Below are 207,490 nucleotides of genomic sequence, written 5' to 3'. Positions count from 1 at the left end.
ACAAGGAAGGGCAAGGTAATAAATGTCCAAAATTCATGGTAACAGACTGGGAGTTAAGTTTAGCCTGCATGAGCTGGCAACTACCGGGAAGAATATGAGACCCCGGCACAAACACAGAGCGACGGGGTGGTGGTGGTGGGTGGGGAGCTGGTGGTGGCGGTGGCGGTGGCGGTGGCGGTGGTGGGGCCAGAGAATGTCCCTGTCTGGGAAACAGACACATAGCTTTGCCATACAATCCGTCACCAACAGCACAACAGTCCAGCATCATGCTATCATGTCTCTCTGTTTCTCTTTACCGTCTATAAATGGTACACCGCACATGTGACTAATATCCACCAACGATCAGGTGTCTAGACACATTGGGGTTGAATGGTCTGTGTCCTCGATTGGAAAGTGATGCTGCGTCCAAATTATGCTATGTGCATACATGATCTGAACAGTATTCATCATGTGCATACAGGTTTAAACCTACTGCATTCAAACAGTACTGAACATTTAAGAGCCTACAAATGTTTATATAGTGAAAATAGTTCACTCTGAAATGGGAGTGCAGATAAGTCTTTGGAGGAGGACCATCTTATCTAGTCTCCTTTCTGTCAACTAATCCACTCCCTTTAAATAGCTATAGAGCATGTATGAATAGCTCACTCCTATCCTGCCTGGCTGCTAGGTTCGAATAAACCTCAAAACTTCACTTAACCCTCCAGGATTAAAACTTTGTTTTTCTTTTATAACTACACAGAATATTTGATTCAAAGCAAATCTCACAATCTCTCCGCTTGGCGCGCACACATGATAGCAACAGATATGTTATTACAGTATTGTAGAACTAATTCAAACTAGCATGAATCAAGAGTGTTATAAAAATTACGGGTGTCCGGGTAGCATAGTGGTCTATTCCGTTGCCTACCAACACGGGGATCGCCGGTTCAAATCTCAGTGTTACCTCCGGCTTGGTTGGGCATCCCTACAGACACAATATGCCGTGTCTGCGGGTGAGAAGCCGGATGTGGGTACGTGTCCTGGTTGGTCGGTCGGTCGGTCGGTCGGTCGGGGCGCCTGTTTGGGGGGGACTGGGGGCAATAGTGTGAGCCTCCCACGCGCTACGTTCCCCTGGCGAAACTTCTCACTGTCAGGTGAAGAGAAACGACTGGCAACTCCACATGCATCGGTATGCATGTGGTGATCTGCAGCCCTCCCTGGGTTGTCAGAGGGGGTGGAGCAGCAAGTGGGACGGCTTGGAAGAGTGGGGTAGATGGTCGGATACAATTGACAAGAAGGGGGGGGTTTCCAAAAAAAACTAAAGTGATAAACCCTGATTACTTACTCTTTAGTGCAGAATGTAGTTCTCTTTGATAACGGGGCAAGTTTTCCAACAGGTGCAGCTCATTAAGGCCTTAATCCAACTCATGTGTGATAAAAACATTCACTGGGAGGCAATGTTTGATGGGAAGTTATGTGCTGAGCTGAAATAAATAAAATCTTAAGATTTACTGCTATAAGTCATAATGGTTTCAAAACTGTAGACCCCCCCCCCCATAGTGTTTGGGTTTGTGGGTTTTCAGAAGTGGAAAGGCTCCAGGCTCACATCCCGCGACACAAAACCAGCCTTGCAGTGAAGTGTTGATTTTGTGTCAGTCTGTCTGTCTGTCTCTCTCTCTCTCTCTCTCTCTCTCTCACTCTGCATGGACTGACAGCAGCATGGCCTCTGTTTCTCACTTTGTAGGGGTTTGAAATACAACACTGGCACCAGGAGTCACCTTCCAAGCATGGTGCATACCCCCACCACCTTCCTTGTACCCTGTGGTCACAAGACTGAGGTGGGACAGGAGGTCAAGATAGGAGGCGGAGCTGTTCAACGACCATTGGACTTCAGCTGCCCCCCCCCCCTCCTTGTAGCTTACATAACCTCAAAAACTGGTTGAGGGGCACCATATGGGGCATTGCAGCAGGGCACCATCTCAGGGCACATGATCAAAGCTCACCTCCATCTGTTTGATGAGTGTTGGGTCAGATTATTAGTTCAGCACCTCCACGACCTTCCCTAAAACTTGAGCAACACTCTCCCTGATTCTTGGCATTGCCCCCCGCAGCCCCACTCTAAGGATTTGGTTTCAGGGGAGCAATGCCGTGGATTCTCTTTATACACACCAAGGAAAATTAGTGGGGGGGAGTGAGTGAGAGAAAAGGAATGGCTGAAGGGAAGGGATGAGTGAGATAGGAATGGTGAAAAGTTGAAAATAGAGGGATGATGTGGCACTGAGAGAGCTCACAGGCAGGTTGGCAGGTCACATTTTTCCCCAGTGGTAAATTGCCTTCGAAGGGATGGGCTGGGCTGATCGATGGCAGGGGAGTGTGTTATAATGTGGCATACGTGTGTGTGTGTGTGTGTGTGTGTGTGTGTGTGTGAAGGCAGAGTACAGAATAGGATGGGGTAGATGCAGGCTGCTTGCTGACAGTGCAGGCGGACATTAGAGGTACAGAACCTGAGCCCAGGTCAGACCACCCAAGGCATCTTCCACCCTCCCACCAGCGTCAGAATGGTCCCCATCTACGAAGACAAACTGCCACAGTGTGACAAGTTGTAACGTGCCCTCTTGTCCATACGAAAATCTACAGGCACATGTGCCCTTTATTGACAGTTTATATTTGCAATTTTTATCAATTTACGTTGTGTCCACGCTAACGCAAATAAATTTTGAAAATGCAACATCTTTTTCCCTCAACATTGGTTTTCCATCCACACTCAGCCGGCATTTTCAACCACAGAAAACACACCTTTTCAAAAACGCTCTCCAAAGTGGATAAACTTGAAAACTCCATTCTCGTGTTATAGTGTGGGCAGCTAAAACAGTTTTTTCAACATAAAGCTGCTGTCTCAAGTGGCCTGTGCATGCCCAACTGAAGAGACTTAAGTGTTTTTCTGTTGTTTTGGCATTTCAATGCAGACGGCAAATTTTTCAAGAATGATCCAAAAACACTAGTGTGGAAGGAAAACTTGAAAACGGCATTTTTCCAATTCACCGGATTAGTGTGAACAAGGCTTTAAACTCTATAACACTGAGGGCTGCTCAAGTTGTTGACATGCAGGCCCTTAACTTAATCCAGCCCCTCGTCGTAGACCATACACTGAGAAACATGTGCACCTTCTAAACAGGGAACAACGACAGGCCAATAACTTCTAATCAAGCAAGAATATATCCAATGAAAAAAGAAATTATATAGCAGTTTGATCCACATTTTAGTTGTCAAAATGTCTGATTGTACACATGTCACAAAAATCTGTCCCTGTCCCCTCTGTGACCCTGCTGCAGGTAAAAATGACTCACGCTGTCACACTGTCTGAGTGTAATTAGGCATATGTTCACAGCCAGCAGCCCCCGATGTAAGATTGCACACATTAAATCCTTTGCCGTAACCAAACGCCTTGGTAAGCCATACAGGAGCCGGCTACAGCGAACCCTTAAAGCGTTATAAAAAGAAGGGAGAGAAACAGCACTCCACTCAATTTCTCTGTCCCCGTCTCTCCTAGTCTGCCTAAAACTTCATCACTATCTGCCTTTTCCACACCACACCTGGGTCAGATAGGCATTTACAATCATTCTTAACATTACTTTTAACTTAAACTGGATTGTTTAAAGTGGCAGTAGACAATTTTTTTTTGCTTGCTTGCTTTAATTTCTCATTATAGAGCCCTTATCGCGTGACATAAAAGCCGTGTTGTAAACAAAATGCGCGCGCAGAACGTGTGGCAAAACATGGCCGAGAAATAACGTGCGTACCTATGAAACTCACAGATGAAAGCGTATATAAAACTTAACATTAAACGGAGAAACGTTAGAAATTTGAGAAAATGGAAATCTCAGAATATGTTGAAGGTCTAAGCAAGGAAGACAGAAAGCATTACGAGTCGAAACTTACGCTAAGCACTGGAGAAAAACTTCCCGACCCGTTGATGCTTGCTGAAGCTCGGTGGACAAGCGATATCACGAAGTTGCCAAACATCGGCTGGAGGGATGTGACTTAATACTCGCCCATGGTGCAGGAGATCCGGGTTCGTGTCCCGGCTGCGGCGGTTCCTGGCTGCCCCCCCCCCCCCCTGAATTCGCTACATGGGTGTCAGAAGTGAGATGGTGGGTCCGTGAGGCCATCGGAAGCACGTGCGCCCAGAGGCGTGAGGGATCTAGTATACTGAAGTGCGGGGACGCACTTCCCGAATGAGGGGGGTAGAGTAACGATAACGAATGGCTAGACTCGCTAGCCCGTTGGCTAACAGGTCGGACCCCTTAGTCGACTGGTTAGCGCACCCGGGTTCGCTTCCCAGCTGCTCCCTGAATTCGCTACAGTATTGTTCAGTCACAATACTTATCTGTGTAAGAAACGGATACATAGATATGAAATGTTCTCCGCAAATCTTCACGTTGATATTTGCTCTTCTGACCACGTCTTCCAGTCCTCCCGACGGATAATCTACGCACGTATTCTTCGTTTTCGACTGAAGTTTTCTCTTTTGGCATGCGATAAAAATGTATATGCTTGTTTTTACCATCCTTACGATTTGTTCAACCGACAGCACAACAACTGTGAGGCATTTCGTTTCGTTTTAAATCAATTTCTCCGTGATGATCTCTTCGAAAACACAAGACTTATGGCCCCTTTTTGCCTCACAGTCTGCACGCACACATTTGGCACATGTAAATAAGAGAACACGTCTATGAAGTAAATGTTGAATGCACAGTGTAATGGCCATAGAATAATGACACTGTGGAGGATGAAGAAAGGAGACGAGACCACACAGCTAAGGTGTCGTTTATTTCCTCCAACAAACTCTAAGTCAACAGTTCATTATGCTACAAACCTCAGCCTCCTGTCTACCCACAATAGCCCTTGCTAACCCCCGCCCACTGTCTTAAAGGGACCGTCTCTGGCCCGCATGGTGAATATCTAACCCGCAAGTAGGTCACTACAACACCATCGGAGGGGGAGAAGCCTCTGATGGAGTAAGCCAAGGTTTAGGAAAGCTCTGACTTGCGAACCCGGATCTCTCGCACCACGGGCGACAATGTTAACCATTCGACTAAAGGGTCCGACCCGTTAGCCAAAGGCTAGCGAGTCTAGTTATCCGTGCACGTTACAATATTGTAGCGAATTCAGGGGGGCAGTCGGGAAGCGAACCCGGGGCGACTGTGCTAACCTGTCAATTAAAGGGTCTGACCCTTTAGCCAATGGCCAGTGAGTCCAGTCATCGTTACACTACCCCCCTCTTTCGGGAAGTGCGGCCCCGCGCTTCAGCATGTCAGCTCCCTCACGCCTCTGGGCGCACACGCCTATAACTATTTAAAGGGAGTGATGGCCTCACGGCCTCACCATCCCCCTTCTGACACCAATAGAGCGAATTCTGGGGGCAGCCGGGAACCGCCACAACCGGGACGCGAACCCAGATCTCTCGCACCACGGGCGACAATGTTACCATTCGACTAAAGGGTCCGACCCGTTAACCAAGGGCTAGCGAGTCTAGTTATCCGTGCACATTACAATATTGTAGCGAATTCAGGGGGGCAGCCGAGAAGTGAACCCGGGGCGACTGTGCTAACCAGTCAACTAAAGGGTCTGACCCTTTAGCCAATGGCCAGTGAGTCCAGTCATCAGTGGTCGTTACACTACCCCCCTCTTTCGGGAAGTGCGGCCCTGCGCTTCAGCATATCAGCTCCCTCATGCCTCTGGGCGCACACGCCTATAGCTATTTAAAGGGAGTGATGGCCTCACGGTCCCCCTTCTGACACCAATAGAGCGAATTCGGGGAACAGCCTGGAACCAACGCAGCCGGGGCACGAATCCGGGTTGGACTCTTTAGTTGACTGGTTAACGAAGTCGCCCGTGGTGCGGGAGACCCGGATTCTTATGGTTGTTTCTTGTTTGGAGAGTGGCCGGGCTGCTAATAAATGGAAAGCGATCTGGTTGTCTTTGCAACAGCAGCGCAAACAATGGAAACGCTAAGGGGCGAAGTTGAAAAGTTGTTTACAGCCGCTTTAAATAGCTAGTGTCTAATCCATCAGGAGCATTTCGTTTTAAGTAATTTGTCAGTGACAGACAATTGAAAACAGTTTAAAATGCTTTTGTGGGATTGTCTAAACTGTGGCATGAATGTGGCCAACTGCACCCGTGTGGCATGTAAAATAATGTAAATTATTATACAGTATTTTTCAGCATCATCTGAAACAGGTCCGTTCTTCACTCCAAGTCTTCTAGTAATTTTTTGAACATGGTGCTTATGTAAGCTTTGCCCTGTGATCACTTAAATTTACATCTGGTTGAGTGGGCTCTCCTTTGTTATGCACAAAACAAAACACCAATACTATTTGAATATCAGCATTTGAAACATTTGACTAGATAGTGGATTTAGCTAAATAGACTTGCCAACTTGCTTTGCTTTTGTCAAGCCAAAAAAAGTTTCTCACTAGGGGAACAAGGGCCAAAAAGAACACAACTACTTCAAAAAAAATAAAAGAATGTGTCGATAAGAAAGAAAAAAAACACACTGGCCTGTCTAGTCACAGAGAGGTGGGGGGGGGGGGAGAGAGAGAGAGAGAGAGAGAGAGAGAGAGAGAGAGAGAGAGAGAGAGAGAGAGAGAGCTCTACAGCTCTGTCTGCAGCCCCATGTGGATAGAGTGTCGAGGTGTTGAAATGGCCCATTGAGCCAGAATGTCAGCTATACAGAGTAGATAGGAGGGAGTAGCAATCTGTCCACAGCTTTCTGCAGCAGAAATGCGCTGCACCACCTCCCACCTCTACCACCAACACAGGGATTTCAAGGCCTGTGGAAACCTTCATGGTCTCACTGCACACGCACAATGCTCACACAATGCGGTGGCGCTTTTAGAGCAGGGAAGAAAAAGGAGCAGCCTTGTTATCATAGTGTTTAGTTTAAAGCAATGTGAATATAGTTTGTCTGAAAATTATCTTTAAAGCAAATACAATCCACCATTTGAAAAGGAACCCAAATGTCTTTTGAACAACCACACATACTTATAGCCATTGTGAAACAGCAAAAAGGAATCTGCTCCTCTGAAATGTCATGTTCCAAACTGAAAAAGCATGGAAAAGCACCACAAAGCCAATATTGTTCGTCAGTCCCTCTTAAATGTGCATAGAGATGTTATTCAAGGACCCCACCCCACCCCACCCGAGGAGTGTAGGAGAGCATTCAGAGCACTGACATATAAGGATCCTTAGTAGTGGGTGAGCACTGAGCACATTTTCTTCTTACAAATTCATTTGAGAGTGAAAGTACAGCATGAAAGACAACAATTGCAGTATACTACGGTGGCAATATTAGGGAAGAATTTGTAGTGAAATGTTGAAATTATATTGGAAAAATGCTGGGTTTTTTAACAAAATCGTAGCAGGTAGTTTACAACCCAAATGCCAAGTTTTGAGGCGGAAGTATAGTAAGCGATAAAAACCTAAAGCAGCACAAGGCAATTTACAGTATAATCTAAAGGCCTTTTGTCACAGCATAAGGTGAACAATTGCCATGTCACTTAACTTATCACACAGCAACACAGCATTGTGCAAGAAGCAAAACGACCCAGAGGACAGAATATGAAGCCAAACCACCAGATGTCAGTGGTCTGTTTGTCATTAACTCCTCATGAATTGGTTACATAGTTTGTGGGAACAGAGATGACTGGCTTGTCCCATTCTACGCCAGTTATCAATCCAATCTGGTGCATGGCACTCTATACAGAAAGTGAGTGATAAAGATCTCATTTGGTCGACCAGCTTTGGCACACAGGGCCATCCAGCCTGCATAGCAGAAAGCTGCACTGCAGGTCTAATGAGGGAAGAAATAGTGATATATATATAACACGCTCTGTTAATGATTGAGTTCCCACTTTACCCCAGCCAGTTAAAAGCCAGCATAGTGTTGCGGTGTGGAGCCAACATTGCCTCCAGCCCCCAACCCCCTGTTAGAATCAAATATGGCTTCCTTCTGGAATCACTAATTAGTTGAACCTTCCAGTCAAATTTGAAGACCAAATGTTTGCTAAGCAAGAAGAATTTCCCCCCATTCTTGGCTGGAGGTGAAAGCCACGTGAAACTAATGATTGAAAGCAATAGAGAGAGCTGCACAAACGATTTATTTCAGCCATTCCCACACACAGAGGCAAATACTGAGCAACCCCTCATTTGTTTTAGATCGACACTGACCATCTTCTTGACCTGTATGAAGGTACAATGAGTCTGGACAGAACCTGTGTGCCCTGCTGTAGCCCCGGACATGTCAGCAGAGTCCACTTTCTATCCAATATGAGGCAGAGCAAACACAGAGACCACATCAAAGCAGTTCAGCTGGACCACAGTGCCCCTGTGTACTGGTTTGTTATTCTCCTCCAAAGGTTAATTACAGTGGGGCTTCAAAGAGCCTGCTGGCCATCTGCAAGGAATTTGAAAGTTGAAGTCTGAAATTTCTGTCAAGCCAAATGAAAAATAAATACACCAATCAATCAGTGCAAGGCCAAATTACCCGCCATTCCATTGTAGTTGGTGGGGGGCAATGGCAAGTTAATGTCTTACTTAAAAAAGAGCTTTTGGTCATGAGGGAGAGACCCAACGCTTCCACAATCCAATCAGGAGCAGGGTTTATGTGCAAGGTTATGTGAGAGCATGCAAACAAGGACAAATAGGAGGACCATGACATGGTGCATGCATGGATTGAATAACAAAATCAGCACATCCATAAAATCCTTCTTGTATTTTCAGGATCATTTTGCTCTTTTGGAGTGAATTTACATGCTGAGCTTGTAGCACAGACGCAGGGAATAATGTTTTGTTTTGTTTTGGGGTTTTTTTTTAAAGATGCAGAGATTACAGGAAAGACTCAGCACAGAAGCAAAGAGGAGAGCAGTAATCCATATAATAAAGGCACCAGATAAAGTGGGGGGGAATAGAAGACGAATACAAAGGAAAGGGTAATTTGTACAGGTTTGCCTTGGCACCTCAACCCCCTCAACACCACCCCTCACCCAACATCCACCCAACCATGGTTTATATGCCATGCCTTGCCATAACTCTGTGAGTGGCGACAGTGTATTTCAAGGCCTGCTGGTGTCCCTGTGCTCCCTGGCGTCTCTCATTAGTGCTATGAATAGTCAGCTATTTGTGTTTGTGCAACAGAATCCTTGACTTTTTATGACTGTTTACCATGGAGGGAGTCACACTAAGGACCTCCACGTTCTTGGGTGTCACAAGTAAAGGCTATTAACTGCCAGACCTGGGTCAGAAACTAATAGATATTAGTTACTTACTTATAACAGACTAGTTGCATTGTTTTTAGAAAACCCAAATCATGGGATTTATCTCATTCAGACAATTCAAACATTGTCTATCACAAGACAATCAGAGAAAAGTACACTACACTGACTTTCACAGGCTATTTCAACTAATCATCTAAACTTTCTGGTTCTCATGTACTATGTAAGGTGCCACCTCTCATTAAACCGGCACTAAAGAAGACTAAAATGCTCCGGGGAAATACTAAATACCAAATTCCATGTATGCTCACTGCTCAACAGATTGACCACACTTATACACCACTTCTGTTTATTCTAATAAGGTACAGAAGGCTGAAAGAGAAGCACTATTTGTGTCAGTATTTATTATTCCATATGGAGAACTGGTGTGTTTAATTGCTTGTACAGGTATGTGCATGTCTGTGTGTGTGTGTGTGCGTGTGTGTGTGTGATGGTGTGTTCAGGATAGGGCTGTGAGCACACTGGCTGGATTGAGAAGCTGGTCCCTTGCAGAGCAGCAAAGCCAACCACTCAAGGTTTTAATGCTTCCTGCTTGTTGTTTTATGTGTCTACATTAAATGGAGCCACATGCTATCAATGAACGTCCACACATGTGGAGGAAACGTTGGGCCTTGAGAGTAATCACGCCAAACATGACTGGGCAAAATGATAAATGTATCAATCGAAATCTATGCATCTCAGTCTTTGCCATAAAATGGTTCTGTTAAAACATAGCCAAAGAGCTGTACGCTTCTGCCCCTTGGGGTTGTCAGGCAAGATTAATTTGCTGTATTTGCGTCAGAACCAGAGTTTTTGCGCAAGTAGGGTGGGGTTCAACGGCAAGTGACAGCCTGGATGGTGCAGGTGTCACATTCATTCTGTGAGTCATCGTCTGCATCCTATCTACACAGCCACACTACAGCTTAAGGGTGTGTGTCTGGTACTTGGCAAACACATTACTGTGACCAGCCCTGTCAACACACCCCTCTGTGCTTGTGCCAGCATGTTTATGTGCATCATGTACACCCACTCTCACACAATCACACACACACACACACACACACACACACACACACACACACACACACACACACACACACACACATACTCAGTGTGTGCTTGGCAGGTACAAACAGCACAGCTCTGTGAATGTGACTTGGCCAGGCTTACATAAATGTTTCTGTCACCCCCATCAGTGTACAAACTCCATTACATTCAAATCAGCTGGAAGAATGGCAGGTGGAAGACAACACACACACACACACACACACACACACACACACACACACACACACGCACGCACGCACGCACGCACACACACACACACACACACACACACACACACACACATCTTACAGGGGTGTTGCTGACATGTGGGCATGTCATGTTTTTTATTTAACTTTTAACTCTCTACACCTGTTGCACAGAAAACCATTGGCACAGTTTGCACAAAAGCTAATCCAGTTAGTTACTCCTTTTACCCGAAATTAACTTCCCATTGAGTACTGTTAATGCATGTTGTAGTACTGGGGGTAACTGTCAGTAACAAGACCAGGTTTTACCTAGAGACAGCTAGACCGAAGTGAGTGCAATATGTTTGTGTGGCCATGTTGATGGTGTGTATGGCAGGCTAGCTTCCTTGATGGGACTGCTGACAAATAATTGGTTTATCAAGTAAACCAATATTCTAGTTAAAAAGTTGAATAAGCTAAAAAGACAAGTGAAGCTATTTTGTTAAATTTTGGCAGCAGAAGGATTTTTATGCTGCGTCACCACCCCTAAATTTCATAAACTACATTGCCAAACATGGATTACCTTAGATATCGCTATAAATGCAAGTTTCCATTCTACATAAATCATCACCCTTTGTGCCTGTATAAGGCAGGGCGGTGTTTCCTTTATCCCAATTTCTTCCAAGACACACGAGAAACATAAGCAACAAGCCAAGAAATGTTTGGTAACACTTTCTATGAAGCTTGCATCTATAACGCCCTATAAGCACATATAACACCCTATAAGCATCTATAATGCCCTATACGCATCAATTGCATCTATAACGCCCATACTTTCCTATAATATGTATTACAATGACTAATGGCTATGGCTGAAGACTGAAATAGCACTGAAGTCTCACTATGCATCTCTACAAACCTTCAGCAAAACAAGTTGGCTATGACGCATTATGACATTTAACAGATAAACAGGCTAATGATGACATATTTTTAATGCATAAATCCGTTTTACATTGACATAATGTATCATAAAGGTGGTTATGAGGTGTTGTGAGGGCGTATACAGGGTTATAATGAATCTTACAATGACTTATAGCTACACTTACAGGGCGTTATAGCTGTTTATAGGGTATTATAGATGCAAGCTTCATAGAAAGTGTTACCAAATGTGTATCTATGGTGGGTTTACTGCAGATAAATGTATCACAAATATTTGGCAACTTGCCCTGTATAAGTGTTGAAATGTGTTGTGATGGCATGGTCCATGCAGTATGGAGATAGTTGTTGGTTCAGCAGGAGTCGCTGTCCTGAGAAATATTACAGGAACATGTGAGAAGTCAATAAAATAACAAAGTAACTAACAGATGTACACATTCAGGAGGGGTACCTACACGCATGTGCTATGTATACAGTAGTGGTGTTGAAGTCCTAAGACAGGAGTGTAGCATGGGAAAAATAGCGACTAGAGAAGAAGTACCTGTGCTATTGTATGGAAGTATTGGAAGGACATGTTTGGTTTGTGTGTATTGTTGGGAGTGAATAATTGTGGTGCGACTGTAGAAGTGTGCAATGTCACATTGTTTTTTTTACAATGCACAAATATGTAATCAAATGCAGAAATAATATGCACGATAGTTTCATGTACAGAAACAGACATGAAATTTAGAGCAATATAGTAAAAGTAAAGCGATGAAAGCAATATTAGCAGAATAGCATATAGTATTTGCTGGAACAGTAGGGAAGGAAAAAACCCTGAATTTGTGGGGGAAAATGTTTTGTTGAGGTCAGATTTGGACAATTAAAGGTAATATTTGGGCATCCAGGTAGCGTAGTGGTCTATTCCATTGCCTACCAACACAGGGATCGCTGGTTCGAATCCCCCTGTTACCTCAGGCTTGGTTGGGCGTCCCTACAGACACAATTGGCCATGTCTACGGGTGGGAAGCCGGATGTGGGTATGTGTCCTGGTCGCTGCACTTGCGCCTCCCCTGATCGGTCGGGGCGCCTGTTTGGGGGGGGGCTGAGGGGAATAGCGTGATCCTCTCATGTGCTACGTCCCCCTGGCAAAACTCCTCACTGTCAGGGGAAAAGAAGCGGCTGGCGACTCCACATGTATCGGAGGAGGCATGTGGTAGTCTGCAGCCCTCCCCGTGGAGCAGCATAACTGGAACGGCTCAGAAGAGTGGGGCAATTGGCCGAGTACGATTAGGGAGAAAAGGGGGGGTCAAAAAAAAGTTAATATTTACTTCTGATGTATACAGCATTAGGCGGTTTGTTTTTGCCATCTAATGTGCTATTTGCCGTTAATATCGCTTAATGAGGGACATGTGAAACAAGAGGAATTTTGGCAACTGAGATGATATGGTCATTCAGATTGTGTGAGTACCCACCTAGGTATACTGCAATATAATGTGTCTTTTGCTAAAAGTATCCTCAATTACCACTTGAGTATGTAGGATGGAGAAAGAATCCAGGGCCAAAGAATCTTCCTGGTTCATTACTTTTCGGTTATCACATTGTCAGCTTGGCTCAGATAAATCCCAACGTGCAGCTCAAAGCCAACAATTCAACCGACTAGCAGGAGATTTCAATGACTTGCGCTGGAATAATGATATTTTTCAACACATCCATCAGCAGCATCAGTAGTACATCTTCATTATGTTGATGGCCTCTGAGTGTTGAGGGATTGGAGGAGCAGGAATGTCTCCCTCATAAGTCAGTTGACTCACCAGTTCTCAGCTGTTCCTCTTTTAGTGTGGAAATGCCATGTCAAAAGCTAGCCCCTCCTCCCATCGATCCTGTAAATGCAAATACAGACAAATTTATATGAAAACACCTTGTGGAGTACGTTTGAATAGTTAATTGTAAAGAAAGCATAGTTGGTAGATCAATGGCCAGAAAACATTTACTTGCATTTTCATTACCTACCACTTTCCAGCATTGACTGATTAAACTTGACATGTTCTCCATTTAAATGTAATCCGGACATGATTCATTCTCCCAGCATCTACAACATTCTCAGTGACATGCTTTTTGTGCATGGACTGCATTTAACACAAGATCCATCGCTTCTGCGATGAATTAAAATACTTACAAATGAATTTCAAATCATAGCAGTTCAGATAATTAAATATTTGTGTACCATTTGGGCATTTTGGTTAGTGCATCTGTGGTTAGACATCTGTGGTTCCTCAAATGCTAACAAGGTTTGTCTGTGAGCTTGAAGTGAGACCACCGTTGAAGTGACGTATCTCCGCTTCCCTTACCACCATCCACAAAAATGTTCATAAGAACTACAGAGGAACAAGGCAGTGGTACGTGCAGCACCCCTGAGGAACCGGCTGGCAGCACATCTGTCATTGGGAAAATTCAGAACAGTATGCTTCTTATTTATGGAGCTTTTCAAGTACACTACACAGTAAAAATATAATAACACACAAGAGATGGGCTGACAGTTTCCAGTGAAGGGTAAATTCAAAGGGGGTAAGAAGTGGTCAGGTTAAGCCGAATCCTTAACAGGTCATTAAAAGTGAGGTGCAACCAGAATGTCCAGATGGCCCCGCATGTTAATGGTCCATACTGTAAAGCTGCTATGCAATGGATTTGGATTAGGGCTGGGAATTGGCAGCTACCAACTGATTTGATGTACAATATTTCCATACTAATTTGATATAAATCGCAATTTTTCAAATTTTCCCAACTTTATAAATGTTGAGATTCAAATTTACTTTTTTAAACATTTTAAGGCTCCATCCCCACTTATCTACAGTAAAATGGGAAAACTGCAATAATTGACAAAGAGAATGTACAACAAAACGCATTTATTTTGTTATACAAAAGCTTAAAACATAGGGATGCACCCACCAATATCACCGTTTCTCTGCTACCACTGAGTCCAAGTACCAATCGGTACTTCAGTACTCAGATCAGGACTCCTGAGTATGGACCCATTGCTTTTGCTGAGCTGTGCAGATGTACGCCATTAGTTTGGGATCGATGGGCAAACTAGCTGAGATAGAATCAGGCTTCTTTTTTTTTTTAACCATGAAAGAAATACTGGCTTCCATGTGCCAAAGATGCAGTAAATCAAGTCATTTTAGGTTTATTTTTGACATGTTACTGAGGGCCTTTCCTATCAGATTTTAGTCTTGGGTAAAACCTCAGATACCAAAATTCAATTTTAGCCTGATATCTGCCTGATAGCCAACACCAGTATCGGTACATCTCTTGCTTCAACATTGCAATTTAGCGGCGTCCGGGTGGCGTGGCGGTCTATTCCATTGCCTACCAATACAGGGATCGTCGGTTCGGATCCCCGTGTTACCTCCGGTTTGGTCGGGCGTCCCTACAGACACAATTGACCATGTATGCGGGTGGGAAGCCGGATGTGGGTATGTGTCCTGGTCACTGCACTAGCGCCTCCTCTGGTTGGTCGGGGCGCCTGTTCGGGGGGGAGGGGGAACTGGGGGGAATAGTGTGATCCTCCCATGCACACGCTATGTCCCCCTGGTGAAATTCCTCACTGTCAGGTGAAAAGAAGCGGCTGGCGACTCCACATGTATCAGAGGAGGCATGTGGTAGTCTGCAGCCCTCCCCGGATCAGTAGAGGGGGTGGAACAGCGACCGGGACGGCTCGGAAGAGTGGGGTAATTGGCGGGATGCAATTGGGGAGAAAAAGGGGGGAAGATCCAAGAGAGAAAAAAAAACCTTGCAATTTAGAGGAAACACTGCAATGTAAAAATCTTCATGTCTTAGTATTGGAACTTTGGAGCGAATCGATGTCCCCCTGCACCCTCAATTTGGATATCTCGCCCATGTCCAACGTCTTCCACTCTCCTCCATGTTTTCTGTCGCTCTCCGCTGTTTACCATCTGATACAGCAGAAATGCCTGAAGATGATCTTTACTGAACAGAAAGCTGACTTGCCAGATAAAAAGGGATACAGGAGGGAATGTGCCGACTGTGTAAACCTCTCGTCTCTCCTCAGATGTCATGAGAGCTCCTATCTTTCAACCAACCGCCTGGAGCAGTTGCTGGTGCATGGGTGCCTTCAAGTTCAAACAGAAATGCAATAATTTACAAGTAGAACAATGAATGCGAGTCAACAAGGTAGTAAAAAATAGTTTGACTCAGAAATGACAGATCAGAACAGAAAACTAAAGTTCTTCCCAAGACGCCCACTGACAACACAACACTGACTCCCACTGCAGCTATAAAACCTTTACTTTTTAATCATTCAAAAAAAATCTACATCCCATGCCAAAACCTTCATATTAAATTCATTAACCAAGGGCTTACAGTAGGGGAGCACCCAGAGAGAGCCATTTAAAAAGTCATTTCTAATTCTGTTGAACATAAAATTTGAGCTGTTGTTCGAACTCCGCCCCGTCCTATTTTCTTTGCGGTATTTTGGCTTTGCGAGGGATAATAGAGGCCTATGAAAATGGATCATGGAAATGGACTGGCTGGCACACAGCGCAAAGCAGTGAATGCACAGACGCAGACACACACAGACACAGATACACCCACACACAGACACAGATACACCCACACACCCACACACACACACACCCACACACACACACACACACACACACACACGCACACATTCCAAATCCTTTCTTCTCTCCAAATCAAACACGGCCTGGGTTTCAAAGGCAGAACTGCACTTGCCACAATATGCTGGGCTCCTTATAGCTTACATATGCACAAATCTTATTATGATTTTCCTCTGTGGCTGCCTCAGGGCTAATGGATACAGTGGTGTGAAAATATTACCACAGTAGACGGAAATGACCCGTGAAGGTACGACTCGGAAAGAACTCTCCCTCTGCTGATTTCTGACCTCCTGTATGGGCCTGCCTTTCTTCCTGTCTCCCCTGGCGTTTCACGGACACAGTCCGGGAAGGCCCGCAGAGAGCAGCTGCGAGCTCTGCTGCTGTTGGCTGCCTGTTAGAGGAGCCGAAAGGTCGGCCGGGGTCAACGTGGACATGAAGCAGTGGGACGACGGTGAAAACCTGACCTCGATCCGGCCCCACACAGCTGAACACTCTCATTGCCAAAACTAGGCTGCAAGCTGAAGCTCGAGTTTGAATCCTCATAACCCGAGTAAAGGCAAGTTGCAGTAGCATTGCTCAACTCCTTTAATCACTGTGGGATGAACTGTAATGAGCTAGTGTGCAGTGGTTTATCTAGACTGGACACCACACTGCTGACCTCACTCATACAGTATCTGCCCAAAATTCCTTGTCCCGTGATATGAGAAAGGTATTCTCGTTCTTGTTGCTGCCGTTATCTGCACTTCATTTACATCTATTTAACACCATGTTCTAGAAAGTCACAGAAATGCATTTTGTTATATTTTTGTGTTCGGTGCTATAGATGCCGTTTCATGGGACCTTTAAGCACATGGATAGGTGGTGTTTGCCATGTGGGTGAAAGTAATGACTGGCAGAAGGTTTAGACGGATCACGGTAAAGCATCTGAAAGTCAACCCAGGATTCTCCCTGTAGCCGGTAACTTAATATGCCACTATCTGAATTTTTATCGCATGGCAAATCCCACCCATCTGGCGCTCCAGTTTAAATCAAACTGACCCAGATCAAATAGGCTTCACGGGTCCGTGCTTTGCCCAAATCCCGAGTCGTGACCATCCATACAGGCTGACCTTCTTTAAGGAAATACCATCCTGGTATGTAGCAGTCACGCTGACAAACTGCTGTATACATTTCACCAGATCACAGCCCTCAGCCCAAATCACTTCAGCCCCATCTGACCACCAGGATATACCTTACACACAGTAGCCAAGCCTCCGAGTGGAGAAGACATTTAAACACAACTGGTTATTCGATATGAAGTTAAAGTCAAGCAGTCAAGAATATTTAAGAGGAAATTACTAGAAATTGACAACGATTTGGAGAAGTTGATTGTTGCAGGCCAATAACTTTGTCCCCTTCTTTCTCTCTCTCTCTGTCTGTCTCTCTCTCTCTCTCTCTGTCTGTCTGTCTGTCTGTCTGTCTGTCCTTGTCTCTCTCTCGCTCACTCTCTCTGTCTCTGTCTGTCTGTCTGTCTGTCTGTCCCTGTCTCTCTCTCCCACTCTCTCTGTCTGTATGTCTGTCTGTCTGTCTGTCTCTCTCTCGTTCCCTTACTTCTTTCTTGCCCTGCATTTTTAGATGATCTGTTTCTTACTAAAACTACTTTTATCGTTTTTCCATCTATTTTATTGCTATTGTGGTTTCACCCAAATCCTCCTTTTAAATGAGATCCTTGGTTTCAATAAGACTAGCCTGGACAAATAAAGGTTATATTAAATGAAAATATGTAAGCGAATACTAATTTGACTTGTTTAAGTTCCTTACTCAGACGGGCACATTCGATTATTGGTAATTCTCTCTAAAAACCCTCTCTCTTCCAAACAGACTTTTGAATAATGAGATGTTGGTAGGGATGTGGAGTTTTGGCTGCAAGTCGGACAGTTCTATTAAAACACTGTGAGGTCTCTCCCCACTCAAAAACTAAAATCAATCAGGGAATCGTTAAACAAAAGATGAATGTTTCCTGAAATTTTGCAAACCTTTTTTTCGTCTCTCTCTTTTTTTTGGGGGGGAATTTTCCCCCTTTCCGACCAATTACCCCACTCTTCAGAGCCATCCCGGTCGCTGCTCCACCCCCGGGGGAGGCCTGCAGACTACCACATGCCTCCTCCGATACATGTGGAGTTGCCAGCCGCTTCTTTTCACCTGACAGTGAGGAATTTCACCAGTGGGACGTAGCGCATGGGAGGATCACGCTATTCCCCCCTTCCCCCCCCCCGAACAGGTGCCCCGACCGACCAGAGAGGGCGCTAGTGCAGTGATCAGGACACATACCCACATCTGGTTCCCACCCGCAAACATGGGCATTTGTGTCTGTAGGGACGCCGACCAAGTCGGAGGTAACACGGGGATTCGAACTGACGATCCCTGTGTTGGTATGCAATGGCCTACCAACACAGGGACCGCTATGCTAAGAGGAAGTAAAAGCTTGTTGAACAGCTTATTTGAATAAACACAAGTGGCCTTGTTCTCTCTCTCTCTCTCTCTCTCTCTCTCTCTCTCTCTCTCTCTCTCTCTCTCTCTCTCTCTCTCTCTCTCTCTCTCTCTCTCTCTCTCTCTCTCTCTCTCTCTCTCTCTCTCTCTCTCTCTCTCAATTCAATTCAATTCAATATGTGCTTTATTGGCATGACATACATTTGTGTACATATTGCCAAAGCATGTAAAACAACAACACAATACAACAATGATTATAATAATAACAAAAACAACAATGATTATAATAATAACAGCAACAACAACAATGATTATGATATTAAATAACAATAGTAGCAATAGGTGCCGTCATCCACTATCTCTCAGGTTGTGGCAAGATAATATAAATCTTGCTGCAATGTTCGCCGCTGGCCCCCCTCCCAGGACCACCCGCAGCTTACCTGCGTCGTCCATTTCCTGGTACTCTGGAATCACATGTTCCAGTTCCTTGACAAAAGCCCGGCGCTGTTTTTCAAATCTGTCACATTTAAGGAGGAAGTGCACCTCTGTCTCCACCTCATCTGTCATGCACTGACCACATGATCGTTGCTCTTTTGGCAACCACGTCTTTTTGTGTCTCCCCTTTTCAATGGCGAGACTGTGGTCACTGAGCCTGTATTTGGTGAGGATCTGTCGCTGCTTCCTGTCTCTGACGTTTAAGAGGTATTCTTCCAAATCATAGTTTGTTTTTAGGGCCCGATAGACTTCTAGTTTGTTTTGAGTTTTGATTTCAGCGTTCCAATGTTTCAGATAATTGTTCTTGCTTTGTTTTATAGCCTGATTTATCGTAAACTTTGTTTGGGATGCAGTGCTGGCCTGAGGTTGGTTGGTCTTAGTATTTGTTACAGGGTTAATGAGTCTCAGAGCCAGCTGCTTCAGGGGACTCTTTTCGGGGTTCAGTTCTTGGGTTTTCAGAGCTTTAAAGTGCAATGTATTTGTTGGGCTTGTGTTTAAGTGCATCCAGAAATTTAGAGATCTTTTTTGTACATTTATTAATAATGGAAACCGGCCTAATTCTGCCCTACATGCGTTGTTTGGTGTTTTCCTTTGTATTTTCAGAATCATTCTACAGAATTCAGCATGTAGGGTTTCTGCTGGATGCTTGTCCCATCTAGTGTAGCTGGAAAGACTGAGTGGACCCCATACCTCACTTCCATATAGTGCAATGGGCAGAATTACACTATCAAACAGTTTGCACCAGATGGAGATTGGTATATCAATGTTAAAGAATTTATTTTTAATTGCATATAGAGCTCTGCGAGCTTTTTGTTTTAGGTTATTCACTGCCCTACTGAAACTCCCTGATGCTGTAATAATTAGACCCAGGTAAGTATACTGCATCGTATGTTCTAAGGTGATGCTACCTAGAGTCAACTGGTATCTATTTTCCTGACATCTGGGCTTCTTCTGGAAGATCATTACTTTTGTCTTTTTTGGATTTATTGCCAGGGCCCAGTGCTGGCAATAGTCCTCAAGCAGGTCTAGTAGTTGTTGCAGCCCATCTGCGGTTGGTGACAACAAAACTAGATCATCTGCATAAAGCAAAAATTTCACTTCCATGTCATACAGGGGGAGACCTGGGGCTGCAGACTGTTCCAGCTGCACCGCCAGTTCATTAATATATATATTAAAACAGTGTCGGGCTAAGTCCACAGCCCTGTCTCACCCCTCTATTCTGAGTGAAGAACTCAGTGTGTTTGTCTCCAATCTTAACTGCACATTTGTTGTCCAAATACATTGACTTTATTATGTCATACACTTTACCCCCTACACCACTTTGTAAAAGTTTATAGTATAGTCCTTCATGCCAAATAGAGTCGAAAGCTTTTTTGAAGTCAATAAAACAAGCAAATATTTTTCCATTTTTGGTTTGATTCACATTTTCATTTATGAGGGTGTGTAGGGTGTAAATATGGTCCGTAGTCCGGTGATTTGGAAGCCAATTTGACCTTTGCTCAGGACATTGTGTTCGTTAAGGAGGGTTAGAATTCGATTGTTCAAAATGCTATTAAACACCTTCCCCAGACTACTGCTCACACAAATGCCTCTGAAATTATTAGGATCCAATTTGTCTCCATTTTTATGAATAGGAGTTATAAGCCCTTTGCTCCAGATGTCAGGAAAAAATCCCGAATTTAGAACAATGTTGAACAATTTGAGTACTGCCCTTTGCAGCTCAGGTGTGCTGTTTTTAAGCATCTCGCTTCTGATGCTGCCAAGGCCACAAGCTTTATTGGGTTTTAAGGATTTGAGCTTCTGTGCTAATTCTTCTTGTGTTATTGGAAAATCCAGTGGGTTTTGGTTGTCTTTTATAGTGCATTCGAGCAACCGTAATTTTTGTTTGATCAGATTGTAATTGGAATTTGAGTGTTCTTGTTGGATTTCCGAATAGATATGTTCAAAATGACTTTTCCAAATTTCTCCATTTTGGATAGGCAGGTCTTGTGGTTTTGTAGCGCTCAAATTATTCCACATTTCCCAGAATTGGTTTTGATTCAGGGAATGTTCTATTTCCTGTAGGGTTCTATCTACATGGCTTTGTTTTTTCATTCTTAATGTGTGTTTATATAGTTTTAATGTTTCGCTATATTTCTTTCTTATATCCATATCTTGAGGTTGGTAGTGTTTCAGGTTTGACAATTTACGCAGTTCTTTTCTTATATTTTTACAATCGTTGTCAAACCATTTTTCATTTTTCAGATTGTTTCTTTTTTCTGTTGTGGGTCCTTGGTAGGACCATGTTTGCTGCCATCTGAAAGATACAATTGATTTCATTGACAGCTTGGTTGGTATTGTCCTTATTAGTTTCAAACGGTTTGTTAATGAAGTTAGTAATCATATTAAGTAATCTCTCTCTCTCTCTCTCTCTCTCTCTCTCTCTCTCTCTCTCTCTCTCTCTCTCTCTCTCTCTCTCTCTCTCTCTCTCTCTCTCTCTTTCTCACTTGCCATAGAGGTGCATCCATGTTATCGTGTTGTGCATGTGTGAGAGTGCAATTTCATTCAGTCTAGCAAGTTGTGACAAGAGTGGCACTGCGGGTACGCCCACTCCATGTACTGATTTTCTGTCTCTATGTCTGAGAGGTGTGTGCACGTGTGTATCCATGAGGTTGTTGTATGTTTGCATATACTACATGTGTACAGGTTGGGACAGCGGCATCCAAACACAGCTTGTTTACCCACAGCATGGTTGAGTAACAGCTCAGAGATATGTGTGTGTGTGTGTGTGTGTGTGTGTGTGTGTGTGTGTGTGTGTGTGTGTGTGTGTGTGTGTGTGTGTGTGTGTGTGTGTGTGTGTGTGTGTGTGTGTGTACTTGTGTTCCACTCTGAGGCCCCAGGCCAGAGAATGGCTGGGGAAAACAACAGCCCCTGTCAAAATGTGTCACTGGTCTGATCCACGTCCGCTATCAAAGGAAGCCTCGGGGGGGGGGGGCAAGTCAGCATGAAGTTCCTACCTTTGCTGATCAGTTTACTCATCATTTCCATAATAACTTTATTCTTTTTATTTTCTCCTGGGTTAGCCAAGTGTTTTTTGTTTTGTTTTTTTCATGAAAGACATTCAGTTTGGATGCGGTCCTTGGCTGGCAAGTTCTGAGCTGGGCAAGTTTCTCTGAAGGGCACCGGTGGACTCACGCTTCACCTTTTGTGAGTCTTGGGCTATCGATTGGCTCCCTTCGCTGCAAATGCGATGGGACAAACTTGAGGAACTTGCTGTCTCCTCTTGTTGTTACGTGACGGGGCATTTTGAGACCACTGCAGCACTGTGAAGCAGGGTTTAAAAAAAAACAACCCGTCTTTCGTTTCCGTGGCTCTGCAGTTTTCCACCGGCAGCCAGCAAACACATAGGCGAGAGGTTTGACATATGCTGGAAACAACAGAGGGACACGGAGACAAAGCGGGAGCGCAACACACACAAGCCTTTGCCCAAATATGGCCGCCCACTTCACAGGCCGTGACTGGGAGCGGAAAGAAGGAAGGAAGGAAATGGAAAGATGCCCATCTCCGAGAGTTCAAAGGTCAGCACTTCAGTGAAGAGGTAATCCAGCAGTGAAGAGAGGGAAACTAGACAGCGTGGGTGTGGAGACAGAGAAGGAAAGTGAGGGGGTGAATTAGACAGTGAGTGACTACCCAAATGACTTTCCTAAATGACTGATTCATTCAGTGTCTGTGAGCGGCTGTGTGACTGTTTGGATGACAGAGAGAGAAAGCATGTGAGATGAAGGACAGAGAAAGAAGAGAGAGGCAGTGGGGTGTCATTGATTTTGTACTAAGTCAGTCTATTTAATGAAAGCATCACTGAGAGATTCACATACACACGAGAAATCCAATTATTAAGAGTTATCAGTTCATGCCAATATATCAATTACACACATTGATTACACATGGATAATGGGAAGGCGATTACAGCCACATCTATGTGATTCTTTGCATAACTGCTGTAAGGTCCACAGAAACATATTGATAGATAGATAGATAGATAGATAGATAGATAGATAGATAGATAGATAGATAGATAGATAGATAGATAGATAGATAGATAGATAGATAGATAGATAGATAGATAGATAGATAGATAGATAGATAGATAGATAGATAGATAGATAGATAGATAGATCGATAGATGGACAGACCCAGTATCTGATACAGGAGTCCTTATGAGTGACCAAATTATCCTATGGTAGTTATAGCACTTCAAATCACCAGCAGCTTTGTAAAAAAAAAAAACTTTAAAAAAAAACAGACTCACCACTAGTTACCACACACAGGCTTCAGCGCCACAAAAAAGTGTTCGCTGTAACTCCTTGTGGTGCTCTCCAGCTCTTGCCCTCACCAATATGTGAATAAAGCCTTTATTTATGTAATTCCCTCGTTCTACCTTCAAACCCCCTCTCCATCTTAATCCCTCCATCTGCCCTCAGCCTGCCTCTCAATAGAGCGTAATTGCAGGGCCACCCACTTCTACTGGTGTACAGAGAGATCAGAGGAGAATAACCAGACCCTGCCCGCATCTTTCCCTGTTTCATTTTTTTTTAATGATGGCTTGCATCAGTGAGATAGTAATTTACATCCCTAATAATCAGGTAAGGTCCTTCCTAAGCAAGTGGGAGATGACCATACATACATGTTGTGTCCCTGACATCCGTTACACGTCCGTCCTGTTACATCTACCAAGTCAAATTATTATCCTCCATAACAACTGTGCTCAGGGGAGTACAACTGACTAATTGATGTCACCAGCACCATTACATAATTAGAATCTGAACCAGAGTCTGTTTCTCCACATGCATGGAATTTGACACGTATGACATAATACAACATGCATTTGCTTTTATGAACTTTAATGCAGGTTTTAACTTATAGCGCTTTGAGATTTGTTAATGAAAAGTGTCTTATGAATAAAATCTATTATCGTTATCACTATTATATGATAAGCATTATTTCTGTTTGCAGGGAAAATAACACATATGGAGTGATGCTTCTTCTTACAAAGAGTGTGCAAATCGTAGATTAGAAGCCTGTGTAAATACATACCTTTGTGACTCTGTGGCAGCATACAACAAATTTAGTGAAAATAATTTAGTGAAAAATGTAATGTGTTTCTGATTCCTGATTCTCACTTCTGCCTGAAAGGTCATGGGCATCCAATACACTAGCTAGAACAAGTTGAAGGCCTTTTTCTTTTTCTTTAATTTACTCTTTGTATGTCTTGTTTGTTGCAATTACACAGAAAATTAAAAGGGAATTTGATTTATGATAGGTCATTACTTGACAGTCTTAAGGTCTTAACCTCAATGTCAGCCTTTCAAGATGGATGTGTATAACCTAGGTTTAACCTTGAACATACAAAGTCAAACTTGCACTTATGGTTTCACACACACACACACACACACACACACACACACACACACACACACACACACACACACACACACACACACACACACACTTGCACACGTGCACATGCTAGGGGAATTCCTCCAATAACATCTAGACCAAAGCAGACATGGGTGGTCCACTCTTGTCATTATACCCCTGCAGGCAAGAAGGCAAACACAAAGCACCCTGGGAAACACAACCTTCCCTAATGCCAGAGTACGAGAAGCTGCTGTCAATCTGACTAGAAACAACTCATCAACTCTCAGCAGAGCACAGATCAGCCAGAGATGGGACCTCAGTGTATTAACCAGCCAGAGATAAAACCATCCCCAAGGAGGCATTAACTTAGAGACCGAGTCTGGCTTCATGTTGAAAACATGTGGTGTAAATGACAGTGTAGCGGAGGAGGAAGCCACAGTGTTTGCAGTGTTTGTTCTCTGCACGGCGTGAAGTGTGACTCTAATTGCAGATTGGTAAATATTATCATACAGCTGTGAACTTGTGACACGCGGATAGTGGTCTAATATCGTTGAAGTTTTCCATTTATTTTTCTTTGTCAAAACGTGATTTCCCATGTCAAGCTACCTTTGTGTCGCTAACGCGTGCAAACCGCAGGCCTGTGCAAACACACACCGAGCAAACAGGCTGCGCCATTGTCGGGCAGAAGAGCGGGGCTTGTTTATGCTTCAGAAGCACCGAGAGCAAGGCAAAGGGCAGCAACGCCTTCTCGCTGTACTATGTGTAGAGATGAAAACAAGCCAATGGAGATGAATAGGCCCAGAAATGTAAACAGCTCTTATCTCTCTGTCCTTTGCCCCCCGAGTGACCCCCCCTTGTCTTTACCTCCCTCCTCTCACTCACAGTGTTTACTCTCCTGTCGAGCCCTGCACTCCCTGTGACCAGTGTATTACACCTAGCTCAGTCAATGGATAACACAGCCCATTGATATACTGACACAATGCACAGAGTCGATCCCTGTTCCTGCGTCATTCTGTCTCAGCAAACTGACTACTGACACTCCCATTCCACAGCCTTTGTCCGACAGATCACTGACGTATGCGTGCTCACAGTGTCGACACCAGGGCCCGAGCGACCACTGATGGTCTGCGAACACGGGGCTCATTCGAAAACTGTTGCTACGTTTCTACCTGAGCCGTTTATAGATCCTTAGTTACCCAACGCTACATCTAAACCCCTGAAGTCGTCGATAATACAGATAGCGGACTGTTTCACATTAAACACGGCCCATTCGCGTGTTTACCTATTGACTGTTCAAATAGAGCTGCGAGGAAGTGAAACCGTCAGAGGAAGCGGTGGGCAGGTGAATCACTGGTTACAGCTGGGGTCTATGAGCTGCTAGCATGCAAGGCTAACAGCTGTGAGGCCTCAGGGCAGCGCACAGCGTAGGAGGTCATAGACGGCGGAGCGCAAATCACTAATTGATCGTTTTCTGAAGGCGACACCGGTTTAAGAAGATTTAAAATAAATGGAAACATCTGCACTTAAAAAGGTTTTCTTTTTTTGCTTCTTAAAGATGCTCGTGCTCATAAATGCTAATGATGCTGCATCTTGAACACTGAGTAGAATTGCTTTTCAGGGTGAACTTACAGTCAAAACGCAAAAACTAAAACAGCGAGATCGTCTTGTGGTCTGGGGTGGGGTTTGACCATCCAGCTCTGGGGAAAAACACGTTGGATAGAGAAGGAGGAGAGGAGAGGTGAGTTGGTGATAGGCAGGGAGCAGAAATTTGAAGACTATCCCGTTCCCCTGACCAGCTCTCCTGAGGTGGGGTCTCCCAGCATTAAAACCAGATGCAGTCAGGCTCCAGTGAAGTGAGGTGCGTTGTGGACTGAACCTCATGGTCTGGATGGCATATTTAGAGTCTGCCAGGGTCATCCATCATCAAGTCGAAGGTATGCTCAAAACTCCATTTCAAACCGTACATATGGGCCGAGGGGAACGGAGCCGAGGCCGGCGGTCACGTGAGTACGCTGAAGTTGGCAGTGAACAAGTGGCTAGTGTTTACGAGTACATTGTGCGAAAAGCAAACTGGAGAATGTTCACCTATCTGCTAGGAGGAGAGGACTCATGGCTGATGAGTCTGAAGAGCGGTGCTGTGTGTGGAAACCACAGTGACGTCGCCTCTGGCTGAAAACAACCTCCCCTGCCAGGACCGGCCTCTCTGTGGTTTGTTTACATTGAGAGCTATTCCAGACAGCACACACAGAGACCAGCGCGCACACTCCTCTCTCTGTCTCTCCCTCTCTCCCTCTCTCTCTCTTACACACACACACACACACTCTCTCTCTTTCTCTCGCTCTCTCTGTCTCTCGCTCTCTCTGTCTCTCGCTCTGTACCTCCCTCTCTCACACACACACACACTCTCTCTTTCTCTCTCTATTTCTCCCTCTCTCACACACACACACACACACTCTTTCTCTCTCTTGCTCTCTCTCTCTCTCTCTCTCTCACACAGACACACACACACACTCTCTCTCTTTCTCTCTCACTCTCTCTGTCTCTCACTCTCTCCCTCCCTCTCTCTCACACACACATACACTCTCTCTCCCTCCCTCTCTCTCTCTCACACACACACACACACACTCTCTCTCTCTCTCTCTCTCTCTCTCTCTCTCTCTCTCTCTCTCTCTCTCTCTCTCTCTCTCTCTGTCTCTCGCTCTCTCCCTCCCTCTCACACACACACACACACACACACACACACACTCTCTCTTTCTCTCTCTCTCTCTCTCTGTCTCTCTGTCTCTCTCTCTCACACACACATACACACACACGCACGCACGCACACCTGTGTTGGGCCCCCATCCCTCCGTACAGCTGGCTTGGCAAGTAGTTGTGAGTGCTGTGAGACTGGGCCAGCTTAATGAGAGCTCTGCAGAACTGGAATGCACGTTTATGTGTGCATGTTTGCGTGAGCCGGTGTGCATCTGTATATGTCTTATTTATGTGTGAGCAAGTGTAAATCCCTTTGCACATGCTTGCATGCTAGTGGGTATGTTTGCGCTTCCTGTGTACATTTCTGTGTGTCTACTGCATTCGTGCTCACTTGTGTTCAAGCATTTGTCTCTTTCTTTGTGTGTGTGTGTGTGCGTGTATGTGTGTCTTAGGGAGTACATAGGATGAGAGTGATTATCCTGTCAACACAGAAGGCACGGTTGATCAGTGGTGAGCAATAAAAACACACCCATACACACACGCGCACACACACGTATGCACACACACCCCATTGTTGTTTTATAGCCCCATAGGATCCTAAAGATCTCATGCAGCAATATTATCCAAAAGTCTATTGGGCATCAGTGTTAAAACTGACGGTAGGCGATGTCTCAAATTGACAGTCATGTGACAGGAAGATCACATATTTGATCTCTACAGCGGTGGGAATTATACTATCAAATTGTTTGCACGACACCGAGTCTTCATATGCCGGCTTAGGTCTCGGTTAATTGAAAGCCCAAAATATGAGTGTAACTGTCCTCCATAACGGCACTTCCCACCCCCAGGTTCATCAGCAGACACATGACGTTTCATCAGGAGTAAACGTGAAGCAGTAAACAGCAACAGAGCAGCTTGGTGAGTAGGTCCACCATCCACCAGGCCGCACGCCTAACGCCCTCGTCCTCATCACTCCCCCGCCTGCTCTTGAGCAAGACCCTGGACCTCCCCGCGCTGACATCTGTGTGTGTCTCAGAGGAAACTGTGGACAACTAAACCCTTAATTACAGTCTCATATGGCAACTGAAGAGCTCTGGGGAAAAAAATCCTACACACACACACGCACACACAACACAATATGAAATATTTGTCAGGGTCGTCTCCCAGTGAGGTTACCTTTGAGCAAGTCTAACATCGGCGGGCTCACAGACATGCCTACACTCACAAACATTCCCAACATCTGTGTCCTGCTGTTTTATGGCTAATCTACACCAGATCCACACGGTAATCTCTTAAATGCCAGGGGATCAACTTGATGGGCTCTTTAAGATGGACACGATGACATGAAAACACACCTGACATGGGGGAAGGCCAGTAAACTCCCAGCACTGACCTGCGGCTCCCAAACAATAACACCGAGGAGGTAAAACAGTTTTTTAGCAAACCAGATTACAGCTGCATAAATTTAGCAGGCATGCTATTAAGTCTATCTTCCAGACAACAAAGGCAAACAGCGAGTTATCTGACTTTTTAAGAGAAAAGATTTAAAAAAAAACACAAAAAAACCCCACATCATGCACAATTTCCTGGCAATCTGTGGTAATGGCCATGGAGAGCTGGTGGACCATCAAAGGTACAATCAACAACGCAAAACACACACTGGCCTGTGTTGTCTCTTTTTTCTTTTTTTTTTATTCTCTGATTTCTTTTTTGGCAGCGCTGCTGTCGGTAATAGCGACTGTATGCCAGTGGGAATGCAGACGTTGTGTGGCGGGAACCCTCAGCACGCTCCAATTCATCTTCTTTCACTGCTGCGATGACTTTGCTGCTAGTAAAGTTGCACACTTAGTTCTGCTGTGTGCTCCACATACACTCGTGTACAGTGTTCCCACCCACCTCCGCACAGTCTTGAAATTCACTGGGCAAGATGGATATGCGCATGTGTGTGTGCGCGCACGCGCACACACACACACACACACACACACACACACACACACACACACACACACACACATTGGTTTTTCCATGCATATGAGGACCCTACACTCGTTCCCTAGCCCCTAACCCTAGCCTTGATCTTAAGCACCACATGCATAGCCTTAACACTTGTTTTAACTTTAATCCAACCCTCCTTCTCCATTTAAACCTAAATCCAAGTCCCAACCCTGATATAGCCACGTGAAGAAGTGAGGACCAGGCAAAATGCCCATATTTTACAAAATGTCCTCACTCCTATAATTAAAAACTCAAACCGGCCCTAACAAATATAGTCGAACAGAGCGAGCACACGCACACGCACGCATGCACAGATGAACAGACGTGCGTGCGACTTCACCGGGCGAAAATGGTTTCATGCACACATCCAGTAAGCACACCAGCACCGCTGACACGGCTCAATGGGCTCCGCAGAGCTCGACAGGGAGACAACTCGTGATACGGTTCGTCCCGGCGTTCACGAGCGGTCGAAACACACGAGCGCCGAGGCACGAAGTGACGACGTTACTCGCCCTGTCGGTTGTACATGGAAGTAATCCAGATCACAGGGGGCTGGATTGGCTCCAGGTACAAAAAAACTGGCAGGCTCATTTAAGAAGGACCTCTCTGGGATCACTTCAGCTCAGACACACTCGGAGTAAAGCCCATAAGACAGACGCGCTGCTTCTGCGACGAGTGTTGGTCTAACTGGAATTCTTTCTTTTCTTTTCTTTTTTTAGAGAGAGAGAAGGAACACACATTCAATCATCGTAAGTAGTTTCAGAGATTTCCAAAGTCTTTTTTGTGTGTGTGTGGGGGGGGGGGGGACTTCTCCCTGATCGAGATAATTTTGAGTGAAGCTCAACACTACAAGCAGGTAGGCTACAGTATTAGTCTCGAGAAACGCGGATCAAACTGACGTGATTGTGTGCGTATCAATATTACTTTGCTGAAGTTTCTTCTCTGTACTTTGGCTTCCCGCAGCGGGTCGCCAGGCAGGGGAGCTTCTCTGAGGATTGGTGTTTTCCACGGATCTGCGCTCATTGGCTTGAGGCGCAACAAGGAAACTGTCACTGCGGCTTCGTCTGGGCTTTTTCTTTTTTTTTTTTTTTTTTTTTGTATTTTTAAGCTTGTCCCAGAAATGGTGGGGCACCTTCATTTACAAGCTATGGATGATAGTCTGAAAGGAAAGAATCGGGAAGGACTGCTCGACAGTCCGGACTCGGGGTTACCTCCCAGTCCCAGTCCGCCCTTCTGCTCCCTGTCCCCGGGTCTGCTCGAAACGCGCTCCGGGAGCTGCACGACGCCCGTCGAAAGCCACCACGGATATTATAGGAAGGAGAGCAAAGAGGGCAAATTGGTAAGCTTCGTGTCAACATCACCGTTACACATTCAACAAAACAAAAAAACATACACAGCAATGTTTGTCTATGTGTGAATGATCCTCTGCGCGTGTGCGCGCGTGTATTCGCGCGCGTGTGTACGTGTGCGTGTCTCGCGTCCAAGGTAATTGTGCACAAATGAAGCGAAGGCTTCATTTGACGTTTTGAATAAAGCAGAAAAGACATAATAGCCAAATGATGTTCGTGTTGGAGTGGAAATCTGAAAACATTTTAGTCTTGGCCAGAAACACACTTGAATTTCAGCCGCTCACAAACATCTGGAAGCCCTCTGATGGAGCTCAGAGGTCTGACTGTGTGGGTCTTGCGCTGCAGATACCATGAGATTTCTTAACTCCAGGAGGTTCCCCCTGACTCGCATGGCCCAATTAGGGAGAATGATCTCAGTGGTGTTTTCATGGTCTTTGAGCTGTTAATGCTACTTCTTTTGAGGCCTCAATGTATTTGCTTTTGCATGTTCTTATTAATGGAAAACTAATGTTCATATAATGCCAATTTTATGGTAGAAGAGGCCTAGATAATTCTAATTAAGGACGGTAATTGATGAATCTGGTATCAGCTGTCTTGCTAAAAGTAATTGGATGCAATTGTTGGACTGTAGCCCAAATAAAACTGAGATCAGCTGTGACTGTAGCTGTGAAAACCATTGTCCACGTTGCTCAGTAGAAATTTCCTTGGATGTCATAATTTACAGGGCTTTCTGGTCATTCTGTCATCTGTACTTGCTTCAACGCTTACAAGTCATGTGATGAATGGCCTAACAACCCAAAGAGTCCTGCTCCTTTTGCCAACATTAGCAGGCTCACACTGCTCCAATTGATCAGTCGATACAGGATAAAGAGAAGTTGAAGAGTAATGTGGTCGTGGTAGAGTTTACTAAACTTGTGTCTTGGCTGCTTGGAGCTGAAATACTTCATTGGCTCAGTGGGAGCCAAACTTATGTCAGATTTATTCCATCCACACAAGTGACTCTGGTAGCAACAGGAACCGTGGACTACTAGCCCGATTCCATTTGTGTAGTCTGGGTAATTATGATCAGAAGCGTCTCTCATATATCCTGACTGTTATCAACACCTAACTTAGCTAGTACCTGCCACAACCTAATGTCCTTTCAAATTCCACCTCAGACATCAACATGTTCATATGTGATTTAAAATATTTCTGCAAATAAAGGGTTGTCCTCTGTGTCAGCTAGTTCAGTTGTTCAGCGTTCTGGTCAACAAGACTTTTTGTGTTCATTAGCCAGATGGAGGAAACAATCGTACATCTTCATCAGTGACAGAAAGTTCACATATGTGCATTGTCTTTTGGAAAACATCAACTGTAAATGGTCGTTTTCCCTACGATAGATGGTGGGATCTGCTGAGTCGAGGACAACCCTACAAAAAAAATAATGTTCAGCTTCTTGCATAATACAGTACAGTGTGTACAATGGGTGTAAAGACAAATATGGCATAAATGAACATGCATGCATCATTGTGTTGTAGCATGACATCTCCCGTAGTGATTTATGTCACACATGACCGCCATTGCAATCGGAGTGGAAAAGGTTTCTTCAGTAAAACAATAATAATTTCCAGGTTGTTCAAAGTTTCAGAGGTTTTAAAAAGCATGTTGGTGCAGGTTGGGGTGGCTTTGTAGAAGTCTAGCTCTGCATCCTGGTACAGTTGCATGACATTATCTTGCTTTGGATAGTGAGGGAGAGAGGGAGTTGTCCCTAATCCCCTGGAGGTTGAGATTAGTAGTACTCTTCTTCTTTGTGGTTTCCCTTCTTAAGATCAGCTTTGATATGGGTACTTTCTTCTTGTGTTGCTGATACCTTTCTTGAGGCTGTGTATGGAAAGAATCTGCACCCTCCATCAGGAAAAAACACACAAGACTTTCTGGGGTTGGTTGTCTGGCTACATATTTGCAGCAGGAGAAGGGGAGGCATACAGTTGCTCCTGCAAACACTTTCTTCCTTTCCACATCTATTTTGGTGTTGTTTTTGTATGGCACGAAAGAACAATCCTCAAGTTCTATTTTGAGGTGCAGGGGCTTGTCAGAGCCATTGCAGGCCATTGCATTAGAGCCTCTAATTTAAACATGGATGAACACATGACTACAGCCCCTCTGTTTGAAAACAGGGTGAATTTTACTGATGTATATAGTGGATTATAGTTGTTGGGTTTGTTTACCAGTTCCAAATGTAGTAGTCATTCCACCTCATAGATATGTAGTTTCTGTTTCTAAATACAGCATGTCTCATTTCACTTTAATGCCACCTGACAACAATAGTGATAAGTATGTGTAGAATAGGTGAATTTGCAAGAGAGACTGGTGCACTGATCTATATGAGGAGCAATGATACAAATTAATATGTGCTACATAACATACATATGGACCCATACATGACTCTAGTGATGAGAGTTGGTGGGCAGGAGCACTTCTGCACAGGTAGGCTGTCCCACACGGCTGTCCCTTACTCGTACCATGATCCAGTCAAGGTGATCACTTTGGGCTGTAACTAACAGTGGATTAACAAGGACAGGCAGGAAGCTTGTTTCTAATCCAGCTTCACTGTTAATATTGATTTCCTGATATCACATCAATGCCCTTGCATACTGAGTATACAAGGTCAGAGGCTTTATCACTTCCCCCAAACAGCCAGCGGAGTGAAACCTTGTTTAGTTCTGAGTGTTTGGCTTGGCTAAGTCTCAGTGGATCTTTATTGTGCATTGTACATTGTGTGGCTACTGCTCAGCTGCAATTTATTTTTCCAAAATGGAATTGTGCTTCCGGGGAGTTCCGTAATGTGGGAATAATGGGGGGGGGGTATTTTGCCCAGAGGTGACCTTCCCACCACTCACAAGTGTTTACATTTTCAGACATTGCCAGTACACACACCATGGATGCTGTCCTATTTTTGCAGAGGAACCAGTAGCACACTTTGGAAAAGGAATCGCTTGCAGATTAACTCCATTCACAGGGATTAAGAGCACAGAGACCTGCGTGACAAAACTAGGTGGCGTGTTAGTGTGCAGGTTGCGTTTCACACATCCGTACCGCGTGGTGTTGATTGTGATCTGAGGGTAAGAAGAGATTTACACGACGCTTGGTGATCTGCTGTGCCCTTGGCCTGTTCTGGCCTGTCCCTTGAGCTGGGAGAGTTTAGTGGCATGTGTGCAGTCACTGCAGGCAAACCACACAGCATGTGACAGCTTCACTCTTTCTACCTCTTTGTAACGTGAGAGCTGCTGTGATTTGGTTTGGGCTGCCATTTCATTCAGACTGTTCACTGTTTTCAGAGGCACATGCAAAAAAAAAAAGTATCTCACAGTATTATGGCAGCTTCTGAGCGGAGAGCAAACAATAAATCCAGTCATGAGAGCAAGAGCCAGAGCGCTGAGGAATTTGAAGTGCGACTTTAAGCCTTCTTTTTTTTTAAAACGCACTTGTTATAGGAGTGATATATGTTCTTTCTAAACATGAGCATACATTATGTAGGTCACGTTTCTCTTATGTGCTCCGTTAGGCTCTCTTTGGCTCCATGTGGTCCAGAGTGCAGAGGTCAGTGTATACTATGTTCCCAAGGTGGCAAGGCAAACAGGCATATTGGTAACTGCAGATAATTCTTAGTGTTTGTTTAGATTTGACTGTACTACCCTTTGGGTAAGATATACAAATACGTACAAGGACTGCCAGACAGTTTAGGCAAAGTAAGAAGAAAGAATTGGAAACTCAGTTTGGTACTGGATGTTTCTGTCACTGATAGCTTGGCTGACATAATGTGAATTGGCCTTATGTGGTGGCTTGTACATCTCTCACCAATCACAAACCCTTAGCTTTACTATCGGCACACATTGTTTGGCCCCGGCTCTGCAGCCAGCTCTCGTGTAGTTATAGTTTGCAACAGTTATCCTGGTTGATAAATGTGCTCTGGTTCACAAAGAACTAATTCCCATCAGTGCCTCTGCAGGGCTGCTGCTCGCCTCTGTCTGAGTCTTTGTGGGTGATTCAGTATGTGGAGCAGACAGACAGCTCTGATGGCTTCAACAGGTATACAGCAGATGACAGTGGCCAGGTTTACGAGACACTAAGACAGAAGAATGCTCAGCCTTCAACAATAACACAACACAGACTTAAAGGCTTTTCTTTGAATCCATTAAAGCTGTAATTTTAGGAAGCTTCAACTGTAACAGAGGTCAAATGTTTAGGTATGCAAAAAGCATTGTCTCCATCACACTACCTTTGACTAAAGGGAGTAAACTGATTTTTGCTAGTTGGCACCCTCTTTAGCCTAGTATTTTGCCAATACACACACACACACACACAGACACACACACACACACACACACACACACACACACACACACACACACACACACACACACACACACACACACACAGTGAAGACCCTCACTAAGTTCACCACCAGCCCAAATCCTCATCGGAATACCAGAATACTTTATTCATCCCCGAGGGGGAAATTGGGTAACCTTAACCATAAGAACTAAATACCTAACCTTAACCCTAACCTGAAGTCCTAACCCTCATAGATCCTTGAAGAAATAACATGAGGACCTCTTCAGGTTCTTACTTTGCAAAAAAAAATGTCCTCGCTCTTCTAATTAAAAACTCAATTTGGCCCTCACACATATCTCTGAAGAAGAAAACAGACACAAACACATATTCTCTCAGGCTCTTGGGCCGACTGAGGGGCTTTGAGGGCTTTCGAAAATAGATTTACCTCTAAGTATTCATTCGACCCACACCATATAATTATCTGAATTAAAGTGGAGGTGTTGCACTGAGTGCTGTTTCTTGTGTAGTTGTTGTATGATATACAGATCGCGATTGCCCGTCAAGTTATTTATGTGAGAGGATCTAGCAGCATCTCTTCCTGCTGCAGGGTTTGGGCTGTGGTGGGTTTTCATTTCTTTGGATGGTGTCATCTGGAATCCTGAAGCACAGTATAACTCCTTTAGAAATTGTTGAATATAAACATGTTGGTAGAGTGGCAGATGGACTAGCTATGACACTTCATGATGCTTCATTTCATGTCCTCCTTTCCATAGCTTCCCTACCTGCTGTTAAATGCCACAGGCTCTGACCCCAGGACTCGTATGTACCCCGTGTTCTTCGGGGAAAGCATTGAGGTCAACCCTAAACCTGAACAAGAAATCAAGTAAGTTGAAAAAAAAACATTAAAAATAAAGAACATTTAAAAACAAGCAATGTTTATTGAAGGCGATTGGGTCTGGCCTAATGGAAGCTTATAAGCTCTGACTACGCATATATTAACATTAGCAGATGCCTTAGAAATACCATTTTATGATTTTAAATAATTTCTGATAGCATAACAAGAACAACCACTGCTCTGTGATGGTCTGGCGGCCTGTCTAGGGTGTCTCCCCGCCTGCCACCCAATGACTGCTGGGATAGGCTCGAGCATCCCCGCGACCCTGACAGCAGGATAAGCGGTTTGGATAATGGATGGACGGATGGACTGCTGAAGCTGAGGGTTAAGTTTAGGCACTGAAGTCCTAAACGGTTAAGAGAAGGGCAAAGCTAAATTTAAAGCTAGATTTAAAGTGTAGACAGGCTAGTCTGGTATCAGTAGCATTAGTTAAAGGTTTAGTTAAGTTTAGACAAAAAAAAGAGGGTAAAAACATTCAATACAAAATTCTGAGCCATCTTAATGAGTCTATTATTAATACTTTTTCTTTTTTATTTTCCGCCAATGTTAAGTGTGTTGTAAGAGCTCATAAGTGACCTGTTACTCATTTATTAATCACTATTTACAGTTATAAAGTGTTATCGGCGCTTATTTGAATGGAGAACGTGGTTTTTTTAGCATCCCTGTCATTTCCCACCTCATTATTATTCTGTGAACACTGCCACCTAGTGATCGGTTTCTGATAGAGCACACTGCCTATTAAAGCTCGATTGAGTAAGACAGGTCTTATTATTGAATATTAATGTTGGGTGTGTCATTTTTTTAGTTTCAAAAGTATCTTTTGATTTGTTATAACAGCTTCAGTGCCCCATCTCATAGCACAGCCAATTTTCAGGAGGTTAAAGGGCATGGCCCGGATTTCAAGACCCTTTATTGACAGCTAGCTAGCACGCTAACTTTCATGATGTTGCTAAGCAACTATTTAGAAACAGACCATCTGACAGATTGACTGATGGTAACAACTGATCGTCCAAACAAATCAGGATATTATATGATGTAATTTATTACCAAAAGCAGATTGGTTTCCGTGTTGTGACGACCAGAAGGATAGATTTTCATGGAGGTTTGGTTGCATTTTCACAACAGCAAGCAACATTTTGAATATATTGGTTAACTTTGGATTAAGAAGCCCCTTGTTAAAAGATACAATTGACTGGAGAGCATAGTTTTCATTAGACTGAATCTTTCAACCCCTCTACCCACCCACATAAAATAATCTTTTGTCCTCCCTCCACAGATGCAACTCTGAGGTCAAATACGACTCGGACAAGCACTACCAGGACCAGGTATACTGCGCGCCCGTTCCCACGGCAACCTCCTACAGCGAGACAGTTGTGGTGGTACGGAACTGCACCTGGCGGAGCTACAAATCCCAAGTCTACCTGGAGCCGCGCCAGAGGCCCCTACACTACCGGAGCACCACCATCATCTACCCCAAACATGCCAAAAACACTTACCGCACCACACTCACCTACAATGCCACGGGCTGCCGCCGCTGGTTTGTCTCCACAGTCCAGCTGGAGTCCAGTGAAGACACCAGCCCTTGCATTATCTACACGGAGGACCTGTAAGGGAAGGGGACACATCGTGTTGGAAGAGGGTTAACTTGACTGGGTGGGTGGTGGGCATGTCAGTCATCAATGATGATGCGAACTGGAATGGCCATTGTCTGGAAGTCCTGCACGTAATGACTGGAGTCTCTGAACGCTCATCTGTCCATCTCTGTGCGCCATGTAGGGAAACCCAAGGAATCTTGATATGCATGGCGATTTACCCAAATGTAAATAGACTTTCTACTGATGCAGTCTTTAAAAAAAATAGACTTGCTCCTTGGCAGTTAAAAGCTACGCTTTATGGTTGTCTTATTTAATTTAAAAGGCTGACAAATTGGTGGCCATCACTCTCCCGTAAACCAAGTGCACCGCTGGGGGTTACTTCCACGGAGCCCTGTTTCCGTGACGTAGAAAACTGTGCAGGTTAAAAGAAACTGAACAGTCGAGATGAGACTGATTTCACACACAACCCCATTTGCACCAATGCAACGTTTGCCAGTGGTTTCATTGCACTTGTTTTCTACGTGTCACAAAGGGAGCAAGTCCTCTTCAGTGGACTAGAGTTACATTTTAGAAGCCAAATTGCAGGATTGCGTTTGAGAAATTGGACCAAATATAGTTTTGGTGGATGTTTATATCCCTGTCACGACTCCTAGCTGAGATAAAGGACTTGCTTTCATTTCGTTTTTTTCCCCAGCCGCACATAATCATGGATTAGCTTGTGTAGCTTGATGGGATATTTGATACAAACAAGCTGTTCTGTGAAATACAAGACTGGAGTCGACTACGACGTGCCACAATCTTCACCTCATGACAACGCAGTCTCGCACCTTTCGAGGAGAAAGGTGTTCGAAGATGGTGCCAAATCTCGACGTTGCTTGCCATTTATTTCTACCGTCTATTTTTAGATGTTCTTGTAGGGACTGGATTTGTGGGCAGGTGGTTATGGTTTGCCACACAAGTAGATACAACAGGTGATTAAAGTCAGTGACAGGAAGAGGTATAAACGCGGGTTAAGTAAAGCCCTTTTTGCCAGTATTGTACAAGTTATCCTCCCGTCTGGTAGTCTATGAATTTGATCAAATACACTAGGGGATATTTTCTCTCGACGTTACCGAGGTCGGGTTTGTTTGCAGTTTTCTTGTGTGTCTCTTTAGCGCTGTTGGGCACCGTTTAAAGTGCCTGATTTTCTCGGATAAAGCGAAGAAATACTTGTTAGTAACAATGAGGAACTCAACCCCTGTGGTAGATTTGTCCCTTTTTTCTTTTTTTTTTTTTTTTGCATTTTTAGATATCAATTAACCACAGTTTCTAACTTCAGCAGTTTAACGTCGAAGACAACCCAAAAGCTCAACAGGTTTATTTTATCAGATTTGTATGATATATATTGGGCAGTGAAATAGGTGGCTGGCATTGTTTTTCAGCAACTGCATCAGATTTCCTTGTTGAAAATGTAAAATAGCTTTTTTATGTTGAGATCCTCGCGACTTCACTCACCACACGTCAGTCTCTCTGGTAGGCGGAGCTCTCCGGTGGTCTGGTATCGCGAGACTATCATGTGTGTCTGGTATTTAGTTTAATTGAACTTGGCAAATATTTGAATTTGTTTTAAGAAATTGAAATCTTACCTCATTTTTTATTATATTAAGGTATCAACTTTATTTCATTGCAAACGTGTATTCCCTTTTTGAGATCTTGTTATTATCGCTTGAAATAGTCAACAAAAAAGGTATTTCCTCCTAACATGTGGACAATGGAAAGTACGTGGAAGGGATGCGGCTTCGACGGAGTGTCGATACCTTCGAAAGAGGACGAGTATTTGAGGGAACAGAGAAGCTGCGAGGATTATGTGGCAACCTCCAGGGGAAAATTTGGATTCCGATTATTTTAAACCTGCAGTGCGGAAGTTTTGTTTCCCCCTTCTGGCCGTAAGAGTAATTACATCTCTTCTTTTAGCGCTCTCCAACGAGAAAAAGCTTCCCTAGTGGTCCGTGTTTGTCCTCGCCGTCGATCGCTTCCTTTTTTGAATTTAATCCTTCCTCTGAACGCCGAGATACTTTTTTTCTCTGGCGCATTAAAACCTTCTCTTAGACACTTCTTAGGTTTTTCCACCATAGATTCCAAGCCCGGAAGTTTCTGCCAGAAACCCGGAAGGCAAGCCAATCAGAGGCATGCGAACGCTTTCGTCACACGGAAGTTCAGCTCTGGCAAAGCAGCATTTTGACGTAAAACGCATTACTATGCATCACTTCCGGTGCGCCAGTGCGGGAATGTCGCCCCAGACACCCGATTTAAAACTGCGGTATACTGCAGAGATTTATCCGGCGGTGATGGGCTTAATCATCATTGTATGAACTCGTTTGGCAAGTGCTTGAATGTTATGGACATTCATTTATATGTAAAAGTCCTACATTCTAGCTTTAAAAAGGGGGAACCATGCCCAAAAGACGAAATAAGTAAACTGGTTTTGGGAGTTGGAGTCTATGGTGTTAGTGATTTGCACATTAGGACAGTTACTGGCACGATGTTTGAGGGATTCGTTATGTGTAGGTTGGTTTGCGAGAGACGTCCAGACAAAGGAGGCGTGAAAATGACAGGTAACGGTTTGGGGAATGTCAAGTCGAATCTATTGGTGGTTTTATGAGACATAAGTTTGTGTTTCCTAACACTTGATCTTTGTTATTGTAAAATATTTTCCTGTTGTATATGTGGCATTGAGGCACTTCATAATTCTCTTTATATTTTTGTACATCTCGCGTCAGTCATCGTTCTTGTTCTGATCAGCAGAAAATAATTTAAAAAGATGGCATATCCTAACTGAATAAAAATAATTCCCAACCCCAAAGTTTGCTTGCTTTCCCCCCCCCCCCCCTCTCTGCAATTCGGAGCTATTCTGGCAAAGTTGAACCATCGGCTGTTACATTTTACAGGTGTACACAGGCTCACGTCACAACTCCATCTAAGTCAACCCATTAGCTCTGTTCGATGGCCAACACAAAGGGAAAACTTATATATTTCTCCTGCACAGGAAAAGGAAGTTCTCCAGAGAGTCTTTCTCTCTCTCTCTCTCTCTCTCTCTCTCTCTCTCTCACTCACTCACTCACTCACACACACACACACACTCCCACACAGTGGGAGAGACTTGTGCATTTAACACAGCAGTTGAGGCACTGCCCTTTCATTCAAAATCTGAAAATGGGAAAAGGCTTTTTACCAAGCCACTCTCAAAGCAATTCTCTGTATGAGAAATTCATAGATGCTTTTATTATGGTCAAGGGCAGTTCAATCAGCAGCCGTCGATATACACAGAGAGAAAAAAAATTATATTTAATTTTCAGTTGTGAAATATGTAGTCACTCCACAGAGACTAAGGCAGTGAAAGGGAATGTGACAATATGCACAAGTATTTCCTGAGGTAAACAGCAGATAGCAGTGAAGAAGAGGGCAACACAGACACAGCATAGATTGTGTTGCAGAGCAGGTTTATGTCTTCACCATCTGTTTTCCAGCTTCAGGACAGAGCTGCACATGCTAATACTGATTTGTGTTGTTGTTATACAAGACCATGGGAATGAGAAATTGGTAATTTCAGTCAGTTTTTATATCCACAATATCATTTGGTGGCTTTAAAGGTGAGGTCAGTCATATCAAAGCAACATCGGCTCAGTCAGTGGTGAGGGAGGCCGGTGTGTAAAAAGGTTTTGTGTTGTTGTGTTGGGGTTTTCCTCGATAATGCAAAATATCCTTCAGCACCTCCTCCTTCGCTTCCATGATAACACACTGGATGGGGTTAAGATTTCTGCCAGTGGCTGAAATTGATCTTAACCACACTTTGACAGTTACCAAGGCCTCATCTATCAAAGGCAGATTTGTTTGCTTGACTACATCCAAGCCAAAACTATGAAAAAAATGAATATTTGAGGGGGAAAAAATCATTTAATAGCAGTCTTTTTTTTCCCTTTCTTGTGTTTCGGTATCAGAATTTAATCATAAAAAGCCTAAATCCCAAGCAAGGCACCAATGTTATAGATGTAATCCTTTAGAAAATTAAGGGGCCTGGTGTTAATTTTAGGAACATTCTAATGAATGAGATTCCTGGACCAACAGGTCACATCATGTCTGAGCTCTTGGCTGCCGGTGTTACACCAAAATCTGTGACCCGTCAGATTATGTGACCTATCAGCCAGGAAAAGGCAGTTTAGATAAGGTTAAGTTTAGGCATAAAGTTCAAGATAGTCAAGTTTAGGTATCAGGATGGAGACAGTTGATATTAGATGTGGGCTTGGTGTGGTTAAAGTTAGGATTAGTATCTGGTGGGGTGGCTGAAATTGAGCGTTTTGAGGGCAGGGTCACCTATTCTTTCTTCTTCTTTTTTTTAACTGTGTTCTATAAGGTGTCCTTGAGTGGTCTGAAAGGTGCCCACAAATAAAATGTATTATTATTACTCTGATAGGTCACAGATTTTGGTGTAACACCGGTTGTAAATCGAGGCTCAATGAAGGTCACCATAAGGATGAATGGTGCTTTTCCTTTGTTGAGATCAGCGCAGATTAAGTATCCCTAACATCAATAATATGTCTTCATCCAATATGCACAGAACTTTCTGGCGCTCTTTGGCAACATTTAGCCATATAGGCTAATCTTGCCTGTGTGGTCCATGTATTCCTGACTAACTGCTGCCAGTTCAAGTGAATGATCAAGAGCATCATCTAGGTGAGGGGCGTCTGGGTGAGAGTGGGGTAATTGGCCAGATACAATTGGGGAGGGGGGGGGTGCGGAGGGGAGCAAAGAAAAAAAATGAAATTACTGTAAGGCTTTTAGGTTGCTATTCACCTTCATTATGCCATTTCCAAAGACTGCAAAAAAACACAAGTGAGACTTTCTGGCCAATTCATTGAAAGGCTCTTTGCTGTCTTTGGAAATGACAGACTAATAGTGACTACTGCTGAGATGAACAGCAACCTTAAAGCCTTACTGACCGCTTATTGACAATGCCACAGAGGAAGAGAGGATAACTGAAGGAATTCATTCTCAAGGGCCTACTTACCACATGTGCTGAAATGCTCCACTGGTGAGGTCGAACTGCTACGTTTGCCCCTAGCATTTTGTCGTGTGGCCAAAAAGGGCACAACAGACGAGCAGAGACCTCCATAATATGTCAGACGGTAGCCTCGATCAGGCCACAGTATCCAGGTCAGTGTGCAATAACATTAGTTCTGTATGGTTGTTTAAGGAGCAACTAACATTCAAAAACATTTATAACCAAACTGTCATTTCTGCTGTAGTTCTCCAACTTTCCCACAAAAATTCAGCATGGGCACAGCATTCAAATGTACTGGTGGGGAAAAAATGTGATCCATTTTGTCCCCAAATACTTAACATTGAGCGATATAACCATTTATACATATATGTGCCTACATATCTACGATGTGCACTACCTATTTAAACCAGCTGTACAACAAATGTACAATTATAAATACAAACCCCAATTCCAATGAAGTTGGGACGTTGTGTAAAACGTCAATAAAAACAGAATACAATAATTAGCAAATCCTTTTCGACCTATATTCAACGGAATACACTACAAAGACAAGATATTTAATGTTCAAACTGGTAAACTTAATTTTTTTTTTGTGCAAATATTCACTCATTTTGAATTTGATGCCTGCAACACGTTCCAAAGAAGCTGGGACAGGGGCATGTTCACCACTGTGTTACATCACCTTTCCTTTTAACAACACTCAATAAGTGTTTGGGAACTGAGGACACTAATTGTTGAAGCTTTGCAGGTGGAATTCTTCCCATTCTTGCTTGATGTACGACTTCAGTTGCTCAACAGTTCGGGGTCTTCATTGTCGTATTTTGTGCTTCATAATGCGCCACACATTTTCAATGGGAGACAGGTCTGGACTGCAGGCAGGCCAGTCTAGTACCTGCACTCTTTTACTACGAAGCCACGCTGTTGCAACACGTGCAGAATGTGGCTTGGCATTGTCTTGCTGAAATAAGCAGGGACGTCCCTGAAAAAGGCGTCGCTTGGATGGCAGCATATGTTGCTCCAAAACCTGTACGTACCTTTCAGCATTAATGGTGCCTTCACAGATCTGCAAGTTACCCATGCCATGGGCACTAACACACCCCCATACCATCACAGACGCTGGCTTTTGGACTTTGCGCTGATAACAATCTGGATGGTCCTTTTCCTCTTTAGCCCGGAGGACATGACGTCCATGATTTGCAAAAACAGTTTGAAATGTGGACTCATCAGACCACAGCACACTTTTCCACTTTGCGTCAGTCCATCTCAGATGAGCTCGAGCCCAGAGAAGCCGGCAGCGTTCTGGATGTTGTTGATATATGGCTGTTGCTTTGCATGGTAGAGTTATAACTTGCACTTGTAGATGTAGCGATGAACTGTGTTAACTGACAATGGTTTTCCCCAAGTGTTCCTGAGCCCACATGGTAATATCTTTTACAGAATGATGTCGGTTTTTAATGCAGCACCGCCTTAGGGGTCGAAGGTCACGAGCATTCAATGTTGGTTTTCGGCCTTGCCGCTTACGTGCAGAGATTTCTCCAGATTCTCTGAATCTTTTGATGATATTATGGACTGTAGATGATGAAATCCCTAAATTCCTTGCAATTGTACGTTGACAAAACATTGTTCTTAAACTGTTGGACTATTTGCTCATGCAGTTGTTCACAAAGTGGTGAACCTCGCCCCATCCTTGCTTGTGAACGACTGAGCCTTTCGGGGGTGCTCCTTTTATACCCAATCATGACACTCACCTGTTTCCAATTAACCTGTTCACCTGTGGAATGTTCCAAACGGGTGTTTTTTGAGCATTCCTCAACTTTCCCAGTCTTTTGTTGCCCCTGTCCCAGCTTCTTTGGAACGTGTTGCAGGCATCAAATTCAAAATGAGTAAATATTTGCAAAAACAATAAAGTTTATCAGTTTGAACATTAAATATCTTGTCTTTGTAGTGTATTCAATTGAATATAGGTCGAAAAGGATTTGCAAATCATTGTATTCTGTTTTTATTCACGTTTTACACAGTGTCCCAACTTCATTGGAATTTGTACACATACAACTGCTGTATACTGGTTAAAACTTATTGCTGTTATTGTTGTGGTTGTAACATAGGTATATAATATAGTATGCAGTTGTGAGGTGGATGGTAGGTGAATATATAGTGTATACTTATGGTACACAAGATAATATAGTGGGAGTATATAGCATTTTATATGGGCATGATGGGTTGTTGAGTTGTGGTATGGAAGTGTATGGGCAATAGAGTATGTAAGCAATATGGTATAATTTATGGGCATAGGTTGTTGATTACTCAACTATAGCAAAACTGTGTATAATAGTGACATACGTGTTGTGCATACACACTTACCTCAGTGTCCTGTTCTTCTGTTTACTTCTTCGTTTTTTTTTCTTTTTGTGTGTGAGTGACGTCTGCAAGTGCTAGAAGCTGCTGTGTACCGCAGTCAAATTCCTCGTGTGCATAGGCACACTTGGCCAACGAAGTGGATTCTGATTTACATACAGTAGGAACTTGCCATTCCCGCAGCCTCGTTATAAATTCTTCGATCCACTGCCCCCTTGTGGTAACGGACTTCAATTACTTGGTGCTTACCAGACATCCCATAGGTAAAAAATAAATAAATACAATTCAAACATCATTTAAGGGGGGGAAAACATTCAATGAACAGATTCTAAGAATAAAACACACTGACACCATTTTCAATGGCAATAAGCTTTTTATTTAAACATTAAGGCAGTGTCTTTTTTTGCTTTTAATTTTTACACTGCTATCCACAAAGCTTGCTGGTGGGCATGTAGAATTTAACAGTGATTTTTTTTTCTGTAAATACCAACCTTGAAGCAAGCCACATAAATATTTACATCTCTTCAGTTCTATATACAATCCTTGCTATTATACAGTGGGTTATAATAGAAAAAAAATCATTATGCACAATATGGTTGAACATTTACTGTTTATGTCATTTATCCCGCCCATCCCACCCACCCTCACCCTTGGACAGTCCAGGGAACATAACAGCAATTAAAATGGTTTCTATTCTTGTTTTGAATCAATTCTTTTCGATTACAAATGAAACGTTTACAACGTGTGATGGAGAAAGGACGTGACTGGAAATCAGCAGTGTGAGAACTCGGCAATTAGGAAAAGTAATGGTTAAAAACAAATCTCAGTATACTTGAAAACAACTAATTTGTCTGTAATCTGTCATTTAGGGAACACCTGAATATGGCTTACTCTCATTCTTCCAGATCACATTCTTGCTTTGTAATTTCCATTAAAAGCTCAGTGATGTACGAGGGAGATATTGACAAAAAAAAAGGTGGCAAGACATATTTTTGCCTCGCCGGGTGCAGTGAGAGACTCTCCATCAGCCTTCACTTTGACAGATAACATCTTTAACATGGCTGGGGGGAAACAATCTGCCACCCTGATGTGGTGGGCTGTAGCCCCAACTACAGGTACAATGAAGGGGGGAGAGGAGGTAGTTTTTAGCGGTCATATTTCTTTATGACCAATTAGTCTTCACTGTGACATGGGGAACTGGCGCTAGAAAAAAGGGATCTCTCTCTCTAACCCACTAAATGGGACAGTTTACTGTAGTGCACCCCTCAATGTACAGCCTCAGACAGCAGACTGTCAAGGGCCATAAACATTCTAATTCACTCACTCACTCATTCACTCAAACACCACCTCAACTGCAGGAAGGTGGCCTTTAAAACACGGGTAAAAACCGAAGTGCATGTCAATACAGTATATGAATTACCAGATTGCTCTATAAAAATAGAAGTGTGTAATGACAGCAACACACGTCATAGTGGAGAAGATATTTTAGACCGATACCGATTTTTGTATATTGATTAAGCAAAGCCATGTACCCCATCCTGTGATACAACAATGTCTTGTTCAGCAGTGATAAAATATGTGGAACCATTAAGAGCTAAGGCTGTAAGAGATTTGGAATAAGAAAACAAATAAAAAAGTTTTAAAAAAAATACACACGAGAAGAAAAAAAAAGAAAAAAAGGAGGACGTTTCATTTGCTCTTTGCTTTCAAATTTCCCTGTATGGACATGTAGAAACCCTGGCGAGGGAAAAGTAAAATTGTGCGTCACTTGGTAACTTCAGTACTGAATATGTAAAATAAATGGCACTTAACACTAGAAATATTTCATAACTGTACAAAACCTGCCTAGGTCAGAGAAGCTGAGTTTAAACCCAACTCCTTTCTAGACATTAAAAAGGTCAGACTGTCACAACAGCTCCTAGACAAGATTGTAGCAGGTTAGCTAAAGCTGACTCTGCCATGGACCAAGGGTCATAGAAAGATGGCTTATTTGTCACCTCTTTATGCAAGAAAACTCCAACATTGATGTTGGGGATTTTGCCATTAAGCAGCTTTAGGGTTGGTCTCCACCTGCTCAAAGCGGCCTTGTCATCTTTCACTAAAAGTGATTGTCGCTTATGTGTACGAGCACTAAGGAATATAGGTGGCCAGACCAAAATAATCGACAGGTGTTAAAAGAGGATGCCTCCACAGTAGGATTTCTATGGTTCTTCTTGAGTCCATTTTCACCTGTCCCGAAACACAGATTGATAAAAATGCCATTGTGAACAGATTAACAACTAAGTGCTTAACATCCAAAAACAGTTTCAACAAACACAGACATGGTTAATATAAAACAGTGAGAAAGTGTCACCTGTCTCTGTACCATCCATTTCCCAAAACATCTTTTGCCCCATGGATGTCTGGAGACAACATGCCTTTGCCAGTCTTCAAAATCCTACCTAATACAAGATGGCATCAGCAATGAACAGCATGTATACCCTGTAAACCAATGACAAGACCCTCCCCACATAAGACCCCTCCCCCCTGCCAGAAAAAAAAAGGTCATTGCAGATAAGGGACGACAACTGACACCATCAAAAATTCACCATCAAAAATGTACTATAGATCTCGGCTCACTTTTAGACACAGAACTGGGCTGCTGGATTTAAATGAAAATAAGAATAAAAAAAAAGAAAACAAGATGTCTCTCTTCCCGTCCATATATTCTTGTAGTGGCAGAAGTGCACAGGCCGCCTGCACCTGGAGTCCACTGTACAGTGTGGTAGAAGCTCCAACCCCCTGGTGACCAACTGGATATGATAGGCATGCTTGGAGGTCCTCTGTTTGGCCCAGAGGGAAGTGAGCTGCTTCGGGGTACAGCTCTAGGGTCAGGTCCTATCCGCTGAGCCTGGGAACAGCTAGAGCTAGACAACCCATCGGTCCGACGACTGACAAAAACTCCTGACCAGACCCACCGACACAAACCTCAGCATCAGCACAAAGACCCTCCTACAGACTGTGGAGCACTAGTGCAGTACTAGAGCAAAACCACTTGAATGGTAATGGTCAATGTGTCCATATCAATAAGGCCAGTGAGAGGAAGAGAAAAAAAAAAACAAAAGGAAAAGAGAAAAAAAGAAGAAAAATGTCAATTTGAAAAAAAAAAGTGATTTGTCCTTTAGAGTAGTCCTTGGAGTGTCTACACAGAGGCAAGCGTGCGCACGCAAGCGCACACACACACAAGCTCACTCACTCACTCACTCACTCACTCACTCACACACACACACACACACACACACACACACACACACACACACACACACACACACACACACACACACACACACACACACACACACACACACACACACACACACACACACTGAGCAGCAGTGTTCCAGCACAACTCAGTCATGTGGGAGAGGGAGGCCCAGATGTCGATCCTCGGTTGACGATAAGAGAAACGTAGAGTGGAATGATGTGGGTAGGTGGACATATGGACTGTATGCGTATTCTTGAATAAGAGTTTGTGTGTTTGTGTGTGTGTGTGTATATACATACAGTGCCTTGCACAATTATTCACCCCTTTGACAGTCATCACTAACTTCTGGATTATGAAAGATACTCACACATCTGCTCCTGAACAATATTATTTTTGTGAACCCATAAGCTCTAACAGCATGTTCCCAAAGCCAAAATAAGTTATGTTTCACTGACTTTTTAAAAAAAATAATTAAAAACTAAACTATAGTGCTTGCATAAGTATTCAACTCCTTGTGCTCTGAAAGCTCCAAGTTTACACAAATAACAAATTATCCCTAAAACAAACTCAGGTAAACAAAATTGGATATAAATAGCGTGCACCTGTAAGATATTAAAGTAATGGTCTCATTTATGGGTATAAAAAGCACTCTGTGTAAAGTTCATTAGCCGGGCATGAACTCCATCAGAAAATGAAGACAAAGCAGCATAATACTGAAGTAAGAGACGATGTGATTAAAATGCAGAAGGCGGAAAAGGGACACAAAACAATATCCAAGTGTTTGGATGTCCCACGGAACACAGTTGGATCCATTTTCAGAAAGTGAAAGCTGTATCACACCACCCAGACACTTTGTAGGACAGGCCATTCCTCAAACCTAAGTGTCCAAGCAAGACGTGGGCTGGTGAGGAAAGCCACAGATGATCCTGCAATCACTTTGAAGGAGCTCCAGAGATCAGTGGCTGAAACTGGAGTAAATGTGCATAAGTCAGCCATATCGCGGGCTCTCCATAAATCTGGTCTGTATGGGAGGGTGGCAAGAAAGAAGCCGTTGCTCAAAACTATGCATATAAAAGCACACTTGGGAGTCTACTACCAAGCATGAGAGAGACAGTTAGGATGTGGGTAAAGGTTTTGTGGTCAGATGAGATGAAAGTTGAGCTTTCGGGCCAAAACTCAAAGCGTTATGTGCGGTACAAATCTAAGATTGCTCATGCCCTAAAAAACACCCTCTCTACAGTGAAGCATGGTGGCGGCAGCATAATGCTATGGGGTTGCTTTTCATCTGCAGGCACTGGGAACCTTGTTCAAATTGAGGGAAGAATGGATGGAGCTAAATACAGGGAAATATTGGAAGAAAACCTATTGCAGTTTGTCATAAAACTGAAGCTTGGGAGAAGATCCACCATCCAGCAGGACACTGATCCTAAGCACAAGGCTAAAGCAACAAAGGCATGGTTCAGCAACAAAAAGGTGAACATTTTGGAGTGGCCAAGTCAAAGTCCGGACCTAGACCCCGTTGAAAATCTGTGGCACAGACTGAAAATCGCAGTCCAAAGGTGCCATCCCACCAACCTGCAAGACCTGTACAAATTCTGCCAAGAAGAATGGGCAAAAATTACTCCAGAATAATGTGCAAAGCTTGTACATACTTACCCCAAGAGAATCATGGCTGTTATTGCAGCAAAAGGGTACTCTACAAAGTATTGATATGTGGGGGTTGAATACTTATGCAAGCACTGTATTTTAGTTTTTAATTTATTCAACACTAGAACAACCGGGATTTCACTCCTACCTAAAACGACCATGGGCAGTCAAAATGACCACCAGTTTTCAGGCTATATTCTGCCAAGATAAATACCCAATTGAGATATTAATGCATTGTATATGTTAATATGTCTGTTAGGAAACGGCTGACACCAAAATTAACATTTTAACAACTATAATACCATTTTTAAACAATTTAAACTTCAGAGAAACATGGTCAAACCTGAATAGCAAAATTAAAAAAGTGAAAATATTACCTGAAAAACAAAATGGAAAACACATACTGCTAATCTAACAAACGTAACAAGGCCTATAAAATGTGAAATGTAAAAAAAGAACTGAAAATAAACAGTCCAAAACAACAACCGGAACTTAAAAACTACTAGAACGACCATGGGCAGTCAAAATGACCGCCCACGGTTTTTAAACTCTATATTCTGTCAAGATAAATACCCAGTTGAGATATTAATGCATTACATATATTAGTGTGTTTGTTAAGAAATGACTGACACCAAAATTAACATTTTAACAACTTCATTTATTTATTTATTTTGGATTTTTCTCCCAGATTGTACTTGGCCAATTGCCCTACTCTTCCGAGCCGTCCCGGTTACTGCTCCAGCCCCTCTGCCGATCCGGGGAGGGCTGCAGACTACCATATGCCTCCTCCGATACATGTGGAGTCGCCAGCTGCTTCTTTTCACCTGACAGTGAGGAGTTTCACCAGGGGGATGTAGCGCGTGGGAGGATCACGCTATTCTTCCCAGTTCCCCCTCTCCCCCAAACAGGTACCTCATCCAACCAGAGGACACGCTAATGCAGCAACCAGGACACATACCCACATCCGGCTTCCCACCCGCAGACACAGCCAATTGTGTCTGTAGGGATGCCCGTCCAAGCCAGAGGTAACAAGGGGATTCAAATCAGTGATCCCCGTGTTGGTAGGCAATGGAATAAACTGCCACGCCACCCGGACGCCCTACATTTTAACAACTTTAACACTATTTTTCAAACAATTCAAAATCCCCACTGTCCAATGCCTGTAAATACTGCAACGCCTCGGTGGTAGTCAAGGTGTGTCTGAAACGGTGTCTGTACCCAGACATGTTGGAAATAATCAAAAATCAAGTTTAGATTATTACTCTACACTGGAGAACACTAGTTTGCTTCTAGGACAGAGCAATTAACTTCGCGAAGGAAATGATGCGACCAACACATGTCTTAAATAGTGACATGACGCGCACAATCACGCTCAAATTACGTGCGGTCATTTTGACCAGTCATGGTCGTTTTAGGTAGAGCTTATCAACTTTTTTTTTGTGTGTGTGTGCAATTGATCTAAAACTAATTTTAATGCAAATATATGCAACTTTATGACCATTCAGTGAGCGGCAGGTCTGTATCTCCCCCCCACCCCCCCACACAAACGAATAAACTTTGAAAATCCAAAATGGCTTGGTTGTTCAAGTGTTAAAAAAAAGTCAACAAAACCTAACTTATTTTGGCTTTGGGAACATACTGATCGGATCACAAAAATAATACTGTTCAGGAACAAGTGTGTGAGTATCTTTTATAATCCAGAAATTAGTGATGACTGTCAAGGGGGTTGAATACTTTTGCAAAGCACTGTATGTGTGTATGTTTATCTGAAGCAGCACAGAGGTGGTCAACAGTTGGCGGGTGCTGTTCTATGGTAGCATTTCTGTCACTCACTGTCAGACAGGGTTTCATACTGAGAGCAGAGCAGAGGCTTGGGCTCCTCTTCCCAGGACCGGCCCTGGCCTGGTCCCGAACCTTGGCTCTGGCCCTGGACTGGCCCCTGAGCCCCTGGCTGCCCGGAGGAAGGGGATGAGGCAGACACCATGCCACTCGGGAAACGCATTGTCAATGGGTTACATGGGAAAGGGGTGGGACCTGCAAAAAAGCACGAGTAACCAGAGTTGGTCACGTGATAAACTGGATGTTAACCCCATCCTCCTGCAACTAGTCTTCCTTAGGATGTTTCTGTACATGAAATAGTGTTTATAGTCAACCTGCCAGGTTAAGCTGCAGTGTTCTACCTGTGGAAGAGGGTCTGTCCTCCCATACACGGTTGGTGAGGGGGGTTCGTCTGTTGCAGTCGCCCTCTGAGTGGACCGAAGACACAGAGGAGGGTCTCTCCCCCACTGAGTGGCCTGGACCTGGGGACTTGGCCTTCCGTCCATTAGAGCGACCATTGCCTTTTAAGGACTTGCCACCACCTGCAAACAGAAAGAAAAGAGTTGTGATTGAGACACACAGTAGGACAAGGCAAGACATGAAGCTCTATTCAAATTTCAAGAACTGTCATCCCTCCTGTCCCCAGGACCCATTAATTTAGAACTAAAAATTCAATTGTATTTGACAGTCTGCTGTCACTCCACAGTAAAAAGTTAGTTACAAAGCAACAAAGGGAGAAAAGAGTCTTGTGGGCTGCCAAACCTTGTTGTGAGTAAGAGTCCTCAGTCCGTCCATCACCTACAGGCATAGCAGCGGGCAAACTGGCAGCCATGGTGTTAATAGCATTGGTGGGTGACCGCTCCTCAGCTTGGTCATCATATTTACCCATCAGAGCCTTTCTTATGATGGCTTCCAAGCCTATTGAATTACCAGAGGCCTCTGGAGCTGGGTGGCTGCGGATGCTCACAGGTCCTAGGGAAGAGGAGAGGAGGGCATGAAGGAAAGTTAGAAGTAGTCACATGGAAAGAAACCTTTTGAATCAGAACGGAGTAAGAAAGCAAACAAGAGTGAGAACTGAAAGAGGTAAGAGACAGGACAGGGTTGCCGAGAAGAGTGGGTCCCCAGCATATGAGAAAATCAGAGGATATACCGACAGTCAACAGAACGACAAAAAAGACAGAGAAAATAGTGGAAAAAGAGACCAGAAAGGATGGAGTGAAGAAAGCAAAAACAGAAGACATGACATTGATAGAGAATCCTATCAGAGCTGGGAGAGGATAAAAGATGAATAAAACCATCAGCACATCTTCAGTGAGGGAGGGGTCAGTGGGTTTGTGCTGACACAGCGCTCAGTCTATCAATAGACATGTAGGTTAGGAGTCTCCAGAGGCTAGTAGAGGGAAGGGGGGAGGTGAGGATGAACTCTCTTGAAATAACAACCAGGAAGTGGAGCTCCCTCCTTTGTTCAGCTTACGCATGTGCTGTGTACAGTAGCCCAAAGCCTAGTTCGTTCTATTGGACGCTCGTAACTTTCTGTACAAAGAGGCTGCCATACTGGTGTCCAAACACCAGGTGGAGTATGGCTAAGTTGAATCAACTTCATACATATTCACTACAATATTTACCAGAATTTGTATTTTAAACAAATGAACCAGGGGGAAAAAAGCCCAAAAAGTGTGTCATAAAAGGCAATCCCCTCATTTGTGTTGGCAATTGCTAATTTAAAGGGTAACTCCATCTTACCTGCAGTGGTAGATGCTGGCATATTGAAGATCTCTGTTCCTGGCTGACCGGCATCTGAAAGTGTGAACAAGAGTTCTTCTTAAGAGCCCATTTTCTTTTCCAAATCACACAAGATATTTTATAAGAGGTGGCATCATGGCAGTACTGAGATCAGACTTACTGAAGTCTCCCTCACTGCCTACTACAGTCATCTTCTTGATGATCTCCTGTTTCTTTGACTTGACAATGGCTGAAGTGCTCTCAGTCAGCTTGCTGAAGAAGGCTGGTGGCTGGGAGGCATTTGGAGGGGAGCGGGAGCCCATGCTGTAGATAAGGAGAGGGGCAAGGGTCAGGTCAGGATGTGAACAAAAAAAAACTACTAATCTATCTCCTACGTACAAGATACTAATCATTTATGCATCAATTACTGAGAAACGTTCAATGATATGAACCAGGAAAAAGAACACTGCTAGTGCCCTGTGATGGCCTGGCGGCTTGTCCAGGATGTCTCCCCGCCTGCCGCCCAATGACTGCTGGGATAGGCTCTGGCATCCCCGCAACTCCGATTGGGATAAGCGGCTTGGATAATGGATGGTACCTGATAAGTGTTCTAATCTAACTTGAATATCAGTGAAGTGGCGTTTACTATCTCGGGACTATTCAGACAGTGTCGGATAGTTGGCTGATCACATAACAGTACTGCAAATTAAAAATGCTTCACATTGACTGCCCAAAAAAATTCTTGCACTCATGTACCAGCTGGGGAAGGTTCCAAAAGTAAAATGGGTCAATAAGTGGTATAAAACAAACCATAAAGAATACTTGCCAATACTATTCATGAATATAGCTCTTTGGACACTTTGAGTTCTTACCCTTGCTCTCCCTGCTCGTTGGGATAGGAGGCCGCTCCTTGGGCCTCTGGCTCAGACATGGCTCCAGCAGGAGACACTGGTTCAATACCATCATTTGACATGCTGATGGGCGATGCTTTGGGCTGAGGAGGAGACCTGACGGGAATGCACAAAAACGCACATAAAGGCCTTTGCTATTAAAGCTGTGGATCTGATTCAGTCATGCTCTCCCAGGTCTGGTAACATTTACAATATTGGGCAGAGTTGATACAATTCTCTGGACTTATAAAGATGACACAAAACAAAGCAACCTTTAATTCCTTGATTTCCAAAATTACATCAACGTCATGAATAGAAAGGGCAAGGGTCAACGCCACAGCACCCAAACAACAAATTTAGCAATTATTCCTGTTCCTTCATTGATATAATTTGACAAGAGGAGGACTAGGTTCTTACCTGTCTCTGTTGCGTTCCCCTCCGGGGCCATCTGGAGTGTAGCGGGACCCTTGGGCAGGATCCTGGGAGTTGGGTGGGGGCTGGGGGGCGCTTGGTGGCTGAGTGAGGTCCAGGACAGGGGAGCTGTGGTAGTTTTGCTGCTGCTGCTGCTGGCTTTGTCTGGTGTAGTCCTTGGTAATCACCTCCTATTACCCATAAAGATATACTCACCTAAAGCAACCTGACAGCCTTCATCTAATTCATGGCAGAGAGAGCCAGAGCACAAGAATTTCATTGTATTCTACACATGACAATAAAGTTGAACTTAATTCTCGACTGCATATTCAGATCAAAGATGCTTTAATTGCCAAGTAGAATAAATATATTGGGAACTGAAACTGGTGCAAAAACAGGTTGACAGCATACAAAGTTTTACCATATACTGACACTCATGGTGGGGCCACAGTGTCAAGAGCAAGGGCAAGTGTAAGACTTATCTTGTAAATCTATACAGTTTTGATACATTTTCCCTGATGCTGCTCTAAGTACAACAACTTTTAAGAACAACTTTTAAGTAAATACTTACACTGATGTGCTGGGCCAGGGTGACCACCCTCTGGCTGCCTTTAAGGCAGGGGGATGGGGGCTGCTGGCCAGGGGACAGCCTCTCTTCAGACGGAGGTCGGTACAGACCATGCTGCTCCATGGGAACCATCTTCTGTTGAGCTGTGAGTTCAAGACACACCCAGAGTGCACACATGCACACACAGTCACAGACACAACAGACACGCCCAATCAAACCCAAAATCAGGCACACACAAAGGGCAAGACAAAAGGAAGCAAGTTTTAGATCTAAGAGATGGCACAAGTCAAGAAATTCTACATTGTACTGATGATAAGCAGTAAAATTTAATTTCATACCAATGAGAATTCATAGTATGTGTTGAATTTTCAACATTGTGTTTACAACATAACTTTTATGTGGCATCTGCACATAAAAGCTTAAATGGTAAGTTTTCATCCAAAAGAATGCAACTTAAGACAGTGTTGGGTTTGACAAGCTACTTCAGATCTGTAGTGACTTATTTAGTGTGTGCTCTGCTCTTTGGATAAGCTGCAATACCAAAACTAGCAAACTGAAAAACAAGCCTCGCTTTTACCACAAATGGATAGAGCATTGACTACTTTTGCATCAACGGCCCAAAATGAGAGAAACTGACAGGCACCCAAAGCTACTTTCTGACTGATGTATTAAAAGCAGTCTTTGCATATTGAAGAGCTTGAGCAACAATTCACAAAAGCAACGTTTCAGAGACTAGTTAGTTGTCTGTGCAAGAAAAAAGACTGAATGAATGCTTCATTAAAAAAGTACTCAAAATGGACCCAGTCAACCTCAGCTATATGCTAAGATTGTTGGACCTTTATCTGAGGGTATTCCACCAGCACAATCTGGGGTACTCCCTGAGAACCAATTTCACTATTCTCTCTTCACATGCATGATGTGTATAAGCAATTTCTTCCACACACACACACACCTCAGATGAATATTGTAGTACAAGAGCATTTAACTTCAATGCTGGTAGGCACCATTTATAAACCTTAAGACTCCTGAGAAGGAGTTCTGTGGAGGAGGAATGTCTTTGCGCTTTCGGGTTTGAGCTACTAACTTTGGTAAAGAATAGACTGGGTCCATTTCAATCGCAGTTTTCAAAGCATCTCTCTCCGACTACTGCTGTAGGATTACATGCCAATCGCAGGGCGATGTGGTTTTTATCAAGTATATCTAGCAGCCTTTTGTCGGCTCCAACAAGCTGCATGGCTCTTGTCAGCTTTAAGAAGCATGCAACATGTAGGCATAAAGGTAGGCAGCTATATGAACAGCGTGTCATCCCGCAGCGCTTGTTTCAGCTCGGCATGCAGTAACTTGCCTTACAGGCATGTAATAAATACAGATGTGGCACACTGCTTTACAAGCAAAACAACAAAACAAGATCACATTCCTAACGACGGGAAAACTCTCTTTTTGATTGAGAGAAATGTGTTGGGCATGTTGGAGTGTGGAAAGACAATCAGCATAAATTACAGTGAGGCAAAATAGGGACATGCAGAGATTCGGGGACCAGAAGCTGCAGCACCCCCCTCCCCCTGGATGGCTGAGAGTCCCTTCCTCCCCCCCGCCCCCCCAACCCTCATCCGGTGGGTCACCGGCACTGTCTGGTGGTGGTGAGGCTTTCGTCAAATGTTGCATTCTTGTGACTGACAATGATGTCTACTGAGGGGGAATCTCACATTGGTTCTCTAAAGCAATATTACTAGTCATCTGGGTTACATATGGTGTTTATCCAATAAAATGCACTAGAAACATTCCCAAATAGGTTCATTAGATGGCAGGGGTTGCCTGTGAATAACCACGCAACAGCTGAGTAAAGCTAATGCATGTGAAGATTAACAATACTGGCAGATGCAAGTCCAGAGTGAAGACTTCTATTACTAGTTTCACTGACATAGGACATAAAATTCTCTCATTACGGCTCATAGATTTGCATAAGTCTATGGCAATACACAGTACCTTTTTAAGTGTCCTGTTTAATCTCTTACAAGCAAACAGCCCAGACTGAGAGAGGGGGAGGGGTGCCACATGTTAAGTTCATGTAACATCTTTAATGACAAAAAAAGTAAAAATAAGCAGCAAATGAGGTTCTGCCTAAATGTCCCACCAACATAAGAATGACTCCTTAAAGGGCACCTAGGATTTTTCTCTTTATTATTAAAAAGAAAATGAGAATGTGCCGAGTTATTTGCCATTGTAATGTTAGATCTATGGTTTCAACAATCTAGGTAGGCAGGATAAATTGTATTTTGTTGAGGGCACCCTTGGTGGACTTTAAGTCTTTCAAGAAAAAAAGCTTGCTTCATAAAAAAAGAAAATAAGCAAAATAGTATAGCACTGAAAAATAAAAAAAATGTAAATGAATTGGACTGATTTGGTAATGCCAACCACCACAGCGTGCAATAGGCCACAGACGGACGAGGGAGGGTCTGGGTGATGAGGGGACCCTGGGTTCCAGAGCATCTTACCATCAGTGACGCCGCTGGCAACAAGTGAGCCCGTCTCCTGCAGCCCCGTTTCACAAGAAATTTGACGCATGATAATCGCGTTTATGAAGTTGGCCGCAGTCATGGTGGTCTTACCGAGTGCTCGGAGCTCTTGTTCCTGAACGGACATCGGTTTGTTTTGAGTCTTTTCCCTACTAGGTGTACCACCTTCTCCACGGCCAGGAGGGTTATCCAGCTGGGGGGGCAGCAGGTGTGGGGGTCGGCCTGAGGCCGGGGAATAGGAGCCGGGGTATAATCCCCCTTGGCTTGGGCTTGGCAGCTTGTGGTCAGATTTACTGGAGGAACCATGCTGGTCCTGAAGATGCTTGGGTAGACTCCCCCTGCTTTTGCCTCCATCTCTCTCTTTGGCTCCAACAGAATCCATGCCTGGTGGGTAGCCCTCAGAAGGCACACCAGACCTCTGGAGGTGGCTTGGGTATCCTGGGTAGCGGGTTGAGCTTGAGGGTATGGACCTTGTAGGTCAAACATAAGACAAACAATGAAAATGACATTCAAGTTCAATTCAGCTGTATTGTCATCCCATCCATATACAAGTATACAGTGGCATGAAACTGCATTTCTCCTGGGTCTGATCCTACAGTGCCATATAAGACAATACACAAATACAAGATACAATAATAACATAATAAAATACAACAACAAAAAATATGCCTAAAAGTGCAATAAATAATTGACTATGCTGATTACATGGGAGGGGGTTTTGGTTGTGGCACCACCAGTTATCTAATGAAGTAATATACAGTACGGCTGTCACTTTAAGAAAAAAACATATTCGATATTCGTGGCAGAATTGTACCCATATTCGAATTTGGATTCGAATTTCCACGTAAAAAATGGTCTTTAAAATGGCAAGACTAAAAATAACCCGTAATTTATTGACCAGTAATTATTTTGATCATGCGTTTTACCATTTGTATCCACAAGAGGGGACAAGCAGACAGACAACATATTTCGGTCGAAATAATTAGTGAAGTTTAATGCAAATTATGAAGTCAAATGTTGCCATATTTTCAAAAACAATTATCACAGAGTATGCTTCTCAAAAAAGTAATAATAATGTCAATAATCCTCACGGCAATTGGGCTGCATTCAGCGCTGCCATGGCAATGTAACGTAGGCTACTAACAGAACGTGGCCTATAAGTAGCCTAGGCAAGCCCACCAAACTAAATAACTAAAATAAATAATAATAGTAATAATAAAATAAAAAATAGTGGGTTATGTGGCCTTTGTAAATACGATTATACATAGCCTACACATAGGCCTAACTGGACTGGGAGGCTACAAATTATTCGCCAGGAATATCAACTGGTTAACGTGTTCAGTGTCAAGAGCGGAGCGCTTTTTGTTAACAATATTCCCAGCTGTGGAAAAGACTCGCTCAGAACGCACTGATGTCCTGGGAACACTCAGCTACTTTCTTGCAAGCTGCGCCAGGTGGGGATATTTTGCGCTACCCAGCGTCTTCCACCATAGAAGAGGATTGCAGTCTGCTGGCATCGTTGTCTCTCTTCGGTAGGACCACATCTCTTGGCGCAGTACATTTTCTTGGTCGTCTCTCGTCTCGCCCCTTCCCTTGTATGTTTCTCCAAACAGATCGCCCATTGCTGTCAGGGCCGTTTTTCGTGCGTGAGTGTCTGAGCTTAACGAATGCTCATCTGTCCCACTTTCAAATCTCACGGCCATTTCTTCTTTAATGTTTGCATGCACTTGGTCCTTCTGTTCCTCTGATAAATGCATTAAACTATGAAAGCGGGGATCCAGGTATGCTGCTTTATTCAATAACATGAATGTTGCTTCGTTATTTTTGTCATAACGCTTCCTCAAATCTGTGTCGATCTTTGCGGTCATTTCCCTCAAGCTGGGCATTGCATTAGGAATGGGTGAGCCAATTTGACACAGTAGTACATGCTGTAAAGGCAATACAGCAGAAGCTGTGGGATATTTGTTAGTTGACAAAGCCTCAGTCGCAATCTTGAACGGTCTAAGTATTTCACGCATCTGTTCGACCATGGACCATTCAGTTGTGGTTAGTTCGAGATTTGACCATTTTTTCTCAAATATTACAGCTGCAACAGCTGCCTGTTGTTCCGATGCCCTGCAGATCATTTCATATGTACTATTCCATCGCGTGATGCAATCGTTAATTAATTTATCAGTTTTCAAGCCCAGCAAACGCTGTTTATCCTCCAATAGGTAGCTGTCGGTAGGTGACCTGCCGAAATGTGCGGCTGCTTTCTTTAGCCTGCTAAGTGTCGTGTCTATGGCTCTGACGTCTAGCCCTTTACGTACAGCTAGATTGATTGTATGTGCCATGCAAGGTATGTTAACGGTATCAAGGTACCTCTCCACAGCATTTACATAGTTATGTGCATTGTCTGTTGTGAGAGCGATCACCGATTCACAGGGAATGTGAAAATCCCTCAGTGTGCCAGAAATGCACTCCGCGACATTTTCTGCAGTGTGGCTACTTCTCAAGTCTTTCGTTTGTAGGACAAAATCGTTCAGTTCCCATGCCTCCGACATTATGTGTGCTGTAACTGTAACATAAGAGTCTGTGGCTATAGACGTCCACCCATCTGTAGTGAGTGCAATTTCCTTATCGCTTAGTATCTGGCGTACATTTTCACGAGTAGTATCGTAGAGTTTCACAATGTTTTTAGTTATTGTGGTTCTGCTCGGGATAGTGTAACGTGGCTCAATGTCACGGAGAAAATCTTTAAAGCCTCCACCTTCCACGATGCTTATTGGCCGCATGTCTTTACATATGAATTTGGTGAGTTGTGAAGTGATCGCCTCTTTTCGTGTAGAGGACAGAGCAGCCGAAGGTGAGAAAAACGTTGTCAGCCTCGATTGTTTAGCAGTTCTTTGTATTCGGCCGGATGATGGAACTGCATGTAGGTTGGTCGTGGAACTATGGTATGCTAGTTCACGCTCACATAGTTTGCATATTACCTTGTCCTTGTTTTCAGTCTTTCCATTTACAGTCCAAAAACCAAAATGTTTCCAAATCGCACTCCTAAGATACTCTGGAGTGACGATCTTTCTGGTATGCTGATCATCGGGCTCGTTGTCGGCAGCACCAAATTCCTCCATTTTCTCGTTTCTGGCTGCAGCCTAGGCCTACGTTTCCGCTCCATGGACTTATGGGTAATGGACTTATGGGTAATTAGAACTGGAATTCTTGCCGTAGCCTACTTTCGGCATTTTTGACATTGATTAATTAATAATTTTAAAGTACAATCAATGTATTTATTTATTTATTTAATTCGAATTTCCCCATTTACGTTCGAATCTCGTGTTTTTATGCAAATTCGAAATTAAATTCGATATTCGAATATAATGTGACAGCAGTAATATACAGCAGTGATATATGTATAGTGTCATAAATACAGTCCAAGGAATAATCTGTGGTGCAGGTGTGCCAAAAAAAAAAGAAAAGCGTCTGGTGCAAATGGTTGACACTCAGTTTCTACTTAGGTTCAGTCACTTAGGTATTCAATTCATCCTCTCCACCGTATGCTTTTGATAAAAGGCATACCAAAATGTTGTCTTTTGTTAACCTTCAGCTTACCTTAGCACAGAAGAGCTGGAGTGTTCACTGATGGAAAGACTCTTGCCCCCTGTGTTGTGCAGGACACTTGGCCTCTGCTGCACATTGTCCTGGGTGCGGGGAGACACTGGGGAGTGCTGGTGGCTGTATGAGTGGGAGGAAGGCCTCACACTGCTGCTGCTGCTGCCCCCAGAGCTATGTTCTGTACCTGAAGCAGCGATGCATCAAAACACTTATTTTCAAAATAAATAACACATTACATCTTTCCTCCACACATAGCCATTTTTTTCCTCTGTATTTGAATGTTTTAGACTAGACGTAAAAGAATATTTGTGCTGCACCTGGTCTCCAGATGGGGGCATGCTCCACATTTCCGTGTGAACTGCCCTTCTCTCTGTCCCGGTCTCTGTCCCGATCTCTCTCCCTTTCACGGTCTCTCTCCCGATCTCTTTCCCTCTCTCTCTCTCTGTCTCTCTCCCGATCTCTTTCCCTCTCTCGATCTCGTTCTCTTTCCCGCTCTGCAGATGATGGTGTGCCTTGCATCTTGTTTATGTGGGAGGACCCGACTGAGGAAAAACACCAAATAAGAAACAACCCAAAGCACAAAGTTGTGTCTCAGTGGTGAATTAACTGGTATGGGCTGCATCTTACCAGGTGAGATGGGGGAGGTGGTATAAGGCCGGCCAGGGAAGGCGGTGGTGCCCCCAGGGATGTAGGTGATGCGGTCCATTGGGGAGCTAGCTGCCCCTGCAGAGGAAGGGACCAGGACAGGTAAGTGTGGCACCTGAGACAGATCGATGATCCCTGGAGAGGAGAGTGAAAAGGAAGGTAAGGACCAGAGACCTAATCGCTGGTCCACACAGGACAGCCAACATGAAGGATATGCTTCATAATGTCGTTGAAAATGTGCATGTGGTGAATGTTGTGGCTGGCATGAGCCTCACCGCGTGGGGGTGCAGAGTAGGGTAGAGGGAGGGGCTGGTCTCGAGGAGACAGGCCCCTGAGGAGGTCTGAACGCTGGGCAGCCATGGCAGCAGCTGCAGGCCATTGGTGCATTTGCTGGGAGGTGATGTAGTCATTAAGCAGTGTCTGGCGGTTTTCCAGGGCTGCTGTGTCGGGAAAGCCCCGGATCAGGTAAGGGTAAGGGTGAGGATAGGCCGGGTTAGGGGCAAGGTGGCGAGGCAAGTAGTAGGCCGCTGTGTATGAAAAGTAGGAATTATTTGTCATACATATAGAGCCAACATGATTACAGGCACACATTTAAGACTAAAGAAAAACAGTAATTTTGTCAAAGACTGTGGTTGTACCTGGGTCAATAGGGATGCCACGGGGTAAGGCTGCAGGATCGAAGGCTAGAGGGATCTGTCCACGATACACATCTGCAGCCCCAAGACCCTGCAAAAGCCGCTCATAAGATGCTAGAGAGGCCTGCTGCTCTGCCACACCTGGGAGGGGTGACTTGGTGGCACTCATTTCCCTGGGGGTAGGTGTGGCTTTACGCTCCTGAGAGGGATTCTTACTAGAACCTGGGATAAAGACAGTGGAAACTGAGGAAATAAGGATACAAAGTGCAGTTTGAAACACTGGACAATGTAATGAGGAACACAGCATAAGCAGGGAAACATAACCTCCCATTAAGAATGAATAAGAACTGGTCATCTCAGAAAAACATTACATCCCTGCCTGTTTAAGATATACCTACCCTCATGCTGGCGTTGGCTTGCCTCCCTGGAGAGAGGTGACCCCCGATGAGAGGGCCCAGGGTATGGGGCCCTAAGGGAGCCCTTGTCCTCATAGCCTACAGGACTATGGTGGGACTTACTTCCCTGCTCTGGCCCCAGTGTGAGGGGAGAGGAGCGGGCCATAGAGCTGGCCGTACTAACCACAGCACTGGGTCGGCCTTTGGGAGCCTCCTCATAGCGGCCCCTTTCAGGCCGCATCTCCAGGTGAGAGGCCATGCTGTGATAGGAACGTGGTGAGCTAGCTATGATGGAACGGACATCATGGCGTTTCCCTGAACCAGATGACTCCTGCTTCATTGGAGTACCCTGAAAAAAATCACAGTAATTACGACTCCGTATTGATGAGTGTTCAAAATGCTTAGTTTAAGCAGGCATTAATCCACTGAAATGTAGAAACAGGGCAAAACAGGCAAAAGTCAACAGGAAAAAAATGTGGGCTACTGAGTTTCACATTTAAAAAAAAACAACAACAATTTGCAGTGTTGGTGAAATGTAAATTTCTAGTTTCTTTTCACTATGTAGACTTGTATGTTTCAACTGCCCCTTTTGTGAAAGAACAGTTGGTGGGTGTACGTGTGTTGTGATGGTAACCTGTGCTATGATGCCCTCCTTGGCAGGCTGTCTGAGCTCCTCCCTGGGAATGAGGTGGATGGATCGCCCGGCTTCCTTCACAGTGGGAACTATGGCCTCACGGCCCTTAATAGGGTCTACCAGCGAGCCAGGTCCACGGGGTGGCGAGCCCTCTCTTTTCATCTGTTTAGCCTCTCTCCTCATGTAGCCGTCCTGTGGGTCAAGGTGGCGAGGGATACCTTTATGGGAAAAAAAAAAATCCAAACTTCCATGACTTAAAAGCAGAGTCAGTGATGTAACATGCTTTACTTCAATTATCTTTACAATGAGAAAGCAGGGCAGCTGAGACACGGACCATGCAAGAGAAAATTCTGATGGGATTCAATCTTAGATGGCTTTGAATATTTTGGCCATGTGACTTAACTGCCGTCAGCTTTAGACCAACAAAGATGTAAATATGAGGGCAAGCAAAGTTCTTGGTACTCTAGGAATATGTCTAAAACCTTTTTTCCTTTTCCACTGTAGCTCCTATAAATAAAACCAGAGAATATAAATAGGGGTGATGGAAGACAAATGATAGCATCATTATTTATATATATATATATATATATATATATATATATATATATATATATATATAAATTTATTTCTGATTTTCCCCTTTTTCTCCCAATGTAGTGGCCAATCGATCCCTATTTTAGTTCAAACACCCACCCTCGTACTGCATGCGTTCGCCAACTGCATCTCTCTGGTCGGCGGTCTCGAAGGAGACGCCTCCCCACTTTCGTGACAAGGCGAATCCAGGCCGAACCACTGCTTTTTCCGACACACAGAGACGCATTCATGTGACGAACACAAGCCGACTCCGCCCCCCTCCCGAAGACAGCGTCGCCAATTATTGCTGCTTCATCGAGTCTGGCCATAGTCGGATCTGACGAGACCGGGGCGCGAACCTCGGTCCCCAGTGGGCAACTGCATCGACACAAAGCCGATGCTTAGACCACTACACCACCGCGGACAAATGATAGTATCATTTTACAAAGTTTACATTCAATTCAAAAGGTTAAAGTTGCTGGAACATGTCTAAAATCACAGATTATTTCGATTACCAAGAATATGAAGTCCTAATGTGGCGTTTTTGTTGTCAGCTTATTTACACACACACACACACACACACACACACAAAAATGTGTGATTACATAAAAGAAATTAATAAGCATCTTTGTGGGGTTACGCTAGGCTGCCAACAGCTGTGGGATATGGAACACAACAAAGATGGCAAAAAATTCAGGGACAATATGTATATAACCTCACCAGAAATTTTTGACAGTTTTGAATTGTAAAAGAAAAAAAAACTGGAAAAACAGAGGCAAATCTCATCTCAGTGTTTCTAGTGAGGACTAAAGGATTAGTTCTACCTTGTGAGATGGAACCGCGGATATGGTGAGCATCCTTGAAGGATGTGTGGTGTGGGCTGTCCCTCTCATGAGGCATGGCTCGGCCGATCAGACCTGGTGTGGAGGTTGGAGCCGGAGAATTTAGGATGTTACAAAAAAAAAAAAAAACCAAGAATTCAAAAAAATGCTTTCATTAATTCTGAGTGGAATGTGATTAAACCAGAGTGGAAGAAGATTAAATACACCGGCTGACCGAGTGAATGAAAAGAGGTTAACCAAGGGTTGTCTCTTACCCTCACAATTGGCTGCAGAAAGGGAGTCCCTCATTGGGAGCCCTCTGGAGATGCCTCCCTCCATAACATCATAGTGACGCTTCAGGCCTAGGATCTCCCCGGGCTGCCCGGGGCCGCGGCCATCGTCTTTAGGGTTCTGAGAAGCTGAGCCTGATAGTTAGAAATGATCAGGGCAGATTGGGGTCAAAGGTAATGGGGAAGAGGGGTACTCCGAATTAGTAGATAATGTTTTAGTAAAGGACAATTACCCACTGAGAGGCACATTCAGGCAGTCTGCATGTACTCTTACCTTAAATTGAATACTTTTTAAGACCTTTTTCCATGCCATTTCAAAAAAAAAATTAAAGCCAAATTTGCAGCAAAAATCAAAATAAATCCACCCTTTCCCCCAAGGGTTTCCCAAACTGTCAGTAATTCAGTTGCATCCAAATTCAAAATTTTTAACCTATATCACGTGGTTTAACTATTTAAGACTTCGCAAAATCGTATTTAAGCCATTTTAATACTTGTTGAGTTCTTTTATTTGTATAATTGAATTTAATACAAATTAAGACTTTTTAAGAACATGTGGACACCCTGACATTAAACACTTTAGGGAGTGTGAAGGCAAAGAAACCAGAGTGCTGGATGATGTACCCACAGACAAAATTTCATGTATCTAACATTTAAACAACTGCTACATAGCAGGGGGAAACAAAATTTGGTAATCTACAAAGTCATGGCATAGATTATGTTGTAGTCTTCCTTTATTTAGTACTTACTATATGTAAGGATGTGTCCGCTGATGCCTTCATAGACAACATGTCCCTTTGACAGGGCTTCATCTCGCTCCCTCTCGGTACGGCTGGGACTGTCCTCTGTGATAAGACGTGTTATAGTTCCCTTGTAAAGCACATCTGCTGGTGTGCCCTGTGGTGAAGAGAGCAGAAATGAGGACATGCAGGCTCCTATTATAAATGAAAGCAGGCAGTGATTTATGGACAATAACATTAATACCTATCCACTAAACCAACGCCTTCCTAATGCTGGTTATAGGATCTCATAAGCCTCCCCCATATAAAAATTAAATTCCCTGAAAAAGGTCAAATATCTGATCATGACATCAACATGAAAAATAAGTTACTTGTGGTTTCTCAACTATACAGTTACCATTGACCAGCCTCAATTCTGTCACCCTGAGTAAAGTATTATTTTACACTGACACTGTAACATTTATATTCAGGTCATGCGAAATTATTTTACTTGGGTATAGGGTCACAAATACCCCCCCTCCCAAAAAAAAAAACAAAACAAAACAAAACCACAGTATAAGCAGTGCAGTAACATAAAATATCAGTCATTTGTCATGTATTTTGTTACGGTCCCCGCTGTGCACCCTACCTTCACGGTGCAGCCTACTTGTATGCATGACTGTTGTTTATTCGTGATTGTAATTTCGTGTGTGTAGGTCCGCTGAGATGATTGGTGCGGCCTCAGCGGAACGGACATAACTTAACAATAGATGCTCATACAATTACAATGCATCGGGAAAGTAGGGTGTGCAGCGAACACTGTAACATTTATATTCAGGTCATGTAAAATTATTTTACCTCAGTATAGGGTCACAAATACCCCCCTCCCAAAAAAAAACGAAGCAAAACCACAGTATAGAGTCTTGGGTGAAAAGCAACAACACCAGCGCTGCTGCATTTTATACCTACAGAAAAATGAATCCAGGAAAAGAGAGCAATGCTCAGGGAATTGTAAACACCAAACCACTCGCTACAACAACCTGCTGACAGTGGGTGTCACTGGGCAGCAGGTTTTGTCTGGACTCTTGAGTCACATCAGTTGTATTCTTAGTATGAGTCATATTTCTGGCCCGGTTGGCAAGGGTTTATGTAAGTCGACTGAGTGGATGGTGTCTCAGTGCAGAGTGCAGGTTGGCCACATCCCTGGTGGTTTATGACACAGAGGAGGGGGAGTGATGGGTGAGGGGCATGTAGTGCCCAAGATCACATTTCCTGTCTGTTGATGACAGCTCTTTCAAGAGATAGTGGATCCACTGTTGAAGGTCAGGGGCCAGCCTACTAGCGGCTGTGAAAGGTGGGGGTGTGGGGTAGCGTCTGTTTACACCATCAAATGGCCCTGACCAAGACAGCCTGCATTTACCCTCCAGGAAATGCAGGACTGTGTGTGTTCATCTGCAGGTGCACACATGCATACACATACACACACACACACATCGATTCACATAAAAGCCAGCTAGGTAAATAAATGAGCTGTGCAAACGCTGCCAGAGTACTGATAAATATGTGGTCTCTCTTACCTTTTCCTTACCTGAGTAGACAATTCTCTCTCTCTCACTCTCTTTCTCACACACACACACACACACACACACATGCACAAACTCTCCCACCCCTCCTCGTGGGCCAGTTGGCTGTGGTATTACAGAAGACATATCGCTGACTGAGCTTAGCCGGTATCCAGAGAAAACGGATAAATAAAGGAAGGAACAGATGTGGTACAGTGTGTACTTGCTGCTAGGGTAACTGGGGCTTGTCAGAGCACTGGTTATATCACACCAGCAGAGAGATCCTGCGACCAAAGCCTACCTAACTGGCTTTGTACACTGCCTATTGAGAGTTACAAATAAATGGCCCAGTCAGACTTTCAGTCAAAGCTGAACTGAGACTTTGGCCAGGAACACATAAAATCAGCACAAATAGCAAGAGAACTGTGGTCTCCCATTGGAAAAACAGAGGGTATGTATCCCATTGATGGTCTAAGCTTACCTGAGTGATGGAGCCCCCACGGTAGGAGATTGGAGAGTCCTGGTGCACTCTGGTCCCTGGGATGCCCTTAGTAATACTACCCCCTTGGACAGCTGGTATGGACCCTGAAGATACAATAGCAGAATAAGAAAGGCACATATGCCGCTATGTGCTAGTACCTTTTAAGGTGCGTGGCTGGTGATCTAGTGCCAATCAAATCCCTAACCTTTGCAATGCTAGTGGCACCCTGTACCCTGAACTACTCAGAACCAGGACCATAGCAGAAACACAGCACCAAAGCTCATTCATAAGTGACACAAATAAAAGAGTATGAGTCACAGAATGGTGTGTTAGTGTGACTGACCACGTCCAGTGCTGTCATGAGGTGTCCCCTGTGTGGACAGGTTCTCGGCCTGGGAGGATGAGCAGCGTGGAGACAGCTGCTCCTGCTTTACCACTGGGAAAGAACCTGCTATGGAGTGGGCATCAATAAGGGAAGGCAAGGGAAGAACAGAGAGAGAGAGAGAGAGAGAGAGGGAGAGAGAGGAGGGAGGGAGGGAGAAACAGAGAGAGAGAGAGAGAGAGAGAGAGAGAGAGAGAGAGAGAGAGAGAGAGAGAGAGAGAGAGAGAGAGAAAATTTGAATTTTTTTGAATTTTAAAACAAGTCTTTAACAGAAAAAATAATCAAAAAACAGACTTGAAATCTTTCTAAACATATAAACAATATTTGTCAAATTACAAACACTCAACATGCATCTTTTAACAATCCCAGAGAGAGAGAGAGAGAGAGAGAGAGAGAGAGAGAGAGAGAGAGAGAGAGAGAGAGAGAGAGAGAGAGAGAGAGAGAGAGATAAGAGGGCACATGTCCATGCTGGTGTCAGGGACCACAAGACTCGTTATAAAGATGATAAACTACATATCTAATTCACACTTGAGGCATTTAGCTTCCTCCCTTATCTATAGCTGGTAAAAAAAAAATTGTGCAATGAGAAATATTTCCTGTGATATTGTTTTTATCAGGTTCATACAGCACAGAATGCAAAGGACCCAGACAAAGGATGCAACATACACTTGTGTCTCCACAATGATCATATTTGACAAAGAGGTGTGATGTAGGGTGAATAGGAGATGGGATACGGAGTGGGAGTGCTTCAGCCACCCCAGACACTGGGACTTACCAACTTTCCTCTGATCCATCCAAGACAAACCCATTGCTGAAGGTGGGATCTTGCTATGGTCCAGCCCGTGAGCCGGGCTATGCAACTGTACTGGGGTTCCCTGGGGGGAAAAAATGTATTTGGTTTTATTCACAAGTGAATAACAATGACAACATTGCCAAAGATTGGGAATCTGTTTGATACAATTTCTTCTGAATAAATTTGATTAATACAACATAACATTTCTGTGACACCTGTTAAGACTTTTTTCTTGCCATGTGACATTTTCTTTTCCAGGGCCTTGAAAATACACCTTTCAAATTCCATCACTTATTATTCCTGCCAGGTGGGTAAGCCTGGGAGGATTATGCGTTTGGTCGCGCGTGTGTGATTTGTCCACGGCTAATCTCATATACTGCTGGACCTATCAGCCTAAAGATTTTTTTTTTTGCAGTTATGGCTGCATGATCAAGAGCCTGTTGTGGTTACAGTGATTAAAAACCTTTGAAAAATTATTGTTCTTGCTACCGCCGTTCCCTCTTTTCATTCACTCTCTAGCTCGCTCGACCAATGCTGCTCTCTGTTGCTGCCCAATTTAAGTCAACCATGCGCATTCGTGACTCACAGTATACTCACATCGGGCAGCAACACAATCAAAAGTTATTAAAAGAATTTTGATAATCAAAAAAAATGCAAAAGTTATAAAGGAACAACTTGCTCTAGGTTGCAGTCAAAACAGGAAGTGTTGCATATTCTTGTCGCTGTCTGATCTGAGTCTACCGTTGATGTGAGTCACGAATGCACATGGTTGACTTAAATTGCACTGTGAAAGAGAGCAGCACTGGTCGAGCGAGCTGGAGAGTGAATGAAGATGGAGCGGTGGTAGTGAAAACAAACGTTTTTCAAAAGTTTTTAATCACTGAAACCATGAGAGGTTCTTGATCATACAGTCATAACTGCAAAAAAACCTTTAGGCTGATAGGTCCAGTAGTATGTGAGATTAGCCACGGACAAATCACACAAACCCAGCTTTAATATATTATGAAAATAAAGACAGGGTTAGACCCAAATGGTCGCATAGCCAACCTTTTCTTTTTGTAAAGTGCAAATTCATATTAGACTTGTTCGCGTTCATGCAAGGGTCCACCTAGGAGACTGTGCATCTACAGACTGACAGGCAAAACATTTTCAGGAGGTAGATTTTTTTAGCTTGAGCACTGCATGTTAACTGTTTTTTTTTTCCTTCCGTATTTCACTTCAATCGACTTGGGTGCTGCCCAAAAATCTTATAATGGCAGAAAAATACTGATTTTTCTGTCCGTGTGTGCATGTATCTGTCTACTGCTCATCTTACACACTACTGGGCCTGTCAGCCTGATAATGTTTGCGCAGTTATGACTGTATGATCAAGGACCTCTTCTGGTTGCGGTGATTCATTACCTTTTGAAAAAACTGTTTATACCGCAATTGAGTGCTAACCCCTCAGCTGGTTTTTTGCCTCAGTCCGAGCAGCAGAGAAGGGGAGATACACAGGCAGTGCCTCTGTATTTTCCCTTCTCCCGGTAGGCGAAAAAGGGGTGATTTGTCGCCAAGTCTGAACACTGGAAAAGGGGAGATATGCCTGGCGGGGATCTGCACTCTACTGAGTGTACTTCTAGTCTAGATTTGCATTTGTGACATTATGCTGCTATACCTGGGTGATTGATCCCCCTGGCTTGGTGGAGGAGATAAGAGGAGGTGGCTCAGGCATGTGGAGAGGTCTCACTGCTGCAAGCCTGGTACCATCCTGCTGCAGACCAGGGGGTGCAGAATGGCCCACTTGCTGGAACGCTGTAGGAAACAAACAGGTGAGAAATTAGATTATAGGCCTAAAATGTCAGTTTGCTTTCAGTTCAGACAACTTTCAGCTCTCCCAAATTCAGACAAATGGGTGATCTTCGTGAAGGGACTTTCTATATGGCCTATCAGGAGCTTAAGGTAGCGATGCACCAATCCTTTTTTTTTCCCCCCAGTTCCGATCTGATTCAGAAACTTGAATTTGGATATCTGCTGATACCAAAGCTAATTTTTTCTTAAATATTATCGTTGTTGTTGTTGGTATTATGTGTAAGGTACATGAGGCTGTAGTAAACCATATAGAAGTTATTAAAAGAGCAGAAAATACACAAACGGCCATTAAATTTAAAAAATTTCAAAGCAATTATTTGAACTACAGTTTAAGTAGGCTTCACATACCAACAGGTATAGGAGTGTAACTTGTTATGGCAACTCCTTTAATGTGTGTTGGCTGACTTAAAGAGTCAAACTGTGCTTTTTCCCCCCTCTCCAAATTATCCAAATTAATTTAATCTTTTTTTTTTTTTTTTTTTTTTTTTTACAAAAAGGTCTATCCTGTAGTCATTTCATTTTAAAATGCCAGAAAGAATTATATTTTTTAGCTGGTGGAAGACAAAACAACACTGACTAAGTGGTGATCTGTAAAACCAACTGGAAATATGTTGCTCCTGACTAACCGGGTGTTAAGGTGTCTGGTGATATATACACCCAGTCTAGACTGACAGCACTGACCCTGTTCCCTGAAATACAAACACACACACACACACACACACACACACACACACACACACACACACACACACACACACACACACACACACACAGTCTAGACTGAAAGCACTGACCCTGTTCCCTGAAACCTTTACCTTTGTGTATTGTCTGATGCTTGAATATTCTCCAAGCATCAATTAAATCAAAATTGTGACAACAACCTGGATAAAGTGATAGAAGATTGTAAATGTAGTTCTTCACTTGCCCGGTCACTTGCTGTCACCAAGAGCCAGAAGAAAGAGGATGATAACATCTCCATCCTCCTTCTCCTGGCTCTCGGTGATAGGCTGGTCTGCCGCCGCTTCCCCACTGTCACTCTGTGCCTCCTGCCTGGGCTCAGCTGCAGCAGCTGCCAGGGAGGTTATGCACGCAGCAGCGCCACTAACTCAATGCACACTGGGTCCCTCTGATACAATTACTACACAGCTACAGCCATTTTATCTTTCTCTGAATTACTATAGAGTTTAGGAGACTCCAGGTTTACATTTTGTGGGGTTTCATGTGGTCAGCAGCTTCCACATCCCCCACTTCCCGCTCTCTATGCGGGCAAGCAAACTGCTTGTGTCCCATGTCCCCGCAATCAAAACACTTCATACTACCTAAACTTACATATAACATGTTGGCTATGGGCTTAAAATTGCATTGTTACATATTTATAATTCATAAACCTCAGACTATGGAATCTGGATCAGTATGTCGTGGATCGGTAATATCGCTCTGACATCCGATAGGTGAATTACGTCAGTATCGGCACCCGATAACAATATTGGATCGGACCAAACTCTTAACTTAAATAGAAAGTTGTGATTTCAGTTTATACTGAGTGAAAGTGAACTGACCTAAGTCCCATGACATAAAGATATTTATAATTCACATGAAGATGTAGAGCAGTAAGGGACTCACAGTTATAGTGCAGCAGATGCTGGTCATGACTGATCTTAGCCATGTCTCGTGGGGACATGGGGTAGGGGGATAGTACTGGTCGAGCCAAGTTAGAGGTCCTGGGGTCATCTGAGCCAAGTGCCTGCTTCTTGGCATCCCCGTGAGGAGAGAAAGCCCGAGCCTTGTCTGGAACAGTGAAGAGAAAACACGCATGCATGCACACGCACGCACACGCACGCACACACACACACACACACACACACACAGTCAGGACACACAAACAAACAAACAAACAAACAAAAAATCTAACTAGAATCCACCAAACAGAAAGCAGTCCCTTGGCCACTGCTAGCTCTTCACTGTCAAACATGACCATCATCATCATTATTATCAATTAGCAGAGAATGCAGCCAGGCAACACCTGCTTAATCAGCCACCCCATTCTACAGCCAGGGAGTACCTTTGCCGTTGAAAAGTCTACATCAATTCATTGCCAATATTTAGTGTACAGTACATACAGGTAAAACCCAGAGGAGGAGCTGATTAGTAAGTGAGGATTGGAGGAGGGAGGTGTGAAGGGAAGGGGGTTGAACCTTCGCAAATTATGAACTAGAGTCACCTTTTGTTGCTTCCCGGCTTTGAAGGAACACAGACATACCACAACTCATCACAGCAACACAGAATGTCCTTTGGGCATATTACATGAAAGCGACCAGCCAAATGCCAGTAAATGTTGACTATGGCTAGCAGGTTTGTCCATAGTCACATCAACAAACAACTTTTGAAAGGCGCTTTTCCATCTAAAATTCTAAGTTGCTGGCAAAAAGTGACTGAGGAACAGTTACCTTCACCAGTCATAAAAGTTTGTATCCTTCCCTAGACTATCACAACTAATCCTATGATGTGCTTTCTAGTTTTTCACAATCCTCAAGTTTACTGTAGATGCTCTGCACTACACTATACTCCCTTCTGGGTCAACAACAATACCAGATCATTAATCAGTTCCCTCTCCGATTGTGTCCCAGAAACACTCCAACCCCCTCAACACAAGAGAACACTGGCTCAAGGTTAGAGCACATGGCAAGGACCAACTGAGTAAAACTGGATCAGACTACTACAAATGCATCAAATGGGGCACTTTCATTGACACTTATGACTTGGTTTTTTTATTCTAAGGCCCTGTTTAGACCTGGTATTAACATGCATCGTGGGTGATCCAATCACAAGTGGACAACAAATATGTCAGTTCACACCTGGCATTAGAATGCGTCTCCACAGGCATCTCAAGTGGCCACTTATGATCTGATCTCACTTCCCCACTTTATATGCAAATAAACATGTCCAACACAGTGGTAGGGGGTGTGGTTTAGCCTGGGCTGGAAGCAGAGAGAGGGAGTGTGGCTCGCGGGACAGCAGATGCATTAGGGAGGCCTGTTAGTGATCAGCCTCAGGTGTGTCAAACTAACAACCTGTCCCTTAAATACCGCAGTGAAGCTGAGTCCCGGGCTGACTGACTGACACATGGCAGACACATGCAGAATCAGGGCTGAAGGGAGAAAGAGAAAAGGGGAGCCACACGCTCTCAAAGGAGAGAGCGAGGAAACGACTTCAGCACCAGAGTGCACCCGCTCATGCGAGTGAACGAATGAAAGACATTATTAAATAAAGCCTCTGTTAATCGCCTAAAACCGTGTCCACCTTCATTTCGAACCCTCCACCCCATGGCATAGATATGTCACAACCATGTAAATAAACAAGTAAATAAACACGTAATGCACTGAAACACGAGGAGAGAGGAGTCGAAGCAACAGGCATTTAATAAAATGAGACATCCTTGCTCACTTGAGCCTCATTTTAATGCGCTGTCAATTAGTATGACGTATTTCACGTCAGTTTTATTACTGTCAATTATTCTACCAAATTATGTTGTCTTACAAAATTTGAAATGCTCTTACAAAATTACAATAAATCATCCCATAAATGCACTTATTTTCATTTATTTCCATTCCACTTTGTTGTGAAGCACAACACAATTTTAAAAAGTGCTGTGTAAATAAACATTGTTCTGATGAGGATGTAGATCTGTCTGAAAGCCTTCAGACCCCTGACCTGATATATTAATTTAAGAAATAAGCTATTGTGGGTAGTTTCACATGCCATTCACATGGCATGGCAATTAACTGCGTGAATCAGGAGCGTCAGGCTCCAATTATTGTCTTCTTTCATTTTGTGCTCAAAATACAGAGCAAAAGTTGAAACTCATTCTTAAAGTCCAGCTGAAACGGCATTTCAAGGGAGTCTGATTTCCGTATCGTGACGTATTTCCGAGTGAAACAGGATAAACCGGCGGTATATAACACTGGGAGGAATTTGATTTGAATGTGGAAAAGTGAGGGTGTTGCTAGCTTGCTAACTAAATGAATCTTAGCTCTGTGCCACGAAAAGTTGAAGATTGATGGATGGGTGGATGTCATGGTATTACTGTTTGAAATTGGTTGGTTCAAGCCTACATAAGCACGCGTCATTTTGTTTTACAGGAAAAAAACATGATTGTATTTTGATATAAAAATACAAAGAAATTGATTTTTTAATTTTTTTAATTTTTTTGGCATATATTGTTAAATAAGTACAAAATATGACTTGGGATGTGATATAAAAGAGTTAAAAAGGCACCTTTCATTTCATCTCAACTTTAAAACTTGGTACATGGGAAAATGTATATGCCTGGGTTTGTAATTCTTAACCCAAACTCTGTCAGGCTTGACCCAATCACGTCTGTTCAGGTTCAGATTATTTAACTATTCCAGCAGATTATAGAGGGTCGGGCTTTGCACTGCGGTGGATAAATGAACTTAAACCTGAAGTTGAACTTGAATGTGCAAGCAGGTGGGGGCTCTTCCACAGTTGTGGGTCTGATGTGTGTCAGAAATCACAGATGAGTTAGAAAAAAGAAAAACGAAACCCAGAGGAGGCTTTGGTGAAACAAGCATCAGGTAGACAGCCTATGTTTTATGTTCACTAAACAGCTGTTTTATGGCCTACCTGCAGTTCAGTTTGCATTTCGTCCATCACCTCTGACAGTTCAGCTGTGCTAAGCAGGATCATGCAAGATATTTTTTCTATTACATATTATTTATATTGCTTACGCAGAGGATGTCAGTTTACTAGGTGGTCTTTCAAAGCGGCTTGGGACAGGTGTGTGTTTACACTTCAAATGCGATGTGGACAAATGTGTCCTAGGCCACCTCCGAATGTGGCCTGAGCAATCGGCTCTCAAGACGCATTGAGAACGCATTGAGTGCATTCACACCTATACTTAGACTGTCCACTTGTGATCAGATCACCTAAGACACATGTTAATACCAGGTCTAAACAGGGCGTAAGATCTATTTGGTGCCAACCTAATGTACTGGTATTATAAGCCAGAGTATCCTTTGATGGTATAAGCATCTCTCAAAGGTTCATATAATCAGTCAAGTGTAGCATGATATTGTCTGATACAACCTACAAATATGCAGTGAGAGTGCGCATCCTGTGAAAAAAAAGGAATGATGGCAGGGGAAAAGAAAGTAATGGAGTGCCTGAGGAGGGAAGAAGAGGGATGCAATCAGAAAGAAATAACCGGGCGTGTCCAGGTGGCGTAGTGATCTATTCCATTGCCTACCAACACAGGGATTGCCAGTTCGAATCCCTGTGTTACCTTCGGCTTGGTCGGGTGTCTCTACAGGCACAATTGGCCGTGTCTGCGGTTGGCAAGCCAGATGTGAGTATGTGTCCTGGTCGCTGCACTAGCGCCTCCTCTGGTTGGTCAGGGTGCCTGTTCAGGGGGGAGGGGGAACTGGGGCGTGACCCTCCCATGTGCTAAGTTCCCCCTGGCGAAATGCTTCACGGTCAGGTGAAAAGAAGCGGCTAGTGACTCTACATGTATTGGAGGAGGCATGTGGTAGAATGCAGCCCTCCCCAGATCGGCAGAGGGGGTGGAGCAGCAACCGGAACAGCTCGGAAGAGTGGGGTAATTGGCCGGATACAATTGGGGAGAAAAAGATGGGAAATCCGGGGGAAAAAGAAAGAAAGAAATAACCACCAGCCAAAATTGCTGCTGTGGTACCATGTTTACATCAGCAAACACTTAAGCAAGAAACCTACTATCCTTTGGAGGTCCAATACATTCTTATGGCTCGATGGATGGTGAAACATTAGTGGTGTTGGTTTATTTTGGCTATTCACCAACTATCAAGTGCATTAGTCATGTCACATTTCACATGTCAGTGAAAATAAAAAGAGCTCCTACCCTGACAGGGCAGAGCTTACCATCCTTGTCGTTGGTGGAGGGGCTGCGTGGCCGGACACGGGGGCTGCTGCTACAGAGGCTCTCTCTATCCGGCTGCACTGGATAAGGCTGCTGTTTGCCTGGTTGGCCCTGGAGTTGCTGTTGCTGCTGTTTGGACTCCTGGGAGGACTCTCCGTGAGCCATGGTGATCTGCTGCTGGTACAGTGCAAGGGCATGAGGGGGCAGCACGGTCTTACCACATCCACCCCGCTGGCCAGCTTGCACAGACACCTCTGGCATCTACGGGGACAGAGAGTGGGAAGGAGAGACGGATGGAGGAAGAACTAATTATACATACACAACACACAAGCAAATGCTTACTTGGCAAATACATGGGCAATGCGCAGTTCTCTCTAATGTCTGGCATCGTTTTTCTTCCCCATCAGTCAACCTTTCTACTGCTTCTCCATCTGCCTTGCTTATCTCATGTAAATATGACTTCATTTCAGCTGTCACATTGAAATCTCTGTAAGCTGATAAGACAGGGGGCTTACCTTGATACCACTGTGTGTGTGTGTGTGTGTGTGTGTGTGTGTGTGTGTGTGTGTGCGTGCGCGCATGTGTGCACGTACATGCACCCTTACTGAGTCTGCCTGGGTCAAATATTCTTTCTTCAAAGAGGTGAATTGAGATGCTCCCAAACTCACTGCTGCATGTATGAAGTGTGAAAAGGAAATATATATGGTACACAAAAAAAATCAGTTTAAGTCGTGACTCACAATAGGTGGGATAGCAGCAGCCCTCTGTTTGAGCTGCTTCAGGTCCATGGGCTTCTGCAAGGGGGATGAGATGACTCCATCATGACTGTAGTTTAGCAGGCTGGGCCTTGGAGAAGTCATTCTGAACATACAAAGAAAATGGAAGGAATGAGAAGAGCACTGGAAGCAGAGCACTGAATTTCCCTTTCACCGTTGCTGCCAATGGACACAGCACATTCCTTAATATGGCCACAGAGAGCTTTCTCCTGTTTACTTTTGTCATAAACAGAGACTGACCCTGACTAGAATATCACGTTAGAAAAAAAACACAGACCAGTGGTTCTGATTGTGTTTCTATTCTACATGCTGAGCCCCCCCCCCCATCAGCAGATACAGAAACATACACTCATTTATATTCCCACTTACTGATACTGTACTCAGGGATGTGTACAGGACAAGACAAAAGCACAAAAATGGGGTAAACAGGAATGCTCATTAAAAATGAATCGGTCATGTGTCCACAAATCCTGAACCTTTCGGGGGGGGGGGGGTCAACAAAGGGAAAAATCCTATCCTTGTAGAACACACATTGTAACAGGGACAAGGCATAAAATGAAGAAAGGAAATACACTTAAATTTGAGCACACCAACACAGGCTTGCAGTCACACTCACACAATGTTTGCTTTGGCACAGACAGAAACGTTTCTCTTCAGCCCTGCCAGTACATGTAGTCTGCTGTCATGGAAAAAAATGAACAAACACCACACAAACACAACACTAATCACACCACACTCAATCACTCACCCACACACATACACTTCTTGTGCTACATTCAGACATGCATATCGACATTTCACATTAGTAGGAACACAGAATACGAACAGAATCTCAGGCTGATAAGGAGAAAGAAAGCAATTCGCTGTGTACACACATGTACAAGGCTTGCCAAATATGGCTTCACTGCTGCTGACTGTAGCTAGGCAACCAATAACACTTGAAAACCGTCTCTGCTCTACTGACTGATTTATGCTGTGGTAGTCCACAGATTTAGGATATCTAGGGGAACAGTTGCCCAGGGTCCAACTCTGACCCTTACTTCCAGAGTCTCATTCAGGACCAGGGATGTGACCAGAAACTGAATAAGAATCGGACATTGTCATGTGCATCTTAAAAACCTAGGGAAAAAAGAAACTATTTCTCTACAATCTCTGAGGTCCTACCTGCTCTTGTCTGTGTTGTCCGTTTCTTCCACCTCATCCGCGCTGCAGGTAGCGCTAGAATCGCTGTCCCCATGGGAGCCTATCTTGGCCCCATGGTCCCTCTTGGAGGATTTAGTGGAGCTCTTGACTTCCTCTGTCTCTATGGGGGGAGGTTTCTTGTCTGTGGAGTCACTAGGTGGCAGTGGAAGCTGGTGCTGCTCCTTGCTAGACTCGCCTTCCTCAGTCTTCAGTTCCTGCTTGATAACCCTTTCCCCATCTCCATGGCTCAGGGGCTTCTCATCCCCTGCCTGGCCTGCGTCTGAGCAGGCCACCTCTTTTTCCGCGCTGTTGGAGCTGGACTTAGCCCTACCGGAAGCCTCCTCTTTAGTCTTGCTGTCCTCTGAGGAGCGCGGCGAGGGTAGACTCTCTGTGTCCGAACTGTTGTTGGCTCCACCTGGCAAGGGCAGGGGACAAAGGGAAGATGGCAGCAACAAATAAGAGAAGATTGTGCTCGTACTGTAAATCAAGTTACATCCCTTCAATTCTTCTCTCCCTTCCATCTCCTTCCTGTCTCTTTGTGCTGATCCAGATTCTTCAAAGTGCCACTTTCCACCTAATCAGGTTTCACTGCACAATGAAGATAATACAATACCAATTTGGATGATGGACAAAATCCCCTGGGGCTTCAGCGCTGTATTGTGGAATAGAGACCATATATGAATATAAACAAACTACACCAAGATTCTCAGGGTTCTATTATATTTGCCGGTGGGGAATATGATTCTTTGAGGCAACAGTGAGCACCTTCATTCTAAAGTCCCAAGCAGCGCAATACTTTTCACATCATGTAGTTGGATAATAAACAACCATGGTTTTATTTACCAAATATGAAATCAATGCTGACTCAGGCAACTTTGTTTATGTTTCTTTCTTACTTCAAAATTACGCCAGGTCATGAAAAACAAACATATCCATACTTACGTACATCCATTATACTTGTCCAGCTCAGGGTATAAAGCAATGTGCTCCAAAACATAATGTGTGTTAACCGAAACTGTTAAATTAATAATTATTGTAGTTAAACTAAACCTCACCTTACTTTGAGAGAGACTACAAGTTTCGGTTTTTACAGTGTTTTGCTTTTGGTCGGTGACTTATTGAGTTGGTATCCACCTACCTTCTCCATCCTCGGGGGCCTCTTCTTCATTGCCGCTGGCCCCGGAGCCCTCCATCTCCTCCTCCTCCGCTGCAGACGGGGCACTGGCCTCCTCACTCTGCGGTGCTTTGCCCTTACGCCGAGCTTTACGCTCTTTCTCCTGGATCAAAACAAACACTAACTCAAAAACGAGGAATTGGGGGCCAACTCTCCAGCAGAAAGCTACGATCACAAGTCTACATTTTACAAACACAACAGGATTCTCTTTGCCTACAGTATCTTGCAGTGACCACCAGCTTCAGGTGATCGCTGCTCTTTAAAAACAAAAAAACAAAAACAAAAGTGTTTGGTCTGTAACTCTTACAGAGTCTTACCGATTTTATTTTATGCTGCTGCAGAATCTCATCCAATTTCTGCCTCTTCTTATAGTTGAAATAGAAGTTCTTGCACTGGGACACGGTTTTGGAGCCCACCATTTTAGCAATGGCAGACCAGTTCCTACCATACTGGAGAAGGCCTGGAATAAAAAGACAGCATGATCCGGACATGGGACCATCGGACGGCAGCACGAACATACAGACACAAACATCACATAAAAGATCACACAATTTTTGAATGCATGTGCAAAAAATTAAATAATCTGATGATGGCTGAGCATAGGTAGCATTTTGGTTTATTGATAGTAACAATCTAAAGTCACCCTTTGTTGGGAGTGCAGCACACTGGAGTCTCCTTCCTACGTTACCACATCTCTCAATACCATCATCAAAACAGCTGTTGTAGAACTGTAGTCCAGCCGAAAGCCCAACAAAGACAACACATCTCTCAGTAGCAGTATGGCTTGCTGCCATGTGCTTCGTAAGCTTTTTTTTGGGGGGGGGGGAGAGAGGGGGAGAGAGAGAGAGAGAGAGAGAGAGAGAGAGAGAGAGAGAGAGAGAGAGAGAGAGAGAGAGAGAGAGAGAGAGAGAGAGAGAGAGAGAGAGAGAGAGAGGAGAGAGAGAGAGAGAGAGAGAGGAGAGAGAGAAAGAGAGAGAGAGAGAGAGATGGGGGGGAAAGCCAAGGACTGTCAGTCCGACTAATGACATCACCAACTCTCCCCACTGGGGTCACTGTGTGTCACATTCTGTCCGACTTTGATGTGACCCAATTCCAAGAAGCCCTAGTCCTTTACCCAGTCAACCACATGATTGCACCTTACAAAGAGTCCAGAGGCACCCACTGGGCTTGAGCTGTGATAGATCAACCTGTCATGGGATGCACATACACTACTTCTCTGTCTGTGTGCGTGCATGTGTGTGTTGAACAGGAGGAAAGAAAGAGTAGTCTGAGTGAAAGTGAGTGAGTTAGAAAGACAGTGTACAATGTGCTCCAGTTTTTCCCCCAAAGGTCTGCAGTCAGCTAAGGGCAGCTCATTAACAGTGTGTGCTGCAAGGCTCTTAGCTTACGCCACCCACTCATTTCTTGTGCCAGCCTGACAGCTCCTAGGACAAGCTCTCAAAGGGGGAGTGCCGTTATCAGTGGGCAGTGAGCAAACACCTCCTGGGACAACCTTGGACATGGGTTCAGAGATCTCTGCATCTATAGCTTAATGGAGGTGGTAGGAAAACACGCCCACCTCTGCTCCACAGGCGAGCAGTATGCAACCCTATCATTCATGTTCCCCTCTTATTCACAGCAAAGACAATTTTTTTTAAGAGTTAGCAAAAGAAAGTGCAATAAAGCTACAATCAGCAATCCACATTTTTCACAAGCCCTGATATGGCAATAGGGTTAAGCAGAAAATAAGTTGGAATACTAGGCAGCTAAATGCCTCATTCTGTTTTTTCATTATTTCTTGATTTTAGCTGTCTGTAAGTTCTGGTTCCATGACAATACCCAAAAAGTTCTGTTTAACATGTGTGGGGATAGTCAATATCAAGATGCATATAAATCATGTTATCCCAAATAAGACTGCAACCAGTACAAGGTAGTATTGAGAAAACTGTATGCAAACTGGTTTTCATCGCAACCCATCCTCTGCAATGTATTTATCTCTGTATCTAACATAAGTCTACAGAACCTCTGTTACACACCTACTGATAAAAAGAAAATTTCTGCCAAAAAAGGCAAGAAACCACACTTCAACTAGCAAATGTGGGGAGAAGTGGGAGCACTCACTGCCGTGCCAAAAAGATATCAATGCCAGTATAAAAAGGATCTACCGTTACATGCAAAGGTAATCTTCAAGTCTGAGCAGTTGCTGTGTAACAGCCGCTACGCACCTACAACTTGTCAAGTGTTGAAGTGAAGTGAGTATTTTGGCTGAAATATTCATTAATGCCATGGAAAGTGAGGCCAGGCAGGCCTCTCCATGCAAGAGAAAAAGAAAGGAGCACTGGTCGTCCTGACTCATTCTAAGAGGAGTGGGACATGTGATCAACACCTATTAACTTTTTACAGCCTACCACCAATGAGGTGGGAGGGACAACTTAACGGCAAACAAGACAGTCAGAAACCCTATACTATGTCATAACACATGCGCGTGCGCACACGCACAACCACCCCAGTTATGGACCTGAAGCAATGTCACTGCAGTTTGGTTCACTGAGAGTCAAGGGTCAGTTGGCTATGACCACTAGTCCTATCCAGTCCATTCCATTCACTTTTATGTAAACACAAGAACAACAATCCCAAGCAACTCCAGTTCCAATGGCCTCAGGGCCCAGTCACTAACAACATTGCATGGAGCCATCAGCCAATCAGCTGCAGCAATACTGAAGCAGGTGGTATCACATCAACATCCAATCAAGAGTATGCATTTCCATTAGCCCCTCCCAGTGATAGTGATGATCCAATCCACACCTGGAATGTCAGGAGAGCGGCTGCCCGCGGCTGCCCCTGTCTTTCACGTGCCTGTCACTTTGCGTGCCCCCTGGTGCCCCTGCTCTGGATCGTGCTATCAGGCTGTCTGATCTCCAGAGACGCGGCAGGAAAGCACTTCAGGCTGGGCGTTCCCGATCCAGTACAGAGGGAAAGAAAACAGGGCAGCCTCGGCACTCCTCCTTCCTGCAGGCTTTGATACTTGAGCTGGTGTCAGGTTGACATGCTCCAAACAGCACATGCTCCTGGCCTCTCCCCTCCTTTTTGGCCCCTCACTTCTTTTTCCTCTCTCTCTTCCACTCACCCTCCGTCTCCCTGTGTTTCTATTAGGGCTAGTCCGTTCCTCTCAGCCGTGTCTCTCCCCAATGGCGGTTGTCTGGGAAGACTTCCACAGGAAAGTGGGACTGTGGGGCGGTGCTACATGCTCAGCCTCTCTCTCCCCTCATCTGATCTCTCCTCTATCTCTCGCTCGCCCCCCCCCCCATCTGTCCCTCCCCCTGCCTCACTCTGCCAGCAGGCAGAGCTGCGCGCACACACACACACACACACACACACACACGTACCTCACACAAATGCATGAGTGAGTGAACACTGACTCAACCTCTTTCTCTCTGTCTCACTTGTTAATACTCTAGCAAACACACACATACACACACATACACACACACTCAGCCAGTCTGAGGGTAAACAGAGAAGAGAGGAGGCAAGAGGAGAGTGAAAGAGAGCAAGAGAAGGACAGAGGGCACACGCAAGAGACAGAGAGAGAGAGAGAGAGAGAGAGAGAGAGAGAGAGAGAGAGAGATAGAGAGAGAGAGAGAGAGAGAGAGAGAGAGAGAGAGAGAGAGATGATGTTGATACCATGAGAAAGCATAATAGGCTTTCACATTTTTTCCTGACTGACCTGCTTTTCATCTTGAATGTGACCTCCCTCCAGTCTACAACAACACAGTGTGAGGGAGAGAGAACGCGACTGGGGAAAGGAGATGCTTGCCAAATCTTCCACAGTTCCTGCCAATATGGGCCTATGCCATATCCCATTCCAGAGAGAGAGACAGATACAGAGACAGACAGAGAGAGAGAGAACCCTCTGCACTGATGTAGTCCTCTACCAACCTGCTGGTCCTATAAATGGGCTCAAAGAGAGCAGGCAGAGGGGGGCCATTATCCAGCTGTCTGCCTGCACCCAAGCAAAGCCTGCCAGATTAATGCACTTACATAAACGCTAGCCAAGGAGTGCAGACACACACACACACACACACAAAACACAAAGACACATGCTCAACACAGACACACTGCTCTGACTGGTAATTAAGCCTGCACACAGGGTCTACCTTTAACAAAACATATTACATACGCTAGGAAAGCTGCAGGACGTAGGAAAGAGGCTTTAAAAAGCCTGGCCATCCCTCGTTTAAGAAGTCTGTTTTTATCAGTAGTGAAGACAAGAGCAACCCATCACTGGGTTTGGTCAAGCCAGCATCGAAGGGAAGCCCTGGCCCCAACATGCTGAAATGCCGATGTCCTGCCAGTTACAGTAAATGCCATTATCAAGATCTGTTTTGCACAAAGGGCTAACAGATAAGCATCAGGACACATAAGCCTCATTAAACATATGCTGGAAAAGTGCCAGATGGGCATGCACCTTGCCTGGCATATCAAAGACATGCATGTTAAGGTTAATGCTCCTGTCAGTGCCCCTGACCGAGGCATGGCAAGAAGCGCTGGGAGTTGGTCCCTAGGGCGCCGCACGGTGGCTGCCCATTGCTCCTAGCTACACAGCTGCCCACTGCTTCCAGCAAGTGTTGGGATGGGTTAAAATGCAGAAAAAGAATTTCCCCCACGGGGATTAACAAAAAGTACACCTTATCTTTATATCTCAGGTTAAGTGAAATACAGTGTGTGATCAAGATACACCCACCTAAAGTCTCACTGAAAAAGAGCCCTTGGAAGGGGAATCCCTTCCGGCAGGTGTTGGGTTCAGTGTAGTTACAGACTGATGAAAAATGGCAGAACCCACTCCTCCTCCTCAGCCCCAACCCATACCCTTACCCCCTTGGCTCTGTGGCTGGGGCCCTGCTGTTATGGTTCATAAGCCCTTCACAGAAGCCCCACTCCCACCGAGCTGCCAGGCAAATCCCCTGGGATGGAGCGCCCCACTAATCCCACTGCAGGAGAATGGAATTGAAGACATTAACAAGGATTACTACACAGGGCCCATGTTCAAACTGGGCCAGCACCAGTCATCACAAATCACCCATTCGACTACAGGAGAAAACACACACACTTGCACACACAAGCATGCCGAGAGATGGACATAACACAACACCCCTTAAACTCCTCAGGTTTCGATATCAGATTCATGCTGATAGGAACTTGTAATAGGCACATCTGCGAGACGGGTGGCATGGGCCCAGGTTAGATAAATCAGCAGTACAACTGACAGCCACATAGGGCACAGTGACACGTCATCTAGAAGAGGCCATAAAGCCACACAGCTCACACTGAAATCGTGTTTAGTCATTTGCAAAGAGGAGCATTAGATATTATCCATTCCGTATTTCATGAAGAAAGAAACAACACAGAAAATGGCAAGAGGGCAAAATGCATTTGGATAGCCAAGTTCTATCAAAATGTGTACACTGCTCAGGCTAACATTTTCTGACCTTAATGACAATGTTCTTTTTTCATTATTAGAGTTATGGTAGAGTAATGCGTTTATATATCTTACCCCTACACCTGGCAGTTCCAGACCCCTTTAACCTTGTATATTTAAATATGTCTTTTAAAACTATAACACAAATGTGAACCACATCTGATCACCCACCAATGTACCAGATCAGTAGGAAATCTTTGTCCAAGGGGCAGTAAGCCTGGGAAACCCCTTACGGTGAAGAGCTGGACTGAGCTGGGGACTGAGATGTGTACACTGCACGTAATGCCAAACACAGCGCCAGTGCAGGAGCAGAATACGGGGCTCCTCTGTGCATCAGCCACAGGCTCTGCTGCCAAGTAGTCTTCAGTCAGAGACAATAAACAGACCAAGTTAATGACTCCTTTGGTTCGAGGGGTTGGCTGATAAGGGACACACTTCCTTGATAAAAGGATCCTGGGGTTGGAGTCTGCAGGCCAACTTGACCCAGAGAGATGAGGTAGAGTTCCAGAGAGCAATGGCCCCAGCTCAGGCAGACAGACAGACAGATAGGCTTTTCAGCACGTGGTGGCCGCCTGCCTTATGAACAGGAAGTCACAGCCACATCACTGCTTTTGAACAAACACCGCTGCAGTTCTTTCCTTTGTCAAATCTTATTTTAAATGATAAAAGCAATGAAATTACACTTCACACATAGAGGAAAGTTGCATTTGTATTACCTTTTTTGGCAGTTTCCATCTCTTCCTCAGTCCATCGAGAGCTCTCGTTCATCTCCAGATTGGCTGAAAGGCAAAAAAAAAAAAAAAAAAAAGAACCACTAAGTTACAGGGGGAAGGAGGGGGGACTGCAGGGAAGCATAATTGTCAGTCAGTTAGGGAGTGACTGAGAAGAGGAAGGGAGAAAGAGAGAAAGAATAAAAATAAGAAAGGCCGTTGGGGGCAGGGGAACCTTTGGTGCTCGCTACTGAGGTGCTGCAGCGTGGGTTGTTAGGGACTGTTTGTTTTACGTGGAGGAAGCAGGAAACCCAGGAGAAATGTCAGTTAATGATTATAGACATAACAATTGGCTTCTCTAGCTGTGTGCACCACAAGCCAGGCTGACCCTGGCCTGTTTGGCAGACAGCAGAGCAGGCGCTTTTGCTGGCATGTCCTCTATATTGTCCTGTGAAGGGCACACTGGGCTGGCTAGCACTACCGGCAGTGGAGAATAAACAGTGGCTGTGGAGAGTTGCTGATGAGAGCCCCTCCGGCGCAAGCCACCTGGGGAATCCCAGTGACTAACCCTGCACAGCAGGAGCAACCGCAATGTGCACACACACAAGTGCTGAAACATGAAAAATCTCTAATAGCCTGAAGCAAGAATGTTATCGTGTGCATGGCTGACTTGTCATCTGCAAGAAAACAAAGAGTTGAGGTTGGGGGGCTATTGCTATCACAGTTTATATGTTTGTCTTCAATAATACTCTAGGTTTTTGTTAAGAGCCTGAAATTAAATGATTGCGCTTACACAGACACTACATAGCTCTTGATAATTCTCATCAGACAACAAGGCATTCATTAGAGAAAGATAGTGGAGTGCTATAGTAACTCACATTTGTGATACTGAGGCATTTATCAGTGTCACTTAAGCAAACAGTTCGAGTTTAAATTTGAAAGACTGACCCAAATAAAGACCTAAGGAACGACAGTGCACTCTTGTGGTGTGGGACAGGAGTCAACAAATGGAGCACAATAGTGATGGGGCAACGAGAGAGGACTTTCCTCACTGTTCTTAGGATTGTTTGTAGCCTGTACATTACAGTGCTAATTTTAATGCAGAAAAAAATTATGTACTGCTTAAGATGAAAAAAAAAGAAAAGAAAAAGTGTCCACACCAATGTTTTTAGGTTTGCAGTAGTCTCACCTGATGGACACTTTATACAATACCTCATTGGCTTTTTTTTTTTTTTTTTACTTAGTTATGATGGACATTTATTTATATAAAATTTGATTCATTCTTACTGCACATTTTCCAGCTGCCTATTACAATAAATGTAAAGCGCCTTGCAGAAGTATTCAACCCCTTGGACAGTCATCACTAATTTCTGGATTATAAAAGATACTCACACATCTGCTCCTGAACAATATTATTTTTGTGAACCCATAAGCTTTAAAAGCATGTTCCCAAAGCCAAAATAAGTTGTTTTGCTGACTTTTTATTAATAAAATTAAAAACTATAGTGCTTGCATAAGTATTCAACCCCTTCTGAAAGCTCCAAGTTTACACAAATGACAAATTATTCCTAAAACAAACTCAGCAAAACACAATTGGACATAATTGGTGTGCACCTGTAAGATATTAAAGTAAGGGTCTCATTTACGGGTACAAAAAAAAAACACTCTGTGTGAAGTTCATTAGCCGGGCATGAACTCCATCAAAAAATGAAGACAAAGCAGCATAATACTGAAGTAAGAGACGAAGTGATTAAAATGCAGAAGGCGGGAAAGGGACACAAAACAATATCAAAGTGTTTGGATGTCCCACGGAACACAGTTGGATCCACTGTCAGAAAGTGGAAGCTGTATCACACCAACCAGACACTTTGTAGGACAGGCCATCCCTCAAAGCTAAGTGTCCGAGTAAGACGTGGGGCTGGTGAGAAAAGCCACAGATGATCCTGCAATCACTTTGAAGGAGCTCCAGAGGTCAGTGGCTGAAACTGGAGTAAATGTGCATGAGTCAGCCATATCACGGGCTCTCCATAAATCTGGTCTGTATGGGAGGGTGGCAAGAAAGAAGCTGTTGCTCAAAACTATGCACAATCAAAGGACATTTGGAGTTGCTACCAAGCACGAGAGAACCCAGTTGGGATGTGGGTAAAAGTTTTGTGGTCAGATGCGACGAAAATTGAGCTTTTTGGCCAAAACTCACAAGTGTTATGTGTGGCGCAAACCTAACACTGCGCACACCCTAAAAAACACCCTCCCTACAGTGAAGCATGGTGGCGGCAGCATAATGCTATGGGGTTGCTTTTCATCTGCAGGCACTGGGAACCTATTCAAATTGAGGGAAGAATAGATGGAGCTAAATACAGGGAAATAATGGAAGAAAACCTGTTGCAGTTTGTCATAAAACTGAAGCTTGGGAGAAGATTCACCTTCCAGCAGGACAATGATCCTAAGCACAAGGCTAAAGCACCAATGGCATAGCTTAGCAACAAAAAGGTGAACGTTTTGGAGTGGCCAAGTCAAAGTCCAGACCTCAACCCCATTGAAAATCTGTGGCACAGACTGGAAATTGCCATCCTACGAAACCTGCAAGACCTGTACAAATTCTGCCAAGAAGAATGGGCAAAAATTACTCCAGAAGAATGTGCAAAGCTTACACATATTTACCCACTAGAGAATCATGGCTGTTATTGCGGCAAAAAGGTACTCTACAAAATATTGATATGTGGGTGCTGAATACTTATGCAAGCACTGTATTTTAGTTTTTAATTTATTTACAAAAAGTCAGCGAAAGATAAATTATTTTGGCTTTGGGAACATGCTGTTAGAGCTTATGGGTTCACAAAAATAATATTTCAGGAACAGATGTGTGAGTATCTTTCATAATCCAGAAATTAGTGATGACTGTCAAGGAGGCTGAATACTTTTGCAAGGCACTGTATGTGGTGTGCTTTTAACAGCTAGCCATTAGTGTCTACATTTTGAAAACATGCCAAACATGCACCAGTGCGCTGGCGGAAGAGTAGTGCGGTATGTAGCTGGATTGACCTAGCTCACTGCTGAGGGGTGGTGTGGTAGTCTCCTCCACCTCGCTGGTCATGGAGCGGGTGATGCGGCCCTTGCGGCGGCCCTGGCTGTTGGCCGTGCGTCGACCCTTGACAGTTACCGTGGGCTCTTTGTCCTCTCCATCCTCTCCAGAGGTGTCATCCCTTTGGGGAAATATACAACATAGTCTGTCACTGCCTTTCACTCTCCATCACACACACCGAAACGGAGGTCTGACTAACACAAGGTTTTTTGGTTTGATGTAGATAACTGGGTAATTTTGGCATTTGGTATCTAAACAATTATTTTCATTCTTTGGTCAAAGCTGTTATAGAATGCAAAACGTACTAAACCCCCCCCCCATAACAATTTATCACCACCAATTGTTACCGATCGATAATAATGGTGCATTTGGTAAAGTAATTACCATGGGTCTTTTTAAACATAATTATGTATCCCCATTTGTGATATGACCCTATCTAGACTTTAGTGTTCACTGGGATTTTAAACTGATTGTTTAGAACTGTTTTACCCAAAAATGTAGTGTACAGCAAATGTCAAAATGACAAAAATTCTAAATGATAACCGCAGGTTACCATGCCAAGATCTTATCAATGGAAACACGGCACCAACATTGAGATCCACCGATCCCTAATGAATCTTTGAAAGGGCAATATTGGCTACACTGTTTGGCAACCATTTATATCAGACCCAAGAACAAACCAACTTTATCATTCTGATCTTAATTTGAGCATCATTCTCACAAGTTTCCTAACACTCACCTAAGTGCACACACACATTTGTAGATGAAGAGGGACTAGAAAATGCTGCAAACTCACACAAGATATGCTGTGTGTGCGCACACAGATACACACACAAGGAAATGACAGTTCCTGGGTACAAGAGCTTTTTTTTGCAGTATATTAACATCAGCACTATGGCATGTCATGAGGCAGGCAGTGAAGCAGAACCCTCTGCTCCTCCATTCATCTTCACCCTACTTCATTAATCTTGCTGAGGGGAGCTGCTGGCACCCTAAATATAGTAGAGCCAGCTGTGCCAGAGGTGACAGGAAAGTGGAAAGGAACACATGGAGTCCCTTGGCCATGCCTCATAGCAAGGAGACACCAGATTTCTTTCATCAACATCTCCTAGTCTGCAATACAACAGTCCTGCCACCAATTAAGTAAAGTACCATAGTCTACAGCCTTAGCTAACAGAGTGCAAATGATGAATGTTGTGTGTTATTGTTTAGGAACAATAAACACCATCTGTATTAAATTTGTCATTTGTTAGACAGGTTTTATGCCTGAGGACATTGCTTTAAACCTCTCTTGACTGCTATGCTAATCATATATTTCATCCACTACAAAAAAATTAAAAGTGGTCCATGAATTCAAAAATGAGACTTGGTAGCAGGTTGGAAGGGGAGACTTAAAAAACAGGAAAACAGCTGTTTTACTGGGGAGAAGGACTAGACGCCTGACTGCAGTAGATGGAAAGTCTGGCCGAAGGTGAGGGAGTAACTGCTTGGGAGCTGAAAAAGATGAGAATGATTAGCTTTCCAGATCAGCTGCACCAAGCCAAATCTAACTTGCTTAATTTGCTGTGGCCTGACCTGGAACAATCCTGAAACTGTGTGTTAGAAAAACAAGGAAAGAAAATTCTGTCCTTGGGGATCATTCAGTAGTGGTGCATACAGTGTACTAGACCCTTTTTTACAGTGTAATCATGTGATCTGAATCCAGGTAAATTGTCTGAATAGGGAAAAGCACATACTAATGTAAGGTATAAAATGCAGGTAGCACACAAAGACCATATCTTCCAGACCACCTCTGGAGGTAGTCTGGCTCGCATTATGATCAGATCTCCGCCATACAGAAGCATTGTCCCCACAGACCGCGGTTAAACATATTGAGGATTATTCTGAAGGTTGCCATTCACTCGACTCACCAAACTCTGGCATTCAGATAACTTCAGAGCAGTTACAGATATGACTGCGGCAAAACATCTTGTACTTTCTGAACATCAGTGAGGTTAAAATGACAAAATTCGTGACATCCCTTTGTTTGGAAAATATTTGATAACAGAAAATCTTCCTACCCACTCATTCTCTTTGTACAGCATGCTCGAAAAATCATATCTGATCAAAATGCCAACACAGTACACACAATGAGAACACACATTAAATGGAAGGTATAAAAGAAAGGGCATGAAAGGGTCATTCATTATCCAGACAACATAATAATAAAAATTTACACCTATTATTATCATGCAGATCACATGATAATAACAGGTGTAAATTGGGTCCTTGTGATTTCCAATCTGGTTCAAATCAGGCATTATGTCATCAACCCCCATCTTTTCTCACTCTCCACAGTTCAAAATTTCCTCCACAAGCTTGATACAAGGTACAGAATGATGATTGTTTATCATACAGAATGCTCGATAAAGAACATTGGGTTAATACTCATTTGTTTATTCAAAAACATCCATCCATCGATTATCCAAGCCGCTTATCCAAATTCGGGTCATGGGATGCTGGAGCCTATCCCAGCAGTCACTGGGCGGCAGGCAGGGGGACACCCTGGAAAGGCCGTCAGGCCATCACAGGGCCGACACATTCACAGCTAGGGACAATTTAGTATGGCCGATTCACCTGTCCTACATGTCTTTGGACTGTGGGAAGAAACCGGAGCACCCGGACGAAACTCACACAGACACGGGGAGAACATGCAAAGCCCACACAGAGGACGACCTGGGATGAGCCCCAAGGTTGGACAACCCTGGGGTTCGAACCCAGGACCTTCTTGTTGTGAGGCGACCGCGCTAACCACTGTGCCGCCATGCTGCCCACACAAAAACATAAAGCCTAAAATTTGTTAACATAAGTTTGTACTGATGTGGTGTGTAGGTATCTCTCTTTAAAGGTTTCATTTAAAATAAAATTACAAAAAAAAAAAAGTGATGGAATGAGACTCACTTCATTCCATCTTCTTTGTCTTCGGCTTCAGTCTTCTCCTCCTCCCTCTCTCCCTCCTTCTCCTTCTCTTCCTTTTCCTCCTGGCTGCTGCGATTCACCTGTTGCTGCTGTTGCTGTTGTTGTTGTTGTTGTTGCTGCTGCTGCTGCTGCTGCTGCTGCTGCTGCTGCTGCTGCCCATGCTGAGAGAAGCAATGACAACAACCCACTCCATTACAAGGGTAATCCCCGGTAACTAGATATACTGTGTAGACACATGCACAGACTCATCTACACACACTTGTAAACACACATGCCTTGGTGCAAAAAACAGAAAAGCAAACAGGTGTGCATTTATATAGTCACTTTGCCTGACATCAAATTTAGCACACCATATGGACAGCCTATACCCTCTCAAGGTTTGTTTCACACCCATGATCACTTCCTCATCCATTTCCTGGCTGTCTGGGCTTTGAGGGTTAGGGTTCAGATTAGTGCAAACATGCAGTCTAACCAAAAACTTTCTTCAACATTTCAACGCACAAACAGGAAAAAGCCTTACTTCATATTTAAAATGATTAGAGTTGTTCCTTTTTTTGGTACAAGACATAACCTTCCTGCCATTAATGCCTTTGGTTTAAGGCGTGTGTCTTGCTGAAGGTAACCCCCACTCTGTTACTCTATTGACATACCCACCTGAACAAATGACTTGGTACATATAACTCCTAGCAAGGAAATGTAAAAGGACAACAAAATTGATGGAAACCAAGAGATGAGAGAGAAAAATTGCTTGGAGAAGGAATGCATGATCAAAATAGACTTCTCACTCATCAAGGCACCTTTTTCCATTTGCAATGGCTCAACAATGCCCCTACCCCCAGAAAACAAAACAGAGAAGAAATCAAAGCCATAACTCAATAAGATTAAATGATCCTCCAGCTCCAGCAGAACAACCTGCTACTTACAGGCCCTTTTCTTCCCCTGAGCACATCAGCCTAACGATCTTCATCTTCCCAAATTACAGGCATTTATTAGCACTCGGCCTTCAAGTGCCCAAACCAATCAAATAGCACCCATACATACGCTCTTGTTAAAATAGAAATGGAGAAGCCCTTGTTGGCTCAACTGACACAAGAGAAAAAAGGCAGACTCAATAAGGCTGGGCAAACATTATCTTTTGTGCTAAGCTATTACTCATATCACTCACCATCTCTCTTTTCCTGTCATTAATGCTAGCTGTTGTAGTCATGGTGAGATTTGGGACTGCACTCTCTCCTCTCCTGTACAGCTAGCCACTGCTCACACCGGGCTCAGTAACCTAGCACTGAGTAAATTCACGTGGAAACCAATAACCCCATTACTTCAAGTAATCAGCTAATAGCAATACTTCGCCTGCTCTCTATTCTGGGTGTACACTGATTCTTTGAATAATCAGTCTTGGTAAGTCTGTTCTTTCAACACGTGCTGTTGTCACTACCTGATCGTGGAAGTGACAGTCCTCAAACAAGCCTTTCCAACCTTGTTCTCTGCTGGTTTGTGTTTATTTGTCCTTATTTCCATGTTATTGCAGAAAACTGTAAACCAATGCAAACTGAGCATTGACAGTGTAATCAATCTGTGTTCACCATACGCAATGTCAGCGTCCATGATTCTAACAGTAAACAAGTGAACCACTTGACACTAGAACAAACAAGGCCATCAATTTGGCGGTTTTGGATTTTCAAAGTTTAATAACTTTCTGGGGGAAAAAGATACAGATCTGCCACTCCCGGAATGCTCCTAAAATTGCATATACTATTTGCATTAAAATGAGTTTTAGATCAATTGCACAAAAAAAGTTATAAGAGTTACCTAAAACAACCATGAGCGGTCAAAATGGCCGCACGTAATCTGCGCATCGTGCACGTCACTATTTATGACATGTGTTGGTCCCGTCATTTCCTCTGTGAAGTTCATTGCTCTGTCCTAGAAACACATTAGTGTTCTCCAGTGCAGAGTAATAGTAACTTGATCCCCCCCCACCACTTTTTGTCCCACTTGTACTTGGCCAATTACCCCAGTCTTCTGTGCCGTGCCGGTTGCTGCTCCACCCCCTCTGCTGATCCAGGGAGGGCTGCAGACTACCACATGCCTCCTCCGATACATGAGGAGTCGCCAGCTGCTTCTTTTCACCTGACAGTGAGGAGTTTCACCAGGGGAAGATGGCGTGGGAGGATCATGCTATTCCGCCCAGTTCCCCCTCCCCCCCGAACAGGCGCCCCGACCGACCAGATGAGGTACTAGTGCAGCAACCCGGACACATACCCATATCCAGCTTCCCACCCGCAGACTCGGCCAATTGTGTCTGTAGGGACGCCTGACCAAGCCAGAGGTAACACGGGGATTCGCACCGGTGATCCCTGTGGTGGTAGGCAACGGAATAGACCACCACACCACCCCTAAACTTATTGCCAACATGTCTGGGTACAGCCGCCATTTCAGACGCACCATGATGACCACCGAGGTGTTGCAGTATTTACAGGCGTTGGACAGCGGCGATTTTGAATAGTTTGAAAAATAGTATTAAAGATGTTAAAATGTTAATTTTGGTGTCAGTCGTTTCTAAACCAGGGTTCCTGCAGGTTTCAACAGGTTAAAGTCAAGACTTTTTAAGACCACTTACAATAAAATTTAAGACCTATTTAATGGCAAAAAAAGAATGAAGGAAAATTACTATGAAAGAACACAAAAAGTCCTAGAATTACTTACAAAGTAAATGTATTAATGTTCACCAAGAACAACTTCACGTTCCATCAGAACAATTCTTCCAATGGACATGCAGTAAAAAAACAACTACAGTACAGGCACCTCCTACAGATCACAAATTATGTGTGGGGGGTATGAATGGAGTTTGGGGAAAGTTTGTGTGTGTGTGTGTGTGTGTGTGTGTGTGTGTGTGTGTGTGTGTGTGTGTAGGTGTGTGTGTGTGTGTGTGTGTGTGTGTGTGTGTGTGTGTGTGTTATTCATAGTATTGCTGAAATCGAATGTATGTCTAAATACCAATAACTAAATATGTTAAATACATATAAAAATGTAATGGTCAATAATTGATTACTTACTCTGACATGTTCCAGCAAATCCTGTGCTTTTTGCATGTCCCATAAACTATGACCCCAGGTACCTCAACTGAACTTGCCCCTCCTCCCAGAAACATACATGTAGATCCAGCTGCTTGGTTTTGGTTGTCTGGTTCAAATTTTCATCAAACATGATAACGAACGGTTTACTTTAGAGACTAGGTCTCTCTTGATGTATTCCGCTAAACCAAATTTCGTGATGTAGGCAGTTTTGTCACCACCGTACGCAAATGTTTTTGCTACTTCTGAATCTGGGAACATGCTTCTAAAATGCTCACCTATGCCCTCGTTGGTGCTGTAGGAATGGTGTTTAGCTACAGTATTTAGTGTCCAAAGCACCTCCACTTTTGGGGTTGGTGTAGACCCAAACGTCGTCCGGAGGTCGATTATCCCTGATGTTGTTACAGGAGCTGCTGCACTTGACACTCCCGCAGCAGTGGCGAACACCGAACAGATGGCAGGCATTTGTTGTTAGCTTTTCAGTTGGATCTTGTGTTTCTCTGACTTACCATGCGATTCTAAAGCCTTTACAGCCCCCCCCCCCCCGTGTCCCGAGTTTAATAGTTTTCTTGCGTAAAATGCAGCAGGCTTCAAAAACATTCCCCTCCACCAGTTTCAACCAAGCACTAAAGGTGCTTTTCTCCAGCCACTGGTAGTTGACTTTGCACTTCCCCATGAAGTTAGAAAAGTAACAGACAGAAGTTAAAGACTTCAGCATTCATTTATCTCTTGGCTCGGACTGACAGCATGACACACGCTACAGGATACAAACATTAAACACTAGTTCAGTGTTCTCCGATAAATTGACTGGGGAGCTGCAAAGTAATGACTATGGGTTCCATGTTGTTTTCTTCCAATACGGATTATTGGAGCAGAACTATTACTGTAGTGCTTACGTTGCAGCCCGGACAGTTCCCTCAAACACATTTAACCTGATACAGAGAAGTTATATTTTTAAGGCTTATCAAAATCATATTTAAGACCAAAAGACACATTTTAGATCAAATTTAAGACTTTTTAAGGCCCAATTCTGATTATCACATTTAAGACTTTTTAAGGCCCAATTCTGATTATCACATTTAAGACTTTTTAAGATCCCACAGCAACCCTGTTAACAGACATACTAATACTAACATATGCAATGCATTAATATCTCAATTGGGTATCTGTCTTGACAGAATATAGAGTTTTAAAACTGTGGTCGTTCTAGTAGTTTTTAAGTTTCGGTCATTGTTTGGGACTGTTTCAATGGTTATTTTCAGTTCTTTTTTTACATTTCATGTTTTATAGGCCTTGTTACGTTTGTCAGATTAGCAGTATGTGTTTTCCGTTTTGTTTTTCAGGTAATATTTTCACTTTTTCAATTTTGCTATTCACGTTCGACCATGTCTCTCTTAAGTTTAAATTGTTTTAAAAATAGTATTATAGCTGTTAAAATTCTAATTTTGGTGTCAGTCATTTCCTAACAGACATATTAACATATGCAATACATTAATAACTCAATTGATTATTTATCTTGACAGAATATAGAGCTTAAAAACTGGCGGTCATTTTGACCGCCCATTGTCGTTTTAGATAGGGGTGAAATCCCGGTCGTTCTAGTGTTAAACGTTATAGTTTAAGTGGTTCGCTTGTGGTTAAAGTATAGAAAAGTTGAAATGAAGAGGGTATAACTTTCATAAGCTTTCAAGCTTATGACATTATGAAAACTATCATAGGAAAACCCTGCCTCTATCCACTCATGTCTTCTTTTGTGATAAAAAAAATGCAAATGAGGTCATTCACTTGTTTAGTATTCAAATGACATTAAACAAGTGTCATGGCTGTCAGTGACATTGCCTTGTGAACATATCTGATTACTAGGGATGCAAAACCGAACCGTAAAAAACCGAATCGTTCGCTACACAAACCACCTCCCGGTTTGCACATGTGAGCCGCAGTTTTTATGTTCCACGAGGAAACAGAAGTTGTTAAGCTGTGTGCATGCAGGACTCTCCCTTCCCTCCCCCTATCCCCGGAGAGTGGCTGTCCAATGAACTGTCAGTATACCAATGACGAGTCATGTAGGTTGAACTGGAAAGAGGGAAACGAAATGAAAGCTAAGAGACAAGAATACAGTGTGTAGACGGAGGAGAAAATATAAAGTTTGAGGATGCACAATCATCTTTTAAGTCAGCTGTGTGGAAGCATTTTAGATTGAGCGTTGACTTCAATAGCAAGGGAGTGATTGTCGTCAACAACAAAAAAATACCCGTCTGTAAGCATTGCTTGACATGTCAGGTATGCTAACTGTAATACATCTAAAATGATAGGGCATCTACGCCGGCATCACCCAAACATCCCTGGCTGGAACGAGGAAAGAGTCAGACTCAATAGGGAAGAAGCAACAAATTCTCCTTCCCGCTGCCTTTCAGAAGACCTTTCAGACAAATAAAGATGAATACAAAGAAATAACCAAAGCTGTTTGGGTGTTCATAGCTAAGGATTTACAGACATTTTCAGTTGTTAGTGGTGGAGATTTCACCATTTGGTGAAAAAGCTTGAGCCACGTTATATTCTGCCCTCCCACATGCACTTTACTAACAAAGTAATCTCTGAGCTCTATGAACAGACATACGAGGGAATTGAGAACCACCCAGCCAAACATCCTACACAGCTCTCACCAGTGATGACTGGACCTACAGGGCGACAGAGTTACCTGACCGTGAGTTTTCAGTATATTCTGAACTGGGAGATGAAAAATGCAGTATTACAAACACGTCCCCTGTATGAGAGCCATACAAGCACATACTTAGCTGATGACGAATGCAGGCTGAATTTATGTTTCACAAAATGTAGCTATACTTAAGTATTTTGTTTGTTTTAAATAGTAGGCAAAGTGGCACTTTTACTTTAGAAAAAGTATACCTAATTATTTTATAATTGATGTTTGTTTTAAATAGGCTAAGTAACACTTTTGCGTTTGAAAGAATATTGATTTCATATATCAAATCTCTGAATGGAAGAAAGTATTATGTTTGCAAATAAGAGAAAATACAGAGAATATTGGAAATGGTAACGTTTTTCTTCTCCCTAATGTGCAAAACAAACCACACTGAAACTATGACCCAGAAACCGAACCACTAACCGAACCGTCGGCTTGTTGAACCATTGCATCCCTATTGATTACAAGGCTGTATGTTCAGTTTGTGAGGGTAAACAGACCCAACTTATAAATAGCCATTGTTTCAAGTCTCCCAAACATAAACCATTTCACTATCTTTATTGTTAAATAATATCCATTTCACTGTGTCCAATATCCTTTCGCATGCACAGTTTAAAAAATTCAGGTAAGCCAACTACATTGTGGTCTTACATTAATAATAAATTGAAAGACCGAATAACAATCTCTACCGTAATCAGGTTATGCTTACACCAAAAACAAAAACATTACTCCGACTGTCTCTAAAGTCAGAGTAAAACCTTAATTGGTTAACGATTGAGTTACTCGTTCACATGTAAACAAGCTCACTCAAGGACCACTGCCAGGTAATGAGTAGAGATGTCATCTACAGAGATGAGACACCACGTCTGCACCCACAGGAAAAGGTTTCCCGTTAATTAATGCGGCATTTCATTAGCAGCCGCTGCCAAAGAGTTAAACACCCGATCTGAGACTATGTAATAACTACTTCATTAGCAATGGAAATGACAAATTTTAAACACACACACACACACACACACACACACACACACAAACACACACACACAGAAAAACCACAGACAGTGTCTTCATGCATGCTAAATAATCCAAGTAAGGAAATCACAGAAAGTTCAATCAGTGCATTTGGACAAAGCGTTTGAGAGAGACGTTTCATAATTCATTTAAATGACCTCTTCAGTCTCATCTGACTGCAGGTATCCCCACCCTTATAAACAATACAGTGGCATAACAAATGAAAACAACGATCGGTGTCATATGCAAATTGCTGTGACCATTAACTAGAGTTACAATGGCAACGTGTTCTATCCACATAGGACTGCACAACAAAGAAGAGCTAACCCATCAGGCCAGGACTCTGCCATCTACACCCATCTACAGGCCAGTGGTCACCCCCCCCCCCCAATTATACGTGGTCAATTACACCGCTCTTCGAGCCATCCCGGTTGCTGCTCCACCCCCCTCTGCCGATGCGGGGAGGGCTGCAGACTACCGCATGCTTCCTCTGACACATGTGGAGTCGCCAGCTGCTTCTTTTCAGCCGACAGTGATGAGTTTCGCCAGGGAGACGTAGCGCGTGGGAGGATCACGCTATTCCCCCCCAGTTCCCCACCCCCAAACTTGCGCTCCAACTGACCAGAGGAGGCGCTAGTGTAGCGACCAGGACAAATACCCACATCTGGCTTCCCACCTGCAGACACAGCCAATTGTGTATGTAGGGATGCCCGACTGAGCCAGAGGTAAGACAGGGATTCAAACCTGCGATCCCTGTGTTGGTAGGCAATGGAATAGACCACTACACTACCCGGACACCTGTGGCCACTCTTTCAAGGATGAGGATGTGAACGTCCTTGATAGAGAAGAACGGTTTGAACGGCGAGTCAAAGAAAGAGGCCATCTATGTGAAGAGGGAATGACCATCCCTGAACTGGGGGAGGTAAGAGTACATATAATAATAATTATAATAATAATAATAATAATAAAAAACACAGGAGAAATGGACGATGTTTACATGTCAACGACTAGATAAGTGAATGGTGCGCTGACTATGTCACAGATATGTGTGGACTTCGGGGAGACGGTGCAATCCAGACCTTTTTATGTTTTTGTTTTCTTAGGTGTGTTTGTATAATGGAAAAACAATAAAAAATAAAGTATGGAGAAAAAAAACCATTTTATTTAAAGGCGCCTTTCATGATACTCAAGGTCACCTCACATCAAACCACAACACAAAGTAGTAAAAACATTAGTGCAATCAACAATAAAACACACACTACGCAGTAGAGCATACATCAGTAGGAGTTAAAAAAAAGGATCAATTTGATGCTGTTAAAGTGAGTATGCTAGTTTAAAAGGGTGCGTTTTAAGAGCAGTTTTGAATTCTGTAATGGAGTCCAGTAAGCGCATGTGATGGGGAATCGAGTTCCAGAGTTTGGGTGCAGCACAGGAAAAAGCCCTGGCAGCCATTGTGCGGAGGTTGATGGCTGGTAGTGCCAATAGACCTGCGGATGAAGACTGCAAGAGAGCAAGATGGGGTGTAAGTCTGAAGGAGGTCTGTGAGATAAGCAGGGGATAGATTATTAAGAGCTTTGAATGTTAATAATACAAACCCCAATTCCAATGAAGTTGGGACGTTGTGTAAAACATAAATAAAAATAGAATACAATGATTTGCAAATCCTTTTTGACCTATATTCAATTGAATACACTACAAAGACAAGATATCTAATGTTCAAACTGATAAACTTCATTGTTTTCTTGCAAATATTCACTCATTTTGAATTTGATGCCTGCAACACATTCCAAAAAAGCTGGGACAGGGGCATGTTTACCACTGTGTTACATCACCTTTCCTTTTAACAACACTCATTAAGTGTTTGGGAACTGAAGACACTACTTGTTGAAGCTTTGTAGGTGGAATTCTTTCCCATTCTTGCTTGATGTACGACTTCAGTTGCTCAACAGTTCGGGGTCTTCATTGTCGTATTTTGCCCTTAATAATGCACCACACATTTTCAATGGAAGACAGGTCTGGACTGCAGGCAGGCCAGTCTACTACCCGCACTCTTTTACTACGAAGCCACGCTGTTGTAACACATGCAGAATGTGGCTTGCATTGTCTTGCTAAAATAAGCAGGGACGTCCCTGAAAAAGACGTCGCTTGGATGGCAGCATATGTTGCTCCAAAACCTGTATGTACCTTTCAGCATTAATGGTGCCTCCACAGATGTGCAAGTTACCCATGCCATGGGCATTAACACACCCCCATACCATCACAGACGCTGGCTTTTCGACTTTGCGCTGATAACAATCTGGATGGTCCTTTTCCTCTTTAGCCCGGAGGACACGACTTCAAGGATTTCCAAAAACAATTTGAAATGTGGACTCGTCAGATCACAGCACACTTTTCCACTTTGCGTCAGTCCATCTCAGATGAACTCGGGCCCAGAGAAGCCAGCGGCGTTTCTGGGTGTTGTTGATATATGGCTTTCACTTTGCATGGTAGAGTTTTAACTTGCACTTGTCGATGTAGCGACGAACTGTGTTAACTGACAATGGTTTCCCGAAGTGATCCTGAGCCCACGTGGTAATATCCTTTATAGAATGATGTCGGTTTTTAATGCAGTGCCGCCTGAGGGATCGAAGGTCACAGGCATTCAATGTTGGTTTTCGGCCTTGCCACTTACGTGCAGAGATTTCTCCAGATTCTCTGAATCTTTTGATGATATTATGGACTGTAGATGATGAAATCCCTAAATTCCTTGCAATTGTACATTGAGAAACGTTGTTCTTAAACTTTTGGACTATTTGCTCACGCAGTTGTTCACAAAGTGGTGAACCTCGCCCCATCCTTGCTTGTGAACGACTGAGCCTTTCGAGGGTGCTCCTTTTATACCCAATCATGACACTCACCTGTTTCCAATTAACCTGTTCACCTGTGGAATGTTCCAAACAGGTGTTTTTTGAGCATTCCTCAACTTTCCCAGTCTTTTGTTGCCCCTGTCCCAGCTTCTTTGGAACGTGTTGCAGGCATCAAACTCAAAATGAGTGAATATTTGCAAAAAACAATAAAGTTTATCAGTTTGAACATTGAATATCTTGTCTTTGTAGTGTATTCAATTGAATTTAGGTCGAAAAGGATTTGCAAATCATTGTATTCTGTTTTTATTCACGTTTTACACAACGTCCCAACTTCATTGGAATTGGGATTTGTAAAATTTTAAAATTAGTTTGCTGTGACACAGGAAGCCAGTGTAATTGAATCAGTAGGGGAGAGACATGGTCAGTGGACTTTGAACGTGTAATAATCCATGCTGCAAAATTCTGGATAATTTGAAGCCGTTGAATAAGTTTGTTGGGGATGCCTGCCAAGATTTCATTGCAGTTGTCAAAGTGTGATGTGACCAAAGCATTGACTAAGACTTCTGTGGAGAGTTATGTTAAAACAGTGCAGAGTCTTGAGATGTTTCACAGACAGAAAAGGCAATCCAGGAGACACTGTTTATATGACTGGAAAAGAAAAGGGTACAATCTAGGATAACACCAAGGCTCTTAGCCTGAGCGGAGACGGGTATGGTGGGGCTCCAGCAATGAGCAAATATTGATTTTTGAGAGTGTTGATTTAGTGCCAATGAGGAGTAGTTCAGTTTTACAACTCCTGAATTTCAGTCATCCATATCTGCATATCATGGCGACAAGCAGTGAGGGTAGTAGAGGGGAGAGTTAAGTGGGCTTAATGGACACACAAAGCTGTGTATCATCAGCATAGCAGTGGAAATGGATACCATAGTGCCAGGAGATGTTGCTAAGAGGGAGGAGGTAAATAATAAACAAGAGTGGCCCCAACACTGAACCATGTGGAACTCTATCAGGAACTATGAAACTTTCTGACAGGTAATTCTGAATTTGTACAAAACGTGTCCTGTCTGTAAGGTAGGAAACAAACCACTGATATGCAGTGCCCCCAACTTCAATCCTAGCTTCTCAAAGTGCCGACCTATAGCCTTGAGCTGGCGTAATTCAGGTGTGTACCAGGGAGCAGTATGGGCAAACAAGACAACCCGTGTTTTCATGGGGGCGAAAGTATCAAGTACAGAAGATAAAATATTATTGTAGTAGTCCATAAGATCAGAGTGAGGAGGTGGGAGCAGGAATGGGGTTCGAGGTAAACAAACTGCTGAGATCACCTGGATTAACATATCTAATGTTGTGGTACGATACACCCTTGATTTACTGAGCAGTAGGTTGGTGTTGAATAACACAGCTTTATGGTCAGAGATGGGTAGTTCAGCTGAAGTGATGTTATATGGTGCGATGCCGGAACAGCACACAAGTCAAAGATATGACCCTTGGTGTGGGTTGTAAAGTTGACATTTTGCATCGGATCAAAGCAATATAACATTCCTTTAAAATCTTTGGTGAACATATTGTCAGTGTTATCAAATGAACATTTAAATCCCCTACTAGGATTACATTCGGAGACATTGCACTAAGGGTGGTTAAAACTGCTGAGAGTTCAGTGATAAAAATATCTGTAATTTGTCAGGTGTCCCTACAGACAATTGGCTGTGTCTGGGGGGGGCTGGATGTGGGTATGTGTCTTGGTCGCTGCATTAGCGCCTCCTCTGGTCGGTCGGGGCACCTGTTCAGGGGGAGGGGGAATGGGGGGAATAGCCTGATCCTCCCATGCACTACGTCCTCATGAAACTCATGGTCAGGTGGAAAGAAGCGGCTGGCGACTCCACATAGTATATCAGAGGACACGAGGTAGTCTGCAGCCCTCTCTGGATCGGCAAAGGGGGTGGAGCAGCAACCAGGGCAGCTTGGAAGAGTGGGGTAATTGGCCAAATACAATTGAGGAGGGAAAGGGGGGGAGGGGAATTAATATACACACACACACACACACACACACACACATATATATGTATAGATATCTGTCATCTGTTGCCATTTTACAATGCTTTGATTGCAACTATTCTCTAATCCTCTGTCAATAGTACACATTGCCATTGTAACTCTAGTTAATGGTCACAGCAATTTGCGTATGAAACCGACTGTTGTTTTTGGTCGTTATGCCACTGTATTGTTTATAAGGGTGGAGATACCTGCAGTCAGTGAGACTGAAGAGGTCACTTAGATGAGTGATGAAACGTTTCTCTCAATAAACGTTGTGACCTGATGAACTGATTCAACTTTCTGTGATCACAGACATTAGTGGTCACATGGTGTGGGGGGGTAGGGGAGTGTTTCACACAGCATGCTTGTATGACTTTTGGCGATTCCTCGGCTCATGGCCTCATGGGAGTTTTATGGCTTAGGCTACCTCAGTTTTCTGCTGAGACAACTCTACTAGCAACAGCTCTGACCTTGATGGCAGACTAGCGGGTGTTCTTCAAATTAAGTTCAGTATCATTCTGAAGGGCAAGCAGAGAAACTTAAAATGTACCTGGCTCCTGCCACGGCGCCGGTAGTTTCTGCGTACTATGTTCTTGTAGTTTTCATTCTTTTTGGTCAGGTAATAGAAGAGTACACACTCAGCCACTGTCTGGAGAAACAAAGGAACATAAAACCTCACTGACACTCATTTGCAGATGAGAATGGGTGTATTAACTTTAAAACTGCAGTTATATCAAAGACGTCATTTGAATGTACCTTTCTCTCCAGGAAAGAAGCAATCAGTCCAAAGTTCTTTGGGTGTTGGATAAACCTTAAGAGAGCAGAACAAAGACATGCTGCTCATGTGATGATTTCAAATCGTTTCTATTTGCTAATATACACATGAAGTAGATCGCAAATAAATAAAAGAAAATGAGTAAGGAGTTGAAGTCAGCACTGATGCAAACCAGTGTCAGATTACATTAATCAGAGATCTGAAGTTCACTCAAGGTACGTATAAAGGAGTACAAGATAAATACACTGAGCCTTCATTAGCATATCATGTGTCATCTGTTCTTTCATATTTCAGACAGCTTTAAACAGTAAAATATGACAAACCCAAATATGTTTTGTATTCATCAACACAGGATGAGAAGATTCTGAATATTTCAGTTTTTGCAAGATGGTGAAATCACCAATCACCAATTCAGCTGCTGTTGTTTGGACTAAGTTTGGCTGGTTTATGTGCATAACCTCATTTCTCACGAAAAGGGAAGATTCACTTCCTCACCACCAACTTGCTGACCTCTGTAGATAGTTAGCAGGAATTTTCAGAGTGAGTAAACCTATACTACTTCTAAATGGCACCTCTTTTACCCAACCAGAACAAGGAGATGAGAGCTAATCAGGAATTTGATTAGGAGAACATATAAATAGAAAAACAATGTTCTCCCATCAGAAATCCACAGGATCTGTTCCACAGAAACCCTGAAAAAAAAAAAAGGTAAAAAAAATTCATGACCATTTAACACTGTGTACAGGTTTTGAAATCTACAAATGAAAATTTGGCTGATGATTAAGGAATGTGTCAATTCCATGCAGCGGTTTGCACGCATTGTCAGGCTTGTTAAAAGTTTAGATTTACTCATTGACTGAAGATGATTTTGGTTTCCTGTTACTGTGAACGGTAGAGCAAACGATTACTTTCCCCACTCAAAACTGTTTCAGGCCAGTTCGCCTTACTTCTCTCTGAAGGTGTCCTTCTCTTGCTCACTCCACATGTTCATGACCTGCCGGTCCTTGTACACCTTCATGGGGTCATCCATCAGACCGTTCATGTTGATGAACTTGATGCGCTGTTGTTCGGCATCAAACAGCATGGGAGGGATAACCGCTAGCTGACGCATTTGCTTCTCCGTGTTCTGATAAAGACGGCGACACACACAAAAGACATGACAGAGAAATGCATAGAAACAGAGGTGTGCGACTGTGTTGGTTGGACTTGAGAGAGAAGCTTGTTTACAGTGTAGTGTTTAATTGCTATGCAAAACAAAATGTGGTAATCCCGTTTCTGTGAAGAGTATCTCGGGGGATCCTGGTGGTTCAGCTTGCATGTACTTGGCAATTTCATTGGTTTAATTCCACCTCACAAGTTGTTTTTTTTTTTTTGTCAACTTTCTGACCACTCATCTATACAGACACTCTAATTTACAATCAAAAGAGCAAAATATCTTCAGAAAAATCTCAAATTGGGATAAGATAAAAGGATCCAATTGACGGCTCACTGAGGTCAGGGAAAGAAAGACAGATGCTGAGCTGCTTGCTCAAGGGGAGTGTTAATACAGACAGTGCTCTGTGAGATGAGACAAAAAAATAAACGGATATGCCAGTCAGCTGTGCTACAATATAGCTCTGTATGTGTCGACTGGGTCCTATCTTCAGCACAGGACTACATCATCTGTCCTTGACATAGAGAGCTGAGAATTTATGGCTGGGGGAAGGGAACTCTTGAGACCTCAGGGAGGGAGCAAAGCCACTGAATTACACACGCAAGCGACATCGCCAAGTCACTACTGACTTTTAACCTTCATGTTAAGCAAGAGTCGTGCAAGCAAGTGTGTGCAAGCACGCTCCGAAAAGCTCCAAAAGAATAATTTATTTTTCACACAAACACACGCTTGCTAGGATGTAGAAGCACAACCATGCTTTGACAGGTAAGTTGCTGCCGTTTGGCTGGTTAAAGCACAAGTGATACCACATCAATGGTGCGTAGGGACAGTGATACACAAGTGGCTGAAAATGAAGTAGGAGGCTATAATAAAAACAAATAAATCTAAATGTCCAGGAGAAGGGAGATACAAGCAGAAAATAAGAGCTCACCTCTTGCTCTGATATGCCATCAATGATCTCGGAGACCTCGTGTTCACTGCGAGCTGCGGACGAGGTCAGCCCACTGCCACGCTGCCCCACACGACTGTAAAGGGTAAACACAGGCCACAGGCAACATCACTGTGGCTGAACCACTTGCACAGCAAAAACACACAGGCATGAAAACACTATGAAAGCTCCTTGAAGTTACAAAGTCAGGTACATTTGACCAGTAACCAGACAACAAATTAATGAAATAAAGCTGGCTCCAAAACAACGCTGGTGTGTATTTTACTCCATTTAACATTCATGGCGTTCTCTGTTGAGAGGACAGAACGGAAGAGGTTGAAGATCATCATGTCATCTCACCCCTGCATGCGCTCTTGCAGCTCTCTTTGTTTGCGGATCTCAGGGAACTGTTTCTCGTAGTACTCGCGCACCTTGCTCTCTTTGGCTCGCCGCCGTGGGTTGTTTTCGATGCGCTCCACCTTCTTTTCCCAAGCCTCCATCAGCTGGTCATAGCGCTGGCAGAATTTCTGCTCCTAAAGAGGCCACAGGCACCGGGAAGCAATTCAAACACACTGTGGAAACGCACTCAAATATCTACACTTTGTGTACATCTTCCTCATTACTTTCATCTAAGGAGTCATGAAGCCCATACTATTACAAACCACATCCCTTTTCAAACACACATATTTCATACTGCCCCAACACTGACCTGAAGGAAAGACTGAATGGAGATATTTATATTAAAAAAAAAAAACAGCGATTACATTTTGTCCCACAAGAATGTCCATCAATGTTCTGCACACTCTGCTATCCTGACCTGCTTCTTCTCATGTTCAGAGAATGCTGTGTGCTTTCTTGGTGTTCTAGGAGTCTGGCCTTAAGCCACGACTCTGGCAAAGGACAGCCCAGTGTTTTCACAGCTCCTCCACAGACAGGCTGTTAAGCAGACCATTAACCCTGGAGGAGACAAAACCCTCTGAGGTCTCTTAAACCATCGTGTCTACATCTCCGCTCACTCTGCCCACCAGGCACTACCACCCCCACTTAAGACATAACAAGAAAGAAGTCTGGACACTGACGTATCGTTCATATACACTGCATTCAAGTGGGATACTTAAATCAATTTACAGATGGGAGATGGTTGTGACGGTAATCATTGTCTTAAAACAACAAATTCCTCTGATGTCAGACAGACTTAACTTGAGTAATATTTTTTCTGTCGGGGCAGTTGATTTTGAGGGTGTCCACCTGACTCTGGCAACCTTGCACCCTCCCAATCGATCCCTGTCTTATTTATAGCCTTGCTCTTTATGAGTTTGCACTGCTCAATCGCTGGCAGAAAAGAGTGCACACACACCCTATGCAAGGCTCATTATAGTGCTTGGCTGACAGTGGATTCCATGTGGTTGGACAAAAGAAAAAAATTTCCTTGGACTATCTTTGCAGTGAAAGTATGACAAATCTTTTCTTAGCCTTTTCATTTCTCTAAACCAATACCCGTTCTGACAACAGCTCATTCCTACACTATTCAGCAGAGCTCTCTTCCTCTTTGGTTTGCTTGAAATGGCCACTTACTTCAGATGCTCCTGTCCAGTTTTGCACCAGCCATTAGTGACAGGCAAGACTGCAGCAGAAAGTCAAGAGTGTTGATTTCTCTACTCACCCACTGCTTCCTCGCATGATTTCTCCTCTTGAAGTATAGGATGAGCTTCTTCCTCATTGCCTGGTTTCTGGGAAGGATGAAGGTGAGGGGAGGGGGAGGTGTGGGGGGGGGGAGAGAGAGAGAGAGAGAGAGAGAGAGAGAGAGAGAGAGAGAGAGAGAGAGAGAGAGCGAGAGAGAGAGAATCTGATTCAGGAGTTCCATTAAATTCATAAAGTAAATTTCAGTATTGGAAATTTTAAAAAGGAACCGTTTTTCTCTAACCTTACCGCATCTACTTGTCTGCATTCCCCTATAAACAAACCCAGCCTCTACTCATCTCTCTCTTACGCGTGCACACACACACACACACACACACACACACACACACACACGCACGCACGCACGCACGCACGCACGCACGCGCACACACTTTCTTTCATTCTGCCTCATGCTCACGTGCACAAATAGAGCCAATGCCTGACCTTGTATGCCACCACTAAGTCGATAAAGGCAAAATCGCTTCGGGGGTAGCCAAACTTGTAAAGCTTGTCTGGGGCGGGAACAGCCAGCCACAGTGCTTCAAATAAAGGTCAGGGCCAGTAATCTGCTTAGGCAGTCACTCCGTTTGTCTGTCTCTTTGCTGCAAGACTGAGTTTTATTCCTGACACTTAATCTGTCAGTTGTAAGGTCACGTTCTCTACTGATTAATGTAATCTTGTTCTACATTAGTCACTTCAGCTGGGCTCCAGGGTCCCCCAGGTCACAGGCAAGGACGGAAATGGAGGAAGAGAGGTACCAGTTGGGTGTAATGCAGAGGACATCAGATAGTGTTTAACAGCCAGTGATAAAGCATACCGGATGGCCTACTCTTGATTCCATGAGTATGCTATCCGCAATAACAAACCAATGCCAAATCTAAACACACCTTAGCCCCCACATAAACACTAAAAAACACTCCCACACACCCACCCAAACAAAAACACAGGCACAGACTGAGCCAAGTCACAGCAACAGAAAGAAACACAGTTGAATCTAGCTAAAGGCTGTGAGTGAAAAAGTGGGTGAGGAGGAGTAACGTGGCAGCACAGAGGCTGGCCTGACACATTAAGCCTTTTAAGGACAGAGATGGCATTGTCCTCTGGCCACCAGATGGTGAAGGGAAAGATTAGGTGCCCTAGACCCCATGCGAAAGGTTCCCTTTGTCCTATACTAAGCCTCTGCCATTTCTGAGAAACTAGAGAACTCTGTAATTTAGTGTAAATACCTTCAAAACATCATGGCATCAAGTTCCATTACACGCAAAATACTTATATAGAAATGTTTCTCAATGAAACAATCTCAGAGTAAAAACTGTCCCTTTAATGCCTAAAACAAACAATGGAAAAAAAAGCGACAAAGGTTGAATTTGGAGGATTTTAGCAATCTTAAGAATAATTGAGTTTTCAGAAAAGGTGTGTGAAGGGGAGATAAAGGAAAGGTATTGACTATAGCTGACAAACTGGGCAAGGGAAAGGGGTGAGATTGGGAGGGTGAGGGCTTCACAGGGCTAGATTACTTATCTATCTCAATGGGAGAGAATGTCATGGTTATCAAATCAGTTAGCCAAACAAAGGAGTCAACTGTTCTGCTTCAAAGTTAGACAGTGGGGTTTAATAGCACACACACACACACACACACACACACACACACACACACACACACACACACACACACACACACACACACACACACACACACACACACACACACACACGCACACACGGACACACTTTTTGGCTAATTGCTTTGAAGCATTAATACAGATCAAACAGTGCAGGGATCAAAAAGAGTGAGGACATAGTGCTGGCGATCGGAAGGTCTTGTGGTATGCCACCGTAGCCTAATTCAACAGAGGTCACAACCTTCCATTAACCCTACCATAAGGGTTAAGACTGTCTCACAGTCCATTAAAAGACTTCAGGTACAAATACTATGTTTATATATAAACATTGTCGGGGGGAGGGCAAGAGAGAAAATCAGCAGTATTTCCACATGTCAGATGAAACAATACCAATTTTACATGTTTTATTCATCATGCCACCAAAATGAACCCCTGTTGGCTTGTCAGGCATGTTGGTGTGTCAATTCAGACTCATCTGCCTGTCACAGCCGAGTACCAACTTCAGAACTTGAAAAATGGGTATTTTGAGACAGTGACAGGGTTTATGATGTTTGCAGTCATTCTTGAATGATGTAAGTAATCCAAAACAGTTACTGACTATATTTAGCATTCAGTATTTAGTGTTGACAATGAAACTGGCTTGGGTTAAGACAATGTAAGGCTACTGAAATGGATGTTTAGCCTAATTGTACGGATATACAAAAAAAGAAAATGCACCATTTTGCTGTGCGCCTAAGAATGAGGTCCAGTGCTCCTTTCTATTGCTTTCACCCAACTTAATTTCCTACTTAGTGCATCCAGAAAAGAATGTCAAGACGCCTTTTGAACTGTAGAATATTAAGGACCAAAGTCAACACACAATCCTCTATTCCTAAATACAGCTACATAGCATAAACAACACTGTGTGTCGAATCAGAAAGGGCCACTGTGTGTGTCAGCACATGTATGTGTGTACGTGTATGTGCATTTAACTTATAATATTCACATTTTTGGGGGGAAAAAATTTGGGCATTTTTTAACTTTATTAGATAGCGACAGGGACAAGAGACAGAAAATGGAAGGGGGGGGTATGACATGCAACAAAGGTTGCCCGCTGAAATCAAACCGGTGATGGTTGCGACCATGTGGTATAAGCTTTAACCATTGGGCTACGGAGGTGCCCCCAGAAGTTAACATTTAATTAACTAAAATTAAGCATCTGAAGGTGTGTGAGTGCGTGTGCATGCATGCATAATGAAACTCACATTTTGATGTTCTCATGGTACTGCTTGGTGTCTGAGGGCTGGTTGTACAGAGGCTGGAAGAGCAGAGGAGACAGTCAGCAGTGCTGTCTGGGGAGACACTTCTGTCTCACAGCCAGAAAATAAAGAACTGATAAGGGGTCTTAACCCACACTTTCATTATCTGAACTTGTCTTGCCCAGCCACAAAAATTCCTCTCTTGGTGAAAAATGTTAATCCAGTTGATATAAGTGGGAAGCTCCAACTGAAGCAGTCCTAATAAGCAAGTCTAATCCAGTACTTAGACATCACTGGAAATGAATGTCTTCAGAGAGGAGCGCCTGTCTTAAATTATCCTGATACTCCCGGTGAGTCAATTCATTTGACAATACCATATGATTCAATTCACCATGAAATAGGGCTGAACATCATTTATGCCAAACTCTAAACTGAGCAGTTATTCAAATGGCCAGCATGAATGAGAAACTTACACAACACATTTTTTTTGTATTTGTACACACAGGTCATACTTTATTCCCCTTTTTAAACATTTTATCTATTCCCAGTGTCTTTATTCTTGAGAGTTTCAAGTGGCAAAGGTTGCGGTAGTGTCAGATGTAACCATTAGGTAACAGGGCATACTTGAGAGTCAGGGCCTTTGCACACAAACTCCGAATTTTTTGCACGTGTTTTTTAAATCCACCATCATGGTCCAACAGCTTTAAAAAAAAATCTGAGAGCTTAATGATGCATACAAAAAAAACAAAACAAACAAACAAAACTAGAAGGGTGCACTCAGACTGCTGATCCCTGCCAGGCGCAACTCCCCTTTTCCGGTGCTCGGACTTGCTTACTGGGAGATGGGAAAATATGGAGGCACTGCCTGCATATCTCCCCCTTCTCCAGTAGTCAGACTTGGGCAAAAAAACAGCTGAGCAGTTAGCACTCAATTGCAATATGAAACAGGTTTTTCAAAGGTTTTGAATCACTGCAACCACGAGAGGTCCTGGATCATACAGTCATAACCGCACAAAAATTATTAGGCCCAGTAATATGCGAGATTAGCAGTGGACAGATAAACACACACGCAGGCAGAAAAAACAGTGTTTTCCTGCCATTGTAAGACTTTTGGGCAGCACCCAAGTCAATTGAATGGGAAATATAGAAAAAGAAAGTTTTTAATATGCAGCGCTCAAGCTAAATAGATCTACCCAATAAAACCTTTGCCCTTTCAGTCTGTGGATCTGCAGCTTCCTAGACAGACCCTTGCACAAATGCGACCAAATCTAATACGAACTTGCACTTTCCAAAAGAAAAGGTTTTCTATGCGACCATTTTTGTCTAACCCTGTCTTTATTTTCATAATAAAGCTGGGTAAACTGTTTACACTCACGCATGCACGACTCACATCTATGGTCAACTCAGCTCCGACAGCGACAAGAATATGCAACACTTCCTGTTTTGACTGCAACCTAGAGGAAGTTGTTCCTTTATAACTTATGCATTTTTGGGATTATCAAAATTCTTTTACCAACTTTTGATTGTGTTGTTGCCCAATCTGAGTCAACTGTAGATGTAAGTCATGTATGTGCACGGTTGACTTAGATCGGGCAGCGACAGAGAGCAGTGTTGGTTGAGCAAGTTAGAGAGTGAATCAAGAGAGGGAGCAGGGGTAGCGAGAACAAACGTTTTTCAAAGATTTTTCATCACCGCAGCCACGGGAGGGTCTTAATCATTGTCATAACTGTGAAAAAAAAAATTTTTTTTAGGCTGATAGGTCCAGTAGTATGCGAGATTAGCCGTGGACACACGCACACGCGCGCACGCACACACACACACACACGGACGCATGACCAAACACAATATCAGGGATGAAAAAACAAAGCAGAAAATCAAGACCGTTTCAAAAACATTTATGGCAAACAACAGTTTCAGAGCTGCCGTACAGGATTTATTTTTTAATGCACAAAATTTTTGGATGAAAATTCAGACTTGGTGTGCAAAGCCCTTTACTCTGGAAAAAATAAGAGGTGCTCAATAATCATGAAGCGGAGATTGAGTTGAATTATGAGGTCTGAGTTCTAAAATCACTGTCAAGCATGATGTTAAATGGCTTATTGCCTTACTCAAATATCATCAATACTTCATTGTACAAAAATCAATACCAAGTAGTATTCTTTCACAAAGCAATGCAGTTCTTTAATAGGAATTTGAAAGTGGCAGCACTTTAATATTAATATTTGATATTAAAATGAACTGATCTGAGAAAAAGTGGTCCATTTATCAGGTTCACCAAATCTTCAAACATGTCTTGGTCAATTACAACTGAGGACCAGAACAATCTAGTTCATAATCCTCCTCAAATGTATTTCTCAAATATCACAGAGTTAACAGCATGCATTTGATTATGATCTGTGAAATCCTCAATTTAGTTTTTGCTTCTTGTGTCAGACTGTAATCTCTTGCCTGTATGACTGACAACAAAACTCTGCAGTGAAGACATTCAGGGCAAACCACTGATCAATAATGGCCTTTTTTTTCCAGACATATACTGAGGAAAGGAAAGCAACAGCCTCCTATGTACCTATGTAACTGGAGGAGACAAGGACCATCCTTATTCACAACGACAATGTCCTCCAAGGCCTCACACCTGAGAATTGGGCGAATCTTTGATTTACACCACTAGCCTTTTTGCGTTCCTGATAAACTGTTTTGCCACATGTTAATAATGAGGAAGAAAGACAGGGGGGGGAACCTTGGGGGGGGAGAATAGTGAATTAAATTTTCCAGACTCACCAGTTCCACTCTGGGCCCCAGTCCCTCCAGTATCCTATGAGCTTCTTCAGCCTTTTTCTAGAGAAGAAAACACAAACAGACAAGCAGAATGTGTTAGCCATCCGCATGCATCTCTGCCATCACCACGGCAACACACTGCGTCTGCTCACTCAGTCATGGAGACTGGACCACCGCTCGCTGGTTGGATGGATGGACAGATGGATGCACCATCTATTATTAGAGCAGTTGACTGAAGCTGGGCTGCAGCGTGCCTTATCTCAGTTCTCCATGTTCTTTACTGAAGGAAAGATTACTCACCTCCCTGAGCACACTCAGGGAAAGAGCAGAGATAGAGAGAGCAGGCAGGAGAGTAAGAGAGAGAGAGCGAGAGAAAGGGGTAGAGGAGGGAGGGAGAGTAGGAGAGAGAGTTAGTGATAGGGCTTGAGCTTATCCCATGAGAGACATCTGATGAAAGACAGGGAAAGCTCTCACCTCACACTCAATACCTAAAATGTTCAGCCTAAAACTAGAATTCCTTGCAGCTTAAGAAAAGGAAGAAAGTCAAGGTGTGAGGGTGTGAAGATGGGTAAGCAGAAGAAAGAAAAAAAAACTTGTCTCTACCTCACACAACCACAATACATCTCAGCACCTCTATACATTTGTATTTGCCTTTACCAGCTAATGTGAGCAGTGTCTACAACTACCCCCTTATACACACAAAGTTTTCCCTCTTTATCCGTCCTCTGCGTCATTGATCAAATAGATTCTCCTTAGTGACACACCACATGCTCAGCTTCTTTCCATCTCACTTACTTTCCTTCAATGACCACAGCAGTGTGGCTACCACTTGAGGTAGACACACAGGACCGGAAGAGTGTGAGTGTGTCTGCGTGGGTAGTGGGGGTGGTGGGTGACAGAAGCTGCCAGTGTACATGACTGTCAACTTCCATTCCTCACCACCCACTATGTCATGTTGCGCTTCCCAAACACTCTCACTCCAGCTTCAGTGGAAGGCGCATAGGGGTAGGAGATGTGTTGTTAAGTTTAGACACGCAAACTAACAGAGATTTAAGACCAAAGTGGAGCTCACGCACACACAGCTTAACTTGACAGAACACCAGTCTCAAACTGGGTCACCTGTGAATAAAGCAAAATGACTTGGCTCCAAAGTGAAAAGTGCCCTTTTTCATTTCCTGCGCATTTTCCCCTACGAACATAGGTCAAAAGGAAGGGCTGACAGGTTATGTTTTGCATAAACATATCCCACAAACGCAAATACATTTTCATAAAGCAAAAAACCCTCCCACAAGTCATTTTGCATTGATCCCATATTTCCTCATTCCAGTTGCTTCCTTGTCAGTGAGTAGGTGTAACAGGCTGCAAAGTATTGCCTCATCGAGTCCACTTGCTGCAGGAGCAGTTAATGAGCAGCAATTATTAAGAGAAGCCTTTCATCCTCAGGGAGGAAGAGGGATAAAGTGGGCGTTTCTCGACATTTCCTATTCATGACTCTCCATGCAAAACATTAAGATTACATAAAAATTAACCATACATTTGGAGTTTCTGACAATAGGCGCTAGTAATGAGGAATTCAACAGTAAGAAAGGAGGTGGGATGACAAAGAAATCAGACACTGGACTTATCATAACCCATTAAGCTATGCGGCTGTTAGCTTCTGCCTGTGGTCAACAGTGTGCCAACTGGTCATCAGCAACACACAGCAAGTAGGTCATAGAATGAGAGGAAAAGTTGAAGCAGACACCATCCCAGGAAGCCAACACATCCCAATAGTTGGTGCACAAAAGAGTAAAATCGTTGAGTACAGGGTAGCACTTTGGTGAAGACCAAAAAAAAAATACTGATTAAGGAGAGGTAGAAAGACACCTACAGTTAAAAAGCATGTTCATTATTATGATAATACAACCGCAGTGAGTGCTCTTATATTTAGATTCCTGACTGCAATGTCAAATGTGACAGGAGTGAATGTGGCTAGAAGCACCCTGGGGTTTTGACAAAGGGCTATAGGTGGAGTGGATGTAGGCCTGTTAGAGAGAGCAGTTGACACTAAGCCCAGAGGGGACAGATGACACCGCTGTGACATCGGCTCCCAAAGACATGTCAGGGCTGGAGTAATTACAACCAGGTGCTGAATCACACAAGCAGCAATTACCTAACAACGCCACAGTACAAAAGACAAAAGGTACAAACGGGGAGGAGAAAGCAGTAATACACTCCAACTGTTTATTATAACTACACCTCTTATGAGCTATATCCTGAGGGACTATGCACTGTAAATATCTGCAAGTAGCAACACAAGCTCTGCATGTAACCTTTAGCCTTGAATAATAGAATATCATGAAAAATGTATCAACTAAATTTGCTGTGGTCTTATCATGGCAGTGGGCTTCTAGTGGCAAGTGTGTGGCCTGACAAATAGCTGGGGAAGCTTGGGGAGGTCTGGTGAGGGAGTAAGAAACGTGCAGTAGATCTGAGTACTTACTGGCAGCTAGAGGGAAGTGGAAAGTGTTACAGAGGTCAGGCTACATTGTGGAGCAAGCTATGAGTCATCCTTAAACTTCCAGCCTTTGAAACGAACCCGCCTTGAATGCTCCGTCGTGTCCTGCAGCTGCAAGTTTTTCAGGGGTGCTGTGTTTCAAATCTGCTCGATGAGTGTAGGTGAAAGGCATGCAGTAAATTCTTTTACCATGATGTCATTTAAAAAAGGCTTTGTGTGGCAGCTTAACAGGCTAACATACATACCCTACCCTCTTGTCATCATGGGCCAGGGTCCAATCCATCAGCTTTTTTTGTAGGTCATTCCTTACTGTGTAAAATTAACACCACTCAGTGTATTAAACTAATACTTCTCACAGTATAAAACTAATACTGTGCAATACTGCTTGCCGTACAAAACGAATACTGCTCACTGTGCAAAGGTAATACTACTCGCTGGGTAAAACTAGTTTGTCCTTTATAGATATGTCAAAACGCAGGGTCAGCAATGGAGGAACATCCTTGGAGCTGATAAGACTCCATTTTGCTCAAGCACAGTTCAACAGGTCAGATTCCTGCTGACATACACTGGTCTAGGGTAGTTTCCCTACTGCTGTACTTTAAAGAGGTTTTATCTTTGTTGCACTTTCCTGCAGCATGAAAAGGGCTTTCCCTGCCATACATGTGGTAAGAAAGGTATGCATCTCACCACTAGGTGGACTAAGAGCATAGGCAATGACTCCAGCAAAAACAAGGTAACTGTGCTACAGAATGTCAAACTGTTTTACTGCAACTAAATCAGTTATTACAGTAAGTATTTGTGAATATCTTTACATAGCTAGTGCCAGAGTTTATCATCTGACTGAAAAATAAGGACAATTCAGGTGCCAACCTGTTTATTTAAAACAAAACATTATGTGCCAGCACTGTATTGAGTTAGACGTGCTGCATGTGTGTGACTCACCATGCCTGCTACATTAACCTTTGGTTTAACCTCAAGACAACTGGACGTGGCCTTGCAGGGACAGTGAACAGCTAGCAGAGAGACTAAGTACAATGTGGCTGTCTGCCTACTCTCTATTCACATGAAATGTAAATAACTATGAAAGAGTCAAGCCAGGGAAGTATGTACAACAGTTCCCCAGGAGAAATAGCATGGTGCACAGTACATGCAAAATATCACTTAATATGTTCACAGTACCAACCTCTGAGCTCCATAATAGCAGGACACAAGGCACTGATATTCAGGTCAATTTACCACTGGCCAGGTGGGCCCGTAGGTTATAAAAGCTACTGGCCCTGACTCTGAAACCACCTATCCCAGAGTATGTTCATGTTTCTGAAATCAGAATCCTGTAATTAATAGAAATCTAATGTCATTACAGAAAGCAATGATGAAATCACTGATTGCGCTACAAAGGACAGAGACTGGTAAATCATTTTATCAATAACCAGGTTGTTTGTGTAGAGAACTCCATCTTCCTCCATCTCTTACTCGTCTCATACTCCCTGCTGTTTTCTTTTAACTCATCTTCTTACAATTTCTATTTTTGATTTTTTTTTCCTATGGCGCCTGGTCAGGAGCTGGGGGCTTATAAAAGGCTGACTAGTCAAATTAAGATAATCTGTTAGCTAACTTTGTTGTCTTTGCGGGACTGTTTTCTTTAAAGACAGTCTAGAAGATTCTATGAGGTATATAGCAGATTGAGCAGCAGAAATTGCCGCACTCATATTGTGTGCTTGAACGACAGTGCTCACCTGAGTACATTCACAGATTATGAAAAGAGAGTACTGGTAAAGTTGCACAACATCTGTGTTTCTGATCTCGATTCATGGAGGGGAAAGCTATCTCTATGATGTCTTGATGCATGCTCAATAATCCAGGTAAAAAAAATAATGATATGTTAGCCATTTTTATCATTGGCCAAGTGGGCCACAGCAAATTCAGCTTTGCTGGCCTGGCCACATGAGAAAACAGTCTCAGGCCAGCAGGCAAATTACTGTGTCAAGCCCTGGATCGTACATGAAAAATCTTTAGTTTGTCTCTTCTTCTATGAGCTGTCACAACAATGACAATGATAGGAGTGCACCAGAATTATTATAGCTTTGTATTTTTCATTATTTATTTATTTATCCCCCCAATTTGGTTTAGTTTCACTTAGTTTCCAGAGTGGGTTTGCACTTTTCATTTTAGTTTTTGTTATTTAAAAATGTTTAGTTCAGTTTTTATTAGTTTCAGCATTAGCTTCTTTCTTTCTTTCTTTCTTTCTTTCTTTCTTTTACAATATGGGAAGTATCTGTCAGGGGCAAGATACAAGAAGTTCAAAATAGGTATTGTAACACAAACAACACTTTGTGAAGGCAGTTGAGTCACAGTCATGTAGACATCCAAATCTCAATAAACATGTACCAATGCCTCCTCATGCTTGTCATAATGACAAATTTGACCAAATTTACAAAGACTAACTGAAGACATTTTCTGTATATTTTTTTATTTTGTTTAGTTTTGTAAGTACACGATATCGTTTGTTAGTTTTTGTTTTTTCTAAAGTCTAGTTTTATTTATATTTCAGTTCATTAAAATGTTTTTTCACACCTAGTTTTAGTTTTTAGTTTAGCTTTAGCAAACTATAATAACCTTGGAGTGCACATGAGGCCCAACTCAGAAACAGCAAATGTTTGTTGCCAAATCTTTCATCTCACAGGGACTTTTAAATGGCTTTCCTTGTGCCACCTTCCAACCCCAAACAACCTCTACACTCCTGCTGGGTAATCTGGTCACTTACTGCCAAGAGTTTCTTTTCAATCACACCAACAAAATTTAAAAGTTCATTCCTAGTATCGCCACACACATTGACGTGCTCAGGCAATGGAAAATATTTGGACAAAGACGGAAACTGACACACATAGTTTGTCAGCTTGAATCAGTTCAAAAGGGCAATAATAAACCAAGGGAGACATGCAGCTAGCTTTCTAATTTACTCACTCTCTGCATGATAGGACGACACTGAACATGTGAAGTGAAGCCAACCTCATTTCCACCGTAATTTTGGCTCAAGTAATGAAAGGTAAGTCATACGGTATAGTGTGCCTGGAGAGAAAAGTGAGGCTAGTGTGTGTGTGTGTACTGACCCTGTTTTCATCATAGATGATCTGCACCAGGCTGCGGTGCTTGGCCTCGCTGGGTGGAGGTGAGATAGGGCGCTCTGGCTCCTGGGGCTTTGCTGCCTCCTCTTCCAACTGTTGCTGTGGAACACACACACACGCGCACGCACACATACATGAGAGATAACCTTTAGAATTGCTGAACCCACCCCCCCCAAAATATCTGAACTTTCAGCATCCCTGCGACACCCTAGCGCCGGTTAACTTGTGTGAGATCAGTTAACTTTAAAACAGTGTTTAATAAGGCCAAACAGGACATGGAGAGATGGTCAACTCTCCCCTTGTCACTCGCTGGTAGGATCAATCTGTAAAAAGGACTATCATGCCCAAGTTTTTATCTGTTTCAAACAATCCCAGTCTTTATTCATAAATCCTTTTTTTAAGGAATTAGATCAGTACACATCCACTTTTATTTGGAATAAAAATATACCTCAAATAAGGAAAAAATGTTTGCGAAGAAAAAAGGGGGAGGGTGGTCTGTCTTCACCTAATTATTTGTATTATTGGGCGGGCAACATCCACAAGTTGGTGTTTTGGGTCTCTGATTTATCAGAGGAGGAATCTCCTGTTTTGTCTCTTATGGGGCAGCATTCAAGTAATGCAGTGTCACTTTGCTCTTAAATTTGTGCCCCACTACCCTTTAGTAAATGTTTTTGGATGAATAACCCAATTATTCAGGGTTCTCTAAAGATATGGTCTCAGTTTAGAATCCATTTTAAACTTAAACAGCCTCTTATTACTTCCCCTATTTTGGCAAATGAAGTTTTGCTCCATCTCTCACAGGCCCATTTTTTCAATTGTGGCATAGGAGAGGGATCAAGTGTGTGAAAGGCCTTTTAAAGAATGGGTACTTTACTTCTTTTGAACAGTTAAAGAAGGGCTTTGATGTTCTCCAGTCAGGTTACTTTAGATATTTACATGTACGTAGTTACAGTGCATCCGGAAAGTATTCACACCCCTTCACTTTCCCCACATTTTGTTATGTTACAGCCTTATTCCAAAATGGATTAAATTCCCTTTTTTTCTCATCAATCTACATACAATACCCTATAATGACAAAGCGAAAAAGGTTTTGTAGAAATTTTTGCAAATTTATTAAAAATAAAAAACTGAAATATTGCATGTACATAAGTATTCACACCCTTTACTCAGTACTTGGTTGAGGCACCCTTGGCAGCGATTACAGCTTCAAGTCTTCTTGGGTATGAAGCTACAAGCTTGGCACGCCTATATTTGGGGTATTTCTCCCATTCTTCTCTGCAGATCCTCTCGAGCTCTGTAAGGTTAGATGGGGAGTGTCGCTGCACAGCTATTTTCAGGTCTTTCCTGAGATGTTCAATGGGGTTCAAGTCTGGGCTCTGGCTGGGCCACTCAAGGACATTCACAGACTTGTCCCGAAGCCACTCTTTCATTGTCTTGGCTGTGTGCTTAGGGTCGTTGTCGTGTTGAAAGGTAAACCTTCGCCCCAGTCTGAGGTCCTGAGCGCTCTGGAGCAGGTTTTCATCAAGGATCTCTCTGTACTTTGCTCCATTCATCTTTCCCTCGATCCTGACTAGTCTCCCAGTTCCTGCCGCTGAAAAACATCCCCACAGCATGATGCTGCCACCACCATGCTTCACTGAAGGGATGGTATTAGCAAGGTGATGAGAGGTGCCTGGTTTCCTCCAGACATGACGTTTGGCATTCAGGCCAAAGAGTTCAATCCTGGTTTCATCAGACCAGAAAATCTTGTTTTTCATGGTCCGAGAGTCCTTTAGGTGCTTTCTGGCAAACTCCAAGCGGGCTGTCATGTGCCTTTTACTGAGCAGAGGCTTCCGTCTGGCCACTCTACCATAAAGGCCTGATTGGTGGAGTGCTGCAGAGATGGTTGTCCTTCTGGAAGGTTCTCCCATCTCCACAGAGGAACGCTGGAGCTCTGTCAGAGTAACCATCGGGTTCTTGGTCACCTCCCTGACCAAGGCCCTTCTCCCCCGATTGCTCAGTTTGGCTGGGCGGCCAGCTCTAGGAAGAGTCCTGGTGGATCCAAACTTCTTCCATTTACGAATGATGGAGACCACTGTGCTCTTCGGGACCTTCAAAGCTGTAGAATTTTTTTTGTACCCTTCCCCAGATCTGTGCCTCGATACAATCCTGTCTCGGAGGTCCACAGACAATTCCTTTGACTTCATGGTTTTGTTTCTGCTCTGACATGCACTGTCAACAGTGGGACCTTATATAGACAGGTGTGTCTTTCCAAATCATGTCCAATCCATTGAATTTACTACAGGTGGACTCCAATCAAGATGTAGAAACATCTCAAGGATGATCAGTGGAAACAGGATGAACCTGAGCTCAATTTTGAGTGTCATAGCAAAGGGTGTGAATACTTATGTACATGCAATATTTCAGTTTTTATTTTTAATAAATTTGCAAAAAATTCTGCAAAACCTTTTTCACTTTGTCATTATGGGGTATTGTGTGAAGATTGATGAGAAAAAAAGGAATTTAATCCATTTTGGAATACGGCTGTAATATAACAAAATGTGGGGAAAGTGAAGGGGTGTGAATACTTTCCGGATGCACTGTATGTCAAAACACACTTCTCTCTAACCCCACAGAGTACCTGGATAGATGAATACTTGAACATGGATCCAATTGGCAGGGGTCTGGATTATGATATTATTCAGAAGGTCGCTTCCCCATCACTTGATCACTTAAGGATGCAGTGGGAGGCGGAGTTGGGAATTAATACATCAGAGGTAAATTGTCAGGCCGCAATTACACTGATACACTCATCATCAATGTGTATTAGACATGGGTTGCTGCAGTTCAAGGTTCTGCATAGGTTACATCTATCTGCAAACAAGCTGGCCAAACTCTACCCTGGTTTAGACCTAACCTACATCAGGTGCAGTCGAGACCCAGCTAGCGTTAGTCACATGTTTTGGTCATGTCCCAAACTGACCCCATTTTGTACCGGTATATTTAATACCTTTTCATGTATGTGTAACACAGTTATGATCCTAACCCACTGACCGCACTGTTTAGCATAGTCCTGTAGGGTACATCGATAATGACTAAACAGGCTGAGGCTATAGCATTCTCTACCTTACTTGCTAGACATCTGATACTCCTTAGCTAGAAGAAATTTATGCCACCATCTCACAAGTGCTGGGTGAGGAGGTAATGTCCCATCTTAAACTTGAGCAGCTTAAATGCACTACCCAAGGTTCCACCCAGAAGTATTATAAGGTCTGTCAATCATTTCTGTTATTTTGAGATTGAGGTCCCTTCCACTAATACAATGTAGCTAACCCCCCTTACCCTTTTTATTTTTGTCCAGCATTTGTATTTTTGTTGTTTGTTTGTTTGTTTGTTTGTTTGTTTGTTTGTTTGTTTGAGTAGTGAGTATTATCTGTGACTGTACAACGTATGTGAAAATTAATAAAAAATATTTGAATAACTTGTGCGAGATAAGGACTCCACAGGGAGGAGACTATCTGCCCTATTAGCGGCAATAGCTATTAACTCCTCGGGGTTCTTAATCATAGGGTTACCACAACAGCTTGTAAACAAAGCCAAGGCCTACTGTGTAGCTACACTATGTCACGCAAGTGAGCAAGCGAGAGAGTGAGCGAGAGAAAGAGAGAGAGAGAATATATTGGTGGTGGAAGGACAGCACAAGATCATTTATATGGCCATCATACTCTTTTCTTTATCTGTGATATGACTGATGTCCTATATGCTTCTCCTTGCACTTTTCAATCAGTCTTTAATGGAGGAGTGCCTTTTGTCTTCTTAAAACCAGACAGAAAGTAGCTATGAGGCACCAAAAAGGAAAGAAAAACATTTCTTGGCTCCTATGTATGTCTGCCCTGAGACTTAACTACTTCATCACACTGATCAAAAACTCTGTGGCTTTATAACAGATAAAGGAAAGACATCCTGATAATAAAAAAAATAAAAAAATCTGGACAAAAACACAAGGTGGCAGGTACTCTACTGATTTATTTACCTATTAAGTCAATGTGCATTCAGCAGAGTTTTCACAGCACATACAGGAGTTTTATAATTGGTCCAAATGAAACCACACCCACCAATGCCAGCTTTTACAAAGGAGAACATGGTGGTTGTGTGTAGGCTGGAGAACAGCAGAAGGTCTTGAGTTGAGAAGCAGGTTGTCTGGAAGCCGGGGCTGACTGCTGGCAAGCTGAGTGGCGTGTGGTGAGCTAATCTACAGTAGAGCCATTCCCCAGTGTGCCCCCCCCCCTTCTCTTCTCCACTGCTCTCTCCTGGCCAGGGCCTCTGCAGGGGGAGAGGTGGCCTCCAGAATATCCACATGAGAGCTGAGCGTGATGGATCATCATGTGCCACAATCGGTCTGGATAAGCATCTGGCGAGGGAAACATATACATTCCCAGAGAGCCTCCTTCCCTTCCCAAACCCACCGCGGAGCAAAATAAAATAAACCAGCCGTCCTGAGCCTGGCTGACACAACACAGGCTGGCTGTAACCTAAACTCCAGCCTCCCCTCCCCACCAGAACTCTTTAAATTAAGTTTTACCTTGCCACTTAATTACTCCAGATGTTTTGGAGTACAAAGCTCAGTGTGTGTGTGTGTGTGTGGGGGGGGGGGGTTAGGAAGCAATATTGTGGGGCGAGATCAGGAGTGCACTGTTAAAACATTTTTTTTAAAAATAAGAAAAACGGCATGTGTTTTGGTGGAGAGAGGGGGTGTCAATTTATATTTGTAGGTACCACAGCTTTCTCTCCTGAGCACATTTAGGCCTATCCACTCCCAACATTAACAGTCCTGTGCTGCTGTCCCAGCCCCACAGTCCATCCCACATACCCACCCCACAATGGACCAGACCACAAGCTGCAGGCGGTTTGAATTTATGGAGTCTTAATTTGAGTGCCAGCCAAAGAAGAGACGGGGGAGGTAGAGGAGAAGGGATGGCTGAAGATATCAGCATGTTGGCAAGAGGGTGGAGGGGGGTTGGGGTGGGTGCAAAAGAGCTCCACCACAGAGCTTTTCCACTAAACATGATGTGGCAGACAGCCAAAAAAGAGACAGTGAGGAAGGAATATGAGTGGTTTAACAGTCACAAAACCCCCCGCTATAATCCTACCCTCCCGCAGGGGAGCTGTTATTTATAGCTGTATATATTTTTAACCTACTTTTCTCCTAAATAAAAAAGCCAGGAGTAAAGAAGAGAGAATGCAGCTGCCCAGAGACAAGTGTGTATGGAGTTGTGGCACCATGAGCAAGAACAAACTGCAGATCTATAATTCAGTGATTGCAACACATCAAAGTCTCCGTCCAAGACCTTTTTGTGTTGCCATCAACAAAAGGCTGGCACCGGGACGTATTACAAAACCACAGGTGAACAATCTCAACACTGCCATTAAGCAAATTCAAAACTGATGTCAACTATGGCAAACACTTGTACATCTACAAGAATTAACAACAGACTTAACATACAGGTAGCAAATGGTGCCTTTAAGGCATTTTAGATGCATCATAACGTACTTTGAATGTACATGAATGATCCAATAAGGTGGTAACTGCAGGGGAAGAAGTACTGTAAATTGTCATTACAGCTAATGCTTGGCCAATTTTTGAATATTTGTTGTATAAGGTGCCCTCAATTTGAATGCCACCCACATTTTACAAATAATGCCTTGTGAAACGGTTTATGACAAGTAGCACTCCAAAGCCAAAACTAGGAGCCCACCAGGAGAATTCAAAGTGGAGATGTACCACTGGTATCGGATATCAGGCTGATACCATGCTAAAATGGTGTATCGGTATCAGAGTTTTTACCCAAGACTATAATTCAAAATACAATGTAAAAGGAGAAATGGCTTGATTCACCATATTTTTGGCACAAGGAAGCCTGTTTTTCTGCAGTGGGGGGAGGGGAGGGGCTGATTCTATCACAATAATTTTGTCCATTGACCCCAAACTAAATGGTCCAAGTCGGCACTGCTCAGCAAAAGTAATGATTGGATCAGTACTAAGTGTAGGACAATACTTGAAAATTCATACCCAGAATCTACAGTGAAAAAGTGATATTTGAGTACCACGAGAATTCAAGGGTAATCCACTACAATTGACTTCAAGGGCAGCAACTGACTAAAATCTCTGGACAGAGAGCAACTCTCAGCTACAAGTAATACCAGATAGCAGTGCCAACCTGTTTCTTGCGAAGCTTGCAGATCTGCTGCTCCACCATGGTGATCTCTCTGTCCACACGGTCCATGTTCTGGATCAGCTCCTCTTTGGAGAAGCGGGCTGGCACCATATCAAGATCAGGGTCCATCTGGGCCGGACTGACAGGGGAGATAGGCTCCAGCTTCCCCATGGAACTGCCACGCTCCTGACATAGATCCGGGAAGAAGGGTAATTCATTAGTTATATTCTGTACACCAACAAGAGCAAGAAATGTGATGCTATGGATATTAACTATGAGGCAGATATTGTCAAACTACGCTTACAGGCAGATGCTTGATGCTGCCATGCTTTATTTAGCTGGTTGGAGCCTATAATGACTTGAAAGGAAGAGCAGAAAGATCCTCAAATCTGCTGTGCTCATAACAGTATTGACACTACCAAACCATTATTCAACAAGGGTGGAGGGGAGAAGGAAATAAAATTACTAGTTCAAAATCACAATACTGTATTTACCTTGAATTGCAATAAAACACAATTAACAGATGCTGTGAAGAGGTCTGATGTAATGATTTCTTTCTTAATCACTGAATGTTTAAATATTTACTCAAGAAAGTATATTAATTTTTTATATATATTTTTGTAACACAGGCTGAAAATAAATGAATTTTGTTACATGTTTTCTTTGGATTATTACAGTTTTCAAATAATATGGTTGATATGAGGGGATCAGACTCAGAATCAGATGGAGCCTTACAAAACTGATATCAAATCATAGTAGGGGTGGGAATCTAGGCACCTCACGATTCGATTCCAATTCAGAGGGCTACGATGCGATTATAAAACGATTACTGATGCATCTTGATGCATCAACATTTTTTATTTCTATACATGATTAATGTCTTGTCACTGTGTGAATACTTGTTACTTTTAAAACATAGCATATTTGTAATGATCCATAATTAAAATAAATAGAAGAGATGTGTCGACTGAAAGGCCACGTTTCCCAGCATTGCAAAGAACCAACAAGAAAAGAAACAAAAGTGTGCCTGTAGCAGCATCCTTGTTGTAAATTAACATGGGCTTCAGCAAGATTTCAGCAACCACCTGATAGCATAAAAAGCTGTCCTCATTCACAAATAAATAATAAAACCCTCAACCAAAATCCACATGGTATGGGCAATGAGCAGAGAATCGCTCAGACAAAAAACAAACAAACAAACAAAACAAAACATTTTGCTGTAAATTAAAATAAAAAACAGTTTTCAAACAAAAACAACATAGAATTCTTTACCAGCGCTCATACAAAACTAACACTTTCTGTGGAATATGTGGTAAAACAATAAATAATGAAAAAACTGCAAATAATAGGCCACAAAGAAATCATGGAAATGCATGGAAGTGGAACATAGCAAATGTGCTTAGCTGGTGAATGCTGGAATGTGTAAGCTGTTGCGTAAGAACAGGAGTTGGTCTACATGCTCCAGTGTAAGTGTGCGCCGCAATCCAGTAACTACCCTGCACGTCAGACATGAGCTGCCAGTCATCGGTAATAATGTGTGCAGTTACGGTGACATAAGATTCTGTAGCAATTGATTGTCCACACATCGCATGTTACTGCTATCCTACCCGCTTTCCTCAATGATTCCATGACTTTGGTTTTGGTTTCATTGTAGAGTGTGGGTATCGCTGTGTCAGTGAAAAAACATCGAGATGGGATGTTGTATCTCAGCTCCAAAGTGTGCAGCAAGGTGCGAAAGCCCTAGTTCTCAATGACTGAGAAGGAGCGCAAATCGTTGGCAATAAAGTTGCGATCGACTTTGTGATTCGCTTCGCCCTTTCCGAGTTTGGTGGCAGCTTTGATATCACTTGTTCAATTGTTCCCTGGTTGGCAGCAACTACAACTAGTTGTTTTTCCTCCAACTCCGGATAGGAACGTGAAATATGGTTTCTCATATTTGTTGTGTTGCCAAAATATTTTATTTTAGTTAGAAACAACTTGCATAAGCGTGGTTCTTGTTCGGGTCCCTTTTCCCTTCAGCTTCATAGAAGCCAAAATGCTTCCATACGCTGGCATTTTAAGCCAGAGGGTCCTGGTTGGATTGTATCCAACTTCGGTTGCTCGCATTTAGCCATTCTCACCAAAACTGAAGAAGTAGCCTAGCTTAGAATGTAAACACGACGCACGTGTGTAGTGTTGGATGGTGCACAATCACGAGGAGGCAGGTCGGATTAGAACGGACATTTATTTAACTCAAAGATTATGTAGGCAGCCGTCATTACATTTTCTTCTTCACGTCAAAACAAGAAACAGCATATTAACATAGCATCACCTAGTGGTGCAAGCGGGCAACATGAATATCAATATAAACAGAACACAACATCTCCTCTCTGTAAAAGAATGTTACTGCCAAACCAGCATCATTAAGATTCTGTAATCACTGCTTATTATTTTCCAAAGATGACTAACATTAGGTAACAGTAACAAAACACTTAATGGTATGTAAACAATACACCTTAATATCTCTAATCCTACAATAATATTACGTTTCATTTACCATTTTTTCTGATACTATCTTTCTCTCTAGGCCATGGTAAATTTTTCAAAACCAGAGTATACATCAAATAAAGATTTGTCAACAGTATGTTTCCCTTATAACACGCTTGCTTGTAATATTATTTTTTTTCTCTTTCCCATGCCTTTTTCTAGCCATCCAATGGCTTAAACTTACAGTCAAACTTTCAGTACGGGACATAGTCCTTATGCCAACTAGGCTTATTTCTTGCACGTGGCTGGATGTGGGGAGTGTGCATGTGATGTGATTTTGGAGCAGGATTGTTGACAGGTTCATACTCAGCTGCAGCAGGGAAGGGAGCCAGGTGGGATGCATTCCATTTTTTTTCCATTGCGAAGCAAGAGGGTGCTTGTGCCTACCCTCTTTTCTACAGTCACTGGTCCACTGAATCTCAGGTGTGCTTTGGGAACGTGGTGAGGTATTCTTATCCTAACTCTCTCTCCCTCATGAAAGAGAGGTGCGCAGGAACCACGTTTGGAGTCAGTGTAGTGCTTCATCTTGGCCTGTTTTTCTTGGACCATTCTGTGCACAGAGTCACCCTGTGCTGTCAAAGTAGGTTGCAGGAGCAGTATGTCCAGTTTAGTGCACATTCTTCTGCCATAAAGCAGTTCATGTGGTGAGATGGCAGTGGTGGCGTGTGGAGTGGCCCTGTAGACTTGTAGCCAATCCAACACAGCCTCTTTCCATGGCCGAGACTACTGGATTGCAGTCTGGACGCAGCACTTCAGAACACGGTGGAAATGTTCAACGGCACAGTTGGCCACCGGATAGTAGACTGATACCCGATTGTGGAGAATGCCCCTTTTCTCAAGAAACTCAGTGAAGGCTGCCGACGTGAATTGAGCTCCATTGTCTGTAACAATGCTTTCTGGGTCACCATGTCTGCTAAAAACAGAGGTAAGAAACTGTATTACATCAGCAGTTGTTGCAGCTGGGAAAAGGCCAACTCAGGCCACTTGGAGTAGTAGTCCGTCAGCGTAATAGCATAACAGCAGGTGGGCACAGCTGTCCCAAAAGGCCCTACTATGTCAAGACCTAGTTGGGGTCTCCACCCTCCCTGACACTAACCCAAATTAGTGTCAAGGTGGAGACCCTCTATGGCCGCTCTGGTGGCCGAGCGGAATAGACCACCGTTCTTGCAATCCGCTCGTCATGTGGCTGGGAGGTTCATATCCTAGCCTCGCCGTAACCGGTCACGGCCAGAGCGTCCATGGGGTAAGGCATTCATTAGGCCACCCTTACCCAAGGGATAGTGGGTGTAGATCGGTGTAGTGTTTGGGGACTCGTCGTTCTCCAGTGACCCCTCTGGCCCATCCGGGCACCTGCAGCCAAGTGACCGAAAGCATTCTCCCTATGTCTCCTTCACGGCCTGAGGGCAATGCAATCCATGCGTGGCTTCATCGTGTAAAATAGCGAGAACAGCCGACACGAGTTTGAAGGAAGCTGGTGTTATGGCTATCTCCTTCCTGTGGAAATGTGAGCCAGGGGAGTTATTCGACAAGAGTTCCGGCCATATGCGATTGGGTTAATCGGGTGGGATAAGGGGAAAAACTAGAAATAAATGTACACTACCGTTCAAAAGTTTGGGATCACCCAAACAATTTTGTGTTTTCCATGAAAAGTCACACTTATTCACCACCATATGTTGTGAAATGAATAGAAAATAGAGTCAAGACATTGACAAGGTTAGAAATAATGATTTGTATTTGAAATAAGATTTTTTTTACATCAAACTTTGCTTTCGTCAAAGAATCCTCCATTTGCAGCAATTACAGCATTGCAGACCTTTGGCATTCTAGCTGTTAATTTGTTGAGGTAATCTGGAGAAATTGCACCCCACGCTTCCAGAAGCAGCTCCCACAAGTTGGATTGGTTGGATGGGCACTTCTTTGAGCAGATTGAGTTTCTGGAGCATCACATTTGTGGGGTCAATTAAACGCTCAAAATGGCCAGAAAAAGAGAACTTTCATCTGAAACTCGACAGTCTATTCTTGTTCTTAGAAATGGCTATTCCATGCGAGAAATTGCTAAGAAATTGAAGATTTCCTACACCGGTGTGTACTACTCCCTTCAGAGGACAGCACAAACAGGCTCTAACCAGAGTAGAAAAAGAAGTGGGAGGCCGCGTTGCACAACTGAGCAAGAAGATAAGTACATTAGAGTCTCTAGTTTGAGAAACAGACGCCTCACAGGTCCCCAACTGGCATCTTCATTAAATAGTACCTGTTAGAGCCTGTTTGTGCTGTCCTCTGAAGGGAGTAGTACACACCGGTGTAGGAAATCTTCAATTTCTTAGCAATTTCTCGCATGGAATAGCCTTCATTTCTAAGAACAAGAATAGACTGTCGAGTTTCAGATGAAAGTTCTCTTTTTCTGGCCATTTTGAGCGTTTAATTGACCCCACAAATGTGATGCTCCAGAAACTCAATCTGCTCAAAGAAGTGCCCATCCAACCAATCCAACTTGTGGGAGCTGCTTCTGGAAGCGTGGGGTGCAATTTCTCCAGATTACCTCAACAAATTAACAGCTAGAATGCCAAAGGTCTGCAATGCTGTAATTGCTGCAAATGGAGGATTCTTTAACGAAAGCAAAGTTTGATGTAAAAAAAATCTTATTTCAAATACAAATCATTATTTCTAACCTTGTCAATGTCTTGACTCTATTTTCTATTCATTTCACAACATATGGTGGTGAATAAGTGTGACTTTTCATGGAAAACACGAAATTGTTTGGGTGATCCCAAACTTTTGAACGGTAGTGTATTTTAAAAAAATAAAGGCGGAGACCCTCTCCCAATAAAAGAGCTTGACATTACGCTGCCAGTCATTCAAAAAACACTCACCTCTTCCTCGCTACAAACGAGTAAGTAGGGTGGTCTGGTGAGAGACTTACTAAAGCTACTCCGAGAACCAGTTTACATAAGTAACCTAAAGTTCATTTTCATAGGATTCCATTCGTGTTTCTCATTGGGAAACACCGACTCCTGGATAGCTGGGCAGATGTTAATGAGGGACCAACATTCCTGAAATGAGCCTTACTGAGGCTTAGCCACACTGCCTGTAGAAACTAGCAAAGGTGTGTGGGGAGGCCCAACTTGCTACAGCACAAATCTCCTGAATGGAGATCCCTCTGAAAAGGGCCCATGAGGTGGTGAGACCCCTGATAGAATGTGCATGCAGCCCCTCTGGTGGCTGTAAACCCTTAGAGCTATAAGCTAAAGCAATAGCCCCCACAATCTAGTGAGAGAGCCGCTGCTTTGAGACTGGCTTCCCCAAGTGGTTCTTTGCCCAAGACACAAAAAGGTCACTTTCCCTAAAGCTTTTGGTTCTGTCTATGTAGATGCATAAGGCCTGCACCAGGCACAACATATGTAACCACTGATGCTCATCTGAGGGGAATGACAGGGAATAGAAGGACACAAGGTCAATTGGTGAACATCAACCTAACCCTTAGGCGTAAAGGTAGGGTTAGGTTGTAAGGTCATCCTTACATTCCCGAAGAGAAGTTTTTACACACCTGGTATACTGAAAACGCATGAATCTCATCCATTCATTAAGCTGAAGCAAGAGACAGCAACAAAGCTGTCTCTTGCCACAGTCAGGGTACATATACATGGTATGGGCACATGTTGGCAACCATACCAACATGTACCCTGGCTGTGTCGAATGACAGAAGCTAAGCAGGTTTGGCTTGGCTAGTATTTCGATGGAAGACCTCCTGGGAAAACGGAGTTGCTGCAGGAAGTGGTGTTTGGTGTTGGTGGGCCAGTAGGGGGCAGTCTTCTCTCTGGTCCTAATAAAAACAAAACCAGCAACAACAAAAATCCCAATGCCCCAGGGCAGTGTCAGGGACACTGTGCTGTAGGAGATGCCGTCCTTCAGATGATACAAAACTGACAGTGCAAGTTAAGAGTCGTCATCATCATCCTCGCTGGTCATGAAGAGTTCCGACCCACCGTCAGAAAAATCATCTGCCACTTCCACTGGACAACCCAGCACACCTGCCACGAGGCGGTCCCGACTAATTCCTGGGGCAGCGGGTCCATGAAGTCAAGTTGATCCCCCCAAGTTTGGGCCAACCTCAGTTTCGGGAGCCATTGTCTCAGCAAGGTCTATCAGCTCCTGAGCCGCTGTGGTGGAAGACATAATTGAGTCACCAGCGGACAAGTTCATCTGACGTGCCAGTCGCCAACTGAGCACTTTGGCAGAGAACCGCCTACAATATGTACACTCCTCTGTGGGCTTAAAGGCAGCTTGGTCGTGTTTCAGGCCAAGCCACATCACACACATCTGGTGAGTGTCCTTGCTTGGCATTTTATTCCCACAAGGGCAGGCTCACTCCTGTGTTTTCTCCTCCGTTTTAGTGGACACATTAGCAGCAGCCATATTTGTCACTAGCAGGTTTTATTAGCTGTGAAGCTACGCTGTATTTGAGTGCGCTATTGCTAACCTGGCATAGCTAGGGGATAGCAGGAATCGACTGGGAGTGCTGTGACTTCCAGGGGGGTTATACAGCGGGAGTGTTGCTACTCTGTGATGCGTTAGCAAGGAGAAGCTAACATTAGTCTGGGAAGGTATTTTTTACTTTGGGTATTGTCTCTGTAGAGTGTTACCACTCAGATTTGCTAGCTGCTGAAAGTATTTCTATTCTCCACAGTTAGCAACTCAGACTACTGTTTGATGACAGACTAGTATGAGTGGTAACTCTTGAATAACTGAGCAGATGAGAGCAAAGCGCCCGATGACTGAGTTTTTGCTCATGTTGATGGACAGTTTAGCTAGGTCCTGGAAAGACAATTAGCTCGAGAGAGAAAGCGAGAAGAGGTTTTCGAATTACTGGCAGCGTAGTATCAAGCCCTTTTATAGAGGGAAGGTCTCCAGCTTCCTTGACACTGATGCGCTTAGTTCCAGCCAATCCTGGCTAGCAGAATGCAATAGGAGCATCTGATTAGGTCCCAGCGTAGGCATCTCCCAATGTGAGACACGAAAAAAATGCTATGAAAGAGAACTCTCTATGCATCCTTGGGGAAGGTAGCACACTCCAGTAATTAAGTCCTGTGGGTAATGAAATCCTGTCTCACTTGACCACACTAACAAATATGAGGTCACCATTTTTCTTACCAGGATTATTCAAGAGTGCGGAGATAACAATCTGGTTCTATTTGAGAGTCATTGTTTGAAATGTAAAATAGTCTGTTATGTTGGAGAGAAAATAGAGGAGCAATACAACAAATGACAAATGTTGAAATAAAGCTGTCTGCTCAGAAGCTATCACTGACTATGCCTTCCAGCTCTAAAATGGAAATGTGTCAGACAGAAATATCCAGTTTTTCTTATTGCGGCAGACCTATTGATGAGACTTGGGGTGGATGTGGAGGAGAATTCATATAAAACCATTGATCTCTGCAGTAAACTCAAGTCAAGCATGTGCACACGTTTGTGTGTGTGTGTGTGTGTTTATTTTCGGCATATATGCTAGAGTGACAAAAACCATAAACAACAGCTCGCGATTTGTGATCCGGCTCGCGTTTTGTTCTGGGTTATTTTTAAATGACTGAATGAAAGTTACATAAGCGGGTTAATCTGAGGGAGGCCGGCTGGGTTATAGCCCCATAGACCTGCTGTGATTGAAATGTCAGTGCCAGGGGATGTTGGAGGCGCTTCTCTGGATGAGGAGGCCCAAGGCTGCGAAAGCTAGTTAGTCACAAAAATCCATCACATGCACACAAAACAGGAAGATGGCTCCTAGAGAAGGCTTTGCTTGGACTGAAACATCATCCTTTAAGCACAAAATGACACTTCCGTCCCTTCCTTTGTTATGGCTTATTATGCACCGTAGTTACTCTGGTACTCGCTCCATTGCAAGACAGCACTGAACTTTCCCTCTGCATAACAAATCATGATGATAAAAAAGCAGACATCATTACATAACAAACTGGTAATCATAAACACAAGGAATCCAGAGAAATAAACAACAATCTGGACAAAAGAAAACTTTTTTTTTTAATGGATTCCTGGTGCACGGATGGGGGGTGGGGGGTGGGGGGTTCCCAGCTAAATCAGTGGTTAGGGAGCATCTGAGTTATATCAAGTGATTACAAATACAAACTTGGGAGTTTCAGAAAAAAAATTTTGAACAGTCAGAACAGTCAAAAACTTAATAATGTTTAAAATGGGTAAAAATAATTACATTTCCTGTCACAATCTTTGATCAACATCACTGATTAATTCATAAGTTTTTGTCCCACCTAATTTTTCCCTCTCAGCTTGTACTCTCCTTGCTTTCAGGTTGTCCCTCACTTTCAAGTCTCAGGTATGCAATTAACAAGTTGTTTACAATATACAATTAGCCAACACTAACTACTTAGTTTAAAGTGACCTTAGCTCAGATATGGCAGATTATTCTTTTTCGAACGATACCTCTGCATCAACATGCCTCAAAGGAGAGTTTACTTAAAAATCCCATCGAGGAAGGTTTATGGCTTCTGTGGTCACATCTCATTGGAAAACACCAGACTACTCTGTTTGAGCCAGTAAATACATCCATACACAGTCCCCTTTTCCAAGAATAATAGCATTCTGAAACTTCCTCAGTAATACTCAGAATTTTCTAAGGTGGCTATGTGAGATGAACACACAGTTCTATTCCTTCATTTAGCTCTAACAATGAGTAACAAATCAGTGAGGCACCAACAATTTATTTACTGTGAATTAGCTTAGAATTTTGGGAAGCTGAGCCTATTGCCTACTACATCCATCTATGAAACAAGCATTAGCATGGAGCCACTATCAACCTAACAGTTCGGCAGCATCATGATATGGCCTGCCAAGCCTTTATAAGCTACATATTTGCCATTTTCTCTTCTCGCTGTAATTGTGAAACCCTACCACACTGAGATCCTTATTCCTATGGCTGTACCCATGCTATATACTATACATTTACATTTTACATTATGTTTACCTCCAGTGTTCAATTTGCCACCAAATTTTTGATCAAGGGTTTATTATTAAAAATAAAAGCAGACACACTCATACTGTGAGTAGAGCAAGAAGTGGTCAAATTGTCAGCATGTTAAGTAATAAGAATAATAACATGAAACTTTTATATGGCACCTTTCTCAAACCCAAAGACACTTTACAAGAAAACATGGGACACGGAAAATAGGCAAATATAAATATGCCATCCATTTGTTCAGTGAAAACAAAGGTAAAACAAAGCATATCTTATTGATTTATTTCACATTCAATGTGCTTTCACAACAATTTAGAATGAGTCACTATAACTAGTATTTAAATTAATAAAAAGAGTCAACTGAATTCACCCTGCATGACAGGGGCAAAAAAAAACAACAAAACAAAACAAAACAATGTTTTGCATTTTAAATAGGCTCAGTGGTGCAGAGACATAACCCTGGGCTGCCAGTTCTGCATCATACTCCAGGGCAGGGAAGTGTGTGCAGCAGTATGTGTTGAGAATGAGCTAATCTGGAGGGATTTCACAGTATGGCAAACCTAGCAGTCAAGAGCAGGGCTGTGGAGTTTTTGATCTGGTCTAGAACCCCGACATTGCCCTCTGTCAATGTGAAAAGCAGCACAACATATCAACAATTGCTACACCTGTGACATGGTGTGAAAACATGACAGCCCAATAACTGATCCCAATGTGGCTTGGTGCAATGTGTGACTCACAACTCAAATGCCCTTGACATGGTCACATTTTGCATGCCTGCATGTTCATGTTTGTATGTTGCTTGGAGAGTGCCTCTCTGAGCTACTGCAAATCATGTGGTTTAAGTATGTGCATTCCAGATAATTACTGAATTAAAACGTGGGCAGCCCACTTTTGCATCAGAAGATGCTTAAAAGTTCACAGTATTCCCACTTGTTTTGACTATGCACACTCTTATGCATGGCATAAGGGGAGGGTATAAGGGTAGGAGCATACTTAATCAGTAGAAGTATTTAATTTTTGGTCTCATCTATTCTGTCCAGATCCTGGGGGCTGAAATGAGGCGAGCACTTCACTTCCCCTGCCAGTGTATGATAACAAATGGTTGGTTTGTCTCTGATCACTGAACATGGGCCAAAGGGTTCATCAGTCTAGATATGCAGCTGTGCGTGTTATGACTGGAAATTTAGAACATAACCTTTGTGTGCCAAGCAACCCAGGAAGCAGGGGATCGTGCGGTGGACAATGCACAAATAGAGGTGGCAATGCACAGTCACACAACTGACACCCAACCTGCTGGTGCATCCTCATTTGTATTCAGGCAACCTCTGTCTACAGTATTTTCTGGTCAGTCATCCGATTTCAGCTGCAGCATACATAACCCTAACGCACCAGCAACACCGCCCACATGTTGAGCCATGTGGGGTGAGTGTACAACCAATGGAAATTTACTGAGGTCATAACACAGAGGTGTGAAGAATGGCCTTCCATATTCCAATCCTCCCCCCCACTTGGAACACAGGCAGACGCACACTGAGCTTCACTCTAGTCTCTTTTGTCCAGTGCCTTAGCTGATCAACAGGCAGGCCTTAGAATGCAGACTGCCTTCACGCCATCTAATCTAGGCCTCTTTCAGGAAAGTAAACAAGGCTCACTATTGTACTGTGAGGAATTCTGCCATGATTTTTGCGACTAAGCCATAGGCTCTGCCTGTTCTCCATTACATATAAATTTCAAGACAAAGTAGGGGGAAGTTGGAGATGAGCTTTGTTTCAACAAGAGCAAGCGGAGAGAACACTGATGTAGGTCAGTGAAGAAGTTCCCTTTGTCTTGGTTGTGTCCTGAGTCACGATACAACCATTAAGTTTAGTCTGAGATAGTACCAGCCTACTCCCACTTTTCCTGTTAGTCTTGGCCTCTCTTACCCCTCAACCCCCTTCCCTTTATCTGTGCATCTCTGCATTTGACCTTTGCCTCCTTTTCTGTCCCATCTCCCACTCTACCACTTTTGTTTGGCTCACTTTTTCCATAGAGTGATCGCATCTGACAAGACTTATATAATGGGTTTACAGCCCTCAGCTCTATGGGGAATTACTGACATTCCTGCATATTTCCATGCGAGCTTAAGAGTCAGTGATATATTTTTTTTCATAGCAACCTCCTTTTATTGGCGTATCTATTTACCATTCCTTGGCTGTCTGCCTTCCCTAGCAGTTTGAAGTGCACTGTGTAATGTCAGGAACAACTTCCAATCAGCAGCTCTACCCTAGGAGGCTAGCAGTTTTGATCTGCTGTTCCAACAGTTTCATCCTTGCAGTCTTTTTAAATCTAGGTCAGTTCCATTATTTATTAACTGCTGTTTCACAACTGCCTCAGTCTTCCCACCGCTTCTTGTAGAGCTCAAGCTTTGCCACAGTGCAGAATCCCTCTCCTCGTCTCATGATGTGATAGGTCTAATAATACCCTCTGTAACCCTGGGGAGATGGAGTCACACAGCAGGCGTGCACAGTACTGGGTGATATCTGTGTTCCGGCTGCCATTCCCTTAAAGACTCTAGTGGGCTTTGAGAAAGCCACGTGTAAAAATCAAGACCAGACTAAAGACAGTTTGGTCACTTAAATTTTAGGAATAAAGAGAAAAGCCAGTCAAAATGAGACAGGAGTAGCTTAATTAAAATGTGTTGGGGGGGGGGGGGGGGGGGAGTCATACAGTTCAAGAAATTAAGGCTGATGAAAAATAAAATCTTGACAATTAAAAGTGTTTTCATCTTTACCAATCAAACCCTTCAGTAAATAGGAACTAAAATCTGTGTGTTGTCAACACTGAATGCATCATGCTGAGATGTCCAATGAAGTCTGTTGGTCGCTAGTTTAATTGTTGAGACTAGTAAGCTCAGGAAGAAAAGTGGTCACCGAAATTCAAAGTGAGGGATTTTTTTTAAACATGCATGAGGGCAGATAAACATGTCTAAAAACAACGGTATGCTGAGTGTATGAAAACACCTTTGTGCAATTCCCTTTTTGTAAGACAACTTTACTGTGAAGCCAACAAGGTTTCAACCTTGCTAACCTATGAAGAAATTAAGCATGTATTTCACCCATAAACAGATAAACAAATATGAGCATTGCAACAGTGAAGAGTAATGGAAATAAGTTGCATATTGGGCAAATAATCAACCATTTACATGTTGCAAAATAAAAGACTAAACACAGAGATATGCTCCTCAGGAAACGCCTTCATCCATCTTTAAACCAAGTCCTATAGAGTCATTTCAGTGATCATGTCAGTACTGACCTTGGCCATATCTTCAGACCCACCCAGGGAGAGAGGCGGACGGTGAGCTGAATGCCTCATCAGAGACTCTGGCCCAATCTCCAGTCGAGGCCGTTTGATCTCAGAATACTCAACCTCTGACTGGCTGTTGGGCTCTGGCATGTAGATGTGCTCATAACGAATGTGCTGCTCCTGGCCTCTGTAAGGGGGGGGGGGGGGCAGAAGATTAGACAAAACTGTTTAAACAGCAATAAAAGGCTTATATGTATTTGTATAGATTTTAGGTGTTATGGGAGGCAAGCCTTGCTTTTGCTCTGTGTCGTGCTGCTGAAAGATTGGTTCTAAGGTAAGAGAATCGTAGGCAGAGGGTTGAAATATAGAATCTAGGATTCACATTTTCCCCCAATGTCTTTTATATCGGGTTTTTCACATTGATTTATTAAGCAATAATAGCATTTAAGATAAAATGTGACAGGGTAAGACAAATACTACATGGTGGACTTCTACGTAAAGTATGATCATCCGATTGCCGGAATGTTTGTAATGAAATGTGTACCACAAAGCCCAACCACCCAGCAGCTAATTACCAAGAGGATACCAGAGAAACTGAATATGTTTCAAGTCAACCCTAAATATTATCTGAAAAAGCAAAATGATCCAAATTGTTCAGATATTATTAATCTGAGGCCATATTGATCTGTTTGAGACAAGGTTTTGCAGTGGCTTTACTGAAACACAAAAGCCTAACTAAATCTCACTTTAACAACATTGAATTATCCAAACAAATATTTACAGAAAGGCCAAAGATGATAAGTAAATGCCTGAAATCAGGCTGACCAAAAATGTATCTTCAGTACTCAGACTGTACAGAAAGGCCATCTAGCTGGCTTTGGTTGCAGCTGACTAATCAAAGTAATCATAGCAGACCATTTTGTTGTAAAGTGGGAACATGAAATGGGTCACTCAGAGCTAGAAAATGGAAAGAAATTTAATCCTGAAAATTAGAGACAGTGACTAAGCTGTAACACTGAACGTCTTTAATATAGCACAGACAAGCAGGGTAAAGCAGGTCTTCAGTGGTTTTCAAATGGCACTTCTGGCCATTTAATGGCCACACAAACACTAGGAAAGGATGAGTTCTGGTAAGACTTGTAGTGGGAGCCTGGACCCTCCCTCAATGGTCCCCAAATAGTGCCTCAAAGACTAGAACTGATCTGGGTTGCCTCTAATGCTAACAATCACACCAACAGCCATGGGAAAAGGGGAATTGCTCAGTCAGGCTATGATCTGCTGTTATTAGCTGTTGCTCTAAACTACGCCATGCACATGTCAATCACACCCATGACACTCATGAGTCCTTCAGCATGAAAAAAAAAACAATTTCAGTCAGCCGCACACTAGAGAGAAGCAATAAAACAGACTGAAAGTGTTGTCAAATGACAGCTTCTGAATGTTAACTTGACTAACTACTCAAATCTGGGAAAGTTTATTAGCCCATTTGTAAATGGTGGCTCTGTTCTATCTGAGGGAATGATTTTCTCAAGTCTGCCTTGGAGACAGATGCCAGAATGTCAGTGACTTTGCTGCCAATGTCAAAATGGAATTGGCTTCTGAAGAGAAGAGGGAAAACTGGGAAACACAACCATAATTGCTGGTGCAGGCCCACAATGGCCTAGTGTGTGGTTTTTCAATGTACCAGAGAGCATGGAGCCTTTCTCTGTCTAGCAAGGGTGCCAGCGCTGGTGGGGTGGCGTAAGGACTGGGACCCTGTCCGACGGGTCCTTTTTTCCCCACAGACTAGACAGGAGGGATATATAGCATAGACATGTTACTGGGGGTGTAACAGTACATGTATTCATTCCGAACCATCACGGTACGGACATTACGGTTCGGTGCATGCAGTTGTATGAGGAATATGCTCCATGACCCAAACAATTACTGTCAAAATGGTTAAATCATCCACTTACTCCGACGTGCGGAACAACAATTCTAGAGCGTGAGTTCCACCCGGAACGTTTTGGCAGCGCACCACTTAGCTGTAAGCATGCTCATGGTAGCCTGGTTACCCTGTAATGTTGTTGCCATCAGAATGACAAACAAGAGACCCATAACACTGATCTGAGTGCAACACCATTATTATGTTCCGTTATCTCTGTAGTGAAATGATACCATGTCTCCTCAGTCCCCCTCCCCTCTCTGTGATGATCGGCTTTTCACTCAGTTTCTGAGTGAAGCCGTTCAGAACAACTATAAACACATTTGATTTCTGACGTGTTCAGACAGCACGTCATAAGAATCATTTCCATGAGAAAAATGTAGTTAAAAAGTATTAAAGTAAAAGTAGTGGTTTGGTCCCTCTGACCAATACATTATGACATCATTAGATAATTATTACTGAAGCATCAGTGTGTAAACAGCATTTTACTGTTGTAACTGTTGGAGGTGGAGCTAGTTTCAACTACTTTATATTAGGAGTTGACCGATTACCAGCCTGGCCAATTATCAGATCTGATATTCAGCATTTGTACGATTATTGGAATCTTTTTTTTTTTAGCTGACTACTGATAAAATAATTTAAAATGCGCAACTTTGGCTAATGCACCCGCCTCTCTCTGTCAGTCGTCATCACTCTGTGGTCTTGAGCAATGTCCCACCCCAAGCGCTATCTGATTGGTTACACGTCACGCGCAATAGCCTATCAACATTGAAGGCTACTATGCCACAGATGGGCACAGAAGAATCCATTTCCAGACTGGAGCAGCTCCTGTGAGTGAGCGGAGCTGTGTTTCGAAGGCTACAGATCTTGCCAAAGTTATAATAAACATCACAATCCCCCGACGTTGAAGTTGCAAAAACACCACAATCTTATGATCTATTTCTATGATGACAAGTATGCCATATTTCCCAGTTAACACCACTGAAAATGCCCTAATAATGCACTTTGTTGTAGTGAGATAAATAATTTATGTAGCGATAGCTATATCTTTGAGTGACATTGGTGCCAGCGCAACTGGAACTTATTTTAGTTAGCATATTGCAAACGTAACATTACTCGCCCATATGAGTTGGAGTTTTTACATGTTACTAGTGCAGTGCCCATTCATCCAAACAACATTACACTCGACACTCAAAGGAATATAGGTGTTATCACCCCTCTGACTATAATGTGGGTTGCAATGGCAGAGCGGCGCTGTTCGTGTTTCTGCTCGTTGACTCCACAGCAAGTGAAGCAGCACAATTTATTATGACTAACTTTGCTGAAAACTTTACTGCTTGCAGCTTTCTCGAGAACCGCTCATCCAAACAACTACACACTTGACACTGCATTTTCTTGGGTCCTTAGCAATACACCCACCAAGTGTGAAGTCAATCGGATGAATGGTTATCGAGAAAATCCCATCCCTTATAATATGGGATCGTCCTATATTGAAAAATAAAAAGCTACGTCCCATATTGAATAAATAAGTCATGCGATTTGTCCCATATTTTTTTATTTTTACACGTTGGGTCATACATACACTGGATCTTAAAGTGCTGAAAATAACATGACATCAAGTAAAATCAAACCAGCTATACAAGCAGAATTGAGACTTTTAATTTCAATGGTGAGCTATAGACAGGCAAGCTCTGTGTGCTATTGCGATTGCGCGCCAGCGTCATGCCGTCATCATTGCCATTAGACCTAACTCAGTGGCTGCCTTGCAGTTAAAAATAGCATCATCAGTCGCTTGCAGTTACTGATGATTTCCATTTGTTTGGGATGGACACAATGTTGTTTGTGATGTTGTTTCAGTCTTGTTTGTGTCAAACTAATCAGTATAATGCAAATAATTTTGTTACACTTGTAATTCTAAGTGCTTTTGTTATTTTGTCTTGCAATAAAGCACTTCAAACTGTATCAGCATATTGGATTCCCAAAAATTCATTGCATCATCAGGGGGGAGAATGTAGGACTTGCGGCGGGGGGTGTCCCTTATTTTCCCACATCAAAGGTGGCAATCCTAGGACAGACCTACATACAGAGATTCCTTCCATTTTAGTTAGATAGGTAGCCAACAGTCATAATATGTGTTCTTATGTAATGTTGAGTCTTGTTAAGCCAACAAACGCGATAGCAAATATCAGCAAAACCATTTGTTGATCCATAATTTAGCCAGCTGACTAGCAAAAAAAATGGATAAGCTTCAATGTTATTTCTTGCTGCTGGGAGCTCCCTGCAATTTTTTTTTTTTAAGATAATACTGAAAATTTATCTTTTAATTAAACATATGCTTAGAGGCATTTCAACAAAGTTTTGTGTTGAAGTTTGTGTTATTCTAAATTTTGACACCAAGACTTTCATTTTCACTGTAAATGGTTCCAAATATCGGCTATTGGTCTCCTTGATTTCTAAAAATTTGGTATCGGCCCTGAAAAAAACCATATCGGTCAACCCCTCCTTTATATACAGTTATTTATATACAGTTAGACCATAAATCAGCATCTAACAGCTGTCAGCAGGTGTCCTGACTCCTTGCAAGAAACAGAAAGTTGTTTTCTTTTTCCACTGCAGCAGAACTAAACGGTTTCAGTAGTAGTTATGACCAATGATCCATTGCTCGATGTTGACATTTTTTCAAAATAAAGGACCAAAAAATTATTTTCTACCTTTTTCTTTCCCCCTGCTGTACCAAATTTGTAGCAAACTGTAACCCCAAAACCAAGGTACATACCGAACCGTAAATTTTGTGTACTTTTACACCCCTACATGTTACTTATGTAACATGCAATGTTAAATCTGCATGTTAAAAGGTGTCATGGAGTGTTGTGGACAGAGAGTGATTGTAGATGTATTTCTCTGTTGTTGCTTGAAGACCACTGGGAAAAATCAGTGGCAAAAATAAATGCCTCTCTCTCTCTCTCTCTCTCTCTCTCTCTCTCTCTCTCTCTCTCTCATATTTCCACAGAGGGTTGGCACTTACATAATCACATCATCAACATCCCTCCCCTCTCCCTTCCTCTCTTAAGAGCATGCAGCATAATGTGATCCCTGGGGAGGATTTGTCAGGAGTGAGAGGAGAGACAAATGTGTGCGGGGCAGGGGGTGGGGCATGTGAGATGGGAGGGGCAACAAAGTAACACAACATCCCACAAGAACGCCATTCGTTTCTCACTCGCTTGGGTGCCCATCATGAGTAAAGTGAAATTACGCAGGTTGATCGTTATCATGGAAGCACTACAGAGTTCATTCCTCTCTGCCATAATCCAGAGGAGCGGCTCAGTAGCTGTGTATAAACAAAGGGGGCTGGGGAAAAAAAGGGAACCCAGGCTAAGAGTGAAACAGCTGGGACAATGAAACTGAGAACGCACAGAGGAATACAGGAACAATGGGAGAGGCTACAAACAAAGAAATTTGCTGAAGTCTTTAACTTATCTCCTCGTATAGATAATACAAACCACATTGCCCAACAGTTGACAGCCAAATGAGAGTCAAATAGAATATGAAACACACACCAGCTAAATGCTGGATAAAATTCACTGTGGCTGGTAAATAAGCCTACTCCACCAACCAAGTATTGCTCAGAGTGATGTCAACAAGAAATACATAATTCAAGTCACTGACTTTTAGATAACATAGTTTTCCTCTTGCTAATATTGAGAATAAAGACTAACTGCTGGCCTAATTATACCCTCTTTATCCAGGGACTGACTTGAATCTGTCCTGATCTATAAAACAAGGGTTTTAAAGTAGAGGACTGCTTTAAATGTGGCTGACCCACACAGAATGGGGCCCTTTTCCATGTTCATGACTGGTCTTCAATTAGATGTCACAAGTTTCTAGAATTTACAGAAAATTTCAGATCATAGTCTCCAGTGGTCCTACTTGTCATCTCAAATTTAACAGGTGATATGAGCAGACATGTAACCATAGCAACTGAGACTAAAAACAAAAACTGTTGGGCTGCATATTTGTAAATGGCCTGACCTACCATTTTGAAATAAGTAATGACTTTCAAATATATCCCACTAGATCCAACTGTATATCAAAACTGCAAGAGGTCTAGTCTGTTTTCAGTCTATCTTATCATGCATTATACCTCAATATTAACACTGATTTATAGAAAGACTCTTGCTGGCCCAATAAGGAAAAATCAAGGGCTTTCCTTTCTGAGACGAGTCAATGAGCTACCCAGCCCTATACAGCAGAAATAAATCAATACAATTTAAATATCCATCTCCATCAATTAAAAGTGCTAGACTGATGAAAGGATGACCATAACCACTAAACAAGCTTATGCAGCATTTTGCTACCAAATTTATAAGGCAAATTAGTCTTTTCTGGGCCGGGAAATACCCTAAGCGGTGGGTTACTTGCAATTGATGCTTTAGAACACACCCTTTCTTTCTCAAGTTGCCTGGGTGATCTGAGACAGATGGGAAGAGGAGGAGGTGGTGACAGATAGTATCAGCAGTGGGAGGACTCTGATGCTTATACGGGTACAAAGGCTCACCTGCTGCTACACTGACACCATTTTTAACCTGTAATTTATATGGTCAGCAAGATTTTAGGGTTTGCAATAAATAGGAGCAAGCTTACAAAATTAGCCTAAAAACCAGGATCCCTATAGCATTCCTGAGGCTAGTGTTGCATGACTCATTTGACATCCCTTGAAAAGCCCCCCCTCCATCACTCACACACACACACACACACACACACACACACACACACACACACACACACACACACACACACACACACACACAGAAAAAAGATATTCAAGTAGATTTCCAGCAAAGCACCCTTACCAAATGGAAAAAGATGGCATCAGATAAGCAAAACAAAGATGACTAACAGATAATCCGGCCATTAGGTACCAGAAGGAAAATGTTTTATTCTGGTTTCTTAACATATGCAAGAAAATTTGCCATGCCAATAAACTCAAAGGAAAAAAAAAATATATATATATATATATATATATGTGTGTGTGTGTGTGTGTGTGTGTGTGTGTGTGTGTGTGTTACACACACGTCTTTTGCTCTGCATCATGCAAAATTCATAGAATACACATAAATTATTCATAACCACTCATCAAGACTCATCCTCAAAAAAGCATGACTATATTAATGATAAACTACTTCGGTTGGGACAAGACCCAAGTCTCTAGAGGAAAAGTACTTTACATACAACACTGCGGCGGACTTGCTATCAGACTATTGAATATGGCAAAAAAAAAAAAAAATTTGCATGCTCCATTTCCCAGCAGAGTCGTTTAACACCGCATTACAATGGAACGGCTTCTGGATGCCAATTACATAAGGATTACATGGGGGGGGGGGGCTTTACAGGCAGAGGTTTTAGTAGAATAAAGAACAAAAATGCAGCCTGGGTGAGGCTTCCATTTAACACGCCTTAGTCATTGAGAATGATGACAAGACGACATAAACCAGACAACAAAAACATTTTTATATACTGGATTATTTAGCATGTAAAATGCATTTTATTTCTAATAATACAAATTTAGTCTAGATGTGTAGGTAAGCAGCGCTTACCGTTCATTTCCAGGCTGGAATTCGGAGAGCAGTGAGGGCCGACGGCGATGGGGTTGGGCCAGGTGGGAGCTGTAGTCCCTGGCATGAGGGTGGTAGTCTACCAGTCCCACCTCCTGCAACACACAACAAAAAGCATAGCACTGAAACCAGAGTAAGCGTGTTTATGACTATCTATCTAGAGAAACATAGATATATTCCAAGGTGGTGGTGGTGTGCAATTTGACCAAGTGTCCATAATTCTCAATTTCGCTTTCTTCGGTTCTCAAATACCTGACTAAAGATCTTATATTTTAACTATATTGCATTTATTATTTATTTAACTTGGCTGTGAACTGTGATAAGCCATTGAAGCAATGTTTGTTTATTTATTTATTTATGCCCCCCCCCTCTTTTTTTTCTCCCCAATTGTATCCAGCCAATTAACCCACTCTTCCGAGCTGTCCCGGTCGCTACTTCCCCCCCCGCTGATCCGGGGAGGGCTGCAGACTACCACATGCCTCCTCCGATACATGTGGAGTCACCAGCCGCTTCTTTTCACCTGACAGTGAGGAGTTTCGCCAGAGGGACATAGCACATGGGAGGATCACGCTATTCCCCCCAGTTCCCCCTCCCTCCTGAACAGGCGCCCCAACCGACCAGAGGAGGCACTAGTGCAGCGACCAAGATACATACACACATCTGGCTTCCTTTCCCGCAGACACGGTCAATTGTGTCTGTAGAGACGCCCGACCAAGCCGGAAGTAACGCGAGGATTCGAACCAGAGAGCCCTGTATTGGAAGGCAACAGAATAGACTGCTACGCTACCCAGACACCTGAGCAATCTATATTCATTAGCAAAAAAACAAATCAACTATTCATCACTATACTGATCAGAGTGTGAGCCATCTTAAACCAGATGGGACGGCACTACATGTTACATTATGAGTTTTCATAGTGGCATGTGGTAGTAGATGCCATGCATCTGGGCATTTATGTGGCATGGTTGATTGGCAATGAGTTTGTGTTTGCACGTTGCAGTATTTTTTAATAAAAGAAAATATAATCTCATTGTGGTATCCAACATGTGTGTAAAGGTGGCAGTCCCACTATAGCTGCTGCAGTTACATGGACAATATTTCTACAACCCGATTGAAATCATTCTGATTAGATTTTCCAGCTTAACTGCTTACATGGACACTAAATAAAGTGATCCAATAAGATGTGTGTTTACATGCCCCAAAGCATTTAATCAAAATATAACTTTTTTTGACATGCACAAAGTGGTTCCGCCTACAGGGAAGCATCTAATCTGCTGGAAATATAACAAGAAAAATAAGTGTTTCCGCCTGCTAATACAATTTTCAAGATGGACCCACATCATGTCCTGGGAACAATATTTGCGCTTCTGCTGCTCTTTCTAATTAAGCAGGAATCATGAGCGGAAAACGGGGGAAAAAGTCAGCTGAATAATGTTACACAATTTCACACAGGGCATTACACGACAGTTCATAAAGTAAGTAAGACAAGGCTTCTTAAACATAGACATACAGAGATATCACTCTATAACCATCTGAACAGAGGTGTGTATTCTGAAAAATGAAGGCAGACAATTCAATTAGGACAACTGAAACAAGGATGCAACTGAAACAAGCAAACAAACAGTGAGTCATCACATATTCCCAAACCGCGGTAACAAAATGTGCAAGCTGGTAAAACATCGGTACTTTATTGGACCTTATGCTTGTTAAAGTCAGGCTCTGCAATATGACAAGAGTGCAAAACAAGCTTCCACGAAACGTTTTAATCTCATGTGATAAGAAAAGAAAATTTAAGGACAGTTTAATTCACAAAACTATCAATGAAAAAGCAATATTCAGCTGTGAATGAGCCAGTTGATCAGTCGGTTAAGTAGTGGTGCGTCATTGGTCACTTTTAGAGTACAGGAACAAACTCATTCACACCACCTAATGTTACCCCCCACGTGGGGCAAACACATGCAGAAAATATATTTGAATTAGAGAGAAACGATCAGATTAAGTGTTTACATGGTTATTGGGCGCTAATATTTTCCTATTGAATAGATTATCAAAAGGTTTACAACACCCCTCTCAACCCCGATTGAAAATTCCTTCCGATCGGGCCGGATCAGGCAATTCTTTTTCGATTGAGTTGGTTACATGAAGCATTTTTATTCTGATTGTGCTATTATTCCAATTATTAGTGGAATATTAGGGTCCATGTAAATGCAGCTAATGTGTAGTGACATCTCAGAGACAGTCTACCTGCTGGATCACCTCCCCCTTTCTTAGGGGACCTTGTACTTTAAAAAACAAGCACTAGTCCATATTGTAAGCGCTGGTAGCTATACCCAACAGAGCATGTTTTCCCTGTTCCATTTTCCAAAGATATATTCATAAAATGTTTTGAATAATCAAAATAATTTGTTTACATGTTTTTAATAATGTCATCAAATGCGAATGTGCCAGTTTCTATTTCCAAGCCAATCTTGGGTAGACTGGTCCATTCTCTTCTGCACAAATTTCATCATCAGAAGAGAAAAATGATGACATCACAAGAAAAAAAGGATCTAACTAGTACGGATTAATGCCAAGCAAGATTCCTCTCTGGTTCATTCTCTGTATCCACAAAGGGAAAAGAATCATAAGAGAGCTGTGACTACCCAGTCAGACCCGAACGTGCTTAGATTACTGTGTTGATTTGGTAAAGATGCCCATGGAGTGACATCACATTTAGTCGGATGGATTTTTGCAATGTGTTCAATAACCTGTTTCTGCTTGGCTGTATAAATCTATCAGGGTTCTCACTCTTTTTAGGAAAATCATTTTCCAGGACTTTGAGAATATTTTTCATGACTTCTGCTTAGATATACCTGATTCAAGAGTTTTATTTGTCACATACATAGCCATACTACTCTTACAACATGTAGTGAAGTGCTTTTTCTGGTAGATTTCCAGACAGTAGTCGGAGTATATTAACTCCTTCTTTGGATAAAAGCATCTGCTAAATGAAATTGTAAATTGTAGGATAAAAATATATAAAATCCATCCATCCATTATCTTAAACGCTTATCCTGCTCGTGGGATGCTGAAGCCTATTCCAGCAGTCATTGGGTGGCAGGCGGGGAGACACCCTGGACAGGCCGCCAGGCCATCACAGGGCCCACACACACACACACACACACATTCACTCATTCATTTCTAGGGACAATTTAGTATGGCCAATTCACCTGACTTACATGTCTTTGGACTGTGGGAGGAAACCGGAGCCCCCAGAGGAAACCCACTCAGACACAGGGAAAACATGCAAACTCCACACAGAGGATGACCCGGGATGACCCACCAAGGTTGGACCACCCTGGAGCTCGAACCCAGGACCTTCTTGCTGTGAAGCAACCGCACTAACCACTGCACCACCATGCCGTAAGATTAAAACTATTGTTGGGACCAATCCGATCCAATATCAGCATCGGGTGCTGATACTGACGTAATTCACTCATCAGATATCAGACTGACGTTACCGAGCCACAATCGATCCAGATTCCACAATTTGTTTTTATGATGTTTTTATGAATTATAAACATGTACCTAATAATGCAATTTTAAGCCCATACCCAAAATGGTGTATTAAAGTTCAGGTAGTATGAAGTGTTTTGAGTGTGCGGACATGGGACACAAACACTTCGCTTGCGCACATAGAGATCGGGAAGTGCAGGATGCAGAAGCCCAAGGGGAGAGTAATGAGGCCAATGGTCATGGGGAAACAAGTGAAACCCCACGAAACTCCATAGTAATTCGGAGAAAGATGTAATGGCTGTAGTTGACATAATAACTGTATCAGAGGGACTCAGTGTGAGTGGAGTTAGTGGCGCTGTTGCATGTGTAGCCTTCCAGGCAGCTGCTACAGCCGAGCCCAGGCAGGAGGCACAGAGTGACAGCGAGGAGGCGGCGGTGACCCAGCCTGCCACAGAGAGCCAGGAAAAGGATGATCCTGGATCTGGGACAACAAGTGACAGGACAACTGAAGAACCACATTTACAATCTTCCATCACTTTATCCAAGTTATCGTCACAATTTGATTTAATTGATACTTGGAGAATAAAAAATTCAAACACCAGATAGTACACATAGGTAACGGTTTCAGGGAACAGTCAGTGCTGCCAGGCTAGACAAAGTGTATGACATAACCAGACAGATCACCACTTAGTCAATGTTGTTTTACGTCTTTCAACAACAAAAAAATATAAATCTTTATGGCATTTTACCGTGAAAGGATTACAGGATATGTATTTTTGTAAAACATTTTTTAATTATTTTGGGTAATTTAGAGAAGGAAAAAAAAAACAGTTCGACTCTTTAAGTCAACTAACACATTAAAGGAGTTGCCAGAGTAATTTGCACTCCTACACCTGTTTGTATGTGACGCCTTCTTAAATTACAGTTCATATAAATTACTTCGGAATAAACTCAAATTTAATGCATTTTTGTATATTTTTTGCTCTTGTAATAAGAAGTTCTGTGTGGTTTACTGCAGCCTCATGTAACTTAACACAACACCAACAACAACAGTAACAACATCAAACACAACACCACCAGACAACAAAAGCAGCAGCAACAGCAACAACATTCAAGAAAAAAGCGCTCAGAAAAAAGAGCTCTATCGGGTTGATATCGTCAGATAGAGATGTTCCGATACAACCAACACCACCCTACCCCCCCGATACAGATTCCGATACCTGAACTTGCGTATCTGCCGATACCGAGTACCAATCCGATACCAGTGCGCTTTTAATATACATAACTTCATCAAAAAAAACACAACGGTAGGGGAAAGTGCTCAATAAATAAGGAGCAAAATAATCTAGAGATTCAACTCTTAGAAGTGCAGCCACAATTTAGTAAATTAAAAAATTAACTTTTAAATAGTGCAGTAACAGTAAACAGTAGTGCAACATCAATTTAAAAACTAAACATTCAAAAGTAAACAATAATTACAATTAATGTGTAAAACAAAAGAGCAACAGCTATACAGTAAACAAAAAAATAAATTCAAACAAGTAAGCTACACACTGCAGTAACAACTCAGTACTGCTCCCAATTTCAAGAGCAATGGCAGGTTCTTCAAGATGATGAGCGTTTCTGTTCTCTCTCCTCTATTCCTCCTTGCATCAACAATGTTGGAGGCTGCTCTGAACAGTCTCTCACTATCCAAACTAGTACAAGCAGCACAGAGAAATTTTGCAGCAGTGACAGCCAGGGTAGGAAACCGAACTAGGTTGCTTCCCCAGTACTGGAATGGGCTATCTGAGCACGGGATAGTTTTCTCTGTCAAATATGTCTGTATTTGAACCTCTGTGCTTGTGCTACTCGCCCCACATTCCTCATCATGCTCCTGCAGGATTTCCTCAAACCCCTTCAAGCTGCTCTTTCTGCTGCTGCTTGGCTGTGCTTCCATATGTGGGACCTTTTCCGGCGCTGGCTCTGCTGCCTCAGTTGTGGTCTTCCTCAATAACTCTTCCATTTTCTCCACCGCTTGCGTCAGTGCATCCTTTGCATACTGGATGCTGTCTGCACTTGTCAAGTATCTGAAATAACAATAAAACATAATAAATAAACATCTAAAAAAAAGCAACAACAACACCCTCCATAGTTGTTCTTGTAACACATTGGATGCAATAGTAACACATATAATGCATGTGTATAAAATAACAATGCAATGTCTAGATATCTAGACCACCATTTCTAAGGTTTGATTACAATATGGACTATTACATTTGATAAGCATATTAGTAGACATACCTGTCTTTGAAACGCGGTTCCAAGAGAGTGGCAACTGCATCCAATAGCTCATCCTCAACGTTCTGAATCTTTTGTCGACAGCCTCTAGAAGGGTAGTTTTCATCGTTTTTGTACCCATGTCCTGGTTCTCCCGAGCAAGCAGCCATTTTAGCACCGTGACCGAGGGGATAACTTCAGCGGCAGAGGGGGTGGAGGAACTAATCTGTCTGGTCAGTTCTTCAAATGGTGCCAGAACAGCGATGGTTTTCTCCAGCAAAGCCCACTGGTTGGCTGTCAGGGTCGCTGGCAGGTCATGGTCTGCTCCATATGTTGAAATCGATCGCTTCTGCTCCAGTAGACTCTCGACCATATAAAACGGGCTGTTCCATCTCGCGGCCACGTCTTGGTACAGACGTTTGCTGGGCATTTGGAAATCTTTCTGGATATCCTCCAGGTGTGTAGTAGCCAGTGGTGACTGTTTAAAGTGCCCAATTTTATCTTTCTATCATTTGCCAGCGCATCACTCACACTTCGCTGTGATAGTAGCCCATCGTGCACCACCAGCTGGATCAAGCGGGCAAAGCATCCCAAACTCGACACGTCCATCTTCATGCTGCTTGCATTGTCGCGCAAAACATGAACGTTGGACTTGGGGATGTTCCATTTTACCAGTATTCCTTCAACTGTTTCGGCAATTGACGCGCCAGTATGTGACCCACAGAATTTGCTTGCTTGCAGCACCGCACTTTGAAGAGCAAATGTCGAAGCCGTGTCCACCCAATGTGCAGTTAAACTGATCAAAGACATTGGGCATACGTTGGCGCTCCACATGTCAGTTGTAAAGCTAATCGTCTGCACATCTTTTAGCCTATATGAAATGTGTTCCCTCACTGTCTCGTATAATTTGGGGAGGGCAGTTTCAGAGATGTATTTGCAACTTGGCAAACTGTACCTTGGCTCCAAATGATCCATTAAGCAGTGAAATCCCATGTTTTCAATGACCGACATGGGTTTGTCATCCAGAACAATGAATTCGACAAGTTTGCCGGTTATCTCTGTCACTTTTGGGCCATCTTTGTGGAATCTATCGTGTTGTTTGAATGCGGTTTCCAACATTTGCTGCTGCAGTTCGTGCTTTTTTTCTCCCTTTGCCTTATTGAACTTATCTTGCTCTTTCGCATGATGCGTCTTCAAATGCTTTATATTACTGGTGTTGAAGTGGGCAACACTAGTGCCACCCCTCGAAACTAAAGCCTTGCCTATTGTACACGTTGCCGTTTTACTGGTGGGATTCTGCAGTTTAAATATTGTTGACGGTATTGCTGACATTTTGCTAGCGTTACACTAAATTATATTAAACCAATTCTTCTTCATTGTTCTAAACAGTAGCTGCCCGAGGCAACACAGCGCAACTTACTGTGTAGGCTACTGTTTTACAGCGGCGAAGAATTGATTTCTGGGAAAACGGCCATTTTATCCAGGCAAAACTACTTTTAAGTTGATCCATCTCGGGGCTAATAAGTTACGTGACATCAGATTGGTGCATAGACTCACATACTCACTGATACCAGATCCAGCATTTTAGGAAGTATCAGAGGCATTTCAGATACTGGCATCGGTATCAGAACAAGTCTATCGGCAGATACCTAAATTAATACATCTGAATCAGAACTGAAAAAAGGTGAATCGGTGCATCTCTAATAAAAACTAGGAACGTCCCGATCCGATCCACGGCATCGGTATCGGGTCGATACTGGCCCAGAGTGCTGGATTGGATATCGGAGGGGAGAAAAAATATGATCTGATACCTATCCGATACAATCCATGGGGAAATCTAGCTTAAACCATCGCCTAAATGCTTATATATTATTTCTTCTTCGTCTTCTGCTTCTTATTCTCCCTCTCTCGGTTTACAGGCAGATCACAAACAACTTTAAGGTGCATAAAGCCACCTACTGTACAAGAATGTGTAAAATCTTCTTTCTGGCTTCTTCATATTAGCACTTCCCGTGCCGCGCACCTCCGGTTATGTTGCACAGTGTGTCAAGTGATAACAAAAGTAGTAGAATTAGCCGCAAGTGTATGAATGTTAACTACCTGTGGAATAGTCATGTATGTGGTGTGGAAGTATTTCAGAGGAAAGAAATCCAACAGCCGAATGCGAAATTAAAAATAAAGCAACTAGGTCAGTAAAGTGAGTTTAAACTGTGTTTGTTAATGTTGTGTTATTTATTTGGAATGTTATACATATTTGTGTTTTATAGTGCCATTTGCACATAGCTGCACTGTAAGGGATAGTTTTGTATATGTTTTTGTATAATACTGAATGCTGATTGTTTTGACTTTAAACCTGTTCGCTTTAAGTACTGCAGTACCTGTTTTTTGTTTGTTTTTTTTGTTTTGTTTTTTTAATAAAGGGTGGCAGTCTTTAATAACCAACTGTTGTTATGGACTATATACTGGCTAAGTATTTGTTTGTTCTCCATTTGAGTGAGATATTTTTAGGCTGCTAATTGGCTATCATAACCAAAGGGCTTCCGTGTGTTTTATCATTATTATTATTTTATTATTTGTACAGTCAGGTAGCTGGCGTGACAGAGGAAGATGCATAGGACAGAAAGAGATGGAAACAGATGATCTGCTGTGGTGACCCCTAACGGGAGCAGCTCAAAGTAGTAGTAATAGTAGTAGTAGTACGAGAGTAAAACAAAATATCGGATTGATATCAGTATCGGCAGATAGCCAAAGCTGTGGTATCGGAAGTGAAAAAGTGGTATCGGGAAATCTCTAATGAAAACTATGATGATGCAATATAAAGATATGTACACTACCGTTCAAAAGTTTGGGATCACCCAAACAATTTTGTGTTTTCCATGAAAAGTCACACTTATTCACCACCATATGTTGTGAAATGAATAGAAAATAGAGTCAAGACATTGACAAGGTTAGAAATAATGATTTGTATTTGAAATAAGATTTTTTTTACATCAAACTTTGCTTTCGTCAAAGAATCCTCCATTTGCAGCAATTACAGCATTGCAGACCTTTGGCATTCTAGCTGTTAATTTGTTGAGGTAATCTGGAGAAATTGCACCCCACGCTTCCAGAAGCAGCTCCCACAAGTTGGATTGGTTGGATGGGCACTTCTTTGAGCAGATTGAGTTTCTGGAGCATCACATTTGTGGGGTCAATTAAACGCTCAAAATGGCCAGAAAAAGAGAACTTTCATCTGAAACTCGACAGTCTATTCTTGTTCTTAGAAATGAAGGCTATTCCATGCGAGAAATTGCTAAGAAATTGAAGATTTCCTACACCGGTGTGTACTACTCCCTTCAGAGGACAGCACAAACAGGCTCTAACAGGTACTATTTAATGAAGATGCCAGTTGGGGACCTGTGAGGCGTCTGTGTCTCAAACTAGAGACTCTAATGTACTTATCTTCTTGCTCAGTTGTGCAACGCGGCCTCCCACTTCTTTTTCTACTCTGGTTAGAGCCTGTTTGTGCTGTCCTCTGAAGGGAGTAGTACACACCGGTGTAGGAAATCTTCAATTTCTTAGCAATTTCTCGCATGGAATAGCCTTCATTTCTAAGAACAAGAATAGACTGTCGAGTTTCAGATGAAAGTTCTCTTTTTCTGGCCATTTTGAGCGTTTAATTGACCCCACAAATGTGATGCTCCAGAAACTCAATCTGCTCAAAGAAGTGCCCATCCAACCAATCCAACTTGTGGGAGCTGCTTCTGGAAGCGTGGGGTGCAATTTCTCCAGATTACCTCAACAAATTAACAGCTAGAATGCCAAAGGTCTGCAATGCTGTAATTGCTGCAAATGGAGGATTCTTTGACGAAAGCAAAGTTTGATGTAAAAAAAATCTTATTTCAAATACAAATCATTATTTCTAACCTTGTCAATGTCTTGACTCTATTTTCTATTCATTTCACAACATATGGTGGTGAATAAGTGTGACTTTTCATGGAAAACACAAAATTGTTTGGGTGATCCCAAACTTTTGAACGGTAGTGTATAGTGCAAACAGAAAGCTATATAGCACTTTTTTTAAAGACAATTAGGTGCAGAGAAAATTCAAACCAAAAACAGAAGTGTGCAATAAAAATATACAAGGTGCCTGAGTAGAGAGATAGAGGTAGGTGTGTGTGTGTGTGTGTGTGTGTCTGTGTCTGTGTCTGTGTGTGTGTCGCTCCTGTGTACTGATTGTCTGTGTGTCGCTCCAGTGTACTGATTGTCCTTATTGTGGGTGGTTGTTTAACAAGTCTTATTGCCAGGGGGTGAAAGCTCTTGCTTAAGTCTTTCTGTGTGGGCTTTGAGGCTACAGAGGTGTTTTCTTGACCTCAATAGCCTCTGTTGCCGAGGTGGCTGGAGTCTGCAGATCCTGAGGGCCTTAGTCTTGCACTGCCTGGTACAGGTGTCTTGCAGGACAAGGAGTAAAGTCTTGGTAACATGTTCTGCTAGACACACCACCCACTGTACGGATTTGCAGTCCTGGGCAGAACAGCTCCCATACAAGGCGGCAATCCCAGTCAGGATACTCTCAATGGCTCCAAAGGTCTTTTGGAAGTGAGGGGAAGCCCTGAACTTTTTGAGCTGCCTGAGGTGGCAAAGCCACTGTCTAGCCTTGCTGATCAGGAAGTTGGTGTGTGCTGTCCATGTGAGGTCCTCTGTGATGTGGACCCCGAGCTATTTAAAGCTGTTTACTCTCTTCATAGAGGAATGGCAACAGGCATGGGCGCAAGTCCATGAATACTGGGGTGGCATCCGGTGCTTTACCCATGCCCCTGCCCATAGGGTTAGTGGTTAGTGTGTACGTCTTTTACTCTCCAGCACAGTATTCAAAATATGAATGGCCACCAAATTCCAATGATCTAGTAAGCAAGAATAAACAATTAAAACTAATTACAGGCAAATGACTATTTCAGAACAATACTGTAATATGGATAATGGCTGCTTGTAAGGAAGGCCTGGCATTTCTAGACCTTACCACTGCTTCTCTCAAATGAATGTAGATAAGACAAGCACTGGATGGGGTTATCAGGTGGTTAAGCCAGAAAGGCACAAACATGTAAGGCTCAGGTCTGAGCAGTGCCCTAGATACAAACAGGACCTATGTCATCTCCTACCCTTTTCACCCTGTGTTTTCTGTCTCTCTTTACTGTGCTGTCCAATAAAGGGTACAAATGTCATGGAAAACATATCTTTAGAATAAACAACAAATGCTGGATGCTCCATAAACAATGACAAGCTACAGAAGAATTTCTCAGGAATGTACCTTCTTATATTGAAAATTTTGTTGAAAAGCTCAGTCAAGATAGTACATTGTTTTTCACTGACAGAAGCAAGTCAAATTTTAAATTGTAAACGTACACGTTGTCACAGTCCATCTTAGTTTAGTTATTGTTTTTGTCTCCTCGTTTCCTTGTCTCACGCTTCCTGTTTTATTTTGATACTCACCTTGTCTCTCGTTGCAGTTACCTTCACTTCCTGCCCTCCTGTGTTTCCCACGTATGCGATTACCTGCCCCGCCCAAATGTGCTGCACCCGTGTCCAATTGTCTCCCTCCCTAATGTATTTAGTCTGTGTGCTCCCTTGTCTTCTGTGCCAGTTCATCTTGATCCTTGTGTGACAGCATTCCAGCATTTTTTTCCCTTGTTGTTTTCCTCGTGAGTGTTCTAGATCAGAGCTGAATGTTTTTGGACCTTGCCTTTTGCCTGTCATTTTTCGATACCTTTGCTGAGCTGATTGACCTCTATGTACCAAACCCTCTGCTGAATAAAGGACTTCATTTTTGCCCTATCCTCGAGTGTGTTTACATTCTGGGCCAGACATGGACCCAGCAGACACGGACTCTGCACGCTCCATGCTTCAGGAACTCAGCCTCAAGATCCAGTCACAAGATGAACAGATCAGCCATCTTTGCCACTACATAAGAGAACTGACCAACCGACAAGATTCTACCATGATGGCATTCGGTGCACAACTGAACTTCCTGGTTGAGCAAATGCAGATGCTGCAGATTCTGCTAGCGGGTCCAGAGCCGGTTCCCTCCATGCTTCTGGGTCCGACAGTCAGCGTCACTCCACCTACTTCAGCCTCAGTCCCTCTCATTCTGTCCCGAACTGAACATTTCTCCGGAGACTCCGGTGATTGCAGAGCTTTCCTCTCCCAGTGCGATCTGCACTTCAAGTTTCAGTCAGCAGCCTTCCCCACTGAACGGTCCAAGATCGCCGACCTCATCTCTCACCTGACCGGCTGAGCCAAGGCTTGGGCTACAGCCAAGTGCAGTCGTAAGTCCCCCATCTGCAATTCCCTGTCTGCCCTTTCCAAAGCCTTTACCCAGATTTTCCAGCAGACAGCACCGGGTCAAGAGGCAGCCAGGGCTCTGGTGAGGCTTCGTCAGAGCCGTCAGCGAGTTTCGGACTACGCCATAGAATTCCGCAGACTGGCAGCCGAGAGCAACTGGAATCAGTCGGCTCTTTTTGACGCCTTCCTTGATGGGTTATCTGAGCCCCTCAAAGACCATCTGGCTCCCCTCAACTTACCTGCTGACCTGGATTCTCTCATCGCCCTGTGTACCAAGATTGATGAAAGACTGCTAGACAGAGAAAGAGGATGGTCTCGCTCCCGCTGTTCGCTGCCTCACCAGCAGAGGCTCCCGAGTATTCGATCCTCTTCTTCATGGAGGCGTAATTCACCTGAGCATCCTACAGCACACTTGTCTGTTCCAGAGGAACCCATGCAGACGTTCCTGTACTGCGAGCTCTTGGGGCATTTCATTGACCCCTGTCAGCTGAGAGAAAGAGCCCCAGTTAAGGTGAGAGCTCTCTCGAGCAGAATTCAGACTGTTTCCCGCCCCTCTCATTTAGTCTAAAGTTACTCTGTCCCACCCCTTCAAATTCCACTGAACAAACTGTCTTGATTGATTCAGGTTCAGATGCCAACCTCATGAACTATCAATTAGCACAACAGTTAGCTCTCAAGCTTTTCCGTATTCAACAACCACTCGAAGCCAGCGCCATTGATGGAAGAATTTTCGCAAGGTGACATACCGCACCCAATCTATTACACTGTCTTTTCCTGATTCACACACTGAAAGGATCAGTTTTCACGTTTTCAACACTCCTCAACACCCACTCAACCTAAGCTTCCCCTGGCTGTCACAACACAATCCCCATATAGACTGGTGTACTGGTCAGGTCCTCTCCTGGGGGAATTTTTGTGCTACTAACTGTCTCAAAAGTGTGTCACCCTCTCTACCACTGTCCTCTTGTGCCGCCCCTACTCTTCAGTCTACCCCTACAGACTCTGAGACCCAGGACCTTTCTGTGGTTCCAGATTGTTACCACGACCTCCGAGAGGTCTTCAGTAAGACCAAGGCTACTTCTCTTCCCCCTCATCAACCCTATGATTGCACCATAGACTTGCTGCCGGGGACTTCGCCCCCCAAGGGACGACTCTACTCGCCATCAGGTCTGGAAATGCAGGCAGTGAAAAAATATGTGGAGAAGTTGTTGGCAGCAGACATCATCTGTCCATCCTCCTCTCCAGCGGGAGCTGGATTTTTCTTCATGGAGAAGAAGAGCAAGTCCCTCAGACCCTGCACTGACTAACGGAGATTGAATGAAATTACTGTCCGCAACAGGTACCCCCTCCCTTTGATTTCCTCTACTTTTGAACTGTTACATGGTGCTCAAGTGTTCTCCAAATTAGATCTAAGAAATGCTTACCATCTGGATAGGATGGGGGGGGGGGGTGAATGGAAAACGGCTTTCAACACTCCCAGCGGACACTATGGTTATGTCCTTCGGGGCTCACCAATCCCAAGCAGTCTTTCAGTCCCTAGTGAACGACGTTCTTCGAGACATGTTGAATGTTTTTGTGTTTGTGCACTTGGATGATACCTTGATTTTTTTCCCCTGATGAACAAAATCATGTCCAGCATGTTCGCAAGGTCTTCCAGCACTTCCTTCAGCACCATCTGTACGTAAAAGCCGAAACATTTGAGTTTCATGGATCCTCTGTCTTTCCTGGGTTTCGTGGTGGCTGAGGAAAAATTGAAATGGACTCTGAAAAGGTTAGTGCTGTAGTTAATTGGCCTACTCCTTCCAATCGCAAGGATGTGCAACGCTTTCTGGGGTTCGCTAACTTTTACAGAAAGTTCATTCGCAACTTCAGCTCTGTTGCTTCCCCTCTGCATGCACTAACCTCTCCTCAGTCGACGTTCCAGTGGTCCCCTCAAGCCGATGCAGCTTTTAAAAAAACTAAAGACTTGTTTCTCCTCAGCTCCTGTCCTCATACAACCTGACCCCAGCCGTCAGTTTGTGGTTGAGGTACACGCTTCTGATGTCAGGTTGGGGGCAGTGCTTTCCCAAAGGTCAGTTACGGACAATAAATTGCATCCCTGTGCCCTGTCCTCAACAGAGAGGAACTACAACATGTGCAACTGTGAGCTGCTGGCCATAAAGTGGCTTTAGAAGAGTGGAGACACTGGTTAGAAGGAGCCTCACAACCATTCCTGGTCTGGACCGACCATGGAAATTTGGAATACATCAGATCATCCAAGAGACTAAACTCTCGTCAAGCAATGTGGGCTCTATTTTTCAATCGTTTCCACTTTACTCTGTCCTACAGACCTGGCTCTAAAAACACCAAACCTGATGCCTTATCACGCCTGTTTCACTCTGAAAATCTGTTTAAAGATCCATCACCTATCCTTCCCTCCTCCTGTGTTGTGGGCTCTTTTAAATGGGATATTGAAAAGAAAGTTGATGAAGTAAACACTAACTGTGTCATTCCGGCCGGCTGCCTGCCAAACCAGTTGTTTGTTTCCACTGCCCTCCATTCTCAGGTCATCCACTGGGCTCACGCCTCTCAGATCTCCTGCCACCCTGGAGTCTCGCGAACAATGTTTGTCATCCGTCAGCGGTTTTGGTGGCCAGCAATGGACAAGGAGGTGTCTGAGAATGTGGCAGCTTGTCCCGTTGTGCCCACAACAAAGTTTCCCATCACCCAGCCCCTGGTCTACTCCACCCTCTTCCTGTGCCCCACCGGCCCTGGTCCGACATCTCTGTGTACTTTGTCACTGGACTTCCCCCCTCAGAAGGTAACGCCACCATACTCACAGTGGTCAACAGATTCTCCAAGATGGTTCACTTTATTCCCCTACCCAAGCTGCCCTCGGCCAAGGAAACGGCCGAGATTATGTTACATAATGTGTTTTCGCCAAGGATGTGGTGTCGGATCGGGGCCTGCGGTTCGTGGCACAGTTTTGGAAGGCTTTCTGCACCCTCATCAGAGCGTCAGTCAGCCTCTCGTCTGGTCATCATCCCCTGACCAACGGCCAGACGGAGAAGCCAAACCAGGAGTTGGAGACTTCCCTGTGCTGTTTGGCCTCCCAGAACCCCAACACATGGACTAAACAACTCACCTCGGTCGAGTATGCACACAACACCCTCCCCTGTGCTTCCTCTGGCCTCTCTCTGTTCCATTGTGTGCATGGTTATCAGCTGCCCCTATTCCCAGCTCTCGAGCAGGAGGTTAGCGTTCCATCTGCTTTGGCCATGGTCCACCAATGTCGATGCACCTGGGACCGGGCTCTACGCACTCTTCTTCACAACTCTGAATGGTATAAGAGAGCAGCGGATCGGCAGCGCACCCCGGCTCCCTCCTACACCAGTGGACAGAGAGTGTGGCTCTCCACCAAGGACCTTCCCCTGCGGGTGGAATCCAAGAAACTGGCTCCCAGGTTTGCTGGTCCATTCCCCATTTCCAAAGTTATTAATCCTGTTGCTGTGAAATTCAAACTGCCTAGGTCCATGAGGGTTCATCCCACCTTCCACATCAGCCAAGTCAAGCCAGTTAAAGAGAGCTCCCTAGTTCTCGGCCGGTTCATCGATGGTGGCCCAGTCTTCTCAGTACGCAAGCTGCTGGCGGTCCGACGCCGGGGTCGGGGCCACCAATACCTGGTGGACTGGGAGGGTTACCGTCCAGAGGAACGTTCCTGGGTTTCCTTCAGCAACATTATGGGCCCTCACCTCATCCGGGACTTCAACCTTTCTCATCCGGATGATCCTGGGCCGTCAGGTGCCGGCCATTGGGGGGGGGGTTACTGTCACAGTCCATCTTAGCGTAGTTATTGTTTTTGTCTCCTCGTTTCCTTGTCACATGCTTCCTGTTTTATTTTGATATTCACCTTATCTCTCGTTGCAGTTACCTTCACTTTCTGCCCTCCTGTGTTTCCTCGTGTGATTACCTGTCCCAACCTTATGTGTTGCACCTGTGTCTAATTATCTCTCTCCCTAGTGTATTTAGTCTGTGTGCTCCCTGTCTTCTGTACCAGTTCATCTTGATCCTTGCTTCACAGCGTTCCAGCATTTTTTCCCTTGTGTTTTCCCCGTGAGTGTTCTAGATCAGACCTGAGTGTTTTTGGACTTTGCCTTTTGCCTGTCGTTTTTGCATACCTTTACTGAGCTGATTGACCTCTGTATACTGAACCTTCTGCTGAATAAAGGACTTCATTTTTGCCCTATCCTCGAGTGTGTTTGCATTCTGGGTCCTGCTCTAGTTCAGGGCTTGACATATGTTTTGATTAAGAGGTACTTACATTACTATACCGTGGTGTTGAGTCAACAAAACAGGGGGAGAAGGGTCTGAAAATTCACCATCTCCTCCAGGTGTGTTAATTTAGGTTTTTATAAATCAAGTAATCAGTTAATATTTTTCTGGCAGTATTTTTTTTTTCTTTTGTTATAATGACTACTTCAAACATTAGGCCTTGTCTAATTTTGTAAACAATGTTGATGGAAGAAAAAGATGTTACTTTATTTGAACATATTTTAGATGATAGTTCCCCCCAAAATGAGAATTCTGTCATTATCTACTCAGGTGCCACTCACAGTCAGCATTTCTACTGGCATGAAGGAGAGTAGATAATGACAATTTTGATTTTGGGGGTGAACCCTTCCCTTAAGACAGACCAGAAATTTCTAAGTATAATACTACCATTTTGAAAAGAGCTTAATGTATGGTTTTTGGTTATTTAAATCTATTTAAATTTTTGCTGCACTTATATATATTGTAAGGGGGCTTGAAAGACTTGAGCCTTACCCATTTAAGTGTATGTTATGGACTAGACTATGTAAATTGATTTTTCCAAATAACAACATTAAGAAAGAAATAAGCAGATATATGGCTTGTTTCATATAAACTTGGGGAATAAAGTATTTTAATGCTATGGGTTGCCTGTTACTTTTTTGTTAAGAAAAGGTATAGCCTTAACTGCCTGGCTTGCCTACCACGTGCATTCTGCTGTAAGGTCAACTTGCCAGCAAATTTGAATAGCCCTGTACTAGAGTATAAATCTTGTATTTTCCTTCACAGAAGAGAGTCCCTTACAAACACAAGAGGTCACCAAACGAGCTTCAAGACAGGCTAGAGCCTTCTTCTGGGAAACCATTTAAGCTTTCACTCTAATGCTCAGGAAAAAGACACTGGATAATTGGGAGAGGTAGGTCGAGACAATGGGCAGGCCCCTGATATGACTCCACAACAACAACATGAACTTTCAACTCAAACATCTAAAGAGGGAGGAGATCTGTGTGCACAACACTAACCCAGGATTGATCCCTCTTGAAAAACACCAGCAGGGGCCCCTGGGGTCAGCCTTCACCAGTGGTGAAATATGTATCAAGCAGGAAGAGGCAGAATTCCTGCCACAGCAACCTTTAAGGAGTTTTTTGCTTTTCAAGTCAGAAAAGCAAGGCACTACAAATGGCAATATTAAACCTAGTGTATGCCAGGTCTCTTACCGTGTGTGCCCGTTGCAGCTGCAGTGGCAGAGTGGCAGGGTTTGGCAGATGGCGTGTGTCGACAGACCTCCGGCCCTGCGGCACAGACTGGGGATGAGAGGACATGCTGGCACAGCCGCTTCCTCTACAGGCAGGAAGTGGGTGGGGCTGCAGAGAAGACACAGTGCATTATCGGCTGTGTCCTGTAGCCAGTAACCTGTAGAGAAGGTAAAAGGAGCCATGAGACATATGTTGAAGTTGGGTCGCATTACAGTGATTGTTTTTGAATACCAGATACTTGCAAAGAACAATTCATAAAACATTTTGCATTGGCGTGATGGTGTTTGGCTAGATCTTCCAGGCTAGTCTGAGATGAATGTATGTGTCTGTCTCTCCCGGATGTAAGAATTTCCGCACCTCCCTGTCACAGCTGCTCCTTCCTCCTCTACTCTTGGTAGAGGAGTCGTGAGTCCCTGCACCTGCAAATCGGAGTCCCTCCTTCACTCTTGGCTGAATGGCCTACTGTCTGCCACTCTGAGCACAGAGTGAGAGTAGCAGTGTTTCTCTTACCACTAACAAGGCAGAACAGGCCACCCTGCTAAGGTAACCTACCTTCCCCACCAACGGAAATGGGGGGGGGGGTCAATAAATAAAACCCCTATATGATTAAACGGATCAATTATTTGTGATGTTAACAATGGTAATAGAAATACACAAGTAGTGAATCAAAGTAATCAAAAATATCTTCGTTTTTCATACAAACTTCAAGTAAAAAGCTACTAGAGGAACAGAGGAGGTCGGCAGTGCCTCTAAAAGTATAGAGCCATCTAATACTGGGAGAACCAAACTAGACTGAATCAGCAGTGTTCATCCCTGACCCCACCAGCCACAACTCTTATTACTCTCATTACTTCTTATAGAAGAATAATATTGTTCATCACTGTATTGAGAAGACACAATAATAGTTGCCAATCTGCCCCAATAATAAGACAATAAAGATTGGATTAGCACAGCCGTTTTTTTCCAAACATATGTATCCAAAGGTTTGGAGAAGCCATGTTGGACTCAATTTGTTTGTATTTTTTGTAATGGAAAGATGGCAAATCCTGTGTCTATTTGGAATTTCTTGGGTTTCATACCAAATGAGAAAGGACAGCCACCAATATAGATGAGGCCATATACAGACTTTGTGAGAATAAAGTCAGAACAATAGCAAGAAACAAAAGTAACCTATGTCCCCACTTAATGAAGCACCACTTAGCAGCGTTCACAACGCTCCCATTGCCACTGTCAAGTAGCAGTCCTTCAACTCAACCCATAGTGAGCCATATATTGCATGCTCCGTTAAAATGAAGAAATCATTCTGTATGATGGCAAAACCTGATAGGATGTAGTTCTACATGTCCGCCAGTAGTATTGCATTGGAGCGTGTTTTCAGCACAGCTGAAAAGGTTGGGGCTATATGGCACCCTGTTGAAACCAGAGAAAGTGGGGCATTCTCATTTTTGGCCAAAAACACATAAGAACACACAGAGATAAAATCTGTGATCATTTAGACTGTCTAGCATTTATGTTGGTCTTATTGGTATAGTTTAGTCTTTTTATTTTGATCCCTTCCAGTCCAAGCATCCATTAGTTTATTATAACACAACTTGGGTCCAGTGTAGATAAGGTTAAAGCCTAAGGTTGGCTATACACGTTTAATGAGATTTTTTTTTTAATTAAAAAGTAGAATTATCAATCTTGGTTGATTTGTTTCTACTGATGAGCAGTGTTAATAGGCTAACGTGTTCTGAGGCATGTGTTTTGTATTACTGTGTAATTATTCCATCCACCCATTCCCTTATCCAAACCGCTTATCCTGTTCTCAGGGTCCATCAGACTCAAAATCACCTTCATTTTCAAAAAAGCATGATGCAGGCTCACTGCTTTATTGTAACTTGGTTGAGAATAATATCAAGTATAATTAATAAAGGCGCATAGTAAAGCATATGAAAACTCGAATTTAGTGCATGCCATTGTAGTACTGCTAAATAGAAGCCAGTTGTATAAAGTTGAAGCAAGTTTTCAACTGAACTCCTATAGCTATGCTAATATTGTGAATCATTAAGATTATTAAATATATTGTCAACATTTTGACACCACTCAAGTCTAGTGCAGGTACCGTAATATTTTCTTACTATAGCATATTGATATTTCTAAAATTGTATTTGTGACAAATACTTTATTTCAGCTTAAATGCACCATTTGATAAAAACAACCACCTCCCTGCACATCTATGACCAAAACTGTAAACACTACATTTGTCTGTGACAATTCATTCAGTCCAGCACCTCCCCCTGACTTTGGGTCAGTCTACCATCTGGCCTGAGAAGGAAAAAAAAGTCCAGGGGAAACACTGGACTAGCCAAGTTGTACACAGGTTGTTGAAGGTCTCATCTAGCAGCTTAGGATATGATAAACTCTACTTAGCGGCGCAAATTCGCATTTACTGCGGCCTCACCCAGTACCATCCATGCAGTGTCTTTGTCCACCTCCGCATCTAAGTTTTGTCTTCGTTTGATGGCTGGGATCGGCTGGGAGAGCGGGGCAGGCTAGGCTGGCTGCTGGCCCATGCAGACCGGCAAATCTGATAACACTGAGGGTGGTCTGATGACGACCTCACCTGGCGATGACTGTAGCATTTTGAAGTCGTTGTGAGGAGTGCGGGGAGGTGTGTCGAGGGTGTCTGGCTGGGAGAGCTGGCGCTGGATCGGCTGGGAGAGCGGGGCGGTCTGGGCTGGCTGCTAGCCCATGCAGACTAGCGGTTCCGACATTCATCCTGGCTGGTGTTCATTCCCTTGGACAGTTATTTTTTGCTTAGTTTTGATATATGTGTTAGTTTGGATATGTGTGTTCTTACAGTTTTTGGATGCGTTTTTGTCTTTGTATTGTACTGCTGTGGGCTGGGGGGAAACGGCATTTCATTTCATTTCATGTACACAAGTGCATGAAGTGAAATGACAAAGTGTTCCTGATTCCCAACAGTGATGTGGTGATACTTCCTGATGGCAACTAATCTATTTTCCCTAAATTCCAGTAAGAATTAATTTCTTCTTTAAGTAAGTTCTATATACTACCCAGTTTTCAAGTAAGTGCCAAAAACGCTGTTTGAACAGTGGGCACGACAACACCCTCCCATTCAAATTTTGATTGACAAGCAAAAAAAAAAAGGGACAAAGTTGTCATTCCGTTTGTAGCTACTGCAGCCAGCTCACACCAGATCCTAACATAATGCAAGTAGGTGGCCTGGCGATTTCACTTGTCAAAGTGTCCAGACAGGATCGGAGTGTCACAGATTCACAAAAATGGGAATCAATTATAAATAAGAGTGGAAATTAACTTTGTTTCTCCTGTCATTTCTACTGGAACATGACAGTGAAACTTCACTCAAATAGAGTCAGAGCAAGGGATTTCTCAATCAAGCAAAACATCGCTCGCCGTGTTCGCAGTCGCATGGAGCTGATTAGTAAAAAATTAGCCAAAAGTACTGAAAACAATTAAAAAAAATAGCCCGCTCAACTCACATCATGTTAGGCTGGGTTGTAATAGATTCTAGCAGTAGCTAGCAAACGATCTTACAGCATTGCTATCTATTCATCTCCATAGTGTAAATACTGTACATCTAAAAACTCAGCCAACTGAAATTCAACTGATCTTTCAAAGATTCAAAAAACTTTGTCTATCATGTGATGATAGAAAATTGTCATAGGTTAAGGGCTCGCAAACAACATAAAAACATACACCTATGAAAGACTCGCATAAAATTGCATTAAAACTCAAAACATTCCATAAATATGAGCATGCGTGCAAAGCTGCATTAAAAGGTAATGACAGTCTATTTGGTCTTGTTTAAAATGGACACTGCAGTGGGAATGAAAGAGTTTTTGTAAGTTCTCTTTTTAGCCAGAGGTGCTCTGAAGTGTCTAAATGATGGGAGTAACTGAAAGGAGTGATGAAAAGGCTGTGAAGGGTCCTTAGTGATGGAGTCCGCCTTTGTTTTTACTGTGTCACTGTAAAGGTCTGTCAGTTGGGTTTGAGAGGTGCCGGTGATTTTGGTAACATGCTCGATGGTTCTCGAGATTTTTTTCTTGCTTTTCTCTGTGAGAAAGTTGCACCAGGTTGCGATGTTGAATGTGAGGACTGATTCCATGAGTGACCGGTATACTACCGTTAAAATGTCCTGTCTGACATAAAAACATTTCAGCCTCCTCGGGAGAAATATGCGCTTTTGGGCCTTATTGTAGATCCCATCTGAATGTTGTGTGAAGGAAAGTTGGTGGTTGATTTCTGTGCCCAGGTGCTTAAAGATCTCAACCTGTTTCCCCATGTGCCCATCCAGCCTGAGGGTGTGGGGTGTCAGGTACCCGGCACCCCCCCGCAACACAGCTGTTTAGTCTTACTGATGTTCAGTTCCAGAGAGCTCTCCTAGAAGCAGAGGGCCACGGTGTCCATATACTGCCTGTATGTGGAAAAGGGGCGCTGCTCATGTGTCAGGCAGACCACCAAGGCCATGTTGTCAGCATATTTAAAAAGTGACAGTCCGTTGCAATTACAGGTGATTTCATTTGTGTACACGGAGAAGAGGGTGGGTGACAAGACACAGCCCTGTGGGACACCAGTATTTAAAACAAAGTTTCTGGATTTAAAACCGTTCACTCTCATATGTTGGGGTCTGTCCTTTAAAAAATCCTTAACCCATAAAACCAGTGTTGTATTAACTTGTAGTCCTTGGAAGCAGTGTGGAAGTGCATTTGTGTTTACTGAATTAAAAGCAGATGAAAAGTCCATGAATAAAATCCTGACATATCAGGTTGGTGAGTCAAGTTGCCTTGCCACCGTATCCAGAGGAGTTTGGCTGGCATCCTCAACTCCCTGTTTCACCTTGTAGGCAAACTTGAGTGGGTCCAAACTCTTGCCCACCATGGTGGTAAGCTCCCCTGCAACCACCCTCTCAATGCATTTACACAGAGGATGTAGTCCATGGGCCAGACGATATTTCGGTACACTCAAGGTGGCAAAACTTACTTATAATTTTTGAAAGGATCCATGTCTGTAGATGATATTTTGGTATGATAACCATTCCTGAGTGGCAGCTGTATCACAGTTATCAGCTCATGAAGTTAACCACCCGCTAAACTAAATTGCATTTTAGACGCTGGTGCATATCCTGGTTTAGCCTCATGGTCAGGACATTTTTCAATGTTCTATAATATTGTCTTTGGTATCATTTTAAAGGGGACCTTCTTAGCTTTCATTCAAGCCCTGTTGTGGATATTTCTCACAAATATAGAGGTCACTTGAGCTCTTCAACCCGTCAATAACACACATCTTTCTGCAATTTTCGCCTAAACTATATACTTTCTTTTAGCCCTGTGGCATCTAGGAATATCAGGGACACAAAACACAAAAACTGGAATACTCACAGGACTGTAAAGATTCAGAAAATGTATAATATACCCATACTATTTCATTGTGTGAGGTGATTGTGAGCCTTAAATGAGAACTAGACCAAAGCCAGTTAGGTCACAAACTGGTCTCTATACATTTGTTTAAATACACAATCAAAATACATGATAAAAAGCAATACCATAGTGAGGTAATGAACTATTTTAATATTTTAAACAACATTGACATTTACATATACTTAGTCAATGATACATGTAATCCCATATCATTAGTGGGTATACACTCACCGGCCACTTTATTAGGCACACCTGTCCAACTGCTCGTTAACGCAAATTTCTAATCAGCCAATCACATGGCAGCAACTCAATGCATTTAAACATGTAGACATGGTCAAGACGATCTGCTGCAGTTCAAACCAAGCATCAGAATGGGGAAGAAAGGTGATTTAAGTGACTTTGAACGTGGCATGGTTGTTGGTGCCAGACGGGCTGGTCTGAGTATTTCAGAAACTGCTGATCTACTGGGATTTTCATGCACAACCATCTCTAGGGTTTACAGAGAATGGTCTGAAAAAGAGAAAATATCCAGTGAGTGGCAGTTCTGTGGGCGAAAATGCCTTGTTGATGCCAGAGGTCAGAGGAGAATGGCCAGACTGGTTCGAGCTGACAGAAAGGCAACAGTAACTCAAATAACCACTCATTACAACCGAGGTATGCAGAAGAGCATCTCTGAACGCACAACACGTCGAACCTTGAGGCAAATGGGCTACAGCAGCAGAAGACCACACCGGGTGCCACTCCTGTCAGCTAAGAACAGGAAACTGAGGCTACAATTCGCACAGGCTCACCAAAATTGGACAATAGAAGATTGGAAAAACGTTGCCTGGTCTGATGAGTCTTGATTTCTGCTGCGACATTCAGATGGTAGGGTCAGAATTTGGCGTCACCAACATGAAAGCATGGATCCATCCTGCCTTGTATCAACGGTTCAGGCTGGTGGTGGTGGTGTAATGGTGTGGAGGATATTTTCTTGGCACACTTTGGGCCCCTTAGTACCAACTGAGCATCGTGTCAACGCCACAGCCTACCTGAGTATTGTTGCTGACCATGTCCATCCCTTTATGACCACAGTGTTCCCATCTTCTGATGGCTACTTCCAGCAGGATAACACGCCATGTCATAAAGCCCGAATCATCTCAGACTGGTTTCTTGAACATGACAATGAGTTCACTGTACTCAAATGGCCTCCACAGTCACCAGATCTCAATCCAATAGAGCACCTTTGGGATGTGGTGGACCGGGAGATTCGCATCATGGATGTGCAGCCGACAAATCTGCAGCAACTGCGTGATGCTATCATGTCAATATGGACCAAACTCTCTGAGGAATGTTTCCAGTACCTTGTTGAATCTATGCCACGAAGGATTAAGGCAGTTCTGAAGGCAAAAGGGGGTCCAACCCGGTACTAGCAAGGTGTACCTAATAAAGTGGCCAGTGAGTGTATGTAATGGTAATGGGTAGGGTAATGGGTATATGTGAATATGGTTACATTATTGTTATCAAGCTCTGGGTAACCAAGTCCAGAATCAACATCCTGTGCATCAATAGACTACTACCACAGTAATACGATCAGAATCATCACACTGTCATTCATCAAACTGCTCGTTTCTCTCATCATCTGACTCCCCAAGTTCAAAGTCCATTTCTGGACCATCCTGCTGTTTTTGGTTACTGCAGGTCTGTAACCTGCACATGTCTGTGCATGGAAGTCCATTTGACAGGCACATGCAGCTTGGCATTTTGCATGAATGCACACACTTGCATGTTAGCATTTCCAAGACCACATCTGGTGCAGGTGGGGAGCGCATCCAGTAAATGGCCAGCTTGCCTTCATCGTCTGTCCATCCATACTCAGTAGGACTTGGCACCACAGGGTTAGCCTGCAGACAGCACTTCCATATTGCTGCCTGATAGTTGGCTCGTTGAACATGCATAAAGAGACAGTCTCTACATGGTGGCAGCTGGCTGGACTCAACCTCTCCCCTTTTGGTGCAGAAGAGCTGGTAACGCAGTTTGTTCACCTCAGCAGTGCTGCTATTAGCAACATACATCCGACAGGTGAACTGCTCAATTTTCTGGAACAGCTCATCACTCACATTCCATGTCTGTCCCAGTTGACTAAAAGTCTCTTGGCAGGAAGTGTGCTTTCTCACTATCTTCAGGGCATTCAGCTTCCCTCGACCAGCGAATGCACTGACAGTGTCGCAGCCTGTGAAGGCATGTAAGCCAATTAGGCTGTCACAGATGCTGTCTCCAAGTGAACTTGCCAGTTTGGTGATGTCGACAAACCGTGTGCGGTTCTGAGTCCCACACTTCTGGTAGATGGGACAGGTGATGTCCTTCTGGAAGCCAAGACAAAGCACCGTGACATCAGTGTCCTCAGCTGTGATGATAACTGACTTTGAGCCCATATTTGCTGCATGCAATGCATGCAGGAGCAGACGGGTGTCAGCTTCTTCATGTGTGGAGTGCAGTTCTGCTGCTTCCTCACACCCATCTTCTGTCAACTTGTAGCAGGTTTCCTCACAGGTCATGTACAACACCTTGCCATGCAGCATAGCTCTGTATCGTGGGAGTTTCCACTCTTCCACCAGAAACTTGATGAGACTGGTCTTGTTGGAGGAACTGCACAGAAATTTTTTCCACTGCTGGACGTGGTGTCCCCCTGCAAGATTCTTGTACTGGAGAGTGATGTCTCCACCCCGGTTCAGTCGTTCAGCATCTTTGATCGAAGTCTGGTGATAGACATCAAAAACAACATCAATCCTCCCACTCTGGGCTCCCTCATGGAGGACCTGGGTCAAGGCTGACTCTGCCACCTGTGCAAAGGGTTTGTTGTTGCCATTCATTTTTTGGACCAGGCTCATCCCATCAATGATGGAAGTAGATGGGATTGGGATGTCTTCTGCAGGAGATACATTCTTTTCAAGCTCTCTGGCAAGTGCAGCCTTGTTTGTTTTTCGTAAGGACCCATCAGCATTTGCCAGTGCCCATGGTAGTGGGCCCAATGGGTAGGCAAGGACATCCTTCAGATTCACCTTCCTGCTTTCAGCCACCAGGATCATGTGACTGAAAAGGTTTCTATCTGCCTTCAGAACCACATCCTGTGCTTTCTTTCCATGAGCTTGTTTTGTGCTGACATTGGAGAATGTTTTCAGACTTTGCTTGGTCATCTTGTCGTGGAATTTCACAGGTGGTGGATCTGCATCTAACCTTGTTTGCTGGAATGCTTGGTAGGCCTCTTCTTCTTTCTCAAGAGCTCTCAAGAGATCTATGGTCACATCAGGTGGAGCCATGTTGCCAGTGGAGAGGCTAACCAAATCAATCTCATCAGGGGACATAGGATTGAGCCAGTTATTCTCCATAAGGTCCATGAGAGACTGGACATCTGCTTCATCTCTCTTAATCCTTGGACTCTGTAGATCTGGATGAGACCATTTGCACCTGCCTTGACCTGTCAGGTCTCTCAGCTGTCTGAGGTACATGCTTCTATACTCAGCTGTGAGATAATATTTGGTCACAGCTCCTGGCTTCAAGCTGAATCCCTTGTCCCTCCAGCTGTTTGGGTGTCTTTGTTCACCGTTTCTTCTATAGCTTGGTCAACAGGGATTCGGCCAAAGGGATTGGTGGAGCCCAGTTGGACTGAGAAGCCTCCTTCCATGAATTCTGTGTACACATCTGGGTGTGTGATGGGCAGCTCAGACATCTGGGCGTAGTAGTAGGGGAGGTAGCGTGCATAATTCATCCTGTCATAAGCAAAGCACCATGGGATCATTGCTCGAATGCTAGCCAAGTGTAGCATCCAGTCTCCCTCTCTGGATGCTCGGATGAGCCCCAACAAGATTTCAACCATGTCCAAATAGGACATCCAGAAGTTCGAGAGGCTGCCGTTTCCACCTCTAAGGAACTCACGGTAGACTTCAAATAGATCCATGATGCGTGTACAAGAGCTGTTCTCGAGGACCTCCTTCAAAGCATGTTGTGAGACTTCTTTCCCAAGGCTGTTAATGGTCTTCAGTGTCTCATTCAGGTGAACCATGTCATTCCTGTGAGTTTCTTCCAACCAGGACAGGAAACCATTCAAGGTCAGTCGCATGAGAGCCTCATACAGGAGCTTGTGTAGTCGCACTGCCCTGTTGTACTTGCGGCCATCCATAACACCAGCAATTGAGCCTTCTGCAATCATGCCAGACTCAATGCAGAGGTCTTTGAGTCCAGCATCTTGGAAACGCTTTCCTATTATTGCCAGCAGTGTGCAGATGGTGTGGAATACCCCAAGCCTAACGATGATATCGTGGAACTTGTCATGGTGTTTCCATGTGATCTCGACAGCCTTCGCATACAGGGCTTGGTCAAAGACACAGACAATGTTCCTCAGGCCTAAGCACTGCATGATGCTCAGTGACTGGTTAAGCACCTCGTTGACAGTAGACATTTGTGTCGCTGGAGCATTGATGGTAGGCAGATAGCCTATATTGTCGGGGATGACCGTCATCTCTCCTCGAGTCAGGATGTTGAAGCCTGTCCAGCTGCTGACTGACTGTTCTTCTTGTTGTGACATGCGTGCTAGGACCCAAAGAAGGTTTTTCTCTCTGGCAAGCTTAGTATTGGCTGCAGTATCGGCATCTGACTTTTTGCTTTGTGGTGGCCCTACCCGTTGTCCAGCATTGTAAGTTGGTAACATTGGTGGGGGTCCATCAATGCTTCTCTTCTTTGTTTTGGGAACAGTGGGCATGGGTTGGACAGGAAGTGGGTTGACTGGCTTTGCTTGCACAGCAATCCCATTGACTCTGTGAGATGTTCCCTCACCACTGACAGTTTCTTCAAGACGGTCGATATTGTCCCAGGCTAAAGTTGTGAATATGCCAGGATGGATGTTAGCTGGAAGGGCAATGCCACTCCCTGATGATGAGAGTTTCTGGAGACACAGGGCAGTGTTGATCTCTTCCATCTGTGAATAGGACACACTGTGACCAAGTCGGTTGAGGATGTTTATCAACTCTACATTTCCTGTCAACGATTTGACACTGAATGGCAGAACAATGTGCTTGGAAGGCTTGGTATTTCCACATGTCACTGCATATACTATGTCATGGCCAAATGACTGCAGAAGGCACTGCACTCTCTGGGATGCATGATCAGGATCATTTGAGCCTGTGAGTAGAGAGTACAGGAAGATAATGAGCGACTCTGGAATGGTAGGACATTCTGCTTCTGGTTTGACTTCAGGCGGCCAGGTTTGAGGAACATCTTGACTTTTAATGTCTGCTCTCAATTTGATGGCTGCTTTGGCTAGAACATCTTGTGCACTGACACTTTTCAGGGTCTGCAGCTCCCTTTTGAGAGACTGATTTTCTTTGGCAAGTTCCCTCATGGACAAGTTATCGGGATAGAGGAGGAATTTTCCTTTCTCATCAGGGAATATCTGCAAGGCTCCAGCAAACTCACTCTCCAGGTTTCGCCTTATGTGCTTCTTGGTTGATTCCTTGACTTGGGCAATGCCTTGGGAGTTCATTGAAGCTACCAGTCTAGAAGAGAGATCAGTCATTGTCATCACTTGAGGATTGCCAAAAAGCTCCATCCTGATGAAGAGGAACAGCTCATTGTATGCCTTATTCACAGCAGCTTCATACTGGGCTGCAGCATCATCATCTTCATTGCTGGCAACCTCTCCTTTGGAAACCTCTTCTTTGGTGTAAAGTCTATAGCATGACCTGTGGTAGTGCCCTTCAGCTGCTACAAGGTCTCTACTCACAATGGCAAGGATTCTGCTGTCCCTTTTCTTTGTGGCTGCACTCCTGATCTTTGCATCAGCTCGCAGTTCGACACTGCACCAGTACTTCTCTCGTATTCTGTCTCTTGGAATATTTGCTGTTTTTCTGACAAAATATGCACTCTGCATCATAAGTCCTAGATGTACTTGGAGCATGTCGAGCTACTCTCTTAGATTGTTTCTCTTCAGCAGAGACACAACTTTTCTTTTCTTTTGCATGGAGGCCATCAAGAATTTGCTTCATAGTGAAGATACTGCGACACTTTCTGTGGTAGTAGATTGCTGGAATCTGTCCCTCAGGAATGTCTTTTGCCAGTTTCAAAACTGGTGCATGATTTCGTATCTGAGCTGCCCTGAGCAGAGTTCTCCATGAGTCGACACTCAACCAGCTTATCTGTATCATCAGAACAGTGGATAATGCACTCCACCCGTGGGCGCTTTGGTATTGGGTAAAAACTTGCTTGTTCACCAGTGGCCATATTCAGTCAGTTTTCACCTGCCACATACAAACAAATACATGTAACTTAGGTGTATGAACACTACTAAAACAAAGTTTACTTTGCTTCACCAGCGTCATATTACCATTATTTATCTTACATAGCCACAAATAGATACATTACCTAGTTGCTATGCAACAGCTGTATTTTGTCCACATGAGGCTGCTAAAATCAACACAAGATGAAAGTTCCTCGTAGCCTCTTTAACTAATCATATTAACATATACATTAAAAGAACATGCTAACATTATGGGAAATTAGCTTACAATCTTCTCCAGAGTGAGACAAGAAGATAGATACCAGTTTCCTCTATATGTGTTTAGTAGAAAGCTATCTGGCTGCACGTTAGCCTAGCTTAGCACAATGAATGGAAGTACACAGTACTGGTTATCCTTGGTTGTTGGCCAACTAAGAACTGTCCCAGAGTTTAAGCTAGGCTAATCAGTACCAGGGGTGTTGAAATGCTATATTTGTAAAAATCTGGGCAAATACACAATCGTGAGAGGCACAGAAACAGGTTTCCTGAAAGAAAAATGAAATAGCTGCTCATTTGGAAAGGTTATCATGTATTATTTTACTTCTGTTAGTGTACCAAATAAAATGGCACCAGTGAAGTTGTGTCACCTTGGGTGATATCGATATCTGGTCTGACCCATGGACTAACTGGCTTTGGTCTAGTTACTTTCTTAGTAATAATGCCCTTCTAATTTAAGGTTCACAATCACCTCACACAATGAAATAGTATGGGTATATTATACATTTTCTGAATCTTTACAGTCCTGTGAGTATTCCAGTTTTTGTGTTTTGTGTCCCTGATATTCCTAGATGCCACAGGGCTAAAAGAAAGTATATAGTTTAGGCGAACATTGCAGAAAGATGTGTGTTATTGACGGGTTGAAGAGCTCAAGTGACCTCTATATTTGTGAGAAATATCCACAACAGGGCTTGAATGAAAGCTAAGAAGGTCCCCTTTAAAATGATACCAAAGACAATATTATAGAACATTGAAAAATGTCCTGACCATGAGGCTAAACCAGGATATGCACCAGCGTCTAAAATGCAATTTACTTTAGGGGGTGGTTAACTTCATGAGCTGATAACTGTGATACAGCTGCCACTCAGGAATGGTTATCATACCAAAATATCATCTACAGACATGGATCCTTTCAAAAATTATAAGTAAGTTTTGCCACCTTGAGTGTACTGAAATAGGAAATTTTGGGCTCTGGCCCATGGACTAATGGAGCTGAGTGTCACAAGCCTGAAATCATTCATGGCTTTGACATGGGACTTTTTGGGGGCAGGGATGATTGTCGTCTCTTTCCATGCTCCGGGGACAAAGCTTGTGTTCAGGAACAGCTGGAAAAGCTGTGCCACCACACCGTCCACACCGAGCAGCGCACTCCTTCAGTATGCGGCCCTTGAGGTCATCCAGTCAAGCAGCTTTCCTTAGATGTAACTTGGGAGAGGATGAAAACGGCTTTCCACTCCTCCACACCGATTAGTGCAGGGGCATAACTGGCGTTTGTTGGGGTCCAGTCCTCCACAGGGTCCTGTTTAACCTGGCATAGAAGGTGTTCCGCTGCACTGCGAAGGAGGCGGGAGCTGGGCAATGTAACTTGGCTTGTTTCTGAGCTCTGCCCATCTGATGGTGAGACCTTGCCACGCCTCCCCCACATTTCTTCTGGTGAGCCTCTCCTCTATCTTATTTTTGTATTGAAGCTTGGCCAGCTTGGTTTTGTGCTTCAGCTGCCTTTTCAATTCACTGACACATATTGTTGTTGTCGTTTTTTTTTTTTGTTTTTTTTTTTTGTCTCCCTTTTGAAATGCCATTTTTGGAGGTTGAGACAGTGTTTCAGCTCTCTGGTGAACCAGGGCTTGTTATTAGGATAGAGCCTGACCTGTTTAGATGGAATGACACTGCCAGTGCATAATGACATGTATGAGGCGATGGGAGTCATTGAATATATTCAGGTCACCCTCACTACTCTGGAAGAACATCTTGCGCATGCAGTAAGCTCAAAACACCCCCTCAGCATGTCCACAGAGTCATTATTCCAAACCTGGATGGTTTTTGAATGGATATTATGCGTTTTCAATTTTTGTCTGTATTTTGGCAGCAGTACTGTTACATTATGGTCTGAGAAACCAAGGGGAGTGCAGGGTTTCAAGACACACACACACACACACACACACACACACACACACAGTGTTGGGAGGGTTACTTTTAAAATGTACTCCGCTACAGATTACAGAATATGTCATGAAATGTAATTTGTAACGTATCCCGTTAGATTACTCAATGAGAGTAATGTAGTCTAATACTTTGGCTTACTTTAATATTTTCTCACATTTTGTGCAACAGTATATGTAGAACTCACACAATACTACTTACTTGAGTAGATTATTCTGTTTCTTCTATTGTATCAACTGGCTGAACGCATTTGAGTCACCTTAAATACATATTAACAAAGGCTACAAGAGTATGTAAACACAAAAGAGCTATGATTTTTTTATTTTATCTGGTAAAAAAAAAAGAAAGAGAACTTTTCCATGTCCTTTTCTTTATTTCCATAGCTGTTAGAATGAAAAACCTTAGACACAGATGAAAATATAGCATACTGTTTTACTGAATTTACTGTTGAACTAACATTGAGGTATCACTTTCACTGCATTTTGTGCCGCAATCCTCTTAAAATAAGAATGGCACCAAAGGGAAAAAAATTAAGTAATACATTAATTTCAAGAATGTAACTGTATTCTAAATACCATAAATTTAAATTGTAACTTTATTTTAATAGTTACTCATATTTTGTATTGTAAATACGCAACGCCGTTACATGTATTCCGTTACTCCCCAACACTGTGTGTATACACACACACACACATGCGCGCTGGGTATATTTCCGAAACATTAGTCCAGCATTCTATACAATCAATTTGGAGATGTGACATACTGCTCCAACTGTGGGAGTACCGTAGTGATGTCACAACTATTGAAATCCCCAAGCAGAAAGGCATGCTGATCAGCTGCTCTGGAGACAGCGTTGTTATAGCTGTCTGCAATGTGTTCCACTGACAGCACGTGTTGTCATGGCCAGGGACATAAGCAAGAATCAGTCAATTTTGTGAACTCACAGGGTAGGCCATGAGGATGGAACGACACAGTCATAATTTTGTAGTGCTGTGAGCAGTCGGTCTCAAGAACTGTGAAGTTGGTTGCCCATCTGTCATTTACTGCCATGTAAAGCCCGCCCCCAATTGATTTTCCTGTTTTTCTAGAATCCAGTCAAAAATTATGAATGTAAATCCATCTAAACTCACTGTAATCTCCTCAGACAACCATGTTTAAGTGGAAAATAAACATGCATGTGTTCCGATAGATTCAAATTTGATCAGTGCAGAGTTCATCCATTTCATTTCACAGTGAGCACACGTTAGATAGAGCAAAAACAGGTAATGAGAGCTTACTTCCTCGTCTCCTCAACCTGTTTCTAATTGCTCCTCTTGATCCCCTTTTCCTCCGAATGAGTTTCTTTAACAGACACTCGGGGATTTGATCCAGGAATGGCAATGCTGGTATTTTCTGGGAAGTGTGTCGTAGCTCCAAAAGGTCAGTCCGGGCATTGGTGAGCGTACCTGGATTGGTGATGTGTGGATCTGCCAGCGAAATCCAACCCACCCAAGCCAGTTGCAGAACACATAGCAAAGTCCACAGAGGTAATGTTCAATGTTTCAAATCTGAGCACTTAATTGACAAACTGCACATCAAACTCCGATCGCATGCAGAAAGTGGATAAAACTAATACCATACAAAACAACTAGCAAACAAACACTGAGCCTCAAACTGTGAGTCGCTCGAACAGGAGCACCCTGCCCCAAAAATATCACTACCTTAAATTTCTCATAAAATTTCTTATGTAACTAAGGTACTCATAAGCCCCAGTTTTTGATAGGGTTTGAATTCAGGTGCCATGTGATGTCCAGGGTGTCTCCCCGCCCGCCACCCAATGACTGCTGGGATAGGCTCCAGCATCCCCGCAACCCTGAGAGCAGGACAAGTGGTTTGGATAATGAATGGATGGATAGATGGAGAATTCAGGTGCCAATTTTGCTTGTGAGGCCAGAATGAAAGATGTAAACATCTGATATATCCATGACCAAGTTATTCTCCATCCAACCTTGTTATTCTTCCCTGAAATTGCCATTAAACAGTACCAACTGCAGAAAAAAGCCTTTTCACTGTAGCCGATCTTTAAACTAAAAATGTTCCGTGTTAAACACCAATTTACAAGTACCACATTTTAACTCAAAAGGGCATTTGCAGACCAGCAGTGTCGCCTCATCTCCTGGTAGAGTGCCATATATGGCTCAAGAATGATGGTATAAGCAAAAACATGTCTATAATATGCTTGAGTGCACCCCCACTAACCCACTAGATCAAGTTGAGGGATGAGATTGCTTGTGCACATGAGCAAAGATGGTAAAAGTCAGATAACCGCCCATTATCTTTTTATTATTTTTATGCAAATTACAGCACAAGCTTGAAAAAAATGTACAGCTGACAGAAGAAAATATTTGAAATATTTAGGCTAAAGGCTACATTGGAACTGGGAGCCCTGAAATGGAAATGAATTTCACAATATACAGGTCCCATTTTACTATGAATTCAATCTTCAGACAATTCATATCTTTTTCTAAGTTATGCAATTCTGAGACCAAGGGCATTTATAAAAGCCTGAGTTGATAGTTGTAGTACGTAGTCTAGTACTCGTGACATGTGTCCCTGAGACTTCTGCCAAAATGGGCATTAGGACCGATGCCATTTCTCTGGGCCTCTGAGTAATGGGGCCAGCCTCTAGTATCTCATGTTTCAGCAACATGTGAGGCACAAACAAGAGGGACTGTGGTAGAAATATGGACTCTCAATATGGTACTCAATGAAACCTTGAAATGAGAGCTGGACAATGGTGCAGTTGCATTTTAATATAGTTTACAATGCGGAACGCCAGCCAAGGCCACATGCATTTAAAAACATACAAGAACAACACCTCACATGAATTAGCATAGATTTTATTCATTTTATTTTTATCTAACCGTCATTTAACCAGGAGGATCCCGTTGAGATTACAAACCTCTTTTTCAAGGGAGACCTGGCCAAGATAGGCAGCACAGTTACAAAATCACACAGTTGCAAAATTACACATTTGAAAACACAAACAAAAGACAAAAAAAAAATTAGAAAAAAGGTAAATTACAAGCAGATTATAAAAAACAAGTACATGTTGTGCAATCAACTTCAAGTACTCTCAATTTGGATTTAAAATGGCTCAGTGAGATTAACTCTGTAAATTTCCAGTCATTCTGCAACATATTCCAGGTTAAGGTACAGAATGAACAAAAGCCTTTTTACCCAATTCAGTGCGGGCATATGGAACAGAAAGCAACACATACTCAAGACAACAAAAGGAGTAAGGGCCAGCACTTCTCAGTGCAATTAAGTCACAGATGTAGGAAGGCAGTAGACCTGAGGACTGCCTTATATATAAAAGTATACCAATGACTGAGCCTTCAGGTGGCCAGAGCAGGCCATCCCACCCGAGCATACAACTCACAGTGATGTGTCAATGATTTTCAATTTGTAATAAATCTCAAAGAAGAATGGTAGGCAGTGTCTAACGCATGGAGACATTGAGCAGAAGCATTCATATACAAAAGATCTCCATAATCCAACACAGGTAAAAAGGTGGCAGCAACAAGTCGCTTTTTTACATTTAAAGAAAAACACAACTTATTTCAAAAATAAAAACCCAGTTTCAGCCTCAGCTTTTTCACAAGATTCTCCACATGTGGCTTGAAAGTGAGGGAGTCATCATCTTCTTAAAACTGGAAAACAGCATAAGCTTAGTCTTATCAGCGTTTAGAACAAGTTTCAGCTGAAATAATGAGTGCTGGACAGCTACAAGGGCTTTCTGCATGGATTCAATGGCCTGAACAAGAGTAGATCCACAGCAATAAATAACTGTATCATCAGCATAAAAATGCAAATTAGCATCTGACACATGTAGACCCAAATCATTGATGTAAATAATGAATAAAAGGGGTCCTAATACAGAGCCCTGCGGCACCCCCTTGTGGACACTAACAAAATCAGAACACAGACCCTCATGTTTAGTGCACTGAGTTCTGTTACTAAGGTAATTTGAGAACCAAGCGACTGCTTGCTCTGAAAATCCTGAAAGATGGAGTCTACATTTTAAAATACTGTGGTCAACAGTGTCAAACGCTTTTGACAAATCAATAAAAAGTGACGCACAATGTTGTTTCTTATCAAGTGCACCAGAAATGTCGTTAACCAAGTTCACTGGTTAACAACAGATAACGCAACAACCTATAGATAATGCACCAACCTATTTTAATTTTGTACCTATTTTTAGAAGAAAATTGCGCAAATAGAAAAGGATGAATCGAGTGGAAATCTACTGTTGAATTAGGAAAAGTTTGTTACAGAAACAATAAAGTCCAACTAAATTACCAAGAACAGTTTCAGGTTTGCTAAATTTGAAACTATTCAGTGTCTCATGCTATTACATAGAAAATCTGAAAACTCAATCCCCTTTGTCTTTATTTAAAATGAACATGAAAACTGGGCTTTACTGAACAGGACAGGGCAATGCCTACGCTTGTAAGCAACCTCTGAACCACAAAGCAATGTAACACCATATGCAATATGACGTACAGTACGGTGGATTGCCAATGTGCCAGTTGTCAGGCTCCTGTTTTCACTCTTTTTTACTACACAATGAAGAGCTATCTGCCCTGCCTTACTGCCAGACTGTCATACAACAAAGTGTAATTTGATTTCACAGTTACGCAAAGGGCCGCGTTACTAAAAGCTAAACGAGGCTCTGGTTATAAGAAACAGAGGAGCTCTGTAAACACAAGCTCTGAGCAGCCAGGAGACAGGAACACACCACAGTCACTCTCAAACATTATAAAAGGAGGGGGGTATGTTTACATGAAGGCCCATAACCCCATTACTGTGAGTAATCGGTCACAGATAATATTTCGCTTAAAAAGGTTTGCATGATTCAAAATAACTCCAAAAGCTGGATATACACTGATTTATTTAATTATCAGTCTATGGTATGTCGGCTCCTTCCTGTTGTTACATTTAGACTGTGGCACTGACAATCCTCGAGCAAGCTTGTCAGATCATTTCGTTGTATTTTTGTGTATTGTCGCATTTTTTAAGTTACTTACATGTTATTGCAAAAACACATTATGAGCATTCCTACTAGCCATCTAGTTACACACTTGACTGTTGTTAGTCAGCAAACTGTCCATGTATCTAATGGCAGACAGTAAAGCAATATAAACTGGCGCTGTCACTATAAATCAATTCATTCACAGTATCCCATGTCAGTTCAAGTCAAGTAAATTACTTCCTCGAACTTATCACAAATGAAGAATGGCAAAGTCACAAAAGTAAGAGAGCTGCATTAATAAAATGGCAAAGTTTGAAAAGCAATGCGACGGATTTATTTTGTATATTGCATAAGTTGTCAAACATTTTTTTCAAGCTTGTGCTTAGTGAAATCTATCAAGGAAAGTCCATGCCATCTCTTTTTGCGTCTCATGTCTCCCTAGATTTAGATTTCAGCTGAGCTCAAAATTAAGTCCAGCAGCAGCAACATCTGTCACTCAGCATTTGATTGATTTGAACAATTTCATTTATGTTATCTAAAAAGCAAAATTATTTTTTTAGGCAAAAGAGGGGTGGGGGGGGACTGTATGGACAACATTAAAAAGAGGTTTGTAAGCTTAACTGGCTGGTTGCGCTTCTGTATCTAGGTATTTATTTTCCTGCCAAATGGTCTCATAGGGAATGCACAATGCATAAGATGCTTCCCCTGTGCATGCTTTTCTGAAAAGCATCTTATTTATTCCAGATGGGGCGTGGTTCACTGCACAATGCACATGCATGACACTGCAATGTGCAAGCACTAGCCATCTTATGAGACACTGGTGAACACCTCATATTTCAAAAGCCACTCCCATCATGCATGAAAACACCTCAACACTCTTCTTTTCCCTTTATATGACTGAACTTATAACCTGGATGTTTTTACAGATAATAAATATACCTAAACATTGCTGCATAATTCGTAAAATCCAAGAATTTTTCATTTTTTTGGTGCTCTCAAAGCAAAATAAGCGACCTACTGAGAAGAAAAATGTTGATTTAGACCATATGGAAAGAGGCACAGAGAGATGCATCAACGAACAGGGGGCAAGCATTTTGTCAATGGTAAATTACCATTCATCATGAGTGTCCTAATGCATGCTCAATAAATCCAGATAAGGAAATCACAGAAAGTTGAATCAGTTCATCTGGACACATGTTTATTAGGAGAAAAGTTTCATCACTCATCTAAGTGACATCTAAGTCACTTAAAGGAGTGAGGATGCGTTTCTCCCTATAAATGTTGTGTCCAGAAGAACTGATTCAACTTTCTGTGAATCAGTTCTAAGTGCTAAAATTTGGTTGAACTGGAATTCTATGTGCAGCTCCCAAATTATCAACACAAGGATTTAACATCAGATCGTCTGTATAACTGAATGTCCAAAATTTTTAAAAAAAAAAGTTTAAAGCTACCATACTATACTGACATTTTATTGTTACTAAGCTAATGTTATTGAGTTAATTTGTTTGAACAAAGACAAAAGGAGCAGCCAAAATAACAGGTGAAATTTAGGCCAAATGGATAACACACAAAAAAATACTATGGAGGAGCAATTGATGGAGGCGAAGATAAGACAAGTATTAACCAAGAAAGACAGTCAGCAGTCGCTGGTGTCAGAGCTTTCCTATGGTAAGCAACTGTAGCTGGGTTATAGTCAATCTTTTTAAGTGAGTTTTGAAGTTGTGAATAAAAACTCCAAATATCTTGCATACATTTTTGGGCTTGAAGTGCAAACACAGATGTGTCCATAAGGAGATTATACGTTAACAAGCAAAGGAAATGGATTTTTCAAAATTCTACAATGCTAAACAATCTGTCTCTTGAAATGTAGTGTGCCATTAAGACTGCATATACGGAGACCATTTTATTTCTTTGAACACGCTAACTGAAACATAAGTGATGACATTTTTTGACTTCATTTAATCAAGAAAGATAATCTTATTTTATTCCCAGCACTACACAGTAGCACCTTAAGGAGCTCAGTTAGGTGTGTGTGTGTGGTTATTGTAAAAGCCTCATTTTTGTTCTCTTAGTCAATCAGCAATGCAGTTAATTTAGATTTGTAGTTAGTGCATTACATTCTTGAAGTCTCATGTTCTTTCCTCATATGAGGCGGAAAGAGGGAGGCAGCAGCAGAAATTCAATGAAACATGGAAATCAGACAGGAACTTGAGCTTGATTCTGCAGAGGGAGAATTCATCTGCATCAATCAAGTTCCTGCCAACACTGTTGTAAAGGAGTAATTTTGACAAATTCTTGAGCACTTGAAGCCAAGACATCAGCTAGCTAATACAAATTGCATCATCTACACAGAAGCCCACAATCTACACCAAGACTTAGGACATCATAACCCAACAATTCAGAGCGTAGCAAGCATAAGGTTTACTTTAATACTACGTGGAAGATTATTTGCCATGATCGTTACTGTTCATAGTTATTCCAAGAATGGTGTTATTAGACAGTAATACAGGGGTTTCTCTTTTTTGCCACAGTATCAAATTCAGTACAGAGAATAGTGGAATTTCACTGGTATTCGCTAACAAAAGTATGGTATGAGACGTTGTTCGCTGGGACAGCAACTGGATTGCGTAATGCTGTTTCCCATCAAGGTAGCCTACATGGGCTTCTCAACCATGATACACACCCATAATATTGTCACACAACCACTTTGCACACGCTTTGGTCTAGCCGTTACTAGACAACGCCTGGTCTTGTTTAGTGGAATATGTGCTTTGAGGGACAGCTTCTCATTATGGGTGGATTAGAAAGAATGCAGTTTGTAGATCTGGTACCACTGAGACATTGCCCATCTCATTGCTTGTGCATGTTGAGGTTTTTCGTGTATGAAGCTGAGAGTCCTTATTTCTGAAGTTGGGAACAGTAAAAGCACACTCATGGTACGACTGAGAAATGAATATTAGTGCTAGTGCCACTTAAGTGAAAAAACTTAACCCAAAAAATTTCCAAGAATGATCCACTTTGTTCAGCTATTTTCCCTGGGCTCTGACCAACAACTTTTTTGCCTCTTCTGTTTATACAGACTTGTATTCGTCATAATTCCACCACTACCTTGCAACTCGTGTCTGAGAGCATAAATGTACAATGTTTTATATTGGGTTTTTAGCGATTTGTGGTTTTGGCATACGTTTTCCGAGTTTTTAAAGGTTATTCAACATGCAAAAGAACATGATGATTTGTTAAGTTAGTAATGACAGTTTTCAGGGGCTCCGACTAGATCTGCAGCACATTAATAGAAATGAACAGAAATGTTGTGGCTCACTTTGCCAGTCATCATAGCACCCAGTCTAGAAAACCAAACTTTAAGTTCTAGCCTCAAGACTTACAAAAGAAACTGGTGTGCAGTGCACTCATCTTTCTGTTATATAGGCCTGAATAAACAGACTACTCACAGGGGCATGTTAAAGCAATCCTCGGGTGAACTGTTATTGAAATAGTAGATGGAAGAACGCAATCACATTGACGCGATATGAGAAACCACTCAACAAAGAGCAGAGAAAGAAGCCAACAAGACAAAGAGGGGGGTGAGATAAACCATCCTCCTTGGAAGCCTCCCTTTGATTAGGGTCCAGAGAGATTCCCCTGAGAGAGAGAAAAACCGGTCTAAAGGCAGTCACAAGATCTGCAAAGAGCGACAAAAAGAGAAAAAAAAGAAAAACCTGAATCGAGACAAGAGAGCCAATACAATGAAAAGGCTTTGACATAAACACCGAGGCGAGTGGGGCCTTCCAGACGGGAGGCTAAACACATGCACTGGCACTGCTACAGACACCCACAGGCAAGCCGCTGGCTCACTGCCAACAGTGCGAATGAACTCAGTCACCTCCTTCGCTCACTCTAGCATGTTTTCCTTCGCCCCTCTCTTGCACTTCGACTCCTCTACAGAGCTAGAGTGGGCCTCAGTCTTCAGCAGCACTAGCCAATATTTCATCCTCCCCCCTCCATTTTAAAAACGGCTGTGGAAACACAAGCACGGAGCAATCAGCCTGCCAAGAAGAGCAGGCGCCTGACTTCAAACAATGGCTTGATTCTACCGAGATAAAAAGTCAATCAAATGCCCATCTTGTCTGACGTGGTGACTTGATTGATTGAATCAAGCTCTAGGAGAATTCCAGGGATTGAGAAACTTTTTTTATCTTTTCTATTATAACAGCCGAAAAGCACACGGAGCTTGCACTGAACTGGTTAGAGCTAAGGGCATAATCACCTCGTCAATGCAGAAACAGTAATACACCTTTGATTACGTGCATTATCATTAAAAAAAAAACTTTTTATAAACACCAAGGACATGACTTTTAGGTGTTGAGCTGTCAGCATAGATTGCTACAGCAATCTTGCAAAGGCCCAATATCTCAGATACACTGAAGAATAGCCTGCAAGGACAGGCTGCTCCATTCCAAGTCGAGTTGATACCGTCGTGAGAGGGCAGATGAGATAACTGTAATGGGCATAAGGCCTTGGTCTGGGAACAGAATCAGAGGTCTATAAAGAAGCCCTGGAGAGATGAGAGGAGGGGGGCTGCTAGGACTCAGCCTAGGAATGTGGCATCCTGTCAGGTCTCATAAGGATTTATCTCCATGGATCCTCATTACTTAAGGGCTAAGGACGAGGAGGTTCTAACTCACACTTCCTACACAGAAATATTCACAAACTATATGCAGAGATGCACAGTTATCTATTGAATTTTTTCCAAGTAACTTTAGTCTTTACTTTCAGTATGGACAGTTCTTTTGAGTATTGCACTGATTAAATTTGGACTGCATTGATTGAGGGAAATTAGAAAAATAGCAGTACGTTTCGGTTACAAAATGCAATAGCATTGCTTCAATCACATAACATAATTACAATAGATATAACATGACAAACATTATGTAATCCCTCTCTCATCTAAGCCAATGGCCTAATAATATCTTACGTAATAAAAATAAACTATACTATATAGCACTTTTCTTAACAATGTTACAAAATGCTTCACAAAAGAAATAAAACCAGACAAGGCAAAAATGAGCTTAAGACCAAAGGACATGAGCACAGGAGGTAAAGACAATAAATGAATAAGACCAAATAAATAGGAATAAAAACAGTATGAATAAATAAAAACAAACATTTCCAAAAGCTTTCACAGACAACTGATAGAATAAGTCCTAAAGCTGCTCTTTTGATTATTGTTTTAAAGCATTTTACAGCAGTGTTGGGGCATGGAATTTGAAGAGCCTCTGGCATGGCTAACTAGCAGGGTGTTGGGAGTACTATCTGACACAACAACCCCCCCCCCCCCCACACACACACACACACACACACTTATACCATGAAAACAAAACCATGCAATTAGTCCACTGAAGCTTCAGTGTTGAGGCCTCATGGGTTTTTTGGGGGGGGGGGGGGTTTAAGGCCAAAGGGCAAAGACAAGGTCAATCTCTATGGTACGCAGTGTGTCTCAAAGATAGATACCATGGAAACACTAAACCTTTCCAAGTGACTTCACTCATTTGTGTATAAACTGTTTCATCACCAGCCAAGTTCTACAACCACATTGTAATGCCCAAGCCCCACATCCAAACCTTACTGATTATCATTTCGCTTTAGCAGCTCGAACAATTTCCACTACTTGGTTTTGTGTAGGACAAAACCCTGAATCTCGAATCTTTGGCAAATCTATTCCTCCTGGCCAATGTGTCAACAATAGCTTGCCAGGAGCAAGCTAATCAAAAACACAGCAGAGGGAAGGGGAGGAAATAGCACAAGTACAACAACCAGTAAAAAGAATCTGGGCAGGCGAGCGGAAAATCCTTTACATTAGCAGTTGGGGAACAGCAGGAAAAATACTCAGGGCTCTGCCAAACCACAGTACGGCCCCTATCACACTGCCAAAGAGTGGGGCCCAAGACAATGCTGAGAGGGCAAAATGCCCCTTTTTCCAGCACACGATGTCATACTGACATTGAAAAGAATGAGATAACAGAATATTAATATAATGCAAATGTCACTACCTGGTTCATATATTTTACATATTGCAAAGCATAAAGGGGAGTCTTTTTACAATTAACAGCTGCTTAGCATATTTTACCTTGTACACTGCAGCACATGACACAGTGTAACACACAGCCCGTGATTCAATGCAGTATCACATTACGGCTGTGCTGCTGGTCAGCTGTAGATAAGAAATAACATCACATTTTGAAGCCCCATAAAGATGCAGCTAAATTAAAAATTCAACACTGCTGGATTGATAATTCAGTAACTTAACACCAAAACAGCCCTAGGCAAATATGAAGACAGTATAAATAGTCAAGAGTTCTGCTCTATATTAGCTGGATCAATGCCAATCTCATTTGACTCTGCTTGCCAAAAATAGTTTCAAATTAAGAGAGGAATTCCAGAAATTCCTACACCCTGTAATCACTTGCAGATACCCTGGCATCTGCAGCATGCCAAATAATAAAGTCTTCAAAGAGAGGCTAATGAGACAAGCAAGAAAATAAGTTACCAAAAAAAGTTGAAAAAAGTTTAGGTGACAGAAAATAAAAAGGCAAATAGGTGACCTAGCCAAGTGATAGCTCTCGCTCTTTTCCCTTAAAAGAAGGCTCATGTAATGCAAGTATTAGGACTTCAATAATCCACCAAAGCAACCATTTTGAGTATAACTACTGAGCTTGATAGGTCTATGCTCTACATGGGTCAAGCACACTATTTTACCCATTGGCTGCTTTTATCTTGGAACCCGTCAGTTTTTGGACTTCCGAGTCTGACAGGTCCTGCTTGATCAATTTCTTTAATAAACTGTCATCACTGATAGACAGCATTTGTTTGTGATGTGTATCTGTATGTGAACTTGATGCCCCGTCTTGTGTCTTTGCTCAGAGAGCAGACAAATTTCAACCAATCATAGTTGACATGGCAAGAAAACTACAGAACGTTGCATCAAATGAATGACTGGGTGCCAGATGGATATCACTGCTTCCTATCCGGTTACTATCGCTAAAATCAAATCGTTTGTGTCATTCTCTGCTCTGGAGAAGGATGTTCGCGTGTTTATCTCATCACACCTTGACTACTGGAACTCCCTGTACACGTCTCTCCCAAAAGTCCTTCCATTGCCTTCAACTCATACAAAATGCTTAAGGCCCTGTCTGGTTTTGCACCTCCTTATATCTCCGAGCTGCTCTCCCCATATGACCAAATGTGCTGCCCGAGATCCTCAGGCAAAACTCCATTATCCATTCCAAAGTCACAGCTAAAAACTAAAGGTGACTGTGCATTTGCCATTAGAGCTCCCAGACTTTGGGAAAGCCCCGCCTGATGAGATCAGGCATGCTGAATCGATGCCCCATTTTAAGTCACTCCTCAAAACACACCTGTACAAAGCTTCTTTTAATTCTTGATTCTGATGCTATTATTTTTGTTTTTACTTATTTTTCCATTTCATTGTTTCTGCCTTTGTATTCTTGCAGGAAGAAGCAAGAAGAAGAAGCAGATGATGATAACGACGATGAATGATGATGACAAATGATTAAAAAGAAGAGCACAGTTGTTCAGTTACAATGAAATTTGTCTTCTGCATTTAACTCATCCTATTGTAAAGGAGCAGTGGGCAGCTGCAGTGCCCGGGGACCATCTCCAGCCAGTTCTTCTTTCCATTGCCTTGGTCAGGAGCACAGACAGGAGTATTAACCCTAACATGAATGTCTTTTTGATGGTGGGAGGAAACCGGAGCACCCAGAGGAAACCCACGCAGACACGGGGAGGACAAGCAAACTCCACACAGAAAGGACTTGGGATAGCCTGGGGTTCGAACCCAGGACCTTCTTTCTTTGAGGCAACAGTGCTAGCCACTGAGCCACCGTGCTGCCCAAAAACTAACTTGTACTTTGTCCTTTTTCCCAATGTCTTATTATTTTTTTACTCTATTTTATGTATGTACAGCACTTTGTAACGCTGTTACTATTATTTATGATTATCATTCTCATTATTATTCATTCACTATCATCATCATCATTATTAATATTATTATTACTAGTGACTAGCCATAATTATCGAACATTGACAGAACACCTCCTGACATCCCAGGCTGATCTACACGGAACTTTACTCAGTTTCAACAGGATATGAAGCTGCAGTGCAGTCATACCACATAGCCAGTAACTGAGGAGATAAGTGAGAGAAATGGTCATGTTCACACTCTTAAATAACAAGGGTGTAATTTGTATGAGTGTGAAAGAGGTACAAATCATTTCCCAAACCCCAGCCTGTCACACATTACATTTTAGACTTGACTCAGTGAGACACAATCCATTATCTGCACAATATTATAGCCAGGACAAATGTTGAGGTAAGTTTAAATGCTTGCTGCCATGAGCCCTTAATTTTCTTCAACGCTGTCACAGTCAAACAATAGATAAAGCATTCATGAAACTGTAGAGTACGGAAAGTGGGACTTGCTAGCCTGCCGACACACACAACATTAAGAATTTTTATGACATATGCAGGAACAAAATAAAACAACTAAACTGCAAATGGAATTTAATTGATAGTTTTGTCCATGGAAAACCTAAAAAGTTACATCTGTGCATATATTGACACATCTCTTATCCTATAGTTTCCACCAAGCTATGTTGATTAACAGAGAAAAAATGGCAAAATTGCCATATCAAGCCAAGACATCACATGCAATATATATCAACTTGCTATCCATAGCAATGGGTCATTCTCATATTACGTCACATATCACGTGACGGCAACACATCCGCTATGTTGGAGGACAACGGCTCCAATCCATAGGATACGGTGTTGCTCTCACTGCGCGATGCTAAGCGTCTTCGAAACAGTCAGAGTGGACAGAATTTGTTTCAAGGTTTGATTCATACAGAATAGCTACCAGGGTTCGATATTTTACAATGGTTAATTTCTGCGCTGTTTTTGGTTGTTCCAATCGAGCTCACAGAGAGCAGAACAAGTCCTACTTTCGCTTTCCAAAGATAATCTGCCATCAAGGAGAAGAGACTCAAAGGTTGTCGGAGGAAAGAAGAAGAAAATGGATATCGAGGATAAGTTGGGAAGATCTTACAGATGAAAAATTAGTATCATGCAGAAGTTAAGATACCTGCTTTTACAAAACGGAAAGAGCAGCTTGGTCCTTTAGAAATTGAGGCAACAAGAAAAATTGCATTTGTCCGCATCCATGTGGAGCGTGTCATTAGTACAGAGAAAATTTACAATTTTACAAGGATTTTTACTAACACACTACCTCAGTAATAAGGATAGTACTGGTATGACAACAGTGGATAAAACTGCATTCGTTTCTTGCGCATTGACAAATGTGTGGGACTCCTTCAGACTGATACAACTTTCAAGTTATACTATTCAAGTTATATTATCATTGTATAAAACTGTTATGATATACTTTAAGAAACAAAAGCATTTAAAAATAAAGACATTTTAATTTTATTAGACATTTTTTAATTGTGTGTCAATCATCATCAGCAGTTATAAGCTAAATCTTAACATTACATGGTTTGAATACAATTAGTACAAGAGGGAGAGAAACTGCTTTTGTTTTGTAAATTTGTTAACATATCGGTCTAACATATCGATAAGTGCAAGTTTTTCCATACATCTCCTTGGTTTTTCCATCTAAAGCTTGTACATAATTCTTGATCAAAGCCATCACAGAATTGCATGAGATTGGCCTAACAGCCAAAAATCCTCAAATCGAAACTGATCCTTTGCGCCGTTAGGCCAGAACTTTGTAAAAATTTATTTGGCAAACTGTTTTTCGAAATGAAGAGCGATGTTTTATTTCCGTACATTTGCCCGATTTTTGCATAAAATTTCGTTCTTGTAAACACAGATCGACAAGGATAACTTCAGTGTAAACAGCAATTGCTAAGGTCTCGCTGTCCTCGAACATGACGAAGCTGTTTGTGGTCAATGAAAAAGTCATGTGATTGAGAATAACCCATAACCTTTAAAGAGCAACCAGGTCACTCCGTTACAATAACAAACTATATGACTAATAGGCCAACAATATTTCAGATTATTTGAGCAGTGGGGGGGGAGTGTGTGTGTGGGGGGGGGGGGGGAATCATACTAAGGCATGGTACAAAGTAATCGTGCCTAATACGAAAAGGCCACAAGACTCACTCTGAGTGTTTTGGCAGAGTGATTGTTATTTGGAGTGCTTTAACTGTGTGCTCTTCCTCATGCCTCTTGGTGCATGGAGAGCTGTTTTCTCTCCTACTCAGCTCTATGCTTAACTGTTACAGTGCGTAACCAATGTGGAAAGACCAGCAAAATATTCCGATCTTAGCATTTCAGTAGTAGCCACGAACAGCAATATATTCTGTTCATTAGCGCGCAATAAATGTGGAATGAGCTGGAACCACTGAGCCAATTCATTCTGAAAGAGTTAACGGCCAATAGGGAAACTCCCACACCCGTGTTTACCAGCAACGTCGTTGGTCTGCCGACCAATAGTGTAACTTCAGGCTGCTCTGATGGCCGAGCGGAATAAACCGCCGTTCTTGCAATACGCTCGTCATCTGGCTGGGAGGTTCGTATCCCAGACTGGCCGTAACCGGTCACGGCCAGAGCGTCCACGGAGTAAGGCATTCATAAGGCCAATCTTACCCGAGGGATAGTGGGTGTAGATTGGTGTAGTGTTCGGGGACTCGTCGTTCTCCAGCGACCCCTCTGGCCCATCCGGGCGCCTGCAGCCAAGCAACTGGAAGCATTCTCCCTACGTCTCCTTCACGGCCTGAAGGTAATGAAATCCATGCGAGGCTTCAGCGTGTAAAATAGCAAGAGCAGCCGACACGAGTTTGAAGGAAGCTGGTGTTACGACTATCTCCTCCCTGTGGAAACGTGAGCCAGGGGAATTATTCGACAAGAGTTCCAGTCATATGCCAATGGGTTAATCGGGTGGGATAAGGGGAAAAACTAGAAATATAATTATAAAAAAAAAAAAGAAAAGAAATGTCTTTAAATAGTGTAATTTCAGTGACGTCGTTAGTCACTTCCTCCAGTGGCCCAATCGTGTAACTTGTTCTCTCAGGGACATTCATGTTTGTAGGGCTGCACTGCTGATCCAGTCCGGCCAACAAAAAAAAAGCTGCAATTAGGGGTACATGATGCATAGGTCAGCATATCAGTACTGGCCAATAATTGCTTAAAAATGTGTTTTCAGTATCAGGAGAGTTAACAAAATTATGCCCCAAGTATCGCACCGATGTGATGATGCATTACTGTGTGCCAACGGCAATTAGAGGTGTTGATGGAAAGACAGGCCAAGCAACAGTGTAAAAAGTAACATCTAGTCTGTGTGGCTATCTCTGTTTCAATGTGATGATTACTGGCCTATTTTGAATGGATAAAGTTAATATCTAACTTCATGTATATTTCTAAACACTTTGTGATGACTGATGGGAGCCGATTTTCTCCTTTTGACGTTTACAAAAAATTTTCCACATGTGGCATCAAGTGTGAGTCAGTGTGAGTTTTACAAGGAAGCTTTCCGGGATTAACCTGTTGTAGAACAAATGCAAGAGCAAAGATGCTCAAAAATGTTATGCTCAAGTAAATGTTACTTATTTTCTCCATTTAAATTTAAGTAATTTGTGCTAATCTTCAGTGAATACAGACACTTGGAAACAGTGTAGAAATAAATCAAGACATGTACTATTAAAGAAGTTTTTTTTTTTTAGACAGCTACACCTAGCACCACAGTAACAATATAATAATAGGGAAACTCCACTGGTGAAAACATGCTGGTATTGCAATGAAATGAAAAATATCAATGTCCATGTTGGGCAAAATGACTATGGAAATTATCACTAATCGCCAAAATAAAATCAATATTTTGCATCTTTGGGTGGAATGACATGACATACTTTTATTTAGAAGCAGATTATGTTTATCATGAATGCACACAATCAGGACAGGGAGGATGTTTAAAAACGGACAATAAAAAAGCACACTTGAGTGATGGAGGACAGAGATGAAGAGGGACACGGATTGGTTGGTCTGTACTTCCAGATGTGGTTGTCAACTCCATCCAGGGTGGACAACAGAACAGATATTGGATTTCCTCCCTGTTCCCCCTGCTGCCTCAGCCACACTATGTGAATTACATAAGGCCCTCCCCTCCCTGCTGGCGGGCCCAGAACTGGGGCCTTTGCGCTACACCTCAACAGCCAAGTCTGAATCTCTGTAACCATGGAGGCACAGGCGCTCCACCAAAACATATTGGAAGAGCTGTAAGCGATTCCCTCTGTTCACGGAAACACACTGACACACAACCATTCAGAATACTACGCCCTCACTACAGGTCCCTATAGATAGCATTACACATAACATGGCTAGTCCCCTGGGACATAATCTGACAGCACATCACTGATGTGCAGGGCCTCACATTATCGATCCCTCTTCGGTCTCAGTTTGCTCCACTCTTTAAGCCCACCATGACATTCAGCTCTCCAGCCCGAGGAGCAGGAAATAAAAGAGGAGAGCTCGTTGACTTCGCTGACCTACTTCCGCCTTACTACTGATTAATTATTCAAGAGCTTCGAGATGTTCTTCTGTAGGGCAGCGTGCACCCCAAGTGTCTATGTTTGCTCCTTATGACAGCAGCCTGTGCCTCACAGAGCTTCCATTTATGCATGAGAGGTTTTGAGTTTATGCACGTGTGTGTGTGTGTGTGTGTGTGTGTGTGTGCGTGTGTGGGTTTTTCTTAGGCATGTGCGGACTGGCGATCGTATCATATATCGACGATTGAAGGGATGATCGACGACCAGTTTTTCCTACACTGACATTAAGGCGATTTTAACTAACTTATTTTTAGAACTAAGATGCTATAAAAACTTATATCTAGGATCTGCCTCCTACTATGCATTTAGAGCCGTTTCTGGTGGAGTGGCGTGTCCGCCCGGTGCACCCCACTAATCAGCACAAGTGACAAGTGAATTTTAAATACTTAATTACAAACCAGTTTGCCATCTCTTTTCCATGGATCTGACACCCCGCATCTCCGTTCTTCTTATGTCTTCTCACCAAACTTTGCGCTCCATAAGAGTAGTTAACATTATGGCTATGATTTGGATTGTGATATTAAAGATAACAGAACATGATGTGATACTGTCGCACCAAGCACAGACACAGACATTTAAAAGGGAGCCATTGTTTGAATAGCTATCAAATAGATATAAAATTAAATAGAAATTGCTATTAAATAGATTTTTTTAATGTTTAAATAAAATTTGCACTTTTATAAATGTTTATTCACGTAACTTTAACTGTATTGACAGTTTTACAGCTTCAGAGGGATGGTGAACCTGTATGTGTGCAAATCAATTAGTGGTCTGCCTGTTCCTCACTGGCACACACCTTTTATATAGCTTGCAGATAAACTGTGTAATATCATTGGGCTCACCTTTGGCATCTGGATAAAACTGTCTGCGTCTAAGTTTGGTCTTCGTTTGTTGGCTGGGACAGCTGGCACTGTATCGGCTGGGAGAGCGGGCAGGCTAAGCTAAACTACTGGCCCATGCAGACCGGCAGTTCCGATAACACCAAGGGCAGTCTGGCGGCGGCCCCACCTTGCGTTGACAATGAAGTTTTTGATGTTGTCGTGAGGAGTGCAAGGAGGTGTGTCGAGGGTATCTGGCTGGGAGAGCTGGCACTGGATTGGCTGGGAGAGCCTGGTCTGCTTCGTCTGGTGGGCCCGGGGACCACGGCCCCTACCTGGAGCTGCGCCCGAGGAGGAAACACCGAGGGCAGTCCGACAAGACGCAGAAGCAGGGCAAGCTGGGCTAACTGCTAGCTCACGTAGACCGGCGGTTCCGACAGTCATCCTGGCTGGCGCTCATTCTGTTGGACTTTTTTTTTTTTAGTTTGGATATATATGTGTGTTATTTTGGATATGTATGTTCTTGTAGTTTTTGGATGTGTTTTTGTCATTGTGATGTACTGCTGTGGACTGAGGGAAAGCATTTCATTTCATGTATACAAGTGCATGACGTGAAATGACAAATAAAGTGTTCTTGTGTGCGCGTGTGTGTGTGTGCGTGCACACACGCTTATGACACCTTAACACATACTCAAGGCCATACAAACCTGTATACACAGACAAATCCATTCATCCATCCATCATCCAAACCGCTTATCCTGCTGTCAGTCACGGGTTTGATTTGGGAATAGCATGAACATTTGGGAATAGCATGAACATTCACAGACATGAAATTAGGCATTTCTTGAGAATAATTTAGGAATTCCTTTTCAAAGGGAAAGCATATTCCACAAACCAATGATGTTTTGATACATGCACATCACTTGTTGCTTGACTTGTTCCTAATTCCATTGAAGCATTGTCATTATCCAGTGCACATGCCAAGACTGGAGGCAAATACCCTGACACGAGTACATAGCAACCTGTAATAACACTCTACTTAAGCCTACATACCTTTCACTGCTGTATGTCAGTCACATTCCCACTGAGAGCAAATCACCCACCAAGGTAAATGCCCTTGGCTCTTTTCAAAAACAATCTTTACAGAAGAAAAAGCAAACTATCCAGCAACAATGCCGGCTGCAACTCGGACATCCATAGCAATACATCAGCATCAATAACACCACTTGAACAATTCAGCTAATCCCAAGATAAACTTAACTCCACCCACATCGGTAGCCTACACACAAACAAGATTGATGTCCTATAACATTCAGTCATCTGTGTTGCATAACAGTGCCAAGTGAATCATTTACCAGAGCCATTTCTGATCTCCGCTAATCCCCTCCCTCCGTCAACAAATGACCGGTTTTAGAGGCAAACCCCACATTGCATAGCCTGATAAATTCATCACAACCAATATTTTCTTTCTTGTAAAATTATACAAATGCAATACAAAGTGAAAAAAGTTTAAATAGGATTTGTTTTATATCAACTCCTATTAGAATTCTCCATAATGTTAAAATGAAAGTTATTTAGATTTCAACGTAATCATAAAAAATACAAGAACATGAAAATGTCTTAATTCTTTACTTAATTATCAATGTTGATTTTGAATCCATTTGTGTTCAGTTACATAACTGTAAATGACATATAGTATCTCTTTTCCACCAGGCTGGTGCCGGTGCGGAGCAAGTTCTGCCTTGCTGCCTTTTGAGAACCGGCCCGTATTTTGGTTTAGGAACCGAACATTACATAGTGGAAGAAAAAAATCATGGCGGCCACAACGCATCTGCTTTGCTTGCTTTTTAGACATTTACTTTTGTTTCACTGCTTTAGAGAAGCCTCTTGCTGCTGCTTTCACTCATGGTTTATCAAAATGGCAGCAAATTTCTTGCAGTAGCTCCTCCCATAGCCACTGACGTCAGTGGTTCCAACTTTGGACCAGCAATTTTGGGGAGCTCTGCCGGTGCCAGCCTTTTGGCATCAGCACCAGTCTTTTTTTCGGTAGAAATGCATAGAGCTGGTTCTAGATTAGGCACCGGCACCCTGTCGGTGGAAAAGGGCCATTAGTGAAGTTTCACAACTACAATAGCAGATTAGCTCAGACCTGCTTTCATGAAGACCAAGGAGATTACCGCGGAACTTTGATATGAGGTATTTAGGGAGCAAAAGGACGGGTAAGGTTAGACTGTCAAACCTTTTGAACGATCGTAGGACAACCATATGGCCCGCTTCAAATAAAATGAAATAAATATGGCACACGGTCTAGTAAGACAAGTTGATTTTCTGGCTTGAAAGCAGAAGTGCTTTTGTTTTTGTTTTTTTGGGTTGGTATGCTACCTTCACCAGGGAACCATCCCTAACTTCACACATGGTAGGTGCATTATCATGTTATTGTTTTGGGTTTCAGAGGGTAGGACTGAAAAGCGTGTTGCCATCAAGGGGAAGATGGATAGAGCCAAACACAGGCAATTCCTTGAGGCGAACTTGTTTCTGTCAGCAAGAGATCTTCATTTAGGGTCAAGATATGTTCCAACAGGACAAGGATCCAACACACACAGCAAACACTGCTTAGGAATGGCTTTAAAAAGAAGGTTAATATTCTGGAATGAGCCAGCCAAAACCCAGATTTAAATCTCAAAAATCTGTGTTAAGACCTGAAAATTGCTCTCTACTGACACTCTCCATAGAATTTGGCAGAGATGGAACATAGTAGCATGGAGGAATGGGCAACAACTCTAAAAATCTGTGCAAATGCTCATACACACAGAACCAAAAGAATTCACAGGTGTAATTGCTGCCAAAGGCCAATCTACAAAAGTATTGACAATGGGGACTGAATACCCCAAGGCTTTCATTCCTGAAAAACAAATGATCTTGAAAAATAAAATTTGCTTCAAAGTTGTGTAGAATTTTTAGCGTTGGTGAATAGGGAAATATATTTCAATTCATTAAAAATAGGTGAAACAGAAATACAATGTGAAAAGTTCAATGGAGTGAACACTTTCTGAAAGCACCAAGTGGTGAGTATTCATTGCTAACCAAGCCAAGCCACTAACGCCATTGAAATCATATTGGTTGTCACAATGATCTGCTTCAAAAAATGGGCATTGTTCAAATAGATATGTAAAAAAAAAAAGGGGGCTCACAAGGGTTAGACCACACAACTCAGCAATGATGATTATGACAACACTGCAATGGACTGCAATATAGTCAATGAAAATGCAAATTAAATGTTAAGCGTTTTTTAAAGGAATTTAAAGATGGTATTTTACTTAATGACTGTTAAAATTGTTAAACAAAACCAGTTTTGTGAGATCATCAAAGTATTCTGCAAGTCATTAACGCAGCTGCTTGTCTCACCAGGGTTATGGTTATTTGGTTAGACTGTCCTCAAGTACTCTAGCACAGTGTGCAACATATGGCATGCCCAAGCATGTGCAGAGGCCAAGAGCCAAGTGGTGCACAATGGAACACCACTAAACAAAGGAAACAGGACAAAGATTAACCACAATCTAGAATAAATTACATTTCTATGACCAAGTGAGGACATCAAACTTCCTCTGGGGGTTGAAATGAACTTCTGCAAAAGACAACAAATCTTTTGTTATTCACTAGAAATGGGAAGTTTTCGTGTCGATACGATCAAAACTTGCCAATTGTCGAACTGGTGGATGCAACAAATGTTCTACAATGCCAGAATATAGAGCTACATGATGTCACTTCAAGCAGTGCCTCATTAGTGAGCACATTTGAGGTTACACTCTTAGCTATTAATTTTGGGGCTTTTTTTATTTTTAAAGTAATTCCAACACAATTGAAACACATATTTCAAAACCAAACAGATTTATAAATCCCAAACCTCATAACAATTTAACAAAATGCAACACTGTCCCAGCATCTAAACATTTAGCCAATCAATAAAATTAAATACACATTTCATACTGGACCAGACTAGTGGGATATAATCCTTCCCACAACTAAAATCTCCTTGAGAAGCAAGGGTAAGTTTGTTCCTGATTGAAAAATAGGTCATTGCACACCATAGGCATTGGCAGAGGATCTAAAAGATGGCCATCAAAACACTAGCCTAATAACTGCAACTTAACAAACTTATTTACTGCAAATGTCTCTAAGCAGTTACGAGTAAGAGGTTTCAGGGAAAATAAGAATATTAGAACAATTCATTGAATTCATCCATTTACTCATGCAGATTTGATTGGTAGTTGCACAACGGAACTTCACTTAAAATGGAGGACAGAGAATTTTACTGGAATAAAACATTGCAAATAGGGTGATTCAGTCCCTAATTACAAGCAGTTTTCCCGATTCCTGTCCTGTTTGTCCCAAAAATTAGACTAAACCCAAGTTTTGATTAGTTATAGCCTAATAAAACATTAAATACTGATCATTGTCAAACATTATTTTGGTGTTGCCCACAGATGGGCACCGTTATGTCCTTAGCCTACATGAATTACGGCTGTTGTAGTTTTCATGTACAGTAGTGCCAAGAATTGATAAATAACTACGCATAGTAAGTTGCAGTCGTGGGCACAGGGAAAGTGTAGCTGCAGGCACATCGCACAGACAGATGTAACAGACACCGTACTGAAAAAATGAATTTTATGTAACGGATAATGAGTTACACTATTACATACAACACAGTCATTGTGTTTCTTTTTCCTAATGACAGACAGTTGACTTCATGTTCATGAACATGCTGAGTTTTGACTTCTGTGTGTTTTACTGTACTGTTCATTGACATTGAATGTAATGTATTGGAGGCCACATCCACCGTGGCCACGTGACCACCCCCCACCCCTAACTCCCCTGTCCCAAATTTCACCCACTCTCATCTGGTCACCCTTATTGCAAATATTGTTTCACATGGATGATTATGTGAAATATATTCTGATATATCAACAGCAAAAACACCAACATTAACGCCACATCCCAGTACATGTACACTTGCTGTACATAAATTAACAGATGCCTGTAAATAACTGGCTTTTTTTATGAACAGGCACCTTAAGAATATGAAATGTTGATCTTTTTGGTATGAATAAAATGGCTGGCTTGTATAGCCCTTGGGACCTTCCCACAGTTGTCCTGCATATTCTCACCTAAACCTTGCTCTCTTCTGTATATATTGTTGTGACTTCTAGGATTTCAGCCAAATGAAAATTGCTAGAATTGTAGAAGAAGACACCTAAGACACATGACTTTCATTTCCAACTGGTGATGAGAATTTTTCTTGTGTTACAATAACCCTACTATGCAAAATTATCATGCTGATTCAAGTTAATAAACCCATCAATAAACTTGTCTTTAAAATGAAATAATTCTTAGGCCTGCATGGAATGTTGACCAGAACTACTTGGATAATGACAAATCCATTACTGTACCATGACAATCTATAACCCAAATAGCATTTCCATTGAGGGAGAACAAATGAAAAAGGGTAAAATTCAACACGGGGAAATCTGCTCATGCTTCTCTCTTTTTAAATATATGCCTGTAGAGGTCCAGCTGAGGACCACTTCCAAACAAAGGCAGACCTCTGGCCAATCTGCAGTAATGAAAACTCCTCACCATAAATCCTGCTGTGGCCCTGGTGAGCTCCACACAGTGACAGGCCCAGGATCAGTCTAGCCACCAGACCCCATTAACCCCTGGGCAGGGAGCCCCAGTACACCCACCCCCATTTTGTGTAACGACTTCCACAACTGGGTCCTAAATATGCCAGGGAGAGAGAGAGAGCACAACCCAAAATATCTCATATGTGATCAAGAGCTATGCTACAGGTTACTTGTAATAGTTGGTATGGGAGGCTGATGAGCTACCATTTTTGTTGTCATGGTAATAGAAGAGAAAGCACTTTCCTCCATGAACTGACACAATGAGGCCCTTTCCATTAAGCAATCCCGGTAAACAGTAAAGCTGCTTAATGCCAACCGTGGTACTGCAACTGGAACTGTGGTGGCACTGTCTCCAGTTCAATGGCATATTGACTGAGATTCATTTAAGGCACTGCAAAAGACCAGCTGTGGTGGATCATAACACTACCACTTGAGTCAACCATGACATTCTTTACACAGATTCTACCAGGTGCAGTCCACTAGCAGGCAAGACAAACTAGCCAGCTGTTGTTACTCATTCAGTGAGCAAGACGCTGGGTGCAAGAAAGGATTGTGCCTGGGAGGCAGTTTCAACTGCCTTGTATTCCCTCTCTTCAGGGTCTGCGTTTTAACTGTCATACCATAGGTGTGTCATTTCCATGTATTCATTCCTTTACAATGAATAATGATAATAATAAATTAAACATATATAGCACCTTTCTAACACTCAGTCATTTTACAATAAACGGCAGTGTAATAATAGTCCAACAGTCACCCAAAATTCAATTTTCACTTGAATATTCAGTTTGTAATGCTCATCCTTGGACTGTTTTGTCATAATCCAAAAAAAAAGGATGTACAAATCAAATTAAAAAATAAAATCATTAAAGCCTTCCTTATATCAGGGAATCTTACCATTCGGCAGCTGTTTTCTAAAATCTCTAATGTGGAAAGGATATTGACTGGTAAGGCTGAATTGGCCTGGTTATCCATTGAGACATCAGAAAAGGCCCATATCTATTCAGCTTCCAAAAAATGAGCTAGTTATTAAATACTTGTCAGGTAATATAACGATTACACTTCACTACAAATTTAACCCCACTGTGCAAATTGATGTCAAATAAATTATAGAATGTTATGATAAAAAGGATGGCCCACAAGACTTCAAAACTGAACATTCATTGGTGGCATCTCATGCTCAAAAGGTTAGACTTAGGTCTTGTCTTGAGAAGCAGATGGTTGAAATAAATTAAACTAAACCAAAAACATGTCACATTCACATCACAGAGTGAGTTTGAAAGGATCTCAAATGTTCAGTTATTACAATATGCTACTAAATAAAAGGACATTTCTCTTATGTAAAATTCAATAAATTCTCTTTGCACTGCTAGAGAAAGGCAAAATGTCAAAGAAAAAAAGACAAATAAAAATAAAGTGAAACCAAATGGAAACCAGTGTTGCCTTTGGATGAACATGAATCAAAAGCATTTTTCACTGAATCTCCATAAAAATGCAATAGCGTGATGCCCGAGTTCCTTGTTCAAAGCAACATTGGAACAGCCCATCCACCAGCAGCAAGGCTAGCATTGTACTCACTAGCCAATAATTGTCAAGGTATTTAAGAGGTTAATTGAATTGGTCAAACGGCCATGACATCATATGCAATTCTGCATATATTCCCACAGCCCAAACACTACACTTTACACTAAACAAAAGCCCTGATTTTAAAGGAAAACATGTTAAGATGCACATGTTTTAGAAGCCCCGATGTTTAAAAAAAATCTATCTTGACTGGCAGAAAAAGTAGCAGTGATATTGTGAAAGCACATCCAAGAAGGTACAAATTGTGACAATTTTCACATGTGACTATGATTTTCCTCTTTTTTTACATGACAATCATTTCTGTGATTTATGACAAAGACATGTCATCTCTTTTCACATGAATTCACCATGAGGATTCATTTTTCTACAACAACTGACTGGACAAGCGACTACCCATTCCAGTTTCATAAACGCAGGGTGTTTCGTAATATGTGCAGAAATTGAACTACTAGTGAGACTGTCTCCCTGAGGCACCACACTGAGCATGGGATTATCTCTGTCCCCATTACCCTTTTGGATAATGGGGAGAGATCTCCTCATGCTCTTAACTCTTTCCAGTCCAAGCCACAGAATTGATCCATGCCCCAATCACAGGGTGCCAAGACTGTCAAGAAATTGGAGGCAGCTAAACAACCTAATTACACAAATCCATGTGTAGCAGACTGCAAGACCTGTCCTAACAACTGAGGGTACATGGACTAACTTTAGGCCAGGATTATAGGCAACAGAAACATAAATGCTCTCTACCCACACCATATATTATCAGCACTCACGTTTCAAAAAGGGAATTTAATTCAGAGAACATATACCCCCAAAATCTATACACAAGTCTCAACAGTCTGACATTTCATTTGAAAATGTAGCAATAAAAAGGAAAATGATCCAGACGTTAGTCACTTTCAGCATTAATCAATATGCTCCAACGTATTGTTTATACACACACACACACATATATACATTATGTGCGTGTGTGTGTGTGTGTGTGTGTGTGTGTTAATTAATTGGTACAGACTTTGGTATTTAACTCAACAATACAAAAAACATGCTTCTGAACTCGTTAACTAAGGTGTTACAAGTCAACGCCATTCATAGATATATGATTGTTCTCCAAGGTATACCTATGCAAATGTTGGCAATGTAATAGTAGGAGTTTTAATTCTAGGTAGATACAAAACGCTAAAAGCACTAAATGTTTCCAAAACCAGAACTAAGCATTATGAAACCATTATACTTCACAATATACAGAACTGTGGATATAACTGGACGGACATAACACTAAACCTAACAATCTGCGTATAATCAACAGTTTAGCAATGCAACAACTGAGTCCTGAAATACAATGACTTATTTTGACTTCCATGTAACTACTTAAATTTCACATCGCTTTTCCTTTACATGAGTATTTAAAATACACAGAATGTGGGGAAGAAATCGACTCCCCAGATATTTCAGTATTAAATTTTCAAACATACTGTTAAGTGGCATCCAGAAAACCGGAAGGCATGTGATTGCGCATCATGAAAGTGTGTGCAGTGATTGTTTTAGATGAAGAATCACACCTGCTGCTTTGAATAGCAACCTCTCTCCACTGGAATGCTAACGAGCAGCTAAATTTGGCTAACGCTGTGCCGTCGCAACGTGAAAGGTTTTCGACTAATGCCTTAAAAATGACAGCAGTATGCCTTAGGTGTAAGCTTACTTATAATATAACGGTTGAGTCTTAATAACGCTACTCAACCAAGGCTACTACGCTACGTCTAACGATAACGTTAGCTTACAAATAACCAACTAATCCCAGTAATCTGCAACACTGTAAATCTGATCGACACCAACGCCAAATTAACGAAAATTAACACACCACTACGCCAACAACAGACAGAATATTCGGCAGGAGTTGGTCTACGAACAACTAACACAATTGGCAAACTAGCATTTCCTATTTTGCTACTGTGCATATTAACGTGACACCAACATCAACCTAGTTAACTAACCTCCGAAATGATAGCGTATCCATCAAATAAGCACGTTCAAAAAATATCATTCAAATGAACAATTAGTCAATAATGAAAATAAATATCGTTGGACTCAGCATACACTCTGGGAAAGGGAAACGCTGTGAACTACTTGGCAAACTATCGTCAGCCAACGGTAACTTAAAACCAATGTTTACAAATGCAGCGAGCACTTTAAAAGGGATAGCAGGTTGGCTAACTTGGGTGAATCTCCGATTTAAAGGATTATCGATAAAATGCACAGTTAACACCATCTATTTCGTGTAGACACAGGTTGATGGTATTAACTGAGAAAGAGGGGACGCCTCTATATTTTGCCCATAACGTACGTAGTATGATCATAAAGCCAACATCTTCTGTTAACTCGAAGCTACCACCGTTAGCTAGCTAACTTAGCCGAGTTAGCCGTGTAGCACGTGTTCTTCATTTATAAAACAATTAACTGACGTTAGCTAGCCCAACTGCTAGTACTCCAACGAGATATGCTGTCCGTGTATTCACTTGGCTCACCGAAATCACATTTCTACAAGCTCGGGTTAACCATGCGTCCAGGAAGAAACTGACCACCGTAACGAATGTTTCCCCCATCCAAAGTATAGCCTGGGCCCACCACCGCCGCAACGAACGGCTCGACTCCCAACAACAGAGGGACACCGACTGGAGATAGCCAGTGACACAAGCTAACCTCGGCGACAGGGCATTCGGCGGTGTTATCTTACGCTAACGCTCCGGTCCCCGTCAACTGTCCCTCGTATATCGGGTGGCGATGTCGTCACTTCGAATAGATGTCGTCCACCCAAAATATTCCACATGAAAGAGTAGTTTTCGCTCTCATCTGCTCGGCTAGCAGTTCACGTCGCACCCGCTCCTGCACTAAACACGGCTAGTCTAGTACTACTCGTCTTCTTGGGTCTGTGCCTGTGCTGAAACCGTAGTCTGAAAACGCCTCTTTTGATTCGGCTCTTTCAATAGGTCGCAGGCTCTGGCGCTCTCCCTCGCTCCTCCTCTCGCTTCAAGAGCTTGCTCGTTCTCAGTCTCAACAACAAACACTCACAATATCCGGTATTGCAGATCTGTGCGTGGTCTATTTAATTTCGCGAAGCTCGTTGTTTAGTTTTGAGACTGACGTATCTGTCTGACAGATGAATTACATTTTTGACTCGCGTTGCCCCCCCCCCTCGCTTCTATCAGTGCTCAAAAGTGATTATGAGTTTACCCCTCCCTCCTCTGCGCCAGATCCGATTCTACTATAAAGTGAGATTCAACAAAAGGTCATTTTAAGCTCGGACACTCGAGGAAAATCCACATCTGTGCTTTTTTTTTTAATTCAAAGAGAGGTACAAACTGCGAACACAATGGCTCGACGTTGAAGAATAGCGTTTGCAAAGGCCACACCACCCATGCTGTGCGGAGTTGATGACTTTGATGGGGCCAGTGCCCTCTTAATGGTCCGAAACCTTTCCATCTGGTTCACAGTCCCCTTCGAAAAAGAAGAGCTTTGAGACCTTAAGTTGACCCAGGAAAGTAAGAAATATTATACCTCTTAATTTCGAGTTTCACAGGCTTCCATATTTCCATTTAGTGTTTTTTTTCTTTTGTATTATGTCATTCCATTTAGACAAGACACTGGGATGTTTTCTTTGCGATAGAACTACAGTACTTGCTGCATTTTATGCATGCGTTATCTTCACCTAAATCTCAGCGTCAGCCTTCTATGTGTCAGATGGGAATGTTCGTCTTCCCTGTATTTTTCTTTCTGTTCGGTGGTTTGGGAGACCCCCTCTAACCAACAGCATCACCACCATCTCTCCATCTATCCGTCACAGAGCAGGAAAGAGAACTGTTTATTTCAGCTGGGCTCTCTGGACCCTGGTGTGTGCCGGGGTAATCTATCCCCATCTTTGCAATGCCCAATTAGTCAGCTCACTGATAAAGCACGCATGTTTCTCACTTGCCAGCTTTGATGTCGACAGCTGTGCTTCATCCGTAGCTACAACCCCTGTAGCTTTAGAAAAAGCCCAAACAGAGAACTGAACTGACCTGAGAACCTAAAATATGCCTATTAGCAAATGCTAAATATGAGGGGTTTTTTTCCGACCGCAAGAGAATTTTGCAACCAGTATATGAGG

General features: G+C 42.9%; 2 protein-coding genes and 1 long non-coding RNA gene across 5 annotated transcripts; 1 reads left to right on the top strand and 2 right to left on the bottom strand.

Annotated features, from left to right (window-relative positions):
• Positions 1-13,305: 13,305 nt before the first annotated feature.
• LOC130122688 (uncharacterized) lies at positions 13,306-19,051 on the bottom strand. The gene is made up of 3 exons (XR_008811262.1): positions 18,993-19,051; positions 13,668-13,878; positions 13,306-13,323 (listed from the first exon to the last, which is right to left on the bottom strand). It is a non-coding gene; the product is annotated as an uncharacterized LOC130122688 (long non-coding RNA).
• A 10,470-nt stretch (positions 19,052-29,521) lies between these two features.
• Positions 29,522-40,122, top strand: rflna (refilin A). Of its 3 annotated transcripts, XM_056287180.1 has the most exons (5): positions 29,522-29,700; positions 29,853-29,882; positions 30,097-30,472; positions 35,570-35,679; positions 36,968-40,122. In XM_056287180.1, exons 1-5 carry the CDS (start codon positions 29,660-29,662, stop codon positions 37,299-37,301), a joined length of 891 nt encoding a protein of 296 aa, XP_056143155.1. In that variant the 5' UTR covers positions 29,522-29,659; the 3' UTR covers positions 37,302-40,122. The 3 variants fall into 3 exon arrangements, with proteins under 3 accessions (XP_056143155.1, XP_056143162.1, XP_056143171.1); XM_056287187.1 differs by lacking the exon at positions 29,522-29,700 and having other exon boundaries at positions 29,753-29,882; XM_056287196.1 differs by lacking the exon at positions 29,522-29,700 and having other exon boundaries at positions 29,867-29,989.
• Positions 40,123-51,204: 11,082 nt separating this feature from the next.
• Positions 51,205-206,232, bottom strand: ncor2 (nuclear receptor corepressor 2). Its single transcript, XM_056294019.1, has 46 exons — positions 206,081-206,232; positions 163,668-163,863; positions 146,074-146,186; positions 138,565-138,742; positions 125,772-125,954; positions 119,560-119,673; positions 113,956-114,012; positions 111,184-111,236; positions 108,301-108,367; positions 106,998-107,170; positions 106,641-106,734; positions 105,504-105,682; positions 104,538-104,592; positions 104,332-104,430; positions 92,095-92,273; positions 89,115-89,275; positions 86,079-86,141; positions 80,225-80,367; positions 79,872-80,010; positions 78,716-79,148; positions 77,516-77,636; positions 76,778-77,036; positions 72,488-72,652; positions 70,671-70,807; positions 68,999-69,098; positions 68,185-68,292; positions 67,842-67,945; positions 65,829-65,976; positions 65,068-65,217; positions 64,796-64,888; positions 63,399-63,616; positions 62,768-63,113; positions 62,373-62,591; positions 62,010-62,261; positions 61,717-61,869; positions 61,407-61,631; positions 61,087-61,273; positions 57,589-57,965; positions 54,983-55,122; positions 54,418-54,602; positions 53,983-54,117; positions 53,292-53,434; positions 53,132-53,185; positions 52,151-52,360; positions 51,751-51,930; positions 51,205-51,604 (listed from the first exon to the last, which is right to left on the bottom strand). Exons 2-46 carry the CDS (start codon positions 163,770-163,772, stop codon positions 51,396-51,398), a joined length of 7,206 nt encoding a protein of 2,401 aa, XP_056149994.1. The 5' UTR covers positions 163,773-163,863; positions 206,081-206,232; the 3' UTR covers positions 51,205-51,395.
• Positions 206,233-207,490: the final 1,258 nt, after the last annotated feature.

The sequence above is a fragment of the Lampris incognitus genome, chromosome 1 (assembly GCF_029633865.1).
Source record: "Lampris incognitus isolate fLamInc1 chromosome 1, fLamInc1.hap2, whole genome shotgun sequence".
Lineage (NCBI taxonomy): Eukaryota > Metazoa > Chordata > Actinopteri > Lampriformes > Lampridae > Lampris > Lampris incognitus.
This window is presented reverse-complemented; position numbering and strand designations above follow the sequence as displayed.

Excerpts from the sequence above, each read along its gene's own strand:
- rflna (XM_056287180.1), top strand. The coding sequence starts at position 29,660 with ATGGAAGTAATCCAGATCACAGGGGGCTGGATTGGCTCCAG. Across the intron at positions 30,473-35,569 it reads AGAGCAAAGAGGGCAAATTG|CTTCCCTACCTGCTGTTAAA; the intron begins GTAAGCTTCGTG and ends TCCTTTCCATAG. Across the intron at positions 35,680-36,967 it reads AAACCTGAACAAGAAATCAA|ATGCAACTCTGAGGTCAAAT; the intron begins GTAAGTTGAAAA and ends CTCCCTCCACAG.
- ncor2 (XM_056294019.1), bottom strand. The coding sequence starts at position 163,772 with ATGTCCTCTCATCCCCAGTCTGTGCCGCAGGGCCGGAGGTCTGTCGAC. Across the intron at positions 146,187-163,667 it reads AGCTGCAACGGGCACACACG|GAGGTGGGACTGGTAGACTA; the intron begins GTAAGAGACCTG and ends TGTGTGTTGCAG. Across the intron at positions 61,274-61,406 it reads TGCCCCCATCTGGAGACCAG|GTACAGAACATAGCTCTGGG; the intron begins GTGCAGCACAAA and ends TCGCTGCTTCAG.